This window comes from Acipenser ruthenus, chromosome 15, assembly GCF_902713425.1.
Source record: "Acipenser ruthenus chromosome 15, fAciRut3.2 maternal haplotype, whole genome shotgun sequence".
NCBI classification, from domain to species: domain Eukaryota; kingdom Metazoa; phylum Chordata; class Actinopteri; order Acipenseriformes; family Acipenseridae; genus Acipenser; species Acipenser ruthenus.
Window position 1 is genome coordinate 19497341 of NC_081203.1, and position 248672 is coordinate 19746012.

General features: G+C 40.1%; 6 protein-coding genes across 10 annotated transcripts; 4 read left to right on the forward strand and 2 right to left on the reverse strand.

Moving 5' to 3' along the window:
• Window positions 1–4076: 4076 nt before the first annotated feature.
• Window positions 4077–25230, forward strand: LOC117421837 (ras-related protein Rab-15-like). The gene is made up of 7 exons (XM_034036246.3): window positions 4077–4640; window positions 11565–11625; window positions 15423–15483; window positions 16799–16876; window positions 17845–17934; window positions 21899–21964; window positions 22742–25230. The coding sequence occupies exons 1-7, from the start codon at window positions 4517–4519 to the stop codon at window positions 22898–22900; spliced, it is 639 nt and encodes a 212-aa protein (XP_033892137.2). The 5' UTR covers window positions 4077–4516; the 3' UTR covers window positions 22901–25230.
• Window positions 25231–28526: 3296 nt separating this feature from the next.
• LOC131697559 (complement C1q tumor necrosis factor-related protein 7-like) lies at window positions 28527–31382 on the reverse strand. Its single transcript, XM_058987351.1, has 2 exons — window positions 31251–31382; window positions 28527–29883 (listed from the first exon to the last, which is right to left on the reverse strand). The coding sequence occupies exons 1-2, from the start codon at window positions 31321–31323 to the stop codon at window positions 29480–29482; spliced, it is 477 nt and encodes a 158-aa protein (XP_058843334.1). The 5' UTR covers window positions 31324–31382; the 3' UTR covers window positions 28527–29479.
• Window positions 31383–36575: 5193 nt separating this feature from the next.
• Window positions 36576–39076, forward strand: LOC117421909 (glutathione peroxidase 2-like). The gene is made up of 2 exons (XM_034036397.3): window positions 36576–36997; window positions 38217–39076. The coding sequence occupies exons 1-2, from the start codon at window positions 36776–36778 to the stop codon at window positions 38565–38567; spliced, it is 573 nt and encodes a 190-aa protein (XP_033892288.3). The 5' UTR covers window positions 36576–36775; the 3' UTR covers window positions 38568–39076.
• A 1502-nt stretch (window positions 39077–40578) lies between these two features.
• Window positions 40579–46054, reverse strand: LOC117973981 (DNA excision repair protein ERCC-6-like). The gene has a single exon (XM_058987355.1). It carries the CDS (start codon window positions 45923–45925, stop codon window positions 41552–41554), a length of 4374 nt encoding a protein of 1457 aa, XP_058843338.1. The 5' UTR covers window positions 45926–46054; the 3' UTR covers window positions 40579–41551.
• Window positions 46055–58178: 12124 nt separating this feature from the next.
• On the forward strand, window positions 58179–117851 carry LOC117422109 (pecanex-like protein 1). Of its 4 annotated transcripts, none has more exons than XM_058987352.1 (36): window positions 58179–58267; window positions 65578–65792; window positions 70032–70137; window positions 70889–70928; window positions 71630–71710; window positions 74946–76688; window positions 79440–79572; window positions 81970–82157; window positions 86206–86299; window positions 86908–86965; window positions 87755–87972; window positions 88565–88718; window positions 89555–89587; window positions 90264–90435; window positions 92104–92214; window positions 92838–92929; window positions 94139–94248; window positions 95225–95330; window positions 95779–95871; window positions 96349–96499; window positions 98231–98372; window positions 99341–99518; window positions 100728–100836; window positions 102290–102419; window positions 102845–102903; window positions 103696–103911; window positions 104585–104838; window positions 106692–106922; window positions 108228–108328; window positions 108599–108749; window positions 110289–110519; window positions 111368–111642; window positions 113441–113622; window positions 113987–114357; window positions 114773–114913; window positions 116557–117851. In XM_058987352.1, exons 2-36 carry the CDS (start codon window positions 65593–65595, stop codon window positions 116695–116697), a joined length of 6795 nt encoding a protein of 2264 aa, XP_058843335.1. In that variant the 5' UTR covers window positions 58179–58267; window positions 65578–65592; the 3' UTR covers window positions 116698–117851. The 4 variants fall into 4 exon arrangements, with proteins under 4 accessions (XP_058843335.1, XP_058843337.1, XP_033892661.3 ...); XM_034036770.3 differs by lacking the exon at window positions 58179–58267 and adding an exon at window positions 60541–60941; XM_058987353.1 differs by lacking the exons at window positions 58179–58267; window positions 79440–79572; window positions 81970–82157 and adding an exon at window positions 60542–60941.
• A 19151-nt stretch (window positions 117852–137002) lies between these two features.
• Window positions 137003–236668, forward strand: LOC117422445 (signal-induced proliferation-associated 1-like protein 1). 2 transcript variants are annotated; one of them, XM_058987356.1, is made up of 22 exons: window positions 137003–137378; window positions 165479–165534; window positions 192588–194378; window positions 197672–197802; window positions 199320–199508; window positions 200062–200236; window positions 204739–204842; window positions 205014–205171; window positions 208179–208761; window positions 209416–209690; window positions 212358–212639; window positions 213197–213331; window positions 218010–218149; window positions 220949–221094; window positions 222281–222678; window positions 224296–224508; window positions 225868–226030; window positions 227927–228140; window positions 230472–230612; window positions 231066–231180; window positions 232030–232108; window positions 232736–236668. In XM_058987356.1, the coding sequence occupies exons 3-22, from the start codon at window positions 192878–192880 to the stop codon at window positions 232877–232879; spliced, it is 5286 nt and encodes a 1761-aa protein (XP_058843339.1). In that variant the 5' UTR covers window positions 137003–137378; window positions 165479–165534; window positions 192588–192877; the 3' UTR covers window positions 232880–236668. The 2 variants fall into 2 exon arrangements, with proteins under 2 accessions (XP_058843339.1, XP_058843340.1); XM_058987357.1 differs by having other exon boundaries at window positions 220973–221094.
• The last annotated feature ends 12004 nt before the right edge of the window (window positions 236669–248672 follow it).

Consider the following 248672-nt stretch of genomic DNA (forward strand, 5'->3'; position numbering starts at 1 on the left):
GCCTCTATAATTGGGCTGTTTATCAATGGGGATCCATGCAGTGTAGATGCAGAATCGATCAATTGAAATGCAGGCACAGGGTTGTAACTGATCTGATACCCTGCCCACACTGACTACATAATGTGCGATCATCATGTTTTGATTGTGATTGTGAACAAAGTGAATGGCAATTATATTCAAAACGACGGCATTAGATTTGAAGTTATTTAACACTGCTGAAGTGTGTCACATACAAAATAAAACGTGAGTTGGGGTGGAAATATTTACTGTTTGTGGCACCAAACAACCCCTGCAGATTAAAGGCTGTCTTTGTGAATCAATTGCCCAGGTACTGAGGTGGGATTCATCAGTCACAGCTTAGCTGTTTACACATGTCACAGTAATAGGTCTTTTGTTGACATTTTACCATCCACACTGTCTGAATAATGCAACAAACTTTGGAACCACAGAAACGTGGAACTGGAAATGTGATGTTATAGCCATGCCGCACACTTCTATTTCTTAAGAAATAACACAACAAACTAAACAAAACGAACACAAAAGGCTTGCAGGAGGATCGACCAATTGACTCCATCTTCAACATTCCACAAGGCAGGACAGAGGGCCAGTGCAGCACTCTTCTGTAGAAGTTCCGTTGTCATGCCAAATAGCGTCACTGGAAGTGAAAAGTGTCGCAATTGTAGTCCGCGTGCATGCAAATTCATTTGCACATGCCTAGTTTATTTTTCCCGCCATCTTTGAATCTTGTCTGCCGAAAAGGGTCACATTTCAATGGTTCTGCTCCGAACGTATACACTACATCTTTAATTATTGCATAAGAATATATCTTAACTTTAGGTCTATTACACAAAACATTTTTTTTTAAATAAAAATATATTTCTAAAAAAGTGTCAGTGAGAACTATTTTTGCATCCTCAGCACATGATTACACACATTGAAAGGTGAGTGGAAACGGGATTCTGCTCCACTACAGTAGTAAATGCATGTAGCAGTACAATATTCTCTGATCTTCAAAAACAAAGAATGTAAAACAATTAAAATATCAAATCAATACTGTTTTACATTTTATTGCACATTATTACAACTGTGCTACTCTATTTGGCAGCACACCGGGACTGAATAGCCTAATTCCACTTAAAACGTGTTAGACCCACCTACTGATTAATATAGATAGGAGGGTTGAAAGCTTACTAGACCCTTAATTGAACTGATAATTTGCTTAATTAGACCTTTTTACTTGTTTTCAGCTCTTAAACAGTTGCATATTTCAAATTAGCTGTAACATTTTATAAGTAACTTGAACTGCAAATGTTGAAGAGCTGAAAACAAGCAAAAAGGTCTAATTAAGCAAATTATTAGTTCAATTAAGGGTCTAGTCAATGAAAACCAGCAGCCACAGGGTGTCCCCAGGACCGAGTTTGAGAAGCCTTGTTTTAGAAGGAGGAAGGCTTTTCAGTCCTGGCACCTATGATTGTCCAGACAAGCTCAAAGCAGCTCAGAGCCAGGTAAAGGTAGATTTAGGGGAAATGGTAATGGTAAAGGAAATATTGTAATGGTAACTTAAAGAGTAAGTAGCGGGGGTTCCGAAAAATATAGCGTTATACATCCCCATGTGTTGCTACAATTGTTTAAATAACATACTGGTCATTTATCTGCAAGGACATGTAACACTATTTTTTCGGAATACCGCTACGTACTCTAATATTGGAGCAGCAGAAACCTCAAACCACTGAGAATGATTCCGAACACCATCAAATAGTAAAATGAATATAAAAAAGGCAATTACAATGATATCTGAAGTGACTAATTCTCTAAAATGAACTGATAAATACTTAAACTAGCATATTGTCTTTTAAAGACCAGAGTTGAAATGTGAGACTGTAATGTGAACCTCTCATAATAACTGACTTCTGATGGCGAGTGATTGTTTCCTGCAGGGAGACAATACAAAATTACAGCTGCCTTTCCGAGATGCTCATTCCACACAAAACCCATTCCAGCCTGCCACTTGAGCCTGCACTGAATGTCTGTTTTGAAGCGGAAAGGCAAATTACCTGCTAGATAGGTGACAGCTAGGTGTCCCAAACCCAAGATGAGGGCACTTAACACAAGACAAAGTCAGTTAAGTTTGAAGACTCTAAAGTCCCACTAGTTTTTTGCAGGCACCTGTGGGACAATATCCGCTCTGCTCGGAAGCTGATTTTCCTGAGGCGATCCTTGAGGTTTATAATTAAATGTATTGACTGTTAACAACTAGATTACCAACACAATCTGTTAACAATTAGATTAAACACACTAGGTAATATATACTGTATTAACCTACTTATGATATAATAACAAAGATATAATTAAATAAAACCTAGTCTCATTTGTTAAATATTACGACAGAATCATCTTTCAAAGGGCCTTTAAACAAAATGTAATCCCATTTCAATAACATGATCGAATTGATAATCCCGAAGTAGGGCACTGATGTTTGCTGAACAGTTTCAGCTGGCATTTTTTATTTCGGTAGTTTACAAATAGGTTACTAAATACAGGACTTGATCATGTTTAATTTTACAATAGTATAATTCACTAGTGCCTGCACATTTCAATACCCCACACACATACTTCCCATTCCCTACTCTGAATAGATTAGTGAAACATTTAAATGTATTTTAAAAGACAACAGTACTTATAAAAAGTTTATAAATAGCTAATAAAAACAAATACAAATTTATTAACATGTTCGTCAGCTAGTTCTTAACGTTTAATAAACAAACAAAAAAAAAACTCCACTAAAATAAAGCATAAACCAAATGGCTCGATATAGCTGTCTATCAGTTTCCCTGGAGATACTTGGATTAAAAATGAAAAATCAGACCTTTTTGACAGTCTGGTTGATTTACATTCGCTAATGCTTGTCAGTAGCCCACTGATTGTCTGTTGTGACATCTTCAAGCTCTGTTACAGTTGTTGAAGCAAAACAGAAATAAAAAAGGTTATTACCATTTGTCTTTCCACATGGTGTGATAACATCAAACAGGAAACTGACATTTTACACATACAGCTCTGTTTTATGCCAAGGAAGCAAGACAGAAATTAAATTTAAAAACATTGTACCCAAAGCAATGTCTTTCATTGCCCCTTTCCCTGGAGCCACACAAGTAAATAAAAGGTGGGAACTGTTGAGAACAAGGCCTTGCATCACTCCACCCCAATGTAAACACCTTGTAGACTCATCACATCGAATCAGAGCTGTCCCGGCTGCCCATGATGGCCCTACACCCTATTCATGTTATGGCAGGTGTTTGTATTGTTTTCGTTGAGCATCTTTCAGCAAGGGAGTGAACAGAAGCAAGTTAGTCCAGATATCTTCAGAAGATATTGTGTGAAAGAGATAAAAAGGAACAGGTTAGTCCACATATCTGTAAACTTACACTGCCTGGACAATTTATTAGGGCCTGTTTACCCCATTGGATTTGGCGTCGCCCTGGTGTGGGGCATGTTTTCCTGGTATAGCCTGGGTCCCTTTATTTAAGGATTTGTGCAGATCAAGTCCACCTAACAATGTTGCAGTGCATGGCCAGTTTCAAACCAGCAACTAGCTCAGGCCAGTGCTGGTCACTGCTGAAATGTGTAACAGAACAGAAAGGTGAAATGATCTACACAGTACAATAGCTCTATTAGCCCTGAGGGAAATCCCAGCAGTGAGCCGCACTGGTATATGCTGGTCAGCTGATGATTCACTGCTTTTCAGCTGGTCATGATGGTTCGAGAGACATGGTGCTGGGTGAGGAGCTGGTTAAACTGGTCCAAGAATAAATAAGTCCAGTAAAAACCTCTTTAATGGAAAGTTCATTTTGAATGCTGTAAACCTTATCTTATTTACCTATTGACAGCCCAGTAAGAGGCCAGCGGGTGTTTGTTCCAATTCCCAATTTAGCTGTTCATTTCAGCAGGGTATCACTCTAAAAACAATGCCTCCAGAAGAATAGTCAAAATAGCAAGGATGAAACCATATTTATATTGAGCGATTTTCATACTAGGATTCTCATCACATGTAGGGAGACATAACGAAATTACCACATTAGTGTTTATTTACTACATGGCAAAGACGCTATTTGAGAGAGAACATTAACGACGACTTCTGCATCAAAATGTGCAGAAGAAAAAAGAAACGACGAGTACAGACACCAAACCCGTTTGTTTTCAGGTTGCTGCTTCTCCCCTTCACTCCACCCACCTCTTGCGTTGTATGCACCGATGTTGACAACAGCTCCCTACATTTCTTGTTTCCAACGAGGAGCCTCACAGTGAAACAGCGCTGGAGGATCCTCCCTTCAGTTTTAACGAGAGAAAACCACCGTGTGATTAGAACACATCGGCGAGAAAACCAAGCAGTTCTGAGAAACCATGCAGTGAGCGACTTCCAGCCTTCGACCGCCGAGCAAATATGGGAGATATTATATTAGCTACAATTAGCGCTTCGTTGCAGAGCTAATTAACAACCCTTAGACTTCCATAGCTGATCATGGCAAAGCAGTATGATGTTTTATTCAGACTGCTCCTGCTCGGTGATTCTGGGGTTGGGAAAACGTGTTTGCTGTGCAGATTCACAGACAATGAATTCCACTCTTCACATATTTCTACAATAGGTAAGGCTGCACTTGTTAATGCATCGGTGCTGTTAAGGGCTTAATGTATTCCAACGCATTGTTCATAATGATTGTGATACATGTTTATAGTATTACAGGCTGCTGACAATAGCATGACTCAAAGCAGAGGTGTGTATTTTTTATGAATTCTCTCTCTCTCTCTCTCTCTCTCTCTCTCTCTCTATCTCTCTCTCTCTCTCGTTATTTCAATTTTTTAAATATATGAATATATTTTTTTACATGATCTGTACATTTTCAGTATGTTGTTATCATTTGGTATAGCTCATGCATCAATAATGTTGAGAGGATTCTTGTTTGTGACGTAGTCTTTGTTGTCTATTGGCTATATAACACTTTTAGTAATTATGTGTTTTGTGTTACCTTAATAAATGAAAACCCGCGCCTATCTTTATTGTCTATTTTTCAGTCTTCTCGTTACAAAATTGTCTAAAAAAAGCGCAATGTCATATTTTCTTTTACCTGGATAAATCTAAACGTTATTCAGATTATGATATGTGTAATTTAGGAATACTTAGATATTTCATAATGTGAGTTCTTTACATACAGCTTATGGTATTATAGTTTCATCAGTGTCATCGGCATTTGCTACTGTCAATGGGAGACACTAATGCGTGCATACCTGATCTTGTGATGTGATAGTATGGTTGGGTGCTGATAAAAACGGACTCGCAGATTGCTGCAGATTTTAGTTTTTGTTAAGTTCTATATACCGTCAAATAACCTTTGCACGTTCATACAGTAGCCTGTTTAAACAATTTAGCTTATCTGGCGAATACATAATAGTTCAAGCCAGAGTATCAAACATATTTAATTTTTACACAGAAATATATTTTTTTTTAGTCTTATTTTAAAGAGACGAAAGCAATGAAAAGAAACAAGTTATTCCAGATATCTGTAAACTAACACTTCTTGGCCATTTTATTAGGACCCGTCTACCCGATTAAATTTGACATTGCCCTGGTGTGGGGCATGTTTGTATACCTTTGATTTCTCTTTGAGACACCTTCCAGCAAATCGGGTCTGCTGTCCATCACCAATGAGTCTGTAAGGATCTGTGTATATTTAGCTGTGGAGTGGGACAGAGTGAGGGCAGGCTCTCTGTGTGTGTGAGAAAAAAAACCTAACTTCTCTTTATATTAGCATGAGTAACTATCACTGTCCCTCCCTTTGTATTGAACAAAAACAAGTTTCAAATCCTTCCTGTGCTGTAGGTCACAGGATCTGATTGCAGCTAGACAATTGCAGTGAAACTACTTAATAATTCAGCAAATGCATTTCCATAATTTAGATCTATACATGTGATATATATATATATATATATATGTGTGTGTGTGTGTGTGTGTGTGTGTGTGTGTGTATGTGTGTGTATATATATATATACACACAGTATATATGTGTATATGTGCATCATCCACATTATATGTCTGTGCACAATACAGATTTAGAAGTACAAAGAATCAAAGCATAGCATCTCCTCCTACTTATGTTACATTCTGTCTGTGTTAGGTCATTTCTAGCATCATGTTTTTACCCCCCCCCCCCCCCCCCCGTAATAATATTAAGAGAAGTTCTCGTGCTGCAGTACTTTCTGAAATGAAACACAAAGCGAGAACTAGTGAGCTGCATTTGGCTGTGGTCAATGTTTTTTAAAAGCATTTCTTACAGTTTGTCACATGTTCCAGTTCAGTTGGATGAGGTTCAGAGGAGTGCTAACCACGGCTTTCAAATGCATGTTCTTCCTTATGCTAAAATGCAGTTTTTTGTTTTAGGGTAATCATTAGAAAACTAGGGGCCTTATGTGCTTACTGAACATGTAACTCTACGATTGTAAGTCGCCCTGGATGAGGGCGTCTGCTAAGAAATAAATAATAATAATAATAATAATAACTCTTGATTTTACAAGCGTTTATCACGTGCTGCGCTGCGCAGATTTACGCCATTATTTTGAGCCTGTAATATATAGAACAATGATTATAGAAATGTAGGGTAACTGTCTAAATAGTGTTTGTCAGGTAATGATGACAGACATTGATGCCTCAATACACGTTGTCGGTCAGAATTTTTGGTGTCAACAGCCTTGAAACTGAATGACTGGGGCAGCTACATTTATTTCTCCTTTTATCCCACTCAGACCCCTTACTCACTAACTTGGTATCATTGAATAAAAATATGCATTTTTAATGCTCAAGCCTAATGCAGTGGTACTCAGAAATCGTATTTATTTTCAGGGATGTAGAAAGACTTGCAGATGGGGCTTGTAACATCCAGTTTTTCCTACTCAAAACCCCTTTCTCACTAAATTTGTTAATATCGTTTGTGTTTGTAAAATATCATTTTCTTCTTAAAATAAGACCCCAAAAAGGTAAAAGCATGTATTTCGTGATTTCAAAAAGATCTGTATAATTTCTGTATGCAATATGGTACTGTTGCTAGCAGTTTTATCGCTCAGCATCAACACAGCGGGTTTATTATTAAACTGTATTGCTTAAACAAAAGCTTTTCTTCTTGGAATTACGCATCTCTCGGCTCTCCTGGGTTTTCAATGTGCATCCATCCAGCTTTTTATAGATACCTCAGATGTAATCCAGCCATGCTTTGTAATGGAGCCGATACAAGAGAAATTTAATGATTCACGCCACAGCTAGTGAGAGTGTGCAGAGCTGCCCTGTACAGAACGAAACAAATGGGAAACAAAACCACGGGGGGTACACAGGGAAGGAGAGAAAGAAAAGATCAAAGGAAGCAGTAAAGAAAACACACACATTAACATGTTTTTAAAGGTGCAGTGTCACTTTATAAGGAAGTGCCAGCAGTCTTTTATGTAGTACAGCGTCTCAGGGTGCTAACAATTATGATCGTTAGTTTCCGTTTAATTTCCTAAACGTTTACACTGTAGTAGTGATTGTGTTTAAAACGTTTAAATTGTAACATGTTGTGAATGTGTATCCAATCAGCCTTGATAAGAAGCCCTCTATTAGAGTGCTGCTACAGTTTCATGATGCACTGCAACAGGAGTGTCCAATCACGGTCCTGGAGGGTCACTCCACTCCAGGTTTAACAGATAACATGACATAATGAACTACTTCAGAGTCTTGATGGAGGATTAATTGGGTTCAATGAAACGATTCAGAACAGGGTTGGCACAAAGACCAGGAGTGTAAGGGCCAGCTTTAGCCACCCCTGCACTACAACATTATTAAGTGGAAAAGACTTTGAGTAAATATTGAATAAAACCCCACTGAACACAAACTAATGTATACGTGTAAACCCTACAGCTGACCTCTGTATTTGACATGCATATCTTTGACAATAGGTAAACATTTAGGAAGAATTCTAAATGTTTAAAACTTGCAAAACATTTAAATTCAAAGCACCCCTAACTACAAAATAACAGCATTTTACATGTAGCATAAATAAAAACAAAAAAAAAACATTTATCATATTTATGTTAGGTTATGTAGTATGAAACACTAACCAACTGATTTCCAGGTTTGAGATTTTTCATGTGCATACATTTTAAGTTCACAGTAGATACCGATAAATGGTCCACTTTATGAGCCAACGAATAATATAGAATTTTCTTACCTCTTTTTAACAGTACTATCACAGTCTTTGCTTGTATTTTCTTAACTCTTTTTAGCAGTACTATCACAGTCTTTGCTTGTATTTTCTTAACTCTTTTTAGCAGTACTATCACGGTCTTTGCTTGTATTTTCTTACCTCTTTTTAGCAGTACTATCACAGTCTTTGCTTGTATTTTCTTACCTCTTTTTAGAAGTACTATCACGGTCTTTGCTTGTATTTTCTTACCTCTTTTTAGCAGTACTATCACAGTCTTTGCTTGTATTTTCTTACCTCTTTTTAGAAGTACTATCACGGTCTTTGCTTGTATTTTAAGATGTGAACCTTGCCAATAAATGAGTACTTTACTATGGAAGTTATTTTACTATTGATGGAGCTGCTATTTATAAGCATACCTTTATAGCACATGCTATTAAGAGTATCACATTCTGGGGGTTTAAGGGGGTGTCTGTCTGTACTTCCATCCATCTGAATGTCATACTTGCGTTGAATATATCTGGAGATGTCATGAAACTTGATATTAACATTATTTAGCTGCTTTATTGAGAGCATCACATTTTGGTTATCTGACTGTCTGTACGTCCAGCCTTCTGCACGTCACCAACAGTTTTATTATTAGTTCATTTAGCATACGCCTTTATCCAAGGCGACTTACAGAGACTAGGGTGTGTGAACTATGCATCAGCTGCAGAGTCACTTACAACTACGTCTCACCCGAAAGACGGTGCACAAGGAGGTTAAGTGACTTGCTCAGGGTCACACAATCAGTCAGTGGCTGAGGTGGGATTTGAACCGGGGACCTCATGGTTACAAGCCCTGTGGGCTCCCGAGTGGCGCATCCAGTAAAGGCGCTCCTCGCAGGATGTGCCCTATAGCCTGGAGATCGCAGGTTCGAATCCAGGCTATGTCACAGCTGACCGTGACCGAGAGTTCCTAGGGGGCGGCGCACAATTGGCTGAGCGCTGCCCGGGTAGGGAAGGCTTAGGTCGGCAGGGGAATCCACGGCTCACCGCGCATCAGCGACCCCTGTGGCCGATAGGGCGCCTGTGGCTCTGCAGCGGAGCCGCCACATCTGTGTTGTCCTCCGGCACTATAGGTCTGGTGGCATTGCTGTGGATCTGCAGTGCGAAAAATGACGGCTTGGAAGGAGCACGTTTCGGAGGACGCGTGTTCCAGCCTCCGTTTCCCGAGTCGGCGGGGGGGGGTTGTGAGCGGTGAGCCGGGGATACAGATAATAATTGGGCATGCTAAATTGGGGTGAAAACCGGGGTAAAAATAATTGGCGACGACTAAATTTATATAAAAAAAAAAAACAAAAAAAAACAAGCCCTTTTCTTTAACCACTATGACCACACAGCCTCCTAAATTTTATCATTTGAATCATTTTATCTGGAGAATAGCTTATCAAATTGTGAGTAAACACTAAGTTGCTAAATCTTATTTTATAGTTTTGTGTACATACCGCTTTTTCGTCATATTGATAGCTCAGATGTTGAACTTACAGCCATGGCGGGGTATGTATGTTGCTGACAGAAGCAGTACTGACATTTTCAGTGATACCAGCCCCACACACAAAAAAAAAGCCAAACAATTTTTGTGTATACCACACAGTGTCAACTATTAAATATACAGTATATATTCACTTTTAATTAATCCCAGTGCATTACTGTGAAGAAAACCCTGCAGAACCATTTAGGTCACAGCATTCCCAGCAATGTGATAGTAACTGGATGTTTTTCTGACAGAGAGGAAATGCCTGCATTCTGATGTTGCTATTTAACAGCACTAACTAAAAAATGTTAAGTGTTAAATATTAAGTGTTCTCAGTAAAAAACAGGAATGCAGACAGCAGTATAAGAAACATTTGCTTTTAAAACAAGAGTATGTAATAATAAAGCATAAACCACCCTTGAGCATGATCTGTCTGCGTGATTACTTGAATGCCATTGCCTTATGACACTACTTACCTGTGAATATGAAAATAAGCATGTACAGTTCACTTGTATTGGACTGAAGCCCAGAATTGATGATAAGTGTATCTTAGTCATTTCAGCTGCATTACGATAGATCGTCAATGTAAATGAGAATTTCTTCTCGATTGATTGACTGATTGACAGCTTGCTCTGTTTGAATGATCGAAATGGTGGTGAATATGAAAGTCTGATGTTGAAATGATTGAAACAGATCCTGATTTTACCTATTTATCACGAGTTAATCAGTGATTCAATGTTCTTATCTCCTTTTCACTTTAGTAACATTATTACTGGTCCCCCATTTATTGTACTGAGAATGGTCCACTTGTTTGTTTTTGGTTTTTTTACAGAGGTTTCAGAATATACAGATATTTGAAATACAGTGTTATACAGTGTGATTGCTTGTGCTAATAAGAGATAAGACAGTGACTTGGTAAGCATGCCTTTAACTGTTTGTAGATTGCACATTCTGCCCAAGCTTTTGTGGACATATTAAAAGAAGAAAACGAAAGTTCATACAGTAGCTAATTTATAATATTGTGGTTTTAAAAAGTGATTAGTCTTTGTTAAGGTGCTTGACTAGGAGTTTAGGAGTGGCTCTTCAGTTCTAGGTGCATGCAATAAGTTTTTGTAACATAGGCTAGATCTGCCAAAGTGTCATTAAATTAGTATTGCAAGAAAAATCAAAAGTGGATGTTTTAAATACTTAATTAGGAAACGTTAATCTCACACGTCAAGACACCACCAGTTACCTGGAAATGGCATAGTTGTGTTATGCTCTTGTTGCTCTGGCTGTGGTTTTCATGTGCGTTCATTTCACAAATGGTATTGCATCCCCATGCTACCCTGGACTGTATAATGTGTTGGTGCCTGGTTAGGTTATTTAATCACAAGCTGGGGACTTACAGCAACACATGTAAGAGACATTCACATGACTACCAGTTGTGAAACTGGAGATTTTCAATACTGGTAAACAATAGACATCCTGTTTGATTTGTATTGATGTCGGGCCTTGTATTAAAAACGCTTCTGTGGTTGTTGCTGTCTCTTGCTGGCACATTTTCTCAATTGTATTAAAGAAAGCCAAGCAGTTTTTGTTTGGCTTCTGATAAATTTCAAGATATCGCCTTTTGTAAAAGGCAACAAGCTTTTGTTGATTTTTTTTTTCACTGTTTCAACAGAAAATCCTTTGGTTAATACAATAGATTAAAATGGAAGGCTCTGTACAACTCGTGCTTTTGTGTCCATTTGTGATCCTGGAGGGGTCTCCATGGAAACCATTGGAGGCAAATGCTAAAGTGCTTGAGCAGACATGTTGTTAAAATGAAGCGTATTATTTCTGTTTTAGGGGTTGACTTTAAAATGAAGACAGTAGAAGTAGATGGAATCAAAGTAAGAATACAGATATGGTAAGTACAAAATGGTTTGAGAAAATTGCTTGTTTATTTGTTTTATAGGAAAAAAATCCCTCCAGGATAAACCCTTGAGTTGTAGCTATTAATTTCCAAGAGATGTTCCTAGAAACATCAAACTAAGCTATACGTTACAACAATTGTCACACATCATCTAGTTTATACTGGACACAAACGTCACAGGACATCAACGTCAACAGTGATCAATAGCAACTTGCAGAGAATCTTAAAGTGGTTGTAGCTAATAAAATGATTCCATAAATCTTACCGGTCATGCACTTCCATTTCATTCATTATAACAAACATGTCTTTTTCAAACATGATATTTCTGGGTTAAAGAAATATCTTGTTTTGGAAGCCCTGCTTTCAGGTAGTCCTGCACTTCCTCACCATATCACCTAGTTAAATTGCCCCCATCCCTTCAAGAACTTCTTCCCTGTTCTTAACCAACCAGCTGCTTCCCTTATTGACAGACATGCTTTACAGCCAGTAACATGCTTTCGCCACTAGTCAAAACATTTGTCATTGAGTTTATTACGTTACTTTAAATGTTTCTGACCATTAACCTGTCCACCTTCAACACTTCTTATGGGTCTGGAAAAATATGTTGGTAAGAAATATACCACATTGAATAAGTGTGCTTCTAACATTCACTAGGGACAGCGTTGCAGGGGGACAGGTTAATGGTTACACTATGGTTTACCTGATGCACTGAGTTTAGACATGAGTCTAAACGCTCTATTGAGACCACATGGGTGCTATAAAGTTACAGGATGTGATGACACAAACAGATACATAGTGAATCAAAACGAGAAGAACTTTAGTTAACATTACTGTAGGAGTTTATACCAGTACCAAGTTGCTCTTTAAAGCTAAGAGGGTTAATTTTTTTAGGATGTTTACTGGGTGATGCTACAATATATTATTGATGGCACAAATTACTTTCGATATTTAAGATTTCACTTTTGCACAAGATAACAAGACTTTCTCAAATCTGGAGTATTGTAAAACAAATAAAAAAATACATCAAACCTGTGCAGATGCCTTATTAAAAGGTTTTTAGCTGATGTAACCTAACTACCTAACCAGAAAAACAGGTTCAGCGGAACAATGGCATGTTGTTGCAGTTAGAGACTTTTAAATTGGGCTGGTTTGCAAACTGCAAGTTTGACATAAATACAAAGATTCCCTTCCATCAAGTGCCTTTTGTCTAACAAGATCATTCATTTCTGTCTAGCTCTAAAGTGCAAGCTTTAAGTAATACTCTACATCTAACATAACGGTTATGTTTTTAAAAATGTAATGTTTGTAAAACACAAATGCACACACATATCTATTTATCACAAACAGTGAATTTATGATCTTGGTATGATGAAGTCATATTTTGCCCATAAAGAATTTACAGTGCCTGGCTACTTTATAATTGGAATCACTTAAATTAGATATGCAAATGAGGTTGATCTTGTGATCCCTGCAGCACTGTAAAGCCGTGTGAGCAGCACAATTGCAAACAGTCTACCAGAAATGGGGAAAGGCAAATCTAACAGCATTCGAAAGAGGCGTGATAGTGGAGCTGGTTCCACTGTAGCAAGGACAAGTCATGCTAGTTAGGCTGCTGCAAGAGTCATTGGAGTGTATCAGCAATAGAAAAACAAAGTGGTCACTGTGAGAGACAGCTGTGGTAACAAACAGTAAAGGACAGAGGGGCAGAAGACAGCTATAGATGCTTGTCAAGTCTGAAATGTTAATGACAGAGTGGATTATCATCTCTCAAGACACCTTCCAGCACCTTGTGGAGTCTATGACTGATACGTTTTTAAACAGTCAACATTTGATTTAATATGAATTTCAAGGGACCAGCAAAAAAATGAGTAATTTTTATGATCTGGAGTCTAAGCTAAACGTATGCTGTCAGTTTTACAGTAACACAGACATAACATTTCAATTACAGTACAATGATTATACATTTAAAAGTACTTAAAAGTATTGCAAATAAGGTTGTAAGTGAACTTTTAAACACTGCAAATAAACACTGCAAATAAACTAAAACTTGCATGTCCCATTCTGATCACAGGCATTTTTAACCCACAGAAACAAGGCGTCCTCAGCATGAGGTATTGAGCAAATCAGAAACGCTGACAACTTTCATCCACTTATTGCAATTTTTTGGTCCAGTATTATTGTATCCAGGTTTTTCAGAATGGTTGAGGAAATGTTTGCGGAATGTTTAAATCTGCAGCTTTCTTTTTCTTGTACGGTGGTGCACTTTTGTCTTCGAGGATAATGCAGGTTTTTTTGCGCTGGCCACTCGTTTCAATGCATCATGGAAATGGCATTGATGCGTGAGCACGATGACAACTCCATACTTCATAGCATCAGTAGTCCCAAAACAGCACTAAAATACAGTACAGAGGCACTCATCTGGATGCAAGCTAATACATTTCCTAATATCCTTTACACTCAGCTGTTCAAACTCGGGCAATTTGTTTTATTCAAAATGTTCTTCCTTGGGGGCTGCAACATATTTCACACAAACAAGAAATTCGTCTTAAGTGAATTTGTATTAAGTAATTTACAGTAAGCGACTGCTAAATTTGGCTGGGACCATGTCGAAAATGTGTCGTATTGGAAAATGTGCTTTATCCAAGTTTATTTAAATGACAGTTGGCTGAATGTAGATTACACTCCAATTTCTTATTGTATCCTTAGCGTAGGAGTAAGTACCCGTTACAGAATTATGAATGAACACAAAAAAGCCGAAGCAGCAAACGTGGTGCCTCAAACAGCTGAGTGAGTTAGCTGGGTTTGTAGGACAGTAACTGGAGCCCATCCAGGGCACTGCGGCCGGCTCTGTGATCACTGAATACTGTTTTAAACCTTGAGCATCAACAGTCAATAGATGTAAAAGCTGAACCAGCTGTTTTCTAGAATAAACAATGCCAATAGCAGTGTAACAGGCGGTGTTGTGTGATGCGCTGTCGTTATGGATTCTGTCACCTGAGGGTGAGAAGAGATGAGGTTAAACGCTCTAAAACCAGCAAAACAGATAAGCCTGACTCTTCTGCATTGTGGTTTTAGATACTGTGAGTTTACTTGTAGTTAGAGGCTAACGTGTTACAAGTCTACTTCAGCTTTACCAAATCTGTATCAAGCTGAGGGTTCTTTACAAACTATAGTACGTAGAAGAAAACGATGTGCTGCATTTCAAATTGCAATGAAAACAAGATCAAGAAAAGAGACACTTGTTCTTTCTGAATTTCAGATTTCCCAATGTCTAGATCTCATTTTTTCTAAGGCACGCTACAAAAAGTGTACCATGTAAATCAGTGTTTTACTACTGTATGTATGTGTGTATATATATATATTTATATATTTATATATATATATATATATATATATATATATATTTATATATATATATATATATATATATATATATATATATATATATATATATATATATATATATATACACACAGTACCATACATTTACAAATGTACAGTAACCATAGATTAGCATTTACCATGCATTTACCATGCATTAACTTTAAGTTAAGTTTACTATGCATTTCCCATAGATTACTTTTTACTATGCTTTTCCACGCTATACCATACTTCCCAGTGCTTCATCATCCTTTACTTTTCTAAACTTGGCCATGATTTTAACCTGACATACTCCTTGTGTCCCTCATCAGGGTGCCTGATGAAATGCTGCCCCTTTACAATATCAGTGGTAACATGAGTATTAAAGTGGGATGTTAAGTGTGCTTCTTTCTCATTCTCCCCTCTTTCAGGGACACTGCAGGACAGGAGCGTTACCAGACCATCACCAAACAGTATTATAGACGAGCCCAGGTAGGACACGTCCAAACAGACTCCCCACCCACTCGTTCTGCATTGGTCGTGAATGACTAATATACAGGGTAACACTGCACCTGTGGGACTGACTGCTCATTTCAGTCAGCAACATATTTAGTCAGCAAATGTCTTTCGCAGTCGTTCTGCATTTTGTTCTAATACTTTAATACATTTGGTTGCTTTATTACTAATGTATTGCTTTTGTATACCACTCATGCAGCTGAATTTTCATAATTCAGTGTTATCCCTTGACAAAATCAATGACAAAAGTTGACCACGGTATTTTTGCAATTTTACCATGCATTTACTGTATCATAGTTTACCCTGATTTGCCATATTTTTAAATATGGTTTACAATGCTTTCTTATGCTTTACCGCACTTTCACTGTGCTTTATTACACTTTGCTGTCACAACCGTATCACTTTATTTCATTTCATCACACTGCAATGCAAATACGTTGTATTGCTAAGCATACTGCATATTAAAACTGTATTTAAAACCGTTGATATTCACAAAATAACTAACATTTTAAGAATGAAGTATTTTAATATGAGAACACTTTAGGGGAATTTCAAGCACTTTAGAACACCAGGTCTGAAGATTGTACTTTTCTACATTCAGCTCAACTGTAGGAAGGGACAAGCTTCATACTGCCTTATAAAAACAAATACAACTAAACATTACTGTACAGCCCCTTCAGATGAGTTCAGGTCCCTACAGCATATTCTTATGGATATATTATTTATAGTAATTATGAACATTCGCCCAAGGGCTTGTTGTTATCTTCGTCTCTCGCGGTTTTAAGTCAAAGCTTAAAACTGTTTTCCTTAGCTATTATGAAATAATCTGCAGGCCAAATAATTGTCTTCTTTATAAACTCCCTTGTTGCTTATGCAAACTTAGCTTCTTAAGATGAAATCCTTTTAAACAGGGAATTGTTTGAAACTGTTTTAAGCTCTTAAAATCTTTATCAAGTTATTATTTTGTAAAACCAAGGAGGGAATGTATCTGTGTGTATTAAAAATATAAATAAATACTGAGTACTACATTGAGAACAGCCTTGTATTGCACTAAAACTAAATCTGAAGAGTTGATACTCTATAGATTAACTGTGATATACATACACTTGCTTTCAAGACCTCAAAGGTCCCTTCTTTAGGTAAGTGGATATTTAAAGAAACAGATTTTTCTTCGGCTCTTGATATAAATGTCTGTTGTCAGGTTAATAATTACATTTTTTGGGTAATATTTAACCCTTTTTTAATCCACTTTTGAAACTCCTTTTTGAGCCCCATTCTGTTTGTTTTCCAGGGAATCTTTTTAGTCTATGACATCACAAGTGAACGGTCCTTTCAACACATCATGAAGTGGGCTAGTGATGTAGACGAGGTAAGCTTTTCCATTTGTATCTTCAATCGGCAGATTCGGCACGGTGCGCTTTCCTTCTAATGGACTTCAGATGCACTGTTTATAACAAAAGCTTGCAAAAAGCCTTCTTTTTGAATTGTTTTGTAAATTGTCAGCTTCTCGTAGGATCAAGTTTACATAAACCACATGGTTTTGAATTGTAATTGAAACCAACAGATAACACCTGCAACCATAGGTCACATTTTTACACCAGTGACAGTATACTCCAAGCACACTATACATCCTCTAGTTACAGCTATCACATGACAGGTCCTGGATTCTAATAGTCAATTATGGGTCAGATGGTTCACTGAGTAAAAGCACTGACGTTTGGAGTGCAAGGTGAGTAATGCAAGCGTGGTTCAAATCCAGTTTGTGCCGAGTCGCTGATGCGGGCGCTGAAGCGACATTTGCACTCTTCCTGGGATAAGTTCACCTGACTGCGCTTCAGTGACCCCTACTGGTCATGGACCCCATGAGGCCAGGCGGAGACCTCCCAGGCTCCAGGCTCCAGGCTTCAGTTGACAGCAGGAAGAGAGGTCATCTGTTGATTTTCAGTCTTCCTGATTGGAGGTTAAGTGTTGAGGTCATAGGTTGGGTATTTCAGAAATGTGTAGAAAAAGGGGTGGGTGAAATAACAGAATCAGCCTCTTGGGTGCAAGCTGTTCTGTGCTGTAAATGGGCAGACTTCAGTGCACAATACATACGCAGTTACAGTAATGCAACACAAATTTAAAAAGATGCTAAAAAAGACTTTTAATATTAATATAAACAGATAGAAAATATGCAGCTGGGAATGTGCCCGATTATGACGTGCAAAGGGAAGCTTTTGGAACGGTGTAAAAAAAGAAAGGAGCAATTGAATTATTAAAAATGCCTTGAAGAGGACTTTAAATATTTGAAATGTGTTTGAATTCTTGATGAATTGGCTGGTCCTCTTTCTTCTGCAGTACGCCCCTGAAAAGGTTCAGAAGATCCTGATCGCGAACAAAGCAGACGAGGAACAGGAAAGGCAGGTGGCCACTGAGCAGGGCATCAAGGTGAGGAGTTCTTCTGAGCTACAGCCAGCTTTCTATCTGCACTAGGAAAAGATCACAGTTTTGGATAAGCTCCCATTCTTAATTCCTTCACTGACCTCCAGGATTCCCCATAGCGATAACCAACAAGCTTCCATTTAGCCTACAGTTCAAGGTTTAACACCAGCTGCCTCATCAGGGCACCTCCTCCAAGAGGCCAAGGGTCAAGCCAAAATTCTTTAGATTCATAAAGCAGTGGACGAGATTACATGTGGATTTGAAATGGATTGCAAAAGGATTAGTTAGTCATTTAAAGTGCATGCCAGAAAAATGACTATGCCAATGAATGCGTTTTTAATATAAAATGATTTCTCAGATTGTCATACCGTACACAAGAATACAATATTCTATTTTGATTCTAAAAGGAATCAGGATATTACAAAGGACAAAGTAGGCTAAATGGCCGTATTGCAAAGGTAAACAAATAGGCTTCAAACATCAGACAGAGGTGTACAAACCACGACACAACAAACAGCTGGACATACCTCCACCCGATATACTGGTAGGGAGCTCAGAATAACTAATTTTATTCATGTAACTTGATGGAGGAAGACTAATGGATCCAGAGCTTCAGTGCTAATGGAACAGCTCTACTATGGTCGGCAAACAATCTGTAAACTCTATACAAGTTTAATATAGGAACAGCGTAGCAATGTGTAATAAAGTGTAATGTAAAGTACTGTTAAGCTATGGTAAAGCACAAGGAGGAATAGGCCTGTTTGCACATAAGCGACAATTATAAAACCACAATGCAGTTCTGTAATACAATGCACATATTCATAGTTGTATAACTGTATACCCAGCAGTATGTGTCTGCAGAGAGGTGATGTGAAGCTCTCTCGCAGCCCCTAGGTACCTCACTGCCTCCTGGGCAGACTCTAACCAGCACCATCGTCCCTCACAAGCACTAAATTCACTAAAAGCAACAGCATATTTAGCAAAATGAAGATCTAAATGATTAGCTAGCAGGATGAAAGAGAAGTAGAAACACAGTTTTTTTTTTAAAAAAAAGCATTAGAGGAGTGTTTTTTTTGTTTTTTTTTTCAGATAGGTGCCTAAGACACCATTGTATATATTAGATCCTAATTAGCAAAATCGTCACTTTTATCCTCAGAGACATGCTTGAGACTTTGATCTAGAACTACACAGTGGCAGTAGAGCTGCTTCTCAAGATCACAGACGTGGTATTTAGCAAATGGATTTCCTGTAAAGGGTACTCTGATGTAGGTCCATGCGTTTCTAGATTAAAGGAGCACTAATTAAGCAAGGTTTTAATATCCATCTTCATGCTTTTTGTGAGCACTAGCAGTATTATCTCTGGCCCCCTTTTCTTTTGTTCTTTGCTTTTATTTAATACTTTGGAAATTGCTGATGTCTCAGAAACAATGCTGTAGTTAAAGTGTCTGCAACGTTTTGGTACTTATCTAATCACGTCATGTTTTCGTTGTTTAAACTCACTTCAGTGTTCTAGCTGACCATGTGACCTACAGCAACAGCACCAGGATGTAGCAGGTTTTTTTTTCTGTAGCGTTTCGTTTGAAATATTTGCAGATCCTGAACTGATGAAAAAACAAGCCAAGAACCAAAAGATTGTGAGCACAATAAAAGGGAAACCAGCAATATTGTTAATACATCTACCGGTAATACATCTTCAAGTAATTGTAGCTAAAGAAATGTTACCTGTTTTGCTCTTTCATTAGCTAAATAGGTCTTAACATGTGCAGGTTGGAAAGAAACCCAGGATATGGCACTGATGTACTACTTGAGGGTAAAGGAAGTTCTCAGTTTCCATGTCTTATTGTCTAGTTATTTGTTTGCACTTCCTAGGTCATTTCACCTCAGCAGTGTCGTTTAAGTCAAAGGATGTTACTGGCTGAAAGCATGTCGGTCAAAACGGCAAGCAGCTGACTGATTACTGACAGGACAAAAGCCAGTAAAGGGGTGTGGACAATTGACCCAGGAAGTACAAGACAGTCAAAAAGCAAGGCTTGCAACCGGATATTTCTTTAACCTACGACCAGATATTACATTTTAAAAAGAAACGACATTTGCTAAAACAACATTTTTTAAAAATTTTAAAGGGCAGCACACCTAGTAGCTTCAGATTTAAATGTCTTAGTTTTCAAATATTTTTCCATCCAGCACTAAATGTGTATTGCATGACATGTTTTAAAGGAGTTATGTCCAAGGCTTTCAAATCAATTATTTGACCTCCTTTTGGCATTTATTTCAATGCATTTGGTGGTCATTTCTGCCACCAAATGCATTTCAAGCAGTGCTTGTTTGAATATTATTTCCCCAACGCTATTAGGGCGTTTCTGATCTTTCAGGATTACTGGAGTTGTTCAAGGGTGGAATTTAGCTAGGTGTGGAATTACCAGTAAATGTGAGTCATGCTTCTTTTCTGTTAAACTCTGCTGTTTATTTATTGCACTCAATGGGCAGGGTGACTAGTTTACGAAAGATGCTGGTTTCAGAAATCCTCTTGAGAAAATTAGCGACCGATCGATTTTAGGAAGCGACTGCTCAGTTATCTTGCTCTAAGGTATAGATTGAGCTGGAAGGAAGAAAGGACGCTGTTGAGATGATAATTTATGATTTATTTTTTGTGTATCCTTTCTGTGTGGTGATTGTCTGCTGTTGTTTCTGTTAAAATCATTATTTGCTATGCTAACTATTACATAGTTTTAACAGCTTGGTCTGCTGATTTTCTGAAATCAGGTGGTTTGGGAAACCACAAGGGATCTGCATTAATTCTAAAAAAAATTTTAATGAGATTTTTCATTTACTAACTCAAGGTTTCAGAAGGACAGAAATGACAGGGGTACAACCCTGGTGGTGACATGGTCCAGGTAGCTGACTAGCTGACATGTCTGTCTACATCTTAACCTGTGTATAAATGTCATTCTGTGTACAGAACATGACTGATTTATAATACGTTAATGCAATCTGTGTAGCTTCTCTTATAAGAAACGTCATTTCACACAGGTTGAGCATCATAAGAGGACATTCCTTATTCAATAAACCGCATTCACTTCTACACACTAACATTACTCCATAAGGAAAATGTAACAGGCAGGTAACATGAGAAAGCAGGTGTCGGTATTATAAATGTCTTTCAATATGTTGTTTAGTAAGAGGTACTAAGTCAGCACTTCCACACTCCAGAGGCAGCTCTCTGTTAAAATAAGTACCCAGTGACGACAGCCACCACATATATTATCAACAGTTCAGTCTTTAGATATATGGTGCTGAGTTTATTACCGGGTTTACATCACAGAGATTCATCTGTAAACCTGTTACTTTCAGTGTATCAACACCTTTAACAACATTGCAATAACATTTTTTTTAAGCATTTCATTTCATGTATGCATTAGATAGCTATAGCACAGGTAGCTGGAACTCCTTGGGTGGGATTGAGTTGTACAGTATTTTAACTTGGCACACAGTGTGGTAAAGTGTGGAGATGCAACAGTTATTAGATTAATTGATTATTGATCGTATTTTTTTTGGAAGCTTACATGTATATTTTATTACATTGAAGGCTTGCATTTGAAGGCTTTCATGTAGAGTACATCTTTGTTTCTTTTTAAATATAAAGTTTTCTCAGTGTGTATTGTATTACTGTGTATATTAATCTGCACATGCATGTTTTCAGTTGTATTTGAAGGCTTTTGTCTGCACACATTCTTTTGAATAATAAACTGTTCTTATTGCAATGATTTTTGTGGATTAATACCTGCCCACTATTCGATGAGGGAATTGGTTACTGATTGCACCCTAGTAAAGAGTTTTGTGTGTTAAGTAAGTGCCTGTAGAACTTGCTACCAGGTAGCATCAGATTATTCTAAATCAGTAAATCCATTCTATACAATGGTAATGCCGTGACTGAACAATGATCACCAGCTTTGCTTCATGTCTGTTACAGCTGGCAAATGAATATGGAATGGACTTCTTTGAGACAAGTGCCTGTACCAATTACAATATTAAGGAGGTAGGAAAAGCATGTTGTGTTTCATTTTTTTATTGCCTTGGTGAGTAAAACAGTAGTGATCTTTCCAAGACAATTGTCTGCTCTTTAGACGCTAACTTGAGGGGTGGTTAAGGGCATGAAGAAACAGACTTCCAGGCAGATAAACATCCCTCAGAGCTCTGGGAGAGAGAAAAAACCAACACTTTTTAATCCTGACCAGAACATCCCCTGCCTGCCATTCAGTCCTGAGCCTCTCTCAAGCAGACACATAGAGGATACGCCATGAACCCTCACAGCTCTGAGGGAGGGAGAGGGAGAAAAAAAAACACACTTTAATCCTGACCTGAACACCCCTTCCCTACCGTTCTGTGATAGAAATCCAGGCCTCCATTAGGTGAAAGGTGTGGAAAGCTAGTAAATTAACCTGTGCTGCAGCCTAGCCCCCTCTTCAGTTGAAAAAACAAACTGACATATTTAGAACTTTTCAAGTTTTGCAGCTTTCTTAAGCCCTCCTCACATCAGAAGGTGTGTTGTCACACCCAGATGTGACAATAATTATCTCCTCGCCCAGCAAAATAAACAAATAAGTCTTCATAAAGGAGCATACAAAACAGCACTTTCCAGCATCAGACTCTCCCCAAAATGAACCAACTGTGTGAGGGAGTCACATTCAAATAGGCCCTGACTCCACCCTGCAGTTACCATTTGAACCTTCAATTTGACTTTGTTTACATTATATTTATGCCCATAAATAAACACAGTCAAAATTGCTAAACTTCTCGTTTGTGTTTCCCACAGTCATTCACTCGACTGACGGAACTGGTTCTACAGGCGCACAAGAAGGAGCTGGATGTGTTACGAGTGTCCATCAATGATGAACTGAGCATAGCAGACTTGGAGGGCGAGGAGGGCAAAGGGGACAGAAGCGGCAACTCTCAGAAAACCTGCTGGTGTTAGGAAACAGACTGGGAGCACTGGGGTACCTCTGCCACTGCAGCTGCTTTCCAGCTCAATCTCACACATGCTAAAATCAAACATCTGATTAGCAATGGTTTCTGTGATTTTTGTTTTTTTTTTTGTCCAGAGAATTAGGTGCTTTTTTTCTTTAACTGTTTGCTCATGCGCTGTCTATTTTCTTATAGTTATTTTGGTGTCATTTAGTTTCAAACCAGTGAACTACACAATAGCCCAGATAAGACGACTACTGCCATTTTAACCAGTGTTTGTGTTTTTTCCTGTAATGAAATGTATACACCCATTGTTCATAAAACAGAAAAACAGCAATCCCTCGGTAGAGCGCTCTCAGCTATAACACACTTTTTTTTTCTTTTTACACAGCTGCAGTTACTTTCCATGTAAATGTGTTCTACGTTATTATCAGTGTTTTGGGAGACTATGATTGAAAATACATTTTTGAGTCTTGAGTATTTTCCCAAATATTGCAGTGCTTTTCATAACTGGTTGTCCAAATTTTATATATATATATATATATATATATATATATATATATATATATATATATATATATATATATGTATGTGTGTGAGAAACTTTTTATATATAAACCATATTAGTTGTGCTTATGGCGCTACAGCTTCAATATAAGCGCTTATCTTGAAGATTGTGTCTGTCATACTGTAGCTCAACATGCTCTCTGCAGCAAAAATAACCTCAGTCGGGCCTTGCATTGGGATCGACGCAATGAGCCGGATCTCATTTTACTTTACATTAGAGAAGGAAGCAGAAGGACCAGTTCATCTTCTACACTCCTACCAAGATCATGACCAGAATCAATAGCTGTATGTCTTTCAATGTGCTCAGCAACTCCTTTTCTGCAGCATTTAGTGTCAAGGGTCCCTAATCTTATACATGTATGTACTGCAGTGTTGGTTTGGTATTCATTCTGAAGTTTTAGTCCTCTAGTAGGACCACCAAATGGTCTCAAATGGCCTTAATCGACAGGTGGCCCTAGAGGGGAGGTCTTCAGGTTGAAGTGGACGCAGTTACCAACAGGCGCCTATACTGCCCGAAGCCGCAGGCTGGAGGTAACAATAGTCTTCCCGAGGGGCATTCCATTTTCCACTATGAGCTGACTCTGCAGTACATATATAATATATGAGTCAGTCAAAATAATAAGTGAGTAAATATGAATTTTTGGCATGAATATCTTAGTGCTGTACTGTGGCAAGGTGATATGGTGAATGAAAGCGCTGCTTGCGCGGTTTAATAAGTGAACAAAAGAAAAAGGATAAACAAACGTAAAACACTGTACACAAAACAAAACGGCACTTTGGCCAAAACAGACCGACACTAACAAACAGGGGATGAACACTAAACACACCACAAGTACCATGCTGATGTGGGTCAGCACGGATAGCAATTGTTATTGATTGAATTATTTCCTCCTCTGTCTCTCCTGTACCTACTCACTGCACACCCAACCCCGAGTGAGTGAAACATGCACCCTCACCTCCCGGGAGGGAGATTATTGACTAGGATTCATTGCTCTCTGTCACAACTTTGAATAATGTATAACATTTCCAGCAGTCTGCATTTTTTTATTCAAAGTGTTATTTGTGATTTTTGATAAACACCAGGTTTCAGTTTTATGTATTGAAAACTAATTGTACACATTGTTTCTTTTGATGTCAATAAAAAAAAAAATCCAAAAGGCAGGCTAATATCTGGTCAGGGTTAGGTTACAGCAAAGCAGATATATTGTAGTATTACCCTTATTTATTTATTTGAAATCATATCTTGGAGTCTGTAGTAATTATCAAAGGCTGAATTGCTTTAATTGAAATGGCGTCGCTATAGATATTTCCTTTATCAATCCAGCACCTTAACCAGTTTGGGTTTGTCTGCTCATATTTCTGACATTTCTGTGTTATACCTGCAGCATCATCTGCCTTCACCACAGGTCTGTCCTAGACATTCTGTCCATGTGTTAAATGAGATGTCATGTTCATTGTGTAGCTTGTGGCAAAAAAATAAAACATGTTTTCTCTTGTCTCTTGCAATTAATACACATTATGAAAAATGTTAAATTAGCAATTTATAGTATGGGTACTGGTTATTCTGTATTTTTAAAAAAAAACTGTTTATAATGTCTGTGTCGTTACTGCTCATTTGAGAACAGAAAACCTCACAACAAGCTTAAATTACAAATACTTGTTGATTTGTTTCTCTCAGTCTTTGTGAAAATGTAAAACTGCACCTGAAATGATTGTATACTCTAGCCATTATTTTACCTGCAACTATTTACAAATAAACATATTTCAAGCAAATTATTGAAGATTAAATCATTAATTAACCCCTTCCAGCAAATTCAATTCACAAAGATTCTGGTACTACTGGCAAAAAAAATAAATGACACAGACTTTGTGAAGAGCCTTTTCATGTAGTACTATCCAAGTTTACAGCCATTAGTCAGCATTCATGTGACACAAGTGTAAATAAAATAATAAACCCTCAGACCTTCTGAAGCGCATTCTCTCTCTCTCTCTCTCTCTCTCTCTCTCTTTCTCTCTCTCTCTCTCTCCCTCTCTCTCTCTCTCTCTCTCTCTCTCAAAAAAAAATGTGTTGCATCACCCTATAGAATTAACTCATTTTGTTTCATAAAGTTGAATGAAACCTGCAGAATAATGTTTTGTTAACATATTGAATTGCATCTTCTTAATGAAAAACTGACACACATTTTAAAATGTGATTTTTCGAAACCTAACATGAAATTCTGTGCTCTGGCTTCCGGTAGACTACAATATCATTTTGTAGAGTCTTTGGGGAGTGTGTAAAAGCCGGACGGGGGGAAAAGTACCCAGACTAGGCAGTACAACTGCTCATATTGTCTTAAATCATACATCAAATTATTACTTCCTCCCCATGCATTACATACCAACAGGAATGATCATTATGGCTGTTTCCCTGAATAAACGTTTATGCTTACAGACAAAAACAATATCACTTGTGGTGCTGAAGACAGCTCCCCGTTCCAGTAATGCAAGACAAGGAGGCTTTACAATCTCTGCACCCTCATATGCAATTTAAGCAATCGTTGTGGTAATGATAATAACAATAATAATAATAATAATAATAATAATAATAATAATAATAATAATAATAATAATAATAAAGCAGACAGAATGACTGCCTCCTGACCGACGAACATTTATGTGACGTCACCCTTTGATCTTTGAAAGTGGCGGTGGGGCTTTGAAGAGAAGGGAATCTTATCCTCTGTTTGTGCTACGAATCCACAGAAAATATGTTACAACTTGTGACAAAGCTTCTTTATTTATAGTAACAGTAAGAATGGGTTTAAAGAGGACGGTGCCTGTATCTTTATTTCTTCAGCGGTGTCTCTTTTCCAGTGGGAACACGGCTGCTTTTAACAAAAAAATACATACAACAAAAATATACCCTAGCTCCTGTGTTGTAGCCCTAACTAAACTAACTTTCAGAAGATATCCGCCTTACTCACTTTAAATATGTTATTCACAAATGCAATATACTTTGTTTTAACGTACACAGTATTCAGGTCTACAGGGGGGACCGGGGTTGGTTGTCACAGTGCTATAACATTAACACCAGATGGCGCTCGCTCATGATACAAACACTGAGGTGTGTGTTTAGTTGTACGGAAATCCACAATCTTGGAGTTTCATCTCTATGTCTTCACGTATATAGTCAGGATGCCTGTGAATAGTTGATTACTTACGTCTGTTTTTACAAGGTTCAGCTGAGAAAAAAAAAAAAAAAAACTTGTTCTAATTTTGCAGTACTGTGTGGCAGTATATTTATCGACCGCCAGATCACGTCAAGTCAGTCACTTGGTACTGCAGAACTTAAATGTCAAGGCTATCCATATTTCTAAGGACAGTCTGGGAAAAGCATTGCAAGCTGGACGATGTCTCCCGAGCTCGCTGTGCTTGGGCTGCTTGGTAGAAGAACGTGTAACCCTAATTTCAGCACTTCAGTATTTTGAATTGACACTCTTTGATACTTTCCCCTGCCATCGCATAAGGTGCAGGTAAATGTCATTCATTTCAATTAGAAAATCACTGACATTTCTTATTTATGGGTATACAGACACTATTACAGTTCCAGTCTGGCTTTATTTGGTTACAAAAGTCATCAGTCAATCCTTCAGCCGACACCTCAATAAATACAATACAAATTCAATCAAAGAAAGTGCAACAAAGCATAGAATGTCTCTCTTGCTTTCCATGCTCTTTAAGCCTGATATTTGCTATTAGCTGCTGTGTTGCTGCTACTATTTCATGTATTATGCTACTATCATGTATGATGCACTTTGTTTTATTTATTTTAAACTGTATATCATGTATTATGCATTTCTCTGTATTTAAAGTATTACAGATTTTTTTGTTGTTACTGCATCTTGTAAAGCGCTTTGTGATGATGGTCCACTATGAAAGGCGCTATATGAAATAAAGATTGATCGATTGATTGATTGATATAACAAAACACATGTGGGACCCAAATCTTGGGACTGGTACAGACTAATATTCACAGGTAATGCCAGACTCCGAACTGGAGAAGGATCACAGGGGTGTTTATACATATAAATATACAGAAAGTTTAAATCAGGCTAAAATAATAAAACATTTATTAAAAATGCCAGCAATATCAATCAATCAAAAGATCAAAGGGTGGCGTCACAGAAATGTTTTAATGAACTGTCAGTCAGGAGGGTAGCTGACATTCATAAGCCGTTGGCTGTTTCTTACATAAATCAAAGTACTGCCTTCCCAATGTCACTACATCAATATGGAATGACCATTAATATTGTATTCAAGTGCTATTGACAAAATGTTGACAACAGCTGCTGACTTACAAATCTTACAACATCACAAAATGCAAACCGTATCATATGTTTGTTCTTACCTGTTTACTTCCATATAAGAGAGTATCAGCTAATATCAGACTGTTCTTTTCCTTCAAGTGCATTTCAGTGCAACAGTGTAAGGGTGACATCTGCTGGATGCACTCTGTAGTACTAGCTTTCTTATAATTTTATTACTGCAAGTTTACACTGAGACGCTCATCTATTGTGTGGCTTTAACCTTTGGTGGCCTTAGATCGCACCTGACGCTGGCTAACCCTCACTCAGCTCAATAGGTTGGCATCACATTTCCTATTTATACACTTCTGAGGTAGAAAAGACAGGAACAGCCAAATCCCCCAAACTAAAGAGAGATTTAGTTCCAGTTTAAAACAGATTAAAAAGTTAAGCATATCGAGGTGTTTTGAGAATATCACCCCCAACAGTTATTTCTAATTGTAATTTTTCATTACTTCATTGCCATTGTAATGAACTTCATTTTCACTTTGACTCGCAATAATCTTCTCCCCCCCCCCCCCCCCCGCCACAGTGCTGTAGGTTTCCTATCCACTTCCTTTGTTACAGGTATTAGGACACGAGTGAAAGACTGATGGGATCCTATTAGATGTAACACAGGAAAGGCATTTATAGTAGCAGGAAAAATGAGCTTCACCTGAATCAATGTGAAAAAAGGGAAAACAAAAAGAAAACACTGACACCACAGTAATGCATGAAGCTTTTATTGCAATAGAAAGCTGACAATATAATTATAAAGAGTTGCATACCAGGTTCTTCATAATTACAGCAAGAGGAATAGGAACTCATATCATAGCTGTTCTCAGTACTTTGGGTGGGATGTTTACATTGAATCCAGTATTATTCAAGCCATTTGCTGTTTTATTGTGCAGGAAAACGATATCCAGTGTGGCTTTAAAGGGTACATAAGGACCTTTTTATTATATTGTATTACATGTTCCCTATATTGTTGCTACAACTGTTTATGCAAGGTGTTTGTATTGTTGTAATTATATATATTTTTTTACATTTTGACTTTTTTAAACTTTTAAATTGCATTCCATGCCTCAAGATGGCTTCCCATGTACCCGCATGGACCTCTCAGAAATACATTTCCCATCACCCTCCTGCTCACATATGTAACTGAGATGAATTTACCAGGGAGCAGGAGGATGATGGGAAATGTAGTTCTGAGAGGTCCAGGCGGGTTAAATCTTGGCCAGCACTACAATCCCACAATTTATGCAGAGATGACGCATTTCTTAGGAAATAAACAAAGTAAATATCAGGATGTGAAATCTAAATGATTTTATATCAAACGGATAAAAGAAGGGTAAAGTAATCACAGTTAAACTGTGGCTTTAGTTAGTTTTATCACCACAGGCTCTGTTTTTAAAATCACACTGTCCAAACTGTGTAGACGAGCAAACGAGGGTACGCTTTGTTTGGTGTCGTGTAAATAACAAGGTTTTATTCTATTTCATTAATACCTCAGAACCTAAAACATGTTAATGGGAATAAATCTGAAAACTCTAGCATCTGCACAGCCCTAGTACTGTAGGTACACTACTCCAGTTCCGTGTTAACAGAGAAGATGTGTGAAATCGCATCACAAATCAGTACACACAAGCACAAAGCCCTTGTTTGCGTGGTTTTGCCCCTTGTTTTTCTGCTGAGATTCACTGATCACAACCATCTACATGCAGTGCAAAGCCTGTGAAGATTGCATTGCCCCACATGCCATTCTTGCCTTGATGCATCTCCAGGTACACAGTGTCTCCTCTTTGCAGTGGAATCAGAGTAGCGCCTGAGGCATTATCTTCATCAGGAGCAATGTAGCGGTCGAACCACTCCAGGTAGGTGTGCCCGTTGTGCACCATCTTGATGTACAGATCCATGTTGTAGACCTGCGTCTGAAAGGTAAAGTAATACAGCCCGGGGAGCCTGCATGTAAAGACGCCTGTGCCTGGGTTGTAGTCCCCTCCCTCATTGTATATGGGTATGTTAAATCTAATGGGCTGGCAGCACTGGTAATTGCGTAACTCGTTGAACCGGTAGGTGAAGGCAGAATGCTGGCAATGTCCTGCAGAAGAGAGATAAGTTCTGTTTTAGAAGATATTAATGTCTTCAGTGTCTTTGAGGTAAAGCAATACGTTACTTGTAAACACTGTCAGTTGTTCTATAACACGCTCAGCTGAACCTCGTATTTAAATAACAGCTCCCTCTTATAAGCTTGCAGTGATAGCTGGTTTTGTGTTCTTGCTCTCTATACTTGCTCAGCATGATTATAAAAGGGATTCTCCCGGTTTTAACTGAGGTGAATCAGTTAAATTTCATTTCACAGATTAACGAAATATAAAAACAAATATCTGGAACTATCAGAAACGCATTGACGCTGACTTGAATTTCACATTTTTTCTTTTTACCTGAAAGAACCTGTAGCACCATCTCTCCCAATATTTTTAATTTACAGTTCATTAATGACAAGCAAATAATATCACAGTGTCACAAAGACGGCCAGAGTGGGTGGCGTCAGACCAGACAGGAATTCAAAACAAAGACAGTGGTTGATGATGAGCTGAGTGCAATGGCTGCACTCAGCGTTTATTAACAAATAAAAGGGTTGAAAACAGCACAAAACACGGGACACGGCACTTCACGCCAAAATAAACAGGTAGACAAAACGGACAGACACTAACAAACAGGGACGAACAAACACGGTGAGTGAAAACACTATTTACTTTATATTTACGTTCTTCCGTTCTTATTTTAACTCTCCTTCTCCACACTCGTTCTCCACTCACCGAACACCAACCCCGACTGAGTGAAACTGTGCATCTATATATACTGTTGTGCTGGGATTCAATTACTAATTAATTACTCACTTGAATCCCAGCACGTGAATTCATTACGTGCAACCCCGTGCCACACATTATACACATTTTATCTGCACGTGAAGTGATGTGCCATCCTCGTGCCTAAATATAATTATACACTTTAAACACACGTGAAACACAGACCCGTTTATATCCCGTGTACCAATCTATACACCAACATTAACATACGCACGCAACATACAACACAGAACAAGCAAATGCACACAGGGGCGGGGCACTTTGCCACACACAGACATAGATGGTAAGAAAGGAACCTGTTCTTAAAGCTATACAGTTCTGTACCACTAAATGTACATACCGTCCATAAACATACATAATGTACAACACATTTTCCCTTTTCTGTGTGCTGCTTATATGCTTCATGCTTTTTTAAGGAAAAAAAAAACAGTTTTCAATGGATATTCATCTATTACATGGAATGCAGTAACACTTAACTAGGGTTATTTCAGGTCCCCCGTGATATCTATGTACCCAGTAGCTATTTTTTACACTTAAGAGGCAAAAAAACAAAAGGGTTTACCAAGAGTCAAAAAAAATAAAAGGGTTTACCAACCTGCGCTGACTGTTTGGAAACAGAGGAGTGAGGCCAGGAGCAGGGTAATCTTAGGACTGGCCGTGAACACCATCTTGTTGCTGAAACAAAACAAAAAAAGTGAACTAAAGAACAGAGCTATCAGTATGATGTGTAAATAAACATGTATTTACTAAGTAACTACTATGGAAATACACAGTACAGAGACACTTCATGTAAAGTGGTACCATTTCTTGCATTTTGACAGTAAAATAGGGGCTGTGCCCTTTCATGCTGATTTTAATTTTTTTTTTACTTTCAGCTGACTCCTAAGATCATTATTAAAAGTGTTGTATCTACTTGCTCAATCCGCTCTCGGCGGGTCTCCAGACAAAGCCTTTCTAAGTGCTTTGACTGCATCTCTATACTCTTGAACCCTCACTTCTGCTTCTTGCAGCTCAGATGAAGCTTGATAAACTCTAGTAAACACAGAATAGCATATCGCAAGAGATGGGCCAAGCACAACTTCTTAAAAAAGTTTCAAAGATACAATACCAAAGAGATGTGTTTCAGCTTGAGCCTCAGGTTCTTGTGGTCAGTCTCTCTTTGCACTTCTCTCCACTCATGTTCATTCAAACTTTTATACTCTACTGCGAGAGCACATCACATGGTCCAAGACTGCCCCTTTAGTCAAGGAGTGGCACTGTGGGTTCTCTTACATTGAGAGCATTTACTCTTTTCGGGTTAATGCATTCTTTTACGTCTCCAAATAATGTATTACTTTATGTTTGAACCTTTTGTGTGTACAAAAAGACTTTCCAAATCTTGTTTGTTTCCGACTCAAGGGTTTATTTTGTGTTATGGTTCTGCTGTTCATACCTATTCTGAAGAAGGTTCTTTGGTCATATAGACATGACGTTTCCACCCCTGCTCTTGAGAACGTTCTTTCTGGTCAGGCACTAACCATTTTTGTGATAACAATATTTGTTGAGGTTTTAGTGATGTTGCAGAATGTTCACCACAAGTTTAGTTTTTGATCTTTGTTGCCCTGTGTACGTGCAGCAGCAGCTTTCAGGATGGAGAGGCACTTGTTACACTCTGAATGTTCATTATACTATCATTTGGCCAGGTTACAGGTAATTACTCCTACAGTATACACTATATTAGAAATTGGGTAACACTTTACATTGTGTCTCTAATTACTGTGTATTTACATAGTAGTTACTTTGTAAATACATGTGTATTTACACATAATTACAATTTTATTATATATAGTTTTATATACAATGTACTTATGTAAATAACGATACAGTGCAAAAAACACAATTGTATCAGAAAAGGGTTAGCGTTAGGGTTAGGGGGGTTATGGTTAGGTTTAGAGTTAGGGTTGCATTGTATCTATGCATAATAACATTGTAATTATGTGTAAGCACACATGTATTTACTAAGTAACTACTATGTAAATACACAGTAATTAGTCTTTTGTTGTTGTACCGGAATTGTAAACCAAGATTAAGCAGCCAGAATCATGCTTACAGCATTGGGTAAATAAATATGCAAACATTTGTCATTAAGTGACATTTCAATAATGATCAGGATAAGCATATCAGAGGTTGTGATAGAGAGAGAAAGGATCGATGCTGTAAATCTCCCTCCCGATTAGAAAGGGCACTGTGTAAGGGGGAAGGTAAGCTGCCTCCTAGATCTGCCACCTCGGTGGTAGGTGGAAACCGGAAGGTGACCATATTAGGAGGGGCGCGTAGCTGCAAGTACTCAGGACGATTCCATTGCAGTCAGCTGCGGGGCAGCCTATTGGAGAAACCATGGCGACGCGTTGACTGCAGGGAGGAGTTTGCTGGGTACAAAGGGGAAGCAGCTAGGTCAGTTCCTCCTCTTGCGCTGAGAAACTGAGCCACCAGCCGGAGCTTTGTGTTCGGATTACATGTTGTTTGTTGTGTTTTTCAGAGGAGGAGTAGGAGCGCGGGACTGCAGCCACGGAGCCAGTTCCAGAGCACAGAGCACTACCTTCCCTTCACCAACATCAACACATCCTGTGTGGATTACAAAGCACTCTCATACACAGGACAATCGGGATTTCATTGTGGACACTTTGTTTGTTTTTTGTATTTTTGTTTGGTTTGTCAGCCAGCTGTGTTCCCCCGAATACCATCGCTGGTAAAGGGGAGGTTTATTTTAATAAACACAGTCATTTTGGGAGAAATACTGTTTCGGGACTGTTTATTTATTCAATACACCACTCGCATCCGTCACAGAGGTGAAGCATATGCATATAGATTAGCATATCAGAGGAGATACCAAGCACAACTACTTGCAAAAGTTTAAAAAAGTTAAAAACAATAATGGTTTTTTTTTAAATACTGGAGTCACAAACCCTAGAGAGTAACACTTGATCCAGCTTGGTGAGGCAAGACTAGCGAAAGAACACTTTCCAATGGACTTCTTGACAGATGGAAGTTCAGACTAGCTATGGAGTGTAATGAGTGGGCAACACTGTCACAGGTTAATCAGATAAACTGGCATTCGATTCTGAACACACTTATAAACGATTTGACACCAATGAAAGTTTCTGCCTGAGTTTAAACTAAGCAAATTCAAATTATCATACATAACACAGTGATGTGTCATGGAATTACACTGAACGAGAAATCACTGAACGAAAAATTCTTATTTCATGATGAAAAAAACACATTTCTGTAATAGATTAAGATGAATAAATAAAACATACCATTTAGTAACTAAAGGGGAATTTGCATGACAAGTTGTCATATTAAAATGTCCAAGTTAAGAGACACACTTGTATATCCTATAGGAAACATATTTAACCTCTATATTGGACTGACTCTTGTTAAACTTGCCTGTTTTTGTAGATCTTGCATCTTTAGATGACTGTTCTATTATTCTAGCTTGGCTGTTGTTGTACATGTGTTGGTTAGATAAGAACTTTACCACAATGCAGATGGACGTGTGTAAAACTGAGCAGAGCTCAAACCTCAAGAGAGTCAAAGTACTTGGTGTGTCTGTGGGACTGTTCATATTGATACAGAAGTTTGTTTTTTGTTTTTTAGAAGCCTTCTAATTACTGACTGCAGTTTACTGCAGTGTACCATGGTGAACGAGATCACCAAGCGCAGTAAAGAGCAGAATAATAAGAGACTGTAATAATAAACTACAACATCATTGTACAGAATACCATGGTAAACTTCTATATGGCTTACAGGAATACAGTGGTGAATTCAAACCACTGGAACTGAAAATCTTGGAAAATTGTCAAAATAGGCAAATTAGTGATTGTCTGATTTAATTGATGACTTTAATAGGACACACATGCAATTAATTTTAAATAGTTAGAGAAAAAGAGCACATAGCCACAGATGGTAAAATGCATGAGACATTTTAGAAGTTGTTTAAGATGCCCAATTAAAGCACAAAGTGGTCTAGCATTTTCACACATGAGTGCCTCTTGTTTCTATATTACTGATTACTGGCAGAAAAGTGAAATTCTCACACCCAGAAGTTTTCATGCAGGCAGGATATAAATGACAAATGTTGAGGTGTTCTAATAAATGTGCACACTACTGTACTTTATACCGTTCAAGGATGAGAATTATGAATACAGTAGGAGGGTGATTTACTCAACAATCCTTCACTTAATACACAGACACCAAGATAATGCATGGATATTTAATTGTATACAAACCATACATACTATTAAACTATAGAATCAAATACAAGGTTTTTTATTATTACAGCAACAAGAGCACTAAACCATTCTACCTGTAGCAATTTAATTAATAACTTGGAGATGTTTACATTCCGTCAACCTTTCACACTGAAAGACTGGTGTGGTATAACTGTATGATAAAAAGCATAATACATAAGTAAAGCCTCTTTATTCCACCGAAACTCATCCTGTGCATGCATGGTTTTGCTAATCTAGTACAGCAGAAAACCTGAAAAGATTGCTTTGCCAAACATGCCGTTCTTGTCAGGATACATCTCCAGGTATAGGGTGTCTCCTCTTTTTAGAGGAATTAGAGTAGAGAATGCAACATTATCTTCGCCGTAAATAAAGCTGTCGTTCCACTCCAGGTAGGTGTGCCCATTGTGCACCATCTTGATGTACAGATCCATGTTGTAGACCTGCGTCTGAAAGGTAAAGTAATACAGCCCGGGGAGCCTGCATGTAAGGACGCCTGTGCCTGGGTTGTAGTCCCCTCCCTCATTGCATATGGGGATAACTAATCTAATGGGATGGCAGCACTGGTAATTGTGTAACTGGCTGTACTGGTAAGTGAAGGCAGAACGGGGGACACATCCTGAAAAAAGAAAAAAAATAATACTTTTTGTTTTTCTCCTGCAATGAGTGTTTTAAATGAATGGCGATTACTGTGATATTTATAATTCACAACCCCTGGGTCATTACTAAACTGTGCAATGAAATTCAGATACCCTGCATTTTAAAGGCGTGCTAACCAAGGGTTTCAAATCCATTTCCTTACCCCTTACAGCAGAAGCAATATAATTATCTGTCTTCTGTTCAAGATCATTTGTTTGTTTGCTTGTATCTCCCTTTTAAAAGTTTCCCGTAGTAAAAGCACAGCAATTGTAACATTCAGATGGAATACCACGGAACATTCAGATGGAATACCATGGAACATTCAGATGGAATACCAGCTTTAAAAAAGCTAAACGGAATGAAAGCTGTACATTTAAGACTTCAAATGTTTAAAATCACAATAAAGAAACTGTTTACTGGTTTCTAATCTCAATAAAACGCTGAGCATTACCTTGATAGTTGATCTTCTCTGTACGTGGTCAACTACCAGACAGTCATGCCCTCTAACCAGGCTTCGACCACTATCGCTTAAGGCTGTTGTAGGTTTTTTAGTTTTGTTACCAACCATGTCAACAGGATATCTCCTTTTAGAACCTCTACTGCAATGCACTTCATGTATATTTAATTCAAGTCCAGTATCAGCTTTGGAAACAAGTAGTGCAGTCTGCTAAAGACACATCCATGTTTTATAGTTAAGAACGCAATGCCTGTCATTAGATTACACTTTACAACTCCACAATGCAAGATTAGATTGGAGATCGATAAGAGGCAGCAGGTGCAGGTATATGCTTGTTCAGTTTTGTTCTGGTTCAAGCTACACGTTTTGAGCACCGGTTTTGGAGGTGTGTCCTGGAAAAAGAAATATCAATTCAATTGAAAAACAATTCTTATGCCCTATTACCAATTGTGGTAAACTTTTATAAGGGAAGCCACATATTTAGCGTACCGGTTTTGTACATTTGGGTCATCCGCCTTGTACAAGGCAGTAGACAATATAGAAACTGCTTGGTGAAATGTAACCCGTCCTAGAGTTACCGCAGTGTATCAGCTATTCAGATGTATCAGTAACAGTATCAATTTTCTGCACGGTCATTGTATTGAACACAAGAGCCCTTTGTACCTGTCATCATGTGACTGTTTTCAATTGGTTTTAACAAGGTAGTGTTTCTCAGAGGCCCCCACTCTGCTGTGTCCCTGCACTGTTGAAACAATGGCCTATATCGCAAAGACCTTCTACGACCTGCATGCTACGAAGCTGGACGGGGACAGCGTGGATTTCAACATCTTTCGGGGGAGAGTCGTCCTGATTGAGAACGTGGCTTCTCTCTGAGGGACAACCACAAGGGACTACACCCAGCTAAATGAGCTGCAGAGCAAGTACCCTCATCGGCTCACTGTGCTGGGGTTCCCCTGTAACCAGTTTGGATACCAGGTGAGTGCTTCATGGAAACACAGAGCGAAGTGTGATACAGCATAGTGAAAGCATGGTGAAGTATAAGTAAGCACTGGAAAGCCCAGAGAGGAATGGTAAGGCACATTAAAAAACATACCGCAGTAAACTATAGTAAAAGCATAGTGTAACTACGGAAAATTGTGATTGTGAACTTTTGTAAGGTAGAAATGAATTCCCGAGTAATTTAAAGAATCTGTTTTGTAAAGTCTGTTTTGAAGAGTAAAATAGATGACGTTGCTGGACTGTTACTGATACTGAAAATAACAAGGGCTCCTCATTGAAAAGCAATTTCTACAACCACACAGAAGTGCTACAAAACAGTAGTGCAATTTGACAGGAGTACATGAGAAGTATTTGTCAGAACACAAACAACAAAGATGTTTGTCTAATTTGGGGGTTGAAATACTAACACCTAATTTATTTACCTAATGACCTCTAGGTCTTAAATACAACTTATTCAATGTTCATTAAACTATTCATTGCTGTTTATTATTCTGTACATACAGTTTATATATGTTATGGTCATCAATTTTTTTTTTTCTCATACTGGTAGGTCTATTTTTTAAATTTCCAGCCAGGGATGTATGTTATTGACATCTTTAATTTAGTTTACAGATTATTTTGCATATCCAATGTTTCATTTTCCTTCCGTTTAACTTTTTAAAATTAGAAATCCTATCTGAATGTTCCGCTGCCATCTACCATGCGGGTGTGCTCTTGAATGAAGCTTCCTTATTGGTGGATAAAAGTTCTGAGGGTTTTAATTATAATAGATACAATATTGTTCAGAATTTTAGTCAACACATTTTTACGCCACACTTTTTCTGAATTTGTTAAATTTGAAATTTGCCCCTATGGAAATATATTTTAAATATTTCTGCATATGAATATCAGATTACTCTTAATTTTTTATAAAAAATCATCAACTATTAAAGAAATGTAGGGAATATTTGTCCATATAAATCTTTCTACAGGGAGTCAGACATCACAAGCACAATTGTTAATATTAGTAGTCTCTATTTCTTTCAGGTTTGAAATGTCTTTAAGCAAAGAGGAATGAAGTCAGATCATTTTGATGTGTGCTGCAGATTAGTCAACGGGTTGCATTTTTTATTGTGTAGGAATGTAATCAATTAAAGTCTATTAATACTGTCAGATTACAAAAACAATAATGTAAAAACATTTCTTTGCTTGCCAGGAAAACTGTCAGAATGAAGAAATCCTGAATTCACTGCAGTATGTGCGCCCGGGAGGGGGTTTCCATCCCAATTTCACCATGTTTCAGAAATGCGTGGTAAACGGAAAGGATACTCACCCGGTCTTTGCTTACCTGAAAGACAAGCTGCCTTACCCAGACGACGACCCCACCTCCTACATCCAAGACCCCAGGTTCATTATCTGGAGCCCCGTGAACAGATCCGACATCGCCTGGAATTTCGAGAAGTTTCTGATTGGTCCTGAGGGAGAGCCGTTCAAACGCTACAGTAAAAAGTTTAAAACCATTGACATAGAGCCGGACATCCAGAGACTCCTAAAACTAACCAAATAGAAAGAACTTGAAGATTCCTCGACTCCGTCATTGTCCTTATTTCTCTAATATATAATACAGTGCCTGATGTTTTGAAGTTGACTAACAGATTCTCCATACTTTTGAGCGTTACTGAATGACAGTATTCTTCTAAAATGTACAGGAATAATGCTTGAAGAACTGTAAGGGTTCAGAGGTTATGGATTTTGCAGTTGGCAACTATTTTGTAATGTCATGATATCTAAATAAACAGAAGATTAATCCAACTTACTGTTTTTTTAATGCATTCAAGAATAAATATTATTAATTACACCTTGTTTCTATCTGCACTATGTTACCAGTCTGTAAGACTCTCATCTCATTCCAACATCAGACTGGTGCTACCTGTCACTGCAACCAGATGTTACACACAGATCAAAGACCTCCAACATTTGTCAAATTATTATTATTATTATTATTGGCATTCATAAATATCACCTCTCTCCAAAGTTTACCAATATGATAGTCCTTCAGTAAGTGATGTGTGAAAGTGAGGGGAAAGCTGTAAGTTTGAAACCTTGAGTGATTATTAAGTTAGGTGTATGACCTGTAACATGGGGGAGCACTAACATGCTGTCACTTATACAAGTTTACCACATAAATTTGCTTGCAATTTTTTAGTTTTTAGTAAGGTTTGGAGGGCAATAAATCACACGATTGTGATAGAAGTGGAAGCAAGACAGGTAAATAACATTTCAAAACAATATTATTTTGTCCTGTATCCATATGTATCTCAACCCAAGTCCACAAACTGGTCTAACTTCTTGATTACCTTCTGTTGGTCTAGCTGCTCTGTCAGAAGGGCTATCGGATCCTGGGGTTTGCTTTCTGCTCTACAGCTAGTGCATTACGGAGGATATTTGAAAACACCTGTTTTTAATTAACTCCTACTTTAAGAGAAGAAAGACACCTGCTTATTTTACAACACTAAAACCTAACAACTATGCAATATAATACAAGTTCTCTCAAGTTGATTATTTCTCAGTTTATCTCCCTTCACAAGAAAGTAGTAATTGTTTCTGATACATGCTTTAGTGACATGCTCTCCTTATTACACTGTGCTGTTACAGCCTGTTGCTAATTGTGACAGGGTGCTTGTGTCACGTGTGTGCGATACAGAGAGACACAATGGAGGTTGAGTTGAAACGCTGGCACAGGCGCGCAGGATTTATTCACAAGCAGCAAGTCATGTGACGTTACCAGCCATGGTAACGCACAGAGGACACATACAGCAAGCTGTACAAAAATACTAAATAAAACACAGTACAAAAACTACAAATAAAAGGTGCCACAGAGGGCGAGCGCTAGCCTTATAAATGAGGCGTCCCGCTCCAGGAACCTGCTACACTACGTAACCCTCGTTGTACATTACTTCCTGGGACCACTATCCCCTAAACTAACCTACTTATGAGCTGGTATTCCTACGACGACTCTTGCTGCTTCATACGGCCTTGGCTGGGCATTGCCTTCACAAGCACCACTTGCAGTTTGGGTTGCGTAGCTGTCGTTCCTGCAGAGCGGACCCTCTCCTCCCAAACATACACAGCTCTCCTCTGGAGCATGGCAATGCAGTCGCCCCGAGCCATCTCCCACGGAGGTTTTTAAACTGACAGACACTCGGTCAAGACCCGCCCACCTGCTGATCATTTGCTGCCCTTCCCCTCAACCAAGCCTAGCAGGCAGCAAGTCTCAATCGAGCGCTCATCTGTAAACAATAATTCAATCAATCAAACAAATCAACTCCAAAACGACACACAATAAACCCATTTCCACACACAAATTATACCAACACTAATTTCCCATTGTGCAGGGCAATCGCCCTGCCACACTAATACATTTACAGATGCATTATCGTACTCTAAAAACCTGGGTTCAAACAATGAGGAGGCAAAGGTGTGGCTAAGCGCTTTGGTGAGTGCATTTTTATTTTATACAGAAAAAAACTTTACAAAATATAAAAAAACACCCATAATCAAGTTAAACCAAACTATAAAAAATATCTTAACCCTCCCCTGCCCCCCAAAAACTGTCACCATTACAAATTTGATATTTACTATATTTAAAAATAAATTAGGTAGAGATTCTCAAAGCTTTCTTACTGGAAGAAAAAAAAAAACACCAATTACAAAATCTAAAACAAGTGAGAAAAAAAAAAAAACTTCTCATAAGATCCAAAATAAAATGGCAGGGTTGTAGTATATTTCTGATTTGGTAAATTTATTATTTTCTGAAACAATGGTGCTAAACAATTTTACCTAAAGAACTTTGAGAATCGTTACGGTTTTAATGGATCCTGTCAAATTGTTGTAAAACTAGTGAACAGTTTAGTGTATTATAAATGTCCCCCTCCACCCATTTGACATAGAAGCTACATTGTATTGTCACGCGGAGGTCCTTCTAGGGGCTGTATAAAAGTGTGATGGACTTACAGCTTTCCTTTCTGTTTCAATTCTTTCACTTGCCTGACAAGAGCTTCATTAATATCTTCAGAGTAGGGCTTATTCCAACACTTCTGTTGTCAGATTCCTAATTGATGTATGAACTCTTATCCTTTAAGTCCTGTCCAATTTCTTTTGCCTGCAAATGATTGGAAGTTGCCTCCAAGCAACTGTCCTCAGGTATCTCTTCGGGTCTTTTCATGATAGCTCCATTGGAGGGAAGCTGAACTGGATCCCAGCCTTCATCTTCCTCTGCTTTTACAATCCCTACAGGTGATTCCATTGTCAGAGATGTTACTAAATTATGCCTCAAGTGGTTTCTGGTGTCACATGAGTGGCTTGTATCTTCAAGGCTATTATTAACACCTATGAGTGAAGTTTCAGGGGTAGCAGACCTGCTTGTGTCATCGATGCATGGGTTAGCAGTGGCTGCAGACTCTTTCATGAAGCATCTGTATAAAGGAAAATCATTAGTCCATCTTTCAGTGAATGTAAGATAGGAAGAGCTTTTTCTAGCACCCCTGATCTCTAACTTAATTGGGTTTTGTTTTTTATGACTGCTCTGTTTTCAGCACGTGGCGAGACTGCAGGTTCAATTCCTTGTGGAACATGGAGAGATTCTATATTACTTGTGGAAAAACATTCCACTTTAATTGATTTGGAACCATGAGTTAGTGAATAATCACATAGCACGGGTAATAAGCATCCTTTTGTATCTTCCGAATTTGTAAAAATGCCCTCGATTCCTTCCATGTTCCCAATATAGATACTGGTTTGGGCTAAATCATCTCTAAAAATTTTGTTTTCAGTAAATGGACAAGGAGTGGATGTCACAATATCAGGAGATCTGATATTGCTATGAGAAAAACTCTCCGCGTAGATTGATTTACTATCTGGAGTCAGTGAGTAGTTGCAAAGAATTGGTATGGCCAAAGAATCCCTCTCTGTTGGGTCTTTGAATACTTCCATAACATCATTCATTCCTTTATGCTTTCCATTATTCACATCAGTTGCAACAGATGTGACTGTATCTCTGGACAATGTGTTTTCATTAAATGAAGTAACTGCAGCCTCATTTCCATCACAAAAGACAGAGTTTAATATCCCTGGATTATAGGATGCTGTATTCATTTCAGAAGATTGACTAATATTGTTAGGGGTCCCATTTGAAGCTGATCCCACACTGTGCCACTCACGCTCTGACCCGCCCCTGAGAAGGGAACTTTTGTCACTTGTATTGTACAAGCCATTTTCCATTCCAAAGCTTTCTTGTCTTTGGTCTGGGACTTTGATTGAAGACATACCTGTGTCTCTTTCATTCCAGGTGGTTTTAGTGGCTTCTTTCTCAGGTAATGCAACACCTTGTAAACATTCTCCTTCTGAATCTTCCGTGAGATGAGAATTTTCTTCACTGGCATTGTATGAGTCATCATCCATTTCAGAGATTCTTTTGCTTAGGCCAAGAACTTCAGCGGAAGACATACCTGTGTCTCTTTCATCCCAGGTGTTTTTACGGGATTTCTTCTGAGGCTTTGAACGTTTCATGTCTGCTTCATGTATGCCATTATGTCGAATCACCTGGGATTCTGTTTCTGTCATCTCTTGGGGTTTTTCAACTTTGAGACAAGTGCCATTCTGAGCTTCCTGTAATCCTTTTGAGATATCCAGTACATGTTGCAGAGACTCCTTTTGTTTTCCCATTACACTGTCTTGTGGATCTTCTTGACTGTCATCCAAAATCAGTTGAAAGCCGCCGAGAAGAACTGTTCGAGTGGCTGGAGAGTTAGCAGCTGAGATGAAGATTTCATTTTCATCCCAGTCACTCTCACTGGGAACGTGGAACCCACTTAATCTGTCTAAAAATGTTTGTGGTGTAGAACCTATTGCATTTGGTTCAAATACGAAAGCTGAAGAATCAGTTCGTGAATAATCACATAGTGTGGGTGATAAGCATCCCTTCTCTTTTGTATCTTCCCAATTTGTAAAAATGCCCTTGATTCCTTCCATGTTTCCAATATAGACACTGGTTCGGGCCAAATGATCTCTAAACATTTTGTTTTTAGTAAATGGACCAGGAGTGGATGTCACAATATCAGGAGATCCGATCTTGCTATGAGAAAAACTCTCCGCGTAGATTGATTTACTATCTGGAGTCAGTGAGTAGTTGCAGAGAATTGGTATGGCCAAAGAATCCCTCTCTGTTGGGTCTTCGAATACTTCCATAACATAATTCATTCCTTTGTGCTTTCCATTATTCACATCAGTTGCAACAGATGTGACTGTATCTCTGGACAATGTGTTTTCATTAAATGAAGTAACTGCAGCCTCATTTCCATCACAAAAGACAGAGTTTAATATCCCTGGATTATAGGATGCTGTATTCATTTCTAAAGATTGACTGATATTGTTAGGGGTCCCATTTGAAGCTGATCCCACACTGTGCCACTCACGCTCTGACCCGCCCCTGAGAAGGGAACTTTTGTCACTTGCATTGTACGAGCCATTTTCCATTCCAAAGCTTTCTTGTCTTTGGTCTGGGACTTTGATTGAAGACATACCTGTGTCTCTTTCACTCCAGGTGGGTTTAGTGGCTTCTTTCTCGGGTAATGCAACACCTTGTAAACATTCTCCATCTGCTTCTTCCGTGAGATGAGAATTTTCTTCACTGGCATTGTATGAGTCATCTTCCATTTCAGAGCTTCCTTGGCTTAGGTCAAGAACATCAGGGGAAGACATACCTGTGTCTCTTTCATTCCAGGTGGGTTTAGTGGCTTCTTTCTCAGGTAATGCATTTGAATTATTTTGTAATGCAACACCTTCTAAACATTCTCCTTCTGCTTCTTCCATGAGATGAGAATTTTCATCACTGGCATTGTATGAGTCATCATCCATTTCAGAGTTTCTTTTGCTTAGGCCAAGAACTTCAGGGAAAGACATACCTGTGCCTCTTTCATCCCAGGTGTTTTTAGAGGATTTCTTCTGAGGCTTTGAAAGTTTCATGTCTGCTTCATGTATACCGTGGTGTCGAACCTCCTGGGATTCTGCTTCTATCATTCCTTGGGCTTTTTCAACTTTGAGACGAATGTCATTCTGAGCTGCTTCAGTTTCATTTTCATCTTCCTGTGCCTCTGAGAACAGGAGGTTGTGGTCTGAAATCCCCCAAATCTTCAGTGAGTGCAGGTAGGCTATATGGGTGTCCAGTTCTTTATCCGTCTGTCTTTGAGCTGCATGCATTTTCTGCAATTGAATCTGTGTTGAAGAAGACTGTGTGTCCTCTAATATAAATAGCTCTTTCAATTCTTGATTGTTGAAATACCGAACTGGGTTTTTCTCATCCCCAGTTGCCTGTCTGATCAGTGAATTCTTAAAGACTTGCCTTCGGTATATTTTCTCTTCCACTGTCCCACATGTAATGAGCCTGTAGATCACCACAGCCTTCTTCTGCCCAATCCTGTACACTCTATCCACAGCTTGGTCATCTGTAGCTGGATTCCAGCATGGGTCAAAGATGACAACCCTATTAGCAGCCGTCAGGTTGAGCCCGAGGCCACCCACTTGAGTAGTAAGCAGAAAGACTGAGTAGTCTCTATTTTTTTTAAACTTTGTGATTCGTCTCTCACGCTGTGCTAAATGACTGACAGTCCCATCCACACGCATCACCTTAAACCCTCGATCATCCAAAATGTTCTCAATGATGTCCAACATTTTTCTAGACTGAGAGAACACAAGTGTGCGATTGCCCTCTTCCCGAAGCTTTTCCAGTAAGGAGATGAGGAACGGCAACTTGCCAGATTGCTGAATTAGAGTTTCACTTGACTGCTGGCTCACATCAGCACCCCACATATCCTCATCACCATACCAGCAGTCAATTCCACTTTTGTCCAGGTGGAATAACTCCCTGTAAGCTTGGGCAGACAGCAGTCTGGGGTGATCACAAATCTTCTTCAAGGTATTCAGGTCACTCAAGGGAGAGCGGGATTTTTCAAGACATTCTTTGACTTTATCCGAATAAATTACTTTTTCATACAGAATTTCTTGTAATGGGCTAAGGTGAAGCCATATAACAAAATCGTTCTTTCTGGTAAACAGTGGCATCTCAACAGCAACCTTGGGGTCATGGTTCTCCTTATTCTCTGGATGACGTTCATTCCTGTGGTCTGAATCGTGCCTGTTTTTCTGAACTTCTTCCTTTGTCCTCCTCAAGTAGTATGGTGTTATCATTTCCGTTAGACTTTCAGACATCTTGAGCCCCAGAGATTTCATATGTGGGCTGGCATTTTTCTCTCTTGCTTTCGATATTGGGTCTTCATATAATTTTTTAAAAGTCCTATATGTTCCTAGGAGGGTTTCCTGGCAGGCTACATTGAACAGTGCCCACATCTCCTTGAGGTTGTTCTGGACAGGTGTTCCAGTGAGAAGGATTCGGGTGTGTGCTGGAATTAAACATGCAGCTTTAAAACTTTTGGTAGATGGTGTTTTAATCTTGTGGGCCTCGTCAAATATTACCATATCCCAGGTGAACGCTGTCTCATCATGTTTTGAAAATTTCTGCCAGTTTTGAGCTAGCGTTCCATATGAAGTGATGAGCACATCTCCGATTGTTTGGACATCCTTCAAGTTCTTATCTGGATTTCTCTCACTATGATGAAACACTTTGAAACGGATGCTCGGTGTCCACGTTTTAAACTCCGTAATCCAGTTCCCTAATAAGCTGCAGGGCATTACCAGTAGCACAGATTTGATCAGGTCCATTTCTAGCATCCCGGAAAGAAATGTTACAATCTGGACTGTTTTTCCCAAGCCCATGTCGTCTGCCAAGATCCCTCCCTTTTTCTCAGATTGATGTAGACTGTAAAGGAAAGCTAAGCCTTGTTTCTGGTATTCATACAAGTGGTTGTACATCCCTTTGGAAAGCAATAGGCCACTGTCAAGGACATGAATTGTCTCAAAGGTCTCAGATTTCTGTGTTTCCTTCTCATCTTCATCCTCCAGTTGTAGATCTGCAAGGCTTTCCTCTAGGTCCTTAGTTCCTTTGCTATGCAGACCACACCTTAGAGAAAGCAATAAAATGTTTAATTAAGTTCCACTGACTTTCAATTGACCTATTTTCTGCAAAATGAACATATTAAATCATTAATAACCCCTATTTTCACAATTTAACAAACATAAGTCATGATATTTAACCAGAAAACTGGTACAAATACCTAAAAATGTATTTATAAACTAAAACTAATGACTGGTTTCACAGTCCCGGTTTAGCACTGATCCTGGATTACAGTACCTAGTGTTAATTGGGGTCTGTGGAACTAGCTGTAAAAGTTATGTTCTCCTTATGGTAATTTATAATCCAGGGCTCGTAATGGAACGTGAGACAAGCAATGTGATTGGTCGAGCAAGGTTCCAGCTGTCTGTATATTGGATGGATATGGAGCTTTGTCACATATTCTAAATCACTGTGCTGCCTCACAGAATTTAAAGTATTGGTAGCCATCTTGCTTACAGTCACTTACAGATGTACAGCTGTAACTATGAAACTGAGTGACCAATTACCTACATAAAACCCCAAGTAGTAAGTAGACATGCCGATTTGGATGAAGAACAATTAAATGAACTGGAAGCTAGCAAAACAGAAAGAAATACCAATAACTAAATTAAATAAAATCGCTGTCTTTATGCTCACTCACCCCGACTTTGTCACTTCAAATAATGTATTTTTTGTGGTTTGTAAACGCTAAAAAACCCCACAAAAAGACACTTGTGCACATTATCCACCCCTCTTTGACACAGATGTTGGAACAAATTACTGAAACCCAAGACATCATTGAATTTATTTGTATTCCTCACGACAGGAAAAAAAAGAAATAACTCAGTTCCGTCTCAACTCCGCCCCCTGGTGTATCTTTTCAATGGCAATGTCCACAATATCAAAAATACAAATGTACTTTCTTTTGCATGTTCCAATAAAATTTATTTACTCAGCTTAACTTACTATGTAGTTTAAAGTTATAAATGGGACTACTTTATTGGCGTAAGGATATTTAATAAAAATAATTTTTTTGTCATAAACATGATTTATGGTTTTTTTTTCTTCAAATCCACGGTTTTACCTGGATTATAAATGCAATAAGGCCCTTTAGGGTGTCCGTATACGTTGAATATATATGGACTTCTCGGGGGTTGAAAATACAACATATTTTCGACATATACAGACGCCTAGCCGGGCCTTATTGCATACTAATACAACATAATTGTTAGAGACATCGATGACTAGGGTTGGATGTAGAGCTGCAGGAAGGATTATTCGGATTGAGCGCTTGTGGCAAAGCGCCCCGCCCCTGTGTGCATTTGTGTTATGTGTTGTATGTTGCGTGTGTAAATGTTGGTGTATAGATTGGTACACGGGATATAAACGGGTCTGTGTTTCACGTGTATTTAAAGTGTAGATTTGTATTTAGGCACGAGGAGAGCACAAATCACTTCACGTGCTGGTTAAATGTAATATGTGAGCACGGGGTTGCACAGAATTAATTCACGTGCTGGGATTCAAGTGAATAATTAATTAGTAATTGAATCCCAGCACAACAGTATATATAGAGACACATAGCACTCAGTCGGGGTTGTTGGTGTTCGGTGAGTGGAGAACGGGATTGGAGACGGAGGTGAAGTAAAATAATAATAATAGTAAAAGTAATAGTTATCACTCACCGTGTTTGTTCGTCTGTCTGTCCTGCACCGTCTGTTTACTGTGTAGTCCGTTTTGTTTGTCTGTTTATTTTGGCGCAAGTGCCGTGTCCAGTGTTTTTGTCTGTTCCAACCTTTTATTTTCTGTGCTGTTAATTATTAAATGCTGAGCGCGATCACGCGCTCAGCTTAAACAAACCACATCTCTCTGTTTATTTACTTCCTGCTTCTGGTCTGACACCACCCACTCCGGCCGTCTTTGTGACACGTGGTGTCATCGTGGGATAATAGCGCCTCCAAGCGTCAGACCAGGAGAGGGGGTTTTGTGAAAAAAAAAAAAAAAAAATAGTAAAGCGAGGATGGGAAGAAAGAGCTGCAGGAAGCAGCAGAAGCAGCAGCAGCAACAACAACAGCTGCAGCCCTCATCCTGCATGCCGGGCTGGGAGGAGGACAGCCACAACGGGGCAGTAGCCACCCCTCTACCCCCACTGCCACCGGGTTCCCCACCGTCCCGGGAAATATGGGACTGGCTGGTGCACCCCGAGGGGAACTTCGCCAGTGACCTCCCCATGGTTATTCACGCACTGCAGATGCGAGATGGGAAACGATGGGAGGACTGGGAGCAACAGCACAACCCGGCATCCGTTCGTGACCTCACCATTGTGGTGCTGGGTTACCTAGCTGCAGACATGGGAGGGATGCCTTCCAGTGAGCAAGAGGGAGAGGAGCAGTCGCTGCCCTCTCCAGTACCTGAGCGGGAGGAGCCTGAGCGTCCACAGCCCGAGTGGGAGGAGCCTGAGCGTCCACAGCCCGAGTGGGAGGAGCCTGAGCGTCCACAGCCCGAGTGGGAGGAGCCTGAGCGTCCACAGCCCGAGTGGGAGGAGCCTGAGCGTCCACAGCCCGAGTGGGAGGAGCCTGAGCGTCCTACGCCTGAGTGGGAGGAGCCTGAGCGTCCTACGCCTGAGTGGGAGGAACCCGAACGTCCTACGCCTGAGTGGGAGGAACCCGAACGTCCTACGCCTGAGTGGGGGGAACCCGAGTGTCCACAGCCCAAAAGGGAGGAGTCGGGGCGTCCACAGCCCAAAAGGGAGGAGGTCGAGGATGATGGCTGGGAGGTTTTTTTAAAGAACCTCGCAGCAGAGTTATGCCCTGGCTGTGGGGCTTATGGGCACACGTTAGCCATATGCCCCACCCAGTATGAAGAGGAGGAACCAGCGCCCAGACGGGGGGACCGCGAGCGTCCAGCGCCCAGACGGGGGGACCGCGAGCGTCCAGCGCCCAGACGGGGGGACCGCGGGAATCCGAAGCCTGAGAGGCAGCTGTTCCCACCTTCACCAGCAGAGCAAGAATGCCTGCTGGTTTCCCCATCACAACCAGCAGAGGTAGAATGCCTGCTGGTTTCCCCAGCACAACCAGCAGAGGAAGAATGCCTGCTGGTTTCCCCAGCCCAACCAGCAGAGGAAGAATGCCTGCTGGTTTCCCCAGCACAACCAGCAGAGGAAGAATGCCTGCTGGTTTCCCCAGCACAACCAGCAGAGGAAGAATGCCTGCTGGTTTCCCCAGCACAACCAGCAGAGGAAGAATGCCTGCTGGTTTCCCCTTCAGAAGCAGAGCCGCACCAGTCCGCTGCAAGAGAGGCAGAGCAGCACCAGTCCCCTGAAAAAGGGGGAGACTACACGCTGCTCCCACCTCCATCGGCAGGAGACTACACGCTGCTCCCACCTTCACCGGCAGGAGCAGAGCAGCCGGAGCTGCCTCTGCCACTTCCAGGAGCAGAGGAGCAGGAGCTGCCTCTGCCTCCGCCACCTACATCGGCAGGAGCAGAGCAGCCGGAGCTGCCTCTGCCTCCGCCACCTACACCGGCAGGAGCAAAGGAGCAGGAGCTGCCTCTGCCACTTCCAGGAGCAGAGGAGCAGGAGCTGCCTCTGCCACTTCCAGGAGCGGAGGAGCTGCCTCTGCCTCTGCCACTGCCAGAAGCAGAACAGCAGGAGCTGTCTCTGCTTCCCATACCTCCACCACGGGGAGTACGGTGGCCGGAGCCCCAGAAAGGGGAGCTGTCGGCCACGAAGAAGGGGGAGGAGGTCTGGAGACCACCAACCCCAGCAGCAGTTTCGCTGCCGGAGATCGTGGGGGAGGTCCGGAGACCTGCTCCCACTGCAGCAGTTTCGCTGCCGGAGATCGTGGGGGAGGTCAGGAGACCTGCTCCCACTGCAGCAGTTTCGCTGCCGGAGATCGTGGGGGAGGTCAGGAGACCTGCTCCCACTGCAGCGGTTTCGCTGCCGGAGATCGTGGGGGAGGTCCGGAGACCTGCTCCCACTGCAGCGTCTTCGCTGCCGGCAGTACTGTGGTCGGAGCCCCACCAAAGGGAGCTACCGGCTACAAAGAAGGGGGACGAGGTCTGGAGACCACTTTCCCCAGCAGCAGTTTCGCTGCAGGAGGTCTTGTGGCCGGAGCCCCACAGGAGGGAGCTGCCGGCTACGAAGAAGGGGGAGGTCGGGGGACCACCTGCCCCCGCAGCTTTTTCGCTGCAGGACGGGACCAACAGGCTGTCAGCCGTGCCACTACCGGCAGGGGTGCTGACAGCATGGCCAGCCATGGGCCCACTGAAGCCTCCCTTCCCAGCCCGAGACTTTGTCCTGGACTGCTGGATTTTTAAGGGGGGAGGTGGCCGTTGAGGCCATGTGTGCTGCGCACAAGGGGGGGTATATGTGGCAAAGCGCCCCGCCCCTGTGTGCATTTGTGTTATGTGTTGTATGTTGCGTGTGTAAATGTTGGTGTATAGATTGGTACACGGGATATAAACGGGTCTGTGTTTCACGTGTATTTAAAGTGTAGATTTGTATTTAGGCACGAGGAGAGCACAAATCACTTCACGTGCTGGTTAAATGTAATATGTGAGCACGGGGTTGCACAGAATTAATTCACGTGCTGGGATTCAAGTGAATAATTAATTAGTAATTGAATCCCAGCACAACAGTATATATAGAGACACGTAGCACTCAGTCGGGGTTGTTGGTGTTCGGTGAGTGGAGAACGGGATTGGAGACGGAGGTGAAGTAAAATAATAATAATAGTAAAAGTAATAGTTATCACTCACCGTGTTTGTTCGTCTGTCTGTCCTGCACCGTCTGTTTACTGTGTAGTCCGTTTTGTTTGTCTGTTTATTTTGGCGCAAGTGCCGTGTCCAGTGTTTTTGTCTGTTCCAACCTTTTATTTTCTGTGCTGTTAATTATTAAATGCTGAGCGCGATCACGCGCTCAGCTTAAACAAACCACATCTCTCTGTTTATTTACTTCCTGCTTCTGGTCTGACACCACCCACTCCGGCCGTCTTTGTGACAGCGCTCCACAGGTGAGGGTCATTGGGGTTGATTGGACTAATTTACCATTCCAAGTGAAGAAACAGCTGCTCAGGTTTGTGTGGATCCCTGCTCTCCAGTCTAAGAAAAGCAGCAGTCCTCACAAATCCAAGCACCGGTTTCTTCACTTGTTTCACTTTGAATGGTAAATAAGACCAGTCAACACCAAAGACCCTCTTCTGGCTGTTTTCAGACTCTTCTGCACCTGATTTCTGAGGAGAGCTCAATCCAAATCATTGAATAATTGCTTTGTGCAGCACTGGTCGGATGATAATGAAATTTTCATTAGTGACTATTGGCTAAAAATGATCATGATAATCACCATTATGATAAATCATCCAATTTATTGTAACTTTCTACCTAGTTAGTATTTTTCTCACTCTCACATTTTTTTTCTGCTTTTCTCTTGTTGGCTTTTAAAAAATGTTCTGCCCCACAATAGAGGGGGGACCGAATTCAAGCAATTTCGAAGCCCAATTAAATGTATAAATAACCTCAAACCCAGCATCTCTTTATGGACAAATCAGTTGTCTACAGGAATTGAGAAGAACAAAACAGCAGTGGTGCTGATGCTTCTTAGCTTTAGATGACTGAAATGAGTAGTTCCAACCACTTTGTTAAGAGCTGGGATATGTAACACACTGTCCCTGGTCAATGAAGAAACAATATGAGCAGTGGCACTCTAAACTACTCAGCAGATGTGTAACTTAAAGCCACTTGTTCTTAACAAAAGCAGCAACAGAGAACAACAGTGTTACCTTGTTCTCCAGGAATCCATGACTGATGAGGTACAGGAAGAGAGGCTGTGTCCCAGCAGGCTATCTGAACATGAACAGAGAAAGAATCACACATCAGTATCCTGTTTTGATGTCTTCTCGTGCAGTTCTCATAACTGTAGTTTGATGCAGGTGTGTAAAAAATCCTGGGTGTTTATTTCAAATACAGTACAATCTCTGTCTCTCTCATCTTTATCAGCATAGTCATACACAAAAATATTACACAATCCTCTATACCAATGTTTCTCAACCATTTTGAAACTAGAGACCAGTTCAATAGGCGTTTACACTCGCACCTCAGGGAATAGGGTTGTGAGAGACCTTATAAATGTTTCCCATTGTAAAAGCCCAGAAAAGTGTAATAAAGCACTGTGAAAGCATGATAAAGCATGGGTAAGCACTGTAAAGAATAGCAATGGTAAAGCCTAATAATAATAATGAAAAGAATGGCAAAACTGCAAAAAGGCCATGCAAAAATACCACGGTAAACTTTTAGAAGGGAGGATTCATCCACAGTATATAGCACACCTAACATTATGTTATTATATTTCTATTTTAAGCATAACATGGAATCCCCAGTTACCATCTACAATACACAATACACAATATACAATACATAATACAAACCAGTGCACTGACATTATTGCCTGTGTCTTCCGTGCCAGCGTTACCTCTATTTAATGAGAATAATATATATATATATATATATATATATATATATATATATATATATATATATATATATATATATATATATATATATATATATATATAAAGTATGTATGTAGGAACACAGACTTATCATAGAATAAAAATAACACAATACTTGAGTAATTTGGATTTCAGAATTAATGTGTTTAAAAATGTATAATTGTATTTAAGGACGAGGATTGCACATCACTTCACGTGCATATAAAGTAATTAATATGCAAGCACAAGGTTGCACATAATTAATTCAAGTGCTAGGATTCAAGTGAATAATTAATTAGTAATTGAATCCCGGCACAACAGTATATATAGGTGCATGTTTCACTCACTCGGGGTTGTGTGTTCGTGAGTGGAGAACGAGTGTGGAGAGGAGGTAAAACCTGAGGTAAATAATAATTGCTATTGCGCGCTGGAAGCACCAGCGCGGTACTTGTTTGTCTGTCTATTTACTTTGGCCAACGTGCCGTTTTGTTTGTTCAGTCTGTGTTTTTCTGTTTTGTTCAACCTTTTTATTTGCAATAAACCGGCGCAAGCAAGCGCCTTCATCATTTCACCGTCCTGTGTGTGTTTCCTTTCCTGGGTCTGACGTTATCACTCAGCCAGTCGTGTGACAATTACACCCACAAACCCAGCAACGTTGCCTCAGGGCACTGGGTTGTGAGAGGATTGACATCTAGAATACACTGTAAATAATACTCATATAGGCTAGATCACCCAATGCCTACGTCATATTAGCAGCTGTCAGCACCATCTAGTGTACAGCAGTGTATTGTCAGCAAAACAAAAAGAAACTTCATCAAAAGTGTCTGATCACTAGATGGCGCTGGCACTCAAAAAACAAACAAAACTAAAAGTATGCAGTCTTTCAGTAATTGCAATAAGTACCACCAGAATGATTACAAACATCAAAAAAGTTAAGGAACTAAAATACATTAAAAAGTTGAATTTAAACTTGCTGTTTACACCAGATATTTAATACCAATTAAACCTGGAGTGGAATGGCTGTCTAACCCTGGTTTAAACAGTAAAAATATTCACAGACTACGCCAGTCCTGGTACTGTACACCAGGCTACTTGCAAACACTAGAAACACCACATAGCATAAAACGATGTCGGCAGAACATAACGATTCTCAAAGCTGCTAGGTTCTGTTTAGTCCTCTAAATGTTTAAACTTGAACATACTGAGAATGCTGGTAATGACTCTGATAACCCTGAAGAAGCACTCCCTTAGATTTAAAATACATGACCACAGTATGAATGTGTATACGACTACATGTGTACAACACTAATGTTTGTATATGTGCTTTTAACTAATAAACATGAAATAAATAACCTTACTGTATGTTACCACTGTATAGACACAAAAGCTAACATCTATATTTCACCCACACATTTCTGAGAACATTTAAAGGTTTAGACAAACACCCCTGTTATTCACATCGTTGTTAAAGAAAGGAAAACATGGATAAAGCTGGATAAAGTTACAGGCTTTTGATTCAGGGCTTGTTAACACAGTAGTTCCTTATTGAATAACAACTTGGTGTAAAACCTTTTTGTAACCAAACCGAACTACAGTGAACATCTACCCTGTGTTTAAATAAAACATAAAAAATATCAAATATAAAGAAATCAGGGTTTTTCATTTTTATCGGGTGCAGGGCTTACTACCACTTCAGATCTGAGCAACGCTTCCTGTTTTCTGAAACAATGCTTTTGTATATTTTGACTGTAATTTACTTCATCAGTCTTTTATTTGGGCCAACTAAGCTTTTATGTATTTTTTTTAAACTCATTAAACTGCGTTTTCTATTAGAAAGCATCAACTACTACTGTGTTTAAAGTAAACCGTTCAGATCTCACTTTATTAATATTTAATCTCTGTCCTTTAAAAAATATTTCATAAAAGCCTTCCCCTTTTCTCACAGGGTCTCACTCAACCTGAGCAATAACCCCTACATTTCGAACCCTGCTGTTTGCCATTGAAGAGCAGAACAATCAAAAACACAACAATAAAAGCAAGTCTATGGCATTCTTTATGTGCATTTTAAAGAATGTGCAAAGTCTCTATTAAACAGGACAGTAACACCAGCAGATTTAAAGGTTTCAAATAAAACAACAACAAAAGTACAAACTTTGTTGAAAAACTTTTTTTTTTAACAGCATTGAAATAAAATGAAATGATACCTTGATAAGTCTTGCTTACATCCACCTTCTTCAGTTTTGCAATTCGGTTTCAGGATCAGTCTTCTTTGGATTCAGCATTTTGTAACAAAGAAATTCCCCTGATTTCTGTATTTTATTTACAACGGTTATGGTAGCATGCCCAGTCATTGGCACTGATGGGCGGAGATATTTTCAATTTAAAAAGCACCCTGCAGCCACAGGAAACTATCTCTGAAGACGAGTTCACAAATTTAAAGTTGCAGTCCCCCTCAAATACTAAAAAAGTGCTTTCTGTCTGAATGTTTATTACATTGCTTCATAGCCTTTGTGCTCTGTGAAAGCAGGAATTATTTGCTTGCCAGCTTGTTCACCTCACGTCTTAGCTGTAAACACACAAGCTTCCTCACTCCTCTCTGCTCTTATTTGTTTTCACCTCCACCATGAAACCAGTCTGTACAAATATAACCTCTTCCCAGGTATCAAACTGGGGCTGGCTGCTTATTGCTGGGTCCATCTGCAGCCTACAGTTCAATCTGCAACCAGACATTACGCAAAAAGTAAAATATAACCTGTACGCAATAGTTCAATTTATCTGTCATTTATAAATGAATTCACCTACCTTCAGTATTAAAATATACACATTTTGAGTGGCACAAATTTATTTAGTTTTGACTGCTACCCTTATAAAAGTTTACCATAGTTATGCATAATATTTGTGAGGTTTTACCATAGTTATACTATGCATTTACCATAATTTACCCTGGTTTGCCATGTTTATTATTATGCTTTTTCATACCTTGCTATTTTTTTACAGTGCTTACCTATGCGTCACCATGCTTTCACTAGGCTTTGTTACACTTTCCTATGCTTTTACTGTGGGAGACCTAAAGGCTATCTGTGCCTCCCATGTGACTGCGGTAATGTTCCTCCACAGAAACCAGAGGAAGGCAAAAATCAGAGGGTGTGGGGGATGATTATCACATTTTCAGGGGTCTGCAAAACATGAATGTAAAGCTATGCAAAGTTTCAGACAGGAAACTCTAAACTGACTTGAAAATATGCTCATTTCATTGACAGGGAAATCTTTGCAACCATCCCCAAAAGTCAAGCAGGCATTCATTTAAGAACTGAACTCCCACCTTCACATTAACCTTCAATCAGTAACAGCTACCAGTAGCATTCAAGACAGGTAAATGTAACCCTATTTAGTTCTCACCAGGGAGGTGGCAGTTGAACTGTCTCACTGCCTACAGTATCAAAATTGAGTTAGCAGCAAATTTGCCAAAAGGCAAGGCCGGGCGCCAAAAACAACCAAGTCAAAATAATGTGATACATGCTCATATCAACCAGGTCAAAATACTGTGATACATGCTCATATCAACCAGGTCAAAATACTGTGATAAATGCTCATATCAACCAGGTCAAAATACTGTGATACATGCTCATATCAACCAGGTCAAAATAATGTGATACATGCTCATATCAACCAGGTCAAAATACTGTGATACATGCTTATATCAACCAGGTCAAAATAATGTGATACATGCTCATATCAACCAGGTCAAAATACTGTGATACATGCTCATATCAACCAGGTCAAAATACTGTGATACATGCTCACATCAACCAGGTCTAAATAATGTGATACATGCTCATATCAACCAGGTCAAAATACTGTGATACATGCTCATATCAACCAGGTCAAAATAATGTGATACATGCTCATATCAACCAGGTCAAAATACAGTGATACATGCTCATATCAACCAGGTCAAAATACTGTAATACATGCTCATATCAACCAGGTCAAAATAATGTGATACATGCTCATATCAACCAGGTCAAAATACTGTGATACATGCTCATATCAACCAGGTCAAAATACTGTGATACATGCTCATATCAACCAGGTCAAAATACTGTGATACATGCTCATATCAACCAGGTCAAAATACTGTGATACATGCTCATATCAACCAGGTCAAAATACTGTGATACATGCTCATATCAACCAGGTCAAAATACTGTGATACATGCTCATATCAACCAGGTCAAAATACTGTGATACATGCTCATATCAACCAGGTCAAAATACTGTGATACATGCTCATATCAACCAGGTCAAAATAATGTGATACATGCTCATATCAACCAGGTCAAAATACTGTGATACATGCTCATATCAACCAGGTCAAAATAATGTGATACATGCTCATATCAACCAGGTCAAAATACTGTGATACATGCTCATATCAACCAGGTCAAAATACTGTGATACATGCTCATATCAACCAGGTCAAAATACTGTGATACATGCTCATATCAACCAGGTCAAAATAATGTGATACATGCTCACATCAACCAGGTCAAAATACTGTGATACATGCTCATATCAACCAGGTCAAAATACTGTGATACATGCTCATATCAACCAGGTCAAAATAATGTGATACATGCTCATATCAACCAGGTCAAAATAATGTGATACATGCTCATATCAACCAGGTCAAAATACTGTGATACATGCTCATATCAACCAGGTCAAAATACTGTGATACATGCTCATATCAACCAGGTCAAAATACTGTGATACATGCTCATATCAACCAGGTCAAAATACTGTGATACATGCTCATATCTCTGATAAAATGTTGTTTAAAATGGTAAGGGTTGTGTTGACTCAAGCTCAGAGAATGAATGAATAGTTCTGTGGTCTTTGCAGGTTCCTACATGCAGAGAAACAGATTTGTTTTTTTAAAACTGCAGAATCCCCCTAAATTCCCTATGCAACACACAAATGAACTTCAAACTGAAAGTAAAAAAAAAAAACAGACCAATGGGCTATAACCTTGATATCCCACAACAAATTATTTTCATTGGAAAACCCGCCTAATATCAGTCCTGTAAATGTAACAGCGTTTTATGGAAGTTCATTTGTGATTCCCACCCCACTTGGTAATAAAAGCAGTACTGTATTGAAACAATGCGTATATTTATAGCTTTATTACAGTGTGAGTGCATGTACAGTATGTTATACATTGTATTATTGTAATCAATTCAGTCATCTGTCAGCCTTCGCTTTTTCACGTTCCACAGCAAAGCAGGCATGTTTGTTGTATCAACAATATTATGTTGCCTCGGTATTGGTGGACTCCGTTTATCGTCCCCATTTTTGCTCAGTCCCTCAGTCCTTTGAAGGAAATAAGATACTATCTATTCGATTGATGATTGGATCTGTTAATGGAAGTGCCTAAAATATGCTTGATGTTTACGTGATTTGATCTAAGGTTAAAGTGAGTTAAATAAGTTTATTCTCATTTCCAAAGCACTTATTAACTAGCTTACAAAAGTAAAGTCATATCCAGCTTGGTTGTTTCTGGCTTGGGCTCCCTAACTAATAAGGTTGCTGCCCTCTAGTGGAGAATACAGAAAGGGCTGTCATGGTTATTTGATGAACTGTATGAGTGAAACGACTGCTCTTTTTCATGGTGGCTGTGAAAAGGATGGCTGGTGGTGACGTCAGGCCTGGAAGTGAATTGACACGCAGGACTGCGAGGTAAGCGCCGCTGCGCGTTTTATTAATAAATAAAAAGTTTAAACGAAACAAAACACTTTACAACAGCAAACGGCACTTTGGCCAAACATACAGGACCAAGCACTAAAGACAACAGATATCACGCTGGTATTAAGCCAGCATGAGTAGCAATTGTTGTTATTCTTTTTAATTCTGTGTACTCAGGTCCCGGCGCGGGTTTTTATACATGTGACCGCCTCCAAATTACTAGTAAATGAATCAATCTGGAGACAGAGTTTAGCATGGATGGGAAAGTTTAACCCCATCCATTCTGGAAAACAATTAAATAATGTGTTTTTACACATAAACAATACATTTTAAATAATAATACAACAAATAATATAATACATAAGGACAGGGTGTACCCCATCACATGGCTCATTGAGGACACAAGGAACACAGGTTATGGGGCAGCAGTGTGGAGTAGTGGTTAGGGTGCTGGACTCTTGACCGGAGGGTCGTGGGTTCAATCCCAGGTGGGGGACACTACTGCTGTACTCTTGAGCCAGGTACTTTACCTAGATTGCTCCAGTAAAAACCCAACTGTATAAATGGGTAATTGTATGTAAAAAATAATGTGATATCTTGTAACAATTGTAAGTCGCCCTGGATAAGGGCATCTGCTAAGAAATAAATAATAATATGTAGAGTTCACAAGATAAACTGTTTGAAATGTTTAGCTCACAAGATAATTCACCTCATGATCTTAAATAGCAGTTACTCAAGATCCTCAGATAATTCCCCTGATCTTAATGAGCCACTGTACACTAGCACCGATATTTGAGATGTGTCTCAAAAATGTAACACTTTAAATGAAGTCAAAATGAACCATTTTTAATGAAAACACATAGATGTACATTGCCAGCTTATGAATTATAAAGTGCAGGAACCTGCTTTTTTTTTAATGCCTCTCTTTGCTTTTGATGATGTTTGTAATAATTGCAATTAGTTTTATTTTATTTTCATAAGTCACTGTCCAGGAGCTGTTCTTCAGTTCTACATTAGTTGCCATAGACATACATAACATAGTCTTAGCCAATGTTGTTTGCCCAGTTCCTTGGCCAGAGCTTCCACTGAACTGTGTCCTGAAAGGGGCAGTGAAGGAATAGGAGAGCGTCATTTTTATAGGATCGACGTCCCTCCCAAGACCCGCCCCTCAACCAATCAAAGAGATTTGCGCGACACAACCTCGTGACACTTTTCTAAGGGAGACTACTAATTTCTGAACGCTATTTTAATGAATGCAATACACGCCTGGTATTATATTTCCACAACAAAACAGGTCTATTTTTTTATTTTTGTACGGTATCAAACGTTCTGTTTTAATGCTAGATTATTGGTGAACTAATGACGAAGTCAGCTCCGCTGCCTAATTATGGGCCAATATAGTTATTTTTTCTGCAACCCTGCTCTATTGCTCAGTATTGATCTACAGCAGTACTACATTATTAAAATATATGCAAACAAACATGATGCCAAAAAACTAATAATCAACTAAATTAATATATACATAATACAACTCAACTGTATTGCTTATCTCCTTGAATTTGAGCACTGTAGGCAGTTCTCGGTTTACTTTGCCATCCCCGCCCTATCTATTCAAAAGCAAAAATCAAAACACTTGGTCACTTGTTCAACGTGTTAGTTTGACAGGACGACTGTATATAAGGACATATGAGGAAACCGTATTATTTTAAGTAAAATGCTTAAGTAAATGTATTTTTAAACTCACGTTAACGTCTCGCTTCAAGCAGCTCTATTCACCGACACAAGTTTCCTCATCCCATTCCCAGTAACTGCTATCATTGGTTGTTCAAGTGCCCACCAAAAAGAAAATTATTGATGTTTTCCTTTCCATTTTTAAAAAATACAAACTTGATCCATATACCGATAGTTTGGCCCCCACCCTCACTTAACCATTAGCCACAATGCTTTGGTAACACCCTAGTAGCACCAGGACTGGATCAAACGGCTATGCAACGGGAGTCTTATGTCCGTCCCTGGTACGGAGGGCATTCATTCATTCATTATTTATTTATTTATGTATGTATGTATTCATACAGCCTACAATCTAGTCTTCCACTCGCAAGGGGCACTGCTAAACCAAATCACTGCTCCCTTCCCAAAAAATACAGTATTTATATTTATTTATTCATAATAGAAACTGATTTGAAAACAATGCGCAATACCACACTTGGGCCGCGTCGTGGCACCAGCGAGCAAAAGCTAATCTCCAACTCTGCAGGGTCGTTCTCTTGGCTTGAGCCACCAAATAGTCCGACTGAGTACAGAGCGCGCAGGGCGCGGTGGGATATGCAGCCTCTCCGTGGAGGACCGAGAGCAGTCCTCCGGGTTCTCGGAGACAAGATGGCTGCGGCTGGCGTTTCCAGGCCAGTCTGTTACAGCAGAGCTCGGTTCTTGTTGTACTGAGAGGGGTAACATTCCCTTGTCGAACCGGGATTTTTTTTATTTCGTTGTTATAAGGATTTAAAGGAGACAAAACATGGGGTGTCAGACTTTACAGATCATGAGACAGGGCGTCTGGGCTTCAGTTACAGGCGGCTGGTATTATGATCCGCATCAAAATACATTTGTCAATGCCTTACATCTGTACATCTGGATGTTCCTCCTTTGCTTTCCGTTTACGCTGTACATGGTGAGTTGTTGTTTTTTTCTGTTTAGGTTTTAATGTGCATGAATTGTAAAATCTAAAGTTTCCTAAATGCGTGTACTTTTGTATTGCTCTTGATGCTGCGTACTAGGTACCTGGGCTAGTACTACAGTATCTAGTAGTACAGACAGTACCTTCTCTTTGTTGTACAGACCTCTTGCAATCATCTCCGTGGGTATTATTATTGTAATGCACTTATAACGTTAGCTGGCGTTTCGTCTTTACACACAGTAGTAACGCTAAATTGAGTTGTACTGCACTGCTGGTTTTGTGATCTGGAAGTGGAATGGGGTGTATGGTTAGAATCCGTTATATTAATTGCTCAGGGGGGAGGGGGTATATTGTAACTTCACTTATATTACACAGATAGTCGGGTTTGTTGTCACAGCTTTTCAGTAACGAAGGGAAGTTTTTATTGTTGTTATTGATATGTATTACTTTATGAGGGTTGTCTGTTGTAGCAAGTCTGTTTAAGTACGATACGGTGACGTTTTGGTCAGTTTTTGACCACTCGTGCAAAATGTAATATTTTGTATAGCTGTGGTTGGTGGTTTAGGTTAGCGTCTAATAATATTCTTCACCGTATACAATGCCATTGCAATACATACCAGAACCACACACGCACACATATATGCCGTCTCCCATAATAATAATATATTAAATTTGAAACGAAACAACGTTCATTCCAGCAGTCTGTTCACACAGTTTTATCAGCAACAAGACCTGGTTGGGTTTCCAGTTTGTTTACATTCCCAAGGTAGCTTCACACAAGCTGTTTTTCTTCTCATAACATTAAGTATTGGTCCCTGTCTGACAGTCCTGTTAATTAAAACTGTTTTTGGGAGTTTTAAAGGACATGCCATTTTAAAATGTATATGGTGAAAAGAAATGCAGTCCAAATGTTAATTTGTTGTTCAGCTTTAACAAATTAAAAGCTGTTGTGCAGTATCCAATAAATATACAGAAACCTTATTGTGATACTTGAAAATAAAGCTGCTGTATCTCATCTTAAGAACAGGGCAGCTAGAAAACGTCTTACTGCTGAAGTCGTTTAGTTTAATAAAAATATATAAATACAATAAAACATTTCCCGTTGGTATTAAAACTAAAAATGAAAAATTGCTTTTGAGGGCCTTTGTTAATTATCCAATGCCAGCTTTCCCGTCAATAGGTTATGTGACGCATTGGATCAGTTTGTGCTGCTCTAGTAGTTTATGGCATTCATAAACTGCTTTTGCAATACACTATGCCCCTCAAAACTTTATAGAAAATGATTGTAGAATAATCTCGTGCTACTCGTGCTTTGCAACTGAACCAAGGACTTATATTAAGATAAATGCTATCAATAATCAAGTGTTCATTTCCATATGGTGTCTGTACTGCTGGCCCAGTGATGCATGTGGTGCTATCCGCAGATCTCTGTTCTCTAAGCACTGTGATATTTCCACAGAAACACATGTTTGACTATTTAAACTGTAATGTTGAACTACAGGTAGGCCCGAACACATGCTGGCGTTCACTGAGAGAACATCGTTGGTAAATTAATAATTAATAGAATCAAGTACTAAATATATCAATATGTAATGCATTTATAAAATCGGTTTTTGTCCTGGTATTTTCTTTAACGGAACGTTTTGGGGCCTGCAATTCCATGTGTGACTAGTTGATTAATGAATCACTTACATGCTTGGAGTGATCGATTATACCTCATGCTTTAAATATATTTTAAAAAGGGCACAAGACCTTTAAAGTGGCTCACCTGTTCACTTCCATTTGGCTCTCAAATGTGCAGTTTTGAAAGAAACACATGTTATGTCAAACATTCGATTTTTTTTATTTTAAAACATGCTGTCTGGTACTACACTAGGTTAAATGAATCTCGGTTTCCAAACATTCCTTACATACTCTTGCACTTCCTTGGTCACCTGGAGAGTGGAAGTGACCCCTTCAATGCTTTTCCTGTCATTGCCCAACCAGCTGCTTCCCCTATTGACTCACATACTTTGACCCTGAAGACACTGCTGAGGTGAAAGAGTAACAGACACCCCGAGGCAAGAAAACGACAACTTTCTTTTACCTACAGTAGTGTCATACCAGATAACGTTTTAAAATGGAATATTTTCTATTTATGTGTATTTCAAAACTGTACATTTCAGATGGCAAATGGAGGTGCGTGGCAGGTAACATGTATTGAGTTATTGTGTTAACTACAACCATTTTAAGGTGACTTACCTTTAAAGCAAACCAGTACTGTACAGTATGTATTTCTTGTACCAAATGCATCTTGAATGACGAATCTATTGTTATGAATACAGACGATTTCAGTTAACAATTGCAACATAAGTACAGTGATACTTCATATTCCTGTCAGCGATTCTACATTTGATAGGTATTTTATGTATTTAATTACACTGTGTATTATTGTAGCACCTGTACTGATGCTTGTCATCCACCATGATAAGGCTGTAAATAGCTTTTACCCTGGGGTAGTTTCTGCTTCTTTACTGTCCCAGATGGTTTTCTGTAATTGGTGTTTTAGGTGCAAAGGCAAGTGGAGCTAAAAAAAATTAACTTCCCTCATTTTGCGTAATTTTAAATAGAGTATGAGAAATCAACCAGTCACCACTAAGGATTTGTCATCTTATCCTGTGTATAGATGTCACCCCATGTATAGGACATACTATACTGAACTGCACAAAGTTGGAAAAACACTTTATGTGAAACATGTTTAATGCTTAGCTGTTCTTGAGTCTTTATTTTGTGATTTTTATTTTCATTTATTTAATACATTGTAGGGTGACCTTGTATTATAGTAGAAATGATGTTATCACAGATTGAGAAGCCAGAACCAAACTGCAAGGGAGCACATAACAATAAGAGAATCTCAGCACACGGCATATTCATTTATAAGATAATACACACTGTGATTCTTGTTTAAATCTCTGACTGCCAGGCTTTCACGCTGTCTTCCATATGTGGTTGCCCTTTCCTTTGCCTGCCCCACTTGTTTGTCTGTTTCTCTTTCTACATACAGCCTGGTTGCAAAGTCTCCAGGGCACCAGGCAGCAATGCTTGCAGTATTAGTCACAGAGAGAGAGAGAGAGCACACTCGAAGCTAGTGTTTCCTCATACTGTGCAACCCTAACTTGCAAAAATGTTGCATTACTGTACAGGAACAAACTAACTTAGTCACGTCCAGCACAGACAACATGCTGAATTTGGAACGGCAAGTAAGCCTTGTACTGTATGCCTTTATTATGCCAACAAAAGCTATGCTGCTGCAGCTTTAAGAGCTAATCACAGGGAATTAAGAATTACTCCAAGCCCTTGCAGTGATGATGCTCTGATCAGCTGTTTACAACATGCCAAGAATGGATAAAATTGAAGCAAATGGAAATAGGGTTAGACATCAATTAAGTTTTTAACTAACGATAAAAGAAATGATCATGATTAGCTCATCTTGTTTTAATTGCGACTTTCTTCCTAGTGTTAATGCACATCATCATTTTGATTTGTTATCCAACCCCTGTACATCCCCTACAATATTCTTTCCACTGTCTCTCTTTCTTACTTTCTCTCACTCTCTCTCAAGAGGAGGCGTTCGAGTCAATATTATGGTTAACCTATTCTCCAGTTTTACTTTAAATTGAATATTTATCCAAGAAGACTATTTTTGGCACCAAATGAGAATTCAGTCCATCACATGACCTAGTTTGTGTGCAACATTGACCAAAAGTATGTTGAATGCCAATTAACAGGGACAGTGATATGGATCTAGATGAGGCCTACTTCTTTTACAGTAAGCAACAGAACACTCAGTCTTTCCTTGCAATATACAATTCTACAACAAATAAAACACAAAGCAACATATAGCCTGTTGTCTGGAAACCATACAATCTGTAAATAAATGGTGATTGCACATGTACAATTGAATAGAGTATACTAGATGAACATTCACACTGCCGTTGTTATTTCTTAAATAAAGGTGAGAGAAAGGCATTTTATATGGCACTTTCATGTGATATTGTGTTTATATTATAGAAGTATAATGCATAGATAAGAATATACTCCAGTGGTCAGAATTCTAGTTTTAACAGCTTTGAAACATAATTACGGGGGGTGGGATATTTGTTGCCCCTTTTATCCCACTCACACCCCTTACCAAATACATATCTTGGTATCCCTGAATAGCTCATCAAGATCTCTTAAAATAAAGATTTTAAAGATCAAGCCATCTCACAAGTACAGTGGTGCCTCAAAATGTGATCACTTTTTAGGAATGTAGAACTTGGGGTGGATCTTTATTCACCCAGGTTTTTCCCCACTGAGGCCCATTGCTCACTAAATATCTAGGTGAATGTGTCCCATTTTATATAGTTTACCATAAATGCAGCATATGGGGATGGTGCATTTTTGCTTATTTGCCGTTAGTGTCCTAATAAACTCATTGCTTCCTTGTTCCTTGCAGCCTGTTTAATCATTGTCAGGGGAAATTATCTTTTGTACAGTAAATGCATTGCTTCAGCTGCTTTAGTATTGCATAATGTCGATAGCCTTGTCCTTGTCATGGCATCACTGCGGTGATGCTTGGTCCTTACGGTCTGTGTCTGTTTTCTCACAGGCCCTGCCCTCCTCCATGTTGATCGTTGGGATCTATTGCGGCGTGATCGCTGCTGTCTTCCTGCTACTCAAGGTGGTGAATTACCGTCTGCACCGGGCACTGGACGAGGGAGAGGTGGTGGAGCGCAGCGCCAGCCAGCTGACCAACCGCGGGGCCAAGCTGGAAGGAGGCAATAACAGCAACGCTACCCGCCGTGAGGACAGCAATGGCCCAGGGTACGGCACTTACACTCTTAAGCTGAGGGAACATGAAGCCTCTTTGTGGCTTGGAACTTGGTTTCAGGAGACTAGGTTTCAGGCCTCTGCATGGCACACCAGGGGAGACTTGGGGTTTGATACAGCAAAGTTGCCTCAGACTAGGTTTCCTGGAACCAGGTTTCAAGCCACTGTTCCTGAAAAAGTGGCTTTGTGTTCCCTCAGTTTTACACACAGCTAATTGTAATTAAACTTGGTACAGACATTCCATAGCACAAGAGTAACAGAATCTGATGGTGTACATATGCATACAAGTGTGTCACACTATTTTTACATTTATCTGGATAACCGGTTATGAAATTTTGTTAAAAATTGGTATGGACATTATGTAGCTATTCAGCAGTCTTACAGATTCTGCCTTCCTAAGGTGGCCTACTTCCAGTTCCGTCCTACCATCAAGTCAGCCCATCCCTGTGAAGGCGTACCACCAACCTTACTTCGCGCCCTTCCTGGTCGGGAGGTAGATTTTCAGCTCAGATTCATTCTCTCCCGTTCACACTAACATACATTTAAACATTTCTAGTAGGGATAGGCACCAATATCAATATTTTTATATGACATTAGCTGTTTATTACTTTTTTGAGGGGAAAATATGGCTTGTTTGCTTATATTTTGTATTAGTTTACAAATGATTTGTTTTATTTCAAGTGGTGCAAACTTTGCACTGGAGCAAATGCTGGTTTGGTTTTGAAGGAATTTGAATGAGTGAATCAGCTTTGCTTAGTGTTTAAATACTGAGAAACCACAAGCTTATTTACGGGAGCCCTGCTTCAGTGTAATGGGATTGAAATACAATTCCTATCATTTTTTTTAGATTGCTGTATGTGCAATTATTATGGCAGCCCCACAATAGTAGGGCAGTGTAAATATGTATATTTTTATATTTTATCTTAGTGTATTTTTATAGAGGGCGTGGGCAGTATTTACAGTTAGTGAGGGACTGTACGTTACTGTTACTTCTGGTAGTGAGAAATTATGGTTACTAAATTATTTTTCTGTGCGAGGTTTGTCAATTTAAAAAAAAAAAGCGGATAATGTTTAATAAAAAATCTGTATTGTTAAAACATGATGTATACTATGCTATTGATATACATCTATTTGAGTTTTATTAAGGTGTATCTGTAATAAAATGAAATTTGAAAAATAAAATGAAATTTGTGAAAAATAAAATGAAATTTGTGAAAAATAAAACAAATTTGTAAAAAATTAAAATAATTTCACGGGTCTACTGATACTGCTAAAAATACAAACACAGTATAATCAAGTTTATTTTATATTAATATACAACAAACCCTTTTACATACCAATCACTGTCAGTCTCGCAGGCAAACACCACACACTAAAGTATTATTTAACCATTTTATTCCATTGATTGGCGTTTAGGTACCAAACGCTATTTGCATGCTGCATTAAGCACCATTGGCCATCTGTTTTGCATTATTTTGAAATATGCGCATGCCTCAGCGGTTCATTACTTACGCTATTATTAATGTACATATAAATGTGAACGTTCGGTATTATAAATGAGATGTACTTTTAAAACCTCAAAACACATCTCAAAATAATGCCGAAGCAGCTGAAGATTCCTTCCGGATTGGCTAGAAAGTCTGTGTGCAGTGAGGAATAGAAATATTTCAGTTTTGAGGTGGCTGATGATGGAATAGTAAAACAATATAACAAGACCTTGTTTTTGTCCATGAATATTGTGAAGCAAAGCCATTTTTGCAGGACGTTATTGCTTTTCATATGTAAATATCTTTTAATGTCTGTATATGTTTGATATTGCAATTGTATTATATTTTTCTGTGTTTTGGAAGAGTTCGATATTATCGATATTGAAATACATGCATGATATCGGTATACAATTTTCATATCGTTGCCCACCACTAATTTCTAGCACTTTAAAACATTAGAGGTTCATTGGAAAATCAAGAGAAACAGGGTCCAGAAACATACTAAGTTGAAGCAAATGATGTGGTCCAAATATGAATAGAAACTCTTGGGTAACAACAGCTACTTCTGCAGCTGTGGGATCAAGGGTTCTAGAAATGTTTATCGGTGCTCCAGGACCTAAAACATTTTCCTGGGTGTCATTTTTAGTTTGTTGAATGAATAATTGGTTTAAAAATAATGTAGATAGAATTAAGCATAGACTGATCTATTAACCACAAAACAATATGGATTTTTCATGCTGGACATTGGGATAAAACAGTTCATTCAAATACATATGAACTATGTAACAGTGTTTTTTTTTCAGTTGACTAAAATAAAAATTGACAAAAATGAAAAATACAAAAAAAGTTTCTTTATGAAATAGTAATAGAAACTGGAAATATTTAAAGAGTTGTATTTAATATCGTTTTACGAACTTGCTATATCAATAGCACAGCCAAGCTACAATGTGGCTCACATGTGTATTACTGTTACCAAAATGAGTCTTGATCAAACACGTGACTGAACTCTCAGCTCTGGGTCTCTCTACCTCGTAGTGATAACGGGTCATGGTGTGATTTTCGCGCTCAAGTACCTGGTTTATGTCTGCAAAATCAACAAGCGGCAGACAAAGATAATGCTCGATCTGGGAGCGAAGTACCTGGTGAGTATATAGGCTATAGATTTTTGTAGTATCTATTTATATGACGTAATATGCATTAATTGCTTAGCCTCCTTAACGTTAGTGTGTGCAATTAGACATTTATTGTAAGGCTAGTTAGGTTTATGTTTTCTTCTATCATTGAGTATTTTAATATTGCGTAATATCAGTTGGCAACGAGGAAAAATAATTGCAGTACCATTGTGTTGTAGGACCCGGTGAGTGCGGTCCAGTAAGCCACTACAGTGTTGGTAGCGTGTGAGAGGCGAGACTGCTGCTGTTGCTGCTGTTATTAGCGTTGGAACAGGGTTTACATTAAATATGTCTGTCTTTAATCACCATACTCATAAAACTGTTACAATGTAGATGAATGTGTTTGCACTGTCAAAAAAAAGAATTTTAAGTTATTTAAAAAATAATAATGTATGCAGCAACTCAGCGTGAACCTACAAAAGTCTCTTAAAATTAAAAGATACTGGAACTGAAAAAATGTTTATAAAACTAAAACATTTATTTCTGAATAACTAAAACTAAATAATTTAAAACTAAATAGAAACAAAATAATAATCTTACCAACTAAATATAAATTTAAACTGAATTGATATGCTGAAACTGAAAAAACACTGCTATGTAATATCCAAATTTGAATGGAGAAAATTATATTTGTGTAACTAGACTCTGTTCCATGAACCAAACATATAATCAAAGATCGGCATCACATAATATGTTTCCTATGAAAATGTTGGCTTGTGAGTCTGATTTGGAAACTTGGTATGCTACACAATGGCAAAACATTGTATGTGATACACCAGTACAGGGTTAACATTATTATAATAATTGTGGGCAACCCACCAGGTCGTTACAGGCTACATTTTCCCATTGAGTACCACAATTTATTTTTCTCTTTGAGTTTTTAAGTTCTTTAATTGATGCCTTTGTTACACTGTGTGCAGTACACTCATGAAACATTGCTGCAATCCACTCCCACAAGCTTTCCTGGTTAAACAATCTAAATCAATAAAGAAATGTGTTCCTGTGTGTTCTAGTGGGGCTAAAAGTTATCTATGCAGTCTGCAAACGTTGATTTATCTAAGGGGCACATGGCACAAGCCTTGCATATCTTACGTATCGAAAAGGATTAGTGGTTCCAGCTGCTTGGAATGAGGCTAAGAAGATGGCCAATTAACATTGCCTTGTTACAAGAAGTTCTTTTGCGTACTGTTTATACTTGTCTACTTCACTCGACGGTTGTGCGATGCGATCATCTAGAGCTGTCTTGATGGACACGTTGGTCAGTGCTTCCATTCAGCGTTAAGGGGCGGGTCCCAGAGATCCTTCTGCTTTCCCGGGATTGTTGATGAATAGTTATACGCAACACTCAATCTTAGAGCTTAGATCTAAGATTAGATCTAGTGGATGACACGTCATCACATACATTTGCATACCATGCAGACTTGCATTCACTAGTTGTTTGGACAGTCAGTGTATATTGTGCAGATTTGATTAAATGATACATTTGCTGTTTATATTCTCCTTGCATGTCTGGCACCTGTAATGTGTCTATACTTGGCGTTAATAACAAGGCTTGCTCCCTGTGTGTTTTCCAGCGATCCCGGAGGGGGGATCGAAATGACTGATTTCATCAGGGAAGTCACTCCTCCAGTGGAATGCAGCTCAAGGAATTCCTTTGCAGGCATGGACTCCATTAACCAGGTAGGAAGTGGGAGTCATCTCCTTAATGAGTTTTGAAACCCTTGTACTGTAGCACAAAATCAAACTGATAGAGTAGTACTTTCAATAGGTTTGGCTAGGTAGACCACATGCAATGGAGAAAAGGGTTCATTGGTAGGTGTTGTGCATCTGCAAAAGAATTAAAGGTGGGGATAATGACCTAGACAAAGAACATGATTATCATTTGAAGGCTTTTTTTTTTTTTAATAATAATAATAATAATAATAATAATTTAATTGGCATAAGCCATCTACGTAAGGATTGACCTTATGTCACCCCAGTGTCTGTTGTTTTAAGTCTTGGTTTACATTGTGAAAAACTGGGACCCATAGCCAATGAGAAACCTGGTTCTCCTTCATGGAGCTGGAGGAGGAGTAGGGGGAGAGATCCAATTCAAACTATATTAATCTGTTCAATGAATGCCAATGATTCATATTTTGGACCCAATACATTACTCAGGCAGGTGGTGAGCTCAGTAAATCAGGATACCAGAGATACATTTCAGAATGCATGTGGATGTAAAGCTTAGACAGACACAAAATACCGTAATAAACCACTCAACTTTGTGTTTATTTTTTAGTTGACTTGGGTTCTTTATTGAAACATCATGAAACTTGTTAATTGTGTAAATGTGTGTGTCTATATATATATGTATATATATATAATACAAACATTTGTAAATCCAAAGAAAAGAATAGTTAAATCAAGCTGTCATTGTTTTGTTTCTAATCAGATTGCATCTTTGCAAGGTGGAGTCACCATGACAGTCAAAGGTAAGAAAGTTACACAACAAACAAAAACAAAATCCTATCTGTAATGAAGATCTTGCATTGATTTATGCAATATGTCAGTAACTGTCCTCAAGCTCCATATTTTGATACTTTGCATACCACTATTCTTTAATACTGCATGTGAAAATGAAAGTAATACAAATCAACAGTGAACTTATCGAACAAATATGATGCTAGAAATGGCATTCACTCAAACATTTTATATTAATTTATTCTATTCACTACAGCCTTTTATTTATTTATCTTTTATTAAAATGATCATTATTTAAATAAAAACTTGACTTGTATCTTGATTGATAATATGATTCTCACTTGCTCATTTTCCCTGGTCACTTTCATTTCCAATTTAATTACCTTGTTGCTATTGGAAGTTGTCTTGTGCATTTGTATTGGATCTGCTTTTTAGTGGTAAGTTATCCAGGAACACAAGTGTTTTTTGCAGATTATGAAAGGTGCGTGCATGCTGATTGTGTTTAGCTTTGCTCCAGTTTGCACCAGCATAGCACTACACAACTCTGGATCTGTGACTGCATTAGAGCAGACTGACTGTGCTGTATTATAAGCTCTGCGCACCTGATTCAAGAGCTGACAGTGGAGAAAGAGCTGCCCTGCAGTGTGTGTCCCAGGGAAAGAAAATTAATAAGTAATGAGTTCTGCATTAACTAGACTTGTCGTCTTTGCAGAGATGGGAAAGACCTCAGATGACATTAGCTTGAGCCTGGCTCAGAGCTGCAGCCTCTGCAAGGACGGGAGCCAGGAGCAAGGTGAGGCCTCCACTGCGTTGTTGCATCACTGCAGTCACTGCCCAGCCTTTCCTCATTCGCCTGACACCTGTCCACTCTTAAACTGATACACATACATGGATTTGAAAGTAAAAAAAAAAAAAAAAACTTTCCTTTTCACTTATTTGTATAAGTCAAAAAATAGTTTAGAACTATTTGTTTTCAAAAACTTATTTAACATTCATATTTCACTTCATAATTTGTAATTCAAATATTTTACAAAGTAGTTCTTGGTGTAGCTGAAAACTACAGGTATATAATATCAGTCAGTACGTTTACATGGGACACGTATTCAGAATATTAAGTGTTTGGAATACTAGAATATTCCGAATGCTCTGTATACATGCAGGTGGAATTCTCTTATTCCTTTCATATTCTGTGTTTCCATGGTAAACGGAATATTCCTTTTATGCCATTAACACATGCGTGCCTTGCTTCCCACTGCAAACCATAAGAGTGCTGATTGTAGTAGAATAGTTTGTTGTTTATCGTAAAGAGCTGGTGGTGTGGGCGTATATTTCTGTTTTTTGTTTTTGTTTTTTCAGATATGGAATCTGATATTATGAGATTGTAGATGCTTGTGGGTCTTAATTCAGTGCAATGTGTTCATGCAGACATGCACGCTTATGTCTTTATTAGTATAACAAGGAGACAGATTGAAGATGAGCTGCCCCTGTCTAACCAAGCACATCGTCAACAGGGCCTACAGTAAATAACCATAGTAAATAAATAAAGCATCTATGTCTAATTGTCATCACATGCATAGCTGTTTTTAAATTTAGATGTATATTTGCAGATCTAGCGTGTATTGATATTTGTTTTCTGTATATTTTATACTCATTGTAGGAGCATTTTATACTGTATCTATACAGCGCCCCGATACCTACTGGTGAGAGGCACGTTAAACATTTTAATAAATAAATACATAAATACATAAATAAATAAATACATAGATAATATGTATGTGATGGCTAATATATTGTAATGTGGTAACATACTGATAGAATTATTTTCCTTCAGTCTCATCAGTCAGCTGGTCAGGGTAACTTTCATCTTCAAATCCGATGTCCACACCACACCGATGCGAAAGTGCACCCCATGAGATAGTGCACTCTTGCATAATAAATACATTTTCCCTTTTTGTTTTGCAATTTATGCTACTTACTACTTATATACATCGCTACACTTAATAAAACATTGAATACAACATCTAGTTTTTTATACACTTATCGTCAATTTTGTAATATGAGTAAAAGTTAATCATATCCTGATGTAACTATCACTACTTAATCATATCCTGATGTAACTTTCACTATTATCTGCTGTATTATTGAATTGTGGTTTGTCACACTTGAGAATTATTGTATTTCTTGTTCTTATTGTATGACTTATATTGTAACACTTGAATGTATTTGTATTTGCTTGCGATTGTAAGTCGCCCTGGATAAGGGCGTCTGCTAAGAAATAAATAATAATAATAATAATAATAAAAGTTCAATAAACACACCTACAGCAAAAGTACAGATGTGGGAAAAGCTTGCAAAGAGGAAATTGTACAATATGTGCTTGTTTCTTCTAGTTTTAAAATGTTAAACTCAAGGTTTTTTCCATCGTCTCCCCTTACATCGCATGCAGGCAGACTTTCGCATGCTACACCGGGTCGGTGAAGACAAAGTGCGATTGATTACCTAGTATGTCATTCATATAAGGCTGAAGTAAGGAAAAATTGATAGATTCGCCCCACTTCTGTTTTATTTATATTTTTTGCTTTTTGCTTTATAATATCTACTTTTAAAACTTTACATTGACGGCGAACTTGATCCACAGTTCTCTCAAATCCCCCTTCATGTTTTTTTCCGCCATCCTTTTAAACACTTCTGTACATCTCTGTTTCTTGCCATCAAGCTGTTTTACAACACTAGCATCCTTAATAAAGTGATGTCTCCTCATCAGACCTAAAGTAGCTGTGTTTTCTCGCTCGTGCCGTCATGTTCACTGCCTTGAGTATTTGTTATTGTACGTGTCTGTTGTGAGTTATACTTTGTGGTCGGAATATGCTGTTTACATGACTTTATATTCCACTAGTATTCCGCATACTTGTGGAATATGCCATCTCCAATATTCCGAATATGCAGAGGTGGAATATTTCTCTTCATATTCCGAATATGCTGTTTACATGGCGGAAATTATTCAGTATTTCGGGCAGCAGTGTGGAGTAGTGGTTAGGGCTCTGGACTCTTGACCGGAGGGTCGTGGGTTCAATCCCAGATGGGGGACACTGCTGTTGTACCCTTGAGCAAGGTACTTTACCTAGATTGCTCCAGTAAAAACCCAACTGTAAGAATGGGTAATTCTATGTAAAAATAATGTGATATCTTGTAACAATTGTAAGTCGCCCTGGATAAGGGCGTCTGCTAAGAAATTAGATAATAATAAAGTATTTAGAATATTACTGGCCATGTAAACGCACTGAGTGTCAGTTAAAGCATTTTGCACTGAAAAGATTAGAGAGCGCAAACTTACATAAAACTAGACTGACGGATCTAGAGTAAAGAGAACACTAAAAATCGTACAAAAATACAAGAATAATCAAGCGACAAATAAATAAACAAGTTCATTGAAGCAAGCTTCTCATCAGCAATATGTTATCTCAAGTTGCTTGAGGTTCACAGTATATTACGGACACAGGAGAATGTACACCAAAGCCTGTACAGATTTCGGAGCCATTCAGATTTGACGTTCAGCTGTACGCAAGTTTGAATGTAGTGTACTTTATAGACTGCTTGTGAGGCCATCAAAGCTCCTAAATGACCTGAAACTGCAGTAAGACTATTTCACAAATTGAGCAAAATTGTTCATTGTTCATTGTTCATGTCTGAAACTATTGTGCAATTGGGATATCTGATCAATTTATTTATTTAAAAAGTAGGGGTTCATAACAGACGAGAACCAATGACAGACAGGTGCCATTAGAGCTTCCCCTCACAGCTCTGCAAGAGAGGGATCAATCAGTGATACTTTAATTCAATTGATGTTTGTCAATCAGTTCCAGGTCTCTCTCAAGCAGAGATTGAAAATTGTTGGCTAGATTGAGACCAAATTGTCTCGTAGGTTCTAGGTTGAGACCAACATACTAATTTTACTGATCACCAGTACTGGTCCAAATCTAGGTCTCCAGTGGTGAAAGACACCAACAACTTGTAATCTCTTCCCCCAGATCTGACAACGGACCCAAAGATGTACTGTCTGGTCTCCAATGACTCCTTCGCCTCGATGCAACCGTCCACCTCCCTGGGACCCCCTGAGCTGGCCCGAGACCCTGTGGAGCTGCCCTACGTATCCTCCTCACACCACGTGGACCAGTCTCTGTCTGCAGCCTGCGACACTGAGGCAGCCTCCCTCATCCCACTGCACTCCCAGTCCTACCGCAAGGACCCTCGCCCCCGAGGAGTCCCTCGCACATCCAGCTCTGCAGGATCTGCCTTCCCCGATCCCTCGCTACCAGACTTGGGCATTTACCCCCAGCCCAGGAGGGGCGGGCTGGACCCTGTGTGTGAACTGGAGGCCTCCAAGCCCTCTAACTCGAGAGAAGCTGAGGCAGGGCTGTATCAGCTGGAACCCACTGCCTCTGCCTCTACCTCGAGGGGGCTGGAAATGGGAGACTGCTGCGGGCACTATCAACTGGAGGCCAGGACGCTTGCCGTCTCCATTTCCCGCGAGGCTGGCGAGGGGAGTTCGGGGCTCTATCTGGCCGGGCATGGTTCCCGGAAAGTTCTGAAAGGGGATTGCAGCGCGGATAGCCTGCGGAGTCTCAGCACGAGAAGCAGCGGCTCGACGGAGAGCTACTGTAGTGGCACCGACCGCGACACCAACAGCACGGTCAGCAGCTTCCGCAGCGAGCAGACCAGCTCCACACACGTGGAGAGCCTGCTCTCGCTGTCAGGGGACGAGAAGGGCAAGCAGCAGCCAGGGGACTCCAGCTTCTCGGCCACCACCGAGAGCAGGACACAAGGGGAAGGGGGCTCACCCGGCTGCCAGAGTCGCAGCAGCAGCTCCCGAGGGCTCAGTGCCCTGGCAGGGGAGGCTAACAAGAATCCGCACGCCAACGAGCTGACGGCCAAGCAGCAGCCGGCTCCCAGTCCTGCGGAACCGGTTGACCATGGCACAGAGGAACCACGCGCCAGGACCAGGAAAGAGAAAGCCAGCGCGAAGGAAAAGGAAAAAGATGACGTGCGGCCTAAGTCTGTCAACTTGATCCACCGGGTGTCTTCCTCGGGGCACAAGGCTGGTGGCGGCAGTGGTCGGAGGCGCACAGGAAAGAAGCGAGCGAGCAGCTTCGATGCCAGCCGGCATCGAGATTACATCTCGCTACGGGGCATGGCCAAGCCGCGCAGTGCTGTGTTTGCCACTGAGGAGGACTCCAGCGACCACAGTGACTTGAGTCGCACCTCCAGCCTGCATTCGGCCCACCGCTTCAGCACAGACAGCTCCTCCAGCACCACCTCCCACTCCTGCCAGTCCCCAGACGGACGATACCGCGCCCTGAAGGCCAAGTATGGGAGCAGTGCACGGGAGAGGGGCCGGGACTCTGAGGCAGGACGGAGGGGAGCGGCCTCTTCCTCCAAGGATCAGTCCTGCTCAGAGGGGGGCGCAGGAGGGCGCAGGCGTTCCTCTCGCCGCACCCCTAGCACGGGCAGCGCAAAGACTCACACCCGCGTGCTGAGCCTGGACAGTGGCACCGCCGCCTGCCTTAACGACCCCAACCGGCTGGGGGCTCCGGCCAGCGCCCGCCCACTCACCACCTCCAAATCGGACCTAGAGGCCAAAGAGGGGGAGGTCCTGGACGAGCTGTCCCTGCTGGGCCGGGCCTCGCAGCTCGAGTCAGTGACACGGTCCCGAAACAGCCTGCCCAGCCATGTGGCATTCCCAGAGAGCGAGGAGACAGAGGCTGCTGGTGGAGGTGGGTTAGTTTTTCTGTTTTCACATTAGTGGCATGTACGAATGAGGGTGCACTCCATTATTGGTACCGTAACTTTTAAACAGCTCTGCTCGAGCGACGTGAGTTTGCTGAAACCAGCAATAGAATTGCTGGCTCAGAGTTAGAATTTTGGGTTTATCTATTGTGTTTTTTACAAGCTTAAGTTTAAACAAAATGATAGATATTACCAATAATGGCCATTACACACAGCCATGCCACAAGTGTTTTAAGCATGCTCTGCCATGGGTGATTAGTTGCTTGGCTGCTTTTTTTTTGTTTTGTTTTTTTTGTTGCTCGATCGATAAAGAAAATTGTCTTGACATCCACAAAATATACTTCAGAAAGGTGTGTTTGATCTTCTTTGATTCATTTTGGGGTCGTATAGCCACAAATGGTAAAATGCATAAGACTTTTTAGAAGTTGTTTAAGTTGTTTAAAGCACAAACTGGTCTAGCATTTTCACACGAGTGCCTATTGTTTCTATATCACTGATTTATTTACTGACTGAAAATGAAAATTCTTGCAGAAAGGTATTCATACAGGTAGGTATATAAATGAAAAATCTTGAGGCGTTGAAAACAATTTGCACACTGCTGTAATTTTGAGTTTCTCGGAACTGGCACTATCCTTCGCAGTGGAAGCACTTCAAAGCAAGGGATGTCTGTCATTAAGGTTTGTAATTCTTTCCTTTCCTTTCTGCTGTTGCTGACGTACACTATATTGAAATTGTAAAGGAGTGTTTACCAAGGCTTTAAAATCCCCTTTCTTCCCTCTTGTGTTGAAGATCTTTTGGGTCTTAGCTTTTGCTTGATACTTTAATTTAGTATACTGTATTCATAGTAATTTAGTTGTTCTTTAATATAAGTTACACCCATACTTTCAGGACCAAACGTTGCATTCAACCCCTAATAATAACCACTGTTATTTCCTGTTAATCAAGTACTGTAAATCTAAATAAAAATAGTCGCTCCCCCCCAAAACGGGAGCTTAATATTTCTGTGTGATTTTTAAAAATAAATAAATAAATAAGGTTATAGGTATTTGTATTGGTAGTTCTGTTCAAACTCTGATTTAAAAGTTGGTTCTAGTCCTGCATCCTAATCACTTAAGTGAAACTCTCTTCAGTTGTCAGACCATGAAACTAGCAGTACAGTGCGATGGTTTTTTTTTTTTTTGTAATTATAACATTGTACAGTACTCAAAATATGTACATCCATAATTATTTTTTTTAAACATCAGAACAAAAAGGCATAGATTCATAATGAACAGGGACAAGAGTAGGTTGCTCAAGTTAACAAGTATTGAAATAGGTATTTTTTACTTCTTTTAAATATGTTCATAAAGGGTTAATGTTTCTATATGGCCACAGGAGCACAGCTTTTCAAGCCCAAAGGTCAGGGATATGGCAATTGTCTTTTTTGTTATCTGTATTTTTTTAATTTGGATCATTCTTTATTATAATGGTGCAGTGTAACATTCAAACAAAGTCTTAGCAGCTTCAATTAACTACATTAGAACCTGCTTGGAGTGAAAACCTGGACTGGATTGGGGGCCAAAGTTGAGTACCACAGGCCTAAACTATTTGTCTTTAAATCAAATAAAAAAATGAGTTTGCAGGTAGCCTAAAAAGTAACCTTTTTAAAAGCTTTTTGATTATGTGTTTTTTTGTTTTTTTTGACTTAAGAATATTTAAATTTAATTGCATTGTTAATAATTTTCTTTGTAGATATCTGTACATGCATGTTACTTTGGGCAGATACTATTTGGTCACACTTTTGACACTCCTACTGTACAGAGAATGACCCATTTCTGGAGATGGTTTAAATGTAATTTTTGTTCTGGACTTAATATGTAAATAAATCCTGTTCGCCTGCGGGGCGTATCAACTTCAACCCCCGTCTCTATCTCCTGCCTGTCACTCAGTAGCGAATGCACGCACCCACATGGCAGATGGCTACTCTGTCACAAGCATTAATACCCTGTATCTTTCTAAACAAGGGATTTAGGGGAGCTCTCTAATAAAAGCTGAATCTCAAAACAATAATTGTGTGAATATAGTAATTGTTACAGCTGTGTATAGTGGTATTTAAAACAGGATTAATTCATCTGACTTTTTACATATCCACCCTTACTCTGGTCCCACTGCAGTCGGATATGCGACGGATTACTGTACTGTATCCCGAGTCTTTCCCATATGTTTACTCTTTCTGGGATGTAAATAATGCAGCTTGGATTCCCATTTCTGTTCGTTAGGGTCCTTAATGGGTGGAAGTTTCACTTTCCTGTTTGCGTCTGAAAAAAAAAGTATACAAAGCTGTCAAATTTTCAAGATCATTTTTTACATTTTGATTTTATCATTGCCTGAGTGCATTTTTGGATATCTATATTCCAATTTAGTAAACCTTAAAAATGAATTTCACTGAGAAAGCCATCACATGTTTAAAGGGCAAAAGTGGGACATGGAGTAAAATGTCACCCAGTATTAAGTTTAGTTTGAAAAAGTTTTTCTGTTTTCTCGAAGTTTCAGTTTTGCACAAAAGGGATGCGGTATGTATTATTGTGTGTGTTCACTGTTTTCAGTTTAAAAGCCTTTCCTAAAAGACACTGATCCGTAATTGTAAAGGTGTGAGTCTCAGTTCTGCTCTGCAGGTTTGGGGTGTATGAGTAATGGGTTGGGTTGCGGGACTCTGCAGTCACAGCCCCTATGCTTGCTGACACTCTCTCTTGCTGTAGCCGCCCGGTCGAGCGAGGAGGCGGTAACGTTTCGCCGTGAGCGCAGCACGTTCAGGCGACAGGCTGTCCGGCGTCGGCACAACGCCGGGAGTAACCCCACCCCCCCGGCCTCCCTCATCGGATCTCCACTCAGGTACGCCTCGGACCCTGCCCGGCACCGCTGCATGCAGCCAAGCCCCCTCCTACCGACCCTCACCCATCGATCCCACTCTCACACCACGCAACCCAAGTCCATTGCAGTGGGATGGCTTGAGGCTCCCACAGTTCCTGCATGATTCTATTTGCATGTGTCTGTGCTTCAAACTGTCTTCTTTTTTTGGGGGAGCAGTTTTCTTTTTTTTTTTTTTTTGTTCAGCATTGTTGTTTTTTTTAATGTGGTTTTATTTTGTTATACTAAAGCCATATTTTGTTGATATGGTCCAAATCTTTCTCGTATAGTAAAGTATAGGTCTGAACTTTGCACTTTGCTTTATATTGCCATTCAGTTCTGATCCAATAGTACAAATGTCTTTTTTTTTAAAAGCAGGGTTTACATTGTTCAAGAACACTTTTGTGTTGTTGTTGTTGTTCATATACCTTAGTCCAAAAACTTTATTTAAACAAAAAAAATGTACCACTAGTCGGAACATTTTTCTGCATCAAGTGTAGCAAACTGATAATAAGTAGTCTAGATTTATTTTCCATCTATAGCTTTCAACACTCAATCTGAGGCTATGATTTCCCATTTCAACATTGTATTTCCCTTCCCTTTTTATGTTTAGAATATAACTCGTGTTTGGAATCATATATTGTTAAAGCTTTGAAATTGGAAGACAATGCACTTCCCCTGCTGTTACTTGTTTTTTTCCTTCTCCATTTCCTTTCATTTTCCCTGCTATGTCTTACCAGCTCATATACTCTTCAAACAGGCAAGCTTTCTCAGGATCTCTGTAACGGGGTCAGGCTTGAACTTTTAATGTCCTGTGATCACTTATCGCTTAATGCTTTAGATAACTGCCTAAATATTTTTGGGTACGCTAACCAAAGTCCCGAAAGGCTGGCCAAGGGTGTGTTTATCTGTGACCATCATATATGTGATGTAGCTCATGGTGATCAACTTCATTCTGAAGGCTCTGATTTAATACAAGCTGCAGCATCTGTGTACCACAGCTGATCAGTGAGTTAACTGGGGAATTTACCATAGCATTACCCATGATCTTTAGCAAGCTGCCTGTAGTTTTTTCTCCAACTGGTAACCCTGTTTTTTTTTTTATGTTCGTTGCATGTCTCTTGTTCTTTACTAAGGAAACTTGATAGTATTGCTGCATGATTTGGAGGTTGTGTGGTGGGTCTAACAAGTTGTCTAAAGTAACTTGGCTTTGTTGCTGTGGAAAAAAAAACACACTGAAGCCTGGGAGACAGAAGCACTGGCCAAAAGAGCAAGGATTCTAGCCATGGGTCTTGGTCAACTGCTTACAATTCCTTTTTTTTTGTTGTTTTTTTGCCTACTTTAAGTAGATAACCTAGGCTTTCAAATCCATTTCCTTACTTTTTTTCTGCATAAGCTACTTGATCACACTTACTATGAAAATCTATTGGTTGCTTTGTTTTCACTTTTATTTTGGAGTTTACAGCTTCTTGTGCTGTAGGTCACGTAGACTGGTTATAGGCGGACCATTATTGGGGGAATTTAAAGTATAAGTATAATAAACAAGCAAAGAGCCACTATTTCTTTTCTTTACATAATAGCAATAATGTAACAAGTAAGAAAATGGATTTTAAAACCAATCAATACCAAACAAATATTATTTTTGTGAATCTGCTAAATGCTGTAGGTCCTATCACTTCATTTGAACTTGCACTTTATTAAAGAGTGTTTGGAAATGTTCTCTGTCATATGGTTTTAGAGGGACTAGAGATATTACCTCCAGACATGACAATAATAATAAATAAAGTGTGAGTTTAAAGATTTCTGAATTGGGCCATATATAAAGTAACTTATTGTTGGCACATGATTCACATTTATGTTTTACTTCAGTTTTTTTTTTTTTTTTCCTTTGGCCAACTAAACCAAAAAGACTACATCATGCACCAGATCACGGTTAACTTGCTTGTTGGCAATTTCCTTTGTGATGGCCTTCCTTTTACTATCAAGTTTCTGAAAGGTCTTCTGTGTCTGTGGTTTCACTAAATTTCCTTTGTTTAATAGTGTTCAAGATTTCCTTGTGAGTGTGTGTTTATTTTCTGTCTCTGCTTTTTCTCCTTCCTTCTCCCTTTCCTCTAAATACTCTTTTCTCGCTCCATCTCCCTCTCTCTTTGTCTCTGTCCTAACTCTTTCCCTTTCCCCGTTCACCACCTTTGTATTACCCTTCCTTCTCACCCACACCCTCCCACTTCCCTCCTCTATCTCTAACCCACCTCCCTATCCCACCTCATCGTTCTCTCTAACCCTTTCCCTCTCGCCCTCCTACCTTTATCCCCCACTTTAAACCCCTCCCCCTTTTACTAACCCCTCCCCTTTTTACTAACCCCTCCCCCTCTAACCCCACAGCCTTCAGGAAGCTGCGCAGGGTCCCCAGCTCTCCACCTCCCAGCTCAAACTGCAGTCCCGCCCCCCCTCCCAGTCAGCCGTGCTCAGCGCGAGCTCTTCCCTGCTGGCCAGGAACGGAAGTGTCCACCTGGAGGGCTTTCCAGACAACGCGTCTGCCATGGGCGGAGCCAGTTTGCACGATGAGTTCGGTACGCAGCAGCAACAGCGGCGGTGGCGACACATAGACTGACATTTTTTTAATGTAACTTTTTATCCCCAGAGTAAGAAGTGCTAGCCAGTGCTTTTATTGCGCTGCGTTTATTTGTGGTTCTTCACTTAATTGTGGATATACGAATATTTTAAAATCCAAAACTGCTACATCCTGGTACCTTTGTTGTCACATATTCTGATTTACAGCTATGTAGAACTATTTAAAGAAACTTTGTAAATGTATTAGATACTGTATACATTTCTTTTAGTATTTCTAATTCTGATTGCAACTAGTTTGAACTATATGAAGTGATTAAAATTGCAGTATAAAATAAAACCAAAATATCTTTAGCAATAGAAAAGGGGGACCAACTGCATAAATAAGACACATTTTGCATATAAAACATTTGTCTTATTATTTATTTATTTTTTTATGAGCACTCAATTCAATTTGCTACACTTAAGTCTCAAAATACATGGAACTGAAGCTTGTATTAAATACATTTTCAATTCCATCTTAGTTCATTTTATTCCAATTATGTAGGTGCAAATTATTTTTTTTAGGGCAAGCGCTATAATTACATCATTATCCCAGGACTGAATGGCAGACAGGAAGGAAGGCAGGGGGATGTCAGGGTTGAGGTGCTCTGTCTCTCTCTGGCTTGCAGAGCTGTGAGCAGAAGCTCTAAATTCACAAGCAACAACAAAAAAATATAAAATGAATATAATATAGGGCAGTTATTTTCACTAGTTTGTGTGTAAATAAAACTCCAGAACTGGGTCAAGAACTTACTGTGATATAAATCGATTTCATTCATTACTCAAAGTGGCAGGAAGCAATATTTTAGTTTTAGTGGTTTATATACCATTTAAGCAAGGTAGTTGTCATTTACAGTAAGATAATTATTTTAAAGGGGCCTTGCATGTATCGACTTGGTTGCATTTAAAGGTAACAGGCCACAAGAAGACGTGCACAACACAAACATTAATGCAATGTGCAGGACTCTGGATAGGACCCTGAAGGATCCAGTTCATGTGCTATTCGTGTTGCAGTGTATTTAAAAGTGCCAGACCTCCACAAGACTTTGAAGTAATTACTGTACTTTACCATATTTCAGCTTTGATTTATCTATTTCATTTTGGAGTACATGTTTTTTAAGATCATGCAACCTTTTTAAATTATTTTTATTCAGTTTTAACTAGTTGTTTGAAAATCTATATTGTACTTGCTATCTTTTGCAATTGCCATTTACCCATTAACCCAGATTTGACAGTGCATTTCTGTTTTTCTCACTGCTGGAAATTACAGCATGCATTTTGGTTTACCCTCAGGATACAGGTTGGATAATGTTAATGTGTTGATGTATTAGCTTTGCATTGCACCTTGCACTGTGATCAGAATTTGGCCCTGTGTATTTGAATAGATTTGCAGTTTGTCCAATACAAGTCACTCATCGCAGTGATTGTGTGTCTGAGACGAGAAGACATTTATAAAGCTGTGATGTACTGTTACAAAATTAGTAAAAAAAAAAATCCTAAGAATTAGCTTTTTGTATTGTTAAGGATCTGTTTATTTAAATATTTTTCTACATTGTTTATTAAACAGTAAAGGTACAGTGTGTGCAGACCAAAATATAACCTAAAAACTGTCAAAAATGTCTTGACAAGAATGGCTGCTCTAATTGAAGCAAATGGAAATCCCTGACAGCGCCCCCTATGGGATACAGTGGATGTCAACAATGGGGCGAATGTGATCACTTTACATACTAAGTACTTATTTTGCTGGTTTAGAAGAGGTTAACCATTGATATGAACTTGATAGGACCAGAAAATGTTTATTGAAACTATAGTTTTCATTAATAGAATTGGATTCCTGACATATTTAGTAATTAAGGAGGCTGTGTGGTCCAGTGGTTAAAGAAAAGGGCTTGTAACCAGGAGGTCCCAGTTTCAAATCCCACCTCAGCCACTGACTCATTGTGTGACCCTGAGCAAGTCACTTAACCTCCTTGTGCTCCGTCTTTCGGGTGAGACGTAATTGTAAGTGACACTGAAGCTGATGCATAGTTCACACACCCTAGTCTCTGTAAGTCGCCTTGGATAAAGGCGCCTGCTAAATAAACAAATAATAATTAAAAAAATAAACATATGTAGGTTACAACTGTACCGTACCCAAAAACAAATAATTTCACCTAAAAACAAACACTTTAAAGTACCTGAGCAGCGGTATGCTAAAAATTCTAAAGGCTTCAAAATGAAAAATGTCACTGGCAAGTAGGGATGTCATATTAACTGACCATGATATTAATACCGTAGCAGAAAATATTATCGCGATAACCGTGGGATCACAGTATTGTAAATAAGTCAGACTTTAACACAGAATTCACCCGTATTGCATTGCTAGGTGGCTTGACTAGTAAAAAGGGAAAGAAATAATAGTTTTAATGTAATTTACACACATTATTTATTAGAAAAAGTAGTAGTCTGCAGCGTCTTCACCAGATACAGTATGTGTTATGCTCTGTTGAGTTTTATAACTGGGGTAGTGTTCTAATTTAACTTGTATTACCGTATGGATTTACATTGCCGTAAAACCACTGCTTCGTTATACAGGTTTGGATAAAATGCGTCATTAAGCAAGTATAATATCCATGGCATAGTCTAAACTGGGTGTAAAATTAAATAAAAATATCTGTAAAATTAGCCCTGGGTAAGGGCGTCTGCTAAGAAATAAATAATAATAATAATAATTCAGTCTCAAGTGAAATAATGTAATTCACTAAAATATCCGAAGCTTACCACTGCTTGGACGATTATAAAATAATAATTTCAAAAATACCGGGGTAGCTGTAAAAAACAAAAATAAACAAAAAAAAAATAAATGTTTAAAGCTAAATGACTAAGTGTTTGAAATTTGAATCAAATATACATTTTGCACTTAACAGCTAATATTTTACTTTCTCAGCAATAGTTTACTAAACTCATCAATGCATATTTGTTGGCCGTGATTTGAACATTGTGGAAGCATGCACGCCTGCGCAGTGTAGATATGAAACGCAATGGAAAAGTAACTGTCAAAGAAGTGCTGTAAAATAAATAAAATCTAAAATCAATTTGGTAAATATTTGAGCATTAAAGCTAATGGTATAATCTCAGAGCGCATTTTAGCACTAGTGGGCACATTCTAAGCTTTTCGTTCACCCCGAAGCACAGAACATCTGCTTGTTGTGGTGGGTTTTTTGTTTTTTTTAAACAGAAGTCTAAAATAGACCCCCCCCCGGGCATACTGATTTTTGGCCAATGGACTGCTGTTTATGGAAATAGGAGCATAACTTGTTTTTCAAGGCCTTCTGTAAGCCTTATGTTGCAACTGTAAGTATGATGCTTGAGTGTGAATAGCTGAATAAGACATTCGTTCGGGTATTTTAGTAGCATAAAAATAGTTGTAGGTATATTTTTTAAACAATTAAACAGACCCAAATTGATTCCCCCCCCTCCCCCCACCCCTTTTTGAGATAACAATTTCAGGAAAAAGCCTATAGGTCACACCAGTGTATAAGTCGCTCCCCCCCCCCCTTTTTAGGACCCCCTAAAATACCTAGAAAATAGACTTGTACAAAGGTTTTTACAGTAATACTGTAACACACCTACTGGCAAGTGTAATTTTGTCATGGAATCATTCAAAAGTGCTAATACACAACCATAAGGGCATGCCTTAATGATGTATTTTTGCAAGTTAGCACTAATATAGAGGAACAGAATCCAGTGTTTTATGGTAGGATATTGAGGTTGAAACGTGGCATACAAAATTAGAAATGGCCAGCCATCTTTTGTTTTTGGTTTGAGAGAGCCACACTACACTATTCACAGGGGAGTAAGTGTATTTAATGGATAAAACAAGTTCCTGAAATCAGCCACCATTATGATGAATGACTGGGAATGGAGGGGTTACTGCTGTTTATACAAGTGCTCTTGGTAATAAAGAACTTGAATAGCACTCCTGTCAACTGAGAGTCAATAGTAAGACTCTCTGTTTTTATTTTGTAGGGAAGTTCACACCTCCTCTCTACGAGACAGGGGGCTGTGACATGTCCCTGGTGAACTTTGAACCTGCCAGGAGACGCACTTCAAACAACATCTGGTGAGTACGAAGGAAACAGAGGCTATGTCATGAGAAATCACAGGGATGTTACCAGCAGATGTGGCATTAACAAACAAGCCTTTGGGTGAGTTTGTTATCCTTTAGCTGCTCACCACCCACGATTATCTTTGGCAGGTTATTACTAGATTTGTTTAGTATGGCTACATATTTGAGTGTTGCGTAGTTATGGATGAGCAGCCAGGTGCCTCCACTTCAAACAGTATGGTAATATGAACAACCTGACAATACTGACCTCAAAGACCTGGCTGTTTCTTTGACTGGAGACCAAACAGGTTTACAGTTACCAACTGTGTTCGCAGTTTGAATTCAGATCTGTCCATAGAGCTGTTCTTTACAAAAGGACTCCCCTGATAACCATTTTTTGTAGTATATGCAGCTTGTTTACTAGTCTGCTGTTTTGAGAGGAATTAACTTAGATCTAGACCTGTATACTGCAGTGCTGAAAGAGTACAGTGTATTACTTTCATTCCCCCTTTCCAAGTTGTGTTGAAGGATCAAATAAAAATGAAATATACTGGCACACAATGGTAATCCAGTTCCCTGACTCCCAAGTCAATTTTGTATTTCTTTATTTAATGTCTTTGTAGGGACACAGACTCCCATCTCTCCAGTTCTACCTCAGTTCGATTTTACCCACATGACCTGGTAAGCGTTTTGTCTTGAAAACTGTCTGAATATTAGTGTGTTGTTTCGGCATTTGTATGTAAAAAGAACAGCTATCCCTACCAGTCGTTATACTTTCATTGTGGCAGTAAAAAGATAACATTTGAGGTGCCACTGTTCTTGTGGGTTGTTTTTCAAGGAAAGATGATCTATTCAGAGGTTTTAAAAGGTGTTTAGTGAACTCAAACCTGTTCTTTGAACCATTTTTGCTTGACACGGGTGAATGTTTTAATAAGTTAATATATTATGATTATATGATGAGTGTGTTTATTGTGCCCATTGTCACTCAAAAGTAAGTTCTTAGGTCAAGTTAAATGTAAATTTTGCTTCAATGTTTAACCATTCAAAAACTATATGCATCGGTGTCCCTGAGTGACTGTATGACACACTGCACTCCACACAGTCAGGGGAGTGCAGGTTCACATCATGTCTGCAAAGTCTTCGGTCTTCGCTGTGGATTCCAGAAGTAGCGTAGCATTGGCTGTAGCACTCCCGCAAGTTACGGAGGCAAAACTGGCAGGGACTGTTTCTCCTCATCACGCTACAGCGGGCCCTACCAGCCAACCAGCCACCTGATGATCTCAATTGGTCACCTGCAGGACTGGCTTTTATACTTCAGAGGCTGGTAGCTCGCTGACATTGAGTTATCTGATTCTGGTTACAAGCTTTACCAATAAGTTTAATTTTAAACACTTAAAATAACAAATAACATTTAACATTTAAGAATGTGTCACCCTGTATTATTATTAAACCCCTGCTTCTCTCTGGCAGCTCTCTCTTCCTCAGATCCGTCTGAACCAGTTACTGACCATCGACCATGACCTCCTGGAGCAGCAGGACACTGACCTCAGTCCCGACCTGCAGGACCCCATGCAGCGCCCAGAGGAGGTCGCCCGCAAGGCCAAGCACTACTACCGCTTCTGGCTGCTGCCTTACGTGTGGATCGGGGTGAACTTCGACCGGCTCACCCTGATCGCCCTGTTCGACAGGTACCCCTCAGCTGCAGCCTGCCGAACAGCACCTTCTGTTTAAAGGGGTTGTAGCTAACAGAAGGATTTCAGAAATCTTACCTGTGGTGCACTACTGTTTGCTATGAAGAGCTAAGAAGCACATATCAATAAAACTGAAGATGCAAGTTACTAAACATTCTCCAAAAGCTGTTTCTGATATTTTTCCAAAATCTATTTTTATTTCACTGTAGGACATGAAAAATGGTCACTGGTCCGTCATCACTTAAGTAAAGTCATCAAAGTCTTGGTTACAATATCATTGAATAGCCCTGTCATTAAAAAAATCATGTTCGTCCATTTAACTGACACACAATAACTGCTATTTTGTATACACTCCTAGCCTATAGACATTTCAGATTGCGCTTGGCTATAATCCGATAAACTATAGATTTTATATTTTAAACCTTTCAGGTACCGTGCATTTATTACACGATTATGAGGATCCTCTGTATGTGAGTGCTTAAACAAATATTTTAATCAAACATTAAGCTCTTTAGCTGCTTTTTCTAGTGTTTTTTTGTGCAGTGAATGTTAACCTGCGGATTCCTGGTTCTGCTCTGTTTGTGTTCAGGAACAGGGAGGTGTTGGAGAATGTGCTGGCTGTGGTGCTGGCTGTGCTGGTAGCCTTCCTGGGCTCTGTGCTTCTCATCGCTGGCTTCTTCACAGACATCTGGGTCTTCCAGTTCTGCGTGGTCATCGCCAGCTGCCAGTACTCTCTGCTCAAGGTAAAACTGATGACAGCTTCAGTCTAGCAATCTGCACTGCGGATCATGTGCTTAAAGTGACTGATTCAATAAAAAAAGATATAGCACCTGTTTATGGTTCTAGTCAATCGAATCCCCCCCAAAACGCTATTCCATCAGTAAAAGCTTCAAACATATTCTATATGTAGCCCTTCATATAAACATATTTATTGAGTCTTATAAAATAAATTATAAACCTAACATATATAATCAGGTTTCGAGTACAGTGGCCTTTATCTCACAGGTAGATGCTCTCTAAAAGCTAGCAGGACTTTTGAATCTTAAAACTTGCACATTCAAAAAATGTCTTCACACAGTTTATAATATTGATATCCTCTGCGGCGGTCATTACCTTAGATAACTTGTCTTTCCTGAAGTTTAGGTTATTGCTGGACACCGTGCAGTGTTGAAGACAAATTTATAGCTGCGGTTAATTAAATAATCCACTGTGGAATTCAACCAAACAGAATGTTGCAGAAGTTTGTACACTTTGCTCCATGCAAATAAATCTTTTGTGGTATATTCCAATAGCTCATTATGTCTGTATATGAGGGCTATTGCAATTGTCATAATTAAGGCTAGCAATTAAATTAGTAGCATAGTTCGCAACTTAATTCAGCAGCACAGAACATACTTGAAATATAGCGTGGACAGCTCACTTATAAAGGATGCCTGATACATTAAAACTTTGCTGACTCTAGTCTAGCCACAGCACCAAGTGAAAACTAGACTTTGGTCTTAGTAAGTCATTGTGGTTTTAGAGTATTTAAACTGTAATCATTATTAATGGTGAATCTTTGCTTTTTGGTTTATTTTAGAGTGTGCAGCCTGACTCATCATCTCCAAGACATGCAAGTGGTTTTTTATTTATGTTTTATCCTTTTAAAAAAAAAAAAAAAAAAAAAAAAAAAAACTCTAGTATTACCCTGTCCTAACTAGTTTACAATGCTGTGCGTTTCTCACTAAAATGAGACTGCTGAGTATACAGTACCGGCGTCCTTGGAAAACTGTCTACAAAAGCAATAGCTCCTTTTGTGCCTGTTTATACATATAATTGTGATGTGGTTGATCCTGGAAGCATATTTAGAGAGGTACAGTTGCATTCAGTTCTGAAACAAACAGTGTGCATGAGCCTCAATTCTGGATGAATGTGGCAAATGAACACCAAGGAATCATATTTCAGTATCAAATCAAAGGGAGTTGGTGGGGCTGAGAGTTGAATGCTTAGTGTCACGTGATTTGAATGGAATGAAGAAGGCTGTTCAGTCACTTCGGTTTCTCCAGACAAGCTTAGAGCAGCTGAAGGCCAAGTAATGGCAGATTTAGAGAAACATTTTTCAATATGGGAGCACCAGAACCACTCTGAAGACAAACACCAGACAATAAGGGGAAATGTAAAGAAAGTAATTAAACTGACATTTGAAGCTACTTACTCTTTTAAATAACTACATTAGCATCATCTTGGTCTTTTAAAATAACTACATTAGTATCCTCCCTCTAGCTCGCTCTCTTCTCTCCTCACACTAGGGCCACAACCGCGTCATTGCCTACAGCCGGCCTGTGTATTTCTGCGTGTGCTGTGGGCTGATCTGGCTGCTGGACTATGGCAGTGTGAGGCCCAGCACTCCCCGCTTCACACTGTACGGAGTGGCCTTCACCAGCCCGCTGCTCCTGACTTCAGCCAGGGACCTCATCATAGGTAATCCTACAGACCTGGAAAGAAAGTGGGGCTCTGCTATGGTGACTGGTACAACATTTAGGAACTAACGAAGAACAAGAAGGGTGTTTGTCTGACATGGCAAACCAAACCATTGAGTGTTTTTTAATTATGCTCACAGGGCCATATCTTCAAAGCGTTAATACATTTTTTAGTAACATAAACCACCTGTTAATTTTACAAAATTAAAACCAAACAACTGAATGATGAGTTCTCTTAAGCACTCTGTGTTTTTTGTATCTCGTAACATTAGCATGATTTTTTTTTTTTTTTCTCCTTTCAAAAAATCGGAGTTAATTTAAAGAATGGAGGAAACGGTTTGAAAATAAGGCCCATAAGGTGTCATAGTGTTTTGGGTCTTTCAGGGGAATGCTTTGTTACAACAGTCTGCAATGTTGTGTGCTTCGTCTCTCAACCATTATGAAGGCAAATAAACATTTTCAAATCAATCTGACAAGTCGTTCACACATTTGACAAGTCGTTCACACATTTGAAAAGTCTGATTTCACAGAACCTGATTAGCACTAACCCTGGATTACTTTACCTGAGGGAACATGAGGTAGTTCAGGATTAGGGCTGCTCAGGGCCTGTGAAACCAGCTGATATAAAAACAAACATCCATACAAGAAATTGTATAAAACTCTATGTGCACGACAGCTTATACCCTGTTGCTGTGCTTGCATCGGTAGTACATGGAGAACATTTTGTGGGACCATTGCACATATGGAAAGTCTTTTTGGATTTGAGGGGAAGATTATCTATAACAGGATACAAAAATCATTAGTGAACAAGGGGTCTGATTTGGAGTTGAATGGGCAGTACATGTCCCACCCCCATTTGTTAGGTACAGTCAACCCTCTTTATACCACCAGGTAAGGGCCATGGGCAAAAAGGGCAATAAGCAAGGGTGGCGTTATAGTGAGGGTGAACAAAAAAATCACACACACACACACATCCTTCTATGTTTCAAACATTTTTTTTTTTTAGTTATACAATTACATTATCTCCAGGCCATTTTAATTATACATTAATCTTTTTTAAAACTACAGTACTAGTTCTTAACACAACAGTAGGTCTACAAGTGACGTTTTTATCATCTTTTCCCATCTGCATGAAACCTCATGAGGGCTTGACTGTGATTCTGGCGTCCCAGCATCACCCCCCTCTGTCCCCCACTCAACTCAGCCCAGCTTACTTACACGTACATCAACGTTTCTTTCTTTTTATGGTGCTTGAGATACCCAACCAGAATCTTTCCGTCGTACATGGTTACTTTTTGAGGAGCAGTTTATACTTAAAAAAATAAATAAATAAATAAAATAATGGGTGGCAATATAACGGGTAAAAATAGCACTGTTTTTATATTGGTGACATTTGTTCAGAGAAAATAGTTGGCGGTATGCGAGGGTGGCGTTAAAAGGGGGGCAGTATAACGCGGGACAACTATCACTAGAAAATTGATTGCTTAAAATCATCTACATATATATGAAGAGGATTATCTGGTCAGGGATTCTTATATATTTAGTAAACAAGCCAGCGATCTGAGTTGGGGGCAAGACACACAGCAAATGCTCCAGCACCACAAACTAGCAGTTAATGTTGTAGTTCATCTGCATATTCAATATTTGTGTCTCTATTCTTTTTCCCCAGTGTTTACACTCTGCTTTCCCATTGTGTTCTTCATCGGTCTGCTTCCTCAAGTCAACACCTTTGTGATGTATCTCTTTGAGCAGCTCGACATTCACATCTTCGGTGGGAACGGTGAGTCTGTGCTCACAGATACTTCAAGAAGCTGCTTTTTTAAATGCCGATTCCCCAATGCGCTCAGGAATCTGAACTAAATAACCTGCTTGAAAAGAACTAAAACTGTAGAACTGGCTTTCTTAAACCGTAGAAGGGGGTTATAAAAGCACTTTTTCACGCTTCTCAAAGTAGGAGTTGAACCAGTGATCCGAATTGGATTCAATTTTGTACACAGGAAGTTGCTTCCTGTTCCTTTTCAGGGAAATGTGTGCAGTGCAGATACCATGGCCATGTCTTTGTAAGTTCTGTGTTATGGCGGCAGGTAGCAGAATATGTGATTTCCAGATTTATAACCAAGTTTATTTTTAGTGCTACTCATTATCTGAAGGGCTCACTCTTTATTTTGCTGTCTGACGTTAAACATGGTAAACAGTAAATTAATGACGGGCCCTTATACAGAAAAAATATAGGACTTTTACAATTTACAGTCAACATAGCCTAACAGTGATTTAAACAAATGTTGTGAATTATTGAATGGTGATATAATGAAGGAGCACTGTATTGAATATGTTTTGTTAATTCTGTGTATGTACATGTTTTGATACGAGATTTAAATGCCATCTGTATTCTCTGTTCTCCAGCCTCAACCAGCCTTCTGTCAGCCCTGTACAGCTTTGTTCGCAGCATCGTAGCAGTGGCCCTGCTATACGGACTGTGCTATGGTGCTTTGAAGGTAAACCTCTCCTCCTGTCGAACTCTCTGGTTTGGAAATGTAGCAGTTCTGTGAGGTAGACTGTACAAACTATACACACCTGTCAGTCTGTGCTTGAGAGAGGTCCAGGACTGAGGGGCAGGATTGAGGTGATCTTTCTCTGAAGGGAACGCTCTCATGGCGCCTGCATGCCTTTCTGCCAGCACTGTGCCTGACTGTAGCCAGTGCTACTTTCATATATAAAAAAAAACAGTATTGTAATCAAGGTCTTAATGTATCCTAATGCATGCTGACAGCTGATAAGAATCAAGTAAATGGTCTAGTTGTTGGCACTGGTGCCTTTGGATAACAAGAGGTCTGATCTCCTGCCATAAGTCTAAAATTAGTATAGCAGAAAAGCTACCCAAGTGTCTGAGGATGGGCAATTTCCCACTAGATCAACACTAGGGAGCAGTATCTCTCCCTCAGTAACTGCGATGTGTTGGAGTTAGTATTCGCTTTGAGTGTTGTATATGATGTGTTTGCAGACTGCGATGTGTTGGTGTTAGTATTCACTGTGAGTGTTGTATATGATGTGTTTGCAGACTGCAATGTGTTGGTGTTAGTATTCACTGTGAGTGTTGTATATGATGTGTTTGCAGACTGCGATGTGTTGGTGTTAGTATTCGCTGTGAGTGTTGTATATGATGTGTTTGCAGACTTCGATGTGTTGGTGTTAGTATTCACTGTGAGTGTTGTATATGATGTGTTTGCAGACTGCGATGTGTTGGTGTTAGTATTCACTGTGAGTGTTGTATATGATGTGTTTGCAGACTGCGATGTGTTGGAGTTAGTATTCACTGTGAGTGTTGTATATGATGTGTTTGCAGACTGCAATGTGTTGGTGTTAGTATTCACTGTGAGTGTTGTATATGATGTGTTTGCAGACTGCGATGTGTTGGAGTTAGTATTCACTGTGAATGTTGTATATGATGTGTTTGCAGACTGCGATGTGTTGGAGTTAGTATTCACTGTGAATGTTGTATATGATGTGTTTGCAGACTGCGATGTGTTGGAGTTAGTATTCACTGTGAGTGTTGTATATGATGTGTTTGCAGACTGCGATGTGTTGGTGTTAGTATTCACTGTGAGTGTTGTATATGATGTGTTTGCAGACTGCGATGTGTTGGTGTTAGTATTCACTGTGAGTGTTGTATATGATGTGTTTGTGAATGCTTTTTCATGTTTCAGGAATCGTGGGATGCCCAGCACATTCCGGTCCTCTTCTCTGTGTTCTGTGGTCTCCTGGTGGCTGTGTCCTATCACCTGAGCAGGCAGAGCAGCGACCCCTCTGTTCTCATGTAAGCACCACTCTGTAGGGCTCACAGCAGGCTACTGTCTAGGGCAGGGGTTCTCAAAATGACTTTGCTTTGGTGCACCTATTGAACAGAATAACAGAAATGTGTTCTTTAAACATGAATCTCAAAGCAAAAGACATACTGTAGGATTGTTAGCCTGTCAGTGTTTTAAATGCAGTGTCATCCATAACTAGTAAACTCTCGATAGTGCTAAACACTAAAATGAAATCTATCAATTCAATGACAAACTGAAAAGCTGTGCTAGAAAATGATTTGTAAAATGTAGTAATATGGAATATAGGCATTATTATCACCCACTTGGGATATACTGGAGCTATCTGTATGTACGTCACAATTTTAATCTAGAGAAGTCCCGAAATATTAAAGAAATTGGCCAGACTAAATGTTAGCACTGTTTGAATGAATTTAATGTATTTCAGTACACATTTAATAAAGCAAGTAAACAAAGCAAATTCATTTTACAAGACTATAACATACTAATTCAAGTAGACCAACCTTTTGCTAGTGCCTTACTCAGTGCAGTTAGTTTGTCTGCTTCTTTTACCTTGACATTCTGATTGAGGTTATGATGATATAAAAGCACTTGGGCTTGGACGGCTTTGTAACCTGACTTCACTGTGGAAACGGCAGCTCTGTTTTGTTTACTGTTGTAATGCAAACAGTGAATATCGACTCAAAGAGACTGCAGAGTGTAAACTGCATTGTTAGTGCTGCCACCTTGTGGTTGTGTGGCATGTTGATTTGGGCCTATCCATAAAGTCAAACGAGTTGAAAGAAAAGCAGTGCAGCCACATGGAGTGTGTCCTCATAACCACACAGTATCTGAAAGGGATATTCCATAACAGCTACATTTATTTATGTATATTATGTATATCAATAGGCATAGTCCAGATTTGAGCTCAAGTTGGGTTTTAGTTGATTTGATTCAGTTCTTACACACTGCCTCCCTTCCTCACAGCTCATTGGTGCAATCGAAGGTCTTTCCCAACGTGAAGGATAAAAATCCAGAGGATCCTCTCTCTGAAGTGAAGGATCCGTTACCGGAGAAACTGAGGAACTCTGTGGTAAGTGTGTGAGGAGTGCCACGACTGCAAGTGCTAACAGTTTAGTCTCTGTTTAAATGTCAAAGTTCATGCCTAGCTCACGCTAATGAAACTGTCAGGATCTTGTATGTTTTGGCAATTGTATTTGCTTTTTGTCTGTATTTATCCTCCATGTTTCCCTTTCCCCTCGCTGCTAAGGAAGTGATGACTTCCTCCACCCAGCAATCCCAATGCAGCAGGGCTTGAAACCCGCACTATCCCTGCACCCAGTCCTGGGTTTCAGAACTTACCTTGTTTAGATACATCATTGAAATGACCAAGTGCCAGGAGTTTGAACAATCAGGCTGCTGGTAAATCAGCTGTAAAGTGATCACACTTCTCATCACACCATGAATAAGCCACTCCTGCGTGTTTTGCAGCTTCCCACCCAGTGACTGTTCTGTTAACCATACTCTCCTCTCCTTTCTAGAGTGAACGCCTTCAGTCTGATTTCATCGTCTGCATTGTGATTGCTGTTTTATACTTCGCAATCCATGTCAGCACAGTGTTCATTGCGTTGCAGGTAATTGTATTCAAGTATTTAAGCTGTGTCAGACCTTTTTAGTTTGGGGGTTGTAAAATACTAGATTATGTTTAATTTCCTAAATTTGCTAGTCTTAAAGTTCAACATATAGGGAATGTTGATAAGCACTCCAGCACAGTTCAAAACATATGAGTACAATATTAATGTGTATAAGACTACATCTGTACAACACTGATGTGTATGTGGAATAGACTGAATGATGAATAAACACTGTTTAGACAAAAAGAGCGATTAGGCATATTGATAACTTCTACAAAGAGATAATATTATTTGTGTGTGCTTACAATAAATTGTTGCAATTATCCTATCCATCTATCTATCTTTTTAATAATTGTGGGGCTGTCTGTTGAGTACCAAGACCAGCAGTCGTTTGCCACCAGGCTGATTGGAAATAGAAAGAATTAAAAAGACGCTGTTATCATTTGTGTTCTTTTCTCCCCTCTCCTCCCCTTCCAGCCTTACTTGAGCTACGTGTTGTATGCGTTGGTGGGTGTTGTTGGTTTGGGAACTCACTACCTGCTGCCTCAGCTCCGCAAGCAGCTGCCTTGGTACTGTTTCTCCCACCCACTGCTCAAAACCAAGGAGTACTACCAGTTTGAGGTCCGAGGTAAGCCAGGCATTTATTACCTTAGTCACAGACAATGTAGTGAACAGGGAATAACCTTTGTATGCTTTTCTTTTATTATGCCAACACACATCACTGGATATCAATTGAAACAAATAGAAATCATGTTCAATCACATTTGGATTAAACCTCTGATTCATGGTAAGAGCCCCTCCAGGGGCCACAGTGGGAATTGTGACAATGCTGAGAAAATCATGTTGCAATCTACCTGTTTCAGGACTCTCTGTAGTTAATACCTTTTCCTCCACGAGTCATGGTTAGTCCCCAGTTGGCTATTACAGTCATGTACTACTTTAACAGTTGCTGAAAATCCAGTCTGCTACAGTCAAGGGCCATTGATGGCCAGAAACCTTTTCTTCACTTTTTAACCTACTGTATACAGTACCTTGAAATACTGTACATTTTAATACTGTCTATACAAATCTGTCTGGAATTCCAAAGAAATTGAGAGAATCCCACAATCAGGATTTCCAGTAGAGCCGTATGGGACTCGGGACTTTTAAAACACTTGCTCAACAGAAAGGGGCCATAACATAACATTTAAAAAAACGAGATCATTTTTTGGTTAATAATGCAATTAATAACCTCTGCAGTGGGCATTTCTCTGCAGTGGATAATTCACCTTGCCTTCAAGAAGGAATGGCCATTGGCTCAGGTATACCAGTACTAAGTAGAATATTGTATAGGGCTTGAAGTTTTCAGTTTTAACCAATAATAACCAAAAAAAAAACCACCGAAAACCTATTTAGAAGATTTGGCTTTTATTTTTTATTAAATGATGAACGTGGGTTTTGGAAGTATATTTTAAATCATGTGAATCATTCACTACTCTCTTTCTACATAAAGAAAACAGCTTTCAGAAGGCAGGCGGTGTGCAAAGACATTGCAACTGACCAATCATCAGTTTTGTGTACTACATGATGAGCGTAATTTGCGTCAATGCGTCATTGACCCAAACAAACCAGCAACATGGCATTGACAGTTATTTTTTATGGCGTTATGGTTTTATTCAGTGGTGAACCAAAAGTTATTGTAAATATAAAACTGCTGTACAGTTCTGCTTCTACTAATGCATAGTAAAGTATTTCTTGTGTACAATATTATTATTATTATTATTATTATTATAGCAGCTACATAAATATCAAATCTTAATCTGAGTACCATGATGCATGTTTAATCTTAGTAAAACATTTAAATAACTTATTGTATGCTGAGATTAATTACTGCATTATGCTATAGTCATAGGATGGGGTGAGCAGAAAATGAAATCATGAACTGTAGCGTGATAGATACACAGACGATAATGGGCGTAACATGAAATCTGTTATTCTCACAATTCTCTGATTCAAAATGCATCCAGAGTTCTAAGTTGCTGGAATCCTAATGTGGACATCATCACTTCAACACAGCAAGTTAACGGTTGTATATGTATTAGTGAAACGTGTGTTCAATGTATTCTAGAAACTGAAAATTGATGTGTTTAAGTGGTGTTTATTTTTAATAACTGATTTTGCCAAATATTAATAAAAACCGCTAACAATCCCCCTCTCCCCAATCATAACAAAAAATAAAAACCAAAAAATTAAAGCCCTTAATATTTATACACTAAAAAGAGTTCACACAAAAGAGTTAACATGGATTTCCAGCCAGTCTGTAGAGCCCTGCTCAGCTCCACTCTGATAGTAGTCACACCCATCTCTCTGTTCTCTGCAGATGCTGCGCAGGTTAAGTGGTTTGAGAAGATCCACGTGTGGATGCTGTTCATGGAGAAGAACGTGCTGTACCCCCTCATTGTTCTCAACGAGCTGAGTGGCAGTGCCCCAGTCATCGCCAGCTCCAAGGAACTCGACAAGGAGTGAGTCCAAATCACTATCAGAGGGCTTGCATCTTTGTCTTGGGTTACTACTGGTATCAGTACAACTTAGGTTAATTTGTTTTAATAAAACTGCTCCAACCTGTTATGAACATATAAACCCACTGGAGTGTTCCTCGTGACATTCAAGATACACACTTACCTACTGGTATGAAATAAATCTGGTTGGCAATCAAGACTAGCTCTCCCTAAGTAAATGTGTTTTCAGTATCGCGCATCTTCTCTCTGAATAAAGCTTTTATTTGGTGTTTTGCAGACAGTTTGTCTGCATTTTCGGGCTGTATTTGCAAGCTGAATCCCTGATGTATAAATGACAGTAACCGATAGGCTTGTGTATCGTTTTCATGCTGTCATGAAACATTAGTGCACAGGTGTTGCCTACTTTACAGGTCTGATTTATTAAAGAAATACTCACGGTCACATCATGAATAGTATGGCCAAATATAAAACATGGGTGAGTGATCAAGCAGCCTATTTATCCATCCATTCCAGTACGTTTTCATTTTTATTATTACCAATACTACTTAGCGCTAATACATCCTCGGGTGGAAGATCGATTGGGTCATTCTGTGCCTGATTTCAGCTAGACCACTGTAGTAAAACTGAGCTACGCCACAGGAAGTAATTTCTTCCCAGGAAGCAGCAGCAACCTTAACTCCTAGAGTGTTGTTTAAGTAGCTGCATATTTAAGTATAAAATACAAGCAAAGATCTGCAAATGATCATATTGCTATTGCTAATACTTAAAAAGATTGGTTAGCGCTCCTTTCAAGCTGTTCTTGCTTTAGCTACAGTGTTTTAGCTGTCAGAAAGGTTACCAGTAGTTTGCAATGCCTGTAACTGTATATTGACGTTCCCCTGTCTGTGTTTTAGCTGTCCGGCAGGTTTAGTATCTGACAGTGCGTGTATGTGTAGCTGTGTGTTGAAGTCCCCTGCCTGTGTTTTCCTCAGGGTGGGTGCTTTGATGATCACCATCGCTGGGTTGAAGCTCCTGCGCTCCTCGTTCAGCAGTCCCACCTACCAGTACGTGACAGTCCTGTTCACGGTGCTCTTCTTCACCTTCGACTACCAGCCGCTCTCTCAGACCTTGTTGCTGGACCTCTTCCTCATGTCCATTGTCTTCAGCAAGGTAAATGCCCTTCCAGGCGTCTTCCACAACACACTGGCAGTCTGGGGTGAAGCTGATTGCTTCTTACACTAATCCCCTGGTGTAGTGGTTTTCAGCTCTGGCCCTGGCGTTTTATTTTATTTCATTAATTTGTATTCTGGTGGTTTTAAAAAAGAGCAGTCTCTGTATCTGTACACTATTTAAACACTGAGGCTGTCTACTTAAACTGATGCCACCGACCAGGCTTGAAAACCAAAGAGACCGCGAAACTGCTCATAATACAGTCAGCGCCTCTTTATCGGGAGAAGTAAAAATATCCCAAATAAGCGACTGTCCCAGTTAAACGAGAGGCATTTGAGACGACCTTAGTCGCACTTGTTTAAATGTAAAATGCATCATTTAAAATACGTCAATTGTTTGTTATTCCTAAACAAGCAAAATGAATCACTGTTTTTTATTTCTACATGAAATGAAAAAGAATGAAATTACATCTTATCATAAGGCGAGGCACCTGCGATGTTGACACGACAACTTTCTTTACAGCAGCAACCCGAGAAACCACAGGAGACGTAATCACGTACTCACTGCACTGTGCTACGCAAACCTGTCTTGCTCTGAAAAGTGATCTCCGTTCATCATTTGAAAATACTGTAACCCAATTAAACGTATCCCATTTAAGGAGACATTCCAAATGATCAGTGTCCCGATTAGGCAGTGCCGACTGTATTTACCATTAGTGTCGCTGTATATTTGTAACTTCTCAAAACTGCAAATAAATCTCTACTGTACTGAACAGCTGGGTACTAGGTTTGCTATATTCCTGTGAGATTTTTATAGTGTAACATGGTACTGGTTCTAAACTTTACCCATGTTCGTCCCAGTGCCTGGACTGAACAACCTTTCTTATTCCATTCAAATCATGTGACAGTCACCCTTCAACTCTCATAGCCCCACCTACTCTACATTTTCAGTTGAAAGGTTACATTGTCAGATGATTTGAATAGAATCAGGAAGACCGTTCAGTCCAAGCTCTTCAGATTCTGTAGACAAGCAAGTGCAAAGCTAGGTAAAGGCAGGTTTTATGACAATAACTCAACATTGAAGCAACAGAACCACTCTGAATGATTTGCAAGCACAATAACAGAGCATGGGTATGTGGACATTGAAGCTGCTTACTCTTACGTGTGTGAGTTTGTTTGGTTTGTGAGGGCTGGTCTTTTCTCTTTTCAGCTGTGGGAGCTGTTCTACAAGCTGCGCTTTGTGTACACCTACATCGCACCCTGGCAGATCACCTGGGGGTCCGCCTTCCACGCCTTCGCCCAGCCCTTCGCTGTGCCTCGTATCCTTCCCACCACAAACCAGCCTCTTACCAACAGGAAAAGCTGCATCACTGAAAGTTGCATCACAGAGATGCTGTTCACTGAAGCAATAGAACCCTGATAGAGGACATTACTGTCGTAGTTTACTGCGTCAGGAGGGTAAGAGGCGTGGTCAGCTACCAAGGTAATGCCATTAGGAACCTTAATTATTGTTGTAAATGTTTTATATATAATTTACCTTTTCCATGTTTAGCTTCCCTTCTGTTTCACTTTTTAAAAGTGCCTTGGTTATTTAGTGCTCTGCAGTGGAGCTCCCTGATTAGTGAATGAAACTTCTGAGGTTTCTAATTTTCTATATACATGGGAACCCAGCAGTGAGAAGTACAAACCCACCAATATGGCTGTAGAAATATACCGAGCATCAAAAGAAACTTATCAGTATTATTTGAAAAAAAAAATAAGGTATATAAATGAAGGACATTTGCCGACATGTTTTTGGTTTTTTTTTAATCACTCGATCATTCATGCTTGACCATGACACGCTTGAGTGACTATGACTGAAGCATATGCACTTAATCACCTAATTAGTGAGACAGTTGATTGAACACTGGATATGCAGTGATTTCAGCTGTTGAATTGCAAGCTTGAATAAAAGCAATAAAGAAAATCACAGAAAAAAACAATATGCCATGTCTGTCAAGAGAGCAGCGCCTTTGTGCAATCGGCATGCTGAAGGCTGGAATAGGGCAGCGTACTGTGGCTCACCGTCTTGGGTGCTCACAGCCAGCAATTTCAAACCTGGCGAGATGGTATAACCAGGCACACTCTGTCAATGACAGGCCATAAACTGGCAGACCAAAAGTCACAACACCTGCCCAAGATCGACAGATAATTTTGCAACATCTTCGTGATGTCAGTTGTTAATCAGCACAATAAAAAGTCACTGCACCTACTCTAAAACACAGTTTGTCATTTTTCGATCACATCTAGTGAATTTTATCCAAATATAAGTGATAAGTTTCTTTTGATGCTCATATGTAAATGATATGTTTCTTTTGATGCTCAGTATACCTTCTAGATTGAAAATTGAAAAACTCGGGTGTAAAATGCAGTTATTTAGTTTGGCAATTACATGTGTTGCATTGAAATTCTGCATTTTAATTTTCTTTATTGGTGCAGTTCGTTAGCTGCTGTTTTTTCTTTCCCACCCTTGTGGGTAAAACCTCTCTCGCATGCAACCAGTACATTTTTGCACTAGTTTCTCAAAGTATTTCCAGTAACCATTTCCAGGGTTTGATAACCTGATATCTGAGCACAACAGCTTTTTGGTCTCTTATTGTTTTATTGTAGCTTGTTTGGGGTTTTCCTAGGCTTGGTCTTGCTCAATTGAATCTTCTAATTGGACTAATGAATGATGAGTTATTGTAGAAGTGCTAGACTGGTGAGTTCTTGTCCTTGACCCGCGTTGTACAGACTCGGCGATGCTGTTTGTTCAGGCTGTGATCTCTGCTGTCTTCTCCACTCCCCTCAACCCTTTCCTGGGCAGCGCTATATTCATCACCTCCTACGTGCGGCCTGTCAAGTTCTGGGAGAGGGACTACAAGTAGGTGTTTCTGGTCACTCCTTACTGGGGTTTTTAGAGTTTCAATATTAGCCAAGTGTTAAACGTTAACCATTGGCAAAACATAGTTTTTATAAAATAATAAGTATACAGTGGAATGCTTATTTATTTTTACCATTTTTTCTATATGCACATAACATTTTCACAAGACCCTTCAGTTTTACTGTTGATCTTTCTGTTCTAACTTTACCATAAAGCAACAAGGTTTTACTTCCTGTGTTACAGAGGAAAAATAGACTTGATTAAAATCTGAGGGGGGCTTTGCACAGGTTTTATAGTTGGGCACAATGTAGTCTTAGTCTAGAATAAACCAACATTGTTTATTTTACTCTACTGCTGGTTGCTAAGCAGTAAGACCTCAGCGGCTATCTTAAATTGATGTATTTTTTCCCTTTTCCTTCTCATAGCACAAAGCGGGTCGATAACTCTAACACCAGACTGGCATCTCAGCTTGACAGGAACCCAGGTAGGATCAAGGTGTTTCATTAAGAAGCGATCCATTCATTAAAATCACACAAACAAAACGTGATCTTTTAGGATGCCAAAAAAAGAATTAAAGAAAATCGTTACAGTTTGGAAGAAGCAACTTAAGTAAGTCTACTTCATGGGAAAACTAGTAAACAATTCATCTAGTGCCTCCATCAGTGTAGTGATTTAGACTGTTGTTGTGATTTTCATAGAAAAAAGAAACTGTGTGGCTGCCTGTGTGGATCAGTTCTAAATACCAAAGATTTTATATATTCGGAAGATCAGAAAACTGGCCCACAACTTTAACTGAATTGAATAGTTTTTTTTTATTGATAAGATTTTGCACATGTTATACAGACGGTTTGCCTTGAGTTGACCATGTGGATGAGGCAATCGGAACCCCGTTGAGATTAGTAAGGGAAGGGATGCAAATGCAAATGGAGGGTGGCATTGGCTACTCAGCTGACCAATTAGATTAGGAACAGTTTAGGATTTTCCCTCATCCCAAACTATAGATTCCAAACTACAATTGATAATTATCTGCAGGCCCAGGAGGGGGTGGAAGGGAGAGGAAGAGGCAACTAATTATCTAGGGTATAGGTTTTTTGTTGAAGATTATTGGTTATAAGGTGTGCTATTAACTCTTAATTGATTGGGGAATAGGAAAATTAAGTTAATCTTTTTAAAAAAACAGAACTGTGAATCCTATCAGTCATTTGATTCCTTCATAACAATCCAAAGCATTGTTCATGCATGCATTACATACGCATTGTTTTGTTCCCCCATGCAGGTTCTGATGACAATAACCTGAACTCGATCTTCTACGAGCACCTGACCCGCTCCCTGCAGCACAGCCTGTGTGGGGACCTGTTGCTGGGGCGCTGGGGTAACTACAGCACGGGAGACTGCTTCATCCTGGCATCGGACTACCTCAACGCACTTGTGCACCTCATTGAGATCGGAAATGGACTGGTCACCTTCCAGCTGAGGGGCCTGGAGTTCAGGGGTGAGGGTGCTCTGCTTCTCTTGGTTCTGAATTTATTCGTATGAATTTGTGACTGGCTAGTCTGGTGATGGTGCTAATATAGGTGGATCTGTTTTAATGCAAGCAACTTCATGAACTCTGTGTTGAAGCCGTGGAAATGGTATAAAAACTATTTTTATTGCAATCAGCTATGTGCTCTAAAAATGAACTGCTTCTATCTGCAATTACGTTGTTATTTGCTCGTGTCGTAAAATGTATTCCAGTTTTTATGTTTAGTTTTCCAGACTTTCACTTTGAATTGCCCATTTATCCTGCCACTACACTGTAGATTCAGTCAGGTGCAGCAGGTGGGGTCTTAACACAGGTTAAATGGACTTCACCAGTCTGGGGGAAAAAAGTCTGACAAACTAAATGATAGTACATAATGGTCCACATTTTGAATGAGAGCTCTAAAAAAATGGGGACATGTTTACTGCAAGTATATTAATTTGAGTGTAGACAACAATTCCTTGACTGCAAATTTAGCATTAAACCTCTTGAACCAGCCTTACCACCTGAGAATAAGCACTGACCAGGATAGGCCAGTGGTTGTCCTTGCTGGGATTCCTTACAGAGAGAGCAGAGGCTGGATTCTGTGTAGCCGTGAGAGACACAGAGAGTGGGTAGTGAGTGACCAGTTCCCCCTTGTCCTCAGGTACGTACTGCCAGCAGCGTGAGGTGGAGGCGATCACAGAGGGGGTGGAGGAGGATGAGGGGTTCTGCTGCTGTGAGCCAGGGCACCTCCCTCACGTATTGTCCTTCAATGCAGCCTTCGGGCAGCGCTGGCTGGCCTGGGAGGTCCTGGTCACCAAGTACGTGCTGGAGGGGTACAGCATCACCGACAACAGTGCTGCCTCCATGCTGCAGGTGTTTGACCTGCGCCGTATCCTCACCACATACTACGTCAAGGTAACTCCCAGCGCCGCTGTCACGCTGATCATCGGTGCCTATGAGCTCTTATCCTGTTTTCAGCCCCGTGTGCTCACTCAACCTGCCCTGAGAATACTGACACCTGAATGAGCCTGCTTGCAGAGGGAGGGGAGAGCAGTCATTGGAACAGCACGGTGCTCCTCAAGAATGGGGTTTAGAATGGGGTTCATTGCAGTGGAAACACAGCTGTGCTTTGTTGTAGCAGGATAAATGGGGTGCAAACATATGCACAGCCAACGTATTTACTTCTATCTAGCACTTATTGAATTTCAATTGACATTCTTTAGCACAAGTTATAGGACCACCAGAATTATGTTTTATGTATCTGTCTCTTTTATATCTGGAGCAGTGGTTCCCAACCTGTGGTCCGTGACACTACTACATGTGGTCCACAAACAACTCCCAAAATTTGGTTCTTGCATAAACCCATTTCTACACAATCACATGTTGTACTACTACAATATATATTACTAAGCAACACAACAAACAGCTTTAACCAAATTATATGTAATTATAAAATATGTATGCAGTTTGCACCCCCCCTCCCCATCTGTTATCTGTTATATTTTAATACAGGTGTGTTTATAATTTATATTGGCTCCCTTTTGAAGCAATACCAAGCATCATCTTCAGAATAGCCATTAACTGAAATGGCTTTCAAACGTGAAACAAATACTAACAAAATAACTGTTATACATTATAAAGGCACATTCACGTAAATGCACATCTAGCATTCACGTAAATGCACGTCTTTCTAATCTGTGCTGTCATTCTACGACTGGTTCACTGTTATGAAAAAAAAAAAAACTAGTCTCCAGCCTTTTTGCTCCGCATAACTCGGTTGGAATGACAAAATATAATAAAAATAAAAAAATCACAGTTTTAGTACTTTTCATTTTTAAAATATGTGCAACAGTGTTGCCAGGGTTATAGGAATATCCCTATTATTTCCATATTATATGTTTTTGGAGAGGTTAACTGCATAGTAAAGAAGTTAATGTGAAACAAAAACAGGCTATATTTGTTGCTTGACTTGTGAACTGTACAGTAGTGTGAATGATCGATTTCAGCTTCATGTTGTTATAGGGGTTTATTCAGCCAGGTATAATATCTTCCAAGACTATATGCCAAAAGGAAATTGGCTTAAAACTACTTCTGGAAATAATGTGTTCAGTCTGTTCTTGACACTCATTAACCAAAACAGGAACTGACGAATCTCAACCACCTTCTAAGAAAAGGAAGCATTCGTGTCACAAATACAATCCAGAATATTTACATGTACTGGATCTGAGGACAAACCAAAGCCCCAGTGCATTATTTTTTTCAGGAGGTATTGTCAAATGAAGCTCTTAAACCTTCACAATTGAGACGCCATTTATCTACACACATTCAGAATGTGAAAAAAAAAAAAAAAAAACTTTTCCATTAGCAGTGTTAAACTTTGCTTAATTAACTGGTAGCGAAGATTCAAGCCCAGGGATCTCATTAAGTTAGGTACGTTATGTAAATACTTTACTTTCTACATATACATATACACATACAAATTAGTTTGAAAATGCTGTTGTGAAAAAAGTGGTCCGTGGGAAAAATCCAAACACCCAAGGTGGTCCTTACATTAAAAAGGTTGGGAACCACTGATCTAGAGAAATTAAATTGTAGTAAAATTTGGTAATGGTAAAGATTATGTAAATAAACTCGTTTGCTATCTTGGTTTTAATATATAAAATGGTGTCAAACTGACCCATCCAAGTATTGAGTAGGCAGGTAGCTGTGTCTGCCAGCCCCTCTTCCTCTGCCCTGTGTTCACCCCTCCCCTGCTCTCCTCCCACCAGGGGATCATCTACTACGTTATGGCCTCCACAAAGCTGGAGGAGTGGCTGTCTAGCGAGAGTGTGCAAGAGGGATTGCGCTGCTGCCGGGACCGTGGCTATGTGGACGTGGACCCCACCTTCAACCCCAACATAGACGAGGACTACGACCACAGGCTCGCCGGCATCTCCAGGGAAAGCTTCTGCGGGATCTACCTGGGCTGGATCCAGTACTGTGCCTCCCGCCGGGTGAAGGTAACGCACAGAGCAACGGCTGCTGGGCTGCAGGCTCGGTTACAGGTCCTGCAATAAAAATGACAGGATAGGCGTTCTTAGGCTGCATTCACAGTGATTTTCAAAGTCTCTGGTCTGGTTCATTTAGTTTGAAACAATGTACCAGTGTGCTTGCTGTTCATACTTCTCTGTGAACAAAGGGACCGAGTTTGTTTGGATGCAAAGTAAAGTTCATTTTTTTGGTCCTTGTCTTTTTTTTGTTCACAATGCAGTTTCAAGTGTTAGATTTATATGGTGTGTGAACCGGATGTTTACAATGTAGTGCAAGGCTTATTGAAAGATGGCAGCTATTGATGTATTGTTCCGGTTTTTAATGTAGCATGTTTTAGATTCTTGCGTATTGCTGTGGAAGAAAGCACTGGGGGAGCACTTCACTAATGTAATTTATGCAAGTATTGAATGCCTACAGTAGGAGAATAATGCAGTTTACCCAATTCTGCACAGCTTTCCTACTGTTGGCATTAAACAAAGTAATTTAAGAAAAGTGCATTTGTGAGTTTTGTCCAGTTCGGCTTGGATTTTGGTGTCTGACCAAATTTCAGACTGTTTCTCGCACTGTTCAGATTTCCACAGTGAAAAACTGACTTTTTTTTTTCCACTGATGCCGTAGCTACTCTGAAGCCGTTAAAATAACAGTATATAATAACACAGTAATAGTTTAAAAATTGTAACAACTAATTGTTTTCTTTATATTGTCATATAGTCAACACATGTTAAATGTACAAAAAGCCAGATTTAAAAATTAGATCCGCTATTACCATTTTAAATATATGGTATACACATAATCAGAATTATTTAAACAAATCGATCCATATAATTGTTTATTTTATTTTTTAATGATGCTAACACAACCTAAAATGCAGTTTTGTACTTAATACAAAAAAATAAATAATACAATAGCAAAACCGGGACGAATATCAATTTGGTCTGAAACAGAAACCTAGGAAAATATCTCGGATCATCTATTTTAAATCTGCTCCTTTGGATCTAAATGTCTTCTAAAATCTGATGTGATTCTAGAAACTGATGGAATCAGAACTGGACTTTACATAACCAGAAAAAACATAAGTGTAATGTGTTTTTTTGTTTGTTTTCTACAACCATTTTGAAAACTTAGACAAGGGTACTGTTGATCAACATCTGGACATGCTGAGAAATGTTGTCGTTGGTGTTGTTGAAATAGTTGAATTTGTGCTTTTTTGGTGCTGACATACGCTATATACCCCATTCACAATCTGACTGTTTGTGTTGTGTGCTCTTTCCCAGCCTCTGAACTCGGACAAGGACTCTGCTGTGGTGACTCTGTGCTACGGGCTGTGTGTGCTGGGGAGAAGAGCTCTGGGGACCGCCTCTCACCACATGTCCAGGTAGCACTACCTGCCTTTATCTAACAGATGAAGCAAGTTTAAATCTCTGCTTCATGGTACCACTGGATTATTAATGCACTATAGCACCGGAGGCGATTAGGTGTATGTTTTAATGTAGAAAAGTGAAATGATTTCAATGCAAGGGGCCCAGTGATAATGTGGTGCTAGGAAGTAATGATTGTAAGGCCTTTACGTCTTATCTTGAAGCTGTCCTCGACGCGTGATCACGGGCGCAGAGTAACTCTGTTTTGTTGGTGTGCTTCTCCGCAGTAATCTCGAGTCATTCCTGTACGGCCTCCACGCTCTCTTCAAGGGAGATTTCCGCATCTCCTCGGTCCGGGACGAGTGGATATTCGCAGACATGGAGCTCCTCAAGAAAGTGGTGGTGCCGGGGATACGCATGTCTCTCAAACTGCACCAGGTAGCTGCATCATCATTGACAGCTATAGCTAGGGCTGTATTTTCTCACTGTAAAAAAAAAAGACTTATTTCATGTTCTAAAAATAGGTATTTCAAGATATTTCAAGATTTAAACATAGCATTTATTAAAGCAGAAAAAAATAGCCTTGTCACATTCAAAATTGATCATTTTCTCTAGTTATTATTACACAACCCTAAATATTTAAATGCTTACCTGAAAAACAGTCAATTCTAAATTGTACAATATTTAGTTTTTTTTATATCCACCTTCTAAAGACATTCTGTTATCAAACAAAATAAAAACATGATGAATGTAAAAAAAACAAGACACCTGAATTGTTCCCTTCTTGCACTGGACAGAGCAATCTTTAGCCAAAATCTTTTCGATCTTTGATGCAGCTGGTGTCTTTTTCATTGAAGACATTTTAAATAAATTGTGCAGCTCTATGCAGTGTATTCATTTACCGGAAGCAAACTAAACCGGCTGCCTGATTCCTAAATGCAGTGTAACAGGTAGTGTGTCAAGAAGGCAAATGTTTGCTGTAATTATTTAAGTGTTAAAAAAAATGAATATTTACACTATGCTTTTTGAAATGGGAATTATCACAGGGAACTACACATTACTCAGCAATGGGTACATTTCACTGAAATTGTGAAATATGTGATAACCGTGAAATAAATACAGCCTTAGCTTTATCAATTAGCAAGTCTCCATCATAATATCAGATGCAACAGGGCCCATATTGACTGAGTAGACAAGCATATCGGCCAAGGCTTACATTAGTGTTTAAACAAATAGAAAAAAGAAATAATGCTGAGATGTTTGCCTGCCTATTTTCAGTTTATGACTGAGTGTTTGGGGCAGCACTTTACCAATGGAAAGTCATTCATTTTGTTTTTATATTAAAAGAAAATTGAAGAAGTCAAGCACTTGTGTCAAACAGCGCTCCAAACCAGGGCTGAACACAGTCTAACTTTAATGACCATTTTATCCATCATACAAAGTTGCTCATATCCTGTAATATGAAATGTGCCATGACCTGCATACTGTGCTATGTATTGTGATTTAAGTGTTATTTACACCGCTACTGAATAGTAATAGAGGGTGATTTTATTTATTTATTTATTTATTTTATTTTTTTAAAGCTTTTTTCCTAATTGAAACCATGCACAAACATAAGGAAGAACCTCATACATTCATCTATTGGTTAAAATGTGTGCAATATCAGTAGTTTATCAGAGGAGAGGGGTTGCTGGTGGCAGTCTTAGATTAGCAAACCCAAGAGATCTGTGTTTGCTAATCCTAAAACTACACACATTTTAACCAACAATAACTGGTCTGCTAAAAGCCCTAGCACTGCCAGGCCCAGCAGAGCGGTTAACATTTTTTAGTTAGGATTTGTCTTTAACTTAAATGTAGCTTTGTAGGAACTACTTTCATAAGCATCTTGGAATTCCTGTGCTTGAAGGACGATATATACAGCAAGTGTTATTGCTGTGGTTTGGTCCTGAACTCTCCCTCTGGCTCTCGCTCTCCCAGGATCACTTCACCTCCCCGGATGAGTATGAGGAGCCGGCAGTGCTGTTTGAAGCGATCTCGACTCACGAGCAGACCCTGGTGATCGCGCACGAGGGGGACCCAGCCTGGCGCAGCGCGGTGCTCTCCAATGCTCCCTCCCTGCTGGCACTGCGCCATGTCATGGATGAGGGCACCAACGAGTACAAGATCATCATGCTGAACCGCCGCTACCTCAGCTTTCGTGTTATCAAGGTGAGAACCACGCACGCACGCTCGCAGGCAGGCAGGCAAAGCAGCATGCCGGGAGAAAAACCAGGTGGGGCTGCTCAGTACTGCTGTCTTATAGCAGGGCAGCAGTGTGGAGTAGTTGTTAGGGCTCTGGACTCTGGACCGGAGGGTTGTGGGTTCAATCCCCAGTGGGGGACACTGCTGCTGTTGTACCCTTGAGCAAGGTACTTTACCTAGATTGCTCCAGTAAAAACCCAACTGTATAAATGGGTAATTGTATGTAAAATAATGTGATATCTGTATAATGTGAAATAATGTATATTGTGATATCTTGTAACAATTGTAAGTCGCCCTGGATAAGGGCGTCTGCTAAGAAATAAATAATAATAATAATAATATAGCAATGTTGCACGGGTCTGTACCTACGCTGCGGCTATACCAGGGGATAAGTATAAGGGTCAAATTTAAAAGCAGCTTGTTGTCTGGAGCTTAAAAAAAAGTTAAGGAACATTTTAGTTTATCATCATCATTTTAGTTCTTAATTCTCTTAAAACAGTTTTATTCTTCTGCTGTAACCCAGTCTTTTAAAGACGTGTAAGTAGGAAGGAGAGATGTTTTTTTCTCTGTTAAGGACAGGCATGTGCGCTCTCTCTCTCTCTCTCTCTCTCTCTCTCTCTCTCTCTCTCTCTCTCCTCTCTCTCTCTCTCTCTCTCTCTCTCTCTCTCTCTCTCTCTCTCTCTCTCTCTCTCTCTCTCTCTCTCTCTCTCTCTCTCTCTCTCTCTCTCTCTCTCTCTCTCTCTCTCTCTCTCTCTCTCTCTCTCCTCTCTCTCTCCTCTCTCTCTCTCTCTCTCTCTCTCTCTCTCTCTCTCCAGGTCAATAAGGAGTGTGTGCGCGGGCTGTGGGCCGGGCAGCAGCAGGAGCTGGTTTTCCTGCGGAACCGCAACCCTGAGCGTGGCAGCATCCAGAACGCCAAGCAGGCTCTGCGCAACATGATCAACTCGTCCTGCGACCAGCCCATCGGGTACCCCATCTACGTGTCCCCCCTCACCACCTCCTACTGCAACTCCCACAGCCAGCTGCGGGACATCATGGGGGGAGCCATCAGCATTGGAAACATCCGCAACTTTGTCGTCAACACCTGGCACAGGTACAGAGGGAGACGTGTGCTAACACTGCTTATAATTCAAAAATTTGACCATGCAGACTTTTTATATTTTCAGTGTTCTAGAAATTCCCTGGGCAAAATCTAACTGCACCCTTCGTTTTGACCTTCGACCTAATATGACTGCCATATAGTATATCTTGCGCCTTATTGATTACAAAGACCTAACCCTTTGAGATATTGGCTTCATTCTCTGTAGTCTGCTGTATTATATGTTTTTCTGGGTTGGATATGATCGTGGGTCTCGTACAAGAACAATCAGCCCATTATTTTACAAAAGATAAAACCAAACCGAAACTTAATTTGATGTACAATGAAAATGTATTGCCGGCATTTTTGGGAGCTCATCACCCACTTTCCTGCATGTAGGCAGTTCATATTACCATCCCTTAATTTAATATAGCAACAGAAGTTAAGTTATGACTAGACTTACCTGATTGATTTTGACAGCCCTCAGTAGGTTTCTAATTTAGGCTTCATTTTTACCTAATAATTAAAATAAAACAGCCAAAGGCATTTATTGAAAGAACATAAATGTTAATTGAGGTCCCGAGCCATTGTGAAACTGGAATAAGCAGTAAACTGGGCGAAGTTGCATAACAGTTGAAAGAAATGCTGTGTTGACCAACTTGATAGTAATTTGCGGGACTGTGCTCACGAAGCACCTGGATTCAAAGGGGCGTGCTAGCCTACTGCTTGGAGTCGTAGTGCAGATATCTGGAAGATGCTTTAAATTGGATGCTCCAGTGAGCAGGTCACTTTATTTTTATTAAGGTAGCTTAATTTACTGTGCATGTATTGAAATTAGTTCAGTTTATCAGATTACTTTACTGCATTCAATGGGCATATTGATGAAATTCAAGTGTAAGGGTCTTATCCATGGAGTCGTATGTATTATTGTAATGGGCTATAATAAAGCAGCATCTTAAACAGTAACTGTTTTCTGGAGGCTGGCGACAGGCCTGAGTTTTAGCTAAATTTGATTTTTATTTTTTTTTCTCATCAGAAAGGAATTGAAAATGCTGGAAAATATCTATTGTGTTGAAGCCAACATGTTGATTTAAATAATTTCTATTTCGAGAACCATGAACTGCAGTTCTACCCAGACGTGATTTGCCACTTACAAGCGATAACGAGGGTACCAGGAAAATAAAAAATAAAGTTGAATGTCTCTTAATACCATCATTATTATTATTATTATTATTATTATTATTATTATTATTATTATTATTCTTTGTGTCTTAGTATAGTACATTACTATGAGCAGTGCACTGTATTCAGCTTTTTTGTCAGTTAAATAAAAACCTGTGTGTAATAATGGTATGTCCCGTTCTATTGGCTGCACAAACTTAGTTAGGTTTTTCAATTTTAAGATTTTGTTTAGATTTTACCGAAAAACAGACTGGACTTCAAAAAAGGGCTGAAAGAATTGATAAAAAACCGAACTGATCATAACCCACTTGGATCCCTAATATGAGCACTCGGTGAGCTTGGCATAGACCTCTCACCTAATATGTCTGTCATATTGAGGTTATGTGACTTGTCTTAAGGTTTGTTAATGATGGAAACTTTATTCACCATTTCTCCATACTATTGCTAAGGGAATAAGTAGTAATTGTATTTGAGAAAAAATCATTTATAAAGAACTTTAAAGAATAGTTTTGCGTGTTTTGGCAGATTTAGTTGGGTCTACCTAGAACTGCGTTACACTGCTTTAGAAACATTTAATCTCTGAAAACAGAAGAGTATAAAGTCTCACATCTTGCTTGGCTCTCCCGAGCAGGTTGCGGAAAGGCTGTGGAGCTGGATGCAACAGCGGCGGGAACATCGAGGAGTCTGACGCTGGAGGAGGGGTCTCGTGTGGTAGCGGCAATGGGGTGGGGGTGGAGTCACAACAGAGTGGCATCTCGCAGGGAGGGGCAGCTGGACTGGCACCCCCTGTCTACTACCAGCCCCACGCCATGGGTGAGCACAGCTCTAAACACACTGGAGCTCAGCAATGTGTTTCAAAATACCTATGAAATATAATTTCAAAAAAGTTCTATCTCTGCACGAAGTAACTTTACAGAATTAAATAGTGTATTTTTAATACTAAAAAATAAATACAAATAAAGGCATATTGGTATATAGAATAGTTTACTGGTCTGCAGTTTTGAGTGGAGTTCTCTTTCCTGTACCACTAGAGCGCTCTGCTGTGTTGAGTGGAGATCTCTTTTCCTATATCTACACCTTTTTTGAGTAAAAATAGTGTTAAAATGAACTGCAAGTGCTTGGATCCCTCTGGTTCTCTGTATGACCCCCTTCCCTCTCCACCTCTCCTCCCTCACAGGCACCAGTCACAGCTCCCAGTCGGTGCAGTCAGGCCTGGTGCGTCACTCCCCAGCCCGAGCCTCGGTAGCCAGCCAGTCCTCGTACCGCTACAGCAGCAGCCGTCACTCCTCCCTGCGCACCTCTGCCACGGGACTGGAGCCCTGCCGCCGCTCCTCCACCAGCCAGCTGTCCCTGCGCACCCTGCCCACCTCCCTCCAGTTGCGCCTGTCCGTCACCACCGCCAGCAGCGACCCGGCTGGGCCCTCCGCCAGCCTGTCCAGCCACAGCATCCCCCCCTGCAAGAGGCACGCACTGGCGGGGCTGCTGGGGAGTGAGGGGCAGGGCGGCCCAGAGACACACCGCAGAGATGACATCGCCTACAGGGTGCAGGTGAGCCGAAGCCAGGGACACGACTAAAGTCATCTTGATGTTACTTTAATGGTGATTTATACTGTATTCAAGTACAATGGTTTACACTCTGGGTTCTGAAATCAGAGGGCCTGTGTGGCTTTGCAGTGTCAAAACCATGAAATGTAATGTTCTGACATTTTAAAGAAGCAATTACATTTTCTGGCATCTGTCGTATCAAAGAACACTAGCTAAAGGCAATAGTAACATCACTTCTATTAAATGGCACCCCACACGTTGTTACATCTAAAATGCAGAAATTAGGTATCACTGTGTGCCTTTACTTTGTAAATCTCAGAAATATATTCATGAAATTGAGCTGGTCTTGTTGGTTGTTACACTGGAGGGTTGCGAGGCGACTTGCTATAAGCCCTCCTCAATGTGTGCTTTGCTGCAGGTCATTGACCCGAGCCAGGTGCTGGACACCATTAACCTGTCGAAGCGCAAGGAGCTGCAGTGGCCGGACGAGGTGGTGAGGCTGAGAGCTGGGAGGAGCTGCTGGAGGGAGTGGAGCCCACAGGAGGGCATGGAGGGACACGTGAGTCTGCAAACAATCACAACCCTGGGTTAAGGGAGAGCTCACAACTAGATCATACGAAATAAAATCAAGTAGAGCTGGGACAAACATGGGCTTTTATTGTTTGCAGTCCTCGAGTGGCTCATCCAGCTAAAGCGGTGCCGCTGGGAGTGCAGGATGAGTCACACAGCTTGGACAGCGCCAGTTCGCGTCCAGGCTGTGCAAAGAGGCCAAACTTTGCTGCGGACCCTGAGGGGGACGCCATATTGGCTCTGACGCTCCCGGGGTGGGGGATGGGAAACCGTCAGGGATTGCTTCTCATTGCGCAACAGCGAACCCTACTGGCCAGACACCAAGCACATTCAGAGTGGATAAAAAGCTGGGCTGATATCTGTTCTTTGGGATTGGTAGCTTGCCCTCCTCTGCTCTGGATTGCTCGGTGTAAAGCGATTCTGGCTTTAGGCTTGTGAGATTGGAGGAAGCTCACACGCCCCCAGAAAGTCAATGCTGTGTGAGGATTCGCTGCGGTGAGGAGAAAAAACATAATTCGACATTCCAAATTGGAGGAAAATAAATAAAAATAATAATTGGTCACTCTCACTCTGAAAAAAAAAAAAAATCATAAAAAAAAAATGGCACAATGGCCAAAACAGACACGGAACAAAACAAACAAGTATCATGCTGGGGTCTAACCAGCAAGCGTAGCATATTTACTGAACACACCAACCTTGTTTCACCCATGATCACCCTATTTAACCACCTGTGGATGGAGCCTTAATTTAATTATTTAATCACTTAATCAATTCACAGCTCCAGCCACATAACCACGTGATTTTGCAGGGAGGATTTTATCTTCCTCCCTATCACCCACTATTACACACACACACACATCCCCAGGGACGGGGGTGACCTCGTCACCTACATATTTTACTGAAGCACTATAACAGCTATAGGTAACCCCCCCCCCCACACAGTTAGAAATTGGAGTGGAGAGATTTAGGATACAGAGGGAAGGATACACTTCTTCACCAGAGAGTGGTGAGAGAATAGAATGGACTACCCAGTCATGTTGTTGAGGCAGACATCCTTTGACCACACAACTTGACAAAGTTTTGGGATCAATCAGCTACCAGGAACCGAACGAGCTTAGATTGGCCAAATGGCCTCCTCTCGTTCGTGCATTTTGTTACATTATGTTCTTAAGTGAGAACCGGAAGATTCCAATAAAAGAGGTAATCATTTATAGTGGTAAAAAGGCTAATAAGAGGTACTGGATTGTAAAACATTGGTTAGCGCTCCTTTTACAGGATAAAGTAAGTTAGAGCAGGTCTCATTGAGCTCTGCAATATCAAGTATCCCGGTTTGTATGGACAATCTGTCGGTAGAAGCAAGCACAGATAAATACATCATATTGATTTTGAGTTTTATACTGTAAATTAGCAAAGGACCCGTATACAGTAAAATAAATATTACATGACCAAACTGTAAAATAGAGGGGCAGTGCATATCACTTCAGTTGTTTTCTGCTCATTACAGGTTGCATGTTTAAGAGCTCCCTGGGAGTCGGTATGGTTCTTGAAGCCACAGTTGTTGCTCTGATGCAGTGCACTGCACTGAAGGGTTTTCTAATTGTGAATGGTCTCTCTCTGTCTGTCTGTCTCTAGGTGATTCACCGCTGGGTGCCTTGCAGTAGAGATCCAGGGAGCCGGTCCCACATTGATAAAACCATCCTGCTGGTGCAGATTGAGGACAAGCTCGTACCCATCATTGAGAGCGGGGTCATGGAGCTGGGGGCCGAAGCGTGAGCTGCCCCAGAGACACGGGGGAACAAAGGACCAGAACACTCGCACACTCAAACAGCGCCCTCCGGGACAGAGTCGTCCTGCAGTGGGATGATGAGGACACGGCAGCACGCTCGCTGAGCCCCTTCTCAAGATTGTAGGAGAGCACTGCAGGGGGAAGTGGAGTTCTCCCTCTATATAACACAATATGCTGCATGAGGTTACACTCCTGTTAACACATATTCATTATAAGTTGAATATTTCTATGCATCTCATAACCGTGTGACAGTCAGACACCTTTATTACAGTCCAGTCAAGAAAAACACACACAAGAAAAGGACTTGCCAAAAAAGAGAAGAAAAGATTGTCATGGTTTCATGTGATGCACGTTTAAACTGTTTATGTTTATGCCAATGCCGTATAGCATTGGTTAGGTGTAGTTAAACAGGAGATTTATTTTTCTTTTTGTCATGGATATATACTTTTTCACTCTTGTTGTCATTCCTATTTAATTTTAGAGTTGCAAAACATATGTTTAAAGAATCCTGCACACTCTGTGTCTCTCTTGTACATTTTTTTTTGTGGTTTTTACAGCAATGCACTACAGTTCTGAGTAAGATTATTTATTGTTAAAGCGAATTTGCCATTATTTTACAGATGCCTTCGGAATGAAAAACATGCAATCAGCATACCATTCTGCCATCTATAGTACTCTCCTTTTGTGTTATTTATCGCTCTGTATTTTAGAATTTTCTTTAACTTGAAAAACTATGTTTCTTTTCCACTAAATGATATATATATATATGTGAGTGTGTATGTGTGCGTGTGTAATATATATATATATATATATATATATATATATATATATATATATATATATATATATATATATATATATATATGTGATGTGTGTGTTGTAAAAAGAGGAAGAGGTTTTTTTTATATTTATTACTGTGAACATGGGTTATTTACATTTAGTTACATATCTTTTGATTTGCTTTTTTTTTTTTTTTTTGCATTGGTGGGGCGGACGGACGACAAAGGTATATTATTATTATATAAAGGACCATAAGGTTACTTCGTGAAATGCTGTTGGGCTGTTTCCAACAGAGCTTATTTAACTTAATTTTATATATTAAAAAGAAAGAAAATAAATAAAGTCAAACATTTTGATTTCCTGTCCAGCTTTTGGTGTTATACTAGGAAGTGTGCATGATTATAGTTGATCTAGATGAATCCATTATTCCTATAGATTAGCCAAGTTTAGAAGGCTACAGTAGTTAGGCTTGTTTGTTTTCAAGGTTTATTTTTCAGGGGCTCAGTATACTTTAATACATAACGTTTTTGACTGGGGTTCTTCATTGAAACACTATGAAACCTGTTTAGCCACTTTTAGTTCGAGTCGTTTCTGACGAGCTGAGCTGACACCACGGTGTGATTGAGTGTGGCAGAGATACTGATATCCCAGCTTAATAGGAAAGCATCAAGTTTGAACATCTCCACCCCAGCTGCATTTGGTCAGCTGCTGATCAGAAGCAAAGAATGCATTGAACATTATCATTAAATAGCAAAGCCCAGCAACCCATTGCACAATTAACAGGTGTCATGATGTTTTAATAAGGAACCAAGTCATTACAAGGCTTGTTGTCTTTGCCTATCAGGTCCCAATTTGAGCAGTCATTACCCTTCTGTACGTTAGAAGACTGCTAAGCCCAGATTTTTTTAGTAGTTACCGGTATCGGTACATTACTGAAAATACTGATCAAACAAAATTTAAAATAAAAATGACATCTATTGATTTCACCATAATAGATCCCCCTTTGACAAATGTCTTGCTGAAATTATCAGAACTAAAAAATGAAAACAAACGTGTACTCAGACCTATCAAGCCTCCAAAAACACAGACACAAGACTGAGAGAGACCTTAGAAGAAGAGGAATGAAATAACAACAAACACTATCATCAGTCAAAATCTAAAACGTTTGCTTACCCTTCTTAAAGTGACCTCCATTAAGACAGAACGGGGGGTTGCATTCACTGCAGGAAATCATCTCTCACACACACACTCCATAATTTTAAGAAAAACCGCGATGTATCAGTCTTGTAAGTAAGTGGTTTGAGCCAAGGTATACATCCCCTTTCCAGATACATTTGAAGTCTGACACATTCAAATGGCATGACCCAGATTGTAACCAGACTGCGAATTATTGACATTCTGTCAACGCCACAAACCCATAAATACAAAATGATACGCAATTTTAAAAAAGAAGCCCGACAGTTCTTTGCACGTTCACGGCAGGACAGTAGTGTTAGTGTTCTGAATCCTTTGTGGGAATGAAACACAGGCTCTGTCTAAATGTGCATCCTGCCATACAAAAATGTTTCCTGCCATCCAGCATCTTGGCGTGGTGTCCCAAGCTTAGGGCAGCACACAATAAGCCCCACAAGGTCCCCTCTCCTGCTCTCTTCCCAACAGTGCAGGCAGTGTTCAGCTTGGAATCCAATAACAGAAATATACAGGTCGCAAGAGGATGCATGTCCTCAATCGGAAATAAATTATCACATGATTGGGCAACAAAGCACGTCGGTGACCAAATCTGTGAAACTGATCTTTGTACAGAACATGTACTGAAGGCTTAAGTCAAGCACAGACAGCAGGTGGGTGCATAACATTTATGCAGTTCATGTTTAAAAAATGCGGTGAATGCATGTTTTCAGAAAACTATTGCTAAGGTAAAAACTTAAAATATATATATATATAATATGCAAAGTAAACTAACTCTTTGGGTAGTGCCTCCACCAGTATAATGAAAAATATTGGACTTGTGTGTCTCAAAGTTATCGATCCTCTGGCTTGAGAGGTACGGGGGGAGATGTAGTGATTGCAAGTGGAGCCCCCTATACATATATGTGGTAGTTATCTCCTTGTCTTTTTATATATCCAATTTTGATCTGGTGCTTCACACCAAACTTTCTCATTCCTAATGTCAGTTCACTGCATTTTTCCATGGAGTGTGGCTTACTTAACAGAAACCTCTATAACTGAAAGTCCACCAGATGGCAGTGTCTCTCCATGGATGAGGGAGGAGGCTTTTCAGGCAAACAGGTTGTGTTTTTTGAAGCATCTGCTCATCAGCATGGGGTGCTAACAACACCTCAGAAATAACTTCTTTATGTAGCATGTTTATGGCAACGGAGATATTAACTAAGACACCGTGTCTTGGGTCTTCAGTTTCAGAAACAGGACTGGCTGTGAAATTCCTTTATAATTGTTCTTTGAAAATAGCCATAGTATAGGTACATAAAATGGGTACGCAATAAAGACGTTGATTTTACATATTAATATTAATATGCAAAATAAAGTAGATGTAGTAGTTCTAGTTTTAAAATCAATTGTTTTACCTCTCCAAGATTCTGCAGTTCATGCAGTGTTGATTTTGAAAAAATTGTAAAGAAACAAAAGCTAATGGGGAATAAAAAGAGGAGAGGTGTGGCGGCACTGATCATGTTAATAAGAAGAGCTAAGAAATGGATTGTAAAGACTTGGTTGGCACTCCTTTAAGATTCATTCTTTAGGGATTCCCAGAGGCCATTCGAAGAAGTTCAATAAAGCAGCATAGAATTCCTCTTTTCATTTCTCGTGAGAACATTTGAGTCTTCTCAGCACTTCAGAATAAGCTGCTTGAGCACCAGGGAAACCTGCAAAGAAACTCTGATTACATGATGATAAAACACTGGTGTGGAGTTACAAAGCCTCACACACACAACTCTGCATGGAGACTGACCAGCTCAAATATGCCATGCTAGACTGAGTCATCTGCCTGGAGGTCCACAAAGCATATCAATACCCTCCTGTGGGATTAAGGAACACTTTGTACCCCCGCAATGTACAGAATACCTTTATCACCCCATGAACTGGGTTTTTAATTCTCATTTAATACTGTTTTTTTGCACTCATTGAATTTTTGGCTTGTTTAATGAAGTAACCTGCATATTTTACCAGTCTTCTAGCAAGTGTGAGCAGTTTCTGTAATGAGGCCAGTATAGAAATCATCTCTAGGGGTCTGCATCAGTAATTAAAGTTAGCCTTAGCATGCAGAGCAAAATTGTCTATACACATTACTAATGGCATTAAATGAATGCCAGTTTAAAACTTGTAATCACATATTGAAGATGTTAGTTTTGGCTGTGTTTTAATCACCTCTTATTAAATGCATTGATTTTATTACTGATCCCGTTTTGCATATGAAAATCTTTTGCATTTAAAGTGATTGTAGCTAACAAAATAATTCCATGAATCTGTTGTGCATGTCCGTTCGTTGTATAGGTCTCCGATGTGTGCTTTTAAATCATGGTGTCTGTTACTGCACTGTTAAAGAACCCTCTCTCTGAGATCAGTGTTTTCAGATAGAGCTTGGTCATTTCACCTGGTGAAATTGTCCCCACACATTTAGTGGCTTCTTTCCTATCAATAACCAATCGGATGCTTCCCCTGAACTGTGCTAGTAACATGACCCAGAAAGTGCAAATCTATTTCCTGTGAAAAAGGCAGAGAAAATTGAAACGTTTTGGTACCTAAATTAGGAACAGATATAATGTTTTACATTAAAATACATTTTCTTTTAAAGCTGCACATTTGAGACCTATGTAGCTAATAGAAGAGAATAACAGGTAAGATGATTGATGTATTATTTTGTAGATAAACATCTGGTATCTTTCAAGTCCAGTACATTAGCTGCTAGTCCTGTGGTGATCCGCTTGACTGTATTATGAATCTGTTGCCATTTCATTGCAAAATAACAACAGAACATTTGAGATTTAAATGATGCAATCATATGTGCAGTCATTAATTTAGAATGTTCCCAAATACCAGGAAACAGCAGCAACTTTTCAACTGTATCACAATGCCTGGATTGTCTACAATTATCTACAGTCGTGTGCAAATGTATTAGAAAACTACAAGAGTTGTCATATATCCTTTATATTAGGGCTTCTCAACTCCCCTGTGGCTGCTGGTTTTCATTCCAACCGAGCTCTCAATTACTTAACTAGACCCTTAGTTGAACTGATAATTTTCTTAGTTAGACCTTTTTACTTGTTTTCAGCTCTTGAACAGTTGCAGTTCAAGGTACTTATCAAATGTTAAGCTAACTTGAAATATGCAACTTAAACGTAAGTAATTGAGAGCTTGGTTTGAATGAAAACCAGCAGCCACAGGGGGTCCCCAGGACCAGGGTTGAGAAGCCCTGCTTTATATACTTACCTGCATGACAATTTAGACCACTTTGTGCTTTAATTAGGCATCTTAAACAACTTCTAAAAAGGCTCATGCCTTTTTTCATTTGTGCCCATGTGTTCCTTTTCTCTTACTATTTTAAATGAATTGATGTGTGACCTATTAAAGTCATCAATTAAATTAGACAATCACTAATTTCCAGATTTTATGCTACAGTGGTTTGATTTCATATGCAAAAATCAAAACAACAGGAGCAAAGGGGGGGGGGGGGGGGGGGGGTTCTAATACATGTGCACACTACTGTATATAGCCAAAGTTAAAGTATAAGAAACTTAAAAAAAAAAAAAAAAAAAGGATTTTTTAGCACAAGAAAAGGGGTGCAGAGATATATTATTAGTGCTAAAGAGAAGTTATTTTTAAAGCATTGGTAGGTACGCCTTTAAATGTATTGCTTTTTGCTTTTGAGCTAGACTAAAGCCCTTTTCACACTGGCAGTCCTACCCAGGTCCCGACCTGGGTTCTGGCTACCTGGGTCACAATCCCACGTAGTGTGAAACCACGTACCAGGGTCGTACCTGGGTTGAGCCGGGTCCCAGAGACCCACCTCAGGATGTGGGTCGACACGCTTTGACCTGAGTTGAGTGAGACAAAATCCATGACGGCCGTTCGTAAGCCAATGAAATAACAAACAGCCACGCCTGCGTGAAGGTTTCACTTCCACAAGGAATGTTTCTGTTTATTCTGTTTAGCCATATTTCTGTTGCTTGAGACATACCATGAGCCAGATTGCAGCAAGGATGAAGAAACATTTGCTTCTTGACAAAATGTTGGAAATATAATTGTACTATTTTCTTTTCTTTGTCCAGATATCTTACAGTCAAGTGTTTTGTAGTTTATTGTTTCTATTTTAACATAAAACTGAACAAGATTGTGGGGTACTGCAACTGTAAGAAGAAAAAATTAAAAATGCAGCAAATCCATTATCCATCATAAAATCACCTTGACCTACATCTACCATATGCACAGTGCATGTAATTGTGACAAAGGCATTGGACAGACAGCTCCGTTAATGCCTAGAGTTATAAAGAAAACTTGTACAAGTTTTATTATCATTTGATAAGCATTTCACTAGATACATGTTAAAACAAACCGACAGGCAACAGCCTCAACATACCCCCACATTACTCTCAATTAGTAATGAATTGAAAATGAATGTCTTTGCCAAGTTCCATCCCAATTGCATAAGCGCTGCTCTAGATATGCAGAACCTAGAAGAAGAGTAATGTACGGGCTGCTCCACTTCAACCCTGTCCAGGGGTCATGTATCCCTTCTCCATAGCAACATGTACCATACTTAAGATTATTCCCAGCACGTATGCTGAGTGTTTCCAATTCAGACTCAGGAATGCGTCTGCGTTCTCAGGAATGTCAGGATTTCGACTTTATCCGGGGAAGTTGACAGGCAGGACTGAGCCTGCTGGAGGAGTTGTTATATTCACAGAGCAGACAAATTAAACTGTTAACTCAGGAATTGTTTTTTACAGTGCTAAAAACCACCAGGAGTAAACTTTCACTTTCTCATTCCCTGCACTGGGGTACAATGACATCTTAGGTTAGGAACGTTGATTATCAGCAGGGGGAGGGGGTTCCTTGCTGTTAAACTGTTGCGTTAGACCTGGACTTAAATGATTTTAAGGTGCCAACATTATTTGGCAGTCTTTTGTTTTAGTATTTCAGGATGAGAAGAGGCATTGTGACTTCGCAGTGTAAGTTGGGGACTGGGAAGAAGTGTTGTCTAGTGGTTAAAACTCAGGGAGGTGGTGTGGCCTAGTGGTTATAGCTGAGGGACTGGGAGGGAGGCAATGTGGTCTAGTCATTAGAGCTGAGGGAATGGCAAGGAATAGATGATTAGAGCTGAGAGACTGGGAGGGGAGCAGTATGGTTTAGTGGTTAGTGCTGAGGGACTGGGAGATGGGCAGGATGATTCAAGATACTGCTGTACCCTGGTTCCAGTCACTGGGGTAGATTTCAAGAACCAAACCTTTTTGGGTTTGATCTCAGGGATCCGGCTTGCGGCCTGACACTATGAAGACCCAGGTGAGGGTGTATCTTCAGGTTTGTTCCTGCTGTTATTAACAATAAGGTATTGCAGTTTCAGAGCTGGGCAGAGGAGAGTTAAGTAAGAGTGTCAGGGAGAGGACTTTCTGTCTGTTCAGTTTGTTTGAAGGCCGTGAGCAGATTAAAAGTCCTTTGGAGTGGAGCCAGCTCTCCTGACAGGCAGGTTCACAGCTACTCCCTGGAAACAGAACTGGGCTTGGCACTGGTACAGAAACCCGGGCCTAGCGCCTCGTTTCCATCTAGACCATGAAACCGGCCTGAAAAGAACTGGGACAGATTCACACAAAACAAGAGTACACTTAGGCACTTTTGTGCGCTTTTGAAGTTGGTTAACAAAAGAATAAATAAAACCCCTCTTTTTAACCCAAACCTGCAGCTTTCCCTGATGAAGATATTCACTGAGCTTTCTATTGCCTGGATATATTTGCCTAATTGATTATTTAAATGGATAATTTGCCAGTTGGCTCCATTTCCCCTGTTCCAGTCACATGGAGGGAGCCAGTGACCAATTTCCATGAGGGATAGGCAATGTTAACCCTATCCCTGCCACACTAGAACAAAATGTTGCTGTAGTTACTGTAGACCAGCCAAAGCGTCTTTCTAGAAGTAAGAACCAACTCCATGTCAGGATTTTACACTTGAGCTCAAGTTTCCTTTTGTTCAATAGACTGCCATGCACTAAATGGTACTGGCGCTTGCTAATTTAGCCTTATGTCTATGGTTGGCAACCAGAACTGAAAAGCAGCTCCTGAACTCACAACATCTTAGCACTGATATAAAAAAGCACAACAGTTGAAAAGAAAATAGCTGCTCAAAATCTGGGTTTATACACAGGTGAGTAAAACAACAAACAGCTTATTTTATTAACTACAGCAAGTGAATCATTTCCTTTGGTGCTTATAGAGAGAGAAGCTCCCCCGCAGCCTGTAATTACAAGGGAATTGAGAAAATCACTTGCAAACGAGGTGTTGTGAAGAGCCGTGTGGAAGCAAAGCAAGCCTTCTCTAATCACCCGCAACACGTTGCGCAGGAACACGTTGAACTGCTTTCTCTAGCCCCCACGTTCACACTCCCGTCCGCAGCTTCTCTTGATCCAACAGCAGAGGATGACTTGATGGAGGGCTGTGAACGGGCTGTTCCTTTAACTGCCATCCCTGCTGTGTATGCAGAACTACAGAGAAGCCCAATTAAAGAGGTTGTGGCTAATGAAATAGTACCATAAATCTTACCTGTCGTGGTCTTCCATTCGCTGTGGGGTGATACAACTGCAACACAAAGCTGAACATTTCTACACACGGCACATTAATTTATTAAATTGTACTCATGAATTACTTTTTGACTTTAGAGCTATGCCTTTTTGTCCTGTGCACTGGATGAATACACTGGAACTTGGCCAAATCCCTTAACAGTGATTTGCTGATTTCTCCTACGTGATTTGAAATTATATGTACATGATCTCTCCTGCCAAACAAAAAAAACATTTTATTCTTCTATCCAGATCTGTGTTAGAATAGTGTATATTCCCAGAACTGAGTGTCTCTATTATCATTTTGAGGACACTTATTGCTGTTTTAAAAACATGAGAAAAGACATTCCAAGATTATCTACAGTATAATAAGGGCTCAAAGTGACATCTATCACTGCCATGTTTCCAGGGCGCAGGTCGTGTAATTGCTATCTCTGTGGAGTGAGGAGCTCTTCAATCAGTCTGCAGTGTGGAGCTGGAATAGAAACTGCAGCAGGCTGTGTGTCCTCTACAATGCCAGAGACATTGTGGTGTGGGGGTTGGGGGCTTTGGCAGCAATAGTTCTCCTGCAAGTCCAATATTTCACTGTCTGGAATTGCTATTCATTTCAAGTGAGATAGGCAACTGTTCCAGCTAATGCCAACATTGATGTTAAACAGATGGAATAAAAGTCTGGTAGTTTCTTAAGTTTTATCTCAAACTTTATAATTAAGTGTTTGAATGTATTGATGATTACAAAAAACAACAATTTTGGATTTGTACAGAATAGCCTCATTTTGGTATGGTTTGCCAAGGATCCAGCTTCATGCACACCCTTCCTGGAAAAATCCAGGATTTGAGTGTTTACATCTTCCCTGAAGAAGATCTATTTCTCCTGACCTGACATTGTTACTTGACATGTTACACAGTGTTCAGCGACTTGAAATGTTTGACTATGAACAAACACCATGATACAAATCGAAATTGTATTATAAATATTGTACACTGCACTACATATTTAGCCAGGAAGTGAATTTAGTAGAATCTGGATCAAAGTTGACAAGGCATTTTCAGTGCAGGTTTGTCAGTTTCGGTGTTGCTTTTGCATTTCCGTGACACTGGATTGCTAACGCTCCACTAAGCACAGTGCTGCTGATGGAAGGGCTGACCTTCTCTGTGCAGCTCCGGGGCAGACAGCCCTTTACCATGGCTCCCAGCCAGGAGAAGAAACAAGAAAACTTCCTGCTATAGTCCAGCTAAATCATTTCTCCCTCCCAGACTGGTACTAACCTTTTAATGCACTGACACCAACATATTATAGCATGCACAGCAGTAGGACAAAGACATAACCCCGATATACGCTCCTTGCAAAGGAGCCGGCTCTTTTGTACAGCGGTATCTGCGCTATGCTTTAGTGTGAGAGGTCCCAGTTTCTCGCCCGCCCTCCGCCTGTGTGTGGATTGCCTCGCCCTGTGTGATGCGCCTGCCTGCGGGAAACAAGATCGCTGCAATATATTCAGACAGTTACCTGAAGTTTCAGTGCTGTTTTACAACTGTATTAACATCTTAACAGTTGCATTAAAAACAGTTACATTTAAATTTTGTTCGTGGCTAACAAAATAATTTCATTAATCTTACCTACTTCCATTAGCTACATAGGTCTCAAACGTACAGTTTTGAAAGCAACACATGTTAGAGCAAATGTGTATGTGGGTGTCCAGATGCAGAAATAGTACACAGTCCAAAAAGTATTTTTAAGATAGTGAGGTCACTTATTAATTTATAGACACAGTACCGTACATACAAAGAGGTAAGTGAGTGAAGGCTGGTACAGGTGCTCTCCAAACAAACTACACTTTAAAACAATAGTCTGGCTTTCTGCCCTTCTCTGCTCCTCTACTCGCAGCACGTTCAAGAGGTTCCTCTAATGTGCGCTGGGGAAGACATTTAGAGCTGCACTGTACTTGTACGAGTAGGAATTATGTACCTAAATCAGGATTAAAATGAATGACATTTATATGGAACTGGAGCATAAACAGAACAATACAGTCATAATAATGAAGGTCAAAGATTAAAAAGACTAATCTGGAGGAAGTAATCCTTTAAGGATTGTGATTCAGAGGCGATATTGAATTTTTCAAGCAGGTCACACACATTGGCAGACCCTTTATGTTCTCTTATGGAGGGTCATTTTAATGTGTGTGCAGCAGTTGTTTGTATTTTATTGCTTGGTTTTATCTTTTGACAGCTTTATTAGAACAAAGAGAAGACCCTAAGATGAACCTGTTGCCTGCAACGAGAATTACAGATGCCATACAATTAAGGTCAACAGTTAAGGCTAATCCCCTGTTAAAGTCACATTTCGTTAATCCCTTAACTGGGCGTATTAGAGAGGTTAGTCTGTATTTGAGTATTTGCAACAAGAACCACTCAAAATGATTGCAAACATCATAAAAATGTCAGGAGGCAATCAGAAATAAACAGAATGAAATTAGAAGCAATTTATGCATTAGGAAGCCAGTGTCCAAGCCCACGGCGCTCCCTGCAGTATTCCCTGTGAACCTGAAGCTACTGCACTAACAAGAAACTATGATGTGATAGGTCTTACAGAAACTTGGTTATCCGAGAGGGATGGAGACGAATATAATATTAATGGGTATACACTGTATAGGAAAGACAGGCAGGACAGAAGAGGCGGAGGGGTAGCGCTATATATCAGAAATAGCCTTGAAGCCCAGGTTTTAAATCTGGAAGAAAAAAACAACGCAGAATCAATATGGGTCAGAATAATGGACACATATTCAAAGGGCATAATAATAGGGGCAAGCTATAGACCGCCAAATTCAGACACTGAGCAAAATAATCTGTTATACAATGACATTAGAAATGTGTGTAGCAAAGGAGAAGCCATACTAATGGGGGATTTCAACTTTCCCCATACAAAATGTGAAAACCCTGTGGGGAGCATGACAGACTAAATTGAAATGGTGGAAATGACAAATGACTGCTTCCTAGCGTAATTTGTCAAGGCACCAACTAGAGGGGAGACATGTCTTGATTTAGTCTTTTCAAATAACGAACACAGAATAACTAAAAGAGTGGTCAGATAACCATTGGCAAACTCAGACCACAACATGGTCTCATTTTAAGTGCTTTTTAAAACCCCAAAAGTAATGACTAAAGCTAAGGTTTACAATTTTAGAAAGGCAAACTATGAAGGAATGAAACAGAGACTAACAGAAGTAGATTGGAGTAAAATAGAGAAAACATCCACAGAAAAAGGATGGCTATTTTTCAAAAATGTAGTACTAGAGGCGCAAAACAATTACATCCCAAAAGTAGACAAATCAAAATCTAAAACAAAATGGCCAAAATGGTTTAATAGATCAATTAAAAATATTTACATTTCAAATGGACTAAGAACAAAGTACACAGAAAGAGTACTTGGAACTGCAAACACAAGTCAAAAAGGAAGTTAGAAAGGACAATAGAGAGATAGAAGTGAGGTTTGCTAAGGGGGCTAAAACCAATTCCAAAAAGTTTTCCAATATTTTAACAGCAAGAGAACATTCAAAGAGGAGGTAACATGTCTAAGCGATACAAATGGCAAAATCATAGATGAAGAGAAAAAAATAGCAAATATATTAAATTACCACTTTTCAGTTTTTACAAAGGAGGATACAGACAACATGCCCCACATGTCAACCTGTTTCTGTCCAGTTTTAAATAACTTTAGCATAACAGAGGCAAACGTGTTAAAGGGACTAGGAGCTCTTAAAATAAACAAATCCCCTGGGCCGGATGAGATCCTCCCAATAGTATTCAAAGAAATTTATCTGATTCAAGCGTTCCAAATTCTAAAAGGTATTGATAATGTTGACCCAAGGGACTTTTTCGACCTGAAAAAAGAAACAAGGACCAGGGGTCACAAATGGAGATTAGATAAAGGGGCATTCAGAAAATAGGAGGCACTTTTTTACACAGAGAATCGTGGGAGTCTGGAAACAACTCCCCCGTAATGTTTTTGAAGCTGACACCCTGGGATCTTTCAAGAAGCTGCTTGATGAGATTCTGGGATCAATAAGCTACTAACAACCAAACGAGCAAGACGGGCCGAATGGCCTACTCTCGTTTGTAACCTTTCTTATGTTCTTAACATTACATTGCAGGCATATCTGTTGATGTCGCAGTGAACTCCACTCGGGTCACGTGTGCGGCTATGTTGTTGATCTCTAATTCATTTAGGTGTTGGCTTTGGATTAGGGGTGATTTCAGAACAGAAAAAAACAAGCTTGAGAGCAAAGGACAAATTGTATGGCATCTTTAAATCAGAGCTTATTAAGCAGAGAGGTAGAAGAAAGTGGCTGGTTTGGATGGGAATTGGAAGTATAAAGCAACTTGATGTATTGTATGATTTCTTTACAAGCTGCATCTCCCTGTTTGAAATTCAGTTTCAATCACGGTGGGACAGCAAAGCAGTATAATAAGCATATATTATATATACATAGTAATATGTATTGAGAAAAATGTGTATTAAAAAGAAGTAAGACATCCGATTTTCTTTTTTTAGATTCTGACAGTCTGACAGATAGAAAAAGATGAATAGATGAGTTGACAGACATTTAATTTAATTGGAAGAAAGATTTTACTGGAATGAGGAAGTCTGCTAAATACCTGGCAGTTAGGATTCATCAAGCAAGGCCAAAGCCAGATAAAGGAAGATATAGAAACATTGGCGCATCATACTACTCTGAATGATGGCAAACATCAAAAACTGCTAAGGCAAATTTACAAAAAATGGATTTAAATGGTATTTGAAGTGATGTATCCTTTCATAGTGAGGGATCGGTGGAGACGAGAACAGAGAATCGTTGAGCAATCTGTTGAATGCTGCTAGGATACCCAGTTGGAATCCTCTGCTTTCAATGGGCTCGCTACAATCAAATTAAAACTGCGGGGAGAAAGTGGCGGATTATTCTCCTTGCTTTTGTGCGGAGTGCTATCGCTGTCTCCCAGGGGCTGGAGCCAGTCCCAGAGTGCATTGCGGGGAGTTGGGCGGGCTGAGCTTAAGTAGCCTGGGGGTCGTTGTGTGCCTTTTTCAAGACACTCAGTATGGGGGTTGCTTTGTCTGCAGGGGGAAATCCTGTCATACCCTGGCCGAAGCCTGCACTCGGATTGGTTTACTAATAAAATCTAATTTCAGAATTTCCCTGGGATACGAGAAATATTTTTTTCTTCTTAGTGTGTTCGCATTTTGCGTGGGAGGGTGTTTCGCGTAGGAGGTCCAGCTTCCTAAACCCTAACGCAAGACAGTGATATAATTTGCTCTCCCACACACTGAACCAAAATAAAGGCTGAACTGAATTAGAATCAATGTTGGGAACACATCTGACGATAATTCATTGGCATGCTCCCAGTACAGAATGACTGGGGGTGAGCCATATGTTGCCTGTTTTACCCCAGTCAAAATCACTGAATATCTTGCTTTCCCTGGGCCTGAATAGATATCTGATATGTACAGTACACTGGGAGTGCTAACAAAGCTTTTAAAATCAATTTGCTTACCTTTCATTTGCACTGACAACATTATCACTTATGAAAAGATCATTTAGTGCTTTTTTAAATTTAATTTTGGATATTTTAAGTGCATCTCTTTAGGATGAAACATCTCTGTTGGTTCCTGGTTCCTAATCACTTCCTGTACTGTCAGACAATTTCTGAGCAAATTGACCTACAGAATAGGAAGCGATTAGGTTCCAGGAAGCAACAGTAATGTTTTTTCTTTTCTTTTTTTTTGTACTCTTAATTTGTTCATTTGATGGGACCGGTACAACCTTTGCAACCTTACATTTCATCAACAAAGAACCCAGAAAAACATGTATAAAACAGAAAAAGCTATACATAAGTTTACAAACTGATCATAAGTTTGGTTTCTACAGCTGGTATCAGCATGCATTTGACAGTATGTTTCAGATTATAGGTCGATTCGCTTTATCAGAGTTTGGATTACTGAGATTTGTGCATAATAAAAACAGAATCAGTGGTAATGGTAAAAAAAATAAAAATCTTGGTTAGTACTGTAAACAGTACATTTGGGATGAACCCTTTTACACACCTGTCTGCTTAGATATTCATCTTTTTCTGTCTTCTTCCTTCACACACACCCACTATGCACACACACTTATGTTTACCCATCATCTACCAGCATGTCACAGATGAACAGATAGCTAGGTACCCTGTCGATGGATAAACAGTTAAATAGAGACAGAAACAGACAACAGGGCTGGACTGAAAATTAGGAACACCTTCTATATCTACAGTAGGATGCTGTAATAAACTGTCATTTGCATGCCATTATGCAAATAGCATCCAGGAATAGTTTTATTCTGCTACAGATTTCAACTCCTAATAAAACATACCAGGTATTGTATTCCTCAAGAACAATTTACATGTATTTTGTTCTCAATTGCTAAAGCACAATTATCAACTCATTTAACACCAAAGTAGTTCAAGCAAAACTACCCACACTTTTCTTATGCAGGTGACTCCTCTTCAAAATGCACAGATAGTTTGCATTTGCCAACAATCAACACTGTTTTATTTCAACAAAGATTCCTCACTTGGGAATGTGCATATTATTTAACAAACATGTTGTGTCTCATGCATAAGAGGTCTTGCTAGGGAATCTGGAGGGAGTGTCACATTGGCCTTGGCGCTCCCGCGAATTAGGGAGGCAAAACCGGCAAGGACTGTTTTTCCTCATCACACAATAGCGGACCCTACTGGCCAGCAGTCTGGTTAACTCAAGTGGACACCAGCAGGGCTGACCTTTGTCCTCCAGAGGCCGGTAGCTCGCTGACATATGCTCTTGAGTTCCTGGGTGTAGAAGAGGAAGCTTGCTTGGTCGTGGGATCTGAGGACGTCCACTGAACCTTCAGTTCTCCTGAGCTGTGTGGGGAATTGCTTATTGAAGCCTCTATCCAACCTAGTCCTGTAAACCGACACTCTTTTGCCTACCTTTGAACAGTTTAAACATTGTTTGTTGACCCAGAAGCCACTGGGTGCAAAACAAACAATTACATTGCTGGATCTGTTGTCTGGCATCCTCTGGAGACCGGAGTTTCCTGCGTCACGTTGGTCAGAGAGTGGGTTGCAGAGGGAAGGTAGGAATTGGCTTTAGAAAGCTCACAGTGTTGAGCACAATCATTGCAAAGAGCAGGGTTGTGAAGGAGGCTACAGAACAGTGATTCTCATGTGGCATGATTCATCACAGCAGCAGCGCTATGGGTTTGCACTCATTTAGAAAATCGAAATCTGTTATCCGCAGGGGGTTTCAAAGACTATAGAAATGTATTGAACAACATACAGTACAACAGAGGAGACACTCAAGCCAGTAGATAACATACTCAATACTGTTCACACAGGTGACATATTTAGCCATAGTTCAATAGATTTTTTTCAGTACTTGCATAATAAAATGGTTGGTGTGTCCTTGAGATACAGCTAGGAGTGTTTTCTGCATTAGTTATTGCAATTCATGACATAAGTTAAATTCTGCCTTTGTAACTTATTTATATATATATATATATATATATATATATATATATATATATATATATATATATATATATATATATATATATATATATATATATAAATAATTCAGTGACAATACATCATATATTATATGTACACAAAAGGTTTAAATAATAATAATACTATAATAATATTTTTATTTTATATAGTGCCTTTCATTAAAAGAAACCCCAAAACGCTTTACATAAATAAATTAAAAAAACCCATAAATATACATAAAACAATACAATAAAAACTATGCTTGTAATAAGTCAATGTATAAAAATGAGTCTTGAGGCGTGATTTAAAGACACAGACTCAGTCCCTGATAGACCTTGGAAGGATGTTCTAGAGAAGAAGGGCCAAAGAGCAAAAGGCCATAGTTCAGAATTTTGTTCTTGGCATGGAAAGGAGATCATTTTTAGGTGATCGCAAGTTGCATTGGGGAATCTAGCAGCAAAGCAGATCCTTGATGTATGATGGACCCAGGCTATTCAAGGCCTTGAAGGTCAGCAGCAAGATCTTATAGTCAAAAACTATATTTAACTGGTAACCAGTGGCGAGATGCTAAAACTGGGGTTATATGATCACGCTGTCTTTTTCTTGTTAAAACTCAAGCAGCAGAATTTTGAATGTATTGCAACCTATTAAGAATATTAGTGGAAACACCCGCAAACAAGGCATTACAGTAGTCAATTCTCATGAAATAAAGGCATGTATCAATTTCTCTGCATCAAACATTGACAAAGATGATCTAAGGCGAGCGATATTTGGCAGATGAAAAAAGATACTCTACAGATATTTCTAACGTGGGCCTCAAAAGACAAAGTAGTCAGATTTTTAACTTCAGACGTAGGACGAGTGTCTGCTACAAAATTAATTACAATTTTTTATTTTTATTTCAGGACGTTTTGGACAAAAACCCTTCTTCACAGCTACACAGCTTCTTCTACACAGATGGAGAAGGGCTTTTGTCCAAAAAGTCCTGAAATAAATGATTTTAATTTTTTTTTTCTTGTGTACATACAAGAAAAACATTTTTATTTTTTCACACTGCAGTTATAGCTCCTTTCAAATATATATATTATTATTATTTATTTCTTAGCAGACGCCCTTATCCAGGGCGACTTACAATTGTTACAAGATATCACATTATACATTATTTCACATTATACAGATATCACATTATTTTTACATACAATTACCCATTTATACAGTTGGGTTTTACTGGAGCAATCTAGGTAAAGTACCTTGCTCAAGGGTACAACAGCAGTGTCCCCCACTGGGGATTGAACCCACAACCCTCCGGTCAAGAGTCCAGAGCCCTAACCACTACTCCACACTGCTGCCCTATATATATACAGACTGAGTGTACAAAACATTAGGAACACCTTCCTAATATTGAGTTGCACCCCCTCTTACCCTCAGAACAGCATCAATTCGTCGGGGCATGGACTCTACAAGGTGTCGAAAGCGTTCCACAGGGATGCTGGCCCATGTTGACTCCAATGCTTCCCACAGTTGTGTCAAGTTGGCTGGTAGTGGATCTCTACTCCGAATAGCTCGTTCCATCTCATCCCATAGATACTCAATTGGATTGAGATCTGGGGACTGGGCAGGCCACTGCAGTAAGATGAATTCACTGTCATATTTGTGGAACCATTCCTGGACAATCCTAGCCTTGTGGCATGGGGCATTATCCTGCTGAAGAAATCCATTAGCAGATGGATACACTGCTGACATGAAGGGATGCACCTGATTGGCAATGATGTTCAGATATCCTGTGGCATTCAAACGTTGCTCCACTTTTATCAAGGGGCCCAATGTGTGCCATGAAAACACACCCCACACCATCACACCACCACCACCAGCCTGCAATGTTGACACGTGTCATAATGGATGCATGTGCTTATGTGGTTTTCTCCATACCCTGGTCCTCCCATCAGCGTGAAACAGCAGGAACCGGGATTCATCAGACCAGGCAATGTTTTTCCAATCCTCCAGTGTCCAGTGTTTTCGTTCCTTAGCCCACTGCAACCGCAGTTTCTTGTGTTTTGCTGAAAGAAGTGGAACTCTGTTAGGTCGTCGGCTGCCACACCCCATTCGTGTCAAGGTACGACGAGTTGTGCATTCTTTTATGGGTCTTTCGGCACCAATGTTGTACTGGACTGTCAGTTGACTAACTGTAGCCCGTCTGTTGCTCTGCACAATTTGTGTCAGCCTCCTTTGGCCTCTTTCATCAATGAGCCGTTTTCGACCACTGGCCTGCCGTTGGCTGGATGTCCTTTGGGTGGTGGACCATCCTTGATACACACAGGAAACTGTTGAGCGTGAAAAACCCAGCAGCGTTGCAGTTCTTGACACACTCAAACCGGCGCGCCTGGCACCTACTACCATACCCCGTTCAACGACACTTAAATCTTTTGTCTTGCCCATTTACCCTCTGAATGGCACACATACACAATCCATGTCTCAATTGTGTCAAGGCTTAAAAATCCTTCTTTAACCTGTCACCCCTTCATCTACACTGATTGAAGTGGATTTAACAGGTTACATCAATAAGGGATCATAGCTTTCACCTGGATTCACCTTGTCAGTCTATTTCATGGAAAGAGCAGGTGTTCCTAATGTTTTATACTCTCAGTGTATATTAACACAGTGCATATTAAATCATCTTGGTTATCAAACGTATATAGTAAATGCTGGGAACAGTTATATTAAACATCTGAACTAAATTATATCAAACATATAGGAATGACCAAAAAACTTTTAACACCTGCAGTATGTAGCAGACACTTGTCTGAAAATGGGTTGTCTCTTACTTACTGATTTGCAAAGACGTCTTACAAGTAGTCTGTGATATATAAAAGCTGTACCTCTGATTTGCAGGTCTGTTTCTGTTATAAGTGGTGACATAACAGATCTGAAAGACTTTAATAGGGGGCTGTTAGACAGCAGAAATGAAGGCTGTAGGTATCAAATGTGATGATATGGGCCATTTTGGAGAACAGACTTGTCTGCAGATTTACATACACAATGTCCCTAAAGGAATTTGAGGGGATAACTAAGGAATCGTCAGGGATTCCTCCAGAAGAACTGAAGTCCTTGCAGACTGGTCAGAGGTTTGAAATGTCCTCAGATGGTATTCCTCCCAAACACACAAGAAAGAGCCTAGTAGAGGCAGCACTGTACCGGTCCCTGGGCCCCAGCCAGTATATGCAAGGTGGATGCAAACTAGCTTGCATAAGCACCCTGCACCTCTGAACAGCATTGCTTTTACTAGGTGAGCCTCAGAGCTTCCAAAAGAGGGCGACTCTATAGGTTATTATTTGATTGTATGTACATACGATTGTATGTACATTGACAGGTTCTTAATTCAACTAGAATGCTGTTCCCCTGCTCCAATAGTTTGGACCATCATTCTAGTAGATGATACTTGGGACCAGGGGTCATTGGTGTGTTCAGAGAACGTTTGCTTAGCTGAATGCACCACAGGTTCTGGTAGCTAAACAGTACATCAGTCAAATAATCCATATGATTGCAAATGAATGCACTGTCATTTCCTTTCTTTTAGGAGTGGTGAGCCTGCTCAAATGGAGGCCAAAAAGTTCTAAAATGAATGACTGAGACTTAGCATGTCTGCTATTTCTTCCAGCAATTGGTTGTCAACTGAGAGAAACAAATAATGAATTACATAAATAAATAACAGTGAAAATGAGTGTGTGTTGCTGACAGATGTTATTTTCTTCCACAGACATTAGCATGCCAGCCTCCCCCTGGTTTCGTTTGCAAGCGAAGCAAACATGCAACACAAAACGAAATGCGGTGGCTAGCAGTTTGGAGTAGTGGTTAGGGCTCTGGACTCTTGACCAGAAGGGTGTGGGTTCAATCCCCAGTGGGGGACACTGCTGTTGTACCCTTGAGCAAGGTACTTTACCTAGATTGCTCCAGTAAAAACCCAACTGTATAAATGGATAATTGTATGTAAAAATAATGTGATATCTGAATAATGTGATATCTTGTAACAATTGTAAGTCGTCCTGGATAAGGGCGTCTGCTAAGAAATAAATAATAATAATAATAATAATAGTGACTGACTGCATTTTTGCGGTTTTGTGGTTGCCGGAGCAACGTTACCCTACAGCTGTTGCACTGCTTTGCTTTCTTTCGTTCTTTCTTTCTCGACTCGTACCACCCAGGCGTTCTCGCGAGAGTCCGGCGGGGGCGTTGTAGTGCAGTGACCTCATCCCTCCAGCAGCTGCAGCGAGAGGCGGAGCTGCAACTTAGTTTGTAACTAACTCCTTTCAACTTCCAACTGAACCAAGAGACTCTCGCTCTTGCTGGAATATTAAACTGGACTTTTAGTTTCACGGGGAAGAAGCAGCAGGAGAAGACAAAGACACCGGGATACAGACGGTGATGGTGATAAACAAAAAAAAGACAGATCCCCGTTCTGTTACACTGAGAGGAGCGAAGTGCAGACAAGGAACGTTATTACTAGGTTTGGGGTTTTTACATGCGAAACGATTTGGGAGAGAGGGAGCCAACAAGGTGAGTTAAGGATATTGTTCTTCTGCTGGGTAATGTCTTCCGGCGGTTGCTGGAGCTGTATATCATGTGTGATGGTATGGTGTTTTGTGTTCGACACACTGCACAGAGGGGGCGAAATTGGGATGTAAACGCGAGCGAACTCGTGTGAAAATATCCAGCAGGAATCCGGGGACAGGTCCCTGGTTTGATTATTCATACACAGTGAATTATTGTTTTCACCCGAGGCAGTGGAATTTATACGGGAGCTGGGGAACAAAGTTAGATTTGCTACGCTATGCTAACCTGTGCTTGGCTATGGTTAGCTCGGCTTGAATGAATTCTAGAATTTGAGGTATGTTTTTGTGTCTGAACATATTGGTTGGTGGTTAATGCTGTTGTTATTTTATTATATTAGAATTCTAAACTATTGTATTGTTTATTTTAATCACCGCAATTTAATTATTTATCATTTTTATTTTAATGTAATTTAGAAAATCCAACAGTGACTTTTAGACGTCCACAGAATTTCATTTAAAACACGCATTTAGCGTAAATTCATTCTCTCTCTGGTGCAAAACAGTAATGCTAACAACATGTTTTAACTGCAGCTTTATCCAATCCAAGTTTGGCATTAGTACATTTTTGTGTCGTTAAAATCATTTTGGAATTTGTAAAGCCGCTAAAAAAGGTATTAATAATATCAAACCTGACTGTTAAATGTCCAACAGTATGTGTATGGAGTTGCTAACATATCGAGGACCTGCGCAGTTAGTGTTTAATGCGAGTCAAACTTGTAATCATGGAAATGCATTCATTCAAAATCAGTTAAACAAATTAACCTTTTGTCATTGCAGGTTCCATTCTCGTATTTTAGATTACGTTATCGAATCATTATTTATTAACATTTATGAACCCATTTACGTCTGCGTCGAACTCACACCACTAATGTCACGAACACCCTCTATTCTGAGCCGTGTTAACATTTTCAAGATGAAAGTTTTGAAGGACAGACAAAATCAAAAGTAGGTATTGGTACTGCAACTTTCAGGCTACACCTTCTCAACTCCCGAATCGATCATACTGGGGACAAATTCGTCAAAAGAAGTTTAATAGTCATGTGAAACACTGAGGTCCTTTTTACCTAATTTGGGTTCTAGGTAAAGAAATGTGCAGAACATATTACTATGTAAGCAATAAGACCCGACAGGGTGGGCTGTATTGGGCAATACCGGACCGACCAAGGGCGTAAAGCCTCAGGCGGAGGGCCTTATAGCCCCTGGCAGGTCCGATATTTCCCAATACCGCCCACCCAGGAGGGTCGCCTTGTGCTTAGAAAATGGGCAGCTGTTAAAAAAACAAACAAAAAAACAAACAAACAAACAAACCCGTAACAAGTTTTGTGTTTTAAACCTTTAACATTAGGTGGTTCAAGGATATCTGTCCAGGTGAAAAGGCTCTTATGGGTACTTTTTATATTTCCTGTTAATCTATTGAAAGTTAATATACTCCCCCTGCCAAGGGTATTGGCCAATGAGATGCCAGGAAATAGACTATTTTCTAAGTATATATTAACAGTGGTAATCGACAGTAAAGACCAGTAATATTGTTTAATGCTATATTTCTTAAATTTAAGATTGAAAATATAAAAATAAATGGATGTTCTACCAAGTGGACTAAGACTTGAGAATTCAAATAAATAATTTATACTATTAGGTAATAAATAAAGATGCAATTCCATCGATTATACCTGTGACTTGTAAACCTCCCCGGTCAAAGACGGGAATTTCAGTGCTCAAAGGAACGGATTGAAAAGTGTTAATTCAGCTTTTGCCTTTGAGTCTTTTGTGGACGTAGGCGTTTTGAATTTGAAGTACGAGTATTAGTCATACACTGTAGGTTCAGAACAGTCAGTAACACTGTGATGGAGGTGTATATATAGCTTGTGATTACCCAGGTCCCAGAGGTCTGAAACTGTACTCGAAATTGAAAAGCTGCAGACTCTGTTATATAGGAGGCACTGTGGTAGGGCTATTATATTAGCCAAAGTACAGGGCCTTTACAGTCGCCTTTACAATTCTTCATGACGCCAGGAAACCGAGGATGACAAGATGTAGCAAATGACCTTGTCTTGTTCCTTTCCCCATTTTAACCAGACTTCTCACAGTGGAACAATGTGCCATTTCATGTGCAGTGCAGGGCTCCCTGCGTAAGCACTGGCCATTATAAAGAAGTCATCGGGGGTCAGTGTACAGCAGTTCCCTTGAAAATGTTTCACGGATGATAAATTCACACCACTAATAAAGCTGTGTCCTCACAATCGTGCTCAATTTCACACTGTAATATCATTCCGTTCGTAACTGTTTTGAGAACTACACCTTTTTTTTTCTTTTACAGTATATAGCAAGTGCATTAGAAAGCTATTGACGTGCTACTTTTTCATATTCTCTGTGATCTGTACACAAGCTTCCTCCACTAGGATATTGGTTGCTGTGTAAAAGGAGTGCAACTGCTCATATTTTCAGAAATATGAAAGAGGTAGTAAAGAGAAAAAAAAACTTTCAAATATTGATGGTATCTTTTTTTTTTTAAGCCCCATAAATACAGATCCTGGTTCCCCAACAGGTTCTAAATTTAAATCCACTTCTCTCAATGTAGTTACAAAATTAAACGACTACGCCAGTTTGGTGCTATTGATTAATAACCCTGGAACTGTAATAACGTGATTGTTGTAAATGTGTGCAGGTGCTGTATACTGAAGCCAGGATAGTTACAGTACCAGCTGTTTTTCAATGCTACAGTGGGTTACATAACCACCACAATGTGTTCTTTTGCTTACAGTTGCCAAATAGCAATTTGTAAATAGCAAGATAGGGCATTGCATGCAGTTTCACTGATAAACTTAGATAATGTTATGATTTATGCGTGTCATAAAAATGGTATTATTTAATCTATTTCCTCTAGCTGTATGTAATGAGAAATGGAATCAAGTTCTGCAACAGTATACCCTGTGGTAGTTCCATTATAGGTGGAACAACTTCCATAGTAAATATTTCATTTTTGGCCATCACTTGTAGGCAAAATTCCCATCTCATAGACACATGTCCTTTGTTTCTAGAGTATATGTTTTGTATAAAAAGAAATGTTTGTTTAATCAGTAAGAACTTCAATGCGTGATTTTTTTGAGTCAACGACTTTCAAGGCTTCTGATACTGAAGCAAGCTGAGATGAGATAAACTCTTACCCTGTGCTTGCCAAAGCCAAACCTGACTTGAGTACTTACGTTTTATTTATATGTAAACAGGCTTTCAGTGCACTGAGGCTTCAAAACCGACTACACTTAAAACATTTACAGAGTTATGTCAGTAACGATGTAATATAAAATTAGACCAATCAGTATCATGGCCATCCTAACCAACAGCCCACTATGCTGTGCACATAATAGCATGTCCTAAGAAATGACTATGCAAGTTTTCAGGACATTTGGGGAAGTGGTTCCCAAGATATAACCTCAGTAGGCGAGCCAATGAGGTGCCAGCTGCAAATCCAACTGGAACCATCGACCGCTAAAAAAGGTGCCTACAATAAGAAATCAAATTGTTTTATAACTTATTAATTAATTCATTTCCTTATTTTATTTATCTGTATGGCTTTATATTGAAGTTTTAACATGTTCACTGAGTTGAAGAATTTAATGTTAACATATAGGCAAAGTAACGTCATTAATTTGCAGAGTCAGCGTGATACCTCAAAGGAAATGCGCTGATAAAGAACCTTGTAGAACACACGCGGGGTTGTACAGCAGTTCAAAGTAACATTGCAGTTAAAATGGAAGGCTCTTTTAATGCCTATCCCATTACCATTAAAGACTGTGCTGTATTTATCGAGATTGTTCATTACTTCAAGGTAATGTTGCATTTTACACATGAAAATACATTTTACTCTTAAAATTCGAGGGAAAGTTACTCCCAGACCCAGAACCTTATCTAGAGCGCTGGACGCACTGACAGTTGCCTCCATACTGTTTTGCAACACAAGTTGAATAAGAATGTTAACAAGATTTGTCACAATTGGATAAGGAGAACCTTGCAGCATAGCGGCAGTACTGTATTAATAGATATGAATCCTGTGCAGGGAATGGAAACAATGCCAGCATGAAAGCTGCTGATGGATTGTCCCAATTTAGTCTAAATTACTGGGGGTGCTGGCAGTTTGCCTAAATACTGGGTTAGAACACACTACAGATTTCCTTTCATCTCCCACCACTGCAGTCCGCTCAGATAGGAAGCAATGGCAACAGCAGACATGGGATGTGTTTCAGGAATGCAGAAGACAGTTTGTGCAAAAAAACACCAATCTTCTCAAAACACTGCAGCAGTTACCCAAAGCAATCTGTTTGTGAGTGTGTCATGTCACTTTTAGCCTGTGATCTCACTTACAGTACACACAGGCAAGCACACTGCTGCTGTCTACTTTGATGTGAAATCAAACAAACCAAGCTGACTGAGATGACACATTTACATATTCATCAAATATGTATCTAAGTATTGAGGATCTAGGCGCTTGCCCAATATTTAAGGATTGCTAAGATGAGGGGCAGGCTGTGCTTTAATATGCACCTTCCCTTAGAGACTTTTCTAGCCATCTTATAGGGGTTGCCAGGGCACAGCAATTCGGTGTGTTGCAAGTTTGTGCTAAACACATGTCTCTTGAAGTAAACACTTTTTTGCACACTGTGTCTGACTTGAAAGGGGACAGGAGGAAGAACAGCAATGGTAAGGGGAGTTCAAACCAAGACACACACCTTTAGTACTTACTGTTTAATTCACAATGGCTTTTCTTTGGGACCCATTACAGTATACAACTGTGTAATAACCAGACAATCCAGGGGTATACTCTGGGAATATAAAAGCAACATTGTTGATCAGATGTCAGGCCGAAGCAGCTCGATTCTGTGGTATCAGCTCATCCCATTCGTGACCTAGAGGCACAGCTTTGACTCCAGCCGAGTGAGGAGCAAACACGGGCTTGGTGGGGCTTCGAAACTTGCATGCCGTCATGTTTTCACTCGTATTAAAAACCGGTCAATTGCATCTAAATGTTATTTTGCAACTTGGCCTGATCTGATGATAGTCTGTTTTCATATGTTTTTTTTTTTCTTCTTTTTTTCTAATTGGATGTTTTTGAACATGTGATAATGTTTTGGTCTTACAGATTTTTAAAGAAAAACATTTATTTAAAAAAGAGTAAAAGGTGGGGTGCAAAGGGGACATACTATGGACTATAATTTATGACAAGTAAAAGCAGCCTACAATGTATGTCCATAGGGTCATTGACAATGAGATTTTTATTTTTGCTTTTTAAAAATACTATGTCCGGACATGGGTGGGGTGGGTTGTTATGTGTGTTAATTTGTGCTTGTCATACATGACTACGTGCTTCAAGTCTGGAAACAGGTGGATAGTATTACATTTAGTCACTAAGTGTAAAATATATAGTTACTTTAGCTTTGGGACTGTAGCAGCCCTTTTCTGGACCAGACTCAAACTCAGCTTGCAGGATGCAAGGCCTTGTCCTAAACTAGTAAGCCACCTGGATCCCTCAGGGATGGGATTTGGAAGTGAGGGAGGTAATTGAAGTGTAAATGTTAGAATTCAGCTAAAAGCCTGCTTGTGTGTGGGTTTAATACTCCCTAGAGCGCTTTTAAATAGAAATTTCTTCTGGTGGAATAATGTTTAGCTAAAATGCTGCCAATATTTGCTGGAGTTGTTAATATACTGTTTGTTTTATTTATAGTTTGCTAATATCTGCAACATAGCTGTTGACCAAAAGCAGTTTTAATAGCATGCCAAAAGCAGTTTTACTAGCATAAAAGGGGATTTTGTTCCATTGTACCGCATCTGCTACCCTAGCGTGCTGGATAACTGACTGCCTGGCTCCAAATATGTGCCTTGCTTTATTGTGCATCATGATTGCTTGAATAGGCTTTGGAATGGATAACTGTCTCTCTATTGTGTCTGTCCAGAGAGCTGATCAAGTAGTGTGTCCATGTGAAACATCAGTGGTTTGGTCATTCTAGTGCAGAGCAGCAATGTGGAAGGTAGAGTAGCTCAGTGGTTAGAGAAAGCTCTGGGCTGCAGTGTGCAAGGCATTGGGTTTGTGTAGCTCAATGGTTAGAGAAAGAGCTGGACTGTAGTGTGCAAGGCAGTTGGTTTGTGTAGCTCAATGGTCAGAGAGTTCTGGGCTGCAGTGTGCAAGGCAGTGGGTTTGTGTAGCTCAGTGGTTCGAGAAAGAGCTGGGCTGCAGTGTGGAAGATAGTTGGGTTGTGTAATTTGGTGGTTTAGAGAAAGCATTGGGCTGCAGGGTGGAAGGTCGTGGGTTTGAGTAGCTCAGTGGTTCAAGAAAGAGCTGGGCTGCAGTGTGGAAGGTAGTTGGGTTGTGTAATTTGGTGGTTTAGAGAAAGCGCTGGGCGGCAGTCAGATTCTTGCCCACATACTTCTTCCAGTAGATGAAGGCTGTAAACCGAGTATTTGATGTTTAATTGGAAAGGCTTAGACAGTTGTGTGTGAAATTACCCATGTCAGTCCCTTGAACATAAGGCTTGCTTGAAAAAAAACTTTAAACACTGGCTGCTGGTTTCACAGACCCTTTAGTTATGTGGGAAGAAGCAATTCCAGTGATTCTTGCTGTTGCTTCATGGCAAATATACTGTGACCTTTTTTTTCTTTGTTTTACATAATTGACAAGTACAGTACACGTCAAAGTTAACCATGTAATTCTGTGCACATGAAAAAATGAAATGGCCAACTCACAGCTATTATTTGGGGAAGTTTGACTATTTGCTAACAAATTGAGCAGATTAGTTAGAATTAAAGGGGCGATTCCAAACTATGGAAGATCAAGGTAAGGTAGCCCAACGTCCGTTCTCACCAGGTGCATAATGTCTCTGTTATATAATCTGTTATCAGACTTGTAATCTCAGCATCAATCAGGAATTATACTCGGCCCTTCAATTATAACAGGCGGGATGGCTCCTCTTTACTTGGGAAGTTATAGAAATCATTCGGTCCATCAAAGCGTGTCTGATTCCCAGAAACTCAATGATCTCAGAATATGTACTGGTGACAAAGGCTTGGCTAGGCAGGACTTTAAACCACCTGTTATTTCTTAAACCTGTTTTCTTTCTCTTTGAAACCCTAATCCCACCTTCCTTCACTTCAGAGAAGACTTGGCATACTGGGAGGATCTATCTGATACAGTAAAGTGAACAATTAAACTGGGCAGGATTCAGAAAAAGCTTTAAAAGTTTGTCTCATTTGAAAAGCCACAAGCTTAGTATCCCTAATGCAAAAATCTAAAGCCACACATCTGACGAAACCAAGAGGGAATAAATTGGATAGTGAATTGGAAGCGACACTGACAGGTACCATACATGCATCACAGAATTTACTGCGTTGTGAACTTCATTTAGAAATGCTGGGACACAAATATGCACTGTTCAGAGGCAAAAATTACAAGGTTTGTCTGACAAATGAATAAATTGTTATTTAGATATTGGCATACAAAAATAGGTCCTATGAATTTATATATATATATATATATATATATATATATATATATATATATATATATATATATATATATATATATATATATATATATATATATAATATATAAACTTTCAGCCCTTCAGTATACTTATTACAATTACCATTAAGACACTGATCTACTACAGTGCATATATCATATTTTTTCCACCCAATTAAAAATTGCTCTTGAAAGATCATGGGAAAGTACAGTCAGTTAAGTGCCTGGAGAACTTCGAGCGCACCTCAGTCCTGACCTGTTGTTTTATCTGTGGGCGGTTCTCCAGCACAGACTACCAGTGGAGCTGAATGGTGTTTGTTTATGTGGTGTGGATTATGTTAATGTCTGTTGGAGCTGGGCTGGCCTTCAGAATCATTTCATTTGAAACCTGAGCAGACAGATTTAAACCAGGCCTCCAGAGGTACATGGTCTGAGAGGCTAGTGAATAGCCAGCTGCTCCAAGTCCCCCTAATGATGCATTTGAATTTTGAAAGCGTACTGTAAAAACCTGTACATTTTGCTTTGGTGTTAATGCTTTAACCAACAATTCAGATTTATTGTCTGTTGTAAGTATTGTCGAGGACACAGTTGGAAATTGAGTGAAGACATACTTATGACGGAGAGTAGGACTACCTACGTTCTGCTAAATCATTAGGCTCCTTTGAGAACCTGCAAAGATTTTTGATCAACCAGTTACTAGAAAACAGATGAGCATTGATGGTCTGACTGACCACCTCTTGTTCATAACGTTTCCTGTGGTGCTTGCCTCAGGATGTCTTTATTCAGCTAGTATTGTGAATATCATCGAGCCACTGGCGGAGTGAGCTTATTGCATCACCAGAGCATTTTATCATCTACACTACTGCTGGAATGCCTCTGTCTAGTAAGCCCGATAGCACAAAACTCCGAGTAACAACTGACTTTTTGTACACACACTACTGCTACAATGAGGTCATTTGTTTCAACAGTGGAGTGGAGAGCTAATCTGTGCAAATACAAAGTACAATGGAACCCTGCCCCCAAAGCTGTGTACCTTTCAACTTGCTCATTTACTTTAAGCAAACATTTGCTGACGAGACTGTTTGCGTTAATCGTTTTTTTTTCGTTTGCCAAAGCTGGTCCAGTTTGTGCATGTGATTCCGGTGGGTGGGGATGGGAGTGAGGGGCCAGAGGTTCACCTTTTTTAAGGATTTACAGTCGGTCTGTAGGGGGCAGGGTCGCTTGATAATGCACCAGAATACCTCTGAGTCAGTATTATAATGCAATACAAAAACAAACCGTGGAGACGTTTACATTTTAAAAGGTTGGAGCCCTGATTCGGAAATAAGTCCTTTTAACTAAAGGACTCAATCTCCCTTAATTTAGACGGGACTGACAGGAATCAAACCAGCGACCTACATGCATGTGAAATGGGAAAGTCTGTCTGAGGCACTTCCAGTATAAATGGTTTGTAAGCATGACAGGACCTTGGTTACCCTGAGCCATGGTAACTTTTATTGAAAGTATCTTAGTGGTTAGTGTGTGGCTTCAGAGTGGAAGGGACGGGGGGTGGCACAGTAGCTCTGTGGTTAGAACAGCTGTGTGTAAAGTACTGTAGATTGGGTACAAGCAGTAATTCAGTACTTAGAGGGATTGGCTTCAGTGCAGGTGGTATTTAAAGGCTTAAAGCTAAAAAAACTGACATATCCCCATGTTAAATTTCCTATCTATGCTATACTTTCTAATTAGGGCTTCTGTTCGGTTTTTATTTAATTTCGGTTATTATTTTTAGCTAGATTCGAGTTTTATGTAATCCTTTTTTTGGGGGTGGGGGTGGGGGGCTTTCGCTTTTTATATACTGTATGAAATTATTGTTTTCGGTTGCTTTCCAAAATCCTTGGGCGCTATTTTCTGTCAATATGTATGTAACTCGACAGTACTTGTACCCTTAACTTGTACCTTCTTTGCTGTCTTTAGGCATTTTTTATATTTCACCACAATTTGCAATTTTGTTTTAAGTCCTTTGTATCTTAACTGTAATACATCTTTAAATCCCATGAACAAACCTCTATTCCTAATTTCAATCTCGTTTTAAATCTCACTAGCGGAGTCTCCAGTAGAAATGTAGGAATTTGCTGCCATTCAGTTGTTGGGATGGGTTTAAAGTAATCAGAAAGAATCAATCATAGACACAAGTCATGAAGGAGGGACATTGCCCAGCTGCACTGGGAAAGGTATTTATTTCGTGAAGTAGGTCAACATGAATTGAGTAATAACCATTTCCAGGCAACCTGTATTCAAACCTACAAGCTTAAACAAATACAGATTTCCCGTGAAGTGTTAATTCTGAACCAGAGGGAGATGCAGAGGACGGAGCCCTGCATTTCAAGTTAACATTTACTAAACTGATTCATTAGCTTTTAAGTCCTTTACTTTTAAACAGGTCAGTGGCGCTGTAAGAGCGCTTGGCTGATGAACAGATTGTTCATAACAGCAGGATTTAAAAGTTGCAGTTGACTTTTAACGTGTGGGCGGGGAGCTTCAGCAGGAAGGATGAAGTGAACGCTGTTGCTGTGTTGCTCATAGAGACAGACCTGGAACTTTCAAGAACCCCAAAACAGAGTGAGAAAAACAGAAGGGATGAGATTTATAAATACACACCAAGAGTCATCCTATTGTGCGGAGATGTCATGATGACACTGGAGCAGAAAGAAGCAGCTTAGTCACTCTCAGACTACAAAGCAATAATTTAAAGTCCAAAAATGTGCTGCTGTGCCATAGTGGTGCAATCAGCACCCTAATTTCATATTTGATTATCATATAGACAGATGAATTGACATTTTATTTTTCAAAATAAAGAACAAGTGTTTTTTTTAACAGAAGATCCAATAACTGAAAACGCTGTTGTGCATAATAGTTAAACAAAAAGTCACAACTTACATTCAAATTAGAACACTTCTGATTTATAAAAAAAGAAATACAAAGGACTTGAGTTAACAACTGAAAATACACATGTGTCTGCATCAGGTGTCCCTTTGACATTTGTAATAATAATAAAAAATACTATATTTTAACAGAAGTCATTTCTGTCTGAACTATGGTTGTTCATTACTGTTAACATTTTATGTCCAAAAGCAAAGCAAAACATTTTAATTCATCTCACAAATCCTGACTAATTTAACTATTGTACTAAATTCAGCTTCTTTTTATATACTAATGCCATGTAATCCAAACACAAGATGCTTTGAAACAAAAGGTAAATCGGTAGATTTAATAGATACAAAAAAAAATGTATTGCCTTAATTTTTAAATCAAGAAACCATGAATACAATAGGCCTACTTCTGATTTGGCTTGTCCACCACGAATGTAGAGGCCTGAAGTGTGTATCCTAGCAACGTGCTGATCTACCTTACTAGCACTAAAAGAAGCACACACACACACTCAGTTTTAATGCTAACAGACAACAGGAGACTTCAAACTGGGTTCTAGTTTGATGCATCGATTCACCAATATGTCGGGAAGCTCTGTAAATGTAAGGACAGATGATCAATATTCGATGCATCAATTAAATGTTGCACCCTTACTGCGCCACTTAATTTATCCTCTAACCCTGAAGGAACAGTGCTGTGTGAGCAGTTTGAACACCATGATGCTACACTTGATGGATCCACTGAGTTGTTTCATGAATAACTAACATAATGTACATTTCTATTCCTGTGGAAGTTTTGTTTGTACAGACTTCATTAAAATGTATTATGCGTGAAATAAAATCTTGGGTATGATTACTGATGTTAATCTAACCTTTCTGCAACGTCTTTGCTGTGAAGAGTAAAAACTTCTCTGCCTGTGACTTTGATTGACATGTAACAATGTGTCTTAGGTGGTTATATATAAACTGAAGTTTTCAGTTTGAGGTAATTGTTTAATATTTGCAGGGCTGTAAACTCTGCATTCATCAGCTTCACAGCGACTGTATTACTGTAGTTCTCCTTGCATTACCTCCCCCTGGGGATGTGTTTTTTTTTTTCTTTCCACAAAATTGCCCCCCTGTGGCAGGGGTTTATGTTACAAACTTATTTGTTCAGAATTCTCTGTTTACGGCCTCTAAGTGATTAGCCTGCTTTTAAATCAAAATAACTACCTGTGTTCAAATTTAGATTTTAAAATTAAAATTCAGTGATATACAGTAGTAGGTACATTTTCCAAGAATACATATTTTTGCAGTATTTTGGCTTGACTGCTTATAATTTGCAGATGTCTCCTTGATCTCTTCATCGGCAGTGACGACGTGGCAGGCTGTCTCTCAAAACAAGTAAAGTCTTCAGCACATTGTCTCTGAACTGATAGTATATTGATAAGCCATCCTAATATAACTAAAGCTCCTGTTAAAATCGGCCTAATCCTTGTTCTTTGTTTCCCAGATATCCAGTGCACTAATCCAGGGGTTTTCAACCGAGGGTACACGCAGGAGAAATGCACAAATAGAAATAAAAGTGAAAGAAAATAATGATCTTGAATTGATTTCTTATTTTTAAACTATTTTATATTATCTCTAAACCACTGTGCATAAATATTTCTTTGTTTAGCAGCTCCATATCCTTATACCCTTTTTTTTTTTCTTGTAAGAAACTTGTAATTTTTCTTCTATTTACTTCTTGCACTGAACTCCTGGTCCAAGCTGTTGTTCTTTCTCGATTGGATTATTGTAACCGTCGTTGCTCCCTACTTCGGCTGTTTGCCCTCTTGAATTTATTCAAAATTCTGCTGCTTGTCTGGTATTCCCCAGCCCTACTACTCTCGCGCTACCCCTCTGCTTCACACTCTCCACTGGCTATCTATCTCTGCTCACATCCATTTAAGACCCTCGTTGTTGCCTGTCGCTCTGTTCATCATACCGCTCCTTCCTATCTCCAATCCCCCGTGTCTCCTTATATTCTCTCTCGCCCTCTCTGCTCATCCTCTACTGTCTGACTTGTTATGCCTTCTCTTCATCTCCTTCTTTCCGTGCTTGTTCTCTCTTCCCTTGGACCCCTGTGGTGGAACCAGCTACCGGTTATCCTCAGGACTGTTCAGTCTATGACTGCTTTCTGCTGTCTTCTCAAAACCCACTTATTCAACCTTTTATTTGTGAATTCCTATTTATTATTCCTATATCTTTTGTGTTTTCCTTTATTTATATTTTGTATATATTGTATATATGTGTTTGTTCATTTATTTCCTGTAACTTCTATACTTTTATATTTTGTTTAATTTCTGTAATTCACTTTGGTTAAAAGCGTCTGCTAAATAATAAAATAATATCAAGTCTGCACTTTCCACCTGTACGCATGCGTGATTTCGATTGAGTGGATTTCCACTGATTATATTGTTAGGGTGGATGAAGCAGGTGTCTGGCGATTCTGCCTATGGAGAGCTCTCTGTGCTGCTCAAGAACTTTGCTGTTTTCAACTTGTCATGTCAGTGAAGCACAATCTTTCTGCAATTTTTAGAAGTATAAATGCTCAGTTAAACATAAATTCTAGTGCTGGGACAAATATCGAATTTGAACGAGTATTTTTTGACATGTATTCGGATACAAAAATCTGATGTTCGTATTACTTATTTTACCATCTCACCAGAAGTTGCGCGACAGTTTCAAAAATGGTAAATGAAAAACAGCTCTGTGATGTGAGATTAGTGGTTAGGGTGGGTTCAATACCAGGTGGGGGACACTACTGCTGTACCCTTGAGCAAGGTACTTTACCTAGATTGCTCCAGTAAAAACCCAACTGTATAAATGGGTAATTGTATGTAAAAATAATGTGATGTCTTCTAACAATTGTAAGTCACCCTGGATAAGGTTGTCTGCTAAGAAATAAATAATAATAGTATATAAAAAAAACACACAGGATCAACACAGCAGCTCTTGAGCCTCTAATTAAAAGTTTTAGACAGCAAAAAGTAAACAAACCAGATTATGTGCGCGCATGCATAGTGAGCTCTGTGGAAAGCCATCTGGTCAAAAAAGCATTGTGCTGCTTTAGAGCGAGTCAGAATCTCATGGGGCAGAAAAAAGGCAAGCACAGCATTCTGAAATGCCTTGCTTAAACAGTAACCAACTTGCTGGAATGTTGTGTAATGATTTTTATATAGTTTGTATGTATTAGATATTTTTTGATGTGACTTTGTTATGTGGAAAGTAATAAATGAGAACCAAAACAGTGAGGATTTTTTCCCCCTTCATTTTACAACGGCATTTCTACCTTTTAAATTTAACTTTAATAAAACAGTTTATTTGCTTGTTTAACTACAAAGTCACAAGTAAACCTCATGTTATTACTTTATTAAAACATGTCTATAGCCACTGTTTACTGTGAAGAAACGGCAATGGCAAGGAATGAAAAAAAAAAAAAGGAAAAAATAAATAACTTTATGTACTATTTATTTCTGGAATAAAACAAACAATGTCTATCTTTAACTGCTACTTGGCATCCTTTGTTTTGTAGTGAATTCACTGGGGTAAAGGAAGTCCTACACAACATATTCTTTACTCCTGGGATATGTTTCTACTTTAATGTGTTATATAGTGTGAAGTCTTGCTGTAAAATAAAGGCACACACACAGGGTCCATGCCTCCCTGCCCCTGCTGCTATGCTGTCTCTTCCTGCGTTCAGAGCAATATAATGGCTTTTATTACTTTTGGAATTGTATTACTTCATGCCTCTGCTGATGTTTTTTAATGGCACAGCTAGGCAGAAAGATCTCTCATTGTGGAGGGCAGTCGTGAGTGCTTTTTAATTAAATGTAGGTTAAAAAAAAGATATCTGGAGCCCTACATTTGGTTACTGAATTAGAGCACCAGAATGTAGAGTCACAATAATTTCTCTTTTTTTTTTTTCTCCTTACATTCGTCAAGGCTGTTAGCTTTTATTAGGTTAATTTAATTTAAAATGAGACGTTGTTTGAGGCAGGCACACGTACGACCCAGTTACAGAATTTATCGGTATAGAAAAATATCCATATTTAACATTGGACCATTTTAAAGGGGATTCATAGAGGATGCACCATGAATATTAATAGACTGTGTGCTAGAATGAGGATAGCCAAATAACAAGTACAAAAGAAAGTATGTTTAACAACTTTGCAATGTTGTGGACCCGTGCGATTCGCCAGCTCATTCTGGCCTTGGGATCTAGATGAATGCAAGACAGATTCAACAATGAGATCCAGTAAGAAAAAGGTTGACTTATTATTATTATTATTTATTATTATTATTATTATTATTATTATTATTATTATTATTATGATGATGATTTGTTTATTTAGCCAAGGCGACTTACAGAGACTAGGGTGTGTGAACGATGCATCAGCTGCAGAGTCACTTACAATTACGTCTCACCTGAAAGACGGAGCACAAGGAGGTTAAGTGACTTGCTCAGGGTCACACAATGAGTCAGTGGCTGAGGTGGGATTTGAACCGGGGACCTCTTGGTTACAAGCCTGTTTCTTTAACCACTGGACCACACAGCCTCCTAAACATTGAAAATGATCCTAGATATCTCAAGCCTTATAGTATGAGTTGTACTTTTTCAATATGAGAAACCATTACGACCTGCTTACATTGTAAGGTAGAAAACATATCCAGTGGTATTTATTTTATTTTAATGCATTGCAAATATATAGAGCCACACTTTGCAAAGATTAATTTAAATATTATGTTCCTGTATTTACTCTTAAGGTGCTTATGAATGTACTCTTAAATGTGTACTGGGCATAAACAACATATATATTTAACTTTTTAGTCCATTACTTTTTTTCATGTGTTTGCAGGTTCTGGGATTCTCACAGTACCTGCCAGGTCATGCCATGTTCTTGTCAGGGGGTTTGCTGTGAGAAGCAGGGTGGGCAGATGTGTTGACGTTGTTCAGAGAGATTGACACTGTGTAATGTGGGTGACTGCGTTTCCCAGTCTGGTGCTGCTGCTGCTGCTCTCACACCATACTGTCACTGCTCGTATGTTCATGGGCATATACACCGACCACAGCGCTCCGTAATTGCTCCTTACTACAAGCCTGCAGTAACAAATGGGTTCCGGTAAAGCAATTTCACAGAAAGCTATTGTTTTTAAAGGAAAAATTCTGATGGTTGGACACTACAGCTTTAAGCTTGTGAGCTGATAACCTTGAATCAGGGAAGCTGATTCATCTCCCACTGTGAGGGACAAGCGCGCTGGAGCACACCCGTGTAATCAGCTCTAAGTGCCAGGCAGACAGGCTGTAATTTCTGTTTCTTTTTTAGCAGGTGACCCTGCTGTGAAAATGTGTTAGTAGCGAGACAGAGAGGTAGAGAGAGTGATCTAGAAAAACAGGCTTCAGTTTTAGAATCTGAGTGTTTCTGTAGTGTTGGGACCATTTTAAAGACAAGGTATTGCTTCATTGCCACAACGACAACAGGAACAGCAAGACGAGAAGTACTGCCTGGACGTGTCAACTGTTTTGTCACGTAGCGGTGAGGGAAACAGGAGATTCCAGTCCCTCTGCTCCCTGGGGGGGAAAAAACAAACAAACCGAAAACGGCGAAGAGCTATAAGTTGGTGTTGTGCAGTTCTGATGACCCTCAGAAATGATTGGGATACTTTTCTGGGTTAACCCCTTTAACCCTGGAACTTTGTGTACCTGATATCATAAGCAGTGTGTCCCCCTGAATCGGGATAGCCGAGGATTGGAAGCTCACACTAGTCCTTTATACAGTCCTGGATTTCAGATCTACTCGTGTTTTTAAGTATATTATTGATACCAGGTGCAAGCATTCGGGGCCCCTGCTAAATATACTGTGAACTGATCACACTTATCACAGCATGAATAAGTCTCACCTGCAGTCGGAAGGTTTGCCATTCGGAATTGTTCATGCAGCAAATAGGGCAGGATAATTGTGAGTTTCTAATCCTGCTGATATGGCAACTTGGTCCCTCTGGAAGTACTGTAATCCAGCTACTCTGGTCAAGTGCAGTTTGGTGATCTCACCCTAGCTACTAATGTGCATATGGTAGTGCGTTCCACATTACAAAACCAGAACAGATTTCAGCACTGCTTTCTTCTTGAGAGAGGCCCTGGACTGAATGGCACCCCTTATCTGTTAGAGATTGAGCTGTGCTTTATGCTTGCAGAGCCGTGAGGCTGTTTGTTCTCCTTCTACGTGAAAAAGAAATAAACCAAAGTTTGTATATCGCTATTATATTATAAAGAAACAATCAAAGTGTTGGAGGCTTATACAGTAATGGCATTTTGTCTTTATTGTAACAGTTTTGTTGATGGCTAAGAGGTTAACAGGATTGCTCTGTAGTTTGATTGGTTGCACGCTTGGTTATTTAAGTGCCTACCAATTCAATGCAATTTGATTGATTTATTCATTTTCCCAGTTGTTGGTACTTTCTCAGCCTGCCTGCCTTTCCAATTAAATGTTGATTGCTGCACTGCAATACAATCTGTTTTTCCAGACTTGCTCTTCATTGGTCTGCTTGAACTGCAGGAGACCCAGGTGACATTATATTATGGTCTCCCCAACAGTGCTTCAGTATAAAACTGGATATCACTGTTCCTGAGCATGCTATTGAATTCCCTACAGATCCGGAACGGTCTGGCCTCCCTTTTTTTTTTTTTTTTTTTAAATAAACTCAAATGGCACGAATCATTGTGACGTGCTGTGAGAAAACTCAGCCGATATCAGTATTGCCTAAGGCACTTCCTCCCTTTACCTTTCATTAACTCATAAATATTCCCTTCAGATGATAAGCTCAATTCTATATATTTTTATGCTGTTTGTTTACAGTATATGTAGGATGTTCACACACAGTCAGTTTGCTCACCAGTTTTGCACCAGCCTGCAGTATGGTATGTCTGCGGTGCCATGCGAGATTACTGTATCAGACACCTCTCAACTCTTCATTACAGGACCCTGCCTTACCAGGAGAAACGGAGGCGGCAGCCATACTGTCAACACCCTGACATTTCAGCTAGGTTGTGTAACCATGCACATGTAGATCTACTTTTTAGAATAGGTTATGTTGAAATTCGGGGCGTTGGATTCTGTTTTAATTTCCTAAACGTTTTAGGATTAAACACGTTTTAAACAGTTAAGCTTTAACATATTGGACATTTTTCTAAGCCATCCATTAGAGTGCTGTTCATTTTTATGATGTACTACAATATTAATGTGGATGAAACTATGTGTGTAACATTTGTGTCTGTGTCAAAGACTTTGAATCAATATTGAATGAATAATCTTACATTACACTCTGCCAGCTGTATAAATAAACACTAGAGGTGACCATGGTTAAAGGTTTAGGAAGAGTTCTCTGCATGTATGCTGTTAACATTCCCAGTTCAATTGACCTATATTTGAAAGTTGCTTTTCATTAAGAGGCACTACAATCAGCCCTTGTGACTAAAGGCCAGACATGATGCAATTTTTTTTTTTTTATATGAGCTTAATTTCACTCCAAAACCAGATATAAAACTATACAAACTAAATTGCTATTGTCAAGACTATGGTCAAGACTGGTCAACATGATTTGGAAATTGGGTCTTTTCTATATTGCAATAAATCCTACATACCAGCATATCCAGTTCCTTTGACATTGACCACCATGTATTTTTCATCTCTGTATCTTTTATAATTGCGATGGCCTTTGTCAGAAAGCTCTGGGTATTATTTTTCATCCTGGTGAACCACGTGCATTGAAGCTGTTCTCTGATTGCTCAATGCCCTAATTGTCGTGTGAAGAGATTGCACTAAATAGGGTCTAGGAGTATTTATTTAGCCTGCAGATGCTGATGAGGTGAAATACTGCACTACTGTGCCTCCAGTAAGTTCCAATAGGAAATGCATATCTATAGAGCAGAATATCTGACAATTGGCAGATTAACCCTTTGCGGTCCTATGTCGGACCTGGTCCGACATTGCAATTATTCCTATCCGGTCCAATGTCGGACCGTGTCCGACATCATCAAAAAGACGCAAAAAACGGGTTTCTAGTCGTTTTTTCTCCGGAAAAAGTCGTGAAAACCATTCAATGGCCGAGTGGGAGCGACAGGAGCCGAGACAAGCCAAAAAAAAAAGGGCGTATCTCATGAATAGTCATACTTGCCCCTGGCATCAGATAACGGCGGCCATAAGGAAACAACCTGGCTGCTACTGCATCAGCGCTCACGGACATTTGCAGAGCTTTTTTTCAGATGTTATAGTAGTAAAATAATGACTTGGATCACATTATTGAGGCGTTTGGTGATAAAACAAGTGATCAGGAGATGATTGATCGGTATGTACGACTATTATTATTATTATTATTATTATTATTATTATTATTATTATTTATTTCTTGGCATATGTGAAAGCTACAGCGAACGAAAGGGTGGGGCGGGGCTGGAGATGCCTAGTGAGTGCTTTATTGATATGCAGGGCCTTTTAAACCCGTTTGACTGTGCGTGTGAAAATAAATTGGACCTGACACGCACTTAATAAATGGACTGCAAAGGGTTAAACTCTAATCTGTTACCCTCATCATTTCTGAATCAACAAAGACACTTTATGGTGTTAGTTGTCTGGGAGCACCCGGTCGTCTTTGCTCCCTGCTCGTGAGGTTTTGCGACTTTCTGAACTGTTCGAGATGTTGAGACAAAAGGGAAGAATCGTTGTTTAGGGGAAGGCATCTGAGAGGAGATTGGACCTCGGGGCTTTCTATTGAGGAGCACTCCTCTAAGCATCGTCTCACATCAGTCAGAGTGGCAGGCTGCTTGTTGCTGATTTCTCTCACTTGAAGGCACATGAAGACTACAAGACCTTTTACTTTACTGAATGGTCTCATTTACAGAGCATGTCCTCTCTGGTTTGATCCCCTTCCTGCCTTGGGAGCTCTCACAAAGTTCTAACACGGGCCAGGATAACATGTTAATTGTCTGCAAAGGATGGGTAGTCGAATACTGTTGCGTAAAATCCTGTGTTTTGTCACCTTACCAGAAAGGGTCAGTGTTCGCTGACATGTATTACATTTTCTAACCAAAATTTTGTAATTGTTTCTTGCCTATTAGCATTATTAGTATGTTTACCGCCCTCCGCCCTTTTATTGTACTGAGGTCTTGTGGTTATCTGCTTGTGTTTTTAGGATATACAGATACAGCACTATGATGGTCTGCCTCATCATGTTCCTTGATGATGGTCACATTAGTCTGACTGCAGCTAATGTAGGCTGTTGGAGTAATTTAAACTATAATACATGAAGTGAATAGGTACAAGGAACCAGCAGGAACTTTTCATCTATATTCCAAAAATGCAAGAAAAGCGATAATACAGCTAGTACTAAAAAAAATTAATAATTACATTTAAAACCTCTTTTCAATCTGCCTGCAGCCCCTGTGCTATGATGGATGGCTTTCTGTACCATCAGTGTTTTGACCGGGTCTTGGAGTGAGATTGCATTTATACTGATCTCCCCGCTGGCAATTCGTGTACATTTTGGCAGATCCACTTGTATGTTTAAAAACTGCTTCAGGCAAAATGTGTTTAACTCACTGGTGTGTGTGTGTGTGTGTGTCCATGCTTATCACTGTGTGTGTGTGTGTGTCGCACTGTGTGTGTCAGTGCTTATCACTGTGTGTGTGTCACACTGTGTGCGTGTGTGTGTGTGTGTGTGCGTGTCCATGCTTGTCACTGTGTGTGCGTGTCACTGTGTGTGTGTGTGTGTGTGTGTGTGTGTGTGTGTGTGTGTGTGTGTGTTCACTTACTTTTAAGTGACTAAGCCAGCGTCAAGTTTTCCTGTTTAAGTTTAGTTCCAAGATTCCACATCCCTACAGGAACCAAACTTGAGCATTTCCACATGAGATATTTCCCAGTGTTTTAAAAGTCAGGAATGGAATTTGTTCTGTGGTTGGGTTTGGATGGTTTGGTCTTTTTGCCAGTCCATGTGGTCTAGTGTTTAGGGCTGAGGACAGGAAGGCTGTGTTGACTAGTGGTTAAAGCTATAGTACTGGGATGCAGTGTGGTCCTAGTGGTCAGAGCCGAGACTGGAAGAGAGGTATTTAGTCCTAGTGGTTGGATTACCTGGGTGCGGGGAAGCAGCGTTGCCTGCAAAATATATACCTGGGCCAAAGGGCTTTTCCTTGAGAAACATTTTGTTGAATTTGGGGGCATTGCCAGTTGGCTTAGTATGTTAAAATATGTAATTGTACCTTTTTTTGCTTTTATATAGAGCCAGAGCCGTGGAGCGAGTTTAAAGTCAATCTTTTTTTAAAGCGTTTACTCTCTCTTGCTGACTCACCCGCTTGCTCTGCAGCTTATTAACTTAAGCAAGCTCTTTGAGCCACAAGGGCATACCTCATTTGGTAATTTTGGTTTGAGCCCCCAAATCCCACTGTGCATTAAACATTTAAAGCCATCTCTACTGTTCATTAATGGAGAGTTATACCAGCAACATAGGAGGTCAACAGAGGTCTGGAGAGATCATCTGTAAGAACACAGTGAGAAAGAGAGAGAAAAAAGACAGAGAGATGCAGGGGCTATTCAGGTGCACTAAAGTACTCAAATCTGTGCTGTACTGTGCAGTGTAAATATCATTATCTTCACTTATCTACAGTATTCCATCTTAGGAACATAAAGTTAAATAGCCAGGGCGTCCTATACAGAGTGTCCAATAAGAGAGAAAATCTTCTCTATTGGAACAAAAACGAATAATGTTTTTTAAATTTCAGATGGATACAAGTTGCATTTTTTTTTTTTTTTGAGTGCTGCAAATGGGATTTTGACAAACCTTACACTTTAAAAACAAAATTTTAAAAAATCAGCTGTGAACCATAAAGGAAGGTAGTTTAGGCCATTACTGTAATGTGTTCATTTTTTTTGGTTTTAAGTGATAGTTTTTAAAGGTTGTTTTTTTTTTCTTTTAAAGGGTTTTACAGTTAATGTGTCTGATTTAATCCGTATTAAAGACCAAACTGGCAACTCCTTCAGAGCGCAGTGTCCAATTCAGACCGTACCTGTTTTGGGGATTAATCGGCACACATACAGGCAATGCCAGTTGATTTAACACAGCTGAAAGCAGTCCTTGAAGCTATAACATTATAGATTTTGTTGTTGCGACTATCCCAGCCGAATCCCTTGGTCTGAAAACACATTAAAGAAGTGATTTGAAGTTGTGTTCTCCCCGCCTGGTTTCCTGTGCGCAGAATGATTTATTCCTGACGGCTGTCTCTACAGGGAAGGGCTTATCGCAGGATCCTGCACCAGTTTCATGCCGGCCGCGCGGGTGGTTTGTTGCCGGCCATGCAAATGAATGTCAATTTGTTTGAAGCTGATAAGACTCCTGTACCCCCTCCCACCCTTCCCTTTCCACCACCTGCGACAGCTCGGCACACACAATGCTTATTAATGAGCTGTCAGGCTTTCTGTTTCTTATGTCTTATTTATCTAGGGTTGTGCTTTAATTAACCTGGGGCGCAGGAGCATGTACCCACAAATGCAGCCCAAAATACAACTGGGATCAACTTGATCTCCTTCAGTCAAATAATTTTTTATTATTAATAGTCTACTTTTCTCAGTGTCTTGTATTTAAAATATTTATAAAACTGTTCGACCCATGTAACACTTAATTTACATTCATTATACTGTACCGTAATACTGTACCGTAATTTCATCATCCAGTTTTGTAACATAATTGTGGTTTGGTTTGTTATGATGCTTTTCCACACTGTGTGGATGACTTGTGACCACCTCATGTTAATGACTGTGATTGCATCTTTGGAGGATATGAGTGTTGCATCCGTTTTGAATCGCTAGTAAACACAAGTAGCCTGAGATGATGGAAAGATCTTGCGTTGTGTTCTCTTTCTCCATCACTGTAGCATTTTGCACACCAGAGAAGAGTGACCCTGATTTTGCAAGCGCCCAGAGAACATGTCTATCCTTTGGTTTCTTTACCCAAGCCTATTAAAACCCCTGCACTGTGTGTCAATGAGAATTTAAATAGCCCTCTATCAGGGTCATTGGTTTAAAGCTGTCCCATTGCAGTCTTAGAGAGCATTGTGAAAGCTGCATAAGTTATGTCGAGTTGACTGCTGTTCAGGGACCTGCGTCGTTGGACCGATTTTTAGATTGAGTGTAAAATGCTATCTGTTGGAGAAGCGCATTCGGATTGATTGAGTGTAAAATGCTATCTGTTGGAGAAGCACATTCAGGACCGTGCTGCTCGTTGGCATTCAGAGTTGCGCTTCTTTAAGACAGTGAGTTCTGCCGGATGTCAGGTGTTCACTAGCTTGGACCGCAATTATCCTCACTTATCTCAAGCAGGGCTCAGCAACTCCAGCCTGGTTTTAATGGGTATACTTTGTTGATCAAGTGTTTTTAGGACCTGGTCAGTGGTTTAATTGGACCGATTTATAGTGAAAGACATGGCTGGAACAAATAGAGCTAATTAAAGAGGTTAATTATTTAATTTTACCTGTTAATGGAATTGTCACCAGGACTGTTATTGGTCAAACCCTCCCTCAGAAGAATCCCATCTCTTGTGCGGTGGCATGAAGACTAGGCTTCACCTAAATGAAAGTAAGATTTATATTGTGTGAACAGGATGCTAAAGCCTTGGTTATCACCACCCAGTGTAGAAGGTTTCTATTCTATATTGCAGTCAGTCCAGTACCACGAGCAAAATAATGTGTAACTACTTTACAGAAAAGGGAAAAAACGGTCTTTTCTTTGGCAGCTTTGCATGCAGTGCTGCAGTAAAAAAAAAAAAAAAAGTGGTTTTGGCTGCCCTTGAGGCAAGGCAGCCCAGAAGCTCTCGAGCTCCACAATACTCAAGCTTTCCCAAGGCCAGACAGACAGCCTGCAGATGGGATTTCTCCCCTGCCTCCTCTAGGAATGCAGCAGGCCCTCCTACAGCATTAACCAGCCCCAGTCTCCTAGCTCTCAGAACTTCCCTTGTTTAGGTATATTATTGAAATGACCTGCTGCCAGGAGTTTGAACAGTCATGCCCATGGAAAATGTGCCCCGTGAACTGTTCCCACTTCTCGTCATGGCATGAATAAGTCACAGTCTGTAGGTTTACTAATACTAACATTGAACTATAACAGAGGAACGTTTATATTTAACTCCTGGCTCCTGAACATTGTAAGTAATAGACTTAATTGAGTGTAGCTTTGTTCTAAAACCCAGGACTTGGTGAAGCGCTAGTGTTGGTTTCAAGCCATGAGCTGCGGTATGCTGCCTACAGTACTATTTAAACGTATCACGACATCACCGCGAGTCCAAGACGGCGCCGACATCACCGCGACAGACAGTACAGCTCCTGCCCATAACAGTGCTACGACATCACCACGACAGACATTACAGCGCTGACCATAACAGTGCTAGGACATCACCACGACAGACAGTACAGCGCCTGCCCATAACACCGCTAGGACATCACCACGACAGACATTACAACGCTGACCATAACAGTGCTAGGACATCACCACGACAGACAGTACAGCGCCTGCCCATAACACCGCTAGGACATCACCACGACAGACATTACAACGCTGACCATAACAGTGCTAGGACATCACCACTACAGACATTAAAACGCTGACCATAACACCGCTAGGACATCACCACGACAGACATTACAACGCTGACCATAACAGTGCTAGGACATCACCACTACAGACATTAAAACGCTGACCATAACACCGCTAGGACATCACCACGACAGACATTACAACGCTGACCATAACACTGCTAGGACATCACCACGACAGACATTACAACGCTGACCATAACAGTGCTAGGACATCACCACTACAGACATTACAACGCTGACCATAACACTGCTAGGACATCACCACGACAGACATTACAACGCTGACCATAACAGTGCTAGGACATCACCACGACAGACATTACAACGCTGACCATAACAGTGCTAGGACATCACCACGACAGACATTACAGCGCCTGCCCATAACAGTGCTAGGACATCACCACGACAGACAGTACAGCGCTGATCATAACTGCGCTACGACATCACCACGACAGACATTACAACGCTGACCATAACACTGCTAGGACATCACCACGACAGACATTACAACGCTGACCATAACACTGCTAGGACATCACCACGACAGACATTACAACGCTGACCATAACACTGCTAGGACATCACCACTACAGACATTACAACGCTGACCATAACACTGCTAGGACATCACCACGACAGACATTACAACACTGACCATAACAGCGCTAAGACGTCACCACGACAGACATTACAGCGCCAGCCCATAACAGCGCTACGACATCACCACGACAGACATTACAACGCTGACCATAAAAGTGCTAGGACATCACCACTACAGACATTACAACGCTGACCATAACACCGCTAGGACATCACCACGACAGACATTACAGCGCTGACCATAACAGTGCTAGGACATCACCACGACAGACATTGCAACACTGACCATAACAGCGCTAGGACGTCACCACGACAGACATTACAGCGCCTGCCCATAACAGCGCTACGACATCACCATGACAGACATTACAACGCTGACCATAACAGCGCTAGGACATCACCACGACAGACATTACAGCGCTGACCATAACTGCACTACGACATCACCACGACGGACTACAATTCAATTCCCCAGAAGACTCTGCGAAGTTCACAAACGCGTCACTTAGCAGGAACTCCCCTGCCCCCCTCAGTATGCAGGTTTTAATATGACCTAGCAGTGTCAGTAAGACTTGTATTGCACAATTGCAAAGCAGTTGCATTCCAGGTTTTACTAGCAGCCCCCCATCTCATTTCTCAGAGCTTCCATTTCTCAAGGAAGAAATAAACAGTGGTCGTTGTTACCGCTATTTTAGCCCCAAAACTGCCTTTGTTGTGTTTCTTTTGTCTGCCGCCGCCACAATATGTATAAACATTCGTTTGCATGTTTGGCAGGGCACCTAAAAATGTAATCCTGCAAGCTGCTGGGGAATAGATTAATACCATGTGTGTGCGTATACAGTGGTTGTCCAAAGTTTACAAACCCTAATTTATGGTAGTGTAACACCCTACAATTAATGTTGAATACATGTATATAGTACATTCCTATAAACACCCCAATTTATTTATGGTAAATATATACAGATGGTATATTCCTAAAATCACCCTATTCTGTTTTCCAGTATAAAAAAGTTCCAAAACAAAAAAGTTCAGCTTGTTAGTTATGTACTGCTTTGTTTGTGTTGTGCTCTTGTAGACCTGAATAAATATATTTTCAAAGAAACAAGAAATCACCATTTACAGTGTGTAACAGACGCATACATTGGGATACTTTTGACAAACAACTATGAATATTGACCAATTGCAATATACACTGAGCGCTCACTCAAAGATATGATTGCACAATTTAATAATAATGATAATGAAAGCAAGGACAACAATATAAAGTTAAACTCTTGATTTAAAAAAACAAATCTGTACAAAATATACAATAAAAAAAAATAAAGGTGCATTCACGGAGATCATTCTTAGAAGATCATTGGCTAAATTGGTCAGATTTTGCACAGAATCTGCGCAGAATGATCTCCGTGAACGCACCCTATAGTCTTCTGCATTCAGAAAATCAATCAAGTCGGTCTCTGTTTGCTCAGCCGACTGTGCTGGGAAACCTCCCATAGCTGTCCTAGCTCTGTCTACACAGACCGTGACGTCAGGCGCAGACTCCCGACTGCAACGCAGCCTTTTTAGGAGTAACGCGAACACAGCAAGCAACTGCACTCATCGCCGTTTAACCATGAATAGTTCTCCAATACGAATGCATGACAGCTGCGTCCTTTTATGAGGCTGGTGAGTTGACTCTGTGGTTAACCTTCTCTGACTGCGTTGTGTGTCCGAGTCCCTGATAAGTGACACTATTGTGAAATTCGCAGAGTCTTCTAGGAATTGTAGTTCGGCGTGGTGATGTCGTAGCGCTGTTATGGGCAGTTGCTGTAATGGTCATCGCTGTAATGTCCGTAGCGGTGGTGTCGGCGCGGTCTTGGACTCGTTGTTATGTCATGTAACCCCATTTGATATGGGGCAGTCCCTCTTATGTTGCTGATGTTGAAACGGTAGCGGTTTATTCCCATCAACATCCTTCCCCTGTTTATGCAGTGAAGAGAATTTACCCTAGCTGCACTGTCCCTCAATCGTTGTCAGTTTATACTAAACTAGCTTTTTTTGGTTTACCTGTTTATTAAGCCTGTGGCATTTTTTGGAACATTTACATCTCTAGAAATATGATCTCCCAGAAGCATTTAAAAGCCTTTCTGCACCTTGCCACCTGCAAATGAATGCAAGTAACAGCATGGAATTAAAACACCTAAATTGGCACAATCTATGACTAAAGAAAACTGTTGTCTACTGTAATGATTGCGTCAATGAGAAGAACAAGCTGCCAAATTTTTTTTTTTATGAAAAACAAACACACAAGATAAACATTGGCTTCCTGGACTTGTACAGTAATCCCTTTTAGAGTTGTGTGTTTGTGTGCACTGATAACGTTTGCATACAAATCAGGGTGGGACAGGTCTGATTTATTGTGTGTCGGGTGTGCTTCTGATTTCAACAGTTGCACCACATCCCCATGTAGCCTACTGTACATTTATATTTTACCTGTTAAATTCAGCTGTGGTCAGCAGGTCAGTATATTATTGGAAGGGAAATAATAAAAGTAATAGCGCTGGCAGTCAAATATTGAAACAAACACAACTTAAAATGTATTTGTGGCAAAAATGACCATATTCACATTCTTTCATAACAGAACTTATAAATGATAGTTTAAAAAGATAAAGGAAACCAAATGCATAAATGACTTCTGAAATAAATACCACACACATTGTGCTGTACAGAAGAGCGTTTGTCATCTTTCTTTGATGGGTAATTTGGTAGGTTATCGGGTTTATTTGTCAAGCTGAGAATAGTCTAACAATATCTAAAGTGCAAACAATATACTTTTTATAGTTAGTAGATTACTATGTTTGGGTGCCCTGTCTGTCATAGTGCAGATGGGGTCAAATAAGTTGAAAGGTTGCAAAAGTGCTGCTCCATGCAAACTCTTAACAAGGGAAACCACTACTGTGTAGAGAAAAGTAAACCAGTGTTTGAGCCACAGAACTGAAAATGTATTCTGCCCAGCATTTTGTGTCATACAAAATTTATTTAAACTTTTTTTCATTTAATTAGGCTTACATAATCAATATAGTTGATATAGTATACATGCCAGCTTACCAGCAAGGGTCAGGTTGCAGAGAGCCCCTTTTAATTTTCACCCTTTGCATGAGATAGTTGGACGGGGAACGCATTTTGATTGCACTGTGACCTGCTATTGAGATCTCCTCCTGTATACTGAAAAATCAGCTTTGTCACTAATTAGTTAAAAATGCAGGGCAGAATTGATTTCAGGTAATCAAATTCTAATTGTATTTTACCAGAAGTACATCCTTTAACATGGCATTTTTAGATGTTTTGCAGTCTGAGCACCATGCTGACCAGCCCCTTTTGTCTCCGTACAGATCTGCTTGAGACTACAGGACAACTGGACATAACCTGGGAGAGAAGACCTGTACAAGTAAGCTCTCTGATTCCTTCTCATTGACCGTGGTCTGCAATACACCCGGAGCCAGACTGACAAATACAAACATCAATCACTTTGAAGCATCTGTCAGAATTCCAACAATTATCGTGTGTACAGGTGCCATGTTGTGTATGGAAGTTGCCACAGTTTTGATTTAATCCTTGCACCCGCTCCTTCTCTCGTAGTGGCTGGAAAGAGCAGTCTATGGCTTGATTTCTCAATTAATGAATTAATTGGCTAATTATATTTATTCATCCTAATTCCCCTATTCAGTGGCCAGGTACTATCCCCTCCCCCAAGTGGTTTCAAATCAAGTTTTCCTGTGTGTGTGTGTTGGGTGGGCAGTTATCTTACTGAGTACCATGCACGGTGTATGCACGGTTTTCAGTTACTGTATGTCAGTTTTATTAAATCGGTGAAAATGGCCAGCAAAACAGCAGATCTTTGCAAATCAACTTTAATCAAAGGTTCCCTTTAAAAAAAAAAAATGGAAATAAATAATTACTTTTAAAAAAAGGAGGCCTAAACAAATGCATGAACTTTCAGGAATCACAGTTCACACTTTTGATTTGGCCTCAAAAGCGTGCATTGTGCCATCTCTCCTCTCATCATTTTAATGAACACTCGTACTGTCAAATGAAAGTGAATAGTTTAGTGCAAGGGGAGGGGGGGGGGGGGATTCTAACTGTACTTTGCAAACCTTTTTATTCTGAAAACAAGAGCTATTGTTCTGTGAAGTATTGAACAATAGGGTATTATTTGGAAAGAGTTATTTCTTCAACATCACACCGCATTTCTGCAGTATTAATAATGGCAATATCTGGAGAGGTACTGTTTTTTTTAATCATGAAAGTTTAATAGTAATACAGACGGATAAAGATGAAGAGTTTAGAGTCTCAGCCCATGGAACTAACATTCGTTGTCTGCTGTTGTTTTTCTTGGAGTGGAATCAAAGTGCAGAATGAGAGAAGTGTTATCTTTTTGTTTGAGATTTAAAATGAGGATTTTTTTTCCCTCATTTTTCTTGTAGAGCTCAGTCAGGCAGCACGTTATTTTTGTAATACAGTATAAAACCCTTGTTTCAGTAACCCAGCTCCACTGTGCAGAACCCTGGGGTTTCATTAGGAAAAGCACAGACCGCCTTGGACCGGGAATTCAACTGAAGAACTGCTGAGATTGCAGGGATCGTTACGTTGTTTTGAGGAGGGGGGTGGTTTTAAAGGGATTACTAGTTCCAAACCCTGCTTTCTGTGGGGACTACTCTGTGTTTGGAAGCAGCATTCGTGTCCCTTATAAAAACCGGGAGATGATGATCTATTTATTTTATGATTTTTTAAATTTTTTCTCTGAGTGTACCAGAACTTAGGAAAATCTCACACATACCTAATTTGCAGTTAACTTATCTGGATGTGCTGATAGCTGACCAGTACATTATTGAGTTATCCTTATTATTAATCATATGTTACAAAGGTAATTACTATATTTTGTATGGCCACTTGTATGGTACTTGAATACAATTATCTGAAACTGCTAGAAAGTCAGATGGAAACAAGGTCCACAACCCCATGAAAATCAGTTGGATCAAAAGTTTCAAAGTTTGTTGAATGTTGAAATAATCAGTTGGAGTGTCTGTTGGCACCAACTAAACCTAGTTATTGTTATCCATGCTGTAGAGGTCATGTTTGATTTAAAGAGAATAATAATAATAATAATTTCAACAGTGCTCATTACCTATCATAGTCTTGGAAAGAGAACAGTCTTGGACGTATTTGACATTTGAGTAACTTTCTCAGTATAAACACATGCACATGTTGTGTATATTTTAACATACCGTATTAGTGACGATCTTTGTGGTCTTTCTTTCAGTTCTCCATATAGTTCTGTTTTTAGCAGACTTATCTTGTATTCATATTGTCTCATAGATCTTCAGCTCTCTAAAATATACTGGTGTGCATTAACGTAAAAATAATATCGCTTTTAACAGATGTTTGAGCCTTCTGTTTTCGTTATCCTGTCAGCCTTCATTTCCGGAGGCCTTTTCAAAATAAAGTAAATAACTAAATCTATTCTCTTTTGGAATGGTTACAAATGTAGTTGAAAGTACTTGAGTCTGAAGTGTATCCTCGCATTGCTATTGCAAGGCAGTGTTATCTTCCCACATGCAGACATGTCACATTGCGTCTATCCTGTCCTAGCTGCCCATGTGGGCCCTACACCCTATTGACAGGACTGCCAACACCGGGCTGAACTGTCACTTCCTGTACCCCACTGGTCGTGGGATCAAAAGGGGTTTGTTATAATCCTAGGGGATTTGCAGAAGATTGACTTTTTTCCAGCATAGTGTGTATGTGAGGCAGCCTACTGTGCTCTACAAGCAAGGGGCGTCCTGTATACTCCAGACCAACTGCATGGTTCCCTTAAGCAGCGAGCACAGTTCACAGGAGGCCGCAGTTGAGAAGGAGGAATTCATTATAATGAATGGAAAATTATTGTGACTTTTTTTTGTGTTCATTGATTTGAAGAGTCGATACTGTTTTAGATCAATTCTTATATGCAAACCCAAATGATTATCTACTGTATATGTGCAAAGTTTTATTGAAGTGTTTAAATACAGTATTGCAGTGCATATTTACAGTAACTCACTAATGCATCATGACAGCCATGTGTTATGATAATTTCACATACTCGCCTGTCGCAGTTACTGGACAATACCAGATTGCGGATTCCTTTTTCAAGATGAATAATGAATATTATGTCCAGTCTCTGGCTCTGATCTTGTCTGAGATCTGTGTCAATGACAAATCTGTCTGGTTTGTTCATATTTATTAGACGTGGATGACTGTAAAATCCATACACAATCAAATAAAACACACTTCATTTTCAAGGTTTGTATCCGTGGTTGTCCATGGGCTAGTCATGTCCAAACAGGGTTTGGCTGTAGCAAAGCTTCCCATCCTGTGGAAGAAATCCCTGGATTTGGATAAACTCTCCCCATTCCAACACTCAGGCCATTCTCCACGCTGCGTGTACTGCAGCATCTCAACAGCTGGGGTTTTTAAGGTGATACTGGAGTATCTTAACCATCGTATTTGTATAGTTTGCTGAACATTCCTCCCTCACTATACCGTCCTGTTAGAATGCCTCCTTCGCATTCCTCAAGCTATTCCTTTTGAGCTGGTATATAAACCAATGCTATTAGCATCTACTATACTGTTACTCTTGCAACCCAACTTTAGCCAGTGCATTGCAGTCTCTCTCACTGTACCGCCAGAAAATACCTGCTTAATCTTTGACACGTTAGCCTCGTGTGGCATACTTCTTCTTTTTCCTTCTTTCCCTCCTTTCTTTGTTTCTTTCTTAAAATATTTAGTTTCTGCCCTGGTCAGGGGGGTGTTCTGTGTGAGTGACTGAATTATGTTCTCCTGCCCACTCACAGGTATTAACAGTAATCTAATTGGCACTCATAATCTTTCACCAACAGCCCTTAAAAATGACATGTTCTGACACCCACGGTCCAAATGAACAAAATAAGCACTTTTTCTTTTTTTTGTTCCCATGACAACTACAGCTCTGAAAAAGGTAGATTATCATATAAAGCCAGTGAAAAAAGCAATACATCAATACACACAGCTTTATTTTAACATCCTGACAACTTTTTTCTCTAACTCTAAAGTATGATTCAAAGCTCTTTTCAAAATGTCTGCTCTAGTGCACTGGGGTTTGAGGTATGTCCTCTAAATCACTGCAGGAAAAGCGAATATATATATATATATATATATATATATATATATATATATATATATATATAAAAATAAATAAAAAAAACATAACAAGTGCTCTGGCTTTTCTGTTCCGTACCACATCATGGATTGTTATTGCTGTGGTTCCTGTTTGACAATGTGGGCAATAATCCTGACACTGTCGGTGTACTAGAGCAGACATTTTGAAAAGGGCTTTGAAACCTAATTTAAAGTTGTAAGTGTAAAAAGTTGTCAGGATGTTAACACTTTTTAGATGGTAAAACCCATGCAGGTCAAACAGACAAATGGTGGTTTACAATAGGATGGAGGGTGAGCTGTTCCTGCCTAACATTCTGTGTTGCTGCCGGCAGTGGGCAGGAGGGCAGCACAGGTTCTGAATAGGCTGTAGCTATGTCTGGCCGTGTGTGTGAGTGGACTGCACTCGTCCAGCAGCGCTCCAGCACAGAGGAAGGCGCTGCTGTTGAACAGGGGAAGCACAGCTGCTCTGTCTGGCTGGAGCTCAGCGTTTAAACAGCTGTTTGTCTAAATCTGCAACCTACAACTCCATGAATTTCAAGAAGAAATAAGCATAGCAGTGGGGATGACGAAATGCTTTGTGCTGATTCCACACAGGTTGCGGCAGCCTAAACCTGGCTTGCAATCATGTTTACTTCTATACTTAGTACATCTATTACATCATCCAGTAATGTCATCTCTGCGCTCGTCTGACCTTGCTTGCTTTCTATCTTTTTTGTACATTCTTTCATGTAGTTTCATCTGCTCACAAGCTTCCTTTCTGCTGTTCTGTGAACTACCCTAAATAGGTGTGGGTTCCGTAATACCTGCGGCAGCGGGGGGTTATAAATGACTTCTGCATGCTTTCAGGGAAATTCAGTTACATATGTACTTTAAACAAATGATATAGAGTCATTTTTTAGGTTGTTTTTCAGTTTAAGGTACTGCATTTCTTACAAAAAATGTAAATAAAAAAATACATTAAAACATAGTGCCAGTTGTTTTAATATCTGACATACATAAAAAAAAGAGATATCAAGAGGGCAGCTTTACTGTAGAAGTCAACATGACCAAACCGTTCATTAAACACATTTGTAAATGATTGGTGAAATAATGGGGGAGCTGTCAAAGTAAATGCTGTTTTTTCAAATTGGACATGGCCCCTTTAAATCTTACTGCATTGCTTTTAACTGGCTTTAATGTGTCTTCAGAGGGAACTATAGTTGCTGTCTCAGTTCTATAAAGAGTTTTACAGTGTGTAACTGAAGAACCTTGTGCTGTGAGCTGGGTTACGAGACACCACACACTGACATACGGTTTTATCCTTTTGAAATAATTTACTTGTAGCTGCAGTTTGTTTTCAGGCCAGGTTTTATTTATTTATCACTACATCCATGTCCAGGCCAGCTTTGTATCTCTCTCACTCCATACAGTATCTGTCCTTAAGCAAATATTGGGGGGAAAAGTGCATGCTTATGTTGCCTGATTGAGGAAATTAAGAACCCACATTGTCATTCTGCATTGGCAGTAACTTCACAATATTTGAGGTAGCACTACACTTGTTTGTGGCTTGTTCATTAAAATCTTACTCATGAATTTGAGAGAAGACTATGTAATCCTGGGATAAAAAGAGGTTTCATAAAATGGGCTACAAGTACCACATGCTCAGTTGATACTCACGTCACAAAAATCTGAAGATTGAGAGCGAAATGAGGAATCTGTTTGAGTTAGTAGTAATGTCGGCTTGTAAAAAGATGTTATTTAGTGGGAACCGCAAGAGACGAAGACAGACTGTAGGCGTTGTACTCACAATCAGACTGCAGAAGTACTCTGAGCAAAAAGTAATATTCACTATTTTCCATGTGTACTTAAGTGGATAAACTGCCCCTTTTTCATGATGAATTGAATGTTGCTGTGGTTGTAGAACTTGTTGTAACTGCTCCCAGAGTTCTGAAAGATCTTTGTTACTGGGCTTTAATTACTAAGGCTTTAAACCCTGTTTCTTGCATCTCCTGAAACCAGCATTCTCAGAAGTCATCCAGAATTGTTTTGCAAAACCAGTTCACCCTGCAGCCGCACTAAGTTTACATTCTTCTTGTGCAGCAGCTACAGTACAGTCAGTCTAGGATGTAATGTAAAGACATGGTGCCCTTCTGCCTGCTGCTCAAGAAGGACATTTAGAATGAGGTTGCAGGAAAAATTGAAGATAAAGACTGCGATATTGAATTCCAAGGTCTGCACAATACTGAATACCGAGGTAATCTGCGATTTTTAATATCCACCTAGACTTTTAAAATATTTAAGGAAAGTTCAGAAAACCACAGTAATTACCGGATTCTGCCGAGTCAACGCCCATGGGGGCGTAAAGTTGCCCTTAAGGCAAAAGTGTGGTGGGGGTGTTGAATCGGGCAGGGGTGAAATTACAGGCATGATTGCAGAGGAAGTATTTTTAACATTAGATAGACAGATTACATTTACAATTAGGCATGCTTAAAATTCAAAGGTAGAGCAGAGCACACAGCCACGCTGAAGAATCAAGAAGTGCAGCTAACATGTTTATTGACTGGTGAAATGCATTTCAAAGTTGCTGCTGTATGTCCACTGTTTTACCGTTTCAAATATTTTCACAAAACAAACATTACACTTTAAAGCTACAGTGTGCAGTGCAAAAGCACAGCATGAAAAACCATATATGTAGGTGAAAAACACTAGAATAAAAGTCTAGCGGGGGGGGGGGGGGTCTTTGGAAAGTAAATGTAGTTTTAATTGTGAGTTTATACAGTATGTACAGTAGCTGCAGTTTGAGAGACTAGTTCTGTCAGGCTGTATAGTGTCCACTTACTGTAAGCATTCCCATTTGTACAGTGCTGCCAGGCTTGGTCAGCAGACAATTTGTCATTGCTCACACTTTCTGTTTAATTAAAAAAATAAAAAAAAATAATAATAATAATTCCTGTTATTGCAAGACATTTTCATATAAAAATGAATTAAGTTGTGAAAGTGTCCCCCACTAGTATGAGTGCGTAGACGGAGAGCGAGAGGGAAGGATGCATGCTCCAGTGAACTGGAGGAGGAAGTTATTCGCTCGAACTTAATTTGCCGTACAGTTTATTCTCCAGGGAGCCGTAGCGTTAGAGACCCCCAGCTGATTAACACTTTAATGTGCCAACAAGCAGCTGTTTATTACAGTGGGTAATTTTCTTGTCATTATTGAGACAGAGACTACAGTGCTGTATTGTGTGGGGGTGGGTGGATTTGCTGTTGAGTTTGAATAATTAATCCAAGATCATCTCGTGCTCATTAATCTGATGTGCTGTTGAAAAAAAAAACCTTCAATCTTTATGTAAATTTATGTATAATGAAAACAATTATGTACCGTAATCATTAAGTAAAATGAACAGTGCTGGCATCAGTATACCGGAAAACTGTTATACTAATGTGTTTGGTTTTATTTAGTTCCGTGTTTTACCTTGGATTCTAATGGATTTTTACTTGCGCTTGCCGCCACCTGGCGGCGTTATCCATGTATGGAACGTTCTGAAATCTGGCTTCATTATTTAAAATATCTTTATCACAGCTGTTTGTTTTGTTATTTGGTACTTTTTAAAAAGCCTTATTAATAAAAAGTAATCGCAGGGTAAGTTGTTTCTTGCTGTATTATACAATTATTTGCTTCAGCTGAGGGCCCAGACAGGGTCAGTTGTTGCCCACTTCTCTGCAGCTCCCAGACACATGCCATCCAGGCCGGAGATCCTGGGAAGGAAAGGATGCATGCATGGGGCCTGTCCCATTGTTCAGCTGTGACTCACAGGCTGGCAATGATTGGCTCAGAGATTCCTGAGGAAACTTGGAAGTGTGACTCCCAGGGACCAGCTCCTCCGAGCCACTGCAGATCACACAGGAACCAGGAGAACAAAAGGGGAGAGAGTGGGAGAGGGATTCTTATATTGGGGCTTGGCACACCAGCTGCTAATGCTTTGCGTCCAAGGACAGAGACTGGAGGAATTTAGCCAGTTTTGAAAGCATTGCCTCAGAACTTTTGGTTAGGGAGAGTTATTTTGTTTCCGTTTTACTCAAATAAAGAACAAACAGTTGTGTGTGTGTGTGTGTGTGTGTGTGTGTTTTTTTTTTTTTTTTTTAAACAGAAGATCTAGTAAATAAAAACACCGTTGTGCAAAATAAGTGCCTCCTATTTTCTGTTCTGAATGCCCCTTTATCTAATACCCATTTGTAACCCCTGGTCCTTGTTAGTTTTTTCAGGTCGAAAAAGTCCCTTGGGTCGACACTGTCAATATCTTTTAGAATTTTGAATGCTTGAATCAGATCGCCATGTATTCTTTGTTCAAGACTGAATAGATTCAATTATTTTAGCCTGTCTGCATATGACATGCCTTTTAAACCTGGAATAATTCTGGTCGCTCTTCTTTGCACTCTTTCTAGAGCAGCAATATCCTTTTTGTAACTAGGTGACCAGAACTGAACACACTATTGTAGATGAGGTCTTACTAATGCATTGTAAAGATTTAACATTACTTCCCTTGATTTTAAATTCAACACTTTTCACTATATATCCGAGCATTTTGTTGGCCTGTTTTATAGCTTCCTCACATTGTCTAGATGAAGACATTTCTGAGTCAACATAAACTCCTAGGTATTTTTCATAGATTCCTTCTTCAATTTCAGTATCTCCCATATGGTATTTATAATGCACATTTTTATTGCCTGCATGTAAACCGGCAACAGGAGACTTCAAACTGGGTTCTAATTTGATGCATCGATTCACTAATATGTAATCGAAGCTCAGGAAATTTAAAGACAGATGATCAGTAATCGATGCATCGATTAATTGTTGCACCCCTGGTTTTGGAGGAGGTTAGTTTATTCTCTCTTCAAATAACTGTTTGAACTAAGAGTGTAAACACTATCTAAATTTATTATTTTTTAAATAAACATTGTTTTTTTGTTTATCAGTTTCACCTTGTACTGTATCTTGAATAGCTTTCATTGTGTAGGAGGCCCCTGCAGTGGAATTAGCTTGTGCAATATGTGTAACCTTTTCATTATGTGGTTGTATTTTAGCAGTAATATATTGGCATTATATAATCTTCTGCTTGGATGGTTAAGCCTTAGGATACTGTCCGGAGGCACCGAGCTTTCTTTATGTTGTGGAATTGGGTTGATGCATTGTCTTTTATTTTGTGGATTTTCAGGGACCCCATGGGATTTGTGTGCAGTCCTTGAACTTCAATAACAAGGCCAGCTTTTGAAGAGAGTTGTAGTATTGCCTAAATAATGCAGTATTTTAAGAGCTTGAGGGAACTTTGTTTTTGCACAGTTGAACCTAAACTGGTTCAAGCTACAACATAATTAAACAACCAAACATAAATATCCCTGCCTCTGATGCCCTTCGCTACAGTATGTAGATCTTGCATGTTAATTTGAAGAAATGAATACCATACTGGGTAAAAAAGAATGGTTTGCATGCCTTTACTTTCAGGTAGTCTCACCGTGCCTTCCAGGGGATGTGCTTCACGTTCTACAGTAGGTCATTTAGTCTCAGCAGTGCCTTTGGGAGTGGTACTGGCTGCAGCGCATGTCAGTCATTAGGGGAAGCAGCAGGGTCTTTACTCACAGGAATGAAGAGGGTCCTGAAGAGAATTCCACAGTTCTTACAGTACGTTAACCTTCGGGCTGGAAGTTGATGTAACTTGTCATGTGAACTTGGTTGTATGTAGTGCAGGTTGACTGAAGCACAAGCATCTGATTAACTGTTCTCAAGCACTTATTTCTGCTTGATTGCTAGCTGCTGTCTTTTTCTTCCCCAGTAAAATAATGTACCACAGCCCATAAAGTTGGAGAATTGTAAGTTAATAAAACCTTTTGTTCTCTTGAAGTAATTGTACTGTAGCACACAAAATAACTTTCCACACCATGCACCTCCATTCACTATAAAGATATATTTTAAGAAAACAATGGCACATAACAAGCTGTTTAGATATGGTCCAATATCCGCACCCCACAGGCACGCAAGTAAGAAACCCTTTAAAAGGGTCATATCTTTTGTTGTGCCCTTAAAGGGGTTGCACTGTAGCTAACAATCATTTCATAAATCCTATGCAGTTTTGAAAGAACATGTACTGTATTTACATCTTAAAAATGATGCCTGGTACTACATTAGATACAAGAAAGTGCTCAGTTTGCTTGCCTTGTCTTCCAGGAAGTTACTGCTGCACTTCCCAGGTCACTTCATCTAGTTAAGTCTTCCCTTGCTCATTTTTGCCTTGCCCTCTTAAAACCATTTCTGTTCACTGTGTTTGAAAATCAATACCGATACAAAAAGGAGCCTTTGCTGCTCAAACTACAGCTGTTATGTAAAGACACTCGCTGATGACAGGTAATGTTTGGTTTTCGATTTGCTTGAAACAGCTGAAAATCTGCTGTGGACAGATGAAATTAATTTTGCTTTGTAACACCCACCCATGTAAGATTTAAATGTATGTGTTTTAAACATTTGTATACAGTATATTACATTTTTTTCATAACTCGAGGTGAGGCAGCGATTAGAAAGACTGGTAATTAAGTTCTCTGTGAGCTATAAATATCCGCTAGTGAATCACTGAAACGCTGAGGTTTTCTAATATAGTAATTATAAATAATGCAAGAGCTCTCTGGGAGAAGAGTAAGGATTCTATTTGAATGAAGCTGACACGGCCTATTTAAGGCTGTAACGTGGATGAAACATCCCACTGTTGTCAGAGAAGGTGCTCAGAGTAGCAACAGTAATCCATTATGATATTATTGCTAATGCGTTTTAGTATTGATTATTGTACTGAAAAAAAGGAAGAAACTAACCATAAGATACATACATACATACATACATACATACATACATACATACATACATACATACATACACACATTCAGTCCCCCACTGTTGTGGAAGAGAACAGTTGTATGACCATTTTAAAAAGCAAACAAGGGAAAAGCAGACAGAAAGAAATGTGTGTTTGAGAGACGGAGAACCACTAACTAGGGAGAAAGTCGTAATTAAAACACTGATTTCAGGTAGTCCTGATAATTAAATTGATTAATCAGTAACTGATCATGTAATTCTCATCCAACTCTAGCTAAGAGAGCTGTGCTTGCCTCTGCATTGTCTTTCCTGGAAGCTCACACTAGGATTGGTGCTGTAGTGCAGCCCAGCTGTTCATGCCCGCTCTCCCTGGCACCCCCTCCAGCTTAAACACCCTTCATACAGCCGGATTGCAGCAGTGCTGCTGGGCAAAAAGGCAGGGCGAAAGGTTAAACACTGACGCATCTGTCAGTGTTCAGAGAATACCAAAGCTGAGAGATGGTGATATCACACAGCATGCTATTTGTGTATCTGTAAGTGCACTCTGCTCTTAGTAAAGAAATAAATAAAATAACAAAATGTGTACTGAAAGCCTCAGGAGGCTTGTAGTACACATTTTGTGCTGGGGAAAGATGTCACAAACAACCAAATGGTGGAGAATGACCTACTGGGGTTTATTGTATAGGAGGGTGGACTCGAAAATCTGACTTCATAGCTTGCGCAAGGACGTAGATTAGACTTTGGTATTGAATGTTTTACTTTCCTGTTCATATGTGTTAGTTACAGACATCCTGCACCTCTGCTACAAACAGGAACATTAGAATATGAAAAAGATCACCTGGGCACATGTAACAATGTGACATGCATATACTGCAAGGACAGGTGGACTGGCCCTTCCGTAATGCATATACCCAAGTACTAGGCCACCTTGCCTTCCTCCCAGTTAGCTCCAACTACTAGGCCACATTGCCTCCATCCCAGACCCTCAGTTTTAACTGCTCAGTACAGCAGACTGCAGTTGTATAAATTGGCTTAAGTTCAGCTGTGTGAGCAAACAAGTATGAAGAGGAAAGGCTAAAACAAATAAACACTTTCTGGTTTATTTACTATATGTTTAAGTCCAAGAGAGCAGAGCAGGAGCGTTGAAAGATCATGGAGAGTGTTCAGTGGGTCGAACAATGCATGATGCAAGTCTATCTTCAATTGAGTGCATTTATGTCTGTAAAAGAAATATGTAAAAGGTCAGCGGGGGTCCCATTTTTTTTTTTTTTAATGATTTTAAAGACCACTCGGATCCGCTGCCATTGAGATCAGTTGAATACACCTCAGAAGTGTTGCATATTTCTGATTTGCTTGCCAAAGCCAATGGGATTGACACACTCGCAGTGGAAATTACATTTCATTCCATAGCTGTGAACAATACAGGATGCAGGCTGTCAGCAGTCTTGTCAGCAGTCTGAAGTTTTGTTCTGTCTTTCCTCTCATTCCCCACCTGTCTTATCATTCACTGGGGTCTGTTTAATTGAGCTACACACTGCAATAGGACCCTGCTGCTTTCTGCTGTAATGAAAACCCTTGTCTCTAACCGTGCATGGTACTACGGTCCTAGGGCTGTTCTACACCAGGCTTAACAGGTGTAATCAAGTACCCATGCCTGTTTTTAGATCCGTTCCAGTTTAGACCAAGTTTTAGTCCTACTGTATATCTTGGTGGACGTATGCTGGAGAAGTAAACTAATGAAAGTGCCCTGCTGGATCAATGCTGACCATGGCAGGGAAAATAAATTAAATGAAGCAGAACTCCATTATGGATTATGGCCAGTGTTTCTTCATTCTTGTTTGGCATTTGCCATCCTGTAACTTCAGCTGATGATGATGATGATAATGTTACATGCTTTGTTCTGGTTTTGAAATTTATTTTTTTATATTGAGAGTGTGGGTTGATTTACACACACATACACTCGCAGTTGAACTGCACCTGAATCACTTTAACTACATCTCCCAGTTCCATAACCTACAAGGTAGGTGCTGTCAATGTTGGTGTAAAATCTGTAATGGTTTTAGTAAAAATGTGCCCCTCATTTAATGATTCACTTTGTGCTGAAAAAGCTAGGCTAAATTAGGCTTCAAGCTGTCTAATGATATGGTCTAAAACCTTGGAACTGTTTTCTGAGTTACCTTTTTCTCCCTTCTGCATATTCCTGTTCCCAAATAATGAATGCCATTGTCAGTCTCTGGTAAAGTTTTATAGTGAAGATGCAGACTGACATATCGGGCTTCAACACTCACTGTCGGTCAAATTAGAGTGGAAATGGTTGAGGTGCATGTTTACTATTTAAAGTGCACGCTTGTTGAGGTGATATACAAAAAAATACAATTACACAGGGATGCCTACAACAAGGTAGAGTTTCTGATAAATGAGATGGGGCATTCTCAGTGAACTACTGTATCCAGTGAGGTGTGTGTGTGTGCATGCTCTCTGGTAGTTGTTGATGACAAAGTACAGGGCCTGTTAACTCACATGTGCGATGCATTAATATAATGGCAGCAGCACGGGTTAGTCAGCAGCAGAAGGCTGTTTTTTCCTTTTCCCGCAAGCCCTGCTTTGTCATGTGTGAGTCTTGAGTGCCCGAGACCGCAGAAACCACAGCCAGCCCAGGCTTTCCTCTTTAGTGGCGTAAACACAGCGTCCCACAAAAACAAAATCCCATTTCTACAGAAACCACCAGCCAGCTGGGTGACAGTGGGCTTCTCTCAATCTTAAAGACTTGTTTATGTTGCTGTTTCTCTTCTGTACTCTGGTAGGTTGTCTCCTACTTTGTCTTTTTATTTAAATTTATTTATTGTAGATAATGACCTTTTAAGGGGATCTTGGCCAGACTAAACAGGAACTTCACCAATTAGTGACAAAACTGTGGGGGGTGGGGTTGGGGGGGGTGGAGTAGATCCTTAAAGCAGCTATTTTTATTTTGTTGTTCTTATTCACCTTCTGTTGATGAAGATTTGGTCTAGTTTCTACAGAGTTTTCTGGCCACTGACATATAATTGGTGATCATGCCTGAAAGAAATGTGTCCGTATAACATGTACAATTCTCATTCTAGTGATCACTTTGCAAGGTGGAGTAAGATTAATGGATTTAATTTAACCATTCATTCAAGCTACATTAATTGTCATGCATCTCCCCTGATATGCATTTTGAATGTCAGAAATTCTATTTTAAGCAGTACTTGTTGTCAAGCCGTCCAACCTCCTCCTTCATGAATAGATTGTAATGGACCGTATGAAGGAGCCTTTCTAGAAGACCCAACCCTAACCGTGAGTTTCCAGGGCAGTTCTGGGGCATGTTGGCTTGTTCTAACCTGCAGCCGTCCCCCTCCCCTCCTATTCTCTCATCCGTTGCCGATGATGACATTGCAGCCTGTGTTTTGAGGTTGGATCCGGGTACGACTGCCAAGAGTTTTGTGTGACTGTCAGGAGCTGTTAGAATCCAAGTCTGTCTGAGATGACAGGTTTATGTAGCTGTGGAGAGGTGGGCGCTGCTTATGGTTTGCACTGCAGGCATTGCCTTTAAAGAACGGGCCTCCTTTGCTGTGAATGTTTAATAAATACTTCAGTGCTGGCGTTGTGAGTGCTGTTTTAATCTGGGGAACAGCCGGTGAACTGGGTGTGCTACTGTACTGACCTCTGCAAAGTGGGAGAGAGTCTCTGATTGCTTCCATATCCAATTCAGTCAATCAGCATGATGTGGTGTGTTTCTTTTTTCAGCCCTTCCCTTGTTTCTATTTTTGAAATGACCAGGTGGAAGGACTTTGAACAATCGGGGCCCTGTTTGTTTACTGCACCGAAGTAGATCCGTCTTACAGCGCAGCAGTAACACTGCAAACCACTTGCTTTCACGGCGCTCTACTGACATGGTCCAATACCAGAAATACATGAGTAGGACCTCGTTTTACAAGTAAAAAGATTTAAAGGGCCAGGTTGCCGGCGGGATATTTAACATTAGGCAGACCCTATAGAGTTAAAATAAACACTGTTAGAGTCCTGTAAAATCAAAAAATAGAACCACTAAAAATAGAACCACAGTCCTCCATGATCCAGTCATTTTTGAGGAATTTCTGTAAAGAATCCAACACTAACAATACCCTGACACCAATTTTCCCTCCTGCATGTCATTCATCAAAACAATGCATCACGTTTACACTCTTTCTCTGAAGTTTGGCTGATGGAACTGAGTTTATTGAAATGTTAATTTGCATGTGTGTCTCCCCTTATAAAAATATAAAAATCAGGTTTTCTACAACTAAGCAACCAATGAGCCAAAAGGAAAACGCTGAAATCAATAAATCATAAAGAAAGTAATTATGAAATAAGAATGAAGACGAACATTTAGAATGGATGCTTCATCTGGCTTCATTATGACAGTTAAAAAAAAAAAAAAAAAAAAAAAAGTTTCCCAGACCTGCAGATAAAACAGCAGCTTTATTTGTTGTGAATTCAACATTTTGTTTACATCATATCCAGTCTCACAGTAAGATGTCCCGATGGATAACCAGATATGCGATCGAATTGTCTACAAACTTTTTGATTTGGGATCCGATGTATTCATGTCAAAAATGCCATTCACAATCTTTCCAGGACTCTTTGGTATTACTCAGCAAGATTGGCACTGTTTGGGAGAGGCTACACAAGCGACAACGCTCTGAGAAGTATTGTTATTATTTTGTATTTTGAATATTGTTTTAATAGTATTTATTATTGGGATTAGGGATGGGAATTTCAAGTAGTTTCCTATTTGAATACACAGGGTGTAACATTTTTGTGTATTCAGTTACCCGAACTCTGGTCCCTTACGCTCCCAAGAAAAAAAAGGCAAGTGCGTGTGTACAAGCAGACAGCATAACAGTGTAAGCTGGTAAAGTTTAGCCGGGTTCACAAAGTGTACAAACAATGTCCAAGACGAGATCTCTTCATTCAATACCATATTTCCTTAGGCACAAGTTTTTCCTTTTGTTTACTGAATTAAAATGCAGAACTCAATGAGCAGCAACGTCACAGCGTGTATCTCTTCCAATTAAAGCAACAGCAGCATAATAGAGCAAACCACCAAATAATAATTTTTGCTGTAGTGTATTCAGAATAAAATAACCTCTCATACAGCGACCTAAATATTCTACATCTGTTTAATTCTAACAAATAATATTTATAAAATAATCTTAATAGTGTAAATATTGTAACCTGGCCAAAACAATAGAAACTACATTACAATAGTTTAACATTACTAATTACAACTAACCATCAAGTACTACCATCAGATGAATCTGTCAAGTTATTTGTTTATTCAATAACAACCAATACTTGGTTGTACTTGGTCAGTGCAAATGTTGACGTCACTCCATCCATTCACAGAAAGTCAACAGTAGATGTTTTACATTGAACTGCAGTCCAGAGTTAAAAAATATCTCCTTTTCAACTCCAAGTTATCATGCCTTTTCTTATTAGTCACTGTGTTCTGCTTCACATCTAGTGTGTCTTTATATTCATCATAACGTTAAATTACCTTTCTAATTTCAATGTTACCCAAGTTTGGATTACTACTTTTAGCACTTGCTATATACATTATTTTATTTCGGTTTACACATTCAGAGTTCGCCGGTGCCATGCTCTCGGAAGCTTTTTCACGACTGGCTAGCAAAAGCTGCAGACGCTGCTGTGTACAGTCAGTACAGCGGAACTCATGCAGAGATCTGTTAACATTTTGGTCTGTGTGAATTGCCTATACCGTCACGCGAGGTGGTTCAGAGAAGCACTGAACCATCTTGACTCCTGTGTGAAATGCTGTGCTGGCACTGAAGCGCTATAGTGGGCGGGGATTGAAAGTCAACATCGAACGTGGCTGCATGTATACCTGACGTGTTGGGTTTTTTGTCGTTGGCGTTACATGCTTTCTCTTATTTCAAATACAATGGCTGATCAAGAATGAGGTAGCAATTGGAGTCTGGAATAAGTTAAGGAATGGTTAACTTTACGGGCTGACGAGGAGGTGAATTCACAAATAGAAGGGACGGTGCGTGATGCTGTAATTTATGGGCGAATCGCCATCACCATGAAAACGATCTGTTGACTGACATGTTTTGAAAGTTGTACTCACATGATCCCTTTGGCTGTGTGAAAGGTTTGATGGTATTATACCGCCATAGAATGCGCAGTTTCGTGGGTATCCTGTTGGACATGAGTGTCTCTGTGAGCTGTTGGAAATGAAATGGTCCATACTGTGCTGATTGAGTCATGCTGTGATGAATCGTGATACTGAGGTTATGTATTGCAGCCCAGCACAATCACTACAGAGCTGCTGGTCACCCTCTAATTGTAAAGAGGGGACTACATCTTGTATGAAGTGGCTCTTGAAAGACCATTTCGTTTGTTTGTTGTTGATATGAATACATGTTTCATTATATTACACATCGTATTAATGCACTCCATCACCCTCAGTCAGAACTAGATGGATTCACCAGCCCTCTGATGAGAACTGCCTAGCTGAGATTACTATAAGCTAATACGTTGTGTGCAGGGTGGCTTTTTTATCATTATAGGAGCTACTGTTGAACACATAGAGAATGATAGCGTGATGATGCTTCTAGTACACAATGTTTAAAAACCATATGATATACAGTAGCATTTTTTAAAGTACTTTCTTGTACAGTAGATTTTAAAAATGTGTGGTTCACTCATGTTGCCTTTGTCTATGAATGAATGGTTTATTTTACCTTCCAGCAGTCTTGTCTTGAAATATGTCGGAGAGTGTGAATGAAAGCAAGTCTATTATTGCGTATAGTGCTTCTACACTCCAATAATGGAAGGATATTCAATCAAACAATCTATCGAAGGCTGTTTTGCTGCAGCGCTTCAGCGTTTGGTTTCTCTTATCTCTCTGCATTGCTTAGTGTTGGACTTGCCTTTATTCCTCTAAACCCTCATTCTGCTATTCCCAACTTCCATTACGGGGCACCTCCTTTCTGGCTACACCAACTCACTACAGGCTCCACTGTAGTAATCTTTTGATATGTGCTGTAATGGTATTACTGTAAACCTCTTTCCAGTTATGCTGTAATTCATTTAAGCTATCGATTTGTAAAGACTGCGGCAGCCACTTGACCCTGTCGAGTTCTCTCTATTGTGCTCTTTAAACTCTCTCGCTCTTGTTTTTTGTATGAGCAGATTACTTTTGACCCCCTCATCTGTGAAGTTATTTCTGGTATTCACCTTGTAAGGATTTAGTGGCAGGACTATTGGATTTGTGTATCGGGTGCACTGCACCTGTACAACTGTAGACTGTAGTGAATGTGCTGGCTCTCAGATCCCCAGTACGGAGTTATCTACTGTATGCTAGACTGTAGGGAATGTGCTGGCTCTCAGATCCCCAGTACTGTGTTCTCTATGCTATATTGAATGTGCTGGCTCTCAGATCCCCAGTACGGAGTTATCTACTGTATGCTAGACTGTAGAGAATGTGCTGGCTCTCAGATCCCCAGTACTGTGTTCTCTATGCTATATTGGAACATAGAAGTGCTTGGACTCAGCAGCTTTTGAGACCGATTCGAGCGAGCGAGCTCCCCCTGCTGTGTATTTTGATTGCAGGCTGCAAGCTGACCTGGCCAGCAGCTCAGTAATGGCAGGTGTCTCGGCGCTCAATTTCTCACTCTTGCTTTTTCTTGTAACTTTTTTTTTTTCTCTGGCCCTTTCCTTTTTATGATTCTTTCTCATTCTGTCTCTTGCTTTCTACAGCATTTCATGCTCCTGTGCGTTCTATTTAGCTCCCCATTCTTTATTGCTGTGGTAAAACTTGATGATCTTGTTTCCAACAAATTCTTTAATCCTTCCTGTGCCCCTCTTCTCACATTCCTTGATCCCCACTCTCTCATCATAGTACACCTTTATTTATTTATTTATTTATTTATTTATTTATTTCTTCCATATTTAAATTTAAAGGGTCTTTTAATAGCATGACAAGTTATATAGACGTTGCCAAAGTTACAGTATGTAACAAATATAATCATAAAGGGCATTACAACAGGTGCTAGGGCACAAGATAATTCTCACTCCAAATATTAGTAAATGTGGCAGCTCTACTACTGTATTATTCTTGCTTTCTTTTCCCTCCCTCGCCCTCCTTCACTCCCCCAGAGGCGCTTGATTAAGTCTTTTCAGCAGCCTCTGTATGCTCAGCCCCCCAGACCTTGCCTCTTATCAATGGCTCCTCTGTGCTGGAGGGCTGCTCTGGCTGGGCAGGGATGTGTAGAGTGCTGGGTGTCCAGCGGAGCAGGATAGAGGGGACTTTGTGTGCTGGCTGACCGAGAGAGAGCAGAACGAGGGCTGCAGAGATAGAGGCTCATTGACTGGAGTGGTGGCCCTGTGCAGTATATTTACAAGGATCCCAGCCAGCCCTGGCAGTACACGACAAGCAATTGCAGCATGTTGAGTGCATTGTTCGGTCTGTGCAGGGCAGCGGGATAGCAAATGTGCTGAACTGAAGTGGCAGACTGAAGAGCCCCCCCCCCCCCCCCCCTTCTTCAGGACACCTGCCACATGTCTGCTTCTGGTACCTGTCTTTTTTTCTGTTTTCCAGCATAAATAAATCCAATGGCTCTCAGCAATATGACCTTTCGTACATGTTTCTCGTCTTTGGGTGAGCAAATCAAGTTTGAAAATAGCATATTTCTAAAAATTAAAGGGATACATTAATCTAGTCATAATTTTCTTTAATTTCTTACTTGATGCACAAAGCTACACCTGTGGGATTCAGTACACAGTGCAACACTAATATGTTTCCCACCTCACTTCCCCACAATGAGCCTTGAGGAGTCTTTTCAGAAGCATTTTTTGCTGGAATAGTTAGTAAGCATGGCAGATCATGATCTAAGCAGTTGGGAATCATACAGAAGACATATGGTACTGTAGAATCTTAAACAAGAAAGAAATTCAATACTAGTGTAATGTAGATATAAATATTCCATTTAAGAGCATGCAGGGGGAAGGGAGTACATGTCAACATTTTGGGAAATCGGGCAGCTGCCTATGGGGATAGCAAAGATATTTCCTGAGGAACAAAGCTTTTTGGCCCAGATTTGAGTTTGTGATTTGCATTCCACAATACTCCTTTTGTTATGGATACAATTATTAATTGTCAACCCCTGCTGGGGTGCATATCTCAGGCATCAAGAATAGTGGAGGACAGACATTAATGAAACTTGGTACGGACATTCATTAATCATGACAGTATCTAGTATCTACACCATGGTCACTTGTGCAGAATTTCTAGCTTGTGATTGGTTGGTTGGATTTTTTTTTTTTTAAAGCCATTTCTTAGGAACAGGCCCCTTCAAATTTATAAAACTTTCAAATCAACTTACTGTGCATATACACACATGATAAAGGGGGCATTCATGTTGCCATACATTTTCTGATATTTATCCCCATAATCAAGTTTAGTTTTTATTCTGTTTTAAAATAAATCAATTCCAGAAGTAATAGAATGTGCAGCACTTCTGAGTATAACCAAACAGATTTTCAATAATCCATTTACAGGAATTAAAAAAATTTACAGATTAAAAGAGTGGTGTCCTAAAAACTTGATAAACCACAAAATACATTTTCTTTAGATAACCTATCCTTGTTTCGCAATTGAAGGTGAAACTGACTTTGTAAGATGCCATGTTTTTCCAGGACACCCCTCTTCATTTTATTCAAAACTTTTGTATGTAATGCTTCACGTGGCAAATGCTTTGTCTCGTATTGAAACAGTGTAAATAGTTGTTTCACAATGTGTTTAAATTTAAGGAACACCTTGGCATTTTAGTATCATTGATCTGTTTCACTTATTTGTAGATTTATTCAGAGAACCTGCTGCTCAATTCTGATGAAACTTGGACAACAACAATCTCATAATCAAGCTCATGGTTGACCTACTTTATTAATTATGCTGGAGATCTGTCTTGCAGTATATTGTTTACCTTAATAAAGCAGTATCTTGGGGACTGTTCCCCTGAGTTTGAAGAAATTCCATAAACACTCATTGCTATCCACGAAGGTACCACCAGGAAAGACAATCGTTCAGGCTTGTTCTTATAATGTGGTGTTTGCAGCCTGTGAGTGAGACATGCATTGTCTGGCTTATTTTGGAGTTGTATGTGTAAGATGCAACAAATGTATTTGCCGTATATCATGCGGAGGACACGTTTGTTAGGGGCCACTGGCCGATACTATAACATCTTTATTCACCCCAAACATTTTAAATGACACCCTTTTTCAGAGTCACTGAATCTTGCCTCAAACCACTTCTTCACCAGGGCTTTAGATTTGTAGGCTGGATAAGGTGATTGTCACTAACAAAATAATTGTGTTCTGCACGGCAAATGTGCAGTTTTGAAAGACACACGTTTACAGCAAAAATGTATTTTCATATATATATATATATATATATATATATATATATATATATATATATATATATATATATATATATATATATATTAATTATAATATTAGGCAGGTCAGCAAGGGAAGAGTACATGTGCACCCAGAACTGTATCCTCCTGAGAGCCATTCAGTGTGTAGGGAGGGAGGATGAGAAGCTTAAGGGAACTAAACAAAACTCTCACCACTGAGCTAAAGGCATAACATGACTTACAATTAGGGATGTGATTTTGTCACGGTAAAAAAATCACATCTCAGTCATGGCTGAAAATAGACAATTTCATGGAATGGTCATGGCTACAAAGATTTGAACTTAAAACATATATTTATTCATGTACTGTTTTTGTATTTCTGCAAAGTAAACTCAACACTGAAATTTTGTTTTTAAAAATAAATAGTGGTTGTAAATTCTGAGAATTTGACAATATCCTTTTCGTTAATGTCTATTTTAAACACAGCTGTGGTTTTGGTATTACAAGATGTGCATTAAGAGTAGAAGCATCGTTCAGCATTTACTCTGTTCACAGGTTAAGCACCTCAGGGGAACGACTGCTAGAGCTGCAAATTGGGGTTCATGCTTCTCCAGAAATGTAAACCGTCCTCCTTTTAGCCGATTTTGCATTATCAAGTGTGTGCCGAGGTGTATTTTCTGCACAAAACGCTTCAGTTAATTTGAAGTTTGTTTCTCCCATTCCGCTTTCATGAAATTGTTTCGAATATTGCTCTTCTAGTTGCTTAGAACTTAATTTCGCCATGTTTTTTATATTTCTTTGCAAGTATGTACCTTTATGTGACGTTGGCTAACTGCTTTAACTTTGAACTGAAACCAATTCAAAAGATGCCAACATGCATGGAGAGAGAGACAGAAAGAGTGTGTATCACTCCTGCATTTGCAAAAGCTTTTCTGCTTTTTGGATAAGTTGCAGTTAAAGAATTCTAACTAGAAGTCATCGCGAGGTGTACAGAGTTTCCAGACTGCATTTCACAAGTCGCAAGTGACAAGGGCATTCACACCAAACCTGACTAAAAGATTAGTCTTTGTTGTACAATCTGGCCACTTCCACGGTAAGGCAAGCCACTTTCCACTGGGAGAAAGTGGAACTTGGAAGAGTTTATCACAGCAAGTGAAACCTGTCTTCAGCTGCGTCTGTACTGCTGTATGTGGAAGTGGATGAGCAGGAGTGGGAAATCCCAATGCTACAGTAACGGAGTGCACACTGGTACCTATACAGTAGTTCTGGAGCAGCTTGGAACAGCAGAAGTGCCGTGCGAAAAGCAGCATTTCTCAGGTGGAAAATATTTTAAAACATGTAATTGGGTTTACACAGGAGAATGCTGTATCCAGCTTAACTACACCTGCTTATGTATATCAGATGGACTGTCAGCGAAGCCAGTCTTCCTTCTGATAAATTATTGTGCTCTATTTATTTATTTATTTTATTTATTTATTAGGGCTGTCGCTCGATTTTTAAAATTTTTGATCGGTTAATTTATGGGCATTAGTTGAATAATCAGTAGATTCATCCCTGCACATTTTTAATAAGGGTACCGATCTAGTAGTGGCTGGCCTACATAGTAATACATAAAAAAAATCAATAGCATCTAAAATAAAATCAGCCCAATGGGAATTTGGTCTTTTTAAAAGCGTTTTTATTGCAGTAAATGTAACACATTTTCACAGAATCTATGAAAGAGTTTAATAGCAAAATATAATGCACAAGAACTGAGAATGGATTTTTGTCTTTCATGCAAACATATAGAACACTTATGGCTCCTTTATGAACAACCTTTTTTTTTTACATTATATTTAGGGCTTCTGTGTTTTCTGCATTTAAAAAAAATATATACTTTTCAGGACCATGAAACAGGTAAACATCTGTTAAATCACCTACCCATGATCCACAATATAAACTAGTTAAAATCGGTATACATAAACAACTTGAACAGTAATGTAATATTAACAGTGCTAACATCAATAAAACAAAACGTTATAGTTGCAGCTTGTGACACTGGTAAAATGCACTTACTCACCTGAAACCATACCAGGCCAAATTAAGGAATTGTGGAAAATAAATCCTGCACAGCACAGTCAACTCTGTTGAAATTAACTTTGTACATCCAACTTAAACATAAACTCCCTTTTCACCAACATAGTTTTAAATGAATAAAGCCTCTTTGATTGTAGTAAATGCAGACGTATTTTTTCAAGCTGACAGCAAACATTGAGGATCGCTCTGGACGTTGTAGAAAATGTAAGGTGCGTGCGTGCGTGCGTGCGTGTGTGCGGCAACAAGAAGATATGAACTGACTCGGGAATCCTTTTTCCTCAGCAGGGGATGTTGGGAAATGGAGTTCAAAGCTCAGCCAAATCTGTGATCAACTCTTTAAATGATTAATTGGTCCGATTTTAATCTGTTAATTGGAGCAGCCCTAATTATTTTGTTAAATGAAAATTTAATGTTGTTTTTTATGAAACTTAAACGACAAGTGTTGAAATGGGATAACACTGGCCTTTCTGTCACTCTGCCAAGTGACTTGTCCCTGAAGCAGTCTGGTAAAAGCAGGAAAGTATAGACTTTGTAGGGCCGTCGGTGCCGGTGGAATAATGTAAACAAGCTACTGTCCTGTGAACTTGAGAATGTGATAGCAACCCTTTCTATAGCTCTCAACCCACAGGATACTGTGAATTACTTGAATGCGTGTGAAAGATGGACAGACTAAATCCATCTTGATCTTAGTTTTTATTAGTCCTAAAAACACATTGACCTACTACATTCTAATCAAGATGGGAGGATATTTTCGCAAACAGTACATAACAAAATCAATTTTCCCTGTGAAGTTAGGCTGTACAGTATGTCCTTGTTTGTGTCTTTTGTAAACCCTAATTTTCTCTATATTCAAAGGTATAATTGTTACATGTGTAATTATAGTTGAGTGTTACTCTTGTTTGTTCAATTTTAACCTTGGATCTGAAGCCAGTTGCTAGGATACGCAGGGGGTGTTTTCAATTCATAACAGCCCAAACTCTTTCTGACAGCCTTGTAATGTTTTGCAGTTAAATATAATTTTAAACATTCCTTGCAAACATTTTTGCAGTGCATTCAACCCTTGTTGTGGTAATTAAGGAGGACGAACTTGTCTGAAATTCTAGGTGTGCTTTAATACATTTTATCCCCTGTATGTTTTATTCAGTGTATAGTTTTCAGGCCTATGGGTCTTAAGAAAGAAGACATTAGAGTAGGCCTCATTGAAATCACCCAGTAGAGCCCTTTGTGCTGCAATTGGCTGTATTCTCAGGAACAGTGGCTTGAAACCTGGTTCTAGGAGACCGGGAGACATAGTTTGAGGCAACTTTGCAGTATGTTAAGTCTCCCCTGGTGTGCCATGCAGTGGCCTGAAACCTAGTATCTTGAAGTTTCAAGCCTCAAAGTGGCTTTGTGTTCCCTCAGCTTTACTCCTCCATGGCAGTATCAGATACCAAAGGCAGCGAGCAATGCACTTCATACTATAGCATGGTTTTTACAGAGTGAGAGTCCCTGACTATCACAGTGTTGTGCAAACAAGGTTTTAATGCTTGCTGCCCATAGTGGCCACACATCTGTAGACAGGCATATGGCAGTGGTTTCAAACTGCACACATGCATATCAGTTCTATATGCAACCAGTATGCTCAGTGATTAGAAGGATCAGAGAGCAACAAGCAATCCAGACAGACGGATGGACATGCTGTTAGAGATACTGGTTTTCATTAGCTTTGTGCATTTTTATCAGCTTGGACTCTGCTTGTTTTGGATTTCTCTTTCTCTGTCTCTATTCCACTATCTTTTTTGTTTTGTTTTATATTTTCTTTGGTTTTGGTTTGTTGTGCAACATTGCTTTTATTGTCATTTCAAATCAGGAAGAAAAACTTCATAACAAAATTGATTAAAAAAAAAAAAAAAAAAAAAAAGATTCCCTTTGTTGAATTTTCTCCGTTGCTTTGCTCCAGAATAAAGAACCTGTTCCCCCTCCCTGTTTCCATTGCTGAGATTGACGATCTCACCAGGGTGCTGCCAGAGAAGCTGCTGTCCTGAGAATGGAGCCAGGTGTTCCCTCCCTGTATTCACAAGCCTTCCCCAGGAGGGATCAGTCCTTGTCTGGATTTTCAGACAGATGGTGTTTTAAATCCCATATAAAATATGGATTTACCACTGGCACAGAATCCGCTCTACAAAATTTCATAATCTGTAGAATTACGCGACCCTTCTGCCCTATAACACATAGCTAGCTACTGCTGGTTAACTAATTCCAGTGTTTGGGCTGTTACCTTTCATTAGGCTCACTTGGCTTGTAAAATGGGCTTACTGTGTATCTGTATTGCGGGGTATTTAGATTGTCCCAATGTGTGATGGTAGGTTTTCTGTAGGCAACTTGATGTTAGACATGCATTATATGATTCATAAGGTACGTTTCTATAGGCTACTTCATTTAAGACAGATTCTTCTTGTGCACAGCAAGAAACCATGAAAAGACTTCACTAGCATCCAATTCCAAAAAATAAAAAAAAAATCTTAGAGTTGACAAAGTTAACCCGAACCAATATTTTAAGTGCAGCCAAGAAACCATTTAAATGTATAATTCCCCACTGCGTAAGTCTCCTGTCATACCATATTCTTCATTATTTGTTTTATTTAAAATGTATTTTCTTCCCTAACTAGGCTTGTACAGGCCTGTCAGCGAGAGTTTGTGACACCTCCTGGCTTCCTGATGCTTAAAAACACCCCCACAAAATAGTTCAGCTCATTGCTCAGCACAGCTCGAACTTGATTCTTAATGATTTCAAGATTGCAGATGACTGGTCCCTAAAGGGTTACTCCAGTGACCATCCGGTTCTCTTACTGGCTGTGCTATTGTTACTTTACAGAGGAAATCCTACATCAAAGAACATTACACTGTCCCCTAGGCAAGTCCTGGGGCTCATTGCTGAGCAGCACAGAACAGCACAGTGCAGTTTCTAGTCACGTTTACATCCTTCCCAGTGCTGCTGACTCGTGTTTTTAAAATACATACTGTGTACCACCACTGTGGCCTGCGACCAAAAGCCAGCAGGCTTCAGAGGTGGTGAACTGTCACAAGCACTTCCAGTCTGCTACAGAAGACCGTGCTGTTATACAGGCAGTGATAGCAGTCAACTATTGGGGTTTAAATGCTGCTGTTAGGATACAGGCACCAGGCTGAGTGTACTCTTGCACAGTCAGGACCCCAGGGAATCCATTTGCTGCTGCCAGTCACTATTTGTTTTATTACAGGCTTGGATTTGTTTCCTTGCATGATATTTGCCCACAGAGCTAAGGAGAGCTGTCTCTTTTTAAGATAGTAAAACTAAGTGTCCAGGAGCAATAAAGCTGTGTGCGGGATGTGAGTTGCACAGGGCGGGGACATAACATAGTTAATTAGGCAGTGAGAACACTCCCTGGATTTTAAGTTTAATAAGAGCACAGCGTTATTGGTACAGTACCATTCCCCCAACAAAAGAATAATTGAGATGCTTTAAACCAGTAGAGGTGTCCCACATCATGGGAGTCTGGCTCTGGCGGTTCAACATATCTTTTTACAAAATGTTGGTCAAAAGCAGCGGCGTATATGAACACTGAAGATTACCCATTAGATTAGTTATTTAGCCATTTAAATATATTTTGAACTCCAAGGGTTGATTTAAATGTTGTTTTAACTTGCAGGAATAAAGGAGTGGCCAAAGTATGTAATCAATGAGATATGGCGTTACACTGTGTGTGTGTGTGTGTGTGCATGGTCCTGTTTCCCTGATAAAAGTTTACCATAGTAAAAGCCTAGTGCGGGCATGGTAATGTATAGGTAAGCATTGTAAAGCCCAGACAGGTAAACTATGGTAAGTGTATAATATAATGCATGGGAAAACTGCAAAATTATTCTGAAAATTGACCATTTTAAATAATTTCTCTCTCATTTTAGGTGTGAATTTGTAACCCCTGGCAACATGGGAGCACAGGAATGGCACATTACGAGACCCCGACTGTGAGACCCTTCAAACGATATGCAGCAGCCGATAGTTTGGGATTGAACGCTGTCATTGGAACCACTTGTGTGTGTTAGCCTGCGTTCGTGTTCCCATTCACCCCTGAAGGAAGCCTGGCAGCTCATGCTGCCGATAGGCTGTGAGGACTGGGGTCTCGAGAGGGGGTGGCTGAGCCCTGATGGCAGACATGGTTTTCAGCTGCTGAGACCTGCAACAACTTGGAAACATGACCAGCTTGAAACGCTCTCAGACTGAGCGAACCGTGGGGGGCGCGGTCCCGGCTGGGGACGATTTCTACACCCGCCGCCTGCGACTGCCCAATGGAGGGGCCCCCCCTCCCCGCAGTGAGAGCGCCCACCTCTCGGGCTCCACCCCGGGGGTGCCTAAAATGGGGGTGCGGGCTCGGGTGGCTGACTGGCCCCCTCGGAAAGACGGTGGAGGGAGTATCTGGCACATTAGTCTGGAGCCTGAAATAACAACGAGCACCAGCTGCAGCAGCAGCAGCAACAGCAGCAGCAACTTGAAAATGGGCCACCTGAGCCCCCAGGATTCCTCCATGCTGAGAAGCATCCAGAACACCCTGAAGAGCAAAACCGCGGGCGGCGGCAACACTAGCAGCATGGACGGGCGCTTCCTCTCCCCTGACTGCTATCCCGGCTCCCCTCGCAGAGCCATGAGGCGCATCCGGCAGCGCAGCAACTCCGACATCACCATCAGCGAGCTGGAGGGTGGTGGCAGCGGAGATGGGGATGAGGAGTGGGGGACTCCCAGTTATAAATGGTCCCCGCTGCACCGGGAGTACGGCAGCACATCCTCCATAGACAAGCACGGTGCTTCCGGGGAAAGCTTCTTCGACATGCTGAAGGGCTACCAAGGGGACAAGCCGGACCAGCGGAGCCAGCCGCCAGAGAAACTTGGGGAGCTGCTGGCCGGAGGGCAGAAGGTGATGAGTGGATTCGACACCCCAGACGGGCCCTTGAGCTCCGGGGCTCAGCGTGGGAGTCCCTCAGGCCGGCTGAAGGAGCGGGAGAAGCACCTGAAGAGACGCTCCAAATCGGAGACTGGGGGCGACTCCATCTTCCGCAAGCTGCGCAGCGTTCGGGGCGAAGGGGACCAGCCGGGCTCCAGGGCAGGTTCGGATCTGGAGGATGGCGGGCGCTCGGAGGACCCCCAACACAAGCCCTGGAGCTGCCAGAAAGGGTTTGCCCACTTCGACATTCAGAGCATCCTGTTCGACCTGAATGAGGCAACACTCAGCCGGCAGAGCGCCATCAGGAGGCGGAACACCACCACGGGAGCCTCTGCCGCGGCCGCTGCCTCCTCCTCCTCTTCCTCCTTTTCCCTCTCCTCCCCCCAGACCGGAGCCTACAGCTCTCCTTCGGGCAGCCAGGATGATCTAACCACCAAGGAGAACCTGGGCCTGGACCCTGGCGACGACAAGAGCAACGAGCTGGTGCTGAGCTGCCCATGCTTCCGCAACGAGATCGGGGGCGAGGGGGAGAGGAAGATCAGTATGTCCAAGCTGGGCACCATCGGAGGTGGGGGAGGCAGCGGGGAGGGCGGCCCCTTAGAGTCCTCGCTTGGCTCGCACTGCACCAACGCCGGTGTGGCTGTGCTGGAGGTGCCCAAGGAGAGCCAGGCCCAGCACAACGAGCGGGTCAAGAGATGCATCCTGGAGCATGTGGACCTGGGATGCTACTACTATCGGAAATACTTCTACCTGAGAGGTGAGGACATGTGCCCTAGAGGCTGCATTCAATTCAAACATTATAGAGACTGCAGTAAATCAGACTTCTTCAGTTGATCTGAACAGCGAGGATCTCGTGTTACAGTCTGAATACACTAAAGAGCAGTGCATGCACTGTTTAGAGATAATGGCTGTTAACAATGGTATACTAAACTGCAGCAGTGTTTAAAATCCAGTGCTGTTTAGATCAATTGAAATAGAGCCTCAATTAACAATTGCTATTTTATGGTGGCAGTGGAGAGTTTTAAGATTTAAAAAGGACATTTTAATTTTTACTTTGATTTTGGGCAGTCCTTGGTGTTTCTTTTTTTTATACATTTTTACATTATTTAATTAATCAATAGCTGGGTTATTTGGTTCACATTGGCATGTTAGTAAAATACTAAACGACTTGTAGTGAACGGATCCAGATTTGAACTGCAATACATGAGAGGACAGTGAGTTAGCCTACTGGAACCCTACAAGTGTTCTACAATAGAATCCCATGTCAACCACTTGACTTTCTTACCAGCCTCCTCGGGTGAAGCAGGACTGACCACTCACTGCTGTAAATGGGTCTCTCTCTCTTATGCTGTGAATGCTATTTGTTTATTTGGTTTAAGAAGTGAAGCCTTATTTAGTGCTTTGAGTTGTTTATCAGTAGCTGCTTTCCAAAGTATTCTTCAGGGAAAAGCAAAAAGCAAACAAAACAAAGAGGCCATGCAGAAAGACAATACTTTCATTTCCTGATTTAAGGTCTTTGTACTGCTGCTACTAATGCTCCTCAGGGAAATGGAGCGTGTGAAGTACTGTGGAGCATCTCCCCCTGTGATGATGATGATAAAGTACTGTATATGAGCTGGCAGATTTGCATTCATGTAGATCATTTTATAAGCAAGTTGTGTATGGACTAAGGCTATGAATTCTTTAATCCTTTAGTGACTCTTCCAGGTTAATTCTCCCAACAATATTCTCTTGAGTTCATACTTGTTTAGATGTAATTTTCACTCGTATTTTTAGTTAAAACCACCATTTCCTACCACAGCACTATGAAGTTGTTACAGGTAGTATGACCCACCTAACCGTAAACTCCAGGTTCTATTCCATTTACCGCAGTTACCCATAATACTTTCCACCCATCAGGTTCTGATGTCAAGAGTTGTGGAAATGGAAATAAGACTCCCATTGTGTAGCAGTTTGATCCATTACTGGTTTTGCTATGAGTTTAATAACACCTGAGCTTGTTACCTGTACACTGTGGCTTGTAGTAGAACCTGGAATGGGTGAAACTGCTATGGAATAGGAGTCTTATTCCATTCCTGGTGTAAAACACTTGATCTTGATAGTGGTCCAAGAAAATTGGGAAGTAATGCTCAGGAAATTGTTTTGGCATTAATTCAACAAGAAATTTAAGGTTGCATTTTCAGACACGGTTAAGGTTTTAAAATCGGCTAACGTGACCGAATAAGTGAGAAGTCTGATCGCTGCCCCACTTAAGCTGAACTGAAAGAATTATATAATTTAGAAAAAAATATATATCTTTTAAAGGACTGAGCAAGAATATTCAATTGGTTTTGATTTTCAGCCTCTTAAACAGAGCAATTTCTGCAATTCATTCAGAGCTACTTCGATCTGGAATGCTGTTGGCATTATCGGTAACTCAAGAAACCTCTGTGCTGGTAATTCTGGGGTTTAGGGCTGCTGCAATACATGCACAGGTTTTCCTTAAAATATTGCAAGGAATGGAAATTAAATTCTGGGTTGAATTTGCTGGCTCGTGAAGTTGTTCTGATGGAATCTTGTGGCTAGTGAGGCTAATTACTTTTGCTGTCAGTGATTTCTAAAAGTAGGCAGTTTTTTGCCTTGCACAGTTTAATCCTTGGCATATATTATTTGTGTATTGCAGAGAATGTGCAGTTGAGCAGCTCTGTCAGATGTTATTACAGTAGCTGACACTTGAAATAATGGGTTGTCTGCTTGTGTGAGGATACAGAACTGCCTGATTTCATTGTTTTTGGAATAACTACAGCCTGATTTAATTTTTATCTCCACTCAGTGTAAAGTGCTGTAAAAGCTTTCTCTTGCCCCCTATGTTTACAGTTACTGCCTACTGGCCCTTTCACCATTAAATAAAAGGGACAGGCATACCTTTGCTTATACCACAACATTTACGTTAATGAATGTTCAAAGCACTGCTCTCATGTGGCATTTGATCTCACTTGAATTGTAGCCCATCAAAATAAATTTTGTCAGCATTATACCTAAACGCTGAGGACTTGGAGGGAGGCTGTAAAGCCTACTGCAGCTGTTGGACTGGGTGTACAGTAGCAAGGTGGCCCAGTGGTTAGAGCTGTTGGACTGGGAAGAAGGAAGTGGGACTTGGTGGTTAAATCTGAGGGATTGGGAAGGTACTGTGTGGCCTAAGGGTTAGGGTTGAGGGATTCAGAGAGTAGCAGTGTGGCCTATTTGTTAGAGCTGAGGGACTGGGAGGGAAGGTAGTATTTTGTTGTGGTGACTGAGACTACTGTATGTGGCCCAGTGGTTGGAGCTGAGGCCTGACAGGTGGTCTTCCATACATCCCCGCCCTCTGTGCCATGCAGCCTGGACTGCCAGCTGCTGCCAGGACCCGCCCTCTCAGGGATGCCAGTAGTTCATGAGTGTTGAATTGCCTGGGATCCCTCTGGGCCTGTTTCCTTTCACTTAGCTCGTAATGAATAGATGGCACTTATCGGGGAATAATGCATGAATTAGTTAGCAATTTAGATCCAGGCCAAAAATGCTTTAAGCCTGTCAAGGAAATTTAGCAAGTAATACGTCGTGAAGCTGAGGTGAAACAGTTACAGTACATACAGATTTACACTGATCAATGTACTAGCCAAAAAAGTCTGTCTATTTATTTGTATACTAGGTTTTGCCAAACCGCAGCCTTATTTTTAAAGCTCTCTGCTTTCTCAGATGTACAGAATGACTTTTGTGTAATTAGTTTTAGTGGTCCACTTCACAGAAACACTGCTCATGCAAATTAGTTCAGTACCTTTTATTGTACCACTAGACCACACTGCCTCCCAGTCTTTCAGTTCTCACCATGGAACACACTGCCTCCCATTTCCTCAGCTCTAACCATGACGCCACATTGCTTCTCCCACTCCCTCTGTATCCACTAGACCAAAAAGCCCCCTTTCCAGTACCTCACTCTTACCACTAGGCCACACTGCGGGCCAGCTTGAAATGTTAAGACAACATGCCCTTGATAAGGTTTTCCTCAGTAAGGCTCATCCTTCATTCTGTCTCTAGAGCACTGGAACTATTTTGGGGTGGATGAGAATCTGGGCCCGGTGGCTGTGAGTCTCCGCAGAGAGAAGCTGGAGGACAGCAAGGAACACGGGCAGCAGTACAACTACCGGGTCACCTTCCGCACCAGCGAGGTAAGGAGCTGCTCGTCTAACTGCTTGGGGATTGGTTTGCTTGTCTGTTAACCTGCACAGCAAGGCTCCTGAGATGCACAAACATCTCTATTACACAGGGACTTGGGTATCTCACAAAAAATACACACATTTACATCATTGACACACAGTGCAACACCATTGTAACCAATTAATTCAATCATGTGACTTGCAGGTCTCCCAATGATACAGACCAAACGGTTCTAGATATTAGCTTCACGTTCGGTTTGCAGCTGTGTTCTATGATTCTGTAGTTCTGTATTATAAATATTGTCCAATAAAAGGAAATCCCTTTGTGGCAGGAATTTTACAAAACTGTTGCCTTGTACTGTATGTGTAGCAACATTTCAACTCCTGATTTCATGAGTTATTACACTTCAGTCTAGATGTCAGTGATCTTGATATTGACCTCTGACCAAATATGGCTGCCATATTTATATTATCATTACACATACAAGATAAGATGGCAGTTTCTGTTTTGGAATACCCCGTCTAAAACACTATGCATGTTTGATATAGCAGAGTTGAACATTGTAAATATGATTATTCATCTCGGTGCCAGGAACAATCTACCTGAAGCATGCTTCCTTTGATTATGGGTATTTTTTTTTTTAGTTTGTAAAAAATGTCTAGTTTAGAAGAGAGTTCCCCTAGAGATATTCAATGTGCACTGGGTACCTAAAAGACCAGTCAATTTGTGGTTGAACCCAGAGCGAGACAGCCACAGCAACATGTAGTCTCCCTTGAGTCTCCCTTGACACTTACCTGCCAGTGCTCCTGACGTGGCAGTTTAATCCTGGTAGTCAGAGCCCTTTCACAGTAGGGATTTGATTGGCTCCCTCCCTGTCTGTAGTTTGCACAGAGAGGGCTTCTTCCTCTGCTAGTGTCTGGATTTAGACACAGTTCACTACACAATGAGCTCTCTGTCACATTACATTTTAATGACCCCCCTTCGTGGAAAATACTTTAAAAAGTGTCCCAGCTAACGTTTTTTTTTTTTTTTTTTTTTTTTTTAAAGAAAGTAAAAGATGGGCTTGAACTACCACAGCCAAGTAATGAAATCTAGGGACACATTCACACGTGTTGATTACGCAAGAACAACAAAAACAATATGAATGTTATGCAGTCAGTGTATATCATGCACCTCCTGTTAACTCTTAAACACCATGGTATGCTAAATAGATACATTTTTCCCAAGTATGCTGCAAGCACAGAAATTCTCCCAATATTTGTAAAACAATGGAACTTTTTACATACATACTTTTAAAGAAAAAATATATATATTTTCCTTTGCAGACCTGGTAGAGATAGATATATAGATATTGGCTGGTCTACGGTTTTGAGAGCAGTTAGCTGTCCTTGACTTGTATACAGATCAGCAGCGATGTCTACATGTTCTCTCGACCCTCCCTCAAGACCTCAAGGTGGTCAAACCTAAGCAGATGTTGGTAGCCCTCCAGCCTCATTGTCAACCTGTGCTGCCTTCTTCTCTCTCTCAGCTGACGACGCTGCGAGGCTCCATCCTGGAGGACGCAGTGCCCTCCACCTCGAAGCACGGCTCTGCCCGCGGGCTGCCCCTGAAGGAGGTGCTGGAGTATCTCATCCCTGAACTCAACACACACTGCCTGCGCCTGGCCCTCAACACTCCCAAGGTCACTGAGCAGCTGATGAAGCTGGACGAGCAGGGGGTAAGAGGCCAGGGCTCTGTCTGTCTACTGTTGATTGTCTACAGTGCAGGCTGGAAAAGAAATACATTGATCATTGCAATAGCTGATTTATATATCAGTTAGTGGTTAAATAATAACAAGTTAAATGGTTTAGTAATGTAACAGTTTAGCGTAAGTGAACTGAGGAGATGTGTGCCACTGCGGTAGTGTTGTAATATATACCTCGGCCTCTTTGTATTTTTATATTATATGGATTTTACACTATTGCACTATCTAGAGAAAGTCCTTTTCCATGTTTTTGACTTTTTTTGTATGGGCCAAGATTCAATTAAAGGTAGCATCCATGTAATATTGTTTGTTATTTAGCATTGTATTCTTAGCACGTGGCAGTAAGTCCCCATAATACATGCTATGTCTCATCATGCATGAATGATTTGTTGAGTTAATGTGTATGCTGGGTCACATTTTAAAATTTGAAGTTATGAAACTGATTTTTCCCAAGATACTGATCCTGTACCGACGTGTCTGTGATGCGCTGATTGCAACACTGTATGTTGTTTTTTTGTTTCCACAGCTCAGCTTCCAGTTGAAGGTGGGTGTCATGTACTGTAAAGCAGGGCAGAGTAGCGAGGAGGAGATGTACAACAATGAGTCGGCCGGACCTGCCTTTGAAGAGTTCCTGATGCTGCTTGGGGATCGCATTCGACTGAAGGGCTTCAGCAAATACCGGGCACAGCTCGACATCAAGAGTACGTACCATCCACCGGGGGAGTAGGACGCTACAGGGAGGCAGTGCTGGAGAGCTGTGTAAGGGAGGCTTTAGACTAGTGCTCATTACTCGGGTGCAGGGTAATGATGGTGCTGGAGAGCTGAGAATGGAGTGTTTAGACTAATGCTCATTACTAAGGTGCAGGGTAATGACAGTGCTTGAGAACTGTGTCTATAACTTGTGCTGTAGTTTGAAACCGAAAAAGCAATAGATTTTGGACTGAGAGGGAAGTGCTTACCAAGGTTTTACAATCTCTTTTCTTCTTACTAGCACATGCAATTATATAGACCTCACCTGTTTTCTGTCTATTGGCCCTTTGCTTGTTTTTTTTTTAATTCTTCAAATTGAAATAAGCAGTTTTCAAAGACAACTCTAAAGAAAAAGCTGCTGCTGCTGCCTTCTGGTACAGAATCACTCTTTGTAGTCTAAACACATTTCAATGATCTGCAATCAAACCATGATAAGAGTTACAGCAAAAACCCTTGATTGTCACCTCTTTATGATCACTGTGACAGTGGAGTGTTATGAACATTTGTAGCACTGCAACGGTGTCTACTTGAATCCATTCTTCCTACTCTTTGCCCCTCAGTCTCTCCCTCCCACATTTTCTTTGAACCAGGAATTATATATTTGTCAATCCCTTTAGGGAAATCAGTTAATCAACAGACTTTGCTCCAGAGGTTCGCTTCCCTGCGGTCTTTTGTACTCCACTCAACAGCTTTCCTGAGCACTTGCACCCTGATCCCTTGTAAGGAAGATTAATTCTCCCTGATTGTGCTCAGTCTATCCAGATCTCTACAGCTGCCTTACGATTGCACAGCAGCAATTCCTGCTGGGTAGGGACCACGCCAATGTATTACGGCTGAATAGCAATCCTAACTGGTCCTTACGTTACCACTGTATGCTCAGTATTTATGTGCTAGCTTACAGATATAACTTGCACACTCCTTAAATTTATTTTTGGACTTGTCTGCCTGTTTGGATTTGGCATCGCCTTGGTGTGGGGCATGTTCTCCTGGTATACCCTGGGTTCCTTGACTACTCTGGAAGGCTGAACGAATGCTGCAGTTAACTTAAGCAATGCTGCACTTATACCCTGATGGTGCTGGCTACTTTTAAAGATGGTAATGCTCCCATCCACCGTGCCAGAATTGTGTGTGAATGGTTTGAGGAGCATGATGGAGACTTCAGGCATTATCCGTGGCCACCACAATCTCAACCCAGTTGAGCATGTTTGGGATGAACTTGGTCAAGGCTGTAATTGGGGCAAATGGTGGTTCAAGTCGATTAGAAAGTTCATAGTGGTTCTTGTTATATTTTTCTGCTTTGTGAAAAACCTGCTTTTTGAAAATTACCATATCTACTGTACTTGGTAAACCTGTCTCCTCTGCAGCAATATCTAGCCAAGTCGCTCACAGTTGTGGCCATTTATTTTATTTATAAATTAATTCCATGTTTGTTTTTCTATAAATTACTTTTAAAGCTGATGTTGCACTGAGGCGTGGTGCATACTTTCCATGTGTGCCCAGTTTACATGGTGGATGTAAGATAGATTACCAAAACTCTAAACCTTTTTAGTGTGTGTTTAAAGAGTGAATTCACTTTGTAGGGCTCACATTTCTCTGTATGATAGGATGCCATTTCTCTGCTTTACTTTTCTCTTTTTGAAAGCTGTTTTTTATCTGAGCCATGCTCTGCACCACTGATATAATGCCAAACCTCTTAAATCAGTTTGGCAGCATCTGGCAAGATGATACTGTACAGTACTGATCCAGTAAGCCCTGGGGGAAGTAAAGCCATGCCATATTTTTATTGGGGTATTTATGGTAAGCAAAGCCATTCCAGGGGACACATTTTGGAGATTCAGGAGTTGGATGTGGCCCACAAGACACCTGTTGCAACTGTGCTATTAATTATTAGCTCATCCAGTTGAAAATGCTCGATCAGAATGCTGGCATAAAAATATAAAAAGCCAAGTAAAATAGACAAAATAGAGTTTTTCAGTGTATTTCAGTACTCTAGTCTGCTTGACTTTTTTTGTTTTGTTTTACCTGTCTTATTAGCTCCAGTTCTGACTTATTTGATTGGGTTGTAACTTGTTCTAATGCTTTCTCAAAAGTGCTCGCCAAGGTTTTAGCATCCATTTATCTGTTAGCACTAGCAAAATAATCCCTGGTCCCTCTTTATTTTTGAAGATTTTTTTCGTTTGTTTGCTTTCTTAAATATGTGGATATATTTCAAAATACAACTTTATATGATTCTCCTGGTGCTGCTGCTTGGTGCATAATAATGTCATATGTTGTAGTTCAAAGTCACTCCAATGGTCTCGCTGCAATCTGACTATGGAACCCTCAGCAAAGGCACCAGGTTGCATCAGTTTATCTGTATATCACGAGTTAAGGTAAAAAGAAAAGTGAAGACCCTAAAGGATTTTCTCCACAATAAAGGTGGAGTGATGGGATGGGGGGGGGGGGATTGGGGGGATAATTAACTTAATTTTAAAGCATTTTTTTGGCAATCTGCAATGGAGAGAAAGCCCCATACTGTGTCTGAGAAGGCTAAATCCCCAGGCAGGAAACTCCAGCAGCTGTTGCTTTGAGTCCCTTTTAATCTCCCTGACTCCCGCACTGCAGCCCAGGGACAGGAGCTCCTTATTGCAGACAAGAAAAGTGCTAGAGGAGTAAGTGGCAGTAGGACTGCTCAATAACCTGATCTTTATCACAAACAAGCTTGTTCACTTATGTAAAAGTCACTGTGTAATTGGTCTCACTCCCAGCCTGTCAAAGGGTCTGTGTGTTCGGCAGACTGCTGGTCATTATATATGATTATTATGGACAGCCAAAGGGGAGAGGAGAGGACAGAACTGACTTCTAGGGGCTTTCAAACTATTGTCTTCATCGTATTAGTACTGGGACAAATATAATAACAAACACTGCTTGAAATGTATTTTGGGAGCAAAAAAATTACCATGTTCATAGTCGTTCATGTAACAGAGTTTATAAATGACTATCGGTGACTGTACTATTGTACGCAAAAGAAACCAATGATGAATGACATCTAATAACACACATTCTGCAGTACAATGGAGTGTTTCTCTCCTTTCTCTAATAATCATTTGTTAGGTACATCTTATTAGCAGAAGCGTAAGCAGGATATGCAGATACACAAACAAGAGAATTAAAAGCAGCTGCTTCCTGGTACCTCATTGCTTCCTGTGCTGTAGGTCAGTTGAAGTCACTTACTCAGTTACAGCATAGACAGGTTTGTATTTGATCATTCTATAGCATTATACTTGAAGAATTTGTATATCCAAATTTAGTAAAAAAAATAATAATAAAACACCTTGGTTAGCATTGCTGTAAAGCACTACAACATCAGATTCTCACGTTGCTGCTGAACAAACCCACATGTTCTCATTGTGTGATAAGTGTTGAAGTTTGAAATTAATAGCATACCCACATGCCAGAGTGAACCAACCAACCCAACTGTGAAAAAACTAATTTGAAGCTAAATGAAATCCCCAGTTATCTAGAAGAATTAAGACTTGAGGGAATCTGTATTGCTACAGCAGGCAGGATGAGGTATTGAATGTCAGAGATGGGTGGAGGGGGCAGTGTGATGCTAGTCTGTCTTGTGTCACCTCTGACAGTGAGTTTGGTGGTCTCAACCTGGATCCCAGTGGACATCACAAAATAACCACACGATTGTCAGTCTGTGCTTGGGAGGGGCCCAGGACTGAATGGCCTCAGCGCTGTGAGGGGAAGGTCTCTTGGCACCTGCCAGTCTAGAAATATAACTCCACTCAACACTGCAGAGCTCTCTAGTAGTATAAGAACGAGAACTCCACTCAACGCTGCAGACCGCTCTAGTAGCATAGGAAAGAGAACTCCACTCAACACTGCAGACTGCTCTAGTAGCATAGGAAAGAGAACTCCACTCAACACTGCAGACTGCTCTAGTAGCATAGGAAAGATAACTCCACTCAACACTGCAGACTGCTCCAGTAGTATAAAGATAGCTCCACTCAACACTGCAGAGCACTCTAGTAGCATAGGAAAGAGAGCTCCACTCAACACTGCAGAGCGCTCTAGTAATATAGGAAAGAGAACTCCACTCAATACTGCAGGCCAGTTGGAGAGGGGACAGAAAAACAGTTGCACACACTCAATGGTCATTTGTAAAACCACCTCATTTCAGAAATTCAGCTTTTTTGAAGTGGTTGAAAATGGGCTTTAGTTAACAGCCTGGTAAATAAGCAGAAAGAACAAACCACACAAAATAGGGTATTAAGCAGGTACACATACAATGTTGGTGCTCTACAGTGTTCTTTTAATCCCTTTAAGCACCTCGACTCCCAAACTATTTCTAGCCCATGTCTGTCTCTATCAGCAAGCAAATGCATATGCCAATTGCAGATTCTTTCTGTCTGACCCGGCAGGCTGCAGTTCCCTCTTTTGTAACGTGCCTCTCTGTGTTTTACAGCGGACTCTACTGGAACTCACTCTTTATACACAGTGTACAAGGACTACGAGATCATGTTCCATGTGTCGACCATGCTGCCCTACACTCCAAACAACAAGCAGCAGGTAACTGCACATTCAAACACTGCGTGGTAAAGATAGCGACTGCACTGGCTGTGATGATGGGTACAGGGAGGGCAGACGCATTTAGCCAGGTACAGGGAGATGACTGAGAAGGAATTGGAGTAATTTTAGGTAACGATTATACCATAGTTATTAACAAGCAATGTCTTGCAGTTGCTGAGGAAGCGGCACATCGGGAACGACATTGTGACCATCGTGTTCCAGGAGCCCGGGGCCCAACCCTTCAGCCCCAAGAATATCCGCTCGCACTTCCAGCACGTCTTTGTGGTGGTGCGGGCGCACGAGCCCTGCTCCGACAACACCTGCTACAGGTGAGGCATGCCCTGTGGGGGGCTGGCTTCCGTTTCTTTACAATGCAATGTGAATGTCATCTTTAAACAATATCATCTTTTAATACGCATCACATATCATAGTGGTAATCAACATACTGAAGTTGTTTAAAGATGGCATGTTAAAAGCAACAAAAAAAAGTCAGAAATGCACAGAAGGATTTGATGCTTATAGAAAAAAATAAGAATGTGGCAATAGACAAGTTCGTTTCTGCAAACTGACCCTATGGTAGTTCCATTAAAGGGAAACTTCCATTGTAAATGTTTCATTTTTGTCTGTCACTTGTAGGACAAATTCCTGTACACCCTTGCCCTTTCAATTTGAAGGGATGTAATATTGCAGGTGAGGGATGTGAATGTATTGGTTTCTTGAGTCCTCAGGTTATAAACAGCTTCACATTTTAACAGAGTAATTATAACAGTTGTGAGTTGAAATGCCGTTGTCCTTAGAAGACTAGGTCTGTGGACTGTAAAGGATATGAATGTGGCAGGCAAGGTAGCACAGCAGGCTTCGTTAATCATTGTTCAGGCCTGGGTTTGAATCCAGCCGGAGACACACAGGAAATGAGTTCATCTTCCTCAGTGTAAGCAGAGATTAAAATCCATACCACAAGATGAACCTCACACATTTCAGCACACATCTCTGCTTGAGAGAGGCACTAGTCTGAATAGGAGGCAGGGGGTGTTCAGATCAGGATCTCTCTCTCTCTCTCTGCACCTGTCTGTCGGCACAGTGTCTGACTGGCAAGAACCGAAATACAACAAATAAAAAACAAAAAAACTGCTGTATTGGAACAACCCTGAACAAGGCAGCCTGTCACATTTGACTAGCTTTGCTCTTTTTATTTGCCAACAACAGGAAGCTAATGGATATTCTAATTGCAAATCCATTTTTTTACACACTCCTTTAATAGTTCCTCCAGGGAACTTCATTATTTGAGTTAGTGTACCGTGTGGCATTTTAAACTGAACAAAAGCAGACGGTATAGTAGCCCCAGGCTTTGGGTCCCGGGTGCAGATTTTTTTTTAGATCTTTAATTCAGGATACATTAAAATATCTATCTCTCTATCTACCTCTCTCTATCTTCCTGTTATCTGTGTGGTCACATGACCTAATTGCAGCTAGACCATTGGCGTGAAACTCAGGTACTGCACAGGAAGTGATTGTCGAACGCCTGGATTTCTGCGTATTGTATTGAGTAGATAAATATTCTTAAAGTACATAAGTTAGTTAATTATCAGAATAATCAAATCAATAAACGTTTTAGTCATTTCATGCAGCTCAAATGGTTTAATACCATGCGGTGCTTTTTAATATCCTGTGCTGCTTTCAGAGGGACGACATGCAACAGGTTGGTTAGTTCACCTTTCTGTAGCTCTGAATTTGTATAAGTTCTGGGGCTTTAGCACAAAGTGCCTGTCTGTCTTCCTTCTCTCCTGAAGCTAACAAGATTTCCGGCCATATTGGTGCACACTTAAGTGTGCAGAGATAATGGATTTTCTGCACTGAGAAACAACATTAAGTGGCTCTCCATTTGTTAAAGGGGTTATATAACCAAGGCTTTTAAATGTTCTTATATTCATGCATATTAATGCTATAAACACTTTCACATGAGTGTTTTATACAAGCATCTCCCCTAGAAAAAGTACTGCTGTGTGGAGTGCAGTGTGGATTGAGTCCCGATTTACGGCAATTGTTTTACTTTTTTGTTTTTCAAGAAACTTGAAGTTAGTGTGTGTGTGTGTGTTTTAATGAATTGCAGACCTCAAAGCTGTTCTATTGAGCAGTACTGTGTACGGTATAGAGAAATTGGCAGCTATTTCAGTTTTAGATTAAATAGTCATTGTTAGAGAACGATTAATTAATTAGTGATAGTCGTGGCATTATTTTTTAATAAACCATTTATCGATCAGTTAAACACCACCATGCCCATTTTAGAGCCTCATGTAAATATATTATTATTAGCACATGCATGTTTCCAGCTATATTTGAAGAGTCTGCACATTACATTTGTGGTTCTTGTTTTTAAATGACTGTTCTCAGTGCATCAATTATTGACGATTACTACCTATCCGGTATTCGATTAGGGAACTGCTTACTGATTGCACCTCAAAAAAAAGTTATTGAGAAGTGAGACTTTGTTTAGGTAAAATTACCAGCGCACATAAAATGTAAGTGTTCCAGCACAGGAGGGTGGGTGTTTTGATCTGGTTTGTCTGGGAGTGGACATGGCTTTCTGGATGACTTGGGCTGCTCAAGAGTTAAACCCCTTGTTCCAGTCGCTCTCCAACGCAAACGAGCCTCTGGCAGAGACAGTAATGTGCCCCAGAGCTGCTGTGGGAACCCTTTCAAAACAAACCGGGCGCATTCCTTCACACTGCAGCCACCGAGTTCCACAGATTCCAGACAATACAGGAAACTTTCCATGCTCATTCCAGCTGATTTAATGAAAGGAAAAGAAAAATTCAAACCAAGTATGTGTGTGTATTTTATTTTATTTTTATATATTCAGACACTTTAATGTAAATACAGTGTAATTTGAGTTTAGTTATATACAGTTCTTTGTGTTTATGAATTCAGTTGGCCACTTTCCAGTGCTGCTAGGAAAAGAAAAAAAAAAAAGGTTGTCGAGCTTTTTCAAGAGTGTGGGTACATTGGGACACGGGGCTGGTCTGAAGCAAGCAATAGGAAGGGGCTATGCGATGGGAATGTTGCCTGTAAATGTGCACACTAAAGTGCAAATTCACACAAAAAAAATAGGATATGCAGGTAAGGTACTGTAATATGATCTAACAGTTATTTGTATATTTAGTATTGTAAGCAAGTGGCTTAGTTTTTTATACAGGGTTCCCCAGTGACTACAGGGGTTCCAGAGTGTGGTTTGAATCCCACTCACACCAAGCTGATCTAGTAGTAACAAAAAAAAAAAAACACAAAGCAAGAACCTAAATTGCCTGTATTCCTAACCTGCGCCCCTGTGTGTTTCAGCGTCGCTGTAGCCCGTTCCAAAGATGTCCCCTCCTTCGGCCCGCCAATCCCCAAGGAGGTGACATTCCCCAAGTCCACGGTGTTCCGGGACTTCCTGCTGGCCAAGGTCATCAACGCGGAGAATGCGGCGCACAAGTCGGACAAGTTCCGCGCCATGGCCACGCGCACGAGACAGGAGTACCTGCGGGACCTGGCGGAGCGCCATGTCACCAGCACCCCCATCGACCCCTCAGGCAAGTTCCCCTTCATCTCCCTGGCGTCCAAGCGCAAGGAGAAGAGCCGGCCCTACAGCGGCGCGGAGCTGCGCAGCCTGGGTGGCATCACCTGGCACGTGCTGGCCGAGGACTACAGCAGCGGAGGGGCGGAGGTGGAGGGGCTGCTCGCCATCTCCAACGAGTTCCTGGTAATCATCGACCGCGAGGCCAAGAGCACCGTGTTCAACTGCTCGGTGCGCGACGTCATCGGCTGGACCCACAGTAGCCCCACCACACTCAAGGTGTTTTACGAACGCGGGGAGTGCCTGTCCTTTCACACCGTCGCAAACAACTACGAAGACTTCCGTGAGGTCGTCAAGCGCCTGGAAGTGAGTGGGACACGGGCTGGTGTGACGCACACACGGTAGAAAGGGGCTTTAACAGGGCCTAAAAGTGACAGCCAAACATGAAATATTTACTGTGGATGTAGATTATTTATTATTATTATTATTATTATTATTATTATTATTATTATTATCCTAAAAGTCCCACTTGTGCAGTAAATATTTAAGCAACATTTCTATTGCTGTCCTTTACGGAAACGAAAAAAAAATAGTATAATAGAACTATCAAGAAACTACTCCGAACCATTAACTGACAGCTGCTGTTTCTTATTAACATTGTACTTGTATCGTTTTAAATCATTCTGATGAGCCTTTGTCTTTGAGTTGTTTGCAGCAGAAACAAATCTGCAAAGTTTTGCTCCAACTGGTTCCTAAACTTGTTGTTTCATAGAAAGATTGCACAGTTTTAGCTACTTGTATTGACAGCAATGTATATATTGGTTCATTTTGCACTGCTGTTGTGGGGGATATATGAAAGGGATGTAGCTAAAGTAAATAGCTAAAGTATTTTGCGGCAGACATCACCAACCTACATATAATAGTGAAGTGATGGATATTTAGCAAGAACCCTTAGTCCTAGCAGCGCTTGTGGGCTGTATCTCCTGCCGAGTTCCTAATGCACCCACATTGTGGTTTCAGTTTCTGACGAAGGGCTGCAATACGAACGAGATGACGCTGCGGCGAAACGGCCTGGGCCAGCTGGGCTTCCACGTGAACTATGAGGGCATCGTGGCCGAGGTGGAGCCCTACGGGTACGCGTGGCAGGCGGGGCTGCGGCAGGGCAGCCGGCTGGTGGAGATATGCAAGGTGGCCGTGGCCACGCTGTCCCACGAGCAGATGATTGACCTGCTGAGGACCTCGGTGACCGTCAAGGTGGTCATCATCCCCCCGCACGAGGACTCAACGCCACGCAGGTAGCCAGCACAGCAGGGCATCACAGGGCTGGATATGCCTCCTCCAGAACTACAGTGTTCATGGGTTACTGTTTAAATGTTATCTAAGGCAATACATTGAACAGTTTGTTATAGATGCTGGACTTAGTGTTTATACAGCGGTAACTATAGTGTGTCAGGTTATTTATTCAATATTCAGTATTTATGAGGCTGTGTGGTCCCATGGTTAAAGAATAGGGCTCATAACCAGGCGGTCCCCGTTTCAAATCCCACCTCAGCCACTGACTCATTGTGTGGCCCTGAGCAAGTCACTTAACCTCCTTGTGCTCCGTCTTTCGGGTGAGACGTAATTGTAAGTGACTACAGCTGATGCATAGTTCACACACCCTAGTCTTTGTAAGTCACCTTGGATAAAGGCGTCTGCTAAATAAACAAATAGTAATAGTAGTAATAGTATTCATAGTCTGTTCCATATACTCAGTCTTACTCATTAATATTAGTCAATTGTTTTAAATTCTAATGGAGTGCTTGTTGTTATGGGTTATCTGAGTGGTTAACCAACATTCCAAGTATGTTGAAGTTTAAACATTTAGGAAATAGTAGCAGTAGTATTCCTATTTGGCTTCTCACAAGCAGGTTTCAAAGGGGGAGGACGCTTTTGTGCCTACGGCTAAAACCACCTTTGTAGAATCTATGTAGACTCACTGAACAATTCTGCTTTATGATAGTTTTTTTGGTGAATGTTTATTTCATGCTTCCTTGTAGCTTCAACTGCTGTTTTAATGACACAAATTTTACCTTAACTTTCTGTACTATTTCCACCTACAGTATAGTATAGAGAAAGTGGAGCTGGCATATTTAAAATGGAAATCAAAGACAGTTAGCATTCCACATCACTAGGGCTCTGTTAAACTCTTGGAAAAGTGTTGATTGTGAAACAAGTTCACTTTAGTTTTTTCTCCCATAACTTGAGTGAGACTGTGATTCTGTTTCATGATAATGTAAAAAAACTAACAAAAAAAAAACAGCTCATTATTTAATTCAAACCGACCGCAAACAGCGAGTGAAGTTAAATTGATTTAATTCAATCGTAATTTAAGAATAAGGTATTATTTGAAAAACAGTTTAACATTTTTGCAATGAGTCATTAAGATTTTTTAATCTGGGAAAAGCCATTTAACTGAACTCGCTACGGGAGAAATAACTAAAGTGATCTGGTTTCACAATCAACGCTTTTCCAAGTGTTTAATTAAGAAACTGAGTCAGCTCAATATAATTTTAAAGGGACATCACATGGCCAAAAGTAAAAACTGAAAATGAAGAGTCCTACACATCCCCATTGAATGAACTGAAAGCAGTTACTGATCGCGATTTTGGGAATAAAGCTCAGTGTTGGAGCAGCAAGCATGGAGAGGTGAAGAAACACAATTTATTTTTAGTTTATTTTTTTCTTTTAAATGTATTAATCGCCAATTAGTTTTTTGTTATTTTCACCCCAATTTAGTAGTGTCCAAATATTTTGTTTAGCTCAGCTCACCGCCACAACTCCTGCGCTGACTCGGGAGGGGCAAAGATGAACACACGCTGTCCTCCGAAGCGTGTGCCATTAGCTGCCCGCTTTTTTACACATTGCAGACTCACCATACAGCCACCCAGACCTACAGCGTCGGAGGACAACGCAGCCCTGGGCAGCTTACAGGCAAGCCCGCAGGCGCCCGGCCAGACCACAAGGGTCGCTGGTGTGTGGTGAGCCGAGGACACCCTGGCCGATCTAACCCTCCCTCCCCTGCTCAGCCAATTGTGCACCCCCCCCCCCTGGGAGCTCCCGTCCACGGTCAGCAAAGGAATAGCCTGGACTCGAACCGGTGACGTCCAGACTATAGGGCCCATCCTGCACTCTACGCGAGTGCTTTTACTGAATGCGCCACTCGGGAGCCAGAAACACAAATTTAAATGACATTTAAAGCTATGTTCTCTTTTGAAATACTGATAGACTCAAAGATTTCTAAAGGCACATTCCTAAAATACAGCTCTCTGTGAATAAAGTAGTGTACTGTGACGTCATGGCTTTTTAGCTGCATTGCAGAATTCTACCCAAGAATAGCATCTATCAGAGGATAATAAAGGGATTGTTACTTTCTTTCTTCAGCAATTCTCAATAATTGGTCAGCACTATCTAATAATTGATAATTTGCACTGTAAGACAGCTGCTTCCCACAACAGTTGTCTTTTACTTTCTCATTTACCTCTCTGTGTCTATTTAAATTGAACTCTCCTTTCCATTTTCTAATTACGTGCACAAGCTGCTGCACAGTGTACATACTGTTTTCATGTTTGTTTGGATGTTTCTGTGAAAGCTTGTGACCCTTAACTTTCGATTTTTATAAAAAAAAAAAAAAACAGGGTTCCTAAAAAACCATCCACTGACCTATTATTAATTTGCGAGTGCACATTTTTGTGATTTTTGCTTTTCTAGTTATAATATGAAGTTTTGCTTTCTAGACTAAAACAGCTGGAAGGCAACATTTACAACTTCTAGAGTAGTGGAGACTGTTTTTTCTCATATTTTTCACATTAATCATGTTAATGGATTTGAAAACGTATTACTGTTTTATTAGATTAGCGGGTATGTATCAGTATAATTTAAAAAATGTCTCTTCCCGCTCTCCCTGCCTCCTCTCTGTCTAGGGGCTGCTCGGAGATGTATCGGATGCCCGTGGTGGAGTACAAGACCAACAATGAGGGGGCTCCTTACGAGTACAAGCTCCCCTTCCGCAACCACAGCAAGTGGCAGCGCACAGCCTCCAGCCCCCAGCAGTCTCCCCCGCAGGGCCACGCCGGCAGCACCCCTAGCAGGGCTGTGTCTGTGGGGGGTAGCATGGGGAAGGCACAGGGCCAAGAGAGGGGGGAGCGGTGCGCCATCATCCCCCGCAGTGTGTCCAGCGACGGCCGCCCGCTGGACCCCAAGAGGTACGCCCCATTCCCAGTTGCTGTCGGTAGCTCATCCCTCACACTCTAAGTCAATATGTGGTGTGTAGGGTCATGTTGTATACCTCATATAGTGATTTATTTATTTTATTTTTTTATTTATTTATTTTTTTCAGAAAGGAAAAATACACACAATGAAGTTTTTAAACTAGAAATAAAAAAAAAACCTAGACATTTCACTTTGGGGGTTGTAGGACAAGATGTACTGGAATTCTGACAAATCTTTTAATGGTAAATTTCTAATACGAGATTTCTATTACACAATAGGACTAAGAGCTCTAACCCACAGTGTTGAGTGCAGTACAGCACTTTCTCACACTGAGATTTGGCTGCTTCTTGTTAAGCACAGAGCTGGTCATTACCACTTCTTCAATGCTCCCTCTTTGCTACTATGCTTGCATGCTTTGACCGCTTTGACTCCTAGCTGTTGCTTTGTGATAGCCTGAAAAGGTCTTTGCTATCCATTAAAAATAACCCCTGCTGTGAAATGCCTTGGATCCCATGCCCTGTTCCTCATCTCTCATCCCCTCTCCCCTCAGGTTCTCCCCTGGCTCTAACAGTAACTACGCCCTGGTGTCCCAGCATGGCAGGAACTCTCCCAGCAGCCACTCCTACTCCAGCGATACCGGCTCAGGGGGTGGCTCCCACTGGAGACAGAAATCCGTACCTGAGGGGTGAGCTCCACGAAAGGTTAAATATACTTGAAGTGGTGTGGGTCAGAAAGAGACAGGGAGAGCGCAGAAAACAGGTAGAGATGCCACATGATGATTTTCCACTCTGAGCCATGGGGAGGGGTGATGTTTCCCATCATTCAGAGGTTTCAATCCATACGGTAATCAATGGGATTTGCTTTAACTACAGCTTCTATTCTTGGCAGGATGTTGCGGATGGCTAATGAGAGCATCATTGCTGCAATAGTTTGATTACCAGCGATAAGCTCTTAAAACTGCAGCAGCATTACTCTTGTTGGGATAATAAAGGCGTTCAAAGCTTATTTTATTTCTTAGCAGACGCCCTTATCCAGGGCGACTTACAATTGTTACAAGATATCACATTATTTTTTACATACAATTACCCATTTATACAGTTGGGTTTTTACTGGAGCAATCTAGGTAAAGTACCTTGCTCAAGGGTACAGCAGCCGTGTCATCCTCCTGGGATTGAACCCACAACCCTCTGGTCGAGAGTCGAAAGCCCTAACCACTACTCCACACTGCTGCCCTGCATGCTGTCAGCATGCTGTCTGTGCAAGACGGACCTATAAATAATGACATAGCTTATTGCAGTTCAAGTAGTTATGTTTTGTAATTGGTATGAATACATGCACTTTCTGACTTAACTCACTAACCTGCATGTTTTTTATTATACTTATTTTTAGTTTTTTATCCAGAACAAGTTTGAATGAACAGTAATTCTGTCTAATCGGGCATCTAATACTGTACCTAATGAATCACAAACTATTTGAACACTGTAAAAAATCTCTATTACAGTACCTACAATGCAGTAGAAGCACTGTCCAGATATACCCTGTAATTCAAGGATTGCATAATTTACATTTTACTTTCTCCATAATGTTAATAAGGATTTTACTGTAGAGAGACCATACCTGCAGGTTGTATTTCTGCAACGTGCTTGATTATAAACTAAGAAAAGAAAGATCACATGTCTTGGTGCCAGACCGCAGAGTCAGATCTCCATTGATTTTAGGCAGATAAGACTTACAGTTCATGCTGGATTCCAGAATAGACAGGTCCCGGATTGTGGATGGGTTGGATTAGGGATTTGGTGAGGAACCAAAAATTATACTGAAAGCTGGTTTGTAGATAGGCTGGATTAGACAGATTTTACTTTATTTCTGCAATCCCCATTGAAAAGGGGGGTGGGGGGGGGGGAGGAGGCAATAACCGCCATGAAGGTACTTTGTAGCCCACTGAGTCTTGGATGCTTAACATAATTACTGATTTCACCGAGTTAGGCTCACTGTACTGTATTGTTTTCAATCCCAACTGATACAGCTGTTTTCAATTTCCCTAACCATCTGATCGGGTGTATGGTTGGCAAAAACAGTCTCTGGATATGTTTATGAATTGGTCAAAGCACGGCGACAGTGTTGTGTAACCACGGTGATCTTTGTGTAACCACAGTAATTTCTGTTCAACCACCGTTACCACCTCTTTGTGTGTTTATTTAAACTCCACAGTAGTTTGCTTGCAACTTGGGCTGAAAATACCACACACTGAAGGCTTGCAGTACAATTGCCTCACTGTTTCTCAGCAAATATGTCAGCAGCATACCAGCAAGGCCTCCACCATGCTGTACAAACTTAGATACTTCAGGATCATGGGAAATAGATCTCTGTGTCACCCAGGTTCTGTAGATGTAACATACTCACAGATGAAGGTACAGATGCCTTCACACATCCCTAGTTTCTGATTCAGTAAGTTGGACTAAAGGATCTCCTTACCAACTTTTATCTCGGCTGGATAAACAGATGTGCAATATTGGGATTTTTTTTTAATTGCTTTAGATTATGGTTCCACATATTTATGGTTTAAACACCAAAATGCAATTTGTAGATTTTTTAAATTTCGTTTAAGAACAAAACCACTTTAAATAAAATGTTGTTGTTGTTGTTGTTGTTGTTGTTGTTAAGCACTAGTAATAATCTGAAGCAGAGATATTTCAAGAAGCCCATTTTTACTTTTAGTTAAGTAGGGTAGAATGTTGTTTTCTTCATTAAAAATGTGTTCTTTATTGAAATACATTTTCAGCTTTCATATTGAAGCTTGTTGTGTACTACTCATTCAATCAAATCAAGTAGGAATTAGCTTGCATTACTTTATTTCAAGTCAAGTAAGCTTATTTGTGTATAAAAAAAAAATGACAATAGTCGCAGTCCTTCCTTTGCAGCTAGTGTCATCTTACTTTAAAGGCACATACCTGAAATCGTAAGGTAATTAAAATATTTTTGCTTATACTCTCCCCATCGTTCTGTGCACTGTCAGCGCTTGTTAGATATAAAATAATGTACCTGATCAGAAGCAAGTTCAAAATGTGCCCCAATATTTAAAATAAAACACATATGAATGAGCAAATGAATTCCAAACCTAGCAGGAAATGACTTGGATGCAGTAGCAGCAGTTACACTATTGTTTTAAGTTATTTTATTATGAGCAAACTTTGCCCTCTAACTCAATGGACCATATTTAGAAGCAAGCACAATGGCAAAGACACTTTTGAGGAATAAGACCATTTGAATGGTTTAAAACAAGAAACAACTCTTGACTGGTCCTGCCTGTTAAATATATACTGTTAAAATTGTTTTATTCAGCAAAAAAAAAGTCTTTGCATTTGCTTCATAATTAAGTCGTTTTTTTTTTTTTAATATGTATAGTAAACCAGTGCCTCTGACATGACTCAGTGTTACTGAATAAGAAAGTTTACTTGTCTAGAGCTTGTCTATACTCAAAGTGAGTATAATTTAGGTTTTTGTTACAGTTAAATAAACTGTTAATGCAAAAGCTTTTTTTACAGTTGGTTATTAGTTATCAACATTGAGAATTGTCAAACTCCTGAAATAGGTCTGAAAATTGTCAAAACGGTCCTTAAAGTCCTTGATATTTGTATCAGAAAAACTGTATGAACCCTGTATTTACCACTTCTGACTGAGTTAAGCAGAGATTGTATGTTTTTGCAGGTTTTATAAAATTAATATGTGAATTGGGCATACATGTTAAAGGTTTGAGTAGCATTTTAAAAACTGTGTTCAACTAGCCTCATGTGTAAACACCTTGATAAATCTGTCCCGTGGTGTATTCTGCTTGAACATATTTTAAAGAGCTAAAATGAAATGTAGTCTAGAAATGATTAATAATATTCAGGCTTTACAGGGACGACACCTTCAGAGAGTCTTACTAAATGTGACGTTGCTCGGTCTTCTGCACAAATGGGAAGTAGCTCGCCCAGGCAGTGTTGATTTAGCCTTTAACAGACTATCACTCGGTCCTTCCTGCTGAATTAGAGTGCAGGGACACAAATGGATAGCAGGTATTCATTTACCCAAGTCATAGGAGCCAGGAATAGATGAGATTTGGGGAGCCCAGAGTCCCAGCTCATGAGTGTAGTGATTCAGAAACAGCAACTTCAGCGTTGCCTGTAGTCTCATGTTGGTCTTTCTGGGAAAGTTCTAGATTGGTTGGTTTGTTTGTTTGTTTTCTATCTTTCTCATAGTCGCCAATTTATCTCACTGGGCAACTGTACCGCTGAACTAGGTACTGTATATTTTGGCGTTCCTCAGGGCTCTGTTTTGGGCCCTTTGTTGTTCAGTATATGCATGTTCAGTATATGCATGTTAGGAGGCTGTGTGGTCCAGTGGTTAAAGAAAAAGGCTTGTAACCAGGAGGTCCCCAATTCAAATTCCGCCTCAACCACTGACTCATTGTGTGACCCTGAGCAAGTCACTTAACCTCCGTGTGCTCCGTCTTTCGGGTGAGACGTAGTTGTAAGTGACTCTGCAGCTGATGCATAGTTCACACACCCTAGTCTCTGTAAGTCGCCTTGGATAAAGGCGTCTGCTAAATAAACAAATAATAATAATAATAATGTTCCCTCTTGGAGACATTATTAGAAAATACATTCCTTGGTTTTCATTTTTATGCTGATACACAAATCTATAGTTTCCTCCGCAGGCAGACATGGCATTAAATACACTTACAAAGTGTTTAACTGAGATTCAGTCATGGATGGCTACCAACTGGTTGAAAATAAACCCAGATTAAACTGAGTATTTTCCGGTTTTGGAACTCTATTCTGATTACCATTAGGCAGGTTGAAACAGTGGATTCTTTTAAATCTAAATTTAAATGGAAAACATACTTTTTTTAATGTGCTTTTAAATTATTGGTTGTAACTGGAATGTATTGTACACATGAGCTATTTTGTTTTGTTTTTAACTTTGTACACCTCTATGGGATGCCATGGCATGAAGGGTGCTATGTAAAAATACGTTTGTATTGTATTGACTCGAACATTCGATTTTGAACTATAGATGATTCTATATAGAAAATAACAGTGTGATTCTCGTTCAAAATCAAATATGCCAAAATAAGCACATTTCGATGTGGTATTTCTTACTGATGTACCTCTTCCATCCACTCTGTGCAGAGTGTTACAAGGGGGTGAAGGTTAATCTGTATCGTGCACCCTGTCTCTCTTATGGTAGAAGAGTGTCTTCTCGTGAGGATTGTCTGTACCGGTTGCTACTCTGTAAAGAAGACTGATTGTGAACAAGAAACAAGACCATGTGGTTTTGGATGGCAGTGATGGAGCTCTGTCCCTTTGCTTCTCCGGCAGGTTCGAAGTGAGGCATTCCCCTCTGTCTGTGGACCGGCAGAGCATCGGGGAGACGGGCAGCAGCGGCAAGTCCACGCCCAGCTGGCAGCACAACCAGGAGGCGGACATGGGCAGCGCAGGCTCCGAGAGGCCAGCACATGGTAAGAGCGAGGCGTCGGGCACAGTGACTCCCAAGTATTCAAATCTAAAATCTAAAAGTCCTCTGTTCATTTTTGCTTTCAGTTCAAGTTACATGGCCATTTATATTCTGCCACTCTCCCACTGCTTTTTGATTTTCTTAATTTGTATCCATTATGGGCAACATGGCTGCAGAAAAAAGTATTCAACCACTTGAAATGTTAGCTTTTAATTATGCTGTTATTCATTTATACAGTTAGTATTTAGTATAAATTCCTTCGATTCAGGAATTTATATTAGGGAGTGCTGGTTGAATACTTTTTTGAGTCACTGAACATAATGGATTCCCTTTGTGTGTGTCTGTGTCTGTGCTTGTGTGTCAGTTTAACAGTTAACAGGATAAAAGGAAGGCTCTTCCAAGCTTGTGTTTTGTTGTTTGTATAATACCAGAGTGAAGCTAGTTATCAAAGCCATCTGCTGCAAGCTGGAAACCTGCTATTATCCTGTTCAGAAGGGGCAGGAGGGGGTCTCTTACATAAGGAAGTGTCTCAGACCCACGCTGCCTCTATTGTTGAGGCTTTGGCCCCCGCTGGGCTTTCACTTGCAGTGTCAGTGTCGTGTGCCACGCCTACATTCCAGCCCCACCCCCAATGTATTCAAGGGGGCTTCCCATCTCGCAACTTCCTTAGCAACCCATCGTCGCCCACTAGAGATGACCCCCCAATAGCACCTGTTGGAGGAGTGGTGACAGTGGCCCCCTCATGTGGTCACTAGTTTCCAATGCTTCTCTGTAGTTGCTGAAATCATTTTCACTGATGTTAATGCTGATGCTCTAGGGTGCAGTTCACAGACAAATCTTTCTTTCTTTCTTTCTTTCTTTCTTTCTTTGTGTGTTATGAAACACTCTGTCTCCGTCCCTCCAGTATTTCAGTTTCAACGGCTTTCTAACTTTTGGAATGTATTGTTGTGTGTATTAAATTTCTCCACCTTTTGTCTTGGCTTTCAATAGCTAAGTGATCTGTTTTTATGAAGTTGTTTAGTTTGTCTCCCCTGTCTATTTTTTATAAAGCAAGTACACCTCCGAGTTACTAACCCCACACTTACAAACCGACCAGTTGAACACAACACTTGAAACCGGATACAAGGCTCCTGGCTGCTGTAGAAGATCTGTGCATTTTAACTTAAACACAGCTCTCCTGGCTTATCTGCTTTCTCATTATTGTTCCTCATGGAAAGGTGTAGACATTTTATGAATAAAGTGCACATGCAAGTTTCAGTTACAGACCTTTCAGTTACAGTTAGTTACCTTGCAGAACTTCCTCAATTCCCTATGCGTAACTTTGGAGTTGTACTGTAACTTCATAGACAGATCAGCCAAGGTTACATGTGTCTGTGGCTGGCAAATAGAACTGAGGAGCAGCTTTGAGTCCAAAGCATCTTGTTTGAAAAATTCAAATAAAAAATAAGTCATTGAATATTTCAGTAATACTCAGAATGATTGCAAGCATCATAACAAAACTATAAACATGTGTACATTGAAGTGACTTACTCTTAAAAGGTGTAGCATGCCATACATTTGAATGGGAATGGCTATTCTTTAATAAGCGCTTTACTGTAGCTATGGCAGAGCTAATAAGCCGCAACTAGTATTTTGGTTCCCAAGCAGGTTTCAATGTTAGGGTGGTTTTGTGGCATGGAGTTGTCATTACAGCTAAAACCACCAAGAGAATGTAAACAAACTGGAATGTCAACAACAGGTATGCACCGAAAATGTAGTAATGATCTTTTGGTGTAAACTTTTACCATGATTGAGCGAGACTGTAACTAGCCCTGCCCAGACACTGCCAGAGATAGGGGTCCAGCCTCCCTGAGACACACAAACCCACAGTATGTGGGCCGCTGCAGACACATCTGTTTGGAGAGTCAGCCTGGAGTGTTGTCAGCAGCAGCACAGAAGAGCCTCTTGAATTATGGGCCGGCTTGCAGCCAGCAGACCTGAGCATTTCCATCTCCCCTCTAAATCATGACTCCCTGTCCTGCGCTTGGCAGTAAAACTAGGAAATACTCCAAGCTATGAGGCTTGGCGCACTAAAGAGAAGGAGGCAGAGGAATAGGCGGGGAGGAGAACCAGAGCATGCACAGAATCCTCAATCCAGCCTTAGCCTCCTAGCACAAGGGGAACTGGGGTGTTCTTGAGCAAGGGCAGGATTCTTGCACTGCCTACACTATTTTCCTTTGCAGGGCCTTGGTTTTGTTAACCCATTTGCTTTCATTATTGAAGCGTCTCTCTGTGTCTATGTGAGCTTGTTTTTATACTGCCTGCACGGTCAAAAAAATCCCCACAAGGTAGGAAAACCTGACAAAATATACCTTATGAGGCCAATTCCCTGTAATGTTTAAATATATATATATATATATATATATATATATATAATATATAATTGAACATAAAAGAAAAACGTTCAGTGCAGGAGTATTTACTTTGGGTCCATCAGTATTGTGTTGATCCCCATGCTCATCTGGAGTTTCGAATAGTAACTCTACACCAGTGCTGGCCAAAGTTGGCCCTTCCATTCCTAGTCTTTGTTCCAACCTTGTTCTAAATGGTATAATTCAACCAATTAAACCTCCGTCTAGATCCTGAAGGAGTTTATTATCTCAATGTACCTGTTAAACCTGGAGTGGAATGGCCCTCCAGGACCATGATTGGACATCCCTGCTCTATACTATAGGAGTCTATGCTTAGTCCTCATGAACACTATAAACATATCTGCATTGTCTGTGTCTGTCCTGTGTGTGTGAAAATGCTTCTGTCCTCCTAGCGGGAGATCCTGTTTGTGTTTCAGATCCCACCAGTCACCCCCCACCCTCCTCCAAGGTGCCGCCCCCCTACAGAGAGAGCACGAGTGGACCGCGCATCCAGAGACAGGAGCAGGTCATCCACCTCTCTCCCAACAAGCACGGACAGGTGAGCCAGCCAGTCAGCCTGATGCAGACACTGCAGCACGAAGCTCCGTTCTTTCACCTGCTTACTCGTCGTGTGTATATTTCCTGAATGTTCTGACTATTCATAGGCACAGACCACAGAGAGTACAAGGATGACCATGGGTAACTGTGAATAACCCTGCTTGACCATAGAGTTGATAATATCAGTGTTACAGATCTTTCCTGTGAAATGTTTCCACTATAACATAAACACCCTTTGTGAGTTGGAGGGGGTCCCTGATTTATTCTCTCTCGTAGTTGTGGGACACTGCAGACTTATTTCATAATTCATTAACACAAACTTTAACTGATTTAAAAAATACACTATCCAGACCTGAGCTTACTTATTGTCCAGTGTGCTGGACACCATGGATCGCAGGCCAATCTAAATACAGTTCAAAACCCAGAAGAACGGTGTATTAGTTAGACCTCCTGTCCTGTTCATTTCAATCCCAGGTGGAGCTCACCGGGTGTCCTAACTAATGCATCTTCGAGTTCAAGGGCTTTTATAAAAAATACGGCCCAAAGGAGGATTTTCTACTCCTTTCTAATGTGTTTTCTTTTTTAGCAATTACTGAGAACAAGATATTAATGTTAAAGAAAGTGGTCACCTGAATTTCACTTGATACAATGTCCCAGGTTCCCTTTATATAATGAGTGTATTGCCCATTATAAATCAACAAATCACCCTTAAATTGATTGAAGTTAATAAAATAATTCCACAGCTTCTACAGGTCTCAAATGTCTAGTTTTGAAAGAAACACATTATAGTAAACGTAAAATGATATAGTGTTTGTATTTAAAAATATGATGCATGGTACTACACTTGGTTGGGGGTCTTTCCTGTCATTAACCAACCAGAAGAAATTGCTAATGTGAAATGACCCAGGAAGTCTAAGTGAAAACAGATACCCTGAGAATAAGGAATAGAATCAGAGAGCTTCCTTTGACCTAAAGGAATGTTTTAAAAAGGAATTGTATGTCTGCTATAGTGTTGTTTTTTAAAACTGCACATTTGAGGCCTATTTAGCTAGTAAGTTAATGCATCATGTTTTGGGTGTCTTATTATAACAGAAATCATTTTGCACAGTTTGAGCAGAGACTTTCACCCAAGCTGCATGACATCTACACACAAAGTATTATCGTGTCTTATTCTAATTTCCATGCAGACAGAGGCTCCCTACTCCAGCCACTCCAGCAGCAACACCCTGTCCAGCAACGCCTCGAGCGCGCACAGCGATGACAAGTGGTACGAGATCGGGGGTGGGGTCGGGGAACGGCCAGACTCGGAGCTCAATGGCTTTGGGGGCTTCTTGCAGGGGGCATCAGCGGACAGCGGCATCGACACCACCTCGTACAGCGCCACCTCCCTCCCAGGGGGCAAAGACAAGGCCCCCTCGCCCTGGCAGAGCTGCGCAGAGGGGGGCAGGGATCGCCACCCCCCTGCCGCAGAGTCCCCTGGCCCTCCTGGCCCTTCTGAGAGCCACACCAAGAGCCCCAGCACCTACCCCCACCTGGCACGGGACAGCAGCACCCACAGCCTGAGCGACACAGCCTCCCACTCCAGGTATAGGAAATGGATTGGCTTTAAAACAGCCAAGAGCGTTGTCTGATTTAGGCACTTGCTGTACCTGCCTCTCAAGTCTTTCACCTCCAGATATTCAGGTCAGGATTGAAGAAGCTCTCGTGGCCAGATAGCAATGTGCCCAACTGTAACCAGCACCCCTCCCCTTTTCATGAACAAGAGTAGAAATACAGATATGTACTATAAATTACTTGTATTTCGTGATGAACATATGATTGGTTTCCTTGCTGGGTCCCGGCAAGCAAGGTGCGGTGCAGGGTGGCTCACAGAGAGCTCATGGAAACCTTTACTTTTCTTTGCAATCAAGTTCTATTCCACAAGTTCTTGGAAATGCTGGCAGATACAAGAGTTGTTAACTGTTGGCAGGTGTCCTAAAATAAAACTCCATCTTTAGCCGTATTGAAAATTGAGCTCTCTATACTTTTTGTGTGTGTGTGTGTGTGTGTGCAACTTGCTGTATGTTTTGAGAATGGACAGTATTTTCAAACCATAAATATGTTCGTTGCTACTGGTGTTTTTTTTTGTTTTTTTAAAAATTCCAAAGATAAAATAATGCCCGTTATCCAAGGACGAAGCTGCATTGTTATATACCTCATTTTCAGCAGTGGATGCTTTTTCACTGTTGTTTTCACAGCAGAGTCGCAATAAGTCAGTGACTTATATATATATTCTGAAATGTAAATTCCATTTTTTGTTTGGCAAGTTATATAACTGACCCAAATCCCTTTTTGAGTTTATTATTTTCTCTGTGTTCTCTGATTCCTCTACTCCCCCACATTTTTTTTTCTTTTTCTCCCAGCAGGGAAGTATAATACAGGAAACGTAGTAGGACCAAGCTAAAAGAACACTGAAGATCACTGCCTCTAAAAGAAATGCAATAGTCGGATTCTAGATCACAATGCTGCCAGATTTGCTGTTTATTTAATTTTTTTTTATTTAAAAAAATGTGATGCCTTTCTAAGGCTGTTCTGTTACAAGAGCCTATTTTATCACCACAGTTCATTGTTGAGAAGGCACTGGAGAAACTCAGATTCCCACTTCAAGCAGACCCTCCTGCAGGAACGTCCTGCACCCCCCCCCCCCCCCCCCCCCCCGTAACTTGCTAGGTAGATTTCCAGAGGGTGGTTGAGAGTGGGCTACATTAATGCAGATCCATCATTATGAAACTGCAAGTGAGTCACCGCTCTGAATTCATGGTGTATCCGATCTGAATGCTAATGTGCTGCATGTCAGACTGCAGAATGGGCCATCCGCATTCAACCTCGGAGACAGATTCACTTTTTAACATACCTTCCACCTGGTCGTCTTTTTAAGGTCAACTGCTGATAAATGAGAAAGCAACAAACATTTCATTTTAACTGATTGTAACCTGTTACCATCACACTACTAGAGCCACTTTTGTTTTCTACCTCCCCCTAAATTTGTGAAACATGGTTAAATGAGTGTGATCAGAGATCTGTATCTCCATGTCGGTCTGCATGTATAATTATACCATGTTACGTTTCCTGTCTGCTATACTTCATAATGCATGTTTTTTTTGTTTTTTTTTTAAATCATGGTGTAATTGCCCCTCTCGCTTCTCTATCTCGGCACCCTCAGCTCCCGGCACTCAGGCAGCCCTGTGGTGTTTGGCTCCAGCCGGGGCTCTCCGCGGGAGGACTCTCACTCAGCGACCTCCCCTTCCTCCCAGACCTCCCTCTCCCCCGGCCCCAAGACCTTCTACCCACGTCAGGGGGCCACCAGCAAGTACCTGATCGGCTGGAGGAAGCCCGGGGGCACCATCAACTCTGTGGAGTTCGGGGACACCAGAAAGTAAGAGCGCATGCAGCACAGGGGGGTTAAGGCAAACAGCACAGGTGGTCAGAGCGAGTAAGAAAGCCTTTTAATTTGGTAGTTAAATGTGCCACATGATATGCGCCACATACTTCCACTGGAATGGCACTGTATTACGTCATTGTAAATGGTGTAAACCCTGCACGTGACCACATGCTTGATAGGACACTTTTTAGACTGGTCTCAGTATTTGCTGAGGATAGTTGCACTTGCATATTTATATAATGTACTGTATATCGAGAGAACAGCTTTTCCAGTTGTGATGGAACTTTCTTTAGCACAAGGTATTGCGTTTATCACAGTCTGGGTTTATATGGTCGCATCTGTCTGTCAATCCTACACTTACACATGTGCACAGGGTGGATGTAGGCCATGCTGATATACTTTTTCATGTTACTGATAGCGCTTATTTTGTGTTACAGCCAGGGATGAATGTCACTGACATAATTATTACCTTTTGGCATTAGATGTAGAAACTTGAGAGGCACAGTAACATATAGGCCTATACAGTGATTTAACTTAGACCTCCATCATTCTGCAATGTACCGTATTGCATTTTGATACAATCCTTTCCTCCAAATCCTTGTGCTTTTTGGAACCAATACTAGTCCATCAGCAACCCCTAGTGGACTGCAGCTGCGTGTGCATTCTAGTTCCAAAGCAGAAACAGTGCATTGCTAGATATTGGACTGTTTACTGGAATCTGTTAGTAGAAAGAGGTGTTAGTGTCTGCAATCAAGAACAGATTCTATACAAGTGAACACCCAGCACCTTCATTAGTTCTATCAACACCTCAGACCTGTATACAGGTCTATGGATGATCACTCCTACTGAAAACTGCAGAACTCTGTTCTAGTATAGAGAAGATGACTCAACTCTTAACAGCATAAGAGTAAACTAATTTTGTGTATATAATGTATGTGCCTTTTTCAGTTGAATTATATTTGATTACTACAGTTTAAACTATCGTACACATTTTTAATCAGACTTCATTTAGTACTTATAGTCATAATATTTTACACTTTTTTTTATAACTTTCATGGATTTCTCATCCGTATTTAGTTACAGTGGTTCACAATGCACCAAGATATGTTTTGAAAAGCAAAAAAATAAAAATGAATGCAAGATCCTCATAAAACAGGACATTTTCGGTCATACGTTTAGTAAAATACTGTGCCATTTTATGATTTTTATTTTCGTTCACGGTTTCAATTTTTACAGCCTTGGTTAATAATTCCACTGTCGGTTTCTGTTTGAGTGACTGTCGGCGCATGCGTGTGTGTGTTGTACGGAAGTGCAGTGTTTAACTGCCCCCTTACCTCCCTCTTTGCCCTGCAGGCGTCACCAGAGCGATGGTCCAGAGGCAAGTCAGGCTCAGCTCCGCCCCTCCATTCGAGACCTGCGCTCTCCCCAGCGCCTCTGCAAATCCACTGTAGAGGAAGACCTGAAGAAACTCATCAACCTCGACAGCCCTCCACCCAGTCTAAAGGACCAGCACAAGGTGGGACTCGGCTACCTTCACTACCTGCTTTCATTAGCATGCCATCATATTATTATTATTATTTATTATTATTATTTATTTCTTAGCAGACGCCCTTATCCAGGGCGACTTACAATTGTTACAAGATATCACATTATTTTTACATACAATTACCCATTTATACAGTTGGGTTTTTACTGGAGCAATCTAGGTAAAGTACCTTGCTCAAGGGTACAACAGCAGTGTCCCCGACCGGGGATTGAACCCACGACCCTCCGGTCAAGAGTCCAGAGCCCTAACCACTACTCCATAACGATAAATCATCTCCTGATCACTTGTTTTATCACCAAACTCCTCAATAATGCGATCCAAGTCATTATTTTATTACTATAACATCTTAAAAAAGCTCTGCAAATGTCTGTGATATTCTTTGAGCGCTGGATGCGGAAGCAGCTATCTTGTTTGTTTATGTCCGTGTTATCTATGTGATGCCGGGGCTATCCCCCCCTTTTTTTTCCCCCCTGGCTTCTCTCCCTTTCTGGTCCAATGTCGGACCCTGTCCGACATCATCAAAAAGACGCAAAAAACAGGTCTGTAGTCGTTTTTTCTCCGGAAAAAGCCGAGAAAACCATTCAATGGCAGAGTGAGACCGATAGGAGCCGAGAGAAGCCGAAACATTTTTTTTAAAAAAAGGGGCGTATCTCATGAATAGTGATAGACCTGACACCACATAGATAACACGGACATACACAAACAAGATAGCTGCTTCCGCATCCAGCGTTCAGAGAATATCACAGACATTTGCAGAGCTTTTTGAGATGTGATAGTAATAAAATAACGACTTGGATCGCATTATTGAGCAGTTTGGTGATAAAATGAGCGATCAAGAGATGATTTATCGGTATGTACTATTACGAGTTATTTGAAAAATATAGCGAACGAGGGGTGGGGCGGTGCTGGAGATGCAGTACTGAGTGTCCTGTTGATATGCAGTGCCTTTTAAACCTGTTTTACTGTGAAAAAAAATACTTAAACAGTACGTCTAAAATAAATTGCATGTGTGAAAATAAATTGGACCTGACGCGCCTGACACGCGCTGAATAAATGGACCGCAAAGGGTTAAGGCATTTTAGATCTGCAGCAATATACTCTTGTGTGTTTTTGGGGCTTGAACACAGTACATTTACTGACAGTTAACAAGAGCCTATTAGGTGGGAGTTGGGAGATCAGGAGAGTACTGTACCAGCGAATCAGGAGTGTGTGTTGGTTGCTTTGGGGCGGGACAAGAAGAGGAGGGAGAACGGTATTTGTGTGATGCAGTTGTTTTTCTTAACGAAAAATATTACCTCTCTGAATATCGGTTTGATTTCTGTTAAACTAAAATATATCCTACTCGGTTATTTTTTTTCTCACTGTAATGTACCTGCTTGTTTGTAATTTATCTGTAAGAGAAACCAAAACTAAATCTTCTCAGATAGCAAGCACATTTTTTTTAATACAATTGTACAGGACTGAGTGTACCATAAAATAAAATGTGCTTACTAAGGTGTGTCTGTGGTGTGTGTACATTAGTGTGTATTACATAGTGGATTGAGGCTCTAGTCCCTTTGGGGGCATCACATGTAGATAGCCAGAGTTGCACGTTTCTTTCTTTTATTTTTTGAACAGGGGTAGAAATAAAATACATTGACGTTTCTTTATTGAGAGCAACGTTTATTTGAGGGCGGTGTCTATTAAAAAGCTGATATCTGAGTGAGGCGTTAATTCGAAGTAATATGGTACTTGTTTTGAAGTGCACAGCTCTGTTAATGAAAATGCTGAAATTAAAAAAGGCAAATTTGCATTTTGTGCTTGTTTTACTTTAAACAAAAATCTCTCCTTCCCCCCCTTCTCTTTGTCTCCTTTCCCCTCCTGCAGCCCTCTTTCCCCAGCTCTGCTCCCTGCCGGCGCTCGCTCCACAGGACTCTGTCTGATGAGAGTATCTACAGCGGACAGAGGGAGCCCACCTTCTCCTCCCTCCTGGACCAGGCCCTGCCCAACGAGGTCCTATTCAGCAGCACGCGTCCTCTTGCCCCCAGCACGCTGCCCTTCCGCCGGCCCACCTACGTCCTGGGGGTTAAGAGCCTGCGCGGTAAGGGGGCGGCCTGCAGGGATAGCTTCAGCCTGGGCCAGTCCCATTCCAGTATGCTCTAGGGCAGGGGTGGCCAAAGTCAGCCTTTCCACTTCTGGTCTTTGTTCCAACCCTGCTCTAAATTGTTTAATTAAACCAATTAAACCTCCATCCAGACCCTGAAGTAATTCATCATATCATTTTACTTGTTAAACCTGGGGTGGAATGGCCTTCCACGACCGTGATTGGACACCCCTGCGCTGGGGATTTTCAAATTATCACCATAATCAGGATTATCTTAAATCAGATTTTCCTCCTAGTTCTCTCTTTTTTTCTGTCTGTTCTTCACTTGTTGGCTTTTTAAAGTAAAGCCACACCACCATTATTGTTCCTGCTCTGAAAAAACTCATTCTTGATTTATCAGCTGAAAGTGATCTGAAATCATGTTTTAACTCCCATTAATTTCTCCATCTCCCACAAATTGGTGTTCTTTTTCCTCTGTCTGATTTTCTCTAATATAAAATAAAGCCATACCACAAAAGAAGAATTCTGAGTTGCAACCAGGTTTTATCCAATAGCACCAAGTTACCCCAACTTAACACCCATGCTGTAGTTTTTATACATTAGTTATGTATTGTAGTTCAGCTCTGTAAAAACAGTTTCCTCTCTAGCAGTTGCCTTCCTTCTGCATTAAGAAGTGTCACTACCCAGCTTAAGAGTAGACTATTTACTCACGCACACCTGAAACGCCTCTTCTAAATAGCTTCACAGCTTCTTCAATTGACACCAATTAGTTTAATTAACGCAGTGTGTCGTTTAACACACTGTTTTATTTGGCAGGTGTCTTGATTATTTCCTGCATTCTTCAGTTTGTAGACGCTTTCAGTAGCCTGAGGCTTTTATACTTTATGCAGCTGTTCCAATGATGTCATTTTTATTTGACAAAAAAAGAAAGAAAAAAAAATCTAGCCTCCCTAACTCTTTGAACGGAATATTAACCCTTTGCGGTCCATTTTCGGACCTGGTCCGACATTGCAATTATTCCTATCCGGTCCATTGTCGGACCCTGTCCGACATCATCAAAAACTGCAAAAAACGGGTTTCTAGTCGTTTTTTTCTCCGGAAAAAGCCGAGAAAACCATTCAATGGCCGAATGGGAGCGACAGGAGCAGAGACAAGCCGATTAAAAAAATAAATAAATAAATAAATAAATAAATAAATAAATAAATAGGCGTATCTCATGAATAGTCATACCTGCCCCTGGCATTACATAGGGGCGGTCATAAGGAAACAAGCTGTCTGTTACTGAATCAGTGCACAGAGACTATCACAGACATTTGCAGAGCTTTTTTGAGATGTTATAGTAATAAAATAATGACTTGGATCGCATTATTGAGGAGTTTGGTGATAAAACGAGTGATCAGGAGATGATTGATCGGTATGTACAACTATTATTATTCTTATTTATTTCTTAGCATATGTGAAAGCGATAGCGAACGAAAGGGTGGGGCGGGGCTGGAGATGCCTAGTGAGTGCTTTGTTGATATGCAGGGCCTTTTAAACCCGCTTGACTGTGGAAAAAAAATACTTTTAAACAGCGCGTCTAAAATTAACTGCGCGTGTGAAAATAAATTGGACCTGACGCGCACTTAATAAATGGACTGCAAAGGGTTAAAAGAACAAAGAGCTCTATATTGTGTGTACATATTTTCCCATTTTGTTGTCCTGGGGTATCTAGAGGACTCTGCCTGTCCTTGGAGGTTATAGTTTTGCATGTGGTTGATTTTACTCTACTCGTCTCAATACCAGTGACTAATTCTGTATTTGCAGCTGTGGGTTTCATGTGAATGGAGAACCATTTAATAAAGTAGCAGGGAACAAGTCATAACACCTATCTACAGCTATTGTTTGCTGCTAGTTTTATAGTATTGAGTATACTGATAAATGACACTTTTTTGTGCTTTTTTTAAAAACATTTTTATAATATATTGTCAGCTGTTTGGGCCTGTGTTGTAGAGCAGCAGTTTTGTGATCAAGATGTACAGCTCTTTGAGGTGTCGACACAAAAAAGCACATTTGTGTTTGAACTACATCATATTATAAAACTTAGTGACACTTCCCTTTCTAGGCACTTTTTGTAGTTGCAAATATAAAGTTAGACTCCTCAACAGGATTCATTGAAATATTATTGCCCATTTAAAATAAATCCCCTTAATGCACACTACATTATAAAAAAGTAAAAAGAAATCTATGGAAAGCCCAACTCTGCCCTGTAGTGGTGCTTGTATTGTGGAGCAGCCTATCCCATGTTCTGCATGGCGTCTGTTTGATTTTGTGCTTGCTCACCCCTAGGGGATCTGTCTGCCTCGGACACCTCTCTGTCGGAGCTCCACCGGGCCCAGCAGGACCCCGGGCTCATGCCTCTGCCCAACACAGGCATGGACTCCGGTCTGGACTGGTCACACCTGGTGGACGCTGCCAAAGCTTTCGAGGGTGAGTCCCACAGCACTCCACAGAGGAGACTACACTTTTATTAAACATGCATGCAAACATTTTGTACTAGAAGTTGTTTAATTGATTGTACACTCCCCCCCTCACACTGTTGGGTATATATTTAAAAATGTTAAAGGTTGGTTTAAATGAAAAAACTGCTTTTTTAAACTGAAGTAATACACTGTATAGTGGTTTAAAATAAAATTAAAAAAGATTTGGTATGAAAATGTGCTGTAATTATGAAAGTAATGGTTTGTCTGTTATGTGTCAATGAATAGTAGCTAACCAGAAGGGCCCGACCTGTTCAAACCAGGCCATATCTCGCAGTACTGCCTTACATTTCACTTTCACCTCAAAGTAAAGCACCTGTTATACCTCTGTTTTGCTCGTGTGCTCTTTCCCTGAGCTCTTTCCCTGTATTAATGGGCCCCTCTCCCCTGCTTTCTCTCCCAGACCAGAGAGCCTCTATATTGAGAGGTAATGAAGTGAACCCAGGTCATGAGAGTGCTGCTACCAGCCCCCAGCAGCCAGAGCGCCAGCCCTCCCCGCAGTTCAGACTCGGCTCCAGGTACAGCACTGCCTCATTGCCTCGGCAATAGTCTGTTACCACAGGCTCCTTATTACTGTTGCTTCTTACTGTGGACTTTTCTTACTCCCACATTTGTTGTTGTTGTATTCATTTGTCATCTGCAGAATCATGTTCCTATATCACTTGATGTTTTTTTTATTTTCTAGTGAGATTCTAGAGTTCACAAATATTATTTTATTGACATGTTGTTATTACTGTTTCCATCTGCCTGTACAGCTATGGCCAAAGGTTTTGCATCACCCTATAGAATTAACACATTTTGCTTGATAAAGTCAGTGAAACCTGCTAAATAATGTCTCATATTGAATTACATTCCGGTTTGCAGTTTTCCATACACTTAACGAAAAACAGCAATTGAAAAGTGTGACATTTTTTAAATCTATCATGAAGTACTGTTCTACTATTATGGCTTCTGGTAGACTTTTGCAATATCATTCTGTAGTTTGATTACATTCTTTAACACAACGTCTCAAAGGTGTGTGACTCTAGGTCATGAAATCTGCCTACAAGAGCAGTGCCTTTTGAGAGCGTCTCATCGGCAGGCCATTGCTACAATGCTGTTTGTCCCCCAGTGGTTTCTTACACGTGTATTGTTCTCACTGCATCGCCTAGTTAGACAGGCGTCTACATTACAGCAGCACCACTGCAGTCAGCACCAATTACTGGCACTGCATTGAATGGATGTGGACTAGGATGAGCATCTCTGTTTTCTTAGGTGCTGGCTCATGAGTCTTGCGCTGAGACTGCCAGTTGCTGGCCCTGTTCTCTGAAAATGCACCGGGTTTCACAATCACTCACTGTACTCTTTGCTTGTTTGTTTCCTTGCAGTGAAGTCCCTTCCAGCCTCACTGGGAAGGTCAGTCAGCTCGAATCAATAGTGAAACTACTTCAGGAAGATTTAAAGAAGGTAAGAGCAATTCATAGCTGCTACTGTGGTTTACACGAAAGAGGAGTTGTAGTTCTGGGAGAGACTGCAGGACTAGTCCTCATCTGAAGAAGCTGCATTTTAAAACCAGGTATCACAACAGCAAACTTTTCACTCACTCTGTTAAGCAGTTGGTGCAAAGGGTTATTACTGGGTATCATTGTGACTTACCAATGTTGTTTTAAATCACTAGGCATGGTTGAGTGTTAAGTGCGAGTTCGTCCCCTGAAATGTGTCCCCATTGGGAGACATTTACATTTCAGCAGTATCACCGCAGGACATTTCTGAAACCACCTGCTAATTAATGATCTAAGCAGAAACTGCAATAGAAAATGATGCAAAACTCACTATTGTTTGGATTCACAGACCCTGGTCAGCAATAATCTTGGAATTCCTCACCTAACACGAGGTAGATTAGTGCTAACCAGGGTCTGAAACCAGACCAATAGGACATGAAACAAGCGAGAAAAAAAATGCTGCTTGTTGATAGAAAATGATCTAAAATATCCCTTTAATATGGAGCTGGTGATGAGGGAGGGAGTTTACTGTGTATGTAATCTGCGCTGCAGTGTGAACCGCCGGACTGACTGAATTTCTCTGTTGAATCAGGAAAAGGAAGACAAAGCCATGCTGCAGATGCAGGTGCAAAGCCTCCGAGAGGACAACCAGAGGCTGCAGGAGGAGTCTCAGAACGCCTCGGCCAAGCTGAACAAATTCACAGAGTGGGTGTTCAACACCATTGACATGAACTGAGCCTTGAGACTGATGAAAGAGACTGGGAGAGACACAGAGAGAAGGAGGGGGGGTCCCATGGCTGCCAGTGCTGGGGGTGGGGGTGCACAGGGGGTCTAGAACACTACGTACAAGCCTTCTGACAATGGCTACCCAAACAAGAATCTGGCTACTTTTGACTTGTGGTGCCTTGGCTGTGGATTTGACTGGTGGATCTGTAGTCAGCTTTTCACGACGTCTGACTAAATTGGTGAACGAAGGCTTCGTTCCTGGCTGGAAGGAAAAATGTGGTCTACTTTTTCCAAAGAGGCGGATATTGATGCTCAGTGACTGGGCTGCGATTGTTTGCTGTCTTGCTTCTCCACACATTCCCCGAGTTGACGCAGAAGAAATACATTCCGAGCCCAACCCCTGTTTCACATTCATTTCTTTATGGGGTCCATCTGTGATTTAGGTTGTGGCTTTCATTAACTGCCATACACACTGCAGCCCTGAGCTTTTTAACCCAAACCACTGAGCTACTCAATCCCACAACCTTCCACACTGCAGCCCAGCGCTTTCTTTGTTTCATGAACCTCTTACTTTCCATGCTCAGCATCAGATCGCTTAATGATCCAAGTGCTTTTGTTCTCACTGGCAGCCGTTGGGCACTCCTTGTTAAGTTTTTACTCGAGAGAATTAGGAATAGTAGTTTTTGTATGATTGTTTTTAAGAAAGAAAAAAAGACAATGACAGAAAGTAAGCAGTTTCTTTTTTTTCTGATGCATATCTCTTGGAACGCTGCTGTGACATTGTGACAATGTAAATCTTTCCAAGTTTGGTTCCTTTGGCCTCGGTACTCAATGCGGTGATGTGGCCAGTGCTCCACTGGCTTAGATATACAACTGATAGTCTTTGTGATTTTACTTAACTACAAAACGCAAGGGTCCATTATAGCTTGTCAGCACAGCTCTTGTCCTGAATTTTCAACAGTCCAGAAACTGCCTCCAATCAAAATTGAGCCTGCGATGGTATAATCAAATCCTACTCATGAAAAGCATGGGGTGCCACCTCAACAGTCAAAACATCTGGTTTTAATAAATTGTATATTGACACTACTCTTGTTCTCTTGCAAAAGTGTTTGGTTTTTTTCGGTATGTAACTTTGAGATCCCAGCACGGCTGCCCTATCCTTCTCTCCGATCGCAAGACATAGAAAAGCAGTCTGAGATCTAGGAGACAGTCACAGGATTTCTAGGATCTCAAGGTTTTATTTTTGCTATCTGTACATTATTTGATGTTGCCGGTTTGGACTCTAAAATATATATATATATATATATATATATATATATATATATATATATATATATATATATATATATATATATATATATATATATAGTGTGTGTGTGTGTTTGTTAAAAAGTTAATAAAATTCCACGCTGGAAAGGTAAAGTGATGACCTTTTTAAAAGTAGTTTCCCAAAGAACATTTTTATTTTTATTTTATTGCATATGTATACGGCATGTCCCATAAGTCAGGCATCACAGGCAATATCAGTAGTATTGTGGTGATTTAGGATGTTCTCTCTCAAATCAAGCGGCCACATGTTGACTATCTGTACCACACATCAATCAGTTCATTCCTCTTTGCTTAAAGATGTTTCAGACCTAAAATAGAGACATCCAATATTAATAATTGTGTCTGTGTTGCCTGGTTTATGGCACAGCCTGTATGCTAACCCACAGTAAGACATCTTGAAAGTGTTTTATATTAACCCAGTTTGTTTGGAAAAATGAAAGAACTTTGTCACCTTTGGATTCACATCGGTTTACTTGGAAGTGAACTTGGTTTGTTTCCTTGTTTTTCTAAACTGGATTTGCTTTTATGTTGCCCTCAAACAGATGAACCGGATTCAGTTTGTATACTCAAACGAGTTCAGTTTGATTAAAACAAATTGCTTGAAGCTTCCATATACTGTATGCTTTAAAACAGAGTGACTCGTTTTGAAATAAACTGCCCAAATGAGTGTGAATAGGTTGTTATGAAGTGCAACAGCCTGCAAATTACACTGAAGATCAAGTGGTAAATTCCAAAAACGTCTTTGTCTGGTAAACAAACATTTTGACAAGTGCACTTCATTGTTCAAAGATGCACGTTTCTAATTGTACTAAATTCTACACCTTTAGGGCTCTAATTTTAAAGCAAGTGCAATGCTTGGCACCTATCCTATATATATATAGTAAATAAAACCTTTTTTTTAATATTAACAATGGCAAACAACCCAAGAACATAACTGAACGTGCACCTTCCTGAAATTGCTGTGTTTCTTGTCACATAAATTTATATTATGTGGGGTTTTTTTGGTTTTTTTAAAAAATGTATTTCTCTTACCTTCCACTCACTTCAGAAATCACACTTGGTGTTTTTTAATAATGGATTACTTAATGTCCACGACAAGGTAAAGAGCCTGGGAAAGGGTTTGTGTTGTTGTGTTGTACTTTTTAATTTAAATGTAAGAGCATTGAGGTACAGTAGACCAAACAGTGAGGTAGATAAATCACTTTCAACCAAATGTATATTTGACCTTCTGGGACCAATAGAATTCAGATCATTCATGTCTTGTAATGGTTATAGTGAGAACGATATGCAAGTCAGCCACCTGGAAGCGTAATGGTAGGTCTTTGGTGTGAAAGGGTGTCTGCCACTGTCTAGGCTGGAAAACTGATTAGGCACAACAATCACTAGCACACCTCATGTGGTTTTCTGTTATGGAGAAACTTTGAAGTGGAATCACTCCAAATAAAAATGTTGTAGCACCAGCCATGTGTAGGACACAGTGCCTGTGCTATAATGTGTTGAGTTTTCTTCACGATTGGTTGATGGGCCAAAACAGTCTTCAGTGGTGTCCTTTGGGGTTGGTGTGAGCCCCACACAGTTCTCTGGTTTTAAATGTCTTTAATCTGCATTCAGGTGTAATAGTGCATACTGTTTTGAAAGGGACACTTTCCCTGTTCATACCCCTCAAACGCACATATTAAATATTCCTTCCTCTCCAGATGGAAGTAATAAAAAATGCCCACGGGGAGCCCACACATGGGGTAGAAATCCCTTTAACGTAATGTTGTGTAAATCTGACAGACTTGAGTTTACCTACTTGTGTTTGTATGGATTCAGGCGCCTTGTTTTATCAAAAGATAAATGCTAATTGATTGCCCGTTTGCTCACTAAATGAGATGGCAGCGCTGTGATAAGAACGCATCAGAGGAGCAGACTAATATAATATGTTAGGCACATGCTGTACCTTTCGATCAGTGCAGACAGAGTTTTAACAGCGATCACCCTATAAAAAAGCCATTCAGTATTGCAGACTATCATCACCATATTGGCAAATGTGGCCTGTGTTGACCTTATGGGTGCTATCCTCATGTATTAATATTAAGATGTGTATGCATAACAGCCTTTAATTGCTTCCATGCAAACCCTATCTAACCTGATATCCTAATTGAATGATTGTGGTAAGTTATGAGTCTCGCCCACGTCTAATGTAGTTTACCCACTGAATAAGCAAAATATGAATACAGCACATCACAACATGGTAGGTACATTGAGGATTTGTTGTTATAGATAATTAATGAGCAGAGCTAGAAAATAACACTAGGAAGGCTATTGTATTTTGGATTGTGAACCCAGTGGCAAAGTTACTGCTCAATTTATGAAGCTTTTTAAAGCGATTTCTTTGTTTTGTACATTTAATTGCTGTAATGTTTCATTTTCTTTGTAATTGCCCACTTTTTGTTTTATTTGAATAAAAAGCATAGTTTTGCTTTTGGCTTGGGTTCCCTTAGATTTCGTCATGTGTACGTGGTTTGAAAGGGAATTTTAAAGGATTGCCACGTTTGTGTGCGTTGTGCTCGGGTAAAGCAGGAGAATGCTGCATTGGCAAAGACTCATACGCTTGAAGCATGATTTTGAATTCTCACAAAGTTTAATCTTGAAGCATTGCAGAGAGCTGCGAGCATCAGTAGTGTACCTCTAAAGCAATACTGTATATTCAGCATCGAACCATTGAATCTATCGAGTGCAGGTTAGCCATCGGTCACTGCAGTTGAGACTGAATTATCGGGGTCTATTTTAATGATGTAAACAGGATGTAAATGCTGTCGTTATTTAACCCTGTATTACTGGTCCCGCTGGTGGTTTCCCACAGCATGAATCATTTATTGCCCCCCTTTCAAAACTGTTCCAGTGGGTTAACAAACTTAAGGAAGAAGGTATTTGCATCAGACAGTATTGAAATAATTATTACAGACCCCATAGTAGGCAAGGTGAACATTGACGTTGGATAAACAAATCAGTGGCAGGCAGGCACCTAGTGCAACAAGATGTCAAAGGTGAGTTTACCAGGGAGTAAAACTGAAAAAGGGAAAAGATCCACAGAGAAAAGATGGGATTACAACAGCCACCTGCTATACGGAATGCATGTCTCAGATTGTTAAAGTGCTCGATTCATGGTTTCACAAAACCATTGTGACTCTTAGGAGACACAGCGGTTGGGTACCAGTCTTCCAGCAACAACAAAGTACTGGGCTGCTGAGTCATACACAAGCATAGCCCATAGCCCTGTATTTCAAGGTAAGATTTTCTATATTGGTTATTATTTAGCTGTACGTAGTCAAATGTACGGCTTCACTGGGATCTGCTGTAGTTGGTCACTGAAGCCTCGTATCGGATCAGTCTGTTGCTTATACTAACTGCCAAAGCACTGGTTACTATCCCAATCATAACACTGCAGATTTCACATGGGGGATTCAGCAGAAGTACCCTATCCCAACCCTACTTTTAAACTTCACTATTTTAAGTGGTTTTGTTATAAATTCTCTGAGCATGTACACTTGAGCACTTTCTATGTTTTATTCCAACAGAATCCAATTGATCAATTCCAATGCAAAAGGAATCTATCTATCTATCTATCTATCTATCTATCTATCTATCTATATATATATATAGCTTTTTCAGAGAAGTCTGCATCTTTACAGAGTCTGTGACTTAAATGACGCTTTCTTTCTAATATACGCTGCCTTGGTTATTGGTCTGTATTTTATTGGTTTTGTTTTTCCAAGTGAAAATGTCTTAATCTTGTTCGGATTATATGCACATTTAACGAATTGAATTAACAAAAGTACTGTTTACATATTCTATGATCTTTTTTTTTTTGTAAAACGTAGAGGTTAACAAAAACAAATTCAATTTGCAGTGATCACAGTATTAAAGTTTCTTTAAGAAAATGTATTTTGTTGTATTTTTTTATCCTGTCCAATCATCATCACACCAATCTCAATCAGGATGGTATATAAACTCTATTTTTATTCAGTCTTCTGTGTTTGATTACGGTCCTTGAAATAATTTATTTCCTCTGCGGGGGAGAATTTCAAACCAGACACTCATTTGCTTCCAAACACCAATGTCTTGAGCAATGTTTACTAAATAGCATGTCTCCGATTCTTGCTTTTTCTATCAGTGTCCTCCATAAGTTCATGTAAGAAGCTTATCTTTTGCTTCTCAGACACCTTGCAACATGAATTAAATAATCAGCAGGGGATTGGTTTGATTTTCCGTTTCTGTGTGGCTCACCTTAATATTACAAAACAAGTAGGTTAAATGTAATCCATCCTTTTGTTTTCCACACTTCAACTCCAACTGTTTGATGGTAACATTGCCTAGCCACTTTATTAGGACCTGTCTCCTCGATTGAATTTGGCATTGTCCCCGGAGCATTTTCTTCTGATCTATCCTGGGTCCCTTGACCCCTCTGGATAGCCGGACAAATGCTGTACTTTACTTAAACATCGTTGTGGATCAAGTCCATCCAACAGTGCCATGCTACCTGACCTTGCTGCCGATGCTGGCCCAACACCAAATTATCAGTATTTGGGCAGCTATTTCTAATGCTGTTGACCGACTGCAGAGGCTTTTTAAGAGCGACACAGATGAGCTGTATTCCCAGCTACTTCAGCCAGTTTGTTTCATTGAGTGTAATTTAAAGACTAGCGCAATTATTTCCAATTCAGTCCGGGTCACAAAATTAAAGAAATGGCATGATGATAATGACGAGAGATGAGAGCACTGATCACAGCATATTCAAATGTGATCAATCTACACTGCGTAGCGAGGGACAGCCCTTCTAATTACACTGCAGAGAAACGCGCCTTGGTCGAGTGACATGCCATTATTTGCAGGAAAGCGGGGCAGAGGTTCATTCATTCCTCATTACTTCGCATTCTTCCGTAATGAAGCTGACCATCCTGAGATGGGGCTGCAATTAATATTTCAGGCTTAAATAATGAGACTGGCTTACACTGGGAAAGGGGATATTACACAGTTCAGTGACAGTCTAATGAAGTGTCCCTTTGTCAAGAAAGCAGCGCTGTTGGACTAACACGGCTAATGGACCTGAACAGCGAGAGAGGGAGAACCACGGCTTTTGAGATGATCCAGTCTTCACCACTGCAGTAATCACAATGGTGTGTGTTTTTTTTATGGTAACAATGACAGCATTAGTTTTGGAGCAAGAGCATCGGACATTTTATTTCTAAAGGACCCGAGAGTAAGGGTATGTTATGGAAAACAAGATGGCTGAAATGCAACAAGTTTTTCAGTGCTCATAGTACAGTAACACAATACTAATCTGCAGTGGTAGGGTCAAGGAAGGTTCATTCACATACACTATGGCAAGCCAAATTGTCATTTAGAGATATCTCAAAATCATTCAGAGATATCTTAAAATATTTTAATCATGTACAGATCTTTAAATACTTTCAAATAAGAATTAGAATTTAAGATATCTCAATACTTTCTGGATATCTTAAAATGTACTTTTAAATAAGATATCTTAATACAATTTTGGTCAGGTTTGTCATGTGAAAAAAAACAAAACCGTGTTTCACAAAGGAATGCCACTAAATGAGTCGGTTACGTATCTGTTCTCATGATTAAACTCAAAGCTTCGAAAGTAACCTTGCCATCATTTTCTTCTGATGCCGTTTGAGAAACACAACTGGGAGAAGGGCAGGTTGTTTATTCATTCACACTTTGAAAATTTTGCAAACTTATACTGACTTTTTAAGGTTTGAATTAAGTTTGTGATCTAAGGTTAGGATTAGGGTTAAGTGTACGGGATGTGTATATGTTCCTGGAGGATTTGTTGGAATTTCCAGTGTGCATATTTGCTAAGGCTGCCACCTTTTAAACCTGTAAAAGCCTCAGTTTAGTTTGCTAGTAATAAACCTTTAGAAACTCCATAAACTGTAAACCATCAGGCTCAATTCACTTATTACCCAAATTTTAGGTGTGAAGCCCTTCATGGACTTATGCAGATTAGCTTGTTATTTCATCTTTAGCTTCTGCAAGAGGGCGGAGGCCGGGAACGATCTGGTGATCACGCACACCACTGGCAAGCAGCTTCACCATTGTGCAAAAGAGCTTTCAACCCCATCTCCTCATCTCACCAACAATCCTTAACAGCAGTGTATTACACAGCACCGACCATTACACCTCAGGCTTCTTAGAAGAGAAAGCTTCCTGCAGAGAGAATAGCAGATGGAAGGAGAAGTAGGCACTCTTGAATGCACACTAAATTTCTGTCTTGTTTCTTAGCAACAGACCCCCTTGTGTGAAGAAAAATCAGCCTCTGATTACAGGCCAGCTGGGGGAGTGTGGAGCATGACCTAGCAGTCGAGAATGACGTTGTCTTTAATTAACTCAAGCACTAGGACGTCATCCTTAAGCAGGGCAAAGGTTAGGTCAGACACTTACGTGAAGGCGTGGGTGTTGTTCCATCTATTTCTATGCACTCCTGTGATGCATCTCTTTCTAATTTTAGCAGCAGGAGGATGTGCAATTATAAAAATAGCCAGCAGTTCATTTTAACAGAATACCGGTACTGCAAATTGCAATTGTCCAAATAATGTGTTGGAATTGATTAAAGGGGAATGGGAATTGGAATTGGGAATTGATTAATTGATGTAGTTTTGGGTAGCTCTCACTGTACAGTATATGTAGTGTTCTGCGTTTTTGGTTTTTATCTTTAAAAAAAAGAATAAGAAATCCGGGAGTTTATTTTACATATATTAAAATAAGGATAAAATCATAAAGAAAAAAATGTTTTTAATTGAAACATCTGTAAAAATGGGGGGGAGGAATCTCAGTATACACACTTTACATGTGGAATATGATGCATAGCAGTTCTGGTTTCTGATTAATAATGTCCCTGGCATGTATGATGAGCAGAATCTGAGCAAGTCAAAGCTACGTTTTCCCAAGTTAGCTGGTATTTTACAAACGTTTGGGCAATCGCTGTGTTGACGGAAATAGTATCTACAGAAGGTATAAACATGACATCAGCACAAAACAAGCCAGGTTTATTCACCTTGAAATCATACAAAGAAAAGAAAATTGACAGATCAGGGTGGTGTAAGCCATCGGGAGACGCATCAAATATCACACTGTACATTTACAACAATGCATTCCATATAAGTTTACTAACTAAAGCATCACCTTGTCGGCGTTAGGCAGTGTTTTAGCTGATGGACAGACAGTACTTTCGCACAAAGTCACCACATACCTCTCTGCAATAAACAGTGGCTGTCCAGCAAAGCACAGTGCTCTGACTAACTCATTAACACAGTCATTCTGTGCTTTCTTTTTATAAAAGCGCGTGTAAAAGCCGCATAAATGGATTGCTTGTCTCAGTTCACTTTCTTGTTTTAGTTTAATGTGTCGCTTATTTTTCAGTTTGTTCTTTTATTGTCAGTGCGAACATGTACCTCAATGCAGCAGTATTTGCAGCGCTATGCATCCTCTGCCTCATCTGACCCACTTCTGCTATTTTTGCTTTTTGTATACTTCGAAACGTTCATTTTCTTTTGAATATTCATAAACTGATTTACGTTTTCTCCCCATTCCTCATATATTATATATTATATTTTTGTGCAAGTATTTCAATTTAGTTTTTGATCAAGCTAGTAGTTACTACGCCCAGCAATTGATACAATAATCAGACTTTGACTGGCCATCATAACAGATAATGTGTTTATGAAGTGGCAGAGAACCACGTTTGAACGTTATTTAATCGTCTGACGTCAAAACGTCTGCTGTATCCTAGAATACAGTGTAGGTCTGCTTATTACGATGGCAGTCAAAATAAAACCGCATTTTAATCAAAATATTTCCTAGAAAATAGTACCGGGAAAATATTGAATAATAGACAAATGAATCAGTAAAAATCCTGTAATATTTAGGTAAATTAAGGAATAAACCGCAAACGCGGAACACTTAAGTATTTGACAGCTGCTGAATGTCTAACATACTCTTTCCCCTGCTTGGTAAAGCACTCTGAGCACCATTTAACGGGAAAAGAGGCACTTGCACATATTTATAAGGAGAGTTGATTGGACTGGGCTGAATCCCAGCAGGATATTTAACAAATATAGCAGAGTTAGATGAATGGAAATTCAGACAATCTTTTTAAAATATTGCTTGGATGATGCGTGTTTGGAAGGAGTCCACCTGCAAGCTGGGAAAGCTTATGTCTGCATAACACTACAAGATCCGTCTATCGATGTTATATGTAATGGGCCAAAGTATGCATTATCTCATCATTTTCCATATATATAATGTCAGTATTTATTATACTTGTAACAAACGTTTCCTCTGGGGATAATTGCATTCATTGCAAATGGGATTAATTCTAGCATGATAAATATTTCAGTGTCCTTGCAACAGCAAGTATGGTTTTGTCCGGACGCACAGGGCTTTTTAAAGAATGAACCCTGTCTCCTGTCAACACCACCTGGAAGTTGGTTACTTATTCCCGGTTCCTTATTTGCGGTGTAGTTGACAAAGCAGCGTGTCCTTTTTTCTGTGTGTTTTAACTCACTTACACATCTTGCTCAATTAATTATATTGCTACTATTTAAAAAATAATCGCTCCTTTTTTTTTTTTTTTTTTTTTTTTAAAAAAAGAACATATTAATAGCAAATCTGTATCAGCAACATAGCGGTACCCTATATTACCCGCTTGTTTTGCCCCATTTATCCACCTTAGACGCCTTGCTCACTAAATATCGAGGTATACCTAGATAGGTTATCGTCTCCTCTTTGCAAAAACACAAGATTTTAGTGAGCAAGCCGTACCCCAAAATGTAGCCCATTATAACCAATACAGAACGCATGGGGGCACGTCTTTGATGCCCCATTTACCCCCCTTAGACGGCTTATTCTATTGCAGAGTATTGATTGGAAATTATATTGGTAATCAATAGAGATGTAAAATAATACTGTTAGTGAACTGTATTCCTTGAAAAAGACGATCACATAGGAAAGTGGAAGTAAAATACACGCGCACGTTGCAATAGCATTCATTGAAAGACACAGGAACTAGAATGACTCTTTTAACACAAAGTAATAGTAATAGAAGCTCAGGATAAAGTCATGTGCTTTACATTGACCTCTTTATAGAATGTTACTAGAAGTAAGAGCTGCTCTTATGTTTTGCAACATACATCATAAAATGAAGGGTCTTTATGCACAGGTCTATTCGACCAGCATTAGTCTAGTGGCCCCCCACTTTATTTATCCCTGATGGCACCTCTGCTGTGAACTACACTGTCTACAATTCAGTGCCCCACATTACTTAGTAATCCTTCACTAAACTGAACTTCTCTTTAAATGTGTAAATTATGCAAATAAATATTGTAACTAAGTGATTAAGTAAACCAATTTTTACATCAAATTTTACAAATAAAATAAATATTAATTGAATATAATTTACACACGACTTGGAGATGGAACAAAATAAATGATTCTAGAGATCATATTAACTGTGTTAAAGAACACTTTAATTGTGCTAATTAAACTAATTAGTGTCCGTTGAATTATCTGTCAGCAATTCAGGTTTCGGGACAGTGTTTGCAATACCCGAGGTTAAGGAATACACTGAAGGAAGGGTACTGCCTAGGAGGAAGGGCCCTGCTCTTTAGACAGCTGAACAATACCATGTGAAACCAGGGACACTGAAACGAAGTGTCTGAAGAATCAGCCCCACAGTCTGAGACCCTCCATCGCATGGATGGAGCTTGTTGTTGATTAGTTTCCCTATTCGGAGTGATGACTGTTTGCAGCTTATAAAAATGTAGCTGGTGCAAGCTGTGAGTTATATTGAGCTTTGGGGGGCCATTTGTGAGTCAATGAAGGGAGAGTGCTATTCATAGCACCTCGGATGCAGTTCCAGTTAATGAATTCCATTAATTTGTGTGTCTTGTTGTTTTATTTTTAATCCCACAGGAGTTTCTTTCCCCACTTAGTCTCTTAGCTCACTGTTCTTGCTTTTCCATGAAACTGTAGCTGTAAGCTGCTTGTCATCTCTAGAAACAGCATAATCCGAGTCACAGAGTTGAAGGAGCAGCTGGGATGGCTGCCGCTCCTGATTTTATTTCCCCCCTGGATTTCCTGAGTGTCTGAAGTTTCTCACACTCAAGTTCTTGCTACATTGAAAGGTTTGTGTCCTTCACACATGGAACCTCGATTCTGTGTTAATGTACCAAGGGGTGTCATTTGGAAAATAAGCAGAACTACTACTGTGGCCCACAGACCGGGCTGTTTCCCATAATTCAATCCATATGCTTTTATATATGATTTCCATTTGCTTCAATTGTTCATGCTTGGCAGGATGTTATCACTGATCTGAACATCAAACAATAATACATTTGTTCAAATACTAGGACATTATGCATAGATGAAACGTAACTTATTCCTGTTTTCAATGAGTGATCCATACTTATGAAAAGAAAGCAATGTACGCATAATAACATTAATTCTGTTTCTAAGCAGGTAGCAAAAATCACAAAGGAGATGACGCCTGAACCCATTAATTCCAGCTAACGTCTTCGGCCAGCAACTTTACCGAAAGAGTTTCTCTCTCCTCAGAATGGGGCTACGTTGTCACTTCGCTCTGGGCTGGATTCCAAGCCTGGTTGTTGCTGTGGCTGGACAGTGCATTAAGACATAGCCTAACAGAGTCTCTGTTTGTGTTGAATTTGCTGACTGTCCTCTCTTCCCATTCTGCTGAATTCACAGATATGAGAGAGGATGTATGTTTTAAACTTGCAGATGCACAATGTTGGGTGGTTGTGGTTTGTACAGGATTGATCCAGTCCCACTTTACGAGGCTCAATCTATAGTCCAGTCATTTTTGCAGCAGCCAGCAATCACTCTTACATATTTTTTAAAGATAAGGTTGACTAATTTATGAGCAACGCTACAAAAATTGCGACTAAAGCATATTTTTTAAGTTTTTATTTTGTGTTGGCAGTGTTACAGGAAACACAGTGGCTGCTGCTTCCGAGCTTCAATGCAAGCCTTTACCAAATGGTCTTCACTAGCGTGTTACATTGTATTGTAAAATTGACATATTATACTAAAGGACACAATTTGAAAGCACAGACACACCCTATAAATACACCAAACTATTGTAAATTATGTATTTCCTGGTGCTTTTCACGATTTGAAGTTTGAGACCTGGTTTTTACACCAAAATGTAAAGGAGAAATACACTGGGCAGCAATGTGGAGTAGTGGTTAGGGCTCTGGACTCCAGACCGGAGGGTCATGGGTTCAATCCCCAGTGGGGGACACTGCTGTTGTACCCTTGAGCAAGGTACTTTACCTAAAATTGCTCCAGTAAAAACCCACCTATATAAATGGGTAATTGTATGTAAAAAAATAATGTGTAAAAAAATAATGTAATATCTTGTAACAATTGTAAGTCGCCCTGGATAAGGGTGTCTGCTAAGAAATAAATAATAATAATAAATAGGGCATAGTTCTAAAGTAAAAACTAAAAAATTGTTTAATGAATACAATCTTTGTTTTTGTGATTTATAATAAGTCAGTATGTCTTATAACAGAATTATTTTTTCACAGTTTGAGCAGCCAGAACCTCCCTCACTGCACACAATGACATGTCTTGTATTAAGAAGAGACACCCTACACAAGCTGTTTTAACGTACACGTTAACATTTCTTTTTTCCTTTTGTAGAAAATGATTGCATTTCAGTATGAAGACCTTGATAAACCTGGCTCTTTGTGTCTTAATCTGTTTTTCCCGGCAAATGCATTTAAATAAATAAATGATTAAACACACAAGAGGAGAGCAGCTAATCCTGTCAAATGCGGTGTCGACAGATCATTAGCGCTGTTGTCCGGTAAGAACTCCAGTTGTTTTCATGTTAGGAGCTGAGAGCAGGCTGTCTCAATTCCACCAGCACCACAGAAACCTGATCCCAAAGTAACATGGCTTATCTCACTTCAGCACTACACCCCAACCAGAAGACTTGTACTTACTGTGCCCATTATTCCACCAGAGGAAGATTTATTTTATTTGTGTAAACAGGATACTAAAAGCCCTTCTAAAAATATCTTATCTGGCCTGATAAAGCAGCTTCTTTTTTCTAAAAAACACCAATTCTAGAATAAGAAACGGCTTAAAACTGATTAAAAGCTACCATATTAAATGTTTCTTTCTGAAAAAAAATCATGTGAATGCTAGGGATGTTAATCTACTTTAAAGTGATGCAGCGAACAAAATAATTCATTAAATCACATCTGTTTTCCATTAGTCTAAAATGTGCACTTTCATTTCAAAACATGATATCTGGTACTACACACACTTGAAGACATTTATCAGTTTCTATGCCGTACTCTCAGGAAATCTATTCCTTGCACTTCCTGGGTCACTTCACTTCAGCAGTGTCTTCAGGGTCAAAGTGTGTTACTGGCTGAAAGCATGTCATTCAATCGTAGAAGCAGCTGGTTGGTTAATGACAGTGTAGAAGCTGTTGAAGGGGTGGGGACAATCTCACCCTCCAGCTGAAATGACTAAGGAAGTGCAACACTGTCTGAAAGCATGGCTTGCAAGCAGATATTTCTTTAACTTTGTGTTCTGTTGTACTGTAGCAAAGTCTCTCAAGGGTAACAGTTTACATTAAGTGTCTCTAATTACTGTGTATCTACACAGTAGTTACTTAGTAAATACAGGTGTAGTTTCACATAATTGCAATGTTATTATGTATGGTTACAATGTACTTAATATTTTTGCACGATATATGTAAGTACACAATTGTATCAGAAGAGGGTTAGGATTAGGGTTATATCATGATTTGTATGGAGTTGGGCTTTATTCAATTGCACAGTGTTTCGTTTTGTTTGTTTCTTTCACACTGATATATGTAGGTATTCATATAAGGATTTTGTTAACAGAACTTATAATTGGTTAATTAGGTATTTTTAGGAATGCAGGGCTGGGACACCTGAAGGCACTTGTGGGAATGAGGCAATTCATAAATTATGAGCAATTTACTACAACAAAATGCACTGCACATGTGAGACCTATTTACCAAAGGGAAGTGTACAGGTGATTCATGGAATTATATTCTTAGCTACAATCACCTACCAGCTACTTTTCTTGTTACATTTACACTTTTAAAGAGTTGAAAGCTCACCCAGACAGATGATTGGAATGTGAGAATGACTATTAAGTGCTGAGAAAAATGATTTATCGACTGAAACCAGAACTACGACGCAAATACCATAATATAGTAAAAGAAATTAGATTAATTTCTATTAAAATACTGTGTATGCATAATAACAATAACAGCAGATAATGATATCCGATCAAAATATGCATTGCAGGAGCCTGTCAGAGATCTATTAGTGTTGATTTGTTAGTTTCCAGCAGCCCTGCATTCACCTGGCTGGTGAGTCGTTTTCTAATACAGATGTATTGCTCTGTACTGTTAAATACATGTATTTGTACTGGTCAGTAGTAGAGACCAACTCCTATTTATCTCAGTAGAGGTGGGACTGGGTTGTCTGCTATCACATGCTATTTCTTTAACTGCATACTGCTGGACAAAAACAATTTGGGCTTTAAGATAATCAAACAGTGCATAATGATTTGTGTTATAATACGAGACACTATTCTATAATACGAGGCACTATAATAAGAGACACATGACGTATTAATTTATAAATCACAAAACTGAAGGTTAACATTAACTGTCTCTAATTACTGTGTATTTACATAGTAGTTATTAGTAAATACATGTGTACTTACACATAATTACAATGTTATTATGCATAGTTACATACATGTACATTTTTTTGCATGACATAACCCTATCTCTAACCCTAACCATTTTCTGATACAATTGTGTGTGTATATATATATATAGTGCAAATGTTTTTTACACATTTAGTACATTGTAACTATGTATAATAAAGTTGTAGCTGTGTATGTACACATGTATTTATTATGTAACTACTATGTAAATACACAGTAAATAGAGACACTTGTTGTAAAGATTGTGCTCGTGAACTACTATGAAACATGCATGCTGTTTTTGATCATTTAAGTAATAAAACATTAACATTAGAGCCTATGATCAATTAAAGATAGATTGATTAATGTCAGCTTCTTGCACTGACAAAAACCTCACCCTCTCGACTTCTCTCTACAGGGACTAAGAAATGTGGCATCAAATCTGGGACAAGACAGCAACTGTGACATTCAGAGCACAAACAGACCAAGAAAACCTTGTTTGCAATGAGGCTGAACTCACAAATCATAAGGACAGATGAACACACTGATGCAAACCTACCAATAGACACACAGACATAAAGACTCAAACATACACACAGTGACACATGGACTGCTGACACACGCACTTAAACACAGACATAGAGACGCCGGTGTCCTGTCTGCTCTCTGATAGGTAGGTG

What these genes read in the sequence shown, in the direction of transcription:
- LOC131697559 (XM_058987351.1), bottom strand. Translation starts at nt 31,323, where the DNA reads ATGGTGTTCACGGCCAGTCCTAAGATTACCCTGCTCCTGGCCTCACTC. An exon ending in TTTCCAAACAGTCAGCGCAG is followed by an intron (nt 29,884 to 31,250) that starts GTTGGTAAACCC and finishes TCTCTTCTGCAG; the next exon opens with GACATTGCCAGCATTCTGCC.
- LOC117422109 (XM_034036770.3), top strand. Translation starts at nt 60,789, where the DNA reads ATGGGGTGTCAGACTTTACAGATCATGAGACAGGGCGTCTGGGCTTCA. An exon ending in AGCGACCCCTCTGTTCTCAT is followed by an intron (nt 94,249 to 95,224) that starts GTAAGCACCACT and finishes CCTTCCTCACAG; the next exon opens with CTCATTGGTGCAATCGAAGG. An exon ending in GCCTCTCACCACATGTCCAG is followed by an intron (nt 108,329 to 108,598) that starts GTAGCACTACCT and finishes GCTTCTCCGCAG; the next exon opens with TAATCTCGAGTCATTCCTGT.
- LOC117973981 (XM_058987355.1), bottom strand. Translation starts at nt 45,925, where the DNA reads ATGTACAACCACTTGTATGAATACCAGAAACAAGGCTTAGCTTTCCTT.
- LOC117421837 (XM_034036246.3), top strand. Translation starts at nt 4,517, where the DNA reads ATGGCAAAGCAGTATGATGTTTTATTCAGACTGCTCCTGCTCGGTGAT. An exon ending in GGGCTAGTGATGTAGACGAG is followed by an intron (nt 16,877 to 17,844) that starts GTAAGCTTTTCC and finishes TTTCTTCTGCAG; the next exon opens with TACGCCCCTGAAAAGGTTCA. An exon ending in CCAATTACAATATTAAGGAG is followed by an intron (nt 21,965 to 22,741) that starts GTAGGAAAAGCA and finishes TGTTTCCCACAG; the next exon opens with TCATTCACTCGACTGACGGA.
- LOC117422445 (XM_058987356.1), top strand. Translation starts at nt 192,878, where the DNA reads ATGACCAGCTTGAAACGCTCTCAGACTGAGCGAACCGTGGGGGGCGCG. An exon ending in TCCGACAACACCTGCTACAG is followed by an intron (nt 205,172 to 208,178) that starts GTGAGGCATGCC and finishes TGTGTGTTTCAG; the next exon opens with CGTCGCTGTAGCCCGTTCCA. An exon ending in CGCTGCCAAAGCTTTCGAGG is followed by an intron (nt 230,613 to 231,065) that starts GTGAGTCCCACA and finishes TTTCTCTCCCAG; the next exon opens with ACCAGAGAGCCTCTATATTG.